Source organism: Papio anubis, chromosome 1 (genome assembly GCF_008728515.1).
Source record: "Papio anubis isolate 15944 chromosome 1, Panubis1.0, whole genome shotgun sequence".
Classification (NCBI taxonomy): Eukaryota; Metazoa; Chordata; class Mammalia; order Primates; family Cercopithecidae; genus Papio; species Papio anubis.
In genome coordinates, this window is record NC_044976.1 from 49778930 (window position 1) to 49986297 (window position 207368).

General features: G+C 39.3%; 1 protein-coding gene, 1 long non-coding RNA gene, 1 other non-coding gene and 2 pseudogenes across 8 annotated transcripts; 3 read left to right on the forward strand and 2 right to left on the reverse strand.

The window, feature by feature from the left end:
• Positions 1–10131: 10131 nt before the first annotated feature.
• EPS15 (epidermal growth factor receptor pathway substrate 15) lies at positions 10132–172256 on the reverse strand. Of its 6 annotated transcripts, none has more exons than XM_021941474.2 (25): positions 171760–172256; positions 132109–132150; positions 123516–123605; positions 122348–122395; positions 119101–119196; positions 115568–115633; positions 112719–112844; positions 110144–110203; positions 92312–92512; positions 91326–91471; positions 88949–89105; positions 84791–84876; positions 65782–65854; positions 52133–52294; positions 50733–50930; positions 48515–48718; positions 46060–46173; positions 45076–45166; positions 43566–43601; positions 41672–41805; positions 36686–36752; positions 21080–21156; positions 18977–19139; positions 16283–16470; positions 10132–11779 (listed from the first exon to the last, which is right to left on the reverse strand). In XM_021941474.2, exons 1-25 carry the CDS (start codon positions 171790–171792, stop codon positions 11633–11635), a joined length of 2805 nt encoding a protein of 934 aa, XP_021797166.1. In that variant the 5' UTR covers positions 171793–172256; the 3' UTR covers positions 10132–11632. The 6 variants fall into 6 exon arrangements, with proteins under 6 accessions (XP_021797166.1, XP_021797175.1, XP_021797185.1 ...); XM_021941482.2 differs by having other exon boundaries at positions 10145–11779; positions 92423–92512; XM_021941483.2 differs by lacking the exon at positions 48515–48718.
• LOC116271971 lies at positions 29725–29831 on the forward strand. The gene has a single exon (XR_004180701.1). It is a non-coding gene; the product is annotated as a U6 spliceosomal RNA (small nuclear RNA).
• Positions 114076–115132, forward strand: LOC101001932 (annotated as a pseudogene).
• A 2316-nt stretch (positions 172257–174572) lies between the features above and the next one.
• On the forward strand, positions 174573–176382 carry LOC103885119. Its single transcript, XR_002523485.2, has 2 exons — positions 174573–174699; positions 176149–176382. It is a non-coding gene; the product is annotated as an uncharacterized LOC103885119 (long non-coding RNA).
• Positions 176383–189171: 12789 nt separating this feature from the next.
• Positions 189172–189272, reverse strand: LOC116272077 (annotated as a pseudogene).
• Between the last annotated feature and the right edge of the window lie 18096 nt (positions 189273–207368).

Genomic DNA, 207368 nt, shown 5'->3' on the forward strand with positions numbered 1-207368 from the left:
ATCCCCGGCATGCAGTCCAGGGGCTTTTATGGGAGGCCCAACTAAGGACACAGAGTAGGGGAGCACCGTGAGGAGTCATTTGAGAAGGCCTGCTCCAGCTCTGGTGTGAAGAATGGATTCAGGGACCCCTGGAGACTTAGCTCATCAGAGAAGGTGGGGGGCGGAACACAGGGCAGGGGCAGGGTGGTTAAGGCCCATTTTTGTTTCCTTCTGAGCTGGGTCTGTATCCTAGGTGCTTGTGCAACACAAATCTTGTGTCCAGTAAGTGGTGACTGGTTTTCACATGTCAGGTGTTCTCTCATGTGTCAAGCCCTGAGCCAGGCAGTTTACACCAATTCTTATTTATCTATATCTTATTACATACTCACTTATCCCCATTTTACAGTTGATGAAACAGGTTCAGAGGGGTGAACGACCTTTCCTGAAACCAATTTGTGAAGTCAGGTCTTACACCCAGGTTTCTCTGCCCAATCTGGTGTTTTCCTCCCACCCTGCCTATGAACCATGGGTGGGCTGAGCACGGAGCGGGAGGCCCTGGGCAAAGCTGCCCAGAGGGCAGAGGCTCCAAGGACCATTTGGGCAATTTCTCTCACTCTTCCCTGGTAGGCAGCAGAGAACATACGATCTTTCACTCTTTCAGTCATATCATGGTTTTTGCAGATCAACAAGGGCCCAAGAATGCTGCTTATCTTATCACAAAGCTAGAGCTTCTAAATCTGGAAATTCCAGTTACAGTATGCCCAGGGATCCAAACCCCTTAGTCCAGAGCCTTGTCCAGCTTGGCCAGCACTAGGCACTTAGATAATAGCCAACTTTCTCCTGGGTTCACAGGCAAGAAGAGGCACAGGACCTTAGAAGCCTGACCTCCTATGGGTCCAGAGCCCAGTTTACTGTTAAAAGGATTAATCTCACCGAGCCTCTCAGCCCACAGCCAGCACCACTTCCACCAGGAAGCCATCCAGGATCTCCCCATTGGAGCAGTCTCTCCCTTTTCAGAGGTTACATTTTAATCTGTCTCCCTCACAGCATTTAGTATTACGTATTTTACAATCCTTGTATACGTTATTCACAATGGTACTTCAGATTTCTCTCTGAAGGTGGAGACAGTATCTCGTGTCTTCTACAGAGCCCAGCACTATTGCTGTACATAGTAGGTACTCAATGGTGAGTAAATAAAGAAGGAACTAATATCTATTAAGCTTCTACCCAGTGACAGGCACTATGCAGAGAGCCTTTACATGTCTATCTCTAATCTAGACAACTGTTTTAAGAATATCTGGGTCAGAAGTTTAGAAATGTTCCTAAGATCAAATCAGGAGCTGGGATTCAATCCCGGGGTTCTTAACCTTCAAGGCTTCTTTCTTCTTCCTCATCTGTTTAGAATTATGTCACTTGGGCACTATTTTAAACTCTTCACATGTGCCAATGCATTTAATCCTCAAAATAATCCTAACATGTATGTTCTTTTACAATCCCAATTTTATAGTTGAAAAAGTGAGGCAGAGAGGAATTAATTTGCTCAAGATCACACAAACTAGTTAAGTGGCAGAGCTAGAACTCAACACACACAGCCCGACTTGAGGGTCTGAATCTTAACCCCAGCCCTAGCTTTCCTGCCACGCAAGTTATTAGGTGCACAAAGCATTTACGAGCCACCTTTTCAAGCTTACTTTGAATCATGTAATAAACCCAAGGTAGAACAGGTTTTATTCTTCCCATCCTCCCTTCCACTGGAGCCACACTGCTTAGGTTAAAATCTTGGCCCCACCACTAGGTATCCACACAACCAGGTAAGTTACTCCACCTCTTTGTGTCTGTATTCTTATCAGTAAAATGAGGATAATAGCACCTATTACAACGGTTGTTGTAAGGATTAAGTTAATGCAAGCACAACAGAACAGTGCTGGACACATAGTGTGTGTTACCTGCACCTCCTATAGTGATAGTTTTATCCAGAATCAGAGGGCAATGAAGGGTTCTATATAAATGAACTTGGCCGGGCGCGGTGGCTCAAGCCTGTAATCCCAGCACTTTGGGAGGCCGAGACGGGCGGATCACGAGGTCAGGAGATCGAGACCATCCTGGCTAACACGGGTGAAACTCTGCCTCATTTAAAATGGTAAAAACTGCTGGCGAGGTGGTGGGATGAACCCCAGCTACCCGAGGCTGAGGCAGGAATGGCGTGAAAACCCGGGAGGCGGGAGGCTTGCAGTGAGCAGAGATCCGGCCACTGCACTCCAGCCCGGCTAAGGAGTAGACTGGCCTCAAAAAAAAAAAAAAAAAATGAACTTCCAAGATAACTGAAGTTTATCCTCTTTATTCAGATTCACATTTTCCGAAAATGTATTGTTACCTCTTCTTTTTAAACATGGGCATGGCAGCTCTTAGTGAATATCTGCCATGTAACAGAAACCATGACTTTGTATCCATCATCTTTTTTTTCAGAGTGTCTCGATCTGTTGCCCAGTCTGGAGTGCAGTGGTGTGATCACAGCTCACTGCAGCCTCGAACTCCTGGCTTCAAGTGATCCTCCCACCTCAGTCTCCTGAGTAGCTAGGACTTCAGGTGCACGTCACCATGCCTGGCTAATTTTTAAATATATATATATACTCTTTTGTAGAGACAGAGTGTTGCTATGTTGTCGAGGCTGGTCTGGAACTCCTGGAATCAAGCAATCCTCCTGCCTGGGCCTCCCAAAATTCTGGGATTACAGGCATGAGCCACCACACCCAACCTGTATCTATCATCTTTAATACTGGCAACAACCCTGTAAGGGAACTGTTATCCCTGAGGACCACAGAGGTTAACAGATTTACCCAAAAACACACAGCTAGGAAATGGTAAGACCAGAATTTAGGCCCATGTTCATAAAACTCCAAGGTCTAGATTCCCTCTACAAGGCCAGGAACTTGCTCAGGAAGCTGAGATGCATCAGGGTTTTCTTTTGCTTGTATGTGGTTAAGGCAGCATGCTACAAGGGAGCAAGGGTGGAGGGCTCCTTACCTGCTTCTACCCATTCTAGGTCCAGAGTTTTGATTCAATTAAGTACAGCCTCTACCCCATCCAGGTCTCTGTATGTCACAGTGCCTGGAAGGATCTTTAACTCATGTAGAGGCCCACAATCTGGAGGAGAACAAATCAGGGTTGTCTCAGTCCTGACAAGTCCAATCATCATTAAAAGGCCCACAGGCTGAGCAAGCAGTTCAGTTCAGTCTCTCCTATGTGTCTTACAGAGCCTCGGAGGGGTATGGGGTCTCCTCTGTGCTCAATGAGGGCCTGGGTTGCTGAGTCTTGCACACCTGCTCTTAAGAGCAGTCCTTTGAGCATACGTAGCCGCAGAGAGCAAAAGGCAGTACAGTGTGGTAGAAGAGTAAGTTTCACAGCTGAGGCATCTGGGTTGGAACCTGGCTTGTCCAGCTGTGAACCTTTCCTAGGTTGGGGTTTCTTGGCCAAATTGCTTCCATCTCTCTATACCTTATATTTTCTATTTAAGTGTCATAAGGAATAAATTATACATTTATTAAGAACCTTAGTGCCAGGCTCAGAGAAGGTCCCCAGTAAGTGTCAGCTTTTTCCCATTTCTTTTCCTTCCCACAAACTAACTCAATCAAGTTCTGACTCCAGAGGAAACAGGATGGAGAGGCTGTAACTAAGCCCTTAGGTCTTGGGCAGCTGCACACATTCCATACACTTAGTGCAGTGAGGAGAGAAAAATGGGTGAGGTCTTTCTGTAGTTTTCCCCACTCCCATGAGATAATCTTTTATATCATTCACCTGGATACATAACTTTAGGACCTACACTCCTTTGGAGAGATTGTAAAAAATAAATGGCTTTCAAACATTTTATCTTGTGACCCAGTACATATTCAATAATGAATTCTATTTCATGATTTTAAAAATGATGCTCATTAACATACTGAAAAATTTACATATAATGGATCAAAGCAAAGATATGCAAAGTCACCCTAAAGAGGCATTATAGTTACCCAACTAGTCAAACCAGACTGTAACCTGATTAAAGATATTAATCTGAAAAATGCGTCCATGAGAGGGGCCCAGGCATCCCTGGCTGCAGAGATCAAGCAGTGCCTCAGAGGCAGGAGGTATCCAACCACCAGCAAGGGAGGAGTCATGTTCAACCAATTGTGGGCACTCCAAGTCCTGTGGCAACTTTATTTTTACTGGAAAGTGACATTCGGGTCTTTATATCAGTCCCTGTGAAATTTCTTAATAGAGATCTGTCTCCATTTTATTGATGAAAATCAGGTTTCTAAACTTGAAGGTCAGACCTTGGACCAGGCTTAATTCACTCAAATAATGAATGCTACTTAAATGAGGCCTCCTAGGAGACTGCTGGCCTTTTCCAGTGAACACAGCCCTAACATCAAATGATGCGGCCTTGTGGGAGCTGTGCTTCTAACAAAAAATCCCAACAGTCACCATGTATGTTTTTAGTAATGCTAGTAAGGAACAGAATACTATGTTCTGGGGACACCTTCCCCAATCCTCTCAGCTAGAACTATTATCTCCCTTCTCTGGGGATCTCAGCAATCCTACGGTATCCTCAGTACCCAATGCTGTGAAATTATGTGAGTAGATGCCTATCTTTCCTACTATACCACTAATGGCAAGGCCCTCATATGAGTCTTCTCTGTCCCTGGCCCAGCACACAACAGATCTTAGCAAAGGTCAATAGAATAATGACTTTCTCACTGTGCATTTTCAAAACTAAGACAATAGAGACCTTTCTGGAAGTAAAAGGTACATTATAGATCCATGCATAGAAGAAAAAAAGTAACTTAATGTATCTTTTTTTTTCTTCAGCAGAACAGAGTAATTGAAAACGGATTTTTGAGTCAGACTGCTTGGGTTTTTTTGGGTTTTGAGACGGAGTTTCACTCTTTTGCCCAGGCTGGAGTGAAGTGGCATGATCTTGGCTCACTGCATCCCCCACCCCACCCACCCCCTGCACCTGGTTCAAGCAATTGTCCTGCCTCAGCCTCCCAAGTAGCTGGGATTATAGGCACCCGCCACCACGCCCAGTTAATTTTTTTTGTAGATTTAGTAGAGACGGAGTTTCGCCACGCTGGCCAGGCTGGTCTGGAACTCCTGACCTCAGATGATCCACCTGCCTTGGCCTTCCGAAGTGCTAGAATTACAGGCGTGAGCCACTGCGCTCAGCCAACTGCCTAGGCCTGGGTTTGAATCCTAGCTCTGGCGCTTTTTAGCTCAGTGGTCTTGGACAAATTATTTAACCTCTTTGTACCTCTCAGTCTTCTCATCTGTAAACTGGGGATATGGAGGTTAAATTAATCATTATATATAAAGTACTTTAAATAGTACGGGGCACTAAGTGCTATATAAGTGCTAACTTGCAATTATTATTTTTATGTATTTTTTTGGAGACAGAGTCTCACTGTCACCCAGGCTTGGAGTACGGTGGCATGGTCTTGGCTCACTGCAGCCTCCATCTCCACGGTTCAAGCGATTCTCCTGCCTCAGCCTCACGAGTGTAGCTGGGACTACAGGCGTGCGTCACCATGCCCAGCTAATTTTTGTATTTTTAGTAGAGCCGGGGTTTCACCATGTTGGCCAGGCTGGTCTCAAATTCCTGACCTCAAGTGATCTGCCCACCTTGGCCTCCCAAAGTCCTGGGATTACAGTCGTGAGCCACCGTGCCCAGCCTGCAATTATTATTTTCAAAAACTGTCTATCCATAAGAAAGATTAGAAGTTACCAAGAAGCAGAATCCACAGGTCAAGTGTAGAATGACAAGATGCAACAGCACTGCAGAGTAAATGAATGGATTTAATAAAACCGGCAAACAAAAGAGACTTAGAAGTTATCATCTACTCTAGTGGTTCTCAAACTGAGGCCCCTGAGTCAACATCACCATCATCTGGGAACCTGTTAGAAATGTAAATTCAGGGGTCCAACTCTACAACCTACTGAATCAAAAACTCTGGGGCTGGAGTCCAGCAATCCGTAGTTTGACACATCCTCCAGGTGATCCTATTGCTTGCTAAATTTTGAGTACTCCTTTCCCCTTACCACCTACATCTAATCAGACCTCAAGACCTGTTAATTCTCCTAAATCTTTCTCAAATTGGTCCCCTTCTCTTAGTCTCCAGCCACAACCACATTTTACGTTCTTACCATCTCACCTGCATGACTGCAACAATCTTCCACCTGCTCTCCCTGCCTTACCTGATTTTCTTCTAAGGCAATTCCCCAAATCACCACCAATGAAATCTTATGAACACAAACACCTCAGTCTTTTGCCCACAAACCTACACTCTAGTCACACTGAGCTACTTCGAACTCTTCCAAACTTACTCTGCCTTTCCCTTTTTATGTACTCTTTCCAGAGCCTTGTCAGTACTGATAAATTACTTTTCATTTTTTCTAGCCTTTTGGTTTTAAATGTTGTATTTAAAACAAGGTTGGGCTGAGCCTATAATCCCAGCACTTTGGGTGGTTGAGGAGGGAGGATCACTTGAGTTCAAGACCAGCCTGGGCAACAAAGTGAGACCTCTATCTCTACTAACTAACTAACTAACTAGGTCCAGTGGCATGCATTTATAGTCCTAGCTACTTGGGAGGCTGAGGCGGGAGGATCTCTTGAGCCCAGGAGTTCATGGTTACAATGAGCTATGACTGTGCTACTGCACTCCAGCCTGGGCAACAGAGTGAGACTCTGTCTCTACAAAAAAAGAAAAACTAAAAGCAAGACTGGCTACTCCCCCCATATACTTATCACTTATGATAACACTAATAATCGTTAAGTGCTTTCATGTGTCAGAAACTGTTCTAAACCCTCATACGAGTTAAATACAAGAATGAATGGGAAAATGTTTTATAAGATGCCATGTATATGTTTATTACAGTAATCCTCAAGAACAGCGATTACACAGATTATTTCATTTGTGACACTGCTCCTCTGACTACTCATCATTAACAGGAATACAGAGTAGTGGTTAAAACTCTGGAGCCCATCTCCTAGGTTCAAATTCCAGCTCTGCCACTTACTAGCTGCATAACTGTGGCCTAGTTTGGGTTCCTCTTCTGTAAAATGGCGAAGATAATAGTACCTATACCTTTCATGGTTACTATTGTGAGGATTAAATAAATTAATAGTAAAGCATTTAGGATCATGCCTGGGGCTTAGTAAATGTTATTTATTATTATTTATCATGTCCTGTTCCTACCACTTCCTATAAGTAAATTTTTTTTTTCTTCCACACAAAATAAAACAAAGCATGGTAAACTGAAAAGAGTATCATGCTTAGGATCAGACCGACCAGGGTTCAGTTCCTGGCTCATCTTCTCATCAGCTGGATGATCTGAAGCACATTATTTTAACATTTTTGAGCCTCAGTTTCTCCATTTCTAAAACAGGGGATAACAATATCTACTACTTAGAGGTATTGTGAAGATTAAACAAAAGAGAAAACACACATAAAATGCCTAGTAGAGTGCTTCATATATAATGTACATTCAACAGCCAATGGCTCTTTTCGCTATTAGTAATATTGTGGTTAAATTTATTTAAAATAAATAATAAAAAGCTATCAAAGCTAAATCCTTTAAAACAATCCCGTGAGTTAAGTACTGTGATGTACATTAGATGAGAAAAATGAGGTTCAGGGAGGCTAAATAACTTTCTCAAAATCATCTTTACATTACATCCTCAAAAATGGCAGAAACAGATTCAGTCCCAGTACTGTGAGTTTATTAGAACACAGAGCCTTCCAAAAGTCCATGTCACTTTTTTTTTTTTTTTTAAATGGAGTCTTGCTCTGTTGCCCAGGCTGGGGTGCAGTGGCACAGTCTCGGCTCACTGCAACCTCCGCCTCCCAGGCTCAAGCTATTCTCCTGCCTCAGCCTCCCAAGTAGCTGGGATTACAGGCACCTGCCACCATGCCTGGCTAATTTTTGTATTTTTTATTAGAGACAGGGGTTTCACCGTGTTGGCCAGGCTGGTCTTGAACTCCTGACCTCAGGAGATCCACCCACCTTGTCCTCCCAAAGTGCTGGGATTAGTTTGTTTTTTTTCTTTTTGAGACAGGGTCTTGCTCTGTTGCCTAGGCTGGAGCACAGCAGCACAGCCCCAGCTTCTTGCAGCCTCACTGGGCTCAATTGATCCTCCCACCTCAGCCTCCAGTAGCTGGGACTACAGGCATGCACCACCACACCTGGCTTTTTTTTTTTTTTTTTTTGTAGAGATGGGGTCTCACCATGTTGCCCCAGGCTGGTCTCAAACTCCTGGGCTCAAGTGATCCTCCCACCTCAGCCTCCCAAAGTGCTGGGATTACAGGCATGAGCCACTGTGCCCAGTGACAAATTCTTTTTTCTTTTTGAGACGGAGTCTCACTCTGTCACCCAGGCTGGAGTCCAGTGGTGTGATCTCCGCTCACTGCAACCTCTGCCTCCCGGGTTCAAGCAATTCTCCTGTGTCAGCCTCCCGAGTAGCTAGGACTATAGGTGCAAGCCACTATGCTCATCTAATTTTTTCGCATTTTTAGTAGAGACAGAGTTTCCCCATGTTCGCCAGGTTGTTCTCGAACTCCTGACCTCAGGTGATCTGCCCACCTCAGCCTCCCGAAGTGCTGGGATTACAGGCGCGAGCCACTGCGTCGGGCCTACAAATTCTTATTCAACACATATATACAAAGCCACATATGTTTTAGGCACTGTCTTTATGCATATACATTTCATTTCTTTCATAAAAGACATGAAAGACTTCTATATTCCAGAAGGCAGAAGCTTGGGTACTCTAGCTTTACAAGTAAAATAGCACAGGCAGGCAAAAGGACATGATAACCAAAAATAATAGTTTACATTTATTATTTATTCTATACCAGGTGCTGTCCCAAACCCTTTACACGTATTAATCTGTGCTGATTGTATATAGCTACTCCTCCTTGGACACAGCATGGACATAATCAGAGGACCATGCAAAACTCCACTGCAAATTAGATATATGGATAGGATTCTTTATTATTACTTAAATGTTACTGTTCTCATAATTACAGGCTACAACTTAGAGGTTTGAAACTTTAAGAGAAAATTCTATAATAAAGAGAGCTCAAATAAACATGAATCAGTATGTAGAAGATGTTTAAAACTTTGTAAGTAGTGCCACTTAGCTCTGGGCAATACTTATCTGTCCTTTTCAAGCACAGGCCCTGGAGCCAGAGTCAACAACATAAAATACCACAAACGACTCTAAGACATTCATCCTACACAAGCGAGCACATACATATACATATATATTTATATAATATATACATACTTTAACATTATATTGGTCCACAGAGTATACACATTTTAACAAAAGATAAAAATCTACGTAATCCAGTTAAACATACATAAGATTGGGATACATTTATTACATTGAAAGTGGGTGTTTATAAGTTATAGATATTTATTATTTTCGAGTTTTTTTTTTTTTTTTTTTTTGAGATGGAGTCTTGCTCTGTCGCCCAGGCTGGGGTGCAGTGGCCGGATCTCAGCTCACTGCAAGCTCCGCCTCCCGGGTTTACGCCATTCTCCTGCCTCAGCCTCCCGAGTAGCTGGGACTACAGGCGCCCACCACCTCGTCCGGCTAGTTTTTTGTATTTTTTAGTAGAGATGGGGTTTCACCATGTTAGGCAGGATGGTCTCGATCTCCTGACCTCGTGATCCACCCGTCTCGGCCTCCCAAAGTGCTGGGATTACAGGCTTGAGCCACTGCGCCCGGCCTCGAGTGTTTTTTTAATTAAAAAAATTTTTGAAGCATTTCCAACATTTGCTCATTTTCCCAGTGCAAAAGAAAGTTGTTCAAGTCAACTTACCTTTATCCTAAGGAGTTTAAGAGGAAGAAAACAAACAAAAATACCACCTATCGCAACTCCCAATGCTTAACTTCTCAGTCAAATTTTGCAGAAAATCCTTAGGTCACTGGATTCGTTTATCAAAATTAAAGCCTTGTGATTATGATTCAGCCCTTGCTTCATATGTATGACTTTTATGCAGAAATGTTTCTATTTACAAAGGTAGAAAAAAGTTATTAGCAGTGCAAGACACTGGTTTAAAGTTTGTTTTAAACTGTAGGAGTCCAATTGTGTAATGGAAAGAAAACAAGCACCATTTGAAGAAGAAATGAATTGGATACTTTGAAATTTATTTATAGGCTAGGCAATAAATTACTCAGATTAACACAGATCAATACCACCTTGACTTGGTGACCCAGATAATTCTAATTAGATTTTAGGTGCATTTTTCTTTATCTTGGTATTCAATACATCATCTAAGTCAGTAACCATGTTAAACAAAATTAAAATGACAAGTTACAGCTTACTTCACAGTCTATTTCAAATTCAGCTTGTCCACTAGGTCGGTTTTACAGGAGTGGTCTTTTAACACGTGAAGAGTTTTGATAATCTGGCAGGTCTCTTCTCTCCCAATTAAACAAACAAGAGTTTTGTTGCTAGCTTGACAATTTTATAGGTGAAAAACATGAAGCGAGTAAATAAACTAAACCACAAAGATGGACAAAAAGCAATATGATATAAAACATATCACTTTTTTTCCTATTTGTATTCAGTGAAAGTTTTTACATTTCAAGTAAATGAGCCTTCATTTAAAAAAAAAAAAAAAAACAAGTATATATGAAAAATTAAAGTACCTTCCAGTTCTAGCTTGCTGAAGTTTCTTCTGCAAAAGTACAAAAATAAACCCACTAAGAACTAAACAGGACAGGGCCACGGCAAAGGCAGAATGGCTGCCATGTTAAGACTTTTGCTTGCCTTATACTGATGGGTATATTTTAGGTGATAAATTTTCTCCACTATCTAGCACTTAAAATGAACATTTTCTTACAAACTTTATTTGTAAGAAACTAATTTTTATTAATTAGCAAACACACCGAGAGGTATCTGTTGATCTAAAATTCTCTAAATCCAGATAAATCTTTAAAAAAATTTATTTCACACATGAGGCTTTAATATTTTTAGTTAGGAAAAGATCGAATCTGAGGCTATAATGGTTCAACCTAAAGTGTCCCTTTTCCATACTGGAGTAAATCTGTGCAAAATATTTTTCCTTGTCTCTAAAAAACAAATTAAGTAGTATTTTTACTATAAGGAAATTTAAAAATGCACTTTAGCCAATTTGCACCAATCATAAAAGAAGTAAGATATTCTTTCCCTTATCCTCACTCAACCATTCCAATCAGGGGAGAATACTGCAAACTTTAAGAACCTCACTGGCTATCATCAGAATAACTACAGAACAGCGTAGTGCAGGGTGAAACTATTTCTCTATATTCCAGAAAGCAGAAGCTTGGGTGCTCTAGCTTTACAAGTAAAATAGCACAGGCAGGCAAAAGCTCACAGTAAATGTATACCAGAACAGGGGCCAGGGGCCTAAGTGAAGGTGAATTTGTCTGACTGGGTTACGGCTTTTATAAGAAAAAAAAAGACAAATCTGTAATGAAGAAAAAAAAAAAATCCTAAAATTTTGTCACATTTACAGGAATCTCAAACCTTTTGTATTCCCATGCTCACAGGTAGTTTTGATACACATTGTAAATAGTTTCAGTATTAAGGAAGAAGAGTACTATATTGTTGCCAAAGAACAAGAGAATTCTTCATGCTTCTGATATCTCAGATTTGCTGAGTGCAATAGCCAGTTCTAAGTCTTCTTGTTCTTGCTGATTTAGTCGGGCAAGCCTCTGCTCTTCTTCTCTCTCACTTTCCCTTTTGGCCCATTCGATCATATCTTCCTCAGAGGGATACTGCCATTTAAAAGATCGATGAACAAATGAATAAATAAATGAGTAAAGCAAATAAAAAGGAGGAAATAGTTTTTACAAAAGGACATTAACTTGTTTCACCTGAAGGACTCTGGAAATAGTCTGGTTACTTGTTAATTCTTTTTTTTTTTTTTTTCCTGAAAACATGTTTAATATTATTAAACCGTAGTTTAATTTAAAAAATTAATTCAATCTATAGACAGAATATAAAACTAAATGTTAAAAATATCACTAGGCTAGATGTGATGGCTCATGCCTATAATCCCAGCACTTTGGAGGCCGAGGCAGGTGGATCACCTGAGGTCAGGAGTTCGAGACCAGCTTGGCCAACATGGCAAAACGCCCTCTCAACTAAAAATACAAAAATTAGCCGGGCATGGTGGCGATGCCTATAATCCCAGCTACTTGGGAGGCTGAGGCACAAGAATCACTTGAACCCAGGTGGCGGAGTTTGCAGTGAGCTGCAACTGCACCACTGCACTCCAGCCTGGGTGACAAAGTGAGATTCCATCTAAAAAATACATATATATATATATATAAAATATATATATATAAAATGTTATATATATATCACTAAAAAAAGTAGAAATGCTTATAGTAGATTAGAAGATTTAAAAACAGGAGAGGGCTAGCCTTTTCGATCTAATGTAATGTAAAACATTTACTACTTCAACTTTACTGAGACCCTCACATGATAAATCATTTTTAACTTAATCCCACTGGTAGTTTCCTAACCCTTAATGTATAGAAAAGCTAAGAAGCAAAACAAACAAAAAAAAGCTGATTTTGCTATACATCATATTAAAGTATTGGGTATATAAGCAATACTTTTTTTTTTTTTTGGAGACGGAGTTTCGCTCTTGTTGCCCAGGCTGGATGCTATGGCACAATCTTGGATCACCACAACCTCTGCCTCCCGGGTTCAAGCGATTCTCCTGCCTCAGCCTCCCGAGTAGCTGGGATTACAGGCATGTACCACCACGCCCGGCTAATTTTGTATTTTTAGTAGAGATAGGGTTTCTTCATGTTGGTTAGGCTGATCTCGAACTCCTGACCTCAGATGATCCGCCCACCTTGGCCTCCCAAGAACCTAATCATATTTTATAAAAAGCATTTTGAGCCAGGCATAGTGGCTGACATCTGTAATCCTAGTACTTTGGGAGGCCAAGGTGGGCCAATTGCTTGAGCTCAGACGTTCAAGAAGTTCATCTTGGCAACATGGCAAAACCCTGTCTTTACAAAAAGATTAGCCAGGTATGGTGATGCACATCTATAGTCTCAGCTACTTGGGAGGATCACCTGAGCCTGGGAAGTTGAGGCTGCAGTGAGCTGTGATCATATCACCGCTCTCCAGCCAGATGGACGGAGTGAGCCAAAAAAACAAAAAGAAAAAAAAAGCATTATGAAGATTTCTCCAGGCTTTGGCAACTTTTAGACCAGTCTAAATAAAATCTTAACACTCATAATTATTACGTTGGGGAAACATTTTTATCTACCCCAAACAGCAACCTTGGCAAATACTAAATTAAAAAATTCTAATTGGTTTCAAGTCTTGTCACACAGAAAATCCTTCATGAAAGGATGAAATAAAATACCTTGTCAGGCTTTTGAAATGGTAGTTTTTTTTCCCTAGGGAATTAAGCAAAACTTTGAAATGTGTAACACTTAACACATGTTTTACAATGAAAAAAGAAGCTGTTTTTTATTATACTATACTGAGAGTTTGGAGCAAAATGCCTCAGCTGTTGTTCAGCCTCCTTCCAACCAGATTTGTTGTTGTTGTTGTTGTTTTGAGACGGAGTCTCGCTCTGTAACCCAGCTTGAGGACAGCGGCACTATCTCAGATCCTGCAACCTCCGCCTGGGGCTTAAGTGATCCTCCCACCTCAGCCTCCCTAGCTGGGATTACAGGCCTGCGCCACCACGCCTGGCTAATTTTGTATTTTTAGTAGAGATGGGGTTTCACTATGTTGGCCAGGCTGGTCTCACACTCCTGACCTCAAGTGATCCACCCTGTCTGGCCCCAACCAGATTTTGACTTGCTAAAACCATACTTAAGATATTAAATGCCATGAACTACCACAGGGTTATTTTACACTAAGAGAATTATAACCCCCTAAAAAGGCCAATTTTTGATTCTCTGCTTGAAACAAATCAAATTCCATCTAATGAAAGGTAAGTTGGGCCAGGCACGGTTGTTCACAACTGTAATCCCAGCACTTCGGGAGACCAAGGCAGGTGCATTGCGAGGTCAAGAGATCGAGACCATCCTGGCCAACATGGTGAAATCCTGTCTCTACTAAAAACACAAAAATTAGCTAGGTGTGGTGGTGCATGCCTGTAGTCCCAGCTACTTGGGAGGCTGAGGCAGGAGAATCGCTTGAACCTGGAAGGCGTAGGTTGCAGTGAGCTGACATTACGCCACCGCACTCCAGTCTGGCGACAGAGCAAGACTCTGTCTCAAAAAAAAAAGGAAAGTCAGGCTGGGCACGACGACGGCTCACACCTGTAATCCCCAACATTTTGAGAGGCTGAGGCGGGTGGACCACCTGAGGTCAGGAGTTCAAGACCAGCCTGACCAACATGGAGAAACCCCATCTCTACTAAAAATACAAAATTAGCCAGGTGTGGTGGCACATGCCTGTAATCCCAGCTACTTGGGAGGCTGAGGCGGGAGAATCGCTTGAACCCGGGAGGTGGAGGTTGTGGTGAGCTGAGATCATGCCACTGCACTCCAGCCTGGGCAATAAGAGCAAAACTCCATCTCAAAAAAAAAGTCTGTATAATTCTGACACTCCATTTTTACAATATTCAAAATATTGATTCCTGTTTTGCTCCTTCATATTCAAGAGAAGCCACCAGAACTTAGAGTACAGATTCAAAAGCTGGGAGCTCAGTCGTCTTAGTTGCATGCAGATTCTTTTTCGGAGACAGGGTCTGGCTCTGTCACCCAGGCTGGAGTGCAGTGGCATGATCATGGCTCACTGCAACCTCCACCACCTTAGCCCCCCAAGTAGCTGGGACTACAGATGCTTAAAGTACTTTGGTCTCTTAAAATGCTGGGATTACAGGCGTGAGCCACCATGCCCAGCCTGCATGCAGATTCTTGACTACCTCCTTTCTAACTAGAAATAGCTGCAGGGATAAAGCAACTGGTTGAATGTCCCAATGCTACATTGAGGAGGGAAATATTAGGCAGAATTACCTGGCCACTAGATCTCCTGTTTCCAAAATCATCTCAAGGGCATAAGGTGATAAACAGAAGAAAATTCCTGTTTTATAGAACAGGCAGTGATAACGAAGGTTATTTTGCCTGAAAAAACTGGGAAACTGAAACTTTGTTACCCAGTCTAAGAATTTTACTTAAAAATAACTTGTTTTTACTGAATAATGATGGAATATATGACATTGCTTTATGTCCCTCTAGACTGATACCTCCATGGTTGGTGGCCCCATTTCTGTGATTTTATACACCCTGCTTATGCTGTTATCATGGCACCCTTCCACTGTTTCTAATGATCTTCCTATTAGACATCTCTGAAAGAATGCAGAGTAAACATGAGAAGTTAGTGAATTAGATCTCTCCGAATAATTAAAGATTGTTTAAATCCTGACAACCATTTATTTATTTATTTCATAAAACTGGCATTTACATTTTTTAAAAGTGACTATATAAGTTTAATAGTGCCGGGCGCGGTGGCTCAAGCCTGTAATCCCAGCACTTTGGGAGGCCGAGGCGGGCGGATCACGAGGTCAGGAGATCGAGACCATCCTGGCTAACATGGTGAAACCCCGTCTCTACTAAAAATACAAAAAACTAGCCGGGCGTGGTGGCGGGCGCCTGTAGTCCCAGCTACTCGGAGGCTGAGGCAGGAGAATGGCCTGAACCTGGGAGGCGGAGCTTGCAGTGAGCCGAGATCGCGCCACTGCACTCCAGCCTGGGTGACACAGCGCGAGACTCCGTCTCAAAAAAAAAAAAAAAAAAAGTTTAATAGTTTTACTTTCTATTCAAATAATCTCTGGCCCTATCCTCTGATATAATATTTGCTGACTGGTCTCAGAAATCATTAAAACTTTATACACACATACACAGCTGCAAATGCACAAACTTATTACTGGCATTGTTAATCTAGTGGGCAGACATCAATGACTCTGTAATTGTTCATTAAGTCATCATCACCCATAACCATCCACAAAATAACAACTGTTAGGATTTTACTTATATTACCAAGACTAAGAGAAATATTTACAAAACAACTTGTATATATGACAAGAACTAAGACGACTAAAATCATTTGTGCAATGGAACAACCATAGAACTGTCAAAACAGGATCAAACAGAGGTTTTTCTTGGGGGAAGAACGAAAGATTATTTTTAGTATCTTGGTAAATTTAGTTAAAATGATGCAAACTTGGCAGACTCCAAAATAATCTTTGAAAACTCTTCAAAGATTTTTCCCCCAAAAAACTTATTCACAGTACTTACAGCACTGAAGTTGGCAAAATTGCTTGGATCAGCCTCTCTATTGGTAGTGGTAGTAGCAGAAGAAGTGAATGGATCACAAAACATTTCAGGATCTTTTTCTTTGGGGCTATCATTGCCTGGGAAAGGCTGAAATGGATCATTCAGTTTAAAGGGATCAGGAGAATCCAGTTTGTTGATGGATCTTTTCCCTGGATCAAAATCATCACAATTAATTCAACCAATAAATACAGCAAATACAAGCACACAAGAACATGTACACAGATAGCATTAAAGTACCATGGGTAGAGGATGACTGAGTACCTAAAACACATTCTTGTCTTAAATGGCAACACCAACTATCTGTCCTCAAATTCTTCACACATGATCTCTCAAATAGATTCTAGCTATGTGCAGCTAATGAAACAAATAGCAAAGCAAGGATGGGCCAGGAATCATATTTTTGTCCAGAGATTGAATACCACCATCCCCCAGCCACAACCAAGCAGCATGTTCCCAAAAAGAGAGACGAATGGATTAAACAGAAGGAGAATAATAAAGAATAAAGACAGAAATGGCCTGCCTCTGCTGTTATAAACCTCAGCCTGATAACAGTTATCCACTAGTGGCAGTAAGAGCAAATGACCTCTGAAAAATGGGAAAATTCTTCTGATTTTTCTCTAGTTCTAGATACAATACCTAGGAGCATAAAATTTTAAAATTACTGTAGTAAAACCCTGCCAATTTTTTGTTATTTACTGTATTTCAAAATGAAGAAAAAATGTTTTGAAGCCCAGGGCCTAAATCTTTGTGGTTGCTGATCAAATAATCTCTGACCCAACAATAGTATTCTGTCCTATTAGTCACTCACTAATTCATTACCATTTTCAAACAAGTTCTCTAAGTCTTACTTAAACTTAGTACTTCTTGAAGAAAAGATAATAAAATTAGGGATCAAAATATCTCTAAATATATTTTTTTCCTAAAATGCATAAGCTGGTAATAGTAATCATAACACAACAGATTCCATCACTGTAGCTGCTTAGAAAAGATGCTCATATCTCAATGGATCCTTCCAATAATCCTGTGAAAGTAGGCAAAATTAGAATTGCTGCCAATATTTAACAGCCAACGGTCAGATATATGAAATTATACACTTAAGATCACAGTTAGGGAACATCCAGAAACAGAACCCAGATTTTTAGACTCCCAGTTCAGTGCTCTTTCCAACAAACCAGTCTTTTCCTTAATCTTTTTACAATGATATACAATCACTTGGTTGAAGATTCTGAGATTTAACAAAAGCACTAGCATATTATTTTACTTAAGATTTAAAAAAACAACCTCACTATTAGCATCATGCAAGTGTAAAAAGTTAAATGTGCAAATTAACCATTATTTATTTTTAAATATATTCTGGCAACCTCACTTCTAGAAATATATGACATAAGCTACTTTTCCTTAGAAGGAATCACTTAACTCATTTACCTGATTTTTCAACAGATTATCAGGTATTAACAACTGTACATGCAATCCTTTCAGTCAAAGAAAAAAAACTTACCTGCTCAAGACCATGGAAAGGTTATGATGAAAAGGCAGTATTAACCTGTAACTACTGAGACTGAAAATTTCCCAAGGAATGAGGTATGATTTTTTTAAAAATGTACTAAAATGTGTCTTCTCACATAATAGCCCAACAGCACTACAACTACTCAAGGAATTATCCTTTTACCCACTTATTATGACCTAAAAACAAAACAAACTTTCCTTTGTATAGTGCTAAACATATACATACACACACATACTAATCATACAAACAAAAATAAGAGAAAAATCACTATTAGAAAAGAGTCTTGGCCAGGCATGGTGGCCCACACCTGTAATCCCAGCACTTTGGGAGGCCGAGGTGGGCAGATCACTTGAGGTCAGGAGATAGAGACCAGTCTGGCCAACATGGTGAAACCCAATCTCTACTAAAAATATAAAAATTAGGTAGGCATGGTGGATCATGCCTGTAATCCCAGCTACTCGGGAGGCTGAGGCAGGAGAATCCCTTGAACCCGGGAGGCAGAGGCTGCAGTGAGCTGAGATTGTGCCACTGCACTCCAGCCTGGGAGACAGAGCAAGTTTCCATCTCAAAAAAAAAAAAAAAAAAAAAAAAAAGAATCTTTTAAGTTAGCTAAAATACCATTTTCCTTCAAGAAAACCAATACTTTGTTTCAAATCACTATATTGCTGAATTCTGGATACTAAAGAGGCCATATATTCTCACATTAAAGGACTTAAGAAGACTTTATATGTTACGGGAAAAGGACTTTGAAACAATCTTCTCTTAAATAAATTATAATTAAAACACCAAAGTACAGGAGACTGCTATTCAAATGGATAATCAATGAGTTTCTAAAAGGCAAAGAGATTTTCTTGACACTTTCCCTTTTCCATTTACTGCCTCTCTGAAATGATTAAGTTAAAAAAAAAAAAAAAAGAAAAGAAAAACAGGTCTTAGCAGAAAGACAGCTCATGAAATGTACACATGCTGATCTCTTAGGTGCATGTCTGTAATTCGGCAGTTAGGTCAGAATGAATGACAGCAGGAAGCTTCTGACATATGTTTGACTTGTTTCATTTAAAGCCCTTTATATAAGTAAGCTCCACACAATACTTTTCAGAAAGAGAAAAGCCATGTAGTTGACTGAAGAAAAGTACCAAATCTCATACCAGGTGGTGGTGGGCAGGGTCTTGTTGGAGTTCCGACCTTTGGTGGTAGCGCTGGGGGTTCATCTTCACTTTTCACCGATGTTTCCTCAAATACATTTTTTGTAATCATTGCATTGCTTACAGAGCTCGATGTGGCTGAACTAAAAGGATCTTCATTGTTGACCTTTGTTTAAAAAGAAATGGTTATACATGGCTACACCAAGCAAACTGTGGTAGTCATGTAGCATTTAGAATAATGACTTAAGTATTATACAGTTTTATTTAATTCTGAGACCACTGTCATTTTAACCTTTGCATTCAGAGTCCAATGGGAGAAATTTTTGAAAAAAAGTTATTCTATATGAGTAGTGATTCTAACATCATTACTTATTAAGAGTAACAGATCAAACCAAAAAAAGTTCAATCTAGATTAAAAGTTTGTCAAGCTTCAGGAAATATTCAATGCAAAACCACCTGAGGCCCATTTTAAAGGGATTGAATGCCTTTCCACAAAGAATATCTGATCTAAATGGTAATGAAAGGAAAAAAAAAATGGATTCCATACTTCCTAATGAACTTAAATATGAGATTTAATACTAATGCAAAGAAAATGACATCTTGACAAACTATAAAGACAACCTGAAAGTCAATGGTTTTTTTTTTTTTTTTTTTTTTTTAAGAGGCAGGAGTCTCCTAAGTATCCTAAGCTGGAGTACAGTGGCACAATCATAGCTCACTGCAGTCTTGAACCCCTGGGCTCTAGGGATCCTCCTGCCTCAGTTAGCTTCTTGAATAGCTAGGACTACAGGCATGTACCAACATGCCTAGCTATTTTTTTATTTTGTAGAGATGGGGTTTTGTTATGCTGCCCAGTCTGGTCTTGAACTCCTGGGCTCAAGCAATCCTCTCATCTCAGCCTCCTAAGATGCTGGGATTACACGCTTGAGTTACTGCAAAGTAAGCCTGAAAGTCAATTTTTTAAAGCAAACTGATCCCACGAAATAATTTTTTTTTTTTTTTTTTGAGATGAGGTCTCACTCTAAGGTTGGAGTATAGTGGCACAATCTAGGCTCAACTGCGACCTCTGCCTCTTGGGCTCATGTGATCCTCCCACCTCAGCCTTCCGAGCAGCTGGGACTACAGGTGCGCACCACCATGCCTGGCCAACTTTTTGTATTTTTTGGTCAAGACGAGGTTTCGCCATGTTGCCCAGGCTGGTCTTGAACTCCTGAGCCCAGACAATCCACCTGCCTTGGCCTCTGAAAGTGCTGGGATAACAGGCATGAGCCACCGCGCCTGGCTGGAATGATAAATCTTAATGTGTGTCTGAAGACCCTGCCTTTCGAAAGTTAACAAAAGATTAACTTTTCTATAATGAATCATATACTTCACAATTTTACATTTATTTAGGCAATGCTCAACAGTGACATTTTGGGCTGGACATAACTGCATATTGTGGGGGATTAGAGAGTGGACTGTATTAAATAGCATCCCTCATCTCTATCTTCTAGATATGAGTAGCATCTCCTACTCAACTGTGAAAACCAAAAAGGTCTCTAGACATTGCCAAATGTTCCTCTGGTGGCAAAATAACCCTCAGTTGAGAACCAAGGAACCAACAATCTAATCCTCCTTTTCTCTTAGCCCGAATCAATACCACAGCCACAGTGGAAAATAAGTAGTGGACATTTAGTACTGGACTTTGTGTATTAATTACCTTAATACTGACCCTAACAACCTCAGAACATAAAATCAAGTAACCAACACAGAGAGGACGAAATAAAAACCCAGATTTTACACCTATTGACCCAGACAGTCAACAGGGGGAAAATGTGGTTCAACTGAGAGAAACATGTTTAAAAAGACAGAAGACTAAATATGAAGTTGCTGAGCAAACATGCCAATAGAAAATTATAATTACCTATACCATCAATACAGTCTAGTTATATAAAGAAATGTGTCTAACTATAATGTTATCTTTCATTTCTATCTGAAATCAACATTTGCTGTGATTTACTGAAATCAAGTTGCAACTTTGTGAAAGGACTATGTAATTCAAAGGAGGATTGCTCTTTTGGTGGAAACACAGTATGTTTTCCCTTCCCATTAATTACTGTAAATTACCTTTGACAATGTGCTGAAGTCGGCGAATCCATCTCCAAATGATTCATTCCCAAAAACAGAAGCAAAGGGGTCTGTGGCTAAAATGAATAAAGAAAATAAATGAAACAGGACAGTAGGACATTTTTTTTTTTTTTTTTTTTTTGAGACAGAGTCTCACTCTGTCACCCAGCCTGGAGAGCAGTGGTACACTCATGGCTCACTGCAGCCTCAATCTCCTAGGCTCAAGTGATCCTCCCACCTCAGCCTCCTGAGTAGCTGGGACTATGTGTATGTGCCACCGTGCCTAATTTTTGTATTTTTTGTGGGGATGGGGTTTTGCCATGTTGCCCAGGCTGATCTCAAACTCCTGGGTTCAAGTGATCCTCCTGCCTCAGCCTCCCAGAGTGCTGGAATTATAGGCATGAGCCACCAAATCCAGCCAAGGCATCAAATTTCATGTTTTCTTTTGGTTAATAACATTCAGACAGTTGAAAACATACAATCTCAAATATTAATTCCTGAATTTATGACTGACACCCACAAAGACAGAGTGTATACTGATAACCTCACAAGATGTATTCCTTTGTATAAATCAACTGATGAATGATTTATAGGTAAAGTAATAGCAAATAAAGTAATGATTTATAGGTAAAGTATAGGTAAAGTAATAACTAGATGATTTATAGGTAAGGCTTTGGAATACATGTCAAATAATATTCTATGAACTTAAATTACTGCTAATAAAGACATCAAGAAGTACAAAAAGCTAATACAATGCCATTAATGCCACATTTCATACTCATCCTTCAAGGCCCATTTCAAATGCTACCTCATCAACAAACCCTGGAGTAACTTAGGTGTCACTACTTCCCACAGCAAGAAGTAATTTTTTCCTTCTCTGCGGCACTAATTGCATTCTAGTTTGTACCATGGTTACCTGTAACTGATCACCCTTATTAGATGGTAAGGTCCTTGAAAACAGGGAATAAATCCTATCCAAAGAAGAACGGACAGTCAACAAACATTTGTTGACCATATACCAAGTCTGAGAAAATAAAATGATACAATTCCTACCCTTGAAAAAGTTCACAGGCTAGTAAAAGATATGTAAACAAATAATAATAAAACAGTCTTATATGGGTCATGAGAGAGGTACGAAAAACTTGTAGTGGGAGACACTAACTGCCTGGGTGAATCTGGAAAAGGAGCAAAGAAGCCACTACATTTAGCTTTTAAATAAAATCTTTTGAATAAGAAATGGAGTTTACCAAATAGATAAACATGGGGAAAAGAAACCAGGCTACCAGGCAGAAGGAACAGTAACTACAAAAGTATATTTAATGGGCCAGGTGCAGTGGCTCATACCTGTAATCCCAGGACTTTGGGAAACATAGATGGGTAGATCATTTGAGGCCAGGATTTCGAGACCAGCCTGGCCAACATGGAGAAACCCTGTCTCTACTAAAAATACAAACAATTAGCTGCGCATGGTGGCACATGCCTGTAACACCAGCTGCTTGGGAGGCTGAGGCAGGAGAATTGCTTGAACCCAGGAGGCGGAAGTTGCAGTGAGCCGAGATCACGACACTGCACTCCAGCCTGGGTGACAGAGCATGTCTGTCTCCAACAAACAAAGAAACAAAAAAGTATATTTAATCAATGTTTCACAGGCCTGAGAAGTTGTTTCTTCCATCACATTGCACTTACCAAGTAGACTAACATTTTCAGCTGGAATGCATGATCTACTCTGAGATAGGTTTCACCTATTCAGGTGCAAGGACTACCAATAACATCAAATAATGTTTATAGGAATTGCTGCCTGATACAGGAAGATGGAAAGAAACAAAGCAAACAGTTGGAAAGGAAGGCAAGCAAAGAACTGCAAAAGAGAAGGCAAGACAAAGAGGCATAGAAAAGTTCTCCTCAGGCCGGGCACAGTGGCTCACGCCTGTAATCCCAGCACTTTGGGAGGCCGAGGCGGGCAGATCACACCTGAGGTCAGGAGTTCGAGACCAGCCTGGCCAACACGGTGAAACCCTGTCTCTACTAAAAATACAAAAATTAGACGGGCATGGTGGTACACGCCTGTAATCTCAGCTACTCGGGAGGCTGAGACAGGAGAATCACTTGAACCTGGAAAGTAGGGGCTGCAGTGAGCTGAGATTGTGCCACTGCACTCCAGCCTGGGCGACAGAGTGAAACTCTGTCTCAACAAAAAAAAAAAAAAAAAAAAGAGTTATCCTCAAACTATGCTTAGAACAAAAGTGTGCCTACCCACCTATTTGAATGTGTAAAGTGTGCCCATATCTCTAAAAATGAGTATATCTTGGACATAATAAGAGGAGCAAAGAAGATACACTATTTTTGTTTGCTTTGTCACCAAACATTTCGTTACCAAGACAGCCGCAGATGAGGGGGAGCCCGAGTGGGAAAAAGGACTGGGTAGAAGCACAGAAAAATCAGGCCTTTAAGGATATACCAGCAACTCTGATCCTGAAGAGGATGTTGGGAAGTTCAGGGTTATAGGAAATCCTACAATTCTAGCTATAAAAGACGGCCTTTTCATTGATACATATGTGCCAAGTCCTCAGCCTGGGGCCCAGCCTCATCGTAGGTACTGTTTCAGGGTTTCCCTTCTTTCTCTCCTTTTCCTGTTATATCTCGGCTCACTGCAACCTCTGCCTCCCAAATTCAAGTGATTCTCGTACCTCAGCCTCCCAAGTAGCTGGGAATACAGGTGTGTGCCACCACACCTGGTTAATTCTTTGTATTTTTAGTAGAGACAGGATTTCATCATGTTGGCCAGGCTGGTCTCAAACTTCTGACCTCCAGTGATCTGCCGGCCTAAGCCTCCCAAAGTGCTGGGATTATAGGCCACCTGCCCGGCTCCTGTTATTTCTGATGCTGAGGTAGCTGAGGCACAGCCTGAGTGGGGTGAAGATGCTCTCCCTGACTGCTGACAAGGGAAAGAGTTGGGCTCATTTCACTTGTGGGACTGAAAATGTGCTTCATGCCTTTTCTCTGTCCTGTCCCACAGCCTTTACAAGTCACAACATGTGTGCAATAGCCTGAGTTAGGTCAGATTTGACTGGAATATTGTGAAGCATATATTGTGAACAAAATTAATTAAAAAAATTACTCTTCTATATGAAGAATATATAGTACATTACTAAAGAGTTTTTCTACACTTTCCTCATAAATGACCTATTTAGCACTAAACACTGTGGAAAGACAAATCTTAGATGAACGACAAATAACCTTCTCAGATACTGATCATGGTTGATATGAGGCAGAGAGGCCTGTTCAGGAGGCAGAGGCTTGTTCAGAAAGCAGAAGGACTCACTGAGTTGAACTTGTTCAGATCACATGTAAGACACCTGCTGGGGGGAGTTCCAGAAACACTTTTAGAGAAACCATGCAGGTGACTTTCTTCCTCTTGGTGCACACAGGAGCTATGAGCCAGCAGAACCGGGCTTTAGGTGCACACATGACCTCATTAGTACCGCCTCTCCCCCAAGAATAAAGGTAATGAATGCTTTGGAAAAATATATAAAAGTATAATTAAAAAATCATCCCTAAATCTCACTATCAGAAATAACCCTTATGAATATTTCAGCATACTTCTTTAACAGCCTTTATTCCTGGTATTTTTTTCTTACATATCTGAGATCATGCTATGCTGATATGGTTTTTTGTGAAGGTGTACATGATAAAGCCACATTTTAGGTATATCACTTTTTATCCTTTACCCTGATTTAATCACAGTACTCATCAGTATTTGACATATATTTGTTTATTGCCTATCTTTCTTATACAAACTCTATGAAGACAGGAACTTTGTTTTGTTCACAGTTGTATCCTCAAGGCATAGCACAAGGTCTGGAAAATAGGAGATGCTCATATTTGTTGAAAATATGCAAAGAAAAAAGGGACAAAACTGTCTATTAAGAATCCTCCAAACAAATATAACATTTCTTAGCACAACCAGCTGAATAACAAGGAATAAGGGAAACCAATTTTAAGGCTCACAAATAATTCCCTGAAAAACAGCTAACTACCAGAAATCTTGACATGTGTCACATAACAATGTTTGGTCAACAACAGACTACATATATGATGGTGGCCCAATAAGATTATAATTGGGCTAAAAAATTCATATCACCTAATGACTTCATAGCCATCATAATATCCATAGTCCTTACTCATGCGTTTGTGGTGATGTTGATGTAAACAAACCTGTGTTGCCAGTCGTATCCAGGTATAGCACACACAATTATGTGGAGTACACAATGCAGGTTTAGTATCCCTTATCTGAAATGCTTGGGAGAAGGAGTGTTTTGGATTTCAGATTTTTGCAGATTTTGGAATATTTGCACTGTATATGCTTATAAGTTCAGTATCCCAAATCCAAAAATCCTGAAACCCAAAATGCTCCAACGAGCATTTCCTTGGAGCATCATATTAGTGCTCAAAAAGGTTTAGATTTTCAAATTTTAGACTTTTCAGACCTCAGATACTCAACCCATATTTGATAATGATAATAAACAACTATGTTACTGGTTTACATATTTACTATACTATACTTTTTAATTGTTATTTTATTATTATTTTGTTTGTTTTTTTTTTTTTTTTTTTTTTTTAAAAGACGTAGTCTCACTCTGTAGCCCAGGCTGGAGTGCAGTGGCATGATCTCGGCTCACTGAAACCTCCGCCTCCTGGGTTCAAGCGATTCTCCTGCCTTAGCCTCCTGAGTAGCTAGGATTATAGGCACGTGCCACCATGCCTGGCTAATTTTTGCACTTTTAGTAGAGACAGGGTTTCGCCATGTTGGCCAGGCTGGTCTCAAACTCCTGATCTCAGGTGATCCACCCACCCCGGCCTCCCAAAGTGCTGGGATAACAGGCATAAGCCACCACGCCCAGCCTATTTTGTTTTTTTTTGAAATGGACTCTCGCTCCGTTGCCCAGGCTGGAGTGCAGTGGTGCGATCTTGTCTCACTGCAACCTCCGCCTCCCAGGTTCAAGGGATTCTTGTGCCTCAGCCTCCCGAGTAGCTGGCATTACAGGTGTGTGCCAACACACCCAGCTAATTTTTTTTTGTATTTTTTAGTAGAAATGGAGTTTCACCACGTTGGCCGGGCTGGTCTCGAACTCCTGACCTCAGGTGATCCATCCACCATGGCCTCTCAAAGTGCTGGGATTACAGGTGTGAGTCACTATGCCCGGCCAATCATTATTTTAGAGTGTATGTCTTCTACTTATACAAAAAGTAAGTTAACTGTAAAACAGCCTCAGGCAGGTCCTTCAGGAGATGTACCAGAAGAAGGCATTGTTATCATAAGAGATGACAGCTTCATGTGTTTGATTGCCCTCAAAGACTTTCCAGTGGGACAAGATGTGGAGGTGGAAGACGGTGATATTGATGGTCCTGACCCCGTGTAGGCCCAGGCTCATGTGTGTTTGTGTCTTAATTTTTTTTCCTTCTTTTTTTCTCTTTTGCATCTTACTTTTAAGAAAAAAGTTTAAAAGTAAAAAAAAAAAAAAAAATTTAAAAGTAGGCAAAGTTTAGATATAGAGGAAGAAAATATTTTTGTACAGCTGTATACTGTTTTAAGCTAAGGGTTTCTTACAAGAGTCAAAAAGTTCAAAAAATTTTTGAAGTTTTACAAAGTAAAAAAGTTACAGTAAGATAAGGTTAATTTATTATCAAAGAAAAATATTTTCATAAATTTAGCGTAGTGTAAGTGTACAGTGTTAATAAGGTTTACAACAGTGTACACTGATGTCTTAGGCCTTCACATTCACTGATTACTTGACTCACTGACTCACCCAGAGCAACTTCTAGCCCTGCAAGCTCCGTTCATTGTTAAGTGCCCTATACAGGTGTACCATTTCTATTTTCTATACGGAATTTTTACTCTATGTTTTCTATGTTTAGATACATAAATACCATTGTGTTACAACTGCCTACAGTATTCAGTATAGTATTCAAAGCTGTATAAGTTTGTAGCCTAGGAGCAATAGGCTATATGACAAATAGCCTAGGTATGCAGTAAGCTACACCATCTAGGTTTATGTCAGTATACGTTCTGATGTTCCCCTAACAACACATTTTCCCATCATTAAGCAATGCATGAGTATACATAAATTCATACCTGCCCATGCACACACATTTTTTTCATAAAAAAATTAAGTAGTCTTCACAGGAGTTGCTGCTATTGCTGGAGTTTGTGGGTTGCAGGAAGCTAGGCCTAGTGGGCGGCATGTGTCAAGATGTCAGAGCTGGCAGTGCAGAAGGCAGTGGTCCACCTTCCGGTGCTGCTCAGTGTGGTGGATCGTTTCAACTGAATCAGCAAGGTTGGAAACCAGAAGTGCATTGTTGGTGTGCTTTTGGGGTCATGGCAGACAAAAGTACTTGATGTATCCAACAGTTCTGGAATCCCTTTTGATGAAGATGACAAAGATAATTCTGTCTGGTTTTTAGACCACGATTATTTGGAAAATGTATGGAATGTTTGAGAAAATTAATGCCAAAGAATAGTTCAGTGGTACCACACAGGGCCTAAACTACACAAGAATGACATTGCCATCAATGAACTCATGAAAAGACACTACCCTAACTCAGTATTGGTATTACTGACTGAAACTAAAGGATCTGGGTCTGCCCACAGAAGCATATATTTCAGTGAGAGAAGTCCATGATGATGGCACTCCAACCTCAAAAACATTTGAGTATGCGACTAACGAAACTGGAGCAGAGGAAGCTGAGGCAGCTGGAGCTGAACACTTGTTACAAGACATCAAAGAGGCTACAGTAGACAGTCTTTCCCAGCTGATCACAAAGAAGTCCATGGTTTGAGGAGACTGAACTCCAAGCTTCTGGATATCAGGAGCTACCTGGAAAAAACAGCCACAGGCAAGCTGCCAATCAACCACCAGATCATTAGCTGCAGGAAGTCTTCAATCTGCTGCCAGACATCAGCCTGCAGCAGTCTGTCAAGGCCTTTTATCTGAAGACCAACGACCAAATGATGGTGGGGTACATTGCCTCCCTGATACATTCCGTAGTTGCCCTGCACCACTTTATCAACAAGATTGCCAATCAGCATGTAGAGAAGAAAGAAGGGCAGGAAACAGAAGGAAGCAAAAAGGACAGAAAAGATGACAAAGAGTAAGATATAGATAAGGAAAAGAGTGATGTGAAGAAAGAAAAGAAAAAGGAGAAAAAGTTAAAGATGTAGCTTTTGAATTTGTAAATTAAAATCTTATAAACTAAATCAGTATGTCACTAGAAGGTTCTTGTTAAAAAGCTGTCCTGATTAGAGCTCTACGCCTCGGGTCACTCTTGAATGGATAGAGGGACTGATCTCAAACCTAAACTGCAGCATCAGCTGCTATGAGTTTAGGATAAGATAGCTCAGGCTTCAGATTGTATGAGAAAAATGAAGAGATTTCAATGTAACATTTTTGGCACTCCTCATTCTTTTATCTATAAAACCAGGAGTTGAATTTTCCCCATCTTCAAAGACTCGTGGGGTCTGTTTCTGGTCTCATGGGGGCTGCTAAATGGAATGCACGAATTTCATATGTTCTCTGCCTCATACCACCTTGAGTTTTGACCCTTCTGAACTCTGCTGAGAATAGCGCACCATGTTTTGGACCTGTACTTCTGGCATTCTCAGGATTTGGGATCCAGCTCCATATATTATTTACCTTCAAAGACACAATTAAATGGCTTGAGGTCAGGAGTTTGAGACCAGCCTGGTCAACATGGTGAAACCCTGTCTCTACTAAAAATACAAAAATTAGCTGGGCGTGGTGGTACATACCTGTAATCTCAGCTACTTGGGAAGCTGAGGCAGGAGAATCACCTGAACCCAGGAGATGGAGGTTGCAGTGAGCTGAGATTACACCACTGCACTCCAGTCTGGGTGACAGAATGAGACTCTATCTCAAAATAAAAATAATAAATAAATGTATCCCTTCCAATTAAAACAGAATAAAACTAAAAATTAATAGCAGAAGCAAAACTAGATGACCTACAAATAGGTGGAAATTAAATATCACATTCAACCAACTGGTCAAAGAAAAATCCCAAGGAAAATTAGAAAATATCTTAAAACAAATGAAAATGAAAACACAGCATTACCAAAACTAATGGGATGTAGCAGCAAAAGCTGTGCTCAGATAAACTTCTAACTATAAATACTTAAAAAAAGAAGAGTTCAAATCAACAACCTAACTTCACACTGTAAAGGATCTAAAAAAAGAAAAGCAAGCTAAACTCAAAGCAGAAAGAAATGAACAATAAAAATTGGAGCAGAGACAACACAGACAAGAGAAAAATAGAGAAAATCAACAGAACCACGTTTGTTCTTTGAAAAGATCAACAAAATTGACATTCCTATAGCTAGATGGACTAAGAAAACAAGACTCAATAACTAAAATCAGAAATGAAAGAGGGGACATTACCAATAATTTCACAGAAATAAAAAGGATTGTTAAGACAGTGCTATGAACAATTATACATCAACAAACTGAATAGTATAAATGAGAACAAATTCCGAGAAGCACAACTTATGGAGAACGAGTCACAAAAACACAGAAAATCTGAATTGACTCATAACTAATAAAGAGATCAAATCTGTAATCAAAAACCTTCCAACAGTGCTCACTTCAGCAGCACATATACTTAAACTGGAAGGATACAGAGAGGTTTAGCATGGCCCCTGTGCTAGGATAACATGCAAATTTGTGTGGCATTCCATATTTTTAATTTTTTTTGAGACAGAGTCTTGCTTTGTTGCCCAGGCTGGAGTGCAGTGGTGTAATCTCGGCTTACTGAAACCTCCACACCCTGGGTTCAAGCGATTCTCCTACCTCAGTCTCCTGAGTAGCTGGGATGACAGGCGCCCACCACCACACCCGGCACATTTTTGTATTTTTAGTAGAGATGGGGTTTCACCATGTTGGCCAGGCTGGCCTTGAACTCTTGACCTCAAGTGATCCACCTGCCTCGGCCTCCCAAAGTACTGGGATTACAGACGTGAGCCACCGTGCCTGGCCACCATTATTTTTAAAATTAACAAAACAAAACACCTCCCAACAAAGAAAAGTCCACAATAACATGACTTCACGGGTGAATTCTACCAAACATTTAAAGTATAATCAAAACCAATCTCCCTCAAACTCTTCCAAAAAATTGAAGAGGAAGGAACAATTCCATACTCATTCTGTGAAGCCAGTATTACTCTGATATCAAAGCCAGATGAAGACATACAAATGAGAAAAGAAAACCACAGATCAATATCCTTTATGAAGATTGATGTAAAAATCCTCAACAGAATTCAACAGCACATTAAAAGGATTATACACCATGTTCAAGTGGGATTTATTCCTGGAATATAAGAATGGTTCAACATACAAAAATCATTCAATGTAATACACATTAACAGAATGAGGGGAAAAACACAACACCAATCATTTCAATGGATGCAACAAAAGTATTTGACAGAATTCAAAACCCTTTCATGATAAAAACACTCAAAAAGCTAAGAATAGAAGGAAACTACCTCAACTTAATAAAGGCCATATATGAAAAGCCAACAGCAAATATCACACTCAATCTTGAGAGGCTGAAACCATTTCTCTACAATAAGGAACAAGACAAGGATGCCTGCTTTTACCATTTCTACCACTTCTATTCAGTAGAGCAGCAGTTCCCAACCTTTTTGGCACCAGGGACTGGTTTTGTGGAAGACAATTTTTTCATGGACTTGTGGGTGGGATGAGGGGAATGATTTCGGGATGAAACTGTTCCACTTCAGATCATCAGGTATTAGATTCTCATAAGGAGTACACAACCTAGATCCCTCACACGTGTAGTTCACAATAAGGGTCAAGCTCCTATGAGAATCTAATGCTGCTGCTGATCTGACAGGAGGCGGAGCTCAGGCATTAGGTACTGCTCACTCGCCCATCACTCACCTCCTGCTGTGCAACCTGGTTCCTAACAGGCCACAGACTAGTACTGGTCTGTGGCCCAGGGTTTGGGGACCCCTGCAATATAGTAGTGGAAGTCCTAGCCAAAGCATTTAGGCAAGAAAAAGAAACAAAAGGCATCCAGATTCAAAATAAAGAAATAAAATCTGTTTGCAAATGACATGATCTTATATGTAGAAAACCCTAAAGATTCCACCAAAAAACCATTAGAACTAATAGTTGAATTTGGCGCAGTAGCAGGATACAAAAATCAACATATAAAAATCAGTCATATTTCTATATACTAACAATGAACAATCTGGAAAGGAAATAAAGAAAACAATTCCATTTACAACAGCAACAAAAATAATGAAATACTTAGGAATTAACCAAGGAGAACTCATATACTGACAACTACAACACATTCTGAAAGAAATTAAAGACACAAACAAATGGAAAGATATCCCATGTTCACAGATTAGAAGACTTAATATTGTTAAGATAGTAATATTACCCAAAGTGATCTACAGATTCAATGCAATCCCTATCAAAAATCCCAATTACTTTTTTTTTTTTGGCAGAAATAGAAAAATTCATCCTAAAATTCATATGGAATCTCAAGGAACCCGAATAGCCAAAGCAGTCCTTTTCTTTTCTTTCTTTTTTTTTTTTTTTGAGATAGGGTCTGGTCAGTCACCCAGGCTAGAGCACAGTGGCATGATCTTGGCTCACTGCAACCTCTGCCTCTTGGCTCAAGTGATCCTTCCACCTCAGCTTCCCAAGTAGCTGGGAGTACAGGTGCATCCCACTATGACTAGCTGATTTTTGCATTTTTTGTAGAAACGGAGTCTCACTATGTTGCCCAGGCTAGTCTTTAACTCCTGAACTCAGACATTGGCCAGGCTGGTCTTGAACTCCTGAGCTCAGGTGATCCACCCACCTTGACCTCCCAAAGTACTGGGAATTACATGCATGAGCCACTGTGCCTGGCCCAAAGCAGTCTTAAAAAGGAACAACGAAGTTGGTAGTCAAACTTTCTGATTTCAAATTTTATTTCAAAGCTACAGTAATTAAAACAGTGAGGAACTGCATAAATACAGACCATATAGATCAATGGAACAGAATCCAGAATCCAGAAACAAACCCTCACATACATGGTCAAATGATTTTCAACAAATGTGCCAAGAACAAACAATGGAAAAAGGACGGTCTTTACAAGAAAAGGTGATGGGAAAACTGAATATCCATATGCAAATTAATGAAGTTGGACTCTTACCTCATATCATATACAAAAATTAACTCAAAATGGATTAAATACCTAAATTTAAGAGCTAAAACTATAAAACTTATAGGGGAAATGCTTCCTGACACTGGATTTAGCAATGCTTTCTTGGTTATAACACTAAAAGCAAAGGCAACAACAACACAATAGATAAAAAGAGCTACATCAAAATTAAAAACTTTTGTTCACCAGTGGACAGTATTAACAGAATGAAAAGGTAACCCATGGGATGGGAGAAAATATTTGCAAATCATTTATCTGATAAGGGGTTAATATCTAGGATATATAAAAAATTCAACAAAAAACAACCTGATTTAGAAATGGGCAGAGGACTTGAATAGATATTTCTCCACAGAAGATATACAAATAGCCAATAAGCATATTAAAAAATGCGCAACATACTAATCATCAGGGAAATACAAATCAAAGCAATAAATACCACTTCACACCCATTAGGATGCCTATTATAATAAAACAGAAAATAGTAAGGGTTGGCAAAGATGTGGAGACACTGGAACCACTGTGAACTGTTGGTTGGAGTATAAAATAGTATGGCTCTTGCGGAGAATAGTACGATCGTTTCTCAAAAAACTAAAAACAGCATTACCCTGTGATCCAGCAATTCTACTTTTAGAATTATACCCAAAAGAACTGAAAGCAGGGACTCAAACAGATATCTGTACTCACACATTCACAGCAACATTATGCACATAGACAAAATGTGGGCAACTAAGTGTCCATTAATGAATGAACAAATAAACAAAATGCAGTATATACATACAATAGACTATTATTAAGCCTAAAAAAGGTAAAAAATTCAGATACATTCTACTATGTGGATGAACCTTGAGAACATTAGGGTAAATGAAATAAGTCAATCAAAAGACAAATACTTTATGATTCCACTTATAGAAGTATACAGAGTAGTAATGATGGTTGTTAGGGTTTGGTGAGAGGGAGAATAGGGAATTATCTAATGGATATAGAATTTCAGTTCTGGAATATGAAAAAAGTTTTTGAGATGGATGGTGGTGATGATTGCACAACCATGTGAATGTACTTAATGCCCTTGAACTGTACATTTAAAAAAGGTTAAAATGCCAAACTTTATGTTACGTATATTTTACCACAATTTTAAAAAACTACTTATCATAACAAAATAAATAATATCTACCCACTGGACTCCCATTACATGTTCTCTGAGAAGAGCAGCTGGCTCATTTGTTCATTCAATAATATACGCCCAGGCACATTTTCAGGTTCTTGGGTTATATCAGTGAAAACAAGGATCTCAATTCCTTCTGGAGCTTAATTTCTAATAGGATGAAAAGGAAACAGATAAGAGAAAAATGAAGTAATTTATATAATAAGATGGAAAGTAGTAAGTTATAATGAAAGAAGAAAAGTAGAGAATAGTAATGTGGGAGCACTGAGCTGGGTAGTGGTACTTGTAAATGTTAGATAGAGTGGCCAGAATAAGCTTCACTGAGAAGGTGACATCTGAATTAAGATTTGTCAGAGGTAACAGAGATTATCATATGAACATATGGAGAAGGATCATACCAGGAAGAGGGAACAGCTAGTGCAAAGGGCCAAAGAACATGGCTCTGTTGTTTGTGCAGCAGCAAGAAGACCAGTGTGGCTGGAGCAGAGTGAGTGATGGGAATAATGATGAGATATTGTTAGAAAAGTGCAGGCCACTGTAAGGCTTTTACTGGATATAATTTGAAGGTAGAGTCAGTAAGATTTCTTGACAGATTAGAGATAGAGGAAGAGCAAAAGAAGAACGAAGGATGATTCTAAGATTTTAGAATCATCTTAGACTACATTAAAGATGAACCATGAACTAAGATGTGGAAGGTGCCAAGAAAAGCAGGTCTAGGAAGGAAAAATAGCTGCTTTGTGTTAGATTTATGCATTAGATGTATCTATCAGACATTCACATGGAGATTCCAAATAAATTAGCTGGAAAAATAAGCCTGGAGTTCAGGAAAGAGATGTGACTAGAGATATAGATCAGTGTATCAATAGTATTTGAAGCCACAGATGATTTCCCCCAAGGGAATACAGATAAAAAAGAAAAGAGGTCCAAGGACTAAGACTTGGGACAACACAATATTAAGAGGTTGAGAAAAAGAGGAAATATCAACAAAGGAGATTAAGAAAGAATGACCAAAGAGGCAGGTGGAAAACCAGAGACCTCATTTGAATTGGGTACATCTAATACTACAACTTTAACCTTCTGAAAACTGTTTCATCTCTCCACGCCTGGATTTTCCTTGTCTGTACAATAAACATAATACAAATTATCTAACGTAGCTGTTGTGAGAATTAAATGGGACCAAGTAGAGAAAAATGATTAGCATGTTGACTGTTGGAACTCTGCAAGTGTTCAATGAATAGTAGCCATTATTACTATAATTAATGATAAATCTTAGCCTCCTCCTAGACTATTATCGCCATTTATTCTACCACTTTACAGGAAATGAATTAGGAACTGGAATTTAAGCAGAAGAGCAACAGAGGTATTAGAAACCTTTAATGTAACATTGTAACCTACCACTTCAGCCTTAACTTGACTATTCCTCTATCTTGCAAAAATAGAGAAATAGCTCTTGCAAAAATGTGTTAGTTTTTCCTTGAATATGCCCTATATGTTCTGCCTCCACTTCTTGTTCACATTGTTCTTTTTGCTCCACATAATCTCTTTCCATATTTACCTGCTAAAATACTAGCTCATGCTTTTAAGGCATACCACAAAAGCCACATTCCACTTTGATATCATTATTGATTTATCCTTAATGTGGTCTCTCCTTCTTTTAATCTTTGTTGGTTTAATTAACTCTATGGCACCTACCATTTCCTTAGGTTATCCTTTTTAATTCTATAATACCCCTAGCAATATAATCAGTTTAATAATGAGGGTATAAAAAGAGCACATGTACTTAAAAATATGTAATTTAACCACTGTTAATACAATAAACCTTTTAGAAGTCTCATTTGCTCTCATTCTAAGTTTCTGTTTAAATCAATATTCAGCCTACATTAAATCTTGTTTTCTACATACCAATTTTTTGTATTCCTCACTCTTGCTACTCATGTTGGGAGTTAATTTCCAACCTGAAAACAATGCACTCTGCTAAATCTCATCTTGTTACAATTTGTTCATTATAAGAAACCCAACCTGTTTTTTGGAGCCAGCCTTTTTTTTTTTGGAGACAGAGTCTCACTCTGTTGCCCAGGCTGGCGTGCAATGGCACAATCTCGGCTCACTGCAACCTCCACCTTCTGGGTTTAAGCAATTCTCCTGCCTCTGCCTCCCAAGTAGCTGGAATTACAGGCACCCACCACCGTGCCCGGCTAATTTTTGTATTTTTAGTGGAGACGGGTTTTCACCATGTTGGCCAGGCTGGTCTCGAACTCCTGACCTCAAGTGACGTACCTGCCTCGGCCTCCCAAAATGCTGGGATTACAGCCGTGAGCCACTGCACCCAGACTTCTGTAAAGGCATTTCTACTATTCTTTTTCTGTGTTCATAATCCTTAATTAGTCACAATTAATACATTTGTATACTGAACAACTCACTCTATATTCACCTGGAAAAATAATCTATTTTCAGCATATTAGAGTATTTAGACATTTGACTTTACTTTCCTCAAATTTTCTGCTTTCCCAAATGATAGCTGGTCTGTTTTTGTTTTAAATGAACAGTGGAAAAGAAGCAGAGTTACTTTGTTGAAAAAGCTTTTTGATTTTGTCAGACCTAACGTTGAATCGTGGCTTTACCTGGTTCAAATCTATTAAACTGTACAATCTTGATGAACACTGCTTAATATTCTGGTCCTTAGTTTATGATTAAAATGAGATTACTATTTTAAAAGGTTATTAAAAGAATAAATAAAAAATTAGATACCATAAATGAAGTATGAAGACTGGATGCTAAAATAACACTTAGCTTTTCTCTGTATTGTTAACAGAACCCATTTGTATTTGTAAAGCAATTTTCATTTTCTATTGGAAGCCACTAATCTTTTAACTTAGACCAAGATCCATAACAGTCAATGCTGACTTTAAAGCTGCCAAGCAACACAGCATTTTATAAAGCAAAACATTTTTATTGGTTTACTGATACTGGGTAGAGTTCATATTCTAGTATAATATTCAACATGAATAATAAATGAAATAATGAAAGATAAGTAGTGACACACAAATGCTTGTTATTATTGGTAAATTACAATTGGATATAATTACGCAATAATTTTAAAGCTATAAATAACAGGACAAATATATTTAGAGGCAAAGAAAAAATCTTAAAAAAAAGTGTAATGTTTAACGTTCAATGAAGTTGATAAATTATTTATTTACCTGAATCACTTGCTGCAACAACTGTTCCACCAGGAGCAAAAGGATCATTGTGCTTCAATGTTTCCACCTAAACAAAGCATATAAAACCATGAATGAGAGAGGCAACACCATAGCTGAAACCTCATCACCACTCCAAAGAATATACTATCTACAAATTCTTAATTAATTAAGGAATATAGACATTAGGAACAAATGTTTCCCCATAGTGATCTGCAATCTTACTAACTGGAAATAATACGTATTATTTTCTAATCTTAACTGTGAAATATAACATCCATTCAGAAAAGTACATGAAACAGATCTATGGTTTAACAAGTATGTATCAAGTGAACACTTGTGTAGTTATCTCCCAGGAAACTGACTATACCTCGGAAGTCTTCATGTGCCCCTCTATAATCACAATCCTGATTTTGGTGATACTCGTTTATTTTTTTCTTCATAATCTTGCTAGTTGTATAGATGTACATTGTTTTAACTTTTTACTTATTTCATTTTTTAGAGACAGGGTCTCGCTTTGTCACCCCAGCTGGAATACAGTGGTGTGATCACAGCTCACTGTAACATCAAACTCCTGGGCTCAAGTGATCCTCCTGCCTCTCCCCTGCCTTAGCCTCCTGAATAGCTGGGACTACAGGTGTATGCCACCACACCTGGGTAATTTTTGTTATTATTTGTGGAGACAGGGTCTTGCTATGTTTCTCTCAAACTCCTGGCCTCAAGAAATCCTCCCACCTTGGCCTCCGAAAGCACTGGGATTTCAGGTGAGAGCCACCACTAACCTTTTATCTTGGAATAATTTAGATTTACGTAAGAGCTGTAAAGATAGTACAGAGTTCCCATACACTCTTCACCCAGTTTCCCCTAATGTTAATATCTCACATAATTATAGTACATCTATTAAAACGAAGAACATTGGTACAAAACTATACACCATAGATTTTATTAGATTTCACCAGATTCCAGAATATCATTTTACATTTAGAATGCACACACTATTTTAATTCTCACATATCCTAGTACTTAATATCATAAAATGTTAATTTCTATTTTCTTTTTTTTTTTTTTTTTTTTTGAGACGGAGTCTTGCTCTGTCGCCCAAGCTGGAGTGCAGTGGCGCGATCCTGGCTCACTGAAAGCTCCGCCTCCTGGGTTCACGCCATTCTCCTGCCTCAGCCTCCCGAGTAGCTGGGACTACAGGCGCCCGCCACCGCGCCCGGCTCATTTTTTGTATTTTTTTAGTAGAGACGGGGTTTCACCGTGGTCTTGATCTCCTGACCTTGTGATCCGCCCGCCTCGGCCTCCCAAAGTGCTGGGATTACAGGCGTGAGCCACCGCGCCCGGCCGTTAATTTCTATTTTCTAATTGTTATCTAAAAATAATTCTGCATTCTGACCCTCAGAGAGAAAACACATGTACACACATACACACACACACACGCACACATACACAAAGATAGCTTTTTGCTAAAAAGATCCTGCTGCTTTCAATAATAAGCTATGTAAAAGTCTGGGATCAAGAGCAACTGATCTTGCTAAAGGTGAGGATGTTACCAGATGCCAGAGATTCTGGCTTTTAACTGTCTTCCTACTTTATACTTTAGTTTTTAATCATAGTCAAACAAATTGCATATTTAGGAAGATAACTGAATTTCCTCTTTCTGGCACCAGGCTCTTTTTAAGGGGCTAGCTGAAAGACTTGGCAAACAGGTGAAAAGAGTGTGAAAAGAGTTTCTGAACATTTATATGCAACTCTGATGCTTGATTATCAATGTCATTTGTATTACAGACTCTATTTCCAATTATCAAGAAGTTGGATATTACAAATAAATGTCAAATAATACTGCCAGAGCTTAATGTATAAATTTCCAAGTTAAAAAAAAATGTAGGCCGGGCGCGGTGGCTCAAGCCTGTAATCCCAGCACTTTGGGAGGCTGAGACGGGTGGATCACAAGGTCAGGAGATCAAGACCATCCTGGCTAACATGGTGAAACCCTGTCTCTACTAAAGAATACAAAAAACTAGCCGGGCGAGGTGGCGGGCACCTGTAGTCCCACCTAATGTAGTCCCAGCTACTCGGGAGGCTGAGGCAGGAGAATGGCGTAAACCCGGCAGGCGGAGCTTGCAGTGAGCTGAGATCCAGCCACTGCACTCCAGCCTGGGCGACAGAGCGAGACTCCGTCTCAAAAATAAATAAATAAATAAAATAAATAAAAAAATTTAATTGTAGAGAAAGGTAATGTTAACTGGGACTAACCTTCTCTCTTTATAAAACAATCCATTAAAACTACTAGCAGAAAGAATACTAATGAAGTTTTTAGAAATGAAAACTATGAATGATAAAAAGTAATGACAGTATTAACTGATGCCAATTATATTATACAACTAGCACACTAACTTAGATATCTGCGGAATAAACAGCAATTAAAGAAAAACTTATACTGGTCTATATAGCGAGATAACTTTCCATGTTTCCTAATATGATAGTCATAACACCAGTGTAAGAGAAGGTCACTGACATAACAAGTCACCAAGGACAGGCTGAGCATCCCTTATCAGAAATGCTTGGGACAAAAAGTATTTTGGATGTTGGGTTTTTTCAGATTTTGGAATATTTGTGTTCTATTTACCAAGTCAACATCCATAATTTGAAAATGTGAAAGGCTCCAAAGTCTGAAACCTTTTGAGTGCTGACATGATACTCAGGAAATGTTTACTGGCGCATTTCGGATTTGGGGTGCTCAACCTGTATTATTACTTCCTCTCTTTGAGAGAAAGAAAAACTAACAGGCTGTGTTTTAAACAACAGCTTACAGATTTGATTTGCCATCACAAGGAGAAAGGGAAAGGGCATGTCTACATGTGTGTCAGATTTAGTTTCTAGTCCTTCATCATACACTGTGCAACCACCGTAAAAGGCCGTCAGGATAGCAAGGGGAACAGGACAGATTGTGCAGCCCATGAAGGAACAAGCGGCCACAAAACTCTATGTCAGTTTGATACCTGGGGAGTTTAGCAGGGCCAATTTTTAAAAAATTTCTAGATTGTATTGGTGAAAATCTTAGATTTTGGTTACACAGAACAGAGTTTGAGTCTAGTTCTACCACTAATTAACTTACTACCAACTTAATCTTTTTTTTTTTTTTTTAAATTGAGACAAGATCTCACTCTGTCACCCAAGCTGGAGTGCTGTAGTGCAATCATGGCTCACTGTTGCCTTGACTTCCTTAGCTCACACAATCCTCCCACCTCAGTCTCTCAAGTAGCTGGGATTATAGGTGCATGCTATCACACCTGACTAATATTTTAATTTTTTTGTAGAGACAGTGTCTCGCTTTGTTGTCCAGGCTGATTGTGAACTACTTGCCTCAAGTGATCCTCCTGCCTTGGCCTCCTAAAGTGCTGGAATTAGAGGTGGGAGCCACCACACCTGGCCTCAACTTAACATATGTAAACCTCATACGATTACTGTGAAAATTAAACGAGACAATGCATATAAAGAGCTTGGCACCATCCCTGGCACATAGAGGAAATTAGATAAGCTGCAGCTATTATAATATTGCCAATTTGGTTTTTTGTTTTGTTTTGAATGGTGAAATTACAAGCTGTAAGCAAGGACAATATACCTGTAGAAAACTGGGAACAAAAAGTCAGTAAAACAAACGGTAGAAAAATCTCATGGGGGACAGGACAAGAGGAATGTATTCATTTTTAAATTAGAAGAGCTGATTTAGCTTTCTTGCTCTTTAGATCATAGGAGAATGAGAGGCTAGAATAAGAAGGTTAAGAAGAGAAGAATTCCGGTAGCAGCAACTTTAGAAGAATTTGGCAAATGGGTCCACACTGCAAACTAAGCGCTATAGGAAAACAGAGTATCTGGTAGCCCGGGGAAACCAAAAATATTCAGTTACGAAGGTATCTGTCCAGTTTTCATTCAATGGAAAATAGCAGTTCTTAGCCAGGCAGCTCTTTACTGAATATAAAAAAGAAGCAACTTTCAATAATACAAAATCTATTATCTTTAAAATAATCAATTACATTTTAAAGGAAAAATTCTTAATCTAAGAGTACTAGAAGATAAAATTTTTGCTTCAAATGCCTCTCAATTAACTGGTCCTGTATAGGTTCAGTTTACCTACAGACGTGAAACCACCCGTCTCAAAAACGAAGTCTTAAAACACAAATTAAAAAGCAAAACCAAAAACCAGCAAAACCATTCCTAATTATTGACATTGGGTAATGGATGCATGAAAGCTTGTTAAAATATTTCATTACATTATTCTCGTTTAAGTATTTCTAAATATCCACAATATGAAGATTTTTTTAAAGCCTCCAGATAAAAGAGCAACTAGCTATAGGACCTTAAACATGTTAATTTTTCTAATCCCAGTGTCCTTATTTTTAAAATAGGGATATCAACACCTACTTTGCAAAATTGATGTAAATATTAGAAACAACGAATGTAAAGCACACACCAGTACCTGGATCAGGCATGTGGTTATTAAATAGTGATTGTGTAGGTATGTATGTTCTCAAGAGAGCTTGACATTTAATAAGAATTTGTACTTTGCAGAATTAACATTCCAGATGTGTCTATGAAATAACATAAATGATTTTATTTTTCTAAAGTTCTTTTAAAGTAATTTTCATTATTTCAGTAATATACCAAACATTTCAGAAAAGTTTTATATAAGATTGGCTTATAAATTTCCAATCATTGTTAGTATCCTCAATAGGATAAGATTTAGTCTCTTGAAAGATGAACATCACTTTTGGACCCTGTTTAGTCATTCCAGTTAATTCCAGTGGGTAACCAAACTATGAAATACCAGTCTGAACCAAAAACTAAATGAATTGGGATGCGACTGAAATTCTTATATGGCCCATTAGAAGTAATCTAAATGAGGGTTCTTTCATCACTATGTATTTCAAGAAACTTGCTTAGGACACGTATCCATTTAACTTAACAGTTTTTAATTCTCCCACTTACCGATGTAATATTGCTATTGTTGGCTGCACTGAAAGGGTCAGTGCTTGAAGTGGCAAAAGGATCAGTAGATTGCCTGAAGAAACAGTCTGATGCAAATGGATCTGAACCTTTGAAAGGATCACCACCAAATGGATCTAAAAAAATAAGGCATGAATATAAGAGACAAAAAAAAATTATTGCACTAAATTTCCCATCACTTGAAGGTATGATCAGTGCCTTAATTAAAAGATAGTTTGGGGCCAGGTGCAGTGGCTCACACCTGTAATCCCACCACTTTGGGAGGCTGAGGCAGGCAGATCACTTGAGATCAGGAGTTCAAGACCAGCCTGGCCAACATGGCAAAACCTCCTCTCTACTAAAAAATACAAAAATTAGCCAGGAGTGGTGGTACGCACCTACAGTCCCAGCTACTCAGGAGGCTAAGGTGGGAGAATCACTTGAACATGGGAGGCAGAGGCTGCAGTGAGCAAAGACCTGCCACTCTACTCCAGCCTGGGTGACAGTGAGACCCTGTCTCAAAAACAAACCAACAAAAATCAACAAACAAAAAGACAGTTTGGGCTGGGTGCAGTGGCTTACACCTGTAATTCCAGCATTTTGGTAGGTTGAGGTGGATGGATCACTTGAGCTCAGGAGTTTAACACCAGCCTGGCTAACATGGTGAAACCCTGCCTCTACTAAAAACACAAAAATTAGCCAGGCGTGGTGGTGCGCGCCTGTAATCCCAGCTATTCAGGAGGCTGAGGCATGAGAATAATTGCTTCAGCATGGGAGGTGGAGGTTGCAGTGAGTTAAGATCACACTACTTGTACTCTAGCCTGGGCAACAGAGCAAGACTGTCTCAAAAAAACCCCCAAAAAGACAGTTTGAAATGCTGTAGAATCTAAGCTATTTTTTATTTCACAGACTCCTTTGCAATTTTGATAATATATAGAACCTTTCACCTAATAAACTTATTTTTTTAAATTAACATATAATTTCAAGGGATCCAATTTTAAGTTTCCTTATTCTACGCTATCATAACTAAAGAAAACACAATAAAAACTTCTAAATGTATTTTTCTCTCTGAGCTCAAAGCTAACAGCCAATAGTTTAGAACAGGTTTGGGATGCAAAAACTAAACAGTAAACAAGATTTGCATTATTCTAATGAAAATTCCCAGAAAAAGAGTATCTTAAAAAGCCTGATGTTTTAGTAATTCTTCAAGATCCTCTTCCTCTAATCACATGTGTGGGCTATAATCATAGGAAAACAAAATTACATTCTAAATCCCGAAGTAGTATAGATCATTATGTTCACCAAACCTTTAGTTAGTAAGGAGGAATCAGAATAAATATTAAAAGCACCAAAGTCTAAACACTAATGCCATTTTAAAAAAAGTAAAGCTACTGGGCATAGTGGCTCATGCCTATCTGTAATCGCAGCACTTTGGGAGGCTGAGGTAGGAGGACTGCTTGAGCCCAGGAGTTTAAGATCAACCTGGGCAACACAGTGAGACCCTGTCTCCACAAAAATTTTTTAAAAAAATCAGTCAGGTGTGCTGGCATGAGCCTGTAGACCTAGGTACTCAGGAGGCTGAGGCAGGAGGACTAGTTGAGCCCAGGAAGTCAAGGCTGCAGTGAGCCATGATCACACCACTGCATTGCAGCCTGGGTGACAGAATAAGACCTTGTCTCAGAAACAAAAAACACCAGGAAAAAAAAAAAAAAAAAGGAGAAGTAAAAGTAAAGCAACAATTTATTAAGCAAAATCTCAAGAATTTACTACTTTCTTTCTGAAAATGCCAGGCACATAGAGTATCTTACTGGGGCTTCAGTTTCAGACCCAAATAACATAAGTTTATTATCAAGCGGAAATGAATGAAAGCTAAGATGAAACTCAGTAAGATACTGACCGATTTTTCCAAAAGGATCATCCTTGAAAGGATCACCTGTGATAAAATAAACAGAAAGAAATCCAAATAACAGTATTTACTGTGATGACACCGTTACTTAAAGGGTAACTTTAAAACAAAAGCAAAGCAAAGTTTATTTCAATAACTTCACTTCAAAGTAGATAAAATAAGGAATGTCATTGACCTTATTAAATGTACAGCCAACTATACTTACCTTGATCACAAGTTGAGGTTACAGATGGAGGGGAAGACATTACAGCAAAAATTTTACTAACAAAACCTCTACTCTTCACAAGAGTACTGGGAGGGTGTTGTTATCACCAGTTCAGAAATAAAGATACTGAGCTTTACTGAAGCGGGAAAAAAAAAAAAAATTCTTACAGGACTGAAGAGTCCAGAAATAAATCCTTACATTTATGGTCATTTGATTTTTGAAAAGAGTATCAAGAACACAAAATGGACAAAGGACAGTCTTTTCAACAAATGGTGTTAGGACAACTGGATATCCACATGCAAAAGAATGAAGCTTGACCCCTATCTCACATCACATACAAAAATAAACTCAAAATGGATCAAAGATCTAACTGTAACAGCAAAACTATAAAACTCTTAGACAAAGAGAGCATTAAATCTTTGTGACTAAGGTAATAGTTTCGTAGATGACACCAAAAGCACAAGTGATAGAAGAAAAAATAGATAATTGGACTTCACCAAAATTGAATAAACACTTTTCCAAAGAAGACATACAAATGGCCAATAAGCATCTAGAAAGATATTCAACATTAGTCAGCAGGAAAATACAAAGCAGGCCAGGCGCAGTGGCTCACGCCTGTAATCCCAGCACTTTAGAAGGCTGAGGCAGGTGGATCACCTGAGGTCAGGAGTTCAAGACCAGCCTGGTCAAAATGGTGAAACCCAGTCTCTACTAAAAATACAAAAATTAGGCCGGACGTGGTGGCTCACGCCTGTAATCCCAGCACTTTGGGAGGCCAAAGTAGGCAGATCATGAGGTCAAGAGATGGAGACCATCCTGGCCAACATGGTGAAACCCCGCCTCTACTAAAAATACAAAAATTAGCTGGGTGTGGTGGCAGGCGCCCGTAATCCCAACTACTCGGGAGGCTGAGGCAGGAGAATCACTTGAATCCGGGAGGCAGAGGTTGCAGTGAGTCAAGATTGTGCCACTGCACTCCAGCCTGGCAGAAGAGCGAGACTCCATCTCTAAATACATACATACATACATACATACATACATACATACATACATACATAAAGTTAGCCGGGTGTGGTGGTGGGCGCCTGTAGCCCCAGGTACTCAAGAGGTTGAGACAGGAGAATTGCTTGAACCCAGGAGGTGGAGGTTGCAGTGAGCCGAGATTGTGCCACTGCACTCCAGCCTGGGTGACAGACTGAGTTGGTAGGCTATTGAAACCAAAGCCTTAATCCTTAGTTTATATATTACAAAGCCTTTTTTTGGGCAAAACTATAAGAAAAAAAAAAGAGTACTTACTGCCAACGAAAGGATCAGACTGGAAAAAATCCAAGTTTGTATCTGCAACTGGATCTGTCAGCGAACTTGAGTCTACATTAAATGGATCTTCCTAAAAATAATTTTTAATTAAAAATTTTTTTTAGAAACCAAAGTTTTAAAAGGTAACATTTTAAAATAAAATAACATATATTCAGGTCATATACATGCTTTGAAAAATCAACTGATGGGCCGGGCACAGTGGCTCACACGTGTAATCCCAGCACTTTGGGAGGCTGATGTGGGCGGATCACAAGGTCAAGAGAGAGAGACCATCCTGGCCAACATGGTGAAACCCTGTCTCTACCAAAAATACAAAAATTAGCTGGGCGTGGTGGCACATGCCTGTAGTCCCAGCTACTTGGGAGGCTGAGGCAGGAAAATCGCTTGAACCTGGGAGGTGGAGGTTGCAGTGAGCCGAGATCGCGCCACTGCACTCAAGCCTGGGCGACAAAGTGAAACTTAGTCTCGAAAACAAAAGAAAAATCAACTGATGGTAATGTAACAAATATTTCTCTAGTCATAAAGTACATTTAACACGTTTCTCTTTCCTTCACCTAAAATAGTGTATAATTCATCTAAGGAAAACAGTGATAAGGACATTTTTAAAATATATCATTTAATTTTTAGAGATAAGGTCTCTCTCTGTTGCCTAGTGCCACCAGCTCAGGCTCAAGCAATCCACCTACTTCAGCCTCCTGAGTAGTTGGGACTACAGGCACTTGCCACCACATCCAGCTATTAAGAACATTTATTTATTATTTATTTATTTTATATGTATAAAGTCAAGGGGTCCAAGTGGAATTCTGTTACATCACTATATTGCCTAATGGTAAAGTCGGGGCTTTTGATGTATCTGTCATCTGAATAATGTATATTGTACCCATTAAGTAATGTCTGATAATTCACCTCCTCCTGTCCTTCCACCCTTATGAGTCTCCAATGTTAATATAAAATTATTTTTACCTCTTTTGAATGTCTGTTATTATCGAGTTCAGAACAAACTTTTTCAGTAACAGCTGTAGTCACCTCATTTTCATCAGTCACACCAGAAGGCAGTAGTTCAGGACTACTTCTTGCCTACAAAATATTAATGCAAGTAGATTAACAATATACTTTTTGAGTTGGCAGAGACAACTGACTAAAGATAACCAAAAATTATTTAAAAATAAAAAGACAACTAGAACATATTCATCAAATAATTCCTCCTTCTATAATCTTTTTTAGGGAAATGGTGTCATCAAGCATCAAAGTCATTCATGTCAGAAACCTTCAGGTCATCTTTAATCCTCAGTTAGAATAAGACTCCAAGTCTTGCTCAGTCTACCTCTTACCTCTTTTTCAAATCCTTGCCTTCTTCTCCATCCTCACTGTCACTAGCAGTCACTTACAGTACTATTATCTTTGGTTCCAATTACTATAGCAGTCTTCCTTCCAACTGCTTTCCTGCCTGCAATACGTGCATTTCCAATCTCTTCTCCTTATTGTAGCCAAACTAATAGCTCTAAGATTTGGATGTGATCATGACCCTTCTGGTTAAAATTCTTCAATGGCTTCCCATTGTCTTCTTCATTTAGACGACTGGGTGAAAGACTTAAGAAGCAGTAGGGGCAGACTGGGTGCGGTGGCTCACGCCTGTAATCCCAATGCTATGGGAGGCCGAGGCAGGCAGATCACGAGGTCAGGAGATGGAGACCATCCTGGCTAACACGGTGAAACCCCGTCTCTACTAAAAATGCAAAAAATTAGCCAGGCGTGGTGGCACGCATCTGTATTCCCAGCTACTCAGGAGGATGAGGCAGGAGAACAGCTTGAACTTGGGAGGCAGAGGTTGCAGTGAGCCGAGACTGCGCCACTGCACTTCAGCCTGGCCCACAGAGCGAGACTCAGTCTCAAAAAAAAAAAAAAAAAAAAAAATAGCAGGGGCAATATCTATTTTATACCACCCTTATCTATTTGAAGGATAACCTAGTAATCTGCCTTTTGTAATTGAAAGAATATTGTATAATCCATACGCGACTGTACTGTGTAAATAAAATCGAGTCTGTTAACTTTTCACTTTTAATACCTCTCAAACTTCTATTCTTATTATCCCTTCTACAGTCTTACTCTCTAATTCGTTTTCCACATTTCTAAAAGTTAATCACATCACTTCTTGCTCAAAATTCTTCAATGGCTGTTCACTGTAGTAGGATAAATCCCCCAAAGCTTTAAGATGAATCTAAATTTCTCACTTTCTGACCTAAAAGTGGTCATTTTTATCCAGGTGCACATGACAATCACCCATAGAATGTGTTTTTAAAATACATGTATCTGGCTCTATCCCAGAAACTAGTTCAGCAAGTTTGGGGAATCACCTATACTTTGATAAGCACCAGAGGTAATGCAGATGCCTACTAGGAGCGCCTCATCTCTTACCAATACCCTCTCCATCATCACAAGATATCCTTCAGAACTTCTCAAGATTCTGTGCTGCATGTATTCTTCCACCTTGTACCTATACTAATACTGTTTTCTCTGGCAGGAATGTATCCTCCTCTTCTTTGCTTAACCCTTTCTCACTTGTCAAAGCTCACTTGCAAAGCTTTTTCCAACAAAATCTTTATGAATCCCCTCCAAACTGTCCGATCTAAAAATTCTGTGCTTCCTTTAGCACAGCCCTCTAACACAGTGTTACACTACTACACTATACGCTGCTTGGAGGAAAGATTGAGGTCTCTTGTCTCTGTAGCTCTTATGTAATACAGCACTCTCGCACATAGTTGGTACTCTCCAAATAATTGGTAAATGAATGTCCTTAACACTATGTAATAAAAATTATTATAGTTTTGGGTGAGGTACTTAAAAAAAAGTTTTACTCTACGGAACAAGTGTTTTTAAAAACAGGCTCTATAAAAAATAAATTAGCTGGCTGGGCATGGTGGCTCATGCCTGTAATCCCTGCACTTTGGGAGGCCAAGGCAGGTGGGTCACTTGAGGTCAGGAATTCAAAACCAGGCTGGCCAACATGATGAAACCCCATCTCTACTTAAAATACAAAACATTAGCTGGGTGTGGTGGCATAAGACTGTAATCCCAGCTACTCAGGAGGCTGAGGCAGGAGAATCACTTGAACCCGAGAGGCGGAGGCTGCAGTAAGCCAAGATCACGCCACTGCACTCTAGCCTGGGCAACAAGAGCAAAACTCCGTCTCCAAAAAAAAAAAAAAAAAAAAAAAAAAACAGCTGAAGTTATCTTTTTATACTATACTAGTTAAAATGTACAATTGTTTGGATTAGGACTCACTCTCTGCCTCTAAAAAGGAAATCTCAATTGTTCTCACATGAGGCAAGGCCATGTATTTATATTAGATATAATGCCAATGAAACTTGGATCTGCACAAGGAAGTTGATTATGAAAGTTACGAAAGTATTAGACTCACTGGAGATTCCTGGTGTATGGGCTCAGACTCTAGGTTGCTCTGGCCTTCAGCATGTTCATTAAGGTTGGCTGTTTCACTGCTGCTGGTGCTGAGGCTGCAATAATCTGTAGCTCCATTTACAAGAATGCTGTGTGGGCTACTGCACCAATTTAACGTATTATTATGATTTTCCAAATCTTTCATTTCCATCAGTTTCATTTGCATCTGCCAACACAAAGCGGGAATACAGAACAGAATTTATTACTCAAAAGACATGTAACATAAAAATGCCCTCCTCCACTTCCTGACGGGCTAGGTGTGGCAGCTCTTGCCTATAATCTCAACACTTTGGGAAACTGAGGCAGGAGGACTGCTTCAGCCCAGGAGTTCAAGACCAGCCTGAGCAACACGGCGAAACCTCATTTCTACAAGAAATATAAAAATTAGCTGGGCACGGTGGAGTGCACCTGTAGTCCCAGTTACTCAGGAGGCTGAGAAGGGAGAATCACTTGAGCCCAGAGGTCAAGGCTGCAGTGAGCCATGATCATACCACTACACTCCAGAGTGACAGAATGAGACCCTGCCTCAAAAAAATAAATAAAATAAAAATGGTTATACCCATAGACTTGGTCTAGGATACATTTGTTTCCTTTAAGAAGAATCCTCTGGGAATGCTACATGACTTAGAGGAAGGATTCAGTAATTTCTGACAATAAGTATTCCTTTTTTAAAAGAAATTCAAAAAAAGGAAACGGTTTAAAGAATACCCATTCATCTGGCAGCATTCTCACTACAACTCTTTCAGGTTACCTGTTTATTGAGTACCTACATTAGGACAAGAACTGTGCTAAATGATAGGGATTTTTTAAAATGTGTAAGTTCCTGGACCAAAACCATCAGTCTGCTAGGAGAGACAGACATATAAGCAAATATGCAGGGAAAAATCTTATTACTGCTATAATAGAAATACAAAGTCCAACAAAAGCAGAATGCAGAAAATACCATAAAGAAATAAGAATTTAAGGTATATCTTGCATGATGAATGAGTAGGTAGGTACTCAGCTGCCAGATAACAGGGGGTAAGGAAGCACAAAAGTGAAGGACTTCATTCTGTAATAACTGAGCACACTGGACTGGATTTTAGAAGAACTGGATTTCAGATGTAGCCCTTTTCAAGGATATGTAACCATGAGAAAGTTACTTGAACTTCCTTGGCTTTAATTTTTTCAAATTCATAATGAAAGAAATGGACTCCATGATCTCTGTGTTTCTGTCTAATCATCCTTTTTTTTTTTTTTTAGTTTTTATTTTTTGAGACAGATTCTCACTCTGTTGCCCAGGGTGGAGTGCAGTGGTGTGATCTGAGCTCAATGCAACCTCAGCCTCCCAGGCTCAAGGGATTCTCGTGCCTCAGCCTCCCAAGCAGCTGGGATTACAGGCAGGTACCACCATGTCCAGCTAATTTTTGTATCTTTTAGTAGAAACAGAGTTTGGTCATGTTGGCAGGGATGGTCTCAAAATCCCGGCCTCAAGTGATCCGCTGCCTCACCCTCCCAAAGTGCTGAGATTACAGGCATGGGCCACAATGCCCAGCCCTAACTATCTCATCATTCATTAAAACATTAGTCTTCATGTAGGGAAACCTGGAAATAAAAAAGCAAAGGATCTATACATAAGACCAACTATAACACTGCACATTTATCTACAGAAGGAACAATTTCCTTAAGAAACAAGTTTCCAAATTAGTAAATGTGAATTCAAAATTAGAATCACAAAACAGAAGAAACTAGGTTATTGTTTATAAAATAAGCAACACTTATTGAGCATTTATATACCAAGCACCATGCTAAAATGTCTTACAGGCTTTGCCTCATTAATCCTCATAGTAGCCTTAAGGGGTAGGGTATTTATTAATCCTCCAATTTTGAAGATGAAGAATCTGATACTAAGGTGATTTAGCTAGTAAGTGGCAGACCAGTACTTAAACCTAGACCATCCAGCCACAAAGTCCACACTCTTAATCACTACTCCAATGATAATCATCAGATAGACATACAAGATGTATGATAGTTTCAATATACAACAGGTAACAACAACAACAAAAACCTATTGTATAAAATGACTGAAAAATGAACAGTAAACTAGGCAAGAGGTTGAAGGAGCAGAAGTTGGAAAGTATAACTGACTAAAGGATACAGAGGATCCATTTGAGTATATTTCTTGCTTTACAAAGACTTACTGAACTAATTTCCTGTTGTGAATCTTGTAGGTGCTGCTGAAGAGGTTCCAGTTGAGCCTTCCCTGACTCTACACTCTCCTCCAATTCTGCTGTTTCCTGCTGTAGACGGCTCAGCTCTTCTCTAGCTTTTGCCAATTCTTCTTCATAAGTGGAGATCTGTGATTCCTGACTAGTTAATTCAGCTTTCAGAGAAGAGATCTATAATGTGAAAGTGAATGAGAAGAAATAGGGATTAAAAGAAGAGATGTCACTGAAATGTTCCAAAATGCAATACATTTATTTGTTTAGTTTACTTTACTATTTTGGTGGGGTTTTTGTTTGTTTGTTTGTTTTTGACAGCAATAGCAAATAATTTATTTAATTTTTGAGAGAGAGAGAGTCTTGCTATGTTGCCCAGGCTGGATTCAAACTCCTGGGCTCAAGTGATCCTCCTGAGTAGGTGGGACTATAGGAGCATGCCCAGCCATACGTAGGCCTATTATGGTGTTTTATTGTTGTTGTTGTTTTATTTCTTTCAGACAGTCTCACTCTGTCACCCAGGCTGGAATGCAGTGGCACGATCACAGCTCACTTCAGGCTCAACTTTCCCAGGCTCAGGTGATCCTCTCACCTTAGCCTCTCAAGTAAGTGGGATTACAGATGTGGGCCACCACACCTGGCTTTCAAAAAAAAAATTTTTTTTTTTTGAGACGGAGTCTTGCTCTGTTGCCCAGGCTGGAGTGCAGTGGTGTGATCTCGGCTCACTGCAAGCTCCACCTCCCGGGTTCAAGCCATTCTCCTGGCTCAGCCTCCTGAGTAGCTGGGACTATAGGCGCCCGCCACCGCGCCCGGCTAATTTTTTGTAATTTTAGTAGAGACGGGTTTCACCGTGGTCTCGATCTCCTGACCTCATGATCTGCCCGCCTCGGCCTCCCAAGGTGCTGGGATTACAGGCATGAGCCACTGCGCCCAGCCACCTTTCATATTTTTTGTAGAGGTAGGATTTCTCCATGTTTCCCAGGCCGGTCTCCAACTCCTGGGCTCCAGCAATTTCCCCCGCCCCAGACTCCCAAACTGCTGGGATTACAGGTGTGAGCCACTGTGCCCGGCCAATTATGATGTTTTTTGATGTATGGTTTTCATAGAGAAGGCTAACTGGTGGAGGGATAGAGGAGAGTTGAAGGTATAGGTACATATTTTCTAACAAAAATTTGGAAAACCAGTTCATTAACTGCCCTATTTCCTCTAAAGAAGGCCTGTAATTTTTGTATGAACCTTGCTCCATCGCCCCCATGAACCCAAATGCTGACTAGATTGCCAACTACCACCACCAATAACAAAAAGTAGAGAATGTTTTCATCTTAAGCCAGGAAAAGCAACTAACGTATAGATGCAGGCAGCAGGAAATAGCCAGACATTACCAGTTGGGCCTCCTCAGCACATTTCTTTCTGACTTCCTTGAGTTGCTCCTCCAGCTGGGCTTTCTGCTCATCCAGTTCATCAAGGAGTTCCTGTACCTGCTGTTTCTGGGCCTGTAGTTTTTGCAGATTAGTATTCTCCCTTTGAACTTCATCTTGAAGATCCTAAAATCCAAGAAAATTAATATATTTATTTTCTTTGTGGGTAGGGGAGGGTTAAGTTAGTAATTTTAAATCTGCCTCAAGAAAGAATAAAGTCTTATTGAGTATATTGTGTTGATGAGACTAGGGTACTTAACAGCTTTAAATACAATCTTTACTTGAGGACATCTTTCTTAGAATCCAAATTTAGATATTCAATTTGCTAACTCAAATCTGTCCTTGGACGTGTGATGGGCTTTGCTAACATGTTGAAAATAGAACTCCTGGAATTTCCCCACAAATCTGTTTTAAGCTCAATCTTTCCCCTCTCAGATTCTCTGGTCAAAAAAACCCCACAAGGCATCTTCTTGGACTCTTTCTTTCACCTCTCATCTCTAATCTGTCAGCAAATCCTGTTGCAACCTTCTTTAAAATATATCCAGAAACTGACCACCTTTTCCAAACTTGGTCCAAGTCATTCTTATCTCTCTCTTGCCTTCTAATTGGTATTCCTACTTTCACTCATGCTACCTTTCAGTGAATTTCAGCACATCAGCTACCGTTAAAAACCTGTATCAGATCATGTCACTCCTCTACTCAAAACCCTGAATTGTAGCTGGGTGCAATGGCATATGCCTGTAGTCCCAGCTACTTGGAAGGCAGAAGTGTGAGGATTGCCTGAGTTCAGGAGTTCGAGGCTGCAGTGAATTCTGATCACGCCACTGCACTCTAGCTTAGGCAACAGAGCAAGATCCCATCTCTAAAAAAAATAATATTCAGCAAATGATGCCAGGCATACCCATATGGCAAAAAAAATTTCAAGTGAATCTCTAAATGACAGCAAACAGAAAAATTAATTATAGGTCAAGTGGGATGGTTCACGCTTGTAATCTCAGCACTTCGGGAGGCTGAGGCAGGAGGATTGCTTGAGCCCAGGAGTTTGAGATCAGCCTGGGCAACATAATGAGATCTGTCGCTACAAATATTTAAAAATTAGCCAGACATGGGCTGGATGCAGTGGCTCACTGCACAGCACTTTGGGAGGCCGAGGCAGGCGGATCATGTGAGGTCAGGAGTTCAAGACCAGCCTGACCAACATGGAGAAACCTCATCTCTACTAAAAATGAAAAAAAAAAAAAAATTAGCCTGGCGTCCAGGCGTGGTGGCACATGCCTATAATCCCAGCTACTTGGGAGGCTTGAGGCAGGAGAATCGCTTGAACCCAGGAGGCAGACGTTGCAGTGAGCCGAGATCATGCATTGCACTCCAGGCTGGGCAACAAGAGCAAAACTCCATCTCAAAAAAAAAAAAAAAAATTAGCTGGATGTGGTAGCACGTGCCGGTGGTCCCAGCTACTCGGGAGGCTGAGGTGGGAGGATCTCTTGAGCCCAGGAGGTCAAGGCTGCAGTAAGCTGTGATCATGCCATAGCATGCCCAGACTGGGCAACAAAGTGAGACACTGTCTCGAAAAAAAAAAAAAAAAAAAGGAAAAATTAATTCCAGGTAAATTATGGACCTGAATATAAAAGGCTAACTTTAAAATGTGTAGAAGAAATGCAGATCTCAGTGTAGGAAAAGATTTCTTAAAACAAAACAAAAAAGGATGAACCATTTTGAAAATGTTATATCATTTATTCATCCATGTACATACCAGACCTCATGTTTAATAACAAGAACTACAGAAATTTTTAAAAAGCCAGGCGCAGTGGCTCAGGGATTAGTATCTCCAAAGTATGTGTCAGCAGGAGGTGGGCAAAAATCTCAAAGAGGGTGAGGTAAAACTGAACACAAATTTCTAAAAGTAGTATCTATTCAAAAGTCCCAACAGTCATTCACCAGAATAAGAATCTAAGAACAGAAGAGAAACTTAAAAGTAAAAGGTCTCTGATTTACTGCATAGGTTACACAAGATAGCACCATCATGATAATAGCCAACACTTTAAATGTTACTTACAATGTGCTAGGTTCTGTTCTAGGCTCTTCAAATATACTAACTTATTTATAGTCTATATGACAGATCTATCAATTAGGTACTAATATCATTCATATTTTACAGATGAGAAAACTGAAGCACTGATATGTAGGTAACTTGTCCAAAGTTAAAAATAGTAAGCTATGGATTCAAACTGGGTTCTGACTCTACAGCCTGAGCTCTTAACCATCATGTGATATACTATCTGCAGACTAAATGTCTCACATGTGTGTCACTATTTTTCAAATATATGGAGATGTTTCTGTGATTAAATAGAACACTGAACAATGCTTTCAATAATTGCTTTTTATCTTATATTTTCTTAACCAACTGGTTAGTCTAAAAATATGTTGCTTTCTTTAAAAAATTCCTTTAGAGCCCAGGCAGAGCAGGCAGACAAGAAGGGAAACTCAAAGGCAGCAGCTGAATGGATGATACTTGAGGAATTCGGATGATGTTTGGTAAGTGTCATCAACTCTGCAAAGAAAGGCAGAAAGTGACCCTTGTGTCATGAATTGCTAACTCTTGCACAAAGGACTGATAAATGGAACTGTACAGAAAATTTAAGATGCAGGGATACTTGATTTCTGAAAGAAAACACAATTTCTGTATTTTAATTCAGTCCTTATTTTAAGAGACCTGAAATTATAATATTGAAGGAGAAGAAATTTTAAATGAGGAAATAAGTACATTTGAAATCTTAGTTAAATCTGCTTATGCCCCTTCTAAATTGAATTTTTCTTTACTGTATTATATAGATTTTTGATTTGCCTAGGTTTCTTAAGAATCAGATGTTCTCTCATTAACCCGTCAGGAAACAAAAGATTCTGGAGAGGATGTGGACAAATAGGGACGCTTTTACACTATTAGTGGGAGTGTAAATTAGTTCAACCATTGTGAAAGACAGTGTGGCGATTCCTCAAGGATCTAGAACTAGAAATATCATTTGACCCAGCTATCCCATTACTGGGTATATACCCAAAGGATTATAAATCACTCTACTATAAAGACACATGCACACGTATGTTTACTGCAGCACTATTTACAATAGCAAAGACTTGGAACCAACCCAAATGCCCATCAATGATAGACTAGATAAAGGAAATGTGGCACATATATACCATGGAATACTATGCAGCCATAAAAAATAATGAGTTCATGTCCTTTGCAGGGACATGGATGAAGCTGGAAACCATCATTCTCAGCAAACTAACACATGAAAAGAAAACCAAACACCGCATGTTCTCACTCATAAGTGGGAGTTGAACTATGAGAACTAATGGACACAGGGAGGGGAACATCACACACCAGGGCCTGTTGGGAGGTGGGGGACAAGGGGAGGCAGAGCATTAGGACAAATACCTAATGCATGCAGGCCTTAAAACTTAGATGACGGGTTGATGGGTGCAGCCAACCACCATGGCACATGTATACCTATGTAACAAACCTGTATGTTCCACACATGTACCCCAGAACTTAAAGTATAATAATATTAAAAAAGAATTAGATGTTCTCTTTCTGATTCCTTTGACAAAAATGTTTATAGATTATTTACTATAATTTATTTTTAAAATTCCTTTGAAAACGCCAACACAATAGATGATCATGAAAGACTTTCCAATGCTAACATTCCGTGAGTCTGTGTGATCATAGTTTCAAACTGGTGAACTCCTTTAGTACTTTATCATTAATTTACCAGCATGCCTAATTTTTTTCATGTCTAAATTTTTAACCTTGCCTACACTGTTAAGTAATCCATACCATATAGAGATATGGCTTTAGATATGCACATGGCATTGGCTCTGAATAAACCCATGCCAAAAGAGAAAAATGACTTCAATTTCTCTATCACCCAGTCTAGTAACTTCAGATTCATCTTTGATTTTCTCCATTCATACATGTCCTATAGATTCTACCTTAAAATCTCTGTTTAAGCTGTTTACCAAATTAGTTTAGCTTTCATCGTTCCTTCCTTGATATACAAAACTGGGTTTTCTCCCTTTGTTTCTTCCTATTCCTGATGTCCAACTTGCTTAAAAAATAACTCACTGCCTATAATCCCAGCACTTTGGGAGGCCGAGGCAGGCAGATCACGAGGTCAGGAGATCGAGACCATCCTGGCTAACATGGTGAAACCCCGTCTCTACTAAAAATACAAAAAATTAGCCGGGCGTGGTGGTAGGGCGGCCTGTAGTCCCAGCTACTTGGGAGGCTGAGGCAGGAGAACCCGGGAGGTGGAGCTTGCAGTGAGCTGAGATTGCACCACTGCACTCCAGCCTGGGCGACAGAGCAAGACTCTGTCTCAAAAAACAAAACAAAAAAAAAACAAAAAACAACAACAACAACAAAAAACACCTCACTGCAAAGGAGTTTTCTCTAGTCACTGTTACTTTAAAAACATGTGATGTTCCCTCTTATCTACAGGATCAAGTAAAACTTGCTGCAAGACATATTAAAACTTTCAGTTCTGGGTTCTACCTTCTTTTCCTCTCATATTCACCTGTGACCCAGCCTCAGAAGACCCTATTCTTTCTCCAACAGACAACATATTTCAATGACCTTATGCCTTTCCACAACCCATAACCTCTGTCTTCAATGTCCTTCCACACCATAGGTACCTGGAAACCCACTACTGATTCTTCAGAATCCAGCCAAATTTACTCTCCTCCGACTCATCTTGGGCTTCCTTCACCTGTGCTCAAACTCTACTGTTTGTTCCTAACCTCTGCTGTCACACTTAATATACTGTAATCATGGCTACCTCTAAATTACAAACTTCTAAAGGACAGTGTCTATGCTTCATCTTTCTTTGATTATCCAAAATCTTGTACAATGCCTGGCACATTCCAGGGGATTAAGCAATGACTGTAACTATCATAGGATTTTAGTATGTGGGAGAAACTAATGGGAAACATACATGAGACTGACAGAAAGAAAAGACTTACATTCTTTTTACATAATATGAAACACTTCACTATGTATTTAAACTATAGTTATTCATTAATACCCCAAACTGACCTATGACAAATGCTTTTTAAAAATTTTTAAAATCATATCTACACTTCTAAACTGATTCATTATTTTTATAATCTATAGACCAAGGCTGATCTGATATTTAAGACTTTCATTATTTGGAAATAATCATTACTGCTTTAACATGTCACTATGGCACATACCTTTATTTTTCTAAGACAGGGTCTTGCTCTGTCACCCAGGCTAGAATGCAGTGGTATAATCATGGCTCACTGTAGCTTCAACCTCCCGGGCTCAAGTAATCTTCCCACCTCAGCCTCCCAAGCAGCTGGAGCTGCAGGCATGCACCACCACACCTGGCTAATTTTTAAATTTTTTTGTAGAGATGGGGTTTTACCATGTTGCCCAGGGTGGTCTCAAACTCCTAGGCTCAAATGATCTGTTCACCTCGGCCTCCCAAGATGCTGGGATTACAAGCATAAGCCACTGTGCTTGGTCTAGTTCAGCTATAAAGTATTTTAAAAGAAGGTTACCTGCAGATCTAAAGTAATTTTGTTAGTTTGAAAATATAATCTATTGAGCCGGGCAAAGTGGCTCATGCCTGTAATCCCAGCACTTTGGGAGGCTGAAGTGGGTAGATGACCTGAGGTCAGGAGTTCGAGACCAGCCTGGCCAACACAGTGAAACCCCATCTCTACTAAAAACACAAAAAATCAGCTGGGCGTGGTGGTGGCCACCTGTAACTCCCGCTACTAGGGAGACTGAGGCAGGAGAATCACTTGAACCCGGGAGGCAGAAGTTGCAGCAGTGAGCTGAGATGGCGCCATTGCACACCAGCCTGGGAAGCAAGATTAAAACTCCATCTCAAAAAAAAAAAAAAAAAAAAAAAAAAAAGAAAGAAAGAAAGAAAGAAAATACAATCTATTATAAATTCCTTACTTTGTTCATAAAGTTATTATACAGGTTTATATAACAATATGCTGGTCCCAAAAGCATGTTTTAAATCCTAGAGGGAAAAAAGTTTTTTTCTTTCCCTTTAACTAAATATGTTCGAGTGGGATTAGGAAAAATATGTTATCTATCCCCATCAGTAAATACTGTAGTCATATTCCCCACCCTCCCCCATACACCAAAGAAAAATCTTCTTTATCTACTTCATGTCTCTAATAATATCTTTAAAGCCAGATGTAATTTTGATGTCTTTTATTGTAAATCCAGGGACAAAAAATGCAATTTATCTTAAAAGGGTCACATAATATAAGAAAATGTCTAGGACATGATACTAAGCTTTAAAAGCTGAATACAAAGGCATATACGATATGATCACAAATTAATACAAAGAAATTTATACATATTTGTAGAAAATACAGCAAAATGTTACCAATAGCTCTCTCTAGAAAGGCCTTTTACATCTTTTTCATACTTTTCTTCATTTTACAAATTTACCATGAATCCATGTTACTTTTATAATCAGAAAATGTCAAGTTTGCTGTTTTTTAAGTATCACATTGCTACCAATATAAAATATAAAAATACCAATATAAAAATATTCTGATGTGACTGAATTTTTATGTAAGAACTACCAATAATAGAATCAATGCTGGTTTCCTTTAATATTTTTAGTGAGCCACTTAAACACAACCTCAAAAGACAGGCTTATGTAAGAGGAAGGCAAATAAACAAACCAATATAATATTTACTTCTTCCTGCCCTTTCTCTCCCAAAGAGCAAACACATTCATTCAAATTTCCCAGTCCCACTCCCTTATTTCTTAGCTGCAGTAAAAATCTACATAGTAATACAAAACTATAGGACTTAAAGGAAAGGCTCCTGAGGAAATACCTAACATTAGTGAGAAACTTCAAGCTGGATAGATGTCCATATTAAAATTCATTATAATTAATGTCTCTCTATGTCTATTTCTAAATATGAAAAAAGGTCTATAAAAATTCCAGGCCAGGCACGGTGGCTCACTCCTGCAAACCCAGCACTTTGGGAGGCTGAGGCAGGAAGATCATCTGAGGTCAGAAGTTTGAGACCAGCCTGGCCAAATGGAAAAACCCCATCTCTACTATAAATACAAAATTAGCTAGGCATGGTGGCAGATGCCTGTAATCCCAGCTACTTGGAAGGCTGAGGCAGGAGAATCGCTTGAACTTGGGAGGCAGAGGTTGCGGTGAGTCGAGATTGTGCCATTGCACTCCAGCCTGGGCAACGGGAGCGAAACTCTGCCTCAAAAAAAAAAAAAAAAAAAATTCCAACACTAAACTACATACAAAAAGGTCTTCCTTTCCAGTATACAGAATTAAAATTATTAAACTGCACAAAATCAAAATGAACTCATGCAAATATACATGCTAATAACAAGTTTCACTGGAAAATTATTTGTAAGGCTACCACCATTGCAATGCAATTTCAATATCAATATCAGCATCTAGATATACTTAGCTACTTTATTTTGGTACAGATAGCTTATCCTGAGACTAAATTAAGGCAACAGATGTACCTCTCTCTCTCTCTCTTCCTGCTCCCTCCTCCCCCGCCATGCCCTTAACTAGAGCAGTGGAAGGTGCTCCTAACAAACAGTGTCTTCTGCTGAACTTGGGTAATTTTCTCTTTCCCAAATGTGGCCCTTAGGAACATCCTTTCCTGGGTCTGTGCACAGGCTCAGCACTATCGAATGCCATTCCCTCTAGTGAATGACAGAAGACATTTGCAGAAGCTTTCCTAGTTCTGCTCTATTCCTCTGATCATGGTCTACTTGCCTACTAGTGCCATCAATGGCAAAAGAAAGGAAGATAGCAGCAGTTGGAGCATGGCAAGGATGAAGTGAACAAGACTAGAGCAATATAGTGCCAAGGTTTATTTTAGAAAAATACCAAAGCAAGCCATATCTGAGGTTACTCATCCAGAAATTAAAGGATATTTGAGCTGGCAATCTTGGCTTTACTTAAAAAGAAATTTCAAGGAAAATGTCCTGTTTTCTAGAAATCACTGAAGTTACTGAAAATGGCAAATTATCTGCTATCCCTCTATCCCCCATGAAGTGCTATGGGGTAGTGGAAATAAAATTTAAGCAAGTACCTAAGAATTTTAGACATATGAAAAAATAAAACTTTCATTTTAGCAACTCAAGTCAGATGTACAACTGATGAAGTTACTTTAAAAGTTATTTGAAAAGTTAAACCTTTTAACTCTATTTTATATGAAACAGACACAAACATATATTAATAGTTCATATCAATATCAGTAATATATTTTATATATTATACATAATTATATAATTATTTATTTTTTTAAAAGAAAACTTCTATAAACTAACCTACAACTAGAAATAATCAGACATACTATTTTATCTGATGGAAGTTTTAGGACTATTCTTAATATTAAAAATGTATCAACTGTAGAACAAGATGTTTAAGTCAACGAACAGAAAGGAAGCCTAATAAAGTAGGGTGGGTGTTAGAAAACCCCATTAACAGATGCCTTTATTTCTCAATCATATGCTTCCCAGTATGTTCTAAAGAGCATTATGGCCAGAAAAAGAATGCTGAGATCATGTATCTAATTTTATTTCTATCTAAGATAAGTTATCCCTCTTCATCTAAGAAAAAAACTAAGTGAATTAAAACAAAAAAACATGGACAAGTACTCTGACTTACTGAATCTTTACTTATGATGAAATATAAATAATAAGGAGCTTCTTTTACCTGAGGGTAGTATGAACAATATGAAGAAGTCTGACTTTTCATGATAACTACTGTGCGCTCAATCTTTTCTACCTATGGGTTCTAGTTGTATTGTCTTGTTTTAAATTGTATGCATAAAATCAAAGTTTATTCACTTCTATCGTGAACAGCTTCCTCAAATTTACCTCCATCTAACAATATATTGCCAAATATAATGAAAAATATGATCCAAGGTACAATTTCTAAGCTCAAGGAGCTCACAATATATAGGAAGGAAGATATTGGAATCTATACACATCACATCAAGCTAACACTACCAGGTAACATATGGTTCATGTCATATATAAGTGGATACATATTCCTCTGGGAGTTCTAACACAGGAAAGACTGGTGTGGACCAAGAGACAGAGAAGGGAAAGTTTAAAACAAGTGGTGGGATATGAGCTGGGCTTTAAGGCATGGGTGGAATTCATATAAGCAGGGAAGTAGAGAACATTCCGGACTATAACAACAAAAGGCATAAAAGTGGGAATAAGAAGGAGAATATATAAGGCGCAGAGTACAGAGTCAGTCAGTCAAAAAAAGAGGAGGGTTTGTATTTCATTTTTTTCTCTGTCTCCAATAACTCCTGAGACATGACATCCTCCCATCATTAACAGTGGCAGTGGGCAACAGTAAAGATTCCCACATCTGAAAGTCATCATACTAAATTGTTTTAGGAGGAAAAGCAAGAGCGAATGGAGTGAGCACTTCTGATATGACTTTAAGATTTTAGATATTAGGTGATACAGGTGGCAGTAGTGAGAAAGAAAAATAAGTAAGTTCAAACCAGAAGCCAAGTTTTTTCAATAAGATTCATTTTAGACATACTAATTTTCAAATGATAAATATCAAAATGGTTAACTGGAGATGTGGGACTGGCACTCAGGAGAGTTGAGAGCTTGATAAACATTTGGGTGTTATCAGTATACAGATGACAGGGGTTATGGAGAAGGAAAGCAAGGACACACATAAACACACACAGAGTCTGTCTGTCCATCTGTCTCTGGCAAAGTCAATGGAAGCAAAGGTTCAGAGGTAGGAGGATATCTAGAAAAATACAACCCAAGAAAGCAGTAACTAATACAAGGACCAACAGATTTGGCCTTAACATTACTCTAGGCCCTGGGGAGAAAATGCACAGTGTGGTATGGGCAAGCAGCAGACTGTAAAGGGTCGCTACAAAGATAGGAAGGTGGGGAAAATGGCCACACAAAGCAATAAAAGTAGAGAAAAATAAGTTGGTAGTTAAGGTGGCAGCAATAGCCATGAAAGGGGTATTTTCAAATTGAAGAATCCTATGTCCAAGAGGCCTATGTGAAGATGGATATCAGAGAAGAAAGAGCTTAAAGATGAAGAGAAGGTAATAAAGAGATGATTGTAGGGTGCGGAATAATACAGCTACTAAGAACATTTACTGAACACTTTCCAGGTGCCAATCACTCTGTGAGGCACTTTACTGCACTATCTCATTTTATTCTTACATCAGCTCTTAGTGTTTGTTATTTTTATTATCCCATGTTACAGATGAGGAAACCAAAGTGTAGAATGGTTAAATTACTTAAGATCACAAACCTAGGAAGTGGCAGAGCTAGGAACTGAATTCAAGTTTGTTTGACATCAAATTGTTGCTATAAAGTTCTATTCAAAACTGAAGAAACCAGGCATATGAGAGTGAATCTCTAAAATATTTGTTGACTAGCCAGAAGAAAAATATTTTTAATAAGATCATATGTAGGCAATTCTTTAAGGTAGGAAGAATGTGAGTCTACCTTCTCCCCTTACAAAAAACAAAACAAAAAATACACACCCAAACCTTAGACATTTGGGATAAAATGGCTTTTCACAATGTTTCCCCCTTGGAATTGGATCACTTTGGGCCTAATTTGTCCACAGAACTCGGTAAACTGGTAGTATATCTCATAAAAGCTAACAGTGATCATCTCATGAAATAAAATGTGAAGTCATCTTCAAGAAAAAAATCCTGAACTGAAAGTTTTCAAGGCAGTAATTAACAGAAATACAGACAGGAAACAAAAATTCAGAAATTAATTACACAGCAGACTTTCTACTCTAACTGAATTAGAGAGACTACATAAACACAAAACAAAAGAAAATTAAAACTTTTTGGCCGGGCGCGGTGGCTCACGCCTGTAATCCAAGCACTTTGGGAGGCCGAGGCGGGCGGATCACGAGGTCAGGAGATCGAGACCATCCTGGCTAACATGGTGAAACCCCGTCTCTACTAAAAATGCAAAAAATTAGCCGGGCGAGGCGGCGGGCGCCTGTAGTCCCAGCTACTCGGGAGGCTGAGGCAGGAGAATGGCGTGAACCCGGGAGGCGGAGCTTGCAGTGAGCCGAGATCGCGCCACTGCACTCCAGCCTGGGCGACTAAGCGAGACTCTGTCTCAAAAAAAAAAAAAAAAAACAACAAAAAAAAAACAAAAAAAAAAAACTTTTGGCTTCAAAAGTTTGATTTCTGTGTTTGAGATATGAGCTCATATTATCACTGTGACTTTATTAAAATGGAGAAAAGCAAGAACACTCAAAAACCCAAGTGTGGCAGGTACTGATAAGTCAAAATTCCCTTACTTCTCCTTCCTGATGTCTTCATTTTGACATTTCTCATTAGCACCGCCATTAGAAAGTAGGGTCAGAAAGAAGCAGTGAAATACACTCTCTTTGATTCTGCCATTTATTAATAGCTCCAGTGAGTTGCCTTTTGCCAGGGAAATTAGAAAGTAAGTTTTGAGAGCTGGAGTTATTTACAGACTTTAATTATCCATATAGTTTCCAGTCTACACCTCAGTACCAATGGGTAAATCAGTTACCTCAAAAAAGGTAATGAATCTACTTGTTACCACCTACGATAAGTTTTGCTTCAGAAAATTGAAAATGATCACTACTATGAAGAGTTTTAATTACTTGTAGATGTCAATTATCCACATCATTCTTAGTCTAGTGCCTCATTACCATGCATAACATAGATACCTGTAGTGGGATGGAATAAATAATGAATCTACTAACCCCAATCTTTAATTAATCCACTATATTTTTCAATGAATTTGTTTTCAATGATTACTAGTTGGTCTTTACTTCCCATGGCCCAAGATGCCTTACTTATACTTAGAGCACTCTATGTGGAAAAATTCAACCATTTCATCTTCTTGTGCCAATCACACATTCTGGATTTTGCAAAGCTTAAGGTTAGACATACACCTTACCACTGCCACTAAGTAAGAAGGGCAAGCAAATCATGGAGAAATTCTGATGGACAACAAAACTTCTATAATTATAAAAAACCAAATATTCAAGGATAGCCTATTTAAACTGAAGGAAACAATGTAAATTTCAGCAGTCTTCTAAACTGGATATTTAAATTCACATCCTCAAAAAACGCAGTAGGGAAAAACCAACAGGTAAACATACTCAACAAAATGCTGTCTATTACAAGAACCTGTGTACTTTACAGCAGTAACTGGCTAAATTTAGAAGCTGTCCAAGATTGTATCAATAGCTACATCTATTTCTTCGAATTATGAAAACTTGAATAGATTATTTTATCTTCCATTTTACACTATTTTTAGTAATAACTGCTTAAAATGTGTGGCTCTTTTGCATTTCCTAAGAAGCTCAAAAACTGCACAAAGTAATGTAATTCAGATAACATACCCTCTTATGCCCACCTAACCTCACTACCAGAAAGAGAATTACATTGAAGATGAACTCTTAACTTGCACTGCCTTTAGGAAAATTCAAGTAAATATAATAAATGTAGTCACCTAATCAGAGAATCAACTTCCGACAAGTCCCTCTGGTTTCTTCCTCAACTCTTCAGTAAATCATTCTCCCCGCCCTAGCACAGTCCACCAGACAGACAATCTCTAATGAATGTCCTGCATCAAAACAAAACAATGGACCTAACAATTTAGAGTTTTTCCCTACTTAAAACTATTAGGAAAAGCAGGAAAATCCAACATACAAGCAACACATTAAGAAATGCCCACCCAAGAGTTCTTACTAGCAACTGCTACCAGTGCTTCTATATCCAATCTCCTCTATGTGCCAGTTCAGCATTCAGGAAACAGTACCCCAATAACATGGCCACATGCATTGCTTACTGCTCTAAGTGAGGCACTGCCCAGTTTTCTCTATTTCTAAGGTTAGAAACACTGCTACCCCCTTATTTTTATCATTTCCCAAACAAAAACGGAGGTTTTATCATCCTTTCTCTTTGTAAAATGAAACTATTTAACACAACACCTAATGAAAATGAATTAAAGCTCTTTATGCCAAAGTTTAAGATATGCTGGTTACTAAGCTACTCATAAAATACTACTTTAAATTGTTCTATATCATCTCCCACCCTACCAGTATTATGAGAAACAGTTCTTTAACACACTAGATCTCCTAGCTAACAAAAATTTCACATGCATGAAAAAGCATTTTGGTTTTTGATGATGAGGAGGAGGAGGAGGAGGAGGAGGAGGAGATAATGGTCTCACTCTAATTTTACTGGTGCAAAAATATTAACATTGTAAGTCATGCAAACTTACACCTTTAATGATATAATATGCAGGTAAGTACCATTTAAAAAATACTTTCAAAACCAGAAATCTATGCTGAAAAATACTGCTTTCTCATTGCAGTATAATCTTTGCAGGCCAGAATTCCAAGCCAGAACAATCATCTTGGAAAAGATAAACATTTATATAATATAAACACGTTAAGCATTCCTTTGACCTAATACAACATCCAGCAAATAGTAAATAACCATATACATTTAAAATGAATAGTCCTAAATCAGAAGTGGAACACTAAATTTTATGGTCACTTACTTGAACCTCGCTTGTCCTTTGTTTAATAGTATCTTCTTTCTCCTTAAGGTCCTGTTCCACATTATTCTTTTCCCTAGAAGACCAGCAAACAATGCAAGAATATTTTAGAACATCAGCTACAGCTGGTATGGTTATCCATCCTCCTAATCCTGAATCGTTTTTTAAATACATAGTGAAACATTCAATTTTTAAATGAAGGGCAGATTTTTCCACCCTCTTTTAATTATTCATGGAATAAAAATCAATATAAGCTCCGTTTGTAAAAAAAATTGCTTTCTCACTAAAATGTGGTGAAAAAAGGATAGATTAAAAAAGGAAGAGGAGAAAAATAATCAATGAAACACTCAGGTTTCACTGATGTCACTGTTGCTATGGAAATAGTATCCAATGAAAATTGCTGGTAAAGAAAAGGAGGGGTTGCATCAGCTCTGTAAGGTTAACCCTTAGGTACCACTGTCAAATTAAATGAAAATGGCTAATAGAAACAGTCAACAATATTAAGGAAAAAGACATTTACTGAAGTGTTAATTTCCCCTTAAATCACTGGTGTGCATCAATTTTAGAATGAAACAACAGAGAAAATGGGAAAGATTGTTAATACACAGGCAATTTGCTCTATCAAAAATTACATCTCAAAAAAAGCTATTTTAGGACCATATATCAAATCAAATTGATCAAATATACACACAGTATACATAAAGTAAAAAAAGAACCACAGCAGCATTTACCTCTTCTACTCTTCAAATCAAACATGCTGGGCTCCACTTTTACTTTGAAACATGGTTACCTAAATTCTTACACGCTTTAATCAGGCCTGGGTTGCTATGAATGAATCCCAAGCAACCTTAGATTCAGAATTGCAAAATAAAGCTGTTTCTTTTGATTTAACAATTTAACTGCCCATTTGTAGTTGTACTGAAATCATGCGTGCACACGCACACACAAACACACGCACCTCCCTTCACTTTCTTTTCTGCAAAATGAGAGAAAAAGCCCAAAGAATTCTGCAGCAGTACATTTCTGGGGTTGTGGGGAAAGGTAAAAGGCGAAAAAGGGAAGACAGCATTTAACAAGTCCTTCATGTTAGTATAGCCAAGTTTCTCCTTCGAGCTTCAAGACTACATTTCAGTTTCCATCTCAGACATAACCCAAAATGTAAGCTCAGGCTCCATTTAGTTCCAGCATAAAGGAAAGTGAGAAAATTATACCAAAGCAGATACTTAAGGGACAACTGCATCCTTCATTTATATTTCTCACCTTCTTGAGGTGAGATTTTAAATGTAGAAAAAAATAAACTGTTTTGGATATGTAGGCACAATGTTCTTAAGATGTGTATGGAAGAAACTATACAAATAAAGCTATTTGTACATTGTACTTTTAAACGTTTGAGATGGCCAAGGAGCTCACTAACCGTTTGTCAGATGGGTCGCAATGTGGGTCACGATGTCGTGGAGATTTTAAACAATCCCTTACTATGCGAATCATGGTTGCAGTCCGATCCTTCCATACCTCAACCTATTTATTATGCAAAGGCCATCTCCCACCTCCAACCCTTATATAAATAAGGCAAATTCAAGAAATAGAAAAACACAGGGGGAAAATTTTCTGAAAATACCCAACAAATTCTGCAAGCTCAATCTTGGAAATTTTCTTTCCTCCTTATGTGAGCAGATGAATGTTTTCAGTCTTGCTGCAGCATGTTAGAGATAAGTCATATGAAAATCTAGCACCCTCCCCCCATCCCAAATCCTCAGAGGCATTCCACACAGGGTCAGTATCAACTCAGCTCCCAGTTTCTGAAAGTAGATAATAACAAAAATAGAAAACATTACAATGTCAGAGATCAGCAGTGCACACGCTTGTACTGAATTCTTTCTGCTCTGCTGCTAACTGCTGTCACTGACAGTGTCTGCTCAGATCAAGTGTGCACGGAGGAAAACAGGGCTACAAGAAGGCAGTGAGCTGACTCAAAGTAGCCAAGGCAGAAGGATGGGAGAGCAAAGGAAGGAAGCTCACTTGGTGAAAATCCAAAACAGATTACAAAGGACTCAGCTCTGAAAAGCAAACACAGTCTATGTTTAGGTAAAATGGAGGAAGTTTGAGGAGTACAAACTTCGTAATTTGGGGTCTATTGGGGAGGAAGGGGAAGAGGAGGAAAGGATGGTGTTATTTCTAAACATACTCTGAAGACCATTCCCAACAACAAAAAAAATATGGAGATCTTTAGGCATTAATTCCTCTTAGTACGAAGATCAATTAAATTTAACTTTTGATTCATGTTTATCTAATAAAATTCTGGTCTTATAATATTCCTTTTATTAGCACAACCAAGTAGTATAACATGTATTGCTAAACAGAAAACTTAAAAAGAATTAAATGTTCCATTATATCACTTTCTATTTAAAAAATTATAACTGAAAACCTGTCCTGTAAATCAGACTGAAAATCAAGTAATTTTCTCAACCTAGTTTACAATTTCAGAGATGCTCAAATGTTATTCTGTTGTCTTGCAATGACTCTTAACCTTTATAACTATTCTTCTCATTTCAGGCAAATAAAAATATCTAAACATATATTTAGGTGCACTTAGGATACTTGACCATATTTCTTACCTTCTCCCTACTTTGAACAACATGTATACTTTTCTACAGTTGATGGACACATAATCAATACAAGCATTATTTTTAACACTAGTAATTTTAAAACAATTCTCTTTAAGGATCTGTGCCACAGTAGAAAGTAATATTAACGTGCAACTTCTCAAGGAGCCCACCAATATAGGTAGATAAGGCAGATATAAGACATTATTTCAAAAAGAGGTGTGTGAGGCTGGGTGTGGTGGCTCACACCTGTAATTCCAGCAGTTTGGGAGGTCGAGGTGGGTGGATCACTTGAGGTCAGGAGTTCGACACCAGCCTGGCCAATGTGGTAAAACCCTGTCTCTACTAAAAATACAATAATTAGCTGGGTATGGTCTCGCACACCTGCAGTCCCTGCTACTAAGGAGACTGAGGCAGGAGGATCACTTGAACTCAGAAGGCAGAGGCTGCAGTGAGCAGATATCGGGCCACTGCATTCCAGCCTGGGCAACAGAGTTAGACCGTGTCACAAAAAAAAAAAAAAAAAAAAAAAAAACCGGTGTGTGAGCATTTTGCCCGAACCACCACTCATCTTGGATGTCATGACAGGAAAAGCTATTACCTTCACCTTAGTAATTTCCAGAAAAGGAAAATGAAATGATCCTACTTATCCTCTATTTTAGACTATCTTTCTGGTTCTTTTCATTCTCAAGATGCTTGCACATCCTGAGGAATCCACAAGTACCAAAGCTATAAAGAACAAGTCAGGAATAAAGCTCCCTGGTATTCCAAAGGCTCACAGTACTGATTCCATGGAGCGGTGAATTTGAACCATCAAGGAAAGCAAATCTCAAGCTAGGCTTTCAGAAGCCTAAGGTTGACAAACACATAAATCTAATAAGAAATGGTCAAGTTATTCACAAGGACAGTTAGGCTGAGGGACCTTGAGTCTATGCAATCCACTTCCATTTTCCTAGACTCTATGTGCAAGGAGGGCGTGAGCCATCTGTCTTAGTTTTTGATGCAATTCCAATATTATCAAAGACAAGATAAAATCATCTTCAAAGTCCTTCCCAGATACACAGTTTTATGTCTTTTTTCCTAAACATCAGCATCCACTGTTTTGTAACCAGAAAACATTAAAAACTAGAAACTATTAGAAACTAGAAAGTTGTGAAAACTCACAAAGCTGTATTTTTCAATCCTGAAACTTATTTATAAAAATTCTCTTGGAGTACATTTAGCCATAAAAATGGTATCACTAAGTAGCTTAACTGCCAATCTCTCTCACAAGCGAACAGAGAAAAATCTAGCTCTTCTGAGAAATTGTTTTTCTCACTCTGATCAGGTCACTTAACCTGTCAGAGCCCTAGTCTCATTTTTTGTATGTGGATGCTAATATCTCTATCATCTTAGGATTTGCAAGGCAAAATATGTAAGATGTCAAGTAATTAATATTGAGCCTAAATATTAACATTACTTAGAATTTTAAACAATAATGAAGTAGTTTTTCAATTTGTCAAAAGGAATTATGAGTTATAAAAAAGGTTAGAAAACACTGATCTAATATAGTTATAGAATAAATACTGTAAACACTAAAATTTCTACCCCCAAAATCTTATCTGAATATCATTCAAAATAACCTATCTGCTCTCTACTTTTAGAAACTCATTATATGGTTTTGAAACCATAAGATTTGGAGAAAAACAGGCTCCAAAATACAAGCTCTATCACAAGTCACCTTACATCACTGTAGTAACAGCTATTTGTTCTGGCCGACCCTCTCTCCTTCTAGGGTTCAGCAATCCTTTTAGGAGATTGCTCCTCTTTCTGCCTCTTCTAATGTCTTTCTACTCATATAGTTGAAACAGAAGATGCCATCTCTCTGGGCAGTGACTGGCCAGAAATTGGCTCCTGGTCGAAGCTTAGCCAGTCAAAGTACCCCACCACACAATCACAGAGATTAATTCAAGAATGAGCCTGTAACCGATGCCAAAGCAGTCAGAATCTTTATCTAGGATGCCTTTATTTGGAACTGATAAAAAGCTAGCATTCTAGGTAGCAAGCCCTGGCTCCTGTCACCTCCTGTCATACTTAATTTTATGGGCTAATTTGGCTAGGCCACAGTGCCCAGATATTTGGACAAACACAACCCTAGATGTTACTGTGAAGGTATTTTTTAGGTGAGATGAACATTTAAATCAGTAGACTTGAGTAAAGCAGATTACCCTTAATAATGTAAGTAGACCACATCCAATCACTTGAAGGCATTAAGAGAAAGATGAGGTTCCCCAAGGAATAAGGAATTCTATCTCAGATTACCTTTAAACTTGAGATGCAACATCAACTCTTCACTGGGCCTCCAGCCTGCCAGCCTGTCCTATAGATGTCAGACTTGCCAGCTCCCACAACCTTAAAAATTTCTTAAAATAAATCTCTGTCTCCCTCTCTCTCTACATATATACACACACACACATATATACACATATATATACACACACACACACACATATATGCACACATCCTATTTGTTCTCTAACCCTCCTTCCCGCCCACCTATACCTTTACTCTTCCAATTATATGGGGTCATCAAATTCTTCTTTTTGCCTAAACCAGCTCCAGTTAGGTAGGTCATTTCATCTTTTTTAAGCCTCCGTTTTCTTCTCTTCAAAGAGGGATAATAAAATCTTTATCTCACAATTGCATATAGGATTACAAAATTTATGCCAGCATACCCGGTTTACATAGCAGATGCTAAATAAAAAGTTAAACACCAACAAACTCTTTATAAGCTCTAGTTTCTGCAGCTATAAAATGAGTCTCTACTTTACAAACCATATATGGGATTGCTATGAAGAGAGATAGAGAAAATACACAATAAAACCTAATATACCACTATGCAACTTATCTACTGACTCAGTAACACATATTGAATCCTATTACATACATGTCACTATGCTATACTTAAGGGATACATAAAACCAGAAGGCACCTGCCATTAAGAAGCCCTTAATTCAGAGCATGTGAACACACACCTGGTGTGAGGGGTTGGGGATAAGAATATAAAGAGATAATTACAATGCACTGTACTAGGTGCTACAACACGTAAGCACTGTGGGATAGGAAAGGTTCTACGAGAACACAAAGAATGGGAACTTGACTCTCCCTGAAGAAGGTCAGAAAAGGTCTCCTTGGTATCACTGAAGGTAGGATGATTAATTCCCAAGTGAGCTGTGCAGACAATAATGTCATGTTTATCAATATAAATTACTCCGGTCTGAGAATACTGCGTGAAGGAGGTGAGAGACTTCAGCTAAGCCTTGAAGAAAAGAGTAAATGTCAGGTAAGAAAATGGTATTTCAGCCAGAGATAAAGCTTATACAAGAAAGCACAGACGATGTTGGCAAAACAGCAGTAAGAAGCAGACTAAGAAGAAAACTCCTCAAATTTGATAAAAGATCTGCATCTACAAATCTAAAAACCTCAATGAACTCCAAATAGCATAAACACAAAGAGACTCATTATAATCAAACTGTTGAAAGAATCTTGAAAATAGCAAGCAAGAAGAAAAGCAACTTGTCAATTTGTGACATATAATCAATCCTTAATAAGATTATCAATGGATTTCTCAGCAGAAACTTGAAGGTCAGAAGGCAACAAAATGATATATTTAAAGTGTTGGAAGAAAAAAACCTGTCAACTGAGAATTCTATACCTGACAAAACTGTGCTTCAAAAGAATGAGGGAGAAATCAAAATACTCCTAGACAAACAAAGGCTGAGGGAGTTCATTACTTCTAGATCTGCCCTACGAGAAATGCTAAAGGGAGACCTTGAGGTTAAAATGAAAGGATGCTAGATAGTAATTGAAAGTCATATGAAGATAAAAAGATCTCCAGTAAAGGTAAATACATGGGTAAATATAAAAACCAGTATAACTGTAATTTTTGTTTACAACTCCACTTTATACTTTCTATAGAATTTAAGAGACAAATGCATAAAAAAGAATTTGTGAATCTGTTAGTAGATACACAATGTATAAAGATACAGTTTGTGACATCAATAACGAAACGGGGGAGTTTTTTTTTTTTTTTTTTTGAGATAGAGTCTTGCTTTGTCGCCCAGGCTGGAGTGTAGTGGCGTGATCTCGGCTCACTGCAAGTTCCACCTCCCGGGTTCACACCATTCTCCTGCCTCAGCCTCCCAAGTAACTGGGACTACAGGCGTCCGCCACCACGCCTGGCTAATTTTTTTTTTGGTATTTTTAGTAGACATGGGGTTTCACCGTGTTAGCCAGGATGGTCTCAATCTCCTGACCTTGTGATCCACCCGCCTCAGCCTCCCAAAGTGCTGGGATTACAGGCATGAGACACCGTGCCCGGCGGGGGAGTTTTGATACTGTTTGTGACATCAATAACATAACAGGGTGAGAATGGGCTAGGTGCGGTGGCTCACTCCTGTAATCCCAGCACTTCGGGAGGCTGAGGCAGATGGATCACCTGAGGTCAGGAGTTCGAGACCAGCCTGGCCAACATAGTGAAACCCCATCTCTACTAAAAATACAAAAATTAGCTGGGTGTGATGGCAGGTACCTGTAGCCCCAGCTACTTGGGAGGCTGAGGCAGGAGAATCACTTGAACCCAGGAGGCAGAGGTTGCAGTGAGCCGAGATTGCACTGATTGCACTGCTGCACTCCAGCTTGGACAACAGAGCAAGACTCTATCTCAAAAAAAAAAAAAAAAAAAAAAGTGGGGGTAAGGGCAGAGGAGAAAATGGAGCTGTATACGACCAGAGTTTTATTTGTGTCTTTAAAGACCGAGTCTCTGTTTCCCAGGCTGGAGTGCATTGGTGTGATCACAGCTCACTGTAGTCTCGAACTCCTGGCCTCAGGCAGTCCTCCTGCCTTAGCCTCTTGAGTAGCTAGGACTACAGGTATGCACAGTCAACTAATTTTATTTTCTGTAGAGACAAGGTCTCACTATATTGCCCTGACCTCAAGCTATTCTCCCATCTTGGCTTCCCAAATTCCTGGGATTAGAGGCATGAGCCACCACGCCTGGCCAGGAGCACAGTTTTGTATGGGACTGAAGTTAGTTTATATCAATTCCAAATAGATTGTTCAGTTTGGGATGAGAAAGTTCCAGAGATTCATAGCGGTGATAATTGCACAATTATTGTGAAAGTATTTAATGATATTAAGTACATTTAAAAATGACAACAAAAGAGTGAAACTCCATCTCAAAAAAAAAATTACTTTAAAACTTTAACCATTTTAAGTGTACAATTAATGACACTGAATGGTACACTTTAGGTGGTTAAAAATTTAAAGTAGTAAATTTTATCTTATGTATATTTTATGATAATACAAAATTAATGAAAAAGAAAGTAGAGAGATGAGAAAATTCTAGACAGACTAACTTACCTAGAATGGAAGGTTCATGTGTGGTTAAATAAAGCTGAAATGGTAAATCAGAATAAGATTATAAAGAACTTCTGTACTAGGTAAAGACAGGCTTTTACTGTTGTTGTTGTTGTTTCCTTTATTCTGAGACAAAGTCTCACTCTGAAGCCCAGGATGGAGTGCAGTGGCGGGATCTCGGCTCACTGCAACCTCTCTGCCTCCCGGGTTCAAGTGATTCTCCTGCCTCAGTCTTCCGAGTAGCTGGGATTACAGGCATCCGCCACCACGCCCGGCTAATTTTTGTATTTTTAGTAGAGATGGGGTTTCACCTTGCTGGATAGGCTGGTCTTGAACTCCTGACCTCAGGTGATCCACCCACCTCAGCCTCCCAAAGTGCTGGAATTACAGGCATGAGCCATCGTGCCCAGCCAAGATAGACTTTTAATATACAGGAAACGGTGAGTCCCTTAGAGGTTTCTGAGACATGCTTCTTTGAACGCCGAACGGCATTATTTAGCAACACAGCTCTTCTTTCCTGTCTGGCTTGTGGAGGAAGAGAGGAAGCAGAGGCACTTACTGCTCAGAAAGCTGATGACAATTGCTAGAAAGGCAATAAAACACCCTGACTCTGCTTATCTTAGGAACTGTCAGAAGCCTTGAGCTAGATTACAGTAATAACTATAGAAAGCTGATGAGAAAGTCTTCGTTTTAAATTTAAACCATTTGAAAGTTACACGACCTTTCATTCTAAGAATTCACAGTTCATGGCCGAGTGCGGTGGCTCATGTTTTTAATCCCAGCACTTTGGGAGGCCAAGGTGGGCAGATCACTTGAGGTCAGAAGTTTGAGACAAGCCTGGCCAACACGGTGAAATCCTGTCTCTACTAAAAATACAAAAATTAGCCGTGCGTGGTGGTGCATGCCTCTAATCCCAGCTACTCGAGAGCCTGAGGCAGGAGAATCACTTGAACCTGAGAGATGGAGGTTGTAGTGAGCCAAGATCATGTCACTGTACTCCTGCCTGGGTGACAGAGCAAGACTTCATTTCAAAAAAAAAAAAACCAAAAAAACAAAAAAACAAGAATTTGTAGTTCATAAAAGCTTAGATTAAAGTTCGAGGACAAAGACATTTATTCTTACCATAAGTTTTAAATTACTCTAAAAGTTGCCTTTGTCAGGCACAGTGGTTCACAACTGTAATTCCAACACTTTGGGAGGCTGAAGTGGGAGGACCACTTGAGCCAAGAGTTTGAGACCATGCTGGGCAACACAGTGACACCCACGTCTCTATAAAAAATTTTTTAAAAAATTAGCTGGGCATGGTGGCATATGCCTGTAGTCCCAGCTACTTAGGAGTCTAAGGTGGGAGGATTGCTTAAGCCTGGGAAGTCAAGGCTAAAGTGACCCATGATCACACCACTGCTCTCCAGCCTGGGCAACAGAGCCTGACCCCATCTCAAAAATATATACATACATACATACACACACACACACAAACACATGCATAAATAAAACTTGCCTTAATTATATAATCTTCATGAGATATTATTTCATTTTTTCAACAAATATTTATTAAATGTCTACTACATTCCAAACAAGATGGTAGTTGGGCCTCTATTTATAGTTTGCTGGGGAAAACTAATAGCCATTAATTATAAAAATTTAAGATAAATACTGTGAAAGTATGATGGTACTATGGGAATAACTAATGTTCTTACTTAGTTCTGAGAGACTGGCTGTTTTTAATGGGTTTTATTTTTAAAAATAAGAGAATATATTTATGGGTGTAAGTCATTGAAAAGAGAGCCTAACTAGAATCAGAAAAAACACAAACTTTGGGGTGTGGCTTATATGACAAAGCACACCCCCTTAGTGGCAGGTCCCAAAATTAGATGGTTCATTTTTCAAAGGGGAAATAATATATATATATACACATACACACACACATATCTCTGGAGACAGAGTCTCACTCTGTCGCACAGGCGAGAATGCAGTGGGGCAATCTCGACTCACTATAACCTCTGCCTCCAGGGTTCAAGCAATTCTCCTGTCTCAGCCTCCAGAGAAGCTGGGATTACAGGTGTGCACCAGCACGCCCAGCTAATTTTTGTATTTTTAGTAGAGACAGGGTTTCACCTTATTGGCCAGGCTGGTCTCAAACTCCTGACCCTCAGGTGATCCTCCCGCCTCGGCCTCCCAAAGTGCTGGGATTACAGGCATGAGCTACTGTGCCTGGCCAGAAATACAAATTTATTTTGCAAATCCATAATAATCTATTCTACTTATCTAGCAGGACAAAATGAGATTAAAAGAAACCAACAGAAAAGATATATAAAACAAAACCTTAATTTTCTGAATTACAAAATAGGGATAATAAAGTTAATGGGCAGGATTAATTTATGTTACATCTAGAAACACTCCAGGGCAATGCCTGGCATGTAGTAAGTGCTAAATAAATTTCAGCTAATATTATTATTACCATTACATTGTTTACTAGTATAAAAATACATTTACTGGCTTTTTGAAAGCTGTAATAAAGCACCTGGAGTGATGGCAATCAGGCCTCCAGTATGTTGGTGGAGACTGTGACTCTTAAATCCTCCAGGAGCTGAAATTTCTTGGTATATGTTTTTGCTTTCCAAAGACAGACTATAATATATCTCAATAATTATTGCTGTATTAAAAGAGATAAGTGCCCCTTAGTAAGCTACCAGAGCCACAAAACAATACAAGCAAATGAAATGTATAATAATTCTAACTCAGAACAGAACAGGTCCAACAGAAGATACATAGATTATGTATGTATGTATGCATGCATGCATGCATGTGTGTATTTATTTATTTAATAGAGACTGGGTCTTGCTTTGTTGCCCAGGGTGATCTCAACTCCTGGCCTCTGCAATTCTCTTGCCTTGGCCTCCCAAAGTGCTGGGATTACAGGCGTGAGCCACCACGCCTGGCCTATGTGATTTTTGAATGATCTAACAGGCACACATGAAAAAGTAAAAAGAAATGAGTGAAGTTTATTTTAATGTAATATTTCAAAATGTAATAAAGGTGAAAAATATTAAGATATTTTACATTCTTCTTTTTCATTCTAAATCTTTGAAATCCAGTATATTTTATACTAACAACACATCTTAAATTGGACTAGCCATATTTCAAGTGCTCAATCACCACACAGGTAGTGGCTACTATACTGGACAGCACAGGTTCAGACTTCAGCAAGGAGGTTTTCAAATAAGGAGAGTCTCCCAAAACCGAGGTTTTAATGATGATCTATACACTTTATGTGAAAATGAATTAGGCTGCCTCCTTACTATCAAAGAAATGCACACCACAACCTAGAGCTTCAGTTATTTAACCAGTAATACCATTCTTAAGGCAGAGTCACAAAAGAGACCTTTTGGCGTCAGTATCACAGATCTTTAGAGGGTCAAAAACACATCAAGTTGGACCATATAAGTAAAAGAGCTCCAGATTTGATGATATAAGCAATGAATGCTCCAGACATAATGGTTTCTAATGATATTTGAACTGAACTAAAACAAAAACGCAGAATTTTTAAAAATTCAAACCATATGCTAGGATTTAGAAATTTTAAAAAATCAGTTATTGAATATGATGGAAGTAGAGGTCTATATATTTAGTAACACAGAATCTGGCTACCTGGCTACATAGTTCCATTTACTCTTCAACTAGAGAAAGAAAGTTCATTCAGCTACTCCAACCAATATTTAGTGAACAGCTATTGAGTAAATCCTGTACTCTAAGTGCTGAACTCGGTGTTGGGATGATGATGATAGATACTAATATGTATTGAGAACTTACTATGTTCCAAGCATTGCGTTAAGCATTGTGCATGGTTATTCATATTTCCATTTTATAGATTAAAAAACTGAGGTACAGATAGTTAAGTATATCCAGGTCATGTCAGGCAATCTGGAAATCTGGTTAAAAAGCCCATGCTCTGAAATACTATACTATATTGCCTCATTAGAAGTAAGAGTTGGCCTGTGTCATCACACAGTCGAGAGTCTACTGGGAGAGAAGGAAACTGTGTGCTCTCTGAGCTGAGGGAGATAATCAGAGAAAGCTTCTTGGAAATGAAGACTTGTTCATTTCTTTATCTGAAAAACTGAAATAAAGTTATTTACCCTTCAGGGATGTTACAAGAGCTCAACAAGTGAACTTATATAAAGAAGGCATAGTACAATGCCTGGTAACTATTATTCTAATTATCTATCCTGTTTACTGACCCAAGACCAGGATAACCAACAGGCCTGACAGGATGTGGCTTTAACTTCCTGATGTTCTTGCTAAAAGGACAGAGACAGGAAGGAAATGGAAGCTAGCAGATGACAAAATATTAACTCCTGCCTCAGCATAATTTACCACCACATTATCCAAGTGACTGAAGCAATCTCTTAGTATGTTTCATCTTTTCCACTGCCAAGAACTTCTCTAACTGAGGCATTTTACTTTCATAGCAACAGCTCTCAAGAATGGGTCCACAGATAGTTTTTAAGTGTCTGGGAACTCCTGAAATAAATACAAAATAGTATCACAGATATACATGTTATTTTTTTCTGTGGGCAGGGTGTAACAGTCTTCATCAGATTTTCAAAGGAAATCCTTGACACAAAAACAAGTCTGCAACTACCATATGATTAAGCAATTCCACTTTTGCAAATATACTACGAAGAACTGACAGCAGGGTCTTGAAAAGGTATTTGTACGTTCATGTTCATAGCAGCATTATTCATAATAGCTAAAATATGGAAGCAACCCAAATGTCCATCAATAGATGAACAGGTAAACAAAACATGGTATGTAAGTACAATGGAATTATTATTCAGCCTGAAAAAGGAAGGAAATTCTGACATATGCCACAACACAGATGAACCCTGAGGACGTTATACGAAATAAGATAGTCATAAAAAGACAATATCTCGTCATTCTGCTTATATGAGATAGTTACAGTATTCAAAATCAGAGAGAAAATAGAATGGTGGCTACTCTAGGGAACGGCAAGGAAAATGGGAGGGAGTAGAGTATGGGGAGTTACTGTTTAATTGGTATGGGGTTTCAGTTTTATAAGATGAAAAGAGTCTTGGAAATGAATGGTGATGATGGTTGCACAACACTGTGAATATATTTCTTTTTCTTTTTTTGAGACGGAGTCTCGCTCTTGTCGCCCAGGCTGGAGTGCAGTGGTGTAATCTTGGCTCACCATAACCTCCACCTCCAGGGTTCAAGCGATTCTCCTGTCTCAGCCTCATGAGTAACTGGGATTCCAGGCGCCTGCCACCACGCCCAGCTAGTTTTTGTATTTTTAGTAGAGACAGGTTTCGTCATGTTGGCCAGGCTGGTCTTGAACTCCTGATCTCAGATGATTCGCCCGTCTCGGCCTCCCTAAGTGCTGGGATTACAGGTATGAGCCACTTCACCTGGCCATGTGAATATATTTCATACCACTGAATTGTTTATCTAAAAATGGTTAAGATGATAAATTACTATGTTATGTGTATTTTACCACAATTTTTTAAAGTGGGAAAAAAAAACACTAAGTCTGCAGAATATTTAAAAAAAAAAAAAAATCAGCCCATTAACCTTAATGCTCCTGTGAGGATTTAAAAACCTTTTATATATAAAATCCTTTTCTTTTTCTCTTTTTTTTTTTTTTTTTTTTTGAGACTGAGTCTCACTCTGTTGCCTAAGCTGAAGCACAGTGGCATGACCTCGGCTCACTGCAACCTCTGCCTCCCAGGTTCAAGCAATTCTCATGTCTCAGCCTCCTGAGTAGCTGGGATTATAGGCATGCGCCACCATGCCCGGCTAATTGTTGTATTTTTAGTACAGATGGGGTTTTGCCATGTTGGCCAGGCTGGTCTCAAACTCCTGGCCTCAGGTGATCCACACGCTGCAGACTCCCAAAGTGCTGGGATTACAGGTGTGAGCTACTGTGTCCGGCCTAAAATCCTTTCCTATAGTCTTCAAAATAAGCAATTATTCAGAAAGTCTTTGCCTTAGTTCAACATTTAACACATGGCTTCTATTCTGCCATAAATTTTGCAGAAAGTAAGTCTTGGAAATATTCCAATATTTATAACATACTTTGAGTCATTCATTCAACCAACTTGGTTATACTAATTCCACGGGGTCAAGTAATGTGTGTGTTAATTTCTAGGCCTACCAAAATGAACAAGACATAGCTCTTGCCCTTAGGAATTAAAAATTTACCAAAAAAGTGATATAAATTACTATAAACAGTAGAAAATACTACAATAAAGGAATAAAGCCTCTGGAAGAAGAGAAAAGAATAACTAGTAATCTGAAGATTTCATGGAAGGCTTGACAGAACAGACAATATTTAAGATGGGTCTTGAACATGAAAAAAACTTTATAAGGTAAAAGGTGTGCTTCAGGCAAAGGGGAACAGTAGGATCAGAGGCACAGAGGAATAAAAGTGGTGGTATGTTGAAGTAAGAGGTAATAAACCCATCTATCATACAACTGGAGAAAGGGGATAAAGCTGAAATAGTAGATTCGAGTACTGTACTGAGCCCTCAGAGCACAAAGAGCAAACACACTGTATCTGTTCTCAAATAGCTTTACCGTACCATAAGGGAGCACACTGTGAGAGGTGGCTAAGACAGAATAATGGTCAGGATGCCAAGTGAACACCATGAAGGAAGAGCCTTTACGCCATGTTCAAAGAAGTGAATTGGATTCAGTTGGAGATGGGAAGTCACTGAGGGATCTGAGTTATATTTTATGACAACTTTAAGACAGATTTCAACAATATTGAAAAGATTATTTTCTCATCTATTATAAGCTAAACACTAGGGATACAAGCAGCCCCTGTGCTTAAGAAGCACATAATCTAGTTGGAGATTTAAAAAACACAGAATTATAACAAAGTATGATAAATGTTATAACAGTTGTAAATATAAAGACTACATAAAGTAGGCTCTTAAATAAGACTTGAAGAGAGAAGAGAGGTTGGGAGGTAAAGTCAAGGAAGGCTTCATCTCCCAGAGGAAATGATGTCTAAGGTGAGATTTGAAGAGTGAGAAATTGATCAGACAACAGGGAAGATAGGAACGAATTCAAGAGACACTGCAAAGGTAGAAGACTAAAGATGAGAAGAAGAAAAATCTCAGGTTTCTAGGTTGAGTGACTAGGTGAATGGTGATGTCACTGACAAGGGAGATACAAAACAGAGGTGAGGGGACAATTAGGGAAGTCATATCCTACTAGATATTCAGATGAAAACGCTAGTAGGCAATGAAAAATACAGGTCTTGAGCTTAAGTAAGAGATTCGGGTATTTGATGAGTGTTATATGACAACTACCTGTATTGCTTTTCCTTAAGTTAAAAATATCATACTAATTTAATCTAATTGGCATAATTAAATCATTTAATTAATAGCAAATGTTGAAGAAATCACAGAAAAATTTGTAAAATATACCAAAAGGTATCTTGCCTCAAGCTCCCAATGTCTTATATTTTCTACTAGAAACAATTTGGTGAATTAAAGATGAAAACAAAGACAATGAAATCTCATTTTCTGACCAATAACAAAGAACATTCTTTACCCAACTAACTCAAGTTTATATACTGCTTTCAATATTTCCACTGGTTTGCAATGCTTAAAACAAAATATGATTCTAAGAAACATATTCCTTTTTCCATTATGCATTTCCCGAATTTTACAATGAATATGTATTATAACCATCATTAAGACAAAAGTATTGTAAAGCACTATATTCATTATACAGTAATTACAATTTCACATCATACATGCTGTTTACTTAGAGGTTTGATCCCTGGACTAAAATATATATATATATATATATATATATATATATTTTTTTTTTTTTTTTTGAGACAAGTCTTACTCTGTTGCCCAGGCTGGAGTGCAACGGCTCACTGCAACCTCTGCCTCCCAGGCTCAAGTGATTCTCCTGTCTCAGCCTCCTGAGTAGCTGGAATTACAGATGTGCGCCATCACGCCTGTCTAATTTTTGTATTTTTAGTAGAGAACGGGGTTTGACCATTTTGGGCAGGCTGGTCTCGAACTCTCTAGTGATACACGTGCCTCGGCCCCACAAACTGCTGGGATTACAGACATGAGCTACCATGCCCAGCCCCTGGACTAAAACTAAGTATCTTCATCTCAAAACCAAAGAACTGGCTAACATTTTATCAGGTAACAATTTAGTAAAAGCCACAAACAAAATCTGTTTAAATTATTTTTTCTTGTTTTGTAGTCATACTCATCACAACCTTATTATATATTAATAAAAAAATTAGGCCAGGCGCGGTGGCTCAAGCCTATAATCCCAGCACTTTGGGAGGCCGAGACGGGCGGATCACGAGCTCAGGAGATTGAGACCATCCTGGCTAACACGGTGAAACCCCGTCTCTACTAAAAAAATACAAAAAACTAGCCGGGTGTGATGGCGGGCGCCTGTAGTCCCAGCTACTCAGGAGGCTGAGGCAGGAAAATGGCGTAAACCCAGGAGGTGGAGCTTGCAGTGAGCTGAGATCTGGCCACTGCACTCCAGCCTGGGCAACAGAGCCAGACTCTGTCTCAAAAAAAAAAAAAAAAAAAAAAAAATTAGAGGCTGAAGAATTTTAACTTGGCACGGAAAAAACAGTCATTCACAAGAATAAAAACCAAGGTTTTTATAATGTAATACCTTGAAGATTTGGTGATAATGACCTAATACAACTACTTACGAAAGCATATTTTAACAACTATAATTTTAGCATGGGGATGAGTCTGACTATGACACTAATGGAGTTGACAGATTATGTAAGTTGCCTACACTGTAGAGCTCACCTAAAATAAGTCTAGCAAAAATATTTTCACAAATGTCAAATCATGTATAAATACATCACACATTTATAAAATGTGACTATACTCTAAAAACTGGCAAGGTTTTGAAATTCTCTGATTTTCATAATAAGACAGTCACAAAATATTAGGTACGTTATTTTCATGTTGCCAGCTGTCATTTACTATATAAGACTGCCACTGGTACAACTTAACATTATAGTTACTAAAAGTTATTGAAAGATTAGTTGACCAAAGTGTAACAAATAATGTTTTTAACAGTAAGAGCATTTTATCTATGATGCTCTAATTCCCATTAAAATTCATTATAGAAATATTTTATACATTAAACAAGTACACTCGAAGTCAAATCAAGCAAGTCCTAGAACATTGGTGTATGTATCCATTTTCATAGGCTTAAGAGGCTCAGAAGATAAGTATTTTCAAATGTACCTACTATAACATGTATATAACATATATAGGGAAGCAAAAATGTTTATGGACCACATGAAAATGAAAAGTCTAAACACCATTATAGATTCAGTAATTAAGTGTTTGCTACTTCTATTTTGAACCAAAGTCAAAAACTTAAAAATCCTAATGAGTGGCAGAATTGTACAACAGAAAGAATGCTGAACTTATACAACCTGGTTTTGATACCAGTACTGTCTCTTAACGTGATGTGTGACTCTGGATTTGATTTTTTTTTTTCCCATTAGTAAGGACAAAATTAAACTATACAATCACCATGAAGGGTTTTTTGTCCTGGTCGGATTTCCATATTAGAAGTTTTATGTCATAGGAAAAGGCCAATAAGCCGATCCAATTAGACTGAATTTCAGGTCTTTTCCAGGAAATGCCAGAAGAGAGGCGCTCTTCACCAAACTTGAAATTATAAGTACATGTAGCTAGATGTACTATAGCCCTCTTGCCAAAATAGGGAGAAAGTCTATCTGAGAATGGAATTAACCCAGCGGAAATGGAAACAAGAAATGGAGAGCAAGAGAACTGATTATATCATCTGAGCCTCAATATCAAGGAATGCTTTAAGCCGACCCCACCTTTGAAAGGTTTCAGTTTCACATGTCAATAAATTTCACTCTTAAGTTAGTTTGGGTTTAGTTCTTTCTTACAACTGAAAAATTCTAACAACCAGTTTTTCTACAGAAATCTCAATATAGTCTCACAGATAAGGTTAAGATCATTGCCAAATTCTTGCCATATAAGGCAGTTAACTCATTTAATCTCCTTATGTCTCAATATTGTCAGTAAAATGAAGTATATCAGCCATTATCTGCTTCAAAGTGTTGTGAGGGTTAAAAAAAGAAAAAGATTGGTGTGAATATTTAGATACAGTGCCCTGTAGACAGAAAAATTGTCTTATTTTTAAAAAGTAATTTTATAGTCATTTTTACAATCAGTATTACTATAAAGTTTCCAGGGAACACAGAAATTAAGGAAGTACCAATACTATCTGCTATAGTCAGATTCAAATCTAATTGTATTTGAGTCTGTCCTACATAGTACCTATGTATAAGAAAGAAGATTCAACTTAGAATAAAGTAGTCCTGGGATCAGGTATTAGCTCTACAGCTGACAAGCTTGTATCATTTTGGGCAAAATAATCTAAGCATCTTAAGTTTCTTACCTGTAAAACAGAAACACCACCACCTATTTCAAATTACAAGGTTTGTGTGAGGGTCAAATAACAGTTATGAAAGCTCTTGGCATGGTGTCTGAATTTAACATTCCATCTATTAAATGTATTAAATGATAATGTTTTTCTAATATATTATTCAAATATCTAAGGTCGGAGAAAAACTATTTTTCAGTCATTCTAGGATATACATTTTTTCACATTTTTCTCTAAATGAAATCAAACAGTACCTTATAGTTAATGGCATGTCATTGTTTATTTGGCAGTGACTTTTCAGTGGTACGTAAGTATATAGTGTATCCTGCAATTAAAGGCTGCCTCATATATGATGAAGTACCCTGACTCCGTTCAAACAGAACTGTGGTACTTAACCAAATAAGGTAGCATTTATCAAAATATACATTAGAAACAGAAAGGTGTGTGTGGGGAGGAGGTTGTATACATATATACATGTATGTACTCTGTGTGTGTGTGTCTGTGTGTGTCTGTGTGTGTGTATGAGTAGGCTGTAATTTTGCTTTACATACCTCTGTAGGTCAACTATTTCATTGTTAAGAGTATCTAGTTCCTTAATAGCAGAGAAATCTGCAACAGGACTTGATCCTATGATGTTCTAAAAACAAAAAGTTCACAATTATACATTACTATAAAATTATGCAATATATAACAAGACACTAAAAATATTAAAGCTCTACCCAGATACAAGGTATTGCATATTTTACTCTATTACTGACACTTTCCACTAAAAAAAATCATATCCAGTGCAATTATAATTTTATACTTAATTATATAGTAAGACATTTACATTTCCCTTAAATTCTCTGAAAACTGTTATTCTATACTATGTACCCCATCCCCATCTCCGATCTGAATGTCTTTGTCACTTGATCCTAGCCTGTTCAGAACCTTGCAGTAAAAGAGATGCCAGATTCATAAACTAATTCCTCCACCGAAGTATAAATTCTTAGAAAAATTGATGGTGATTTATTTGTATTCGTATTTGTTGAATCTCAGAACTACAGTAGTGGTTGATTTTATTTAATTCAAGGAATTTACACTTTTTTTACATACTGTGTCCATTTTATTTAAAGTAAATCATCATTCTACAAACTGTGACCTTTTATAAATGTAAGCTATTGTTATAATTAACTCTTCAATAGAATATGTTCTTAAAATATGTGGCCTCCCATTGAGTTGTTTCTACCTTGGCCCTATGTCCTTTGTAAACTATCGTTGATGCCCCAGAGAGCTGGCTGAAGTCAGAGCGAAAAGATAAATGCTTCCTCAGACATTTCATCTACACCCAATGCTACAACCAGATTAACAAATAACAGGATAATTACCATCTGGAAATGTTAAAACTGAGGCCTGAACATGTAAAAACTAAGATACACTGCTGACTTTATATAATATAACAGAACATAAGACTTAGTGTTAATACTTATGTTGTTGTATAGTTAATTTACGTCAACAACTTGCACAACAGAAGAAACCTAAAAGCACACGATATCTCATCTCCTCACATTTATATACTCATTTACAAATCACTAAGCACTTTAAATTCCACTAGTTAATTCTCAACACTAATCTGTAAAGTGGGCAGTAGGTAGAGCAGATATTATTATTAACCCTATTTTAGAACTGAGGAAACAGATTAAATGACTTGCTCAAAGTTGAACCCGGCCAGTATGCAGTTTAATCAAGAGTCTTCTGATTAAAGTGCTATTTCATGCAATGCCCCCGGTGGCACCTGCATATCAAGATCATTTAGGTAAATAAAATTATTACTCTAAAAGTAAATTTGATAAAACAGGTACATCAATAAAATTTAGCAAGTAATTCCTTTTATATTTCTTTATGCCACACTGCACTTTTAGTACTAAGCTGTTTTGACTATCAGTACTAAAATTCATCTGAGAAGGTTTAATACTAATCTCAATTTTATATTAATTATAGCTTTGTATGAAATACATCTCTTATTTTCTGTGTTCCACTGATATACAAAAACGTATCAATGTTAAATTAAATTAGGTATTTTAAAGTGGATTTCTGAATGCGACAACTATTCACTAGTATTTTAACTCTGTCTAAACCTGACCTATGAACTAGGCCTGGCCAGACAGCTAAACAAAATGAAACATTAGCATTTGGTCTCACTTTTATCAGCAAGAGTAACTTACTTCACTTAAATGCTATGAAAAATTTGCTATCAGAGGTGCAAATGTACCAAAGAACTTGTGACTACCACACCTCCTCTGTCACTTTAACTCAAAAGAAGGTGACTCACATTTTATAGTCTTCCCTGTAAAATTATCATCAAATAAGAAGACAGAGTGAGACAAATTAGTTTAACCTCAAACAAGCTAGAAAGTGACATCCCAGATACTGAAAAAAGTTTAGCTAATATTTTATGTAGCATTTGAAGGGTATATGAGGAAAAATATATAGCATGTCCCCTTCTTTCAAAATGTTTCCTCTCACCCTATCTTGTATATTACACAAAAATTCCACTTTGGTGATGTTAAGTGGATCAGAGAGCCTAGGGAAGGTAGGCTAAAATGCACACAAGGACCAAGTGACATGTGACAAAAGCATGCTGTTTAGGAATTTTCTCCTTTTTGCTGAATAAAAAACCTCTCATTTCAAAATGTATCTTGTAAACCAAAAACTACAAAGCTAAAAAAGGCATAAAATAAAGCTCTAACCTTGAGAGAGAGTAGAGTTAAGAAACTGACAGTACAAGAAAGGCGAAAAGCAGAGTGCTGCAGAATGGAAAAAATAGTCCAAACTAGAAAAAACACAGAAAGGAAAGCAACATTCAAAAAAGGATTAGTCAAAGCTGCAAAAAATGCAGTACTAAAAAAAACAGATTAAAGAGAAAAGAGGTTATTTGAAAGATAAAACAATGCAAGTTTTCATTTTTAAAGTTAAAATTTTGGGTTAATAGATAAGACAGCAGTGATAAATTCCCATTTCCATGAATAATGCTGGTGTCTGACATAAATAGACAAATGTATCTATGATCTAGTGAATGAACTTCAGACAACTGTATACCTCATGCAACTTCAAGCATCTACTAACATAGAGACTTCAATGAACAAACTTAATTTGCTCCAGAAATTTCTGTCGTATCTGTAATTTGTGTTGGTAGGCAACTGAATAGGTTATAAAATGAAGAAGGCGAAATAAAAAAACAGTCTGCATAGGTGAAAGAAAGCATGAAACAACACAGTATTCCATAACTGAGGTACAGTTATACAGCAAAGAGCAAAAATGCAAATTCAGTAACCTTTATCTCTCTGGGTGGCATCACTTTTCCACAACTTAAGGGATCCATGTCCATAAGGAATCAAAAAATTCACAAAATGCCCCCCCAATAACTCACAAAGCAGAAAATATTTATTTTATTACAAATAAGGACAAAAACTACTGTAAGTAACTCTCCATACCTGAGTTATAAATTCCATTTAGTTTACTTAAAAAATCCAATTTTCTTTCTTTCTTTCTTTAAGAGATAGGGTCTTGCTCTGTTGCAAGACCCTGGGTTCAAGTGATCCTCCTGCCTCAGCCTCCCAAGTAGCTAGAACTACAGGTACGTGCCAATGCACTTGGCTGATTTTTTTGTTTTTGTAGAAACAGGGTCTTGCTATGTTGCCCATGCTGTTCTGGAACTCCTGGCCTCAAGTGATGCTCCCACCTTGGACTCACAAAATATTGGAATTACAGGTGTCAGCCACTGTGCTCAGTCCCAATTTGATTTTTGTTAAGCTTTTTAAAATGGGATTTTTAAGAACCATGTGACAAAATTAATCCAAAACCCAAAATATTCTATGATATTTTAAAGAGCCCTCCTCATACCACACATTTGACAACTCTTATTACTGTGTAACAACCCTGAAAAATCGCCATAGCCATGGTTACTTTATAGGCCGTAAGAAATTTAAAAATACAAAGTATTTATTTTTAAAGGCAAATAGCCACTATGGTATGCAAGTCCTTCAAAGGTCTACTAAAGGCCAAGATATTGTAAATGCATCATACTAGGAAGGGTTTCTACATGAGAGAAAAATCAAGGCATGACTAAAACAATGAAGTTTTGAAAATTCTCACTGCTGTCCAGAAACCAAAACTAGGTAAAACCCACTTCTAGCTGTTCAAATATGAAATTCAGCAGTACACTCAGGAATAAAAGGTCATCTATGGCAAAAACCACACAGATATATCCTCAACATAATGTTTTCCTTGGAGGCTTTTTTGATGTAAAATTGACACCAAGCAACCATCATATGCAAGATTCTGTTTTCAAATCTGTATCATTTTATGTAAGAGTGAATCATCAAGTAAAACACAATAATTTAATTTTTATAGCTTTCCTTTTATAATCTATTCATAAAACTTAATTCACAAATCCAGCAAAGGAAAAATAAGTCCACATTTTTCCAATTTTAAGATTGGAAATATAGTTGTCATGTTTAATGAATGGCGTAAACAAGCTACTGGCCAAGGATGTTATACAAGGCACTCCAACATATTTATAGGCACAAACTAAACCACAAACAGTATACTGTTCTGCTCTTAGCCAGATACATTTTCTCTTCTATTCCATCCAAACTGAATCTGTAATTTGACATAGTATTTGTTCCTTTGAAATTAATGCATTCAGGTTTTCTTTTAAGCTTTCTTACCTTTTGTAAACTGGCCCTGTCTGATGGTGGAATCATTTCAGGAGTAAGAACGTGAGGAGGATCAATGCCCTTGATTAACTTCTGACTGATTAAGTGAAAAGCCAAGGCAAATTGATCCTTTGAAAGTTTCCCACAGTCCTTTGTGTCGCATAATGACCTGCACAAATAAACAAAATAAACAGTATATAAGTGCCACAACTGCAAAAAGTCCAGAGAGAAAGTACCGCTATGCAGCTTTTTAAAAACAATGTGGTGAATTTAAAAAGACAGTCACACCAACTTGCAAGTTATTAAAAACTCACTCAACTGTTCGAAGAGGTAGATCAGCTAAGATGGTAAAAAGAGAATGTTCACTCTGGTGCTGAGCAAGAGCCTCTAATCTGGGTTTACACTTTGTGTTTTCTTACCAATTTTCAGAACCACTATACAGTAAAAGTTGTGGTGGGCCAAAGAATTCTAACATTCCTTACTCCCAACACATTTTTAACATTAAAAGATATTAAAGATAAAACCTAAGTCTCAACAAATTTGATTCACTGGTGGCATTAGAAGGATTCTAAAACAAGCACAATTTTCATGTTGCTATGCCTCCTGCAACTCTTGGAGTAGGAGGATACAAGGATCACCAAGCCAAAGCAGAATGAACAGCTGCAAATGGAAATCACATGTGAGGAAAAGGCAGCAATCTGGAAAGCTTTACACAATCACTTGAAGAGAAACAGTAAATGTTTTACTCTATTTTCTTTTTCTGTAAGTAAAAAAAAGTTCAGCTTTCTGAAATCCTGATCTGTTTAACTCATTGAAGGCCAGTAGGGTCTGATGAAAAGACTACATACTTAAAAAGACTATGTGTCACATAGATCTTAAATTCCAGCTTTTCTACTTATTTCTTCTTGTAACCTTGGCTAAATTTTTTTAACCTCTCCAAACCTTAGTTTCCTCACCTATAAAGTGGAGATGATAACACTCATCTTGTAAAATTACTATCAGAATTAAAGACAGGATATATAAAAAGTTTGGGCACAACATCAAGCCAGTGACAGCTGCCATTTATTGAGTATAGTGCCTACCCTAGGCACTCAATAGTGGTAGCTACTACTAATTATGCATATTTAATCTTTCCCAGTCTTGGGTTCTTGTTTCTTTTTTTTTTTTTTTTTTTGAGACGGAGTCTTGCTCTGTCGCCCAGGCTGGAGTGCAGTGGCCGGATCTCACTGCAAGCTCCGCCTCCCGGGTCCACGCCATTCTCCTGCCTCAGCCTCCCGAGTAGCTGGGACTACAGGCGCCCGCCACCTCGCCCGGCTAGTTTTTTGTACTTTTTTTGGTAGGGACGGGGTTTCACCGTGTTAGCCAGGATGGTCTCGATCTCCTGACCTCGTGATCCGCCCGTCTCGGCCTCCCAAAGTGCTGGGATTACAGGCTTGAGCCACCGCGCCCGGCCTCTTGTTTCTTTTAAGGCAGATCTACTTACTGTCTGCCTCCGTTCTTTTCTAAGTTTCTCTTTACAACAATGTAGTTCAACTTTTGAGGTTTCTGCCTCTTGAAAACCTGAAGATAACCTCTTGGTATCGTTAGGTGGATTGGCAGCAGACACATTATAAAGCATTTTCATATACATTATCTCATTTTCTGTGAAATTCATTAAAGACACTAGGGTTTGTCTTTTTCAAGGACCAAGTATGTTATTCCTATGTGAAGGCATGAAAGTATACATATACACTATAAAATTATGCAGGTATGCCTTGAAGATACTGTTTTTTACATTGTTTAAATTTCATATATCTGGATTCTCTGAAAATTTTAAGTTTAATTGATATAAACAGAAGCTGGATTTTAACATTCTAGTAACAATTAACTGACACTGTCATTTTATTTTATTTTATTTTATTTTTGAGATGGAGTTTCACTCTTGTTGCCCAGGCTGGAGTGCAATGGCGTGATCTTGGCTCACTGCAACCTCCACCTCCCAGGTTCAAGCAATTCTCCTGCCTCACCGTCCCTAGTGGCAACTACAGGTGCGCACCACCACGTCTGGCTAATTTCTTTTATTTTTAGTAGAGACAGCGTTTCACCATGTTGGCCAGGCTGGTCTCAAACTCCTGATCTCAGGTGATCCACCTGCCTTGGCCTCCCAAAGTGCTGGGATTACAGGCGTTAGCCACCGCGCCCAGCCGATGCTGTCAATCTTATAAAGCTTCAGGTAACCCATTCTCAAGCTTTTGTCCATTAGCCAGAAGAATTCTTCAGATTCTGATTTTCTCTATAAAAATTCTGAAACAAAAACTGTCCTATTTACAAATGACTAAAAATCAAAATGCAGAAACTGGAATTGATACAAAACCATATTTTTAAAAAATCAAATCAAATAAAGTCTTACCATATATGGGCTAGTAAGGTAGAAGGTAAACCTGTTTTCAAGAAGATTTCACGGACCTCCAGTCCAGACACAAATCCGTCCATATCTTTATCAGTTTTCAGGAAGATTTCATCATATTTAGCTTTTTCTGCAGGGGATACAACCCACTGGGGGGGGGGTGAGGGGTGGGGGGAGAAAAACAGTATTTCTGCCAAAATGAAACAAACTTTGAAGTGTCACTCTTTCAATCCATTACAGTATCCATCACAAATTCTGAACAATTCTACCCTACTAACTCAGAGCAACAATGTATCACTTCCATATGACATCTCAATCAAAATGCTGTGGTGAAGACAAAATAACAGAAGAAAATACAGGCCAATTAGGACTTATCTATAGGTGCACATTTCCACTTTCTATTAAGAAATGAGTAAATTCAAACATAGTTAACTCTTGACTTATGCCCACATTAATATAGGTAACTCAAAGTCTGTATAAACAAAATACTCAGATAATTCTCAATCTTTATTTTTTATAGTTTGACCCAGCAGTGTTAACCACAGCCAAACTGGCTGATTTGCCTACCCTGTCATTAATCTTCCTTTACTCAATCTGACAAGAGGCAGGCTGGGGGCAGAAAAAAAAAGCCTTGGACAACCCAGAATTCGATAATTTGATCCCAAAGAATCAAGAGTTAACTGAGATCAAACAAAAATAAAAACAACTATTAATTATGCCAGGGCAAACATGCCATGTTAGCATGGAGCATCTTCCATCTCTAACTTTAATTCCAGGGAGATCAAGATAAAGCCAATAAAACATTCATATGACCCAAGGCCAAATGTAGAAAGAATATGTCTTCTCTGGAGTATCACATTATGTAGGTTCAACTAGATGGTGCTCTAAAATTTTTATCCCTTTAATTGCTCTATCTTTGTCAAATAGTAAACTATTAAACGCCATGCACTTTGTTAAAAAAAAATCCTTTAACACTGATAAATCTATACCTGTCTTAATGGTGTTTTGGTAGGTAAAATGCCTACAGATGGTAAGGAGTGGTAAGATTCCTTGGTTGATGCTGAAGAGGGGATCAACCGCACAGAGCCTGATATACTGACCGTTTTTCTCTTAGATGGTGGCACCAAGGCTGGAGGCAAGGACAGTGGCACAGGTTCTTTCTCCAGTGCACAGTATACCAAAAACATGGCCTTCAAAATAAATGAACCAGGGTCATATATATTAAAAGCACTTAATATTCACCCACTGAATTGATTATTGTTCAATGATAAATCATCTTTAGGCTCTCAAATCCTTTTTTAAGAAATTGGGCTGGGAGGGAAAGAAGAGAAAAATGAGGGAGGGATGAAAGAAAGGAGGGAGAAAAAGAAAAAAAATAAAAAGTAAGAAATATTTAGGAAGATACCCTTAGTAAAAATTTAGAGATGCACCCTTCAACTAAAGTTTTTGCAATGTCAAAGGCAAACAATAATTTGAGAAGACAACATCTGCAAAGAAAGAAGTACTCTCCCTAATATATAAAGAGCTCCTAAAAATTAACAGAAAAAAAAAAGTCCAACAGAAAAATGGAAAAAGAGGTTGAAGAGATATTTTACAGACAAGCAAATCCCTTAAATGGTCCATTCTTCAACATACAAAAATATGCCCAATCTCAGATGAAAACTGTAAGTTAAAACTATATTGAAATACCATTTTCCACCTAATTGGCAAAAACTCCAAGTTTCATAACATACTTTTTTAGCTAAACTGTGGGGAAATTTTCTTACACTGCTGATGGGAGCTGAGGGGTAGCAGACTATGCTACCCCAAAACATTCCACTTTGGCATAAGGATTATTTTGAACTGAAAGCAACTGAGAAGTAGTAGTATCAAAAAAAAAAAAAAAAAAAAGTTCTCTGCCCTCCCTCTCTATGCCTAAAAGCAGGATACAAATTTACAAAGGTGTCCCTCTTGCCCTCTCTACAAGGAAGGATAACAGTTCCTGCCCAAAATGACTTCAGACCCTTATCAGCCTAGAGGTGTCGCCAGAAGAATTATATAACAAACTTTACGCTGCTGGTGGGAATGTAAAGTAGTTCAGCCATTGCAGAAAACAGTGTGGCAATTTCTCAAAAAACTCAAGGCAGAATCACCAATGACTCAGCAATCCTATTATTGGGTATATACTGAAAGGAATATAAATTGTTTATCATAAAGCCATATGCACACATATGTTCATCACAGCACTATTCACAATAGCAAAGACATGGAGTCAACCTAAATGCCCATCAATGGTAGACTGGATTTAAAAAATGTGGTACATACACACCACGGAATACTACACAGCCATAAAAACAACAAGATCATGTCCTTTGTAGCAAAACAGATACAGCTGGAGGCCATTATCCTAAGCAAACTAACACAGGAACAGAAAAACAAATACCTGTTCTTGCTTCTAAGTGGGAGCTAAACATGGAGTAAATGTAGTCACAAAGAAGGGAACGACAGACACTGGGGCCAATGTGAGGGTGGAGGGAGGAAGAGGTTCAAAAAACTACCTATCATTTATTAACTGAATGACAAAATAATCTATACACCAAACCCCTGTGACATGCAATTTACCTATATAACAAACCTGTACATGTACCCCTGAACCTAAGAGTTAAAAAAATTCATTGTTCTTTGTTAAAGATGCTGTATTAGGCTAAGTTCTTTTCTTTTGCAGTAAAGAGTTTAATTGATGCAAAACTGGTCACACCACACAGAAGATAAGAGTTATTACTCAAATCAATCTCCCCAAGAATTTGGGAGCTAGGGTTTTTCAGACAGTTTGGGGAAGGGGTGGGGATGGCTGGGCAATGGGTGCTTGCTGCTGACTGGTTGAGGGTGCAATCATGGGGGTATGGGAAATGGTCCTCCTGTGCATAGAATGTCTTCTGGGTGGGACCACAGGAACAAGTCCAGGAGAGAGCCATGGTTAGACATGCAAAAAACTCCAAGTGCAGGGCAGCTTGTCTTGATTCCAGGGTGTAGAAAAGGCGTAAGGGAGGCTCCACTGAAGATTCAGTAGGAAAATTACATGGCCTCGCTGTGAGTGCCTGGCTGTGGCTGGATGTCAGAAGCTGCTCTTTTTCTCTTTCTCACTGGATCACTCGAGAGATGGTCAAGGAGGTATTCCTAATAGCTCAGAGTTTGGAGAGAATGTGTCCTGGTAGTTTTGGGCTTCAGCTAGCTGTGGTGGTGGGAGGATTGGGCACAACGTGGGACATAAGGCTCCCAACTGCTGCCCTGCAGGAGCCAGGGCACTCCTGGGCAGCTCCTAGAATGGAAAGGCCACGTTGGGGTGCTGTACTTTAGTCCGTTTTCGTATTGCTATAAATAAATACCCAAGGCTGGGTCATTTATAAGGAAAACAAGCTTAACTGGCTCACAGTTCTGCAGGGTGTACTAAGCATGGCTCCAGTATCTACCTCTGGTGAGGCCTCAGGGAGCATCCAATCATGGCAGAAGGCAAAGGCGGTACAGACGTGTCACATGGCAAGAGCAGGAGCAAGAGCAAGCCTGAGTTGTAAGACACCTATTAGACAGTTAACTCTTTTCCTGAGTTTCTTCCATGTATATATGAAATATATATGTTAATAAACTTGTTTTTCTCTTATCTTTTGTTACAGGGTTCTCAGTCAATAACTTAAAAGCATATAGGAAAAATTATTTTTCTTCCCCTAACATGCTCAAATTGGTACCACCCCTTTGAAGGGCAAACTGGCAACATCTACCATATTGCAAATGTATTTCCCCTTTGGCTCTGCAATCCCACATCTGGGTATCTATCCATATGAAATGCTGTATGAAAAAGATTATTAATTGCAGCACTGTTTGTATTAGCACCCAAATGCCCATCTACAAAACCTGGTTTAAAGAATTATGGTATACTTTATACTGGGAAGTTAAGGTAAAAAAATTATTTTAAAAAATGGTATATCCATATAATGAAATACTATAAAGCATTAAAAAAATCATAAAGAACATTGTGTGTCTTAACTGTGGTGGTGCCTTCAGGCATATAATTGCCAAAACTCATCAAATTATATACTTAAATTGGATGCAGTTTGTTGTCGGTAGCCTTAAATAATGTTAACCAGGAAAAAAAGAATCATGGGGCTCTCGTAGTGAAAAGGTATCCAAGATAAACTGTTAACTATGAAAAAGTATAGTGTTGAACAGTGTGTTTAGTGGGTTATCTTTTGTGGTAAGGAGGAAATAATTAGTTATATTTGTTTATATTTGCATTAAGAAATTCTAAGATAGGCTGGGCGCAGTGGCTCATGCCTGTAATCCTGGCACTTTAGGAGGCTGAGGTGGGTGGATCACCTGAGGTCAGGAGTTTGAAACCAGCCTGGCCAACATAGTAAAACTCCATCTCTACTAAAAATGCAAAAAAATTAGCCAGGCGTGGTGCACATGCCTGTAATCCCAGCCACTTGGGAGGCTGCGGCAGGAGAACTGCTTGAACTTGGGATGTGGAGACTGCGGCAGGAGAACTGCTTGAACTTGGGATGTGGAGACTGCAGTGACCTGAGATGGTGCCACTGCACTCCAGGCTGGGCAATAGAGAGAGACTCCATCTCAAAAAAAAAAAAAAAAAAAAAAAAGAAAGAAATTCTAAGATAAATAAGAAATTAAGAAAATTGGTCGGAGAGCAGGGATAAATGGAGCAATTGAGAGCGAGGTAGAACTGACATTTTTTTCACTGCATCTCTTCTTATATTGATTCTTGAACCATGACAAATATTTTTAATACATAAAGCACTTGCACAAAATGGGAAAAATTTGCATACAGACTGTCCCAGAATATATCCTCTTCATTTTAAAGCATTCAAGGTACCTTCAAGACTTTCAGAGCATGAAAGTTCTCCATACCTATCTTTGAGCATATGAAATTACTCAAACTAACCTGGAACCTCTAGAAAGAGTCCAGCAACTACGAGAAGAAAGCTTGCGTGTTTCTTAAATTTTTCTTTTCTTTTCTTTTTGGTTGTTTTTTTCTTTTCGCCCAGTGCAGTGACACGATCTTGGCTCACTACAACCTCCGTCTCCTGGGCTCAAGCCTTCCTCCCACCTCAGCCTCCCAAGTAGCTGGGTCTACAGACACATGCTACCAAATCCAGCTAATTTTTTTTTTTTTTTTTTTTTTTTAAAGAGGAGAATTAGCCATGTTGCCCAGGCTGGTCTCCAACTTCTGAGCTCAAGCGATCTACCCACCCCAGCCTCCCAAAATGCTGGGATTACAGGTGTGAGCCACTGCACCTAGCCTCTTAATTTTTTTTCTTCCAGTGAAAATTACAATTTTTCCCAAGAGAAAATTTGCATATAATCATATATTAAGTTTTGTGGGGCTTTCACATCTATTTATATATTTATTTAATTTGTTTATTTTGTTTATTAATTTATTGACAAAGGCTCACTCTGTTGCCCAAGCTGGAATGCAGTGGCAAGAACACAGCTTGCTGTGGCCTCAACCTTTCAGGCTCAAGTGAGTCTCTCACCTCAGTTTCCCAAGTAGCTGTGACTACATGCGTATGTCACCATGCCTGGCTAATTTTTTTATGTTTTGCAGAGATGAGGGTCTCACTATGTTGCTCAGGTTGGTATCAAGCAACTCTGGGATCAAGTAAGCCACCACATCCAGCCTCTCAAATCAGTATTTATTGAGCACTCAATGCAACAACACTGATCACTGATTTCCAGGATTACTAATGTCATTTTACAAATCAAGACACTGAAGCTAAGATGCTAAGTAACTTGCCCAATATAATATTTTTAATAAGTGATACAGTGGGGTTCAAACCAAGATCTTCTGTCTACAAAGTTCTTGTTTTTTTCCAAATTTGATCAGCTTTATTAGCAGCATATATGTTAATATTCCAATACCATGCTGTCCTTTACAACTAATAAAACTAAACCTTAACCCACTGGTACCCAAATTTTAGAAGGCATCAGAATTACTTGGACAGCATGATAAAGCACAGATTTCTGGCCCCCGCACTCAGAATTTTCTAACCAGTAAGGTTGGGCCTGAGAATTTGCATTTTTAACAAGTTCTCAAGTGAAGCTGATGCTGTTTGTCCAGGAACCACACTTAACCATGACTTCTCCTCTCCCTTTTCACTAACCAGCCTGGAAGAATTCAATTTCAGTTTTAGAAACACACAAACTTTCTATTTCCAAAAGACTGAAACTCCAGAAAGAAAACAATCTGGCTAACACACACTTCCAACCAAATTCACAATATATGTACTGTGAAATTGTCAGAATGGCACTAAGAGAAGTGCCTAGTGTACACTCTAACAGTCAGCACTTCTCTTGCTGCAGATGGGAGTCATTTCCTGGAAAAGTGGACACTAGAAGCAAAAAAGCAACGTTAGCCATCTGTTGCCAACAGACAACACATTTTTATGAAAGTTAAAAATATATATTATTAATTTCACGTTGACTTAAAAATAGATTCCCTGGCAAAACTAAAGCCAAAAATTATACCGCCAAATAAAAGAGCAAAAGTGAACAGAATGCTTTTAATACTGCTGGGTTACTTGTTTTTCTTATTATATTGTACTTATTCCTATCAAAAGTATGCCACTGAAACAAAAGCAACTAAATCAAATGCACCATATTCACACACACACCAAAAAAATCTGGCTAGTAACTAGTTGTCAAACTGAAACATACTAGCAGGTGCACTTATACAGAAAGAGACACTCAAGGAAGAAGCATTTAGAATGTCTTTTCATTTCAGAGTAAAAGTATAAAAAATTTTATTAATAATAATAATAAAAGTATCAAATTCCTGAGACAGCAGGGAAAGAGGAGATTTAATTTTACTGTCGTAATCAGTTACTAACAGCTGCCCACTTACTCTGATATTTTTTCATTTTCCATGCTTTTAGGCAGTATTTCTGAAATTTTAGTCACCATCAGAATCACCTGGAGGGTTTTTAATTCTTGGGCAAAGCCCAAGGCTTTGGTGAAACCCCATCTCTACTAAAAATACAAAAATTAGCTGGGCATGGTGGCAGGCGCCTATAATCCCAGCTACTCTGGAGGCTGAGGCAGGAGAATTGCTTGAACCTAGTAGGTGGAGGTTGCAGTGAGTCAAGGTCTTGCCACCGCAGTCCAGTCAGGGCGACAGAGTGATACTTTGTTTCAAAAAAAAAAAAAAAAAAAAGTGAAAAGATCTCTCACTTTTACAACCCAACAGGAGGAAAAGATATGCAAAAGTTAATTTTAATACAATGTGATACATGCTAATACACACAGAAACAGCTCCTCTATACATCTCTAAGTGCCAAAAACTCCTCACATAATGAAGACCCAAACAAATGGTACTGACAAAAGCTTAAGCCACTTTCAGTCTAAGAACTTACCTCACAGAAAAATTTGAGGCTTAGTAAGAATGTAAAAACCAATAGATAGATACGCAGACAAATGGCAAAATAAAAAGGGCATGAGTCCACGCTTCCAGAGAATAGAGCAGGAAAACGGAAAAAGTAACTTCATGGTGGTAAAATCTGGCAAACACTATCTTAAATAAGTGAAGGTTAACATCAACAGTGATGTCACATGGATATCATATACCCCTAATATAATGTGATGATGAAAGCATTACGCCTCCACGTTATTCTTTGCAAAAACTTATTTGCCCAGTCTAGTCATGAGAATAGCATCAGACAAACCTAAGTTGGGAGACATTCTGCGGGATATCTAGCCAGTATTCCTCAAAAATGTCAAGGTCATAAAAAGCAAGGCAAGACTGACAAACTCATATACCACAGAGACTGAAAACATGACAACTAAAGGCAACGTGATACCCTAGACTGGATCCTGTGACAGAAAGGAAAAACTGGTGAAACCCAAATAAAGTCTGGAATTAATAATGCACCAATGTTGTTTTTTAGTTTTGACAGATGTACCATGGTAATGTAATATGTTAATAAGGGAAACAGTGAAGGGGAATGGAAAACTGTTCTCTGCAACTTTTCTATAAATCTAAAATCACTCCAAAATTTAAAGTTCATTAGGAAAAAAAAAAAAAAAAAGAACATGACTCTAGAAGGCTTAGGTTAGCCTGGGTTGTAAGCCAGTAACTGCTGTGCTTAGAGAAGCTAAATTATAGGATCTTGTCAAACTCTAAATATCTACAAAAAAGCATGAGCATAGGCTCATTCACCAAATATTAGATTCCTAGATTTACGGGCCTTCTCTTTAAAATTAAAAGCAGTAGTTTCAGCCCTAACAAAACAAAGAACTATTTTACAGAATAGGACTATACACTTGTAGAACTAACCCCACAAAGAGAATAAACTTTAACATAATTATCAGTCACTTCCCTTGGTTCACGGGAAGTAGCATAATTTTAGATACATTTCTAGTTTTCAAACCATAGCAGAAAAATTTGGCCCTTTGGCTGGACATGGTGGCTCACGCCTGTAATCTCAGCATTTTGGGAGGCCAAGGCGGGTGGATTACCTGAGGTCAGGAGTTTGAGACTAGCCTGGCCAACATGGTGAAACCCCATCTCTACAAAAAATACAAAAATTAGCCAGGCATGGTGGTGGGCACCTATAATCCCAGCTACTCAGGAGGCTGAGGCACAAGAACAGATTGAACCTGGGAGGTGGAAGTTGCAGTGAGCCGAAATCATACCACCATACTGCAGCCTGGGGGGAGGGGAGGGAGGGAGGGAGAGAGGGAGGGAGGGAGGGAAGGGAAGGAGGGAGGGAGGGAGGAAGGAAGGAAGGAGGGAAGGAGGGAGGGATGAAGGAAGGAAGGAGGGAAGGAAGGAGGGAGGGAGGGAAGGGAGGGAGGGAGGGAGGAAGGAAGGAGGGAGGGAGGGAGGGAGGGAGCGAGGAAGGAAGGAGGGAAGGAGGGAGGGAAGGGAGGGAGGGAGGAAGGAAGGAGGGAGGGAGGGAGGGAGGAAGGAAGGAGGGAGGGAGGGAGGGAGAGAGGGAGGAAGGGAGAGAGGGAGAGAGAGAGAGAGAGAAAGGAAAGAAAGAAAGAAAGAAGAAAGAAAGAAAGAAAGAAAGAAAGAAAAAGAAAGAAAGAAAGAAAGAAAGAAAGAAAGAGAGAAAAGAAAAAGAAAAATTTGCTCCTTTTACAAAATGTCACCTTAGTGCTCCATCAGAGACTTTCTACAAAGCCAAATGGGCCAGAAGTTAAACTCAGGGAAATATATTTCCAATATCCTTACAATCTAGTCAGGTAATTCATCAATGAGTAAACAGAATACTGATACATAATCACAGATATTTTTAAAATCCAGATTCAAGTGGGTAGATATGATTTTTTAAATCTACTTTTTGTGTATGTACATACACATATACATTATACATTCCCCATACACAAAACTCTCTGAAGTCATTTCACTTGTGGCCAGAATACCCATGGCCATGCCAAGGCCTAACTTTTACAAATTTACTTTTTTTAAAAAAAACAAAAAAACAAAAAAAACTAAAAGATATTCTAGATTCTGGATTTTTAATTAAACTACTGGGTTTCTGAGAATATGAACAAGCATTTACATTTGAAAAAAAACAACGGCCATTCATCAAAGGTTCACATGGCAACAGAAGTTTGCATACAGTTTAGAATCTTTAACTTCATTTATTAAAAAGATAAACTTTGGGAGAATGTGTGTGTCCAGGAATTTATCCATTTCTTCCAGGTTTTCTAGTTTATTTGCGTAGAGGTGTTTATAGTATTCTCTGATGGTCGTTTGTATTTCTGTGGTGTCAGTGGTGATATCCCCTTTATCATTTTTTACTGCATCTATTTGATTCTTCTCTCTTTTCTTCTTTATTAGTCTTCCTAGCGGTCTATCAATTTTGTTGATCTTTTCAAAAAACCAGCTCCTGGATTCATTGATTTTTTTTTGAAGGGTTTATTGTGTCTGTAACTCCTTCAGTTATGCTCTAATCTTAGTTATTTCTTGCCTTCTGCTAGCTTTTGAATGTGTTTGCTCTTGCTTCTCTAGTTCTTTTAATTGTGATATTAGGTTGTCAATTTTAGATCTTTCCTGCTTTCTCTTGTGGGCATTTAGAGCTATACATTTCCCTTCACACACTGCTTTAAATGTGTCCCACAGATTCTGGTATGTTGTATCTATTTCTCATTGGTTTCAAAGAACATCTTTATTTCTGCTTTCATTTCGTTATGTACCCAGTAGTCATTCAGGAGCAGGTTGTTCAGTTTCCATGTAGTTGAGTGGTTTTGAGTGAGTTTCTCAATCCTGAGTTCTAATTTGATTGCACTGTGTCTGAGAGACAGTTTGTTATAATTTCTGTTCTTTTACATTTCCTGAAGGGTGCTTTACCTCCAACTATGGGGTCAGTTTTGGAATGAGTGTGATGTGGTGCTGAGAAGAATGTATATTCTATTGATTTAGTGTGGAGAGTTCTGTAGATGTCTATTAGGTCCGCTTGGTGCAGAGCTGAGCTCAATTACTGGATATCCTTGTTAACTTTCTGTCTCGTTGATCTGTCTAATGTTGACAGTGAGGTGTTAAAGTCTCCCATTATTATTGTGTGAGAGTCTAAGTCTCTTTGTAAGTCTCTAAGGACTTGCTTTATGAATCTGGGTGCTCCTGTATTGGGTGCACATATATTTAGGTTAGCTCTTCTTGTTGAATTGATCCCTTTACCATTATGTAATGGTCTTCTTTGTCTCTTTTGATTTTTGTTGGTTTAAAGTCTGTTTCATCAGAGACTAGGATTGCAACCCCTGCCTTTTTTTGTTTTCTATTTGCTTGGTACATCTTCCTCCATCCCTTTATTTTGAGCCTATGTGTGTCTCTGTATGTGAGATGGGTCTCCTGAATACAGCACACTGATGGGTCTTGACTCTCTATCCAATTTGCCAATTTATCCAATCTGTGTCTTTTAATTGGAGCATTTAGTCCATTTACATTTAAGGGTAATATTGTTATGTGTGAATTTGATCCTGTCATTGTGATGTTAGCTGGTTATTTTACTCATCAGTTGATGCAGTTTCTTCCTAGTATTGATGGTCTTTACATTTGGCATGTTTTTGCAGTGGCTGGCACCAGCTGTTCCTTTCCATGTTTACTGCTTCCTTCAGGAGCTCTTGTAGGGCAGGCCTGGTGATGACAAAATCTCTCAGCATTTGCTTGTCTGTAAAGGATTTTATTTCTCCTTCACTTATGAAACTTAGTTTGGCTGGATATGAAATTCTGGGTTGAAAATTCTTTTCTTTAAGAATGCTGAATACTGGCCCCCACTCCCTTCTCTCTTGTAGAGTTTCTGCCAAGAGATCCACTGTTAGTCTGATGGGCTTCCCTTTGTGGGTAACCTGACCCTTCTCTCTGGCGGCCAAGACTAAACCAGGAAGAAGCTGAATCCTTGAATAGACCAATAATAGGCTCTGAAATTGAGGCAATAATTAACAGCCTACTAACCAAAAAAAGTCCAGGATCAGATGGATTCACAGCCGAATTCTACCAGAGGTACAAGCAGGAGCTGGTACCATTCCTTCTGTAACTATCCAATCAATAGAAAAAGAGGGAATCCTCCCTAACTCATTTTATGAGGCCAACATCATCCTGATACCAAAGCCTGGCAGAGACACAACAAAAAAAAGAGAGAATTTTAGACCAATATCTCTGATGAACATCGATGCAAAAATCCTCAATAAAACACTGGCAAACTGAATCCAGCAGCACATCAAAAAGCTTATCCACCATGATCAAGTGGGCTTCGTGTCTGGGATGCAAGGCTGGTTCAATATATGCAAGTCAATAAACATAATCCAGCATATAAACAGAACCAAACACAAAAACCACATGATTATCTCAATAGATGCAGAAAGGCCTTTGACAAAATTCAACAGCCCTTCATGCTAAAAACTCTCAATAAATTCGGTATTGATGGAACGTATCTCAAAATAATAAGAGCTATTTATGACAAACCCACAGCCAATATCATACCGAATGGGCAAACACTGGAAGCATTCCCTTTGAAAACTGGCACAAGACAGGGACGCCCTCTCTCACCACTCCTATTCAACATAGTGTTGGAAGTTCTGGCCAGGGCAGTCAGGCAGGAGAAAGAAATAAAGGGTATTCAATTAGGAAAAGAGGAAGTCAAATTGTCCCTGTTTGCGGATGACATGATTGTATATTTAGAAAACTCCATCGTCTTAGCCCAAAATCTCCTTAAACTGATAAGCAACTTCAGCAAAGTCTCAAGATACAAAATCAATGTGCAAAAATCACAAGCATTTCTATACACCAATAACAGACAAACAGAGAGCCAAATCATGAGTGAACTCCCATTCACAGTTGCTTCAAAGAGAATAAAATACCTAGGAATCCAACTTACAAGGGATGTGAAGGACCACTTCAAAGAGAACTACAAAACACTGCTCAATGAAATAAAAGAGGACACAAACAAATATAAGAACATTCCATACTCATGGATAGGAAGAATCAGTATCATTAAAATGGCCATACTGCCTAAGGTAATTTATAGATTCAATGTCATCCCCATTAAGCTACCAATGACTTTCCTCACAGAATTGGAAAAAACTACTTTAAAGTTCATATGGAACCAAAAAAAGCCGGCATTGCCAAGACAATCCTAAGCCAAAAGAACAAAGCTGGAGGCATCATGCTACCTGACTTCAAACTATACTACAAGGCTACAGTAACCAAAACAGCATGGTACTGGTACCAAAACAGAGATACAGACCAATGGAACAGAACAGAGCCCTCAGAAATAATACCACACATCTACAACCATCTGATCTTTGATAAACGTGACAAAAACAAGAAATGAGGAAAGGATTCCCTATTTAATAAATGGTGCTGGGAAAACTGCCTAGCCATATGTAGAAGGCTGAAACTGGATCCCTTCCTTACATCTTATACAAAAATTAATTCAAGATGGATTAGAGACTTAAATGTTAGACCTAAAACCATAAAAACCCTAGAAGAAAACCTAGGCAATACCATTCAGGACATAGGCATGGGCAAGAACTTCATGACTAAAACACCAAAAGCAACGGCAACAAAAGCCAAAATAAACAAATGGGATCTAATTAAACTAAAGAGCTTCTGCACAGCAAAAGAAACTACCGTCAGAGTGAACAGGCAACCTACAGGATGGGTGAAAATTTTTACAATCTACTCATCTGACAAAGGGCTAATATCCAGAACCTACAAAGAACTCAAACAAATTTACAAGAAAAAAAAAACCCATCAAAAAGTGGTTGAAGGATATGAACAGACACTTCTCAAAAGAAGATATTTATGCAGCCAACAGACACGTGAAAAAATGCTCACCATCACTCGCCATCAGAGAAATGCAAATCAAAACCACAATGAGCTACCATCTCACACCAGTTAGAATGGCGATCATTAAAAAGTCAGGAAACAACAGGTGCTGGAGAGGATGTGGAGAAATAGGAACACTTCTACACTGTTGGTGGGAGTGTAAACTAGTTCAACCATTGAGGAAGACAGTGTGGCGATTCCTCAAGGATCTAGAACTAGAAACACCATTTGACCCAGCCATCCCATTACTTGGTATATACCCAAAGGATTATATATCATGCTGCTATAAAGACACATGCACACGTATGTTTACTGCAGCACTATTCACAATAGCAAAGAGTTGGAACCAACCCCAGTGTCCATCAATGACAGACTGGATTAAGAAAATGTGGTACGTATACACCATGGAATACTATGCAGCCATAAAAAAGGATGAGTTCGTGTCCTTTGTAGGGACATCGATGCAGCTGGAAACCATCATTCTTGGCAAACTATCACAAAACAGAAAACCAAACACCGCATGTTCTCACTCATACGTGGGAATTGAATAATGAGAACACTTGGACACAGGGTGGGGAACATCACACACCAGGGCCTGTTGTGGGGTGAGGGTAGGGGTAGGGATAGCATTAGGAGATATACCTAATGTAAATGACGAGTTAATGGGTGCAAGCACACCAACATGGCACATGTATACATATGTAACAAACCTGCATGCTGTGCACATGTACCCTAGAACTTAAAGTATAATAATAAATAAATAAATAAAATAAAAAGATAAACCAAAAATCCCATTTACACTATAAAATAAAAGAAACGGGTTAAGAATTTTAAAAGTAAGTCTAAACATAGACTCAAGTTCAATCAAGTTTTGGTTACTGAAATAAGTTACTCTTAAAAAAATCTATACTGAAATTCAACCCACCAAGTTAGAGTCTCTCTTTAACTTCATTTTTATTTCTTCCCATTCAAAAAATTAAACACAAAGCAGACACGGGGTCTTTAAAACAAACAAACAAAAAGCATTTAACCCAAGGGGGAATGGGCAAGAATTTTACAGGTAAGTCTTGAACAAAAAGATTCCTATGTTCAACTCAGTTTTGATTATTTAGTAAAATAAGACCTAAACTTGTATTATACTGCAACAAACCAAAATCCTGGCAGACTATAAAGTGCCATAGGCCAAAAGGACTGATCATATAAATAAGTACATTATCTTTATATTTTATTATTTAAGAGGATACTTTAAAATGTTCAGATCTTAGCTATGTCACTACTGCAAAAGTATTTTTTTAGTTACTTCAATTTTCAAGGAAGAATGATACTAGCTCTCAAAATTCAGTTTTGTAAAATATTGATGCTTATAAATAAATAAAAACAAATCAATGACTTGCAGTTGTAGTTACACTGGCTATCTTGCAGTAATTATAATTTTAAATAAGAGTACAAATTGTGTTGCTCTATTTATTAAAGTACAGGGATAAAAAAAGATTTATCAGAAGAATTCTAACCAAAAGAATACTAGTTATTAATATTGAACAAAACTGGAAGAAAAATACCAAAACCAAAAGAACGAAATTAACTGAGCAGAATCTAGAATTTGAGTCACAAAAACATGTTCTAAGGTCTTCTGGAATTAGAACATGAGGCGGGGCCAGGCGCGGTGGCTCACGCCTGTAATCGCAGCACTTTGGGAAGCCGAGGCGGGCAGATCACGAGGTCAGGAGATCGAGACCACCCGGGCAAACATGGTGAAACCCGGTCTCTACTAAAAATACAAAAAAAAAAAAAAAATAGCAGGGCGTGGTGGCAGTGCCTGCTACTGGGGAGGTTGAGGCAGGAGAATGGCGTGAACCTGGGAGGCGGAGCTTGCACTGAGCCGAGATCAATCGCGCACTACACTCCAGCCTGGGCAACAGAGCGAGACTCCGTCCCAAAAAAAGAAAAAAGAAGAAGAAAAGAAAAGAACATGAGGGGGAAAGAAAATTAGTAAAGATAATCTAAAGGACTCATTTTGCTAGAGTAAGGATTGAAAATCTTGTTTTCAATATAGGAGAAATAAGTTCAAGTACAGGAAAAGGGGCACAGGGTGAGAATCCCCTATCCAAAATGCTTGGGACCAAAAGTGTTTTGGATTTTTTCGGATTTTGGAATATTATCTTTTTTTTTTTTTTTTCAGATTTTGGAATATTATCCTATCTTGGGGATGGGACCCAAGTCTAAACATGAAATTCATTTATGTTTCATATAAACTTTATATATATAACCTAAGATAATTTTATATAATCTTTTTAACAATTTTGTGCATGAAACAAAAATTTTGACTGCAACTTATCACCTGAGACCAGGAGTGGAATTTTCCACTTTGTGGGTCATGTCAGTACTCAAAAGTTTCAGATTTTGTAGTATTTCAAATTTTGGGTTTTCAGATTAGGAATGCTCAATCTGTATTAACTATTAATGAAACAAGACATTATAACAAAATTTCCACATTAACTGGGAGGCGGGGTAAGGGAATGAATCACAACTTGATAATAAGCAACAGTAAGAAACAGAGAAAATAAATATGTAACATAAATACGTAAGGAAGGGAAAATCAAATCAATATAAGTGCTGTTACTGTAAAAACTAATTAGGCAAAGCATTAAAATATAGAAATCTACCATTTTCAAGAGACATACACAACAAACATAAGAAATATCAGGTAATTCAAACAAAGAGGGAACAGGAGAAGCGGTATTAAGATCACACAAGCTAGAGTTTAAAACTAGGAAAAAATTCTGAAGAATATGGATACAGGGAGAAAGCAAATGTGCAAAATGGTTAACAAGCAAATCTAGGAGAAGATAAAGGGGTGTCTACTATTTAAAACAAAATTCAAGGTAGTAATTTATTATTCAAATGTATTTATTATTCAAAAATTATTCTTTATTAATAACGTTTTTTTTTTCCTTTTTTTTTTCCCCAAAAAGGCCAGTTGCCTGGGAAAAGGCTCCAGGCATATAAGATGAATTGTGTTTATTCATTTACCTTAGCATACACTACTATTTATCAAATGATGACAGTACTATTCTCCATCTATTCTATTTTCGTCTTGGGCCAGAAGAGGTGGCTCATGCCTGTAATCCCAGCACTTTGTGAGGCCGAGGCAAGTGGATTACCTAATATCAGGAGTTTGAGACCAGTCAGGCAAACATGGCGAAACCCTGTCTCCACTAAAAATACAAAAAATTAGCTGGGGGTGGTGGTGCATGGCTGTAATCCCAGCTCCTCAGGAGGCTAAGGTGGAAGAATCGCTTGAACCCAGGAGGCAGAGGCTGCAGTGAGCCGAAATGCTACCACTGCATTCCAGCCTGAGTGACAGAGTAAGACTCTATCTTAAAAAAAAAAAAAAATTTGTCTTTATGAGAAAAAAATTCCCTCATTACATCATACCACTGCAAAGATTTTACACCAATATTCTTACCACAAAAACAATTTATGAGAAGTTTATGTGTACGGTTTGACAATGTTTCAAAGTATATCATCACAGAAATCTCTTCAATATGGCCCCATTCCCAAAAGCATCCCACAAACAATGGCTCAAACCCTGAAATGCGGCTGAGATAACGTCTGTCACCACTGCGAGGGAGTATCCTTTATCATTTCCCAACTACTACACAAATTAAAATTAAAAAGACTAGGGACCTGTGACCACGAATTCAAGTCACTTTAAGTTTCTGTTTCTGCATTTTTTAAATGTAATATGTATCCTGCCTATTTCATCTGGCTCTTGTGGAAAATGAGGAAAATTTAAGGAAGGGCCAAAAACAAAAGAAAAGGAAGGACAAAGAGAAACTAAATAATCAATACATTTGAAGCTGAGTGTGGTGGCTCACGTCTGTAATCCCAGCACTTTGGGAGGCTGAGGCGGGCGGATCACCTGAGGTCAGGAGTTCAAGACCAGCCTGGCCAATGTGTTGAAACTCTGTCACTACTAAAAATACAAAAATTAGCCAGATGTGGTGGTGCACTTCTGTAATCCCAGCTACTTGGGAGGTTAAGGCGGGAGAATCGCTTGAACCTGGGAGGTGGAGGTTGCAGTGAAACAAGATTATACTATACTGCATCCTGGGCGACAGAGCAAGACTCCATCTCAAAAAATAAAAATTAAATTAAATTAAATTAATTTGATATAATGAATTTATAAAACTCTAATATCCTCCAAACAGATATACTGCCAAATCCATGGACTATATGTAAAAATAGGTCATAAACTTGGCAACAAAGAAAGCCTTAACTAATTTTTTTTAATTAGACATTTTATAGACTACATTTTTCTAGTTATAATCCAATCAAGTTGAAAGTACACATCAAAGTAACAAAAACCAACCAAACTTAACCACTTTGAAATTAGGAAACATATTCCTAACCAGATAACAAAAGAAAACTAAAAACTATCTAAAAAGCTGTATAAAGGAGAAAACTTTGTACCAATATCTATGGAATCTCGCTAAACCTGTATTCAAGGGTAAATATATCCTTTAAATGATTTCAGTATTATAGATAATGAGAACTGAAGAAACATAATACTCATCTCCAAGAAATTTAAAATAAAAAGAATAAGAAAATATAACAAGGAATTAAAAGTTAAACATCATTAACTTAAAAGTTAAAACATAATAGAAAGGATAAGTAAATTCAAAAGATGTTTTTTCTAACAGATCAAGAAACTAGACAAAATCAGATTAAGTAAAAAAAAAACAAGTGAGAGTATTCTCAAGACTTGGCATGAATAAAGAGAACAACCACAAAAGAGAATATCGCAAATTTGTAGCAACAAGTTTGAAAGTAAAAGAAATTAACAATTCCTTACCAAAATAAAAAGAAAATTTGAGAGTAAAAGGGAAATTAGAAATTTACCACTGATGAATTCACAGCAAAGTTTTATCAAACCTTTAAGGAAGAGGTGAATACAATCCTATTTGGAATTAACTATTCAATTACTAAGATGACATGTCTTCAGATAAAATGTCAAAACTTTTCTGCTTTCACAAATGAAGTGAAACTCAAGTGTTATTCATGTTTCTTTTCAATGAAATAAAAGGAAATGTGAAATATGGGGGATACATTTGAAGCAAAATTATTCCATAATAGAAGCAGGTGCTAAGATACCTGTTCAGGTTGTGATACAAAAGATTACTTTACAGTAATTATACAAAGTATATGTTCCTGTGTACCTTAAAGCCAAATAAAATGAAGATGGCAAACCACACATTTTCTGTTACCCATTTGTTTAGAAAATAAATTCTATGTAAGAATGTTCAACCAGTCGGGCACAGTGGTTTCATGCCTGTAATCCCAGCACTCTGGGAGGCTGAGGTGGGCAGATCACTTGAGGTCAGGAGTTCGAGACCCTGATGGGAATATAGTTTTCCTCTAAGGATGAACTAAAAGAGGAAATTTGCACGTGAGAAAATCATTAAGATAGTGAAGATGTTGAGAGCATTAGATTACTTACAACTGCAAACTCATCTCTGTCAAGCATTCCATCATGGTCAATATCACTCAACTCCCAAACCTTAAAAAGAGGAGAATTGAAAAAGATTAATGTTCTTTCAGTTCATGTGCTACTTGAGGGCAGGGAAAGAAAGTATACTAGTTAGGCATGGTGGCTTATGCCCATATGGCCTCCCAGCACTTTGGGAGGCCAAGGCAGGAGGATCACTTGAGCCCAGGAGTGTGAAACAGCCTAGGAAACATAAAGAGATCCTGTCTTTACAAAAGATAAAAATAAAAAATTAGCTGGCATGGTGGCATGCACCTGTAGTCCAAGCTACTCAGGAGGCTGAAGTAGGAGGATCCCTTAAGCCCAGGAGATCAAGACTGCAGTGAACTATGATATGCCACTGCACTCCAGCCTGGGCAACAGAGCTAGACCCTGTTTCTTAAAAAAAAAAAAAAAAAAAAAAAAAAGGATACTGTTGAGAGTTAAAAGTAGAGCTAGAGATAAGCAAGTGTCTGGTCATAATTGCCTTGAAAGGAGTTTGGGCTTTATTCTAAGTGCAATGGAAAGCTACTAAAAAGTTACGTTTAAGTAATAACAACAGTGTATTTATAGTTTAGAAATTCCACACTAATCACACAGGGGAGAAATAGTGGGAAACAATACTAAAAAATGGCGTTTAAATCAGTATTTATTGAGCACCTAAAATCTATATAACATCGATCCAGTAGTAGTACTAATATGGTGATATGGTGGTTGTCATCATCATAGCAGCTAGCATTCAAAGAGTATGTAGCAATCATGGTAAAAAGTAGGACTTAACATACATTATCACATTCAATCCCTACAATTCTATAAGCTGAGAATTATGTCCCTTTTAAAGATTAGAAAACTTAGACATGGCTTTCTAATGACTTGCCCAAGGTCACACAGCTAAGAAGTGGTGCAGCCAGGATTTGACCCTATGTAACCTGCTGAAGCAGGGAATTAAAGAAAGGGCAGCCGGGTGCGGTGGCTCACACCTGTAATCTCAACGTTTTGGGAGGCTGAGGCAGGTGGATCACCTGAGGTCGGGAGTTCAAGACCAGCCTGAATAACATGGAGAAACTCCACCTCTACTACAAACATAAAAATTAGCTGGGTGTGGTGGCACATGCCTGTAATCCCAGCTACTCAGGAGGCTGAGGCAGGAGAATTGCTTGAAGCCGGGAGGCGGAGGTTGTGGTGAGCCAAGATCACTCCATTGCACTCCAACCTGGGCAACAAACGCTAAACTCTGTCTCAAAAAAAATTTTTAAAAATAAAAAATAAAGAAAGGGCAAGAGATATAAAGAGAGTAGATAAGGTTTGAAATATGCAGAGGATTATGGAGAAATCACTGTGGAAACAGTACAAGAGTGACTGGCAGTACAGAGAAGCCCAGCTGAAGCTGGTAAAGATAAATTTACAGCAACACCAATCTTACTACACCTGCTCAGTAGTCCACATGCACCAGAGAAGGCAAATAACTTACTTCACGCTTTTTCATCAGGCAGGAGAGACAGAAAAATAACATGGCAAAGGGGGCTAAGGATAGACATGAAGCTGTAGACCAAAAGACAGGGGAATAAACTTTTACTTTTACAGGAGGAAAATAATTCATGGCGAGGGATATTGGGGATAGTTGCATAATAATGGAAATGTAGTTAATACCACTGAATTGTACACTTAAAATTGGTTAAGATATTAAATTTCATGATATGTATATTTATCACAGTAAAAAAACTGAAAAAACGGGAAAAGTAAAAAAGTCAGATTTTTTTCTTTTATTTTTTTGAGACAGAGTCTCGCTTGTCGCCAGGCTGGAGTACAGTGGTGTGATCTCAGTTCACTGCAACCGCCGCCTCCTGGGTTCACGTGATTCTTCTGCCTCAGCCTCCTGAGTAGCTGGGACTATAGACTGCACGCCAGCATGCTCGGCTAATTTTTGTATTTTTAGTAGAGACGGGGTTTCTCCATATTGGCCAGGTTGGTCTCGAACTCCTGACCTCATGATCTGCTCGCCTCAGCCTCCCAAAGTGCTGGGATTACAGACGTGAGCCACCGTGCCCAGCCAAGAAGTCAGATTTAAAGGTCTTAGTAAAACCGGTCAAAGAATTAGTCTTGCAAGTTTCTGGAAAAGAGCTCTATAAAGACGGAAGTACAAGTTACAGAGTGGAATTTACGGTTTCAGAGATAAAACTATTCCTTACAACAAGACACCATGATACAGCCACAGAGTAAATGGCAGACATAAAATACTGATGGTCTCTAGAAATTAACTCAAGCAAATAGAAGGGCAAGAGTATACAGCACAAACTAAAAAAGGACCTACTTAAGGGGCTTACATATGTAATTAATTTCAACCACTCATTTTTACAGGGAATAACCAAATACAGAAATAAGCTGGCAATAATTTTATACATTAAGTCAGAAAACAAAAAATCCTGTAATGATACAACTTTAAAATAAGATTTGTACATTTTTAACAAAGAGCTATACATGCTCCTAGTATTATAGATATAAAATTAAAACACATAAAAATTAAATTTAGGAGTAAATAATATCTTACTCTTCCAAGGATATCCACAGGTAACTTAGAGTTGAGCAACACTGGTTTCACTTTATCACCAGATAAAAATCCATTCACTGGGCTTAAACTATCAAAAATTGCATCATATTTGGCCTTATCTTCATGCTACAATAAAAAACAAAATCACAAGTTAACTAATAGAGAAAAGGATTTAACTACAGTTATAAAAACCAAGTCCTTAAAGAATAGACTACATATGTTTTTAAACTACCTTTCAGAAAACATTTTTCACTTTCATCAAAATACAATATTCATTGTAAAGATATGCAAGAAAAAAATACACAGGAAACAGTAATTTCAAAGTGACTTTACCCAAGAGTCTAGTGTTGCCCATTGTTTTTGTAGCTGGAACTCCATCTTTATTTTCCAACTATTGGGTTAGAATCAAAATATTTCAGAGGTAGAAGGGCTTTGAAAAACATCTAGTCCAACCCTCTCACTTAAATAGACCAACAGCAAAAAAGTAACTTTTATAAGAACACACAGCTAATTAGTGACATTCCATGACTCTCTAAAGATGATATGAGGTACAGTTCAAATAAATTAAAAAAAAATTTTTTTTTAAAAGGAGTCTCGTACTGTTACCCAGGCTGGAGCACAGTGGCGCTATCTCGGCTCACTGTAGCCTCCACCTCCCGTGTTCAAGCGATTCTCCTGCCTCAGGCTACTGAGAAGCTGGGATTACAGGTGCCTGCCACCATGCCCAGCTAATTTTCTTGTACTTTTAGCAGAGACGGGGTTTCACTACATTGGCCAGGCTAGTCTTGAACTCCTGACCTCATGATCTGCCCACCTCAGTCTCCCAAAGTGCTGGGATTACAGGCGTGAGCCACAAATAAATTTTTAAAAATAAAATAATTACTACAGGAGTAAACATCAAGATTTCTCCATTTTTCCCAAAGCAATATTTCTTTTTCTTGTCAATAACAAGATATCTCCTAAAATTTTAAGTTATTTGAATAACATGAAAAACTATTCTTCATTATTTGCCCAGTCAAGGCCATATTCCCACACTTTTAAAACTTAGTGCACAGTCCACAGCATACAAAGACATACAAATAAAAATGGTTTTCAAAAAAACTGTACACATTTATCAAAGCTCATTTGATCTGCTATAGTATAAGCATTTTCAGATTACAAGTTTTAAAAATCTAGTACGATATGATTTGGCTCTGAAAAATTATAATGCAAAATACCTATTTCTAAAAAGATTTCATAAATAATTGTTTGTTAAGGTGTTGTGCTGTGGGGAAGGGAGACGGATTTGTAAACCCCAGAGCGAGGTTCTGCCTACCCAAGGCCGCTGCTGTGCGGAGACCCCCGGGTGAAGCTACTGTCATCATGTCTGACCAGGAGGCAAAACCTTCAACTGAGGACTTGGGAGATAAGAAGGAAGGTGAATATATTAAACTCAAAGTCATTGGACAGGATAGCAGTGAGATTCACTTCAAAGTGAAAATGACAACACATCTCAAGAAACTCTTAGAATCATATTGTCAAAGACAGGGCGTTCCAATGAATTCAATCAGGTATCTCCTTTGAGGGTCAGAGAATTGCTGATAATCATACTCCAAAAGAACTGGGAATGGAGGAAGAAGATGTGATTGAAGTTTATCAGGAACAAACGGGGGGTCATTCAACAGTTTAGATATTCTTTTTATTTTTTTCTTTTCCCTCAATCCTTTTTTATTTTTAAAAATAGTTCTTTTGTAACATGGTGTTCAAAACGGAATTGAAAACTGGCACCCCATCTCTTTGAAACATCTGGTAATTTGAATTATAGTGCTCATTATTCATTATTGTTTGTTTCCATTGTGCTGATTTTGGGTGGTCAAGCCTCAGTCCCCTTCATATTACCCTCTCCTTTTTAAAAATTACGTGTGCACAGAGAGGCCACCTTTTTCAGGACATTGCATTTTCAGGCTTGTGGTGATAAATAAGATCGACCAACGCAAGTGTTCATAACGACTTTCCAATTGGCCCTGATGTTCTAGCATGTGATTGCTTCACTCCTGGACTGTGACTTTCAGTGGGAGATGGAAGTTTTTCAGAGAACTGAACTGTGGAAAAATGCTCTTTCCTTAACTTGAAGCTACTTTTAAAATTTGAGGGTCTGGACCAAAGAAGAGGAATATCAGGTTGAAGTCAAGATGACAGACAAGGTGAGAGTAATGACTAACTCCAAAGATGGCTTCACTGAAGAAAAGGCATTTTAAGATTTTTTTAAAATCTTGTCAGAAGATCCCAGAAAGTTCTAATTTTCATTAGCAATTAATAAACCTATACATGCAGAAATGAATACAACAGAACACTGCTCTTTTTGATTTTATTTGTACTTTTTGGCCTGGGATATGGGTTTTAAATGGACATTGTCTGTACCAGCTTCATTAAAATAATATTTGTAAAAATCGTACTAATGCTTATTTTATTTTAATTGTACAGAAATAAAAAAGAAAAAAATGCCTAAAAAAAAAAAAGAATTATTTGTTTTAGAGTCATATAGAAAATACATAGTTAACCAGAATTTTCAAGTAAGAAATAATACCAGTGGGGTAAACTATCTTTTAATCAAATATTTTAGTTAATATAGGATTATGACATCACCATTTTTCTTTACATTATAACAGATACACGATTAGATCAATACTGTCACAAAACAACCGACAGAGCCGAAAGATTCCTCAGAAACACCAGTAACATCATCTCCCCTACCTTTCCTTAAACATATATATGAAAGTCTAATGCAGATAGCAATATATTTCAGAGGTAGAGAGAGAGTGGATAGGAAGCAGTGAAGGGGTGAGAGAACAGTTACAAAGTTTACTTACTTTTACAGCCCATGGGAGCTCAGCTGCAGAGGTTCCACTGATTAGCAAAGGACTACTGGTATCATGCTACAGAGGAAAACAAAGCACAAGAAGAACTGAAATTCTCACATCAAGAAGCAATGAATAAAAAATGGTTTTTGGATTTAAATATATTCATACAAAATGCTAGATCTCAATGCACATAGGACACTATTTTACATTTACCAGACCATCTAAGTAACAATGAAACAAAGTGATTATAATACCGTATTTTTACTGTACCTTTTCTGGTGTTCCTTTTGTTTTGTTTTTGAGATAGAGTCTTGCTGTCACCCAGGCTGGAGTGCAGTGGCGCGATTTCGGCTCACTGCAACCTCCGTCTCCCGCGTTCAAGCAATTCTCCTGCCTCAGCCTCCGAGTAGCTGAGACTACAGGAATGCACCACCACAACCGGCTAATTTTTGTATTTTTAGTTGAGATGGGGTTTCACCATGTTGGCCAGGCTGGTCTTGAACTCCTGACCTCAGGTGATCCACCTGCCTCAGCCTCCCAAAGTGCTGAGATTACAGGTGTGAGCCACCGTGCCCAGCCCCTTTTCTGTTTAAATACATAAATACCATCATGTTACAATTGCCTACAGTATTCAGTACAGTGTGGTATTCAGTGCTGTGTTAGTTCCTAGGCTAGGAGCAGCAGGCTATATATCATGTAGCCCAGGTATGCTGTAGGCTATACTATCTAGGTTTGTACACTCTGATGTTTGCACAATGATGAAATTGCCTAATGATGCATTTCTCAGAATGCATCCCTGTTGTTAAGCCATGTATGACTATAATGCAGGTAGGCAACAAATCCCTAAATTAACCTTCTGACTACATGCCTAAACATAAAAGTGGAGAAATTCTCTAACCTTAGTAGAATTAAATTCTTAGTATGCAGACCAAAAACTTTTAAAATGTTGAGTTTAAAAACAAGCAACTAGTTACTGGGAGGATCACTTGAGCCCAGGAGTTCAAGGTAACAGTGAGCTATGATCGCAGCACCATATTCCAGCCTAGGCAACAGAATGAGGCCATCTCTTAAAATTTAAAAAAACAAAAAACAAGCAAGAGGAGCCATAAAATACCTGGGGAAAAAAAGGAGTGAGGTGGGGAGAACTAGGCATACTAGATTTAAAAAACATGTCACCAAATGTGATAATTAAAACAATGTAACATCAGCATATGGTACGGATAAATAGATAACAGGTAAGAACAAAAAATATCCAGTAAGCAATCAAAATACGTATGAGAATTTAGCACACAATTGAGGTGGCATTTCAAAGGGAATGAAGAGACAGGAAGTGAAGGATGGATTATTTAATAAACTGTATTGACTATACTTTCTGTAGGGTAGCCATCCTGAAAAAATATAAAATTGAATCTAGGCTAGACGTGGTGGCTCACGTCTGTAATCCCAGAACTTTGGGAGGCCAAGGTGGGCAGATCACCTGAGGTCAGGAGTTCAAGACCAGCCTGACCAACATGGTGAAATACCGTCTCTACCAAAAAAAAAAAAATTAGCCAGATGTGGTGGTGGGTGCTTGTAAACCCAGCTACTCAGGAGGCTAAGGCAGGAGAATCGCTTGAACCCAGGAGGTGGAGATTGCAGAGAGCCGAGATTGCACTACTACACTCCAGCCTGGGTGACAAGAGCGAAACTGTCTCAAAAAACAAAACAAAACAAAACAAAACAAAAACAAATAGAATATGCACTCACATCCTACATCAATACTAACTTAAATGTAAAAAATAAAAAATAAAAATTTTTAACCTGTACACAAAAGACAATAATAAGCCAGGCTCAGTAGTACATGCCAATTGTCCCAGCTATTTGGGAGGCTAAGGCAGAAGTACCACTTGTGCCCAGGAATTCAAGGTTAGCTTGGGCAACATAGCAAGATCCTGTTTCTTAAAAAAAAAAAAAAAAAAAAAAAAGACAAATGACATAATAGGAAAAAAAGACTTGCAACTCATACAAAGAGTTAATGTCCTAATAATTAAACAGGCCCTAGAATTCAATAAGTAAAAGAGCAACAACCAAGAAAAATGGGCAAAAGGTATAAACAGACATTCACATAAAGGCAATGTAAACATAAGAAAAGCTTATAAGAAAGCTATTATTAGCACAAGAAAAGCTATTCAACCTCACTCCATAAAACCAAAAGGATAAATTTAAAATTACATACTGTCACTTATCAAACTGACAAAGATCTAAAAGTTTAACCAAAGTATGCCAGCCAAAGTGTATAGCAATAGGCACTCAAACAATTTCTGGAGGGAGGGTGAACTACTGAAAGCAAGTTGACAAAATACATAGAAATTACAAAGGCAAAAACTTTTGAACAGCATTTCTACTTTTGGGAATTAACACATATAAATACATTCCTGCACATGCAAAATAACATATGTCCAAGGTTATTATTCACTGCAGCATTTTTTTTATAATGAAAGATTCAAAATAACCTAAAAGTCTATCAATAGAAAGTTAATCATAAACACAAGCAAAGAAATACTACACAGCTATAAAAAACAAAGTGGAAGCTTCTATGTAATTATATATAAATACCTCTAAAACTTAAGAAGCTACTTATAAAAGGTATAGAATTATGTGTATAGCAGGAGTCCCCAAATCCCCGGGCCACAAACTGGTACCCGTCCATGGCCTGTTAGGAACTGAGCTGTACAGCAGCAGGTGAGCAGCTGGCGGGCAAGCATTATGGCCTGAGCTCCAACTCCTGTCAGATCAGCAGCAGCATTAGATTCTCATAGGAGCACGAACCCTATTGTGAACTGCGCATGTGAGGGATCTAGGTCGCACGCTACTTATAAGAATCTAATGCCTGATGATGTGGAACAGTTTCATTCTGAAACCATCCATCCCTCCCAGGTCCATGGAAAAATTGTCTTCCATAAAGCAGGTCCCTGGTGCAAAAAAGGTTGGGGACCATTAATATATAGCATGCTACAATTAACGTAAAATAAGAAAATAAGTATTTATGTTTCTTTTCTTTTTTTTTTTTTTTTTAAGACAGTGTCTTGAGCCATCAACCAGGCTGGAGAGCAACAGTGTGATCATAGCTCACTGCAGCCTTGAACTCCCAGGCTCAAATGACTCTCCCATCTCAGCCTCCCAAGTAGCTGGGACCAGACGTGCACACCAACACACTTGGATAAATTTTAGATTTTTTTGTAGAGATGGGGTCTCACTTTGTTTTCCAGCTAGTCTTGAACTCCTGGGCTCAAGTGATCCTCCCACTTCTACCTCCCAAAGTGTTGGGATTACAGGCATGAGCCACCTCGCCCAGCCTATATTTTTTTACATATACATATAATAACTCTGGAAGGATACACAAGAAATTAACTAAAAACAGCAGTAGCCAATAGGGGAAAAAAAGTCAAGTAGCTGAGTAAAATGGCCTAAGGTAAAATTCCTTTTAATATATTACTTTTAATTCTCAAATAACGTGGTGTCATAAAAATTAAATACAATTTAAATCTAAAAGCATTTCTTACAAATCTTGGTGGAGGAACAGCCAGGTTCAAACTACTTAGTGAAACTTCCAATCCATTCTGGGCACATGCTACAAGACGCAAAGCAACAAAGAATTCCTAAGAAAGAAAAGTATGAATGTTAAGAGCATTCTCCCTCTACCTACCTACCTACCTGCACACATACTTACAATCTAAAAATATAAAACAATTCTTAATTACTACAGAGGTCTTATGTAGCAACAAGTAGCATATTTGCTTCAAAAATATCTTGCAGAAAAATCCCATTACAAAGATGTTCCTAATATTTATGAATCATTATTAATAATATAAATGGGAAAATACATACAGATAGTGGAAACCATACAGAATACTAATGTTTTAAATAATACTTAGGGCCAGGCACAGTGGCTCACACCTGTAGTAAGCTCAGCACTTTGGGAGGCCGAGGTGGGCAGATCACTTGAGGTCAGGAGTACGAGACCAGCCTGGCCAACCCGGAGAAACCCCGTCTCTACTAAAAACACAAAAATTAGCCAGGTGTGGTGGCATGCACCGGTAGACCCAGCTACTCAGGAGGCTGAGGCAGGAGAATCACTTGAACCTGGAAGGCAGAGGTTGCGGTGAGCTGAGATCGCACCACTGCACTCCAGCCTGGGTGACAGAGCGAGACTCTGTTTCAAAAAAAACAGACAAACCAAAAAAATACAAATAATATTTAATGATATTAAGAGATGTATTTTATCATTTAAATGAGAAAAAAAGAATTAGAGAAAAAGCCCAGAAGAAAATAATACCTAAAATGTTATGAAAAGTCATCTCTGGATTATGAGATTATAAATTTTGAAACTGGGATAGTAATTCAAATGACTTAATCACTGTGATTCCAGAAAAACTACAGAAAATAACTGTGCAACATCAAAAAACATTACGTAACAGTTTAACTTCAAAATACTTATAAATCTCTCCCAAAAGTCCTTGGATTTTTAGCAGTTGAAGTCTTAGTCCAAAACTTAATAAATAAATGCAAAGAAGCTGAAGCAACTGGTTTTCAGCTGTTCTGAGTTAGTGTCTGGGAATAGACATGATAACAAAAGTCTTTACTCCAGTTACAATTTGTCCAACCTGTCAGTACCCTAGTATAGTTGCTGATGTAATCAACCCTTCCTACTTTTCTCAAATCCCGTACTCTCCCCTACACCCTTCATACCCAATTCATAACCCATTCTTACCACCTTGCAGATTGTCTGCTTTTTACAATCCCTTGCCTTCACTCAAGTCTTGAAAAAATGCTATTTCAAGATATCCCCTTTTCTTCTCATTCATTCCACAACCTTCTGCGCAATCTGACTTCAACTCCTATGATTAGCTAGAAAAACTACCGCCTATGTCACAAATAATTTCCCAGCTACCAAACAGCCCTAAAACAAACAAACAAACAAAAGCCTCATCCTGATTATTCTCTCTGCAGCCTGGGAAAGTATCCTCCTGGAAGCTCTCCTCCACCAAACAGCTTCACAAATCCCTCCCAGGTCTCTTCTGACCTTTCAAGTCTCTTCTGTTGGAGTCAATGTCTTCTCTAACTGCTGGTATTCTAAGTATTCTAACACGACCCTCTTTCTTTTCTCACTCTATTTGAGATTCAATTACTCTTAAGTAATCAAGTCTATTACCACAGTATGGATGGGCTATGAAGTGAAATAATTTTCCATTAAATTCTAGTTCTGCTACTTATAGTTGTGAGGCCATGGGCAAGCTAAAACCCTTCCATAAAAGGGGGGCTAATACCTACCTTGCAATGTATTATGAGCAACAAAATAAAAACCATGCTGCAGGAGGAAAGTGCCTAGTGTCATTTTTGTCACATGGAAATTCATTAAGTATTGGTTTCTTTTCTTTCATTCATATGCTAACTTAAAAATCTGTGCCAGGCAGGTGGCTTATACCTGCAATCCCAGCACTTTGGGAGGCCAAGGTAGGTGGATCACTCGAGGTCAGGAGTTTAAGACCTGCCTGGCCAATATAGTGAAACCCCATCTCTACTAAAAATACAAAAAAATAGCCGGGTGCGGAGGCATATGCCTGTAATCCCAGCTACTCAGGAGGCTGAGATGGGAGAATCACTTGAATCCTGGAGGCAGAGGTTGCAGTGAGCCAAGATCACGCCACTGTACTCCAGCCTGGGTGACAGAGCAAGGCTCTGTCTCAAAAAAAACAAAACAAAACAAAACAAAACAAAACAAAAAACTATGCCTCCAATGGAAATTCAAAGTTTAACTGCAGACTCATAAATCCAGCCACCTGGAAGTAATAAGGCAACTCAAACTCAATATCCAAACTCCAAGAATTATAAGTAAAAAACTTATTTCACTGTAAAACCTTAAGACAGTGACCACATCTATCATGTTAACCTCTATATTTCTAAAACCTGGTTCATCATAGGTACTCAACAAATATTTGCTGACTGAGTACATGGCACCTAGGTGGGCCCATACGAATTTTGTTTTCCTATGCCTCCAATATACCAAGTAGCCCTTCTACACAGAGACTCGAATGGGGACTACAATCTAGCCCTGAAATCTTAATTAAAAGACTGGATATTCTGACCCTCTCATCAAATTTCTCCAATATCTGGCTTTGATCCTGCTTCAGCTATGCTGGGGGTGGGGAGGAGGCCTAACTTTGAGTAGTGGCACTGAGCAAACTTGGAATTCAATCCTTATACAACTCTGAAATCCATCCCCAACAATCAGAACTTCAGAGTACACTGATGGTATTCAACACCCTTGGACATAACCACTTTTATGTATTCTGGTCAAGAATTTAATTCTGGTTTATAAACCATTTTTTGGTTTATATATCAGGGGTAAGACCTAGACAAGAATACTCACATCTCACATGTGACTAACCAAGAGCTTCCTTTCAAATCTTCAAATCTACTAGACAATACCATCTTAACACTTACTTAGTAACATTTACTTTTACTATAACACTATGTAACTAGGAAAATTAATTAAAGAGCAAAGTCTCTCTGAAAGACAGAAAAATAAACTCCAGGAGAACAATGTCACCAAACTAACACTAACTATTAAGACTTCTATTAACAACTAGTGACTGGAAATACTTTCATTGTTACACACTTGCCCTAGGCAAAACCCTAATGCTGGTAAAAACCAATTCTTAGCTTCAAAATACAAAAAACCCCTGCTGGCTATTTTTTATTTTGAATCACTCAAAAAAAAAAAAAATCATATGAATATCTGAAACTTACTTGTTTGTTCAGGATACCTTTGCCATCTGTGTCGGCTAAATCCCAAATCTGAAATTTAGGGGGAAAATATCAATGTATATTTTAAAAGTCATCTGAATGATAAATGAAATCTCTGCTATTTACAACCTCATGCTCTCTGGTAATCAGATACAAGAATCATAGAATTAAGAGTAGAAAGAAATCTTAAAGATTATTTAGTGCAAGCTTGTCCAACTTGCAGCCCACAGGCCACATGCAGCCCAAGACAGCTTTGAACGTGGCCCAACACAAATTCATAAACTTTCTTTAATAAATTAAGAGGGTTTTTAAATGATTTTTTGTTGTTGTTGTTGCTCATCAGCTATTATTAGTGTTAATGTATTTTATGTGTGGCCCAAGACAATTCTTCTTTCAATGTGGCCCAGGGAAGTCAAAAGATTGGGCACCCCTGATTTAGTGCAACCCTTCACAAAGATACTACGGCCCAATAAGAGTAAGTGACTTGGCTCAAGAACATTTAAGTCACCAGGGAAAGAAGTGAAACCTAAGTTCTAACTTCCAGTCACATGCCTTTTTCACTAATCCAAGTTCTAACTCTGACACCAATGCTCTTTCTACTAGAATGTACATACTATTCTTGATTTTGGATCCTTAAGATATTCTTTTCTATGTGCAAGTTGAGATGATTAATGTTTATTTGTGAATAATTAAATTATTAATAGTGATTATTTTTCAGGATTTTGAATATATATCAATATCATGTATAAGGAGTAGACAGGAGAGGGGCTTTCCATCTCTTTGTGCTCTTTTTAAAGCCTCTCATCCCCCACTCTATTCACCACACATTAAACAGAGACAGTTATAACAGAGGAAGTACGGATAGAGCCAAGTTTGAGTGTGTGGCAAGATTCCCAGTCTTCACTGTTTCTCCCCACCAAATGTCCTTATTACTTCCTCATTTTATCCTATTAAAAAGTAGTTTGTTTCTAAAAATCTGAAAAACACCTTACTTTTCAAGAGGGTAAATCACTACGCTACAAATTCCCTTCATCCTATTATTAAAATGGTTTCTATGACTGGGTTCTAACTTCTAAATTTCTTGATGGTGTCTTTCTAAATTTGAATCCAGTTCATCTATACTACATATTGCTTACAAACTCATAATCTAGTTATAATGAACAAACACTACCTTTCCAAGTATCAAGTCTGGAAGCCCTGATTTTTTCAGGAAAGCAGCAGCATCAGAAGCAAACACCCTTCCAGTATTGCCTGTATCAACCTGAAAAGATACAAATCCATAAGTTAACAACAAAATACAAAGGCAAAATTATCACCATTTACCTGCCTTCCATCCCTGTGATTTGGGACCTGGCTTTTGCATAAAGGAACAAGAATCCTTTGACTACCATGGGTCAAAGAGTATGTGGAGAGACATATGAGTAGAGTACTATATAGACAGCACTAGAAATTTACAGGTGTTTTTTTAATCATGCCCTACTATACAAATGAGAAAAGTGAAGCTCAGAGGATGTCAAAGCAAATTCGTGGAGTTGTAACATCAACACATATCTTCTATAGCTGTCATTTAAATTCCAATTAAATGGCACTAGGAAGAAAAGGGAAGCACTTCCTACAGAGGTCTTTTGACAAATAGGAATAGTTGCACATGTTACACGTGCCTCTTCAAACATCTTTCAATAATCAACTTTCACTTTTATACCTACTCTTAGGAACTGCAGCACTTTAAAACAAATCAAAACAACAGCAGCTCTAAAACCAGCAGTGATTCCATAACAAACTTGAAGAAACATTTTTAAAGCTGTTAAGTTCCTAAAACATATTAGGGAACATATCATTTTAACTAACGGGGACTTTCCTTTAAGACAGAATGAGGTCACAAGAACAGAAAAAAACCAAAAAACAAAAAACAGGGGAAAAAAAAAAAAAAACCTCATTTTTGTAAAGATTTCCTAAAGTTCCATTTGTAAAAATAAAAAGTACATTTTAAAAAGTCATGGGAAAGGTAACAGGATACTAGTATACTTGTGAGATATGTTTTTCCAGTTCAGTTAAAAGATTAAGTTTACTGTAAACATATACTGTACAAAGCATTCTGGACAGTCCAATCCTAGCAAAGAAGCAAAATGGAAAACCTTTCTTTCAAGTGGTAGAACATGGGAAAAATCAAGCACTCGGCAAAGAAGAAAAACATGGCCTAATCCTTCAAATCTGGAATAAGGGGAAGTAGAAGGGTTGGGAAACCTGCCTGTAGAATTCTCCAGAACTCCTTTTCTTTGCCTGCTTCCTGATCAGCATGGAAAACAAATATCCATACCCAACATAACCTATTAAATATAGAAGCATTCAGGGGAAACATTGTTCAAACTCTATGAAATAATTATGTATTGTATCCCAATAAAGAATTTTACTATATTCCATTCTTTTGGTTATCCTAATAATATAAACATTTAGTCTTTGTCATCTATAGGCAGTTTCTGAGGTATTCTGATGCTTGCCTAAAGGCTCTGCCATAGGCAAGGCCAGAAGCTATAGGCCAGAAGCTGATATATCTTCAACAAAGAGTCTTAGAGCCTCATGAAAACGACTATACTTTTGATATAGTCTGAATTATTAGCATTTCAAAAAGTGGATTTTTGGATAAAGACTTCTCAGCTGACATCACACGACTTTCAGACCATATTGGTAGATGAAGTCAGGATTTCCAGGACTCTTTTCAGTCTGGAAGAAGATGTACTTCAGAAAAGCAGACTTCCAATCCAAGATTCAGCTGAACAAGAATTACACAGGACTGAATGAACTGTTGAGGAAAATTTAATTATGGTTATTTACTTGGAATACTGTTGGTATTATTATAATGTTCTATTTTTTAGTAGCTATGTACATAAGCCCTTTCTGAGACCCTCAACTTAGTAGCCTCTGCTTCTGTAAACCGAATGAAATAGTTTTCTTTTTTTTTTCTCTTATACTTTAAGTTCTAGGGTACATGTGCACAACGTGCAGGTTTGTTACGTATGTATACATGTGCCATGCTGGTGTGCTGCACCCATTAACTTGTCCTTTACATTAGGTATATCTCCTAATGCTATCTCTCCCCCTGCCTCCACCCCACAACAGGCCCCAGTGTGTGATATTCCCCACCCTGTGTCCAAGTGTTCTCTTGCTCAATTCCCACCTATGAGTGAGAACATGCGGTGTTGGGTTTTCTGTTCTTGGAATAGTTTGCTCAGAATGATGGTTTCCAGCTTCATGCACATCCCTACAAAGGACATGAACTCATCCCTTTTTATGGCTGCATGGTATTCCATGGTGTACATGTGCCACATTTTCTTAATCCAGTCTATCATTAATGGACATTGGGGTTAGTTCCAACTCTCTGCTACTGCAAATAGTGCCACAATAAACATACGTGTTCATGTGTCTTTATAGCAGCATGATATATAATCCTTTGGGTATATACCGAGTAATGGGATGGCTGGGTCAAATGGTATTTCTAGTTCTAGATCCTTGAGGAATCGCCACACTGTCTTCCTCAATGGTTGAACTAGTTTACACTCCCACCAACAGGGTAAAAGTGTTCCTATTTCTTCACATCCTCTCCAGCACCTGTTGTTTCCTGACTTTTTAATGATCGCCATTCTAACTGGTGTGAGATGGTAGCTCATTGTGGTTTTGATTTGCATTTCTCTGATGGCGAGTGATGGTGAGCATTTTTTCACGTGTCTGTTGGCTGCATAAATATCTTCTTTTGAGAAGTGTCTGTTCATATCCTTCAACCACTTTTTGATGGGTTTTTTTTTTCTTGTAAATTTGTTTGAGTTCTTTGTAGGTTCTGGATATTAGCCCTTTGTCAGATGGATAAGATTGTAAAAATTTTCTCCCATTCTGTAGGTTGCCTGTTCACTCTGACGGTAGTTTCTTTTGCTGTGCAGAAGCTCTTTCGTTTAATTAGATCCCATTTGTTTATTTTGGCTTTTGTTGCCGTTGCTTTTGGTGTTTTAGTCATGAAGTTCTTGCCCTTGCCTATGTCCTGAATGGTATTGCCTAGGTTTTATTCTAGGGTTTTTATGGTTTTAGGTCTAACATTTAAGTCTTTAATCCACGTTGAATTAATTTTTGTGTAAGGAAGGTGTAAGGTGTAAGGAAGGGATCCAGTTTCAGCTTTCTGCATATGGCTAGCCAGTTTTCCCAGCACCATTTATTAAATAGGGAATCCTTTCCCCATTTCTTTTTGTCACATTTGTCAAAGATCAGATGGTTGTAGATGTGTGATATTATTTCTGAGGGCTCTGTTCTGTTCCATTGGTCTATATCTCTGTTTTGGTTACTGTAGCCTTGCAGTATAGTTTGAAGTCAGGTAGCATGATGCCTCCAGCTTTGTTCTTTTGGCTTAGGATTGTCTTGGCAATGCGGGCTCTTTTTTGGTTCTATATGAACTTTAAAGTATTTTTTTTCCAATTCTGTGAGGAAAGTCATTGGTAGCTTAATGGGGATGACATTGAATCTATAAATTACCTTGGGCAGTATGGCCATTTTCATGATATTGATTCTTCCTATCCATGAGTATGGAATGTTCTTCCATTTGTTTGTGTCTTCTTTTATTTCATTGAGCAGTGGTTTGTAGTTCTCCTTCAAGAGGTCCTTCACAACCCTTGTAAGTTGGATTCCTAGGTATTTCATTCTCTTTGAAGCAATTGTGAATGGGAGTTCATTCATGATTTGGCTCTCTGTTTGTCTGTTATTGGTGTATAAGAATGGTTGTGATTTTTGCACATTGATTTTATATCCTGAGACTTTGCTGAAGTTGCTCATCAACTTAAGGAGATTTTGGGCTGAGACGATGGGGTTTTCTAAATATACAATCATGTCATCTGCAAACAGGGACAATTTGACTTCTTCTTTTCCTAATTGAATACCCTTTATTTCTTTCTCCTGCCTGACTGCCCTGGCCAGAACTTCCAAAACTATGTTGAATAGGAGTGGTGAGAGAGGGCATCCCTGTCTTGTGCCAGTTTTCAAAGGGAATGCTTCCAGTTTTTGCCCATTCAGTATGATATTGGCTGTGGGTTTGTCATAAATAGCTCTTATTATTTTGAGATACATCCCATCAATACCTAGTTTATTAAGAGTTTTTAGCATGAAGTGCTGTTGAATTTTGTCAAAGGCCTTTTTTGCATCTATTGAGATAATCATGTGGTTTTTGTCTTTGGTTCCGTTTATGTGATGGATTATGTTTATTGATTTGCGTATGTTGAACCAGCCTTGCATCCCAGGCATGAAGCCAACTTGTTCGTGGTGGATAAGCTTTTTGATGCGCTGCTGAATTTGGTTTGCCAGTATTTTATTGAGGATTTTTGCATCGATGTTCATCAGGGATATTGGTCTAAAAATCTCTTTTTTTGTTGTGTCTCTGCCAGGCTTTGGTATCAGAATGATGCTGGCCTCATAAAATGAGTTACGAAGGATTCTCTCTTTTTCTATTGATTGGAATAGTTTCAGAAGGAACGGTACCAGCTCCTCTTTGTACCTCTGGTAGAATTTGCTGTGAATCCATCTGGTCCTGGACTTTTTTTAGTTAGTAGGTTATTAATTATTGCCTCTATTTCAGAGCCTGTTATTGGTCTATTCAGGGTTTCATCTTCTTCCTGGTTTAGTCTTGGGAGGGTGTATGTGTCCATTTCTTCTAGATCTTCTAGTTTATTTGCATAGAGGTGTTTATAGTATTCTCTGATGGTAGTTTGTATTTCTGTGGGAAAGGCGGTGATATCCCCTTTATCATTTTTTATTGCGTCTATTTGATTCTTCTCTCTTTTCTTCTTTATTAGTCTTGCTAGCAGTCTATCAATTTTGTTGATCTTTTCAAAAAACCAGCTCCTGGATTCATTGATGTTTTTGAAGGGTTTTTTATATCTCCTTCAGTTCTGCTCTGATCTTAGTTATTTCTTGCCTTCTGCTAGCTTTTGAATATGTTTGCTCTTGCTTCTCTAGTTCTTTTAATTGTGATGCTAGGTTGTCAATTTTAGATCTTTCCTGCTTTCTCTTGTGGGCATTTAGTGCTATAAATTTCCCTCTACACACTGCTTTAAATGTGTCCCAGAGATTCTGGTATGTTGTGTCTTTGTTCTCACTGGTTTCAAAGAACATCTTTATTTCTGCCTTCATTTCGTTATGTACCCAGTAGTCATTCAGAAGCAGGTTGTTCAGTTTCCACATAGTTGAGCGGTTTTGAGTGAGTTTCTTAATCCTGAGTTCTAATTTGATTGCACTGTGGTCTGAGAGACAGTTTGTTATAATTTCTGTTCTTTTACATTTACTGAGGAGTGCTTTACTTCCAACTATGGGGACAGTTTTGGAATGAGTGTGATGTGGTGCTGAGAAGAACGTATATTCTGTTGATTTGGGGTGGAGAGTTCTGTAGATGTCTATCAGGTCCGCTTGGTGCAGAGCTGAGTTCAATTCCTGGGTATCTTTGTTAACTTTCTGTCTCATTGATCTATCTAATGTAGACAGTGGGGTGTTAAAAGTCTCCAATTATTATTGTGTGGAAGTCTCAGTCTCTTTGTAGGTCTCTAAGGACTTGCTTTATGAATCTGGGTACTCCTGTATTGGTGCATATATATTTAGGATAGTTAGCTCTTCTTGTTGAATTCATCCCTTTACCATCATGTAATGGCCTTCTTTATCTCTTCTGATCTTTGTTGGTTTAAAGTCTGCTTTATTAGAGGTTAGGATTGCATCCCCTGCTTTTTATTTTTTGCTTCCATTTGCTTGGTAGATCTTTCTCCATCCCTTTATTTTGAGCCTATGTGTGTCTCTGCACATTACATGGGTCTCCTGAATATAGCACATTGATGGGTCTTGACTCTTTATCCAATTTGTCAGCCTGTGTCTTTTAATTGGAGCATTTGGCCCATTTACATTTAAGGTTAATATTGTTATATATAAATTTGATCCTGTCATTATGATGTTTGCTGGTTATTTTGCTCATCAGTTGATGCAGTTTCTTCCTAGCACCAATGCTCTTTACAATTTGGCATGTTTTTGCAGTGGCTGGTACCGGTTATTCCTTTCCATGTTTAGTGCTTCTTCAGGAGCTCTTGTAAGGCAGGCCTGGTGGTGACAAAATCTCTCAGCATTTGCTTGTCTGTAAAGGATTTTATTTCTCCTTTACTTATGAAACTTAGTTTGGCTGGATATGAAATTCTGGGTTGAAAATTCGTTTCTTTAAGAACGTTGAATATTGGCCCCCACTCTCTTCTGGCTTGTTGAGTTTCTGCCAAGAGATCCGCTTTTAGTCTGATGGGCTTCCCTTTGTGGGTAACCCGACCTTTCTCTCTGGCTGCCCTTAACATTTTTTCCTTCATTTCAACTTTGATGAATCTGACAATTATGTGTCTTGGAGTTGCTCTTCTCGAGGAGTATCTTTGTGGAATTCTCTGTATTTCCTGAATTTGAATGTTGGCCTGCCTTGCTAGGTTGGGGAAGTTCTCCTGGATAACATCCTGAAGAGTGTTTTCCAACTTGGTTCCATTCTCCCCTTCACTTTCAGGTACACCAATCAGACGTAGATTGGTCTTTTCACATGGTCCCATATTTCTTGGAGGCTTTGTTCATTTCTTTTTACTCTTTTTCCTCTAAACTTCTCTTCTTGCTTCATTTCATTCATTTGATCTTCAATCACTGATTCCCTTTATTTCACTTGATCTTCAATCACTGATTCCCTTTCTTCCACTTGATCAAATTGGCTACTGAAGCTTGCGCATGCATCACGTAGTTCTTGTGCCATGGTTTTCAGTTCCATCAGTCATACGCTGTTTATTCTAATTAGCCATTCGTCTAATCTTTTTTCAAGGTTTTTAGCTTCTTTGCGATGGGTTCGAACATCCTCCTTTAGCTTGGAGAAGTCTGTTATTACCGATCGTCTGAAGCCTACTTCTGTCAACTTGTCAAAGTCATTCTCCATCCAGCTTTGTTCCATTGTTGGCAAGGTGCTGTGTTCCTTTGGAGAAGCAGAGAGGTACTCTGATTTTTAGAATTTTCAATTTTTCTGCTCTGGTTTCTCCCCATCAATAGTATCGGATTCTCACTGACCCCTCAGAATTCAAAGACAAATACTTGTATGGAATGTTTCTACGCTTTATAGCAATATAGTTATTACATGGGTTCAACAACAATTTGTTTTTCTTCTTATCAGGATGTAATTGGATAAGTCAATAGTGTAAAACAAGGCCATTATTTGAGAATGACTTCTTTTACTGAAACAAAACAAAGATTAAAGAACAAGTACTGACTTTATGTGACACCAACATCATAAAGATCTCCCAAGAAAACTGGGCTGCTACCTGGTTTACAAGATCCCAGCCTCACAGGTAGTAAAGTAAGGTCACTTACCAACAGGCTAGGAACCTTAGCAAATCTGGGAAACCACAAGATGAAATAAATTCACTCATATTTATATGTACTGAAGGTGAAATATGGTAGAGAGAATTTCTAAGGTTTGGAGCATAGCCTTAAAATAGAAGAACAAATATAACAGGGGCGTTAAAAAGTACAGTCTGAGATCCTTGATATTTTTCAGGCAGAAATTATTCTCTGACCTTAGAAGGTGCTAAATAGTTTATAGCTCTTGATTTGCAAGTCAAAACCAAAGAGGCCTATAACGTTTAATTAATACTTGCTGAAACTATGTAAATAGTCAGGCCAAATATAATGAAACCAGCCTTTTCTGTGATCATAATCATAAGGTAGGGAGACTATTAGAAAAAATAATCTGATACTTGAAATTGGGCAAATAAGATTGTCTACACCTTCAAGAAATTATCATCTGATCTATGGTATGCACCCTTGATGACTTTCTACTGTCTAGACTGCTTTATACTCTGTAGAGGTAGAGGTTAATAGAAACTGATAGCAATGCAAGTGACTCCCGTCCATACCAATCCGTACCAACACAAATGAATACTGTCTGGTGAAGTATGTAAATCTCTATAACTCATATTCCCATTTTTTTTTTTTTTCTGAGATGGCGTTTCACTCTTTTTGCACAGGCTGGAGTGCAATGGCACAATCTCAGCTCACTGAAACTTCGCCTCCCAGGTTCAAGTAATTCTCCTGCCTTAGCCTCCCGAGTAGCTGGGATTATAGGCATGCACCACCAAACCCAGCTAATTTTGTATTTTAGTAGAGACAGGGTTTCACCATGTTGGCCAGCCCGGTCTTGAACTCCTGAACTCAGGTAATCCACCCACCTCGGCCTCCCAAATTGCTGGGATTACAGGTGTGAGCCACCGTGCCCAGCCATATTCCCATTTTTATATCTGACCAGAGGCTGTATATCTGTGCTAATTAACCAGTAATTAATGAGTTGAATAAAATCTGTGATACATGCTCATTATATATTTGTATAAAAGTCATGTTTTTCACTTTGTGAAAATTATACTTAATAAGTCTTAACAACAACATAGAAGTTATTTGTATTTGTCTTAAGAATTTGGAATATTTATATCTGAATAAATCTATCAAATATATAAATTTTCAACATAGATATTTAAGACAACTAAGTACCTGGACTTAATTATCTTTCCTTCATTTCTCTGGAAGCTTGTCAAATGCATTAAGTACTCAAAGTAGGAGGCTGTAAACAAGAAGCTGGAAACAAGACATGCCAAATTTATCGAGCTAGCTGGTAATCTATAGGCATACAATCAAGAGTTGACAGTATACTTGATGTTCAATCTAGGCAAACAATGAAACAAAAATCTTACCTGTCTATAGTATTTTTCATATACAGGATTCCCACTTGATAACTGAAATAAACAAATTAATAAAAATTAGATGCTATTCATTAACTTCTATTAACATATTTTTGCATTCATTCAACAGATAAGAAACAAAGGTGAATAAGATAAAATATCCTTGATTTCAGGGGTTAGGTTTTGTTTCTTCTTGGGGGGCGTGAGAGAGAAAACAGATAAAGACAGTCACATGGGTTACTAAAAATCAGGTAGACAAGAAATGAAACAAGAATCTTAAATTTTGTTTTTGATATCAATACTTCTCTTCATCTAAAATTTTACCCAGAAACCCAATACGTAACAAATTAAGAATGAAATGCTTTCGCTAAAGCCAGCTGTGAGAGGCCCAAATCCCCAAGAATTCAGCCTCTACCCAAGTACCTATGAATACATTTCAAAAACCACTTCAATAAAACAATTAAATGAATATACAAACTGACGTACAGAAAGAGGATAAGTGATGTTATCAGATATGAACTGCTTGCAGAAAGGCAGTTCCATTAAATTCACACTACAGTTCAAAGAGTTCCTTGGTCAGTTTAGGAACAAACTCATCTGAAATTCAATGTTTGAAGGACCGACTGGGCGCAGTGGCTCACACCAGTAATCCCAGCACTTTGGGAGGCTAAGGCAGGAGGACTGCTTGAACCTAAGAGTTTGAGACCAGCCTGAGCATCACAGTGAGACCTCGCCTTTACAAATAATTTAAAAACTGGCCAGGTGTGGTTGCACATGTCTATGGTCCCATCTACTTGGGAGGCTGAGGTGGGAGAATTGCCTGAGCCCAGGCAGCTGAGGCTGCAGTGAGCTGTGACTACACCACTGTACTCCTGGGTGACAGACTGAGACCCTGTTTCAAAAAAGAAAAAAGAGTTTGAAGGATCAAGTTTGCCTCCACATGAATGTGTAAGAGTGTTCTGGGATCAGGATGGGAACCCAGGAAGGCTTCATGGGGTGACATCAGAGCAGGAACTTGAGGTATGGGGAAGATGGGGAGAGGGTGATTCTACACAGAGATAGCAGCACGCACAAAGGCATGAGATCAACAGAAAACTCAGTTACGTCTAAAAAGAACAGCAAGAAGTTCCGAATGATAAGAGGGATAGGGAGATAAGATTATAAAGTTTTGTAGAAGACAACTTATGAAGGGTTTCATCTGCCATCGTTGAGTAAAAAAAAAATGAAGTCGCCCAGGCTGGAGTACAGTGGCATGGCACGATCTAGGCTCACTGCAACCTCTGCCTCCTAGGTTCAAGCGATTCTCCTGCCTCAGCCTCCCAAATAGCTGGCATTACAGGCGTGCACCACCACGCCTGGCTAATTTTGTATTTTTAGTAGAGATGGGGGTTCATCATGTTGTCTAGGCTGGTCTCAAACTTCTGACCTCAAGTGATCCACCCGCCTTGGCTTCCCAAAGTGCTGGGATTACAAGCATCAGCCACCACAAACAGCCTTAGGAAGTAATTTTAATGGTTTGGTTGAGGAGCTGAACATTGACAATGGCAGAAAAGAAGGGTATGACTTGAAAAAAAGTTTGTAACATAGATTTGACAGGACTTATTAAGTGGATGAGGGGGAAGGAAAGCATAATTTTAAATATATATAAAATGTGTACACACACACACAGAGTTTCCCTTTCCACAGTTTTAGTTACCCTCAGTCAATTGCCGTCAGAAAATATTAAATGAAAAATTCCAGAAATAAACATTTCATAACTTTTAAATTGTACATCATTCCAAGTAGCATGATGAAATCTCATGCCATCCCACCCAGGACATGAATTCCTTTGTCCAGGGCATCTACTCTGTATACGGTATCTGCCCATTAGTCACTTCGTAGCCGACTCAGTTATCAGGCTGACAGATCACAAAAAGGATGAGTATGGTACAATAAGATATGTTGAGAGAGACAGAAACCACCTTCACATAACTTTTATTATAGCATATTGTTATAATTGTTCTATTTCACTATTAGTAGTTGTTGTTAATCTTACTGTGCCTAATTTATAAATTAAACTTTATCACAGGCATGACATACACACAGAGACAGATATATACTCGAACTCAAGACTGCAACATGTGTGTGTGTGTGTGTGTGTGTGTGTGTGTGTGTGTGTGTGTGTGTCCTACTGGTTCAGTTTTTCTGAAGAACCCTAATACATCCAGTCTCAGAGAGGTTACCTGTTCAGGCTTTTAAAAGGCAGAGTCAGCCAGGCATGGTGGCACGTGCCTGTAATCCCAGTACTTTGGGAGGCCGAGGCAGGCAGATCATGAGGTGAGGAGATCGAGACTATCTTGGCCAACACGGTGAAATCCCGTCTCTACTAAAAATACAAAAAATTAGCTGGGCATGGTGGCGCATGCCTATAATCCCAGCTACGTGGAAAGCTGAGGCAGGGGAACTGCCTGAACCCTGGAGGTGGAGGCTGCAGTGAGCTGAGATCACGCCATTGCACTCCAGCCTAGCAAAAGAGCAAGACTCCACCAAAAAAAAAAAAAAAAAGGAAAGAGAAAAGAAAAAGCAGAGTCAGACGGACGCGGTGGTTCACGCCTGTAATCCCAGCAGGGGATGTGGGAAGCTATGCCAGGAGGATTGCTTCAATCTAGGAGTTTGAGATCAGCCTGGGCAATGTAGAGAAACACCATCTCCACCAAAAATGCAAAAACTAGTCGGGCATGGTGGCACACGTATATAGTCCCAGCTACTCAGGAGGTTGAGGCAGGAGGACTGCTTGAGCCACGGAGGTCAAAGCTATAGTGAGCTGTGATTGTGCTGCTGCACTCTAGCCTGGGCAACAGAGTGAGACCCTGTCTCTTAACAAAAAAGTCAGAGTCAGGACTTATGTGTCCCACTCCTAGCTCTGTGCTGCTTCCCATATGCCCTGGTATGCCCAGGAAAATCTTGATTTACAATCATTGTCCCAGCATCCCATTCAGCCTACCATGTGTCTCTGATTTACCATTTTTAAAAAGAAACTTTTTATTGGGCCAGGTGTAGTCGCTCGCGCCTGTAATCTCAGCACTTTGGGAGGCCGAGGCAGGAGGATTGCTTGAAACCAGGAGTTTGAAACCAATCTAGGCAACACAGCGAGACCCTGTCTCCATTTTAAAAATTTTTTAAATAAAAAATTAAATAACATTTTAAATTTTAAAGAAACTATTAACAATCATTATATCAAAATACACTAAAACCAGAATGGATTTTGTATCTCTACTGTATATATCTAGTTTCTGGCCAAGTTATCAGCTAGTAGTGTGTAAGTGCTTTCACCACATGAACAAGTGATGAAATTTGAAAGAGAAGTAAGTAGTGATAATTCCATCTTTCTTGTTCTGATTCTTTACAGATTCAACAAAACTTCTTTGCAAGGGAAGCATATAGACTTACTGAAAAGTATCCTCAGACTTAAGCAACCATAGGTAATTAACTCTCTATGGTCTTACAAAATATTAGGAGAAATATTTGACACTGGTGCTCCTGTTGGTTATCTGGTATGCCAGGCAGTGCAGTGGCATGTACAGTGACCACAAGACACGCTAGGCCACCAGCTGGCTAAGTCAGTGGGAAATCGCAGGCTGGGTGCAAATGAAGTATGTGCAAAGTCAGTAGTCTGAAAACTTTTAGATGGTTTTATCATTTATTATATTGTGTAAGTCTACAACTGTTTGTTTATTTTGTTGTTTGGTAACCATTTTATTATCTCATAAGCCTTTTCAGGAGCAATGGGCTATAAAGCCATCACTGTATCCAATAAAAACTGAGTTCTAAATTTTCATTTCTCCAGAAAATGGATGGGCAGACAATTTGCATAAAACCACTGAAGTAGTTTCCATTTATCATGGGAGCTCTAGTGACATCACTATTAATAAGTAAGATTCAAGCCGGGCGCGGTGGCTCAAGCCTGTAATCCCAGCACTTTGGGAGGCCGAGACGGGCGGATCACAAGGTCAGGAGATCGAGACCATCCTGGCTAACACGGTGAAACCCCGTCTCTACTAAGAAATACAAAAAACTAGCCGGGCGAGGTGGCGGGCGCCTGTAGTCCCAGCTACACGGGAGGCTGAGGCCGGAGAATGGCGTGAACCCGGGAGGCGGAGCTTGCAGTGAGCTGAGATCCGGCCACTGCACTCCAGCCTGGGCGGCAGAGCGAGACTCCGTCTCAAAAAAAAAAAAAAAAAATAAGTAAGATTCAAACATCAACATTTATAAATGTTTTCATATTCCCAGAGTTACATTTTTAAGGATAAGACTGATATTGAATACAACAAAATAGTGCAACAGAGCAATATGTGTGTTCTCCTTGCAACCTGTCATTGGACTTTCGAGGCTAGTACTTTTAAAAACCTACTTTATAAATTCAATCAATGTCTCAATAGTGAGTCTTTTTAAACATAAGACCTCCAGAAATTGGTTGCATCCCGTTCAAAATCAGTTGAAAACCTTTGATCGAAATTAAAGTTTAGTGAGCTGGGCATGGTGGCGCACACCTGTAGTCCCAGCTATTTGGGAGGCTGGAATGGGAGGATCACTTGAGCCCAGGAATTCATGACCAACCTGGGCAACATACTGAGACATCATCTCTTTAAAAAAACAAACAAACAAACAAAAACAAGTTTAATGAATAAAGCTCCAGAAAACCTTCAGCTTTTGAAGCTTTTGGCAAATACCAATTATCATCAACAAAGTCTGCCAGGATACTGAAATATATCCTTCAAACAAGGAAGAACCTAACAAATTAAATGAGAGTCCAAATGGTACACAAGATTTCATTTTGAAATTTTATAATTATATTTTGGAATGAATTTTAGAAGTTCCATTGAGAGTCTTTTTTTGTTTTTTTTGAGACGAAGTTTTGCTCTTGTCACCTAGGCTGGAGTGCAATGGCGCAATCTCGGCCCACTGAAACCTCCGCCTCCTAGGTTCAAGCGATTCTTGTGCCTCAGTCTCCCAAGTAGCTGGGATTACAGGCGCCTGCCACCACATCCAGCTAATTTTTGTATTTTTAGTAGAGACAGGGTTTCGCCATGTTGGCCAGGCTGGCCTCGAACTACTGACCTCAGGTGATCCACCCACCTCAGTCTCCCAAAGTGCTAGGATTACAGGTATGAGCCATTGTATGCAGCCAAGTCTTTCTATTTTTAAGTAGATGAAAGAAAATTACAGGCCAGGCACAATGGCTCACGCCTGTAATCTCAACACTTTGGGAGGCTGAGGCGGGTGAATCACCTGAGGTCAGGAATTCAAGACCAGCCTGGCCAACATGGTGACACCTCGTCACTACTAAAAATACAAAAAAAAAAAAAAAAAAAAAGCTGGACATGGTGGCGGGCACCTGTAATCCCAGTTACTAGGGAAGCTGAGGCAGAAGAATTGCTTGAAACCAGGAGGCAGAGGTTGCAGCGAACTGAGATTACACCACTGTACTCGAGGCTAGGTGACAAGAGCGAGACTGCATCTCAAAAAAAAAAAGAAAGAAAGAAAGAAAGAAAATTAGAGAAGGCCTACAATTTTGAAACACTTAAATCTGGTGGAACATGTAAAATAAATAGGGACAACTTATTTGTATCAAAGAGAGTACCTTGTGACTAGATTGGACAATACAGCAAGATCCTGTCTCTATAAAAATTGAAAAGTAAAAAGAGAGAGTACCTTTAATACAGGCAAAAGGACACTGCCTGTGAAAATACTTGGACTGATATATTTATAATTTTCTTTTCTTTTTTGAGACAGTTTTGCTATTGTTATCCAGGCTGGAGTACAGTGGCATGATCTCCACTCACTGCAATCTCTACCTCCCGGGTTCAAGTGACTCTCCTCCCTCAGCCTCCCGAGTAGCTGGGATTATAGGTGCCCACCACTACACCTGGCTAATTTTTTTTTTTTTTGTATTTTTAGTAGAGACAGGAGCTTCATCATGTTGGCTAGGCTAGTCTCAAACTCCTGACCTCAGGTGATCCACCTGCCTCAGCCTTCAAAAGTGCTGGGAGTACAGGTATGAGCCACTGTGCCCAGTCTATAATTTTCAATAAGAAAAAAATTAGAATTAAGAATATTCTCCATCTAGCAAAATTTTTCCTGAGCTAACTGGGTACAGCAGCACATATAAAGTATATTGGCAACTAAAAATTTTTTTTTTTTTCTTTTTTTTTTGAGACGGAGTCTCGCTCTGTCGCCCAGGCTGGAGTGCAGTGGCCGGATCTCAGCTCACTGCAAGCTCCACCTCCCGGGTTTGCGCCATTCTCCTGCCTCAGCCTCCCGAGTAGCTGGGACTACAGGCGCCCGCCACCTCGCCCGGCTAGTTTTTTGTATTTTTTTTAGTAGAGACGGGGTTTCGCCGCATTAGCCAGGATGGTCTCGATCTCCTGACCTCGTGATCCGCCCGTCTCAGCCTCCCAAAGTGCTGGGATTACAGGCTTGAGCCACCGCGCCCGGCCGGCAACTAAAAATATTTTACAGAGAAGCATCAACTGTAGAAGTTAACAACCACAAAATATAAAATGTAACTGTAAAATATTGCAGTTTTATGAAAAAATTAAAACTAGTAAAACCATATGGAACATCATTATATGATTCAGAAAAGTATCAGTGACACAATATTAGTGACATATTTGACCAAGAAACTGATAAAAATATAGTTATTACCAAAAATACTGTTTTTTTTTTTTTTTTGAGACGGAGTCTCGCTCTGTCACCCAGGCTGGAGTGCAGTGGCCGGATCTCAGCTCACTGCAAGCTCCCCCTCTCAGGTTCACGCCATTCTCCTGCCTCAGCCTCCCGAGTAGCTGGGACTACAGGCAACCGCCACTTCGCCCGGCTAGTTTTTTGTATTTTTTAGTAGAGACGGGGTTTCACCGTGTTAGCCAGGATGGTCTCGATCTCCTGACCTCGTGATCCGCCCGTCTCGGCCTCCCAAAGTGCTGGGATTACAGGCTTGAGCCACCGCGCCCGGCCAAAAATACTGTTTTTAAATATTCAACTGAAGTCCATGTAAAAACTTTGTTATAATGTACAACAAAATGTTTTATAAATTGTTGTTTTTGAAAAAAGAGTTTAAATGGAGCTATTTTATTGATCTACTAATGCAATAAAAACCATTTTAATGGTTGAAAAAGTAAATATTCCAAAAATATATCGAATTTTAAATATTTGTAGTACCCCCTTTCATTCTCAAAAATGTACCAGTTTGAATGAAAAATTATAATCTACTTAGTTATGACAAAAGTATAAATACTTTGCTAAAGAAAGCAAATTAAATATGTTCCCTCAATAATAAAAAGTTAATTTTAAGAGGATGTTTCAAATACAGGAAAAAAAAAAACCTCACACAGTAAGAAATCCTGATCTCCAAACTGTGCCTTAAAAATCCTCACATTACAGGTTCATTGGTTACTACCTAAACACATAGGAGAAGATATTAGCTCACCAAAGTGTTTCAAAGTACACCCTGTGCTGATTACTACACTAATGTGATATAGCTAAGTGAGAATGGAAAAAGTCATCCAAAGTGCCAAGTCACTCATCAAGCAAGATGACCAAAGAGTGTTTCTGGTGTGTTTCAGTAAAACTGGCTTTTGTTGTTATTGTCGGACTATGAACATGATCACTTTTTAGGCGGGAAAAAAAAATCACATATAATGAATGAACAGAGGAAAAAAATTGAAAGGCATAGCTTAAATGGTAACAATGATTATCTCTGGATAGCAAGATCATAAATGATTTTTACGTTCTTCTTCATACTACTTTGCAGTCTCTGGAAACTCTTTGAGAATAAACATGTCCTAATTATATAGTAAGAATGAAACAATAAGGCTATTTTCAATCTGGAGAAAAATATAAAAATCCCCAAATCTGATCAGTATACAAAACTGCATGTGAATTTTTAACAATCAAGTTAATTCCTAAAGGAAAACTTTAACTCCAACTGTCAAAATCAAAATCTGACCTTTTACAATTCTGTTATTACAATTTAAAAGCAATTATTTATTCATTACCTGTATCATAAACTCTTACCGGCTGTCACAAAGTTAAATATTCATAAATGTCAGAATTCTTTTGAAAGAGTCCATTGCTATTTCTTACTAGTCGGAAAAATTTAAAGTACCTGTAAACAAGAGATGCTAGAAAGCCAATAAAGTTTTGTAAAAAAAAAACAAAAAACACTCAGACTTTGGTATCAGATAGGCCTATATTCAAAGCCCATTCTACTACTTCTTAGGTATACGATCTTTAATAGCTTATTTTACCTCCTTGAAAAGCCTGTTTCCTGATCTGGTTGGTTTTGAGACAGGGTCCCACTCTGTCCTGGCTGAAGTGCAGTGATACAATCACACTGCTGCCTCAAACTTCTGGGCTTGAGCAATCTTCCCATGTAGCTGGAATTACAGGCATGAGCCAGTACACCTAGCCTCTCCTCTTCCTTCTTTAGTAATAGTACCCCTAAGCTTTACATATGGACACCTAGCTAAAATCTACATTTCTCAACCTCTCTTGCAATTTCAGTTATTCATCAATGGAATGATAAAAGAAATGTGTCCAACTCTGAGGATGTGCATCTAAAGAGAAAGAAAATGACTTCTGACTCCTAACCCTTCTTGTAAGTAGCTAGAATACAGATATAATGACAGAATCTGGAGAAGCTATCTTGGATTGAGACAGAAAACATGTTGAGAAAAACACAGCAACATGAGAAAAAAACCCTGAGTCCCCGACACCATCATGAAGCTCCTACAGCAGTACTCTACACCACTTACCCCACTTGGATTGTTACTTGAGATTTGTGATTTTGGTTTAAACCAATATCCTAACTAATGTAAAAAAACAAAGGGACTGCTATTTTTGTAAAGGAAACAAATGTGTTATTATAATTACATATATAGCTATACAAATGTAAATATAATAAACTTTACTAAGAAAAAAATTGTTACAAAAGTATAGCCTAGTATACCATATATCTACATATAGATATCTTTTTTTTTTTTTGAGATGGAGTCTCCCTCTGCCACCCAGGTTAGAGTGCAATGGCGTGATCTCGACTCACTGCAATCTCCGCCTCCCAGGTTCAAGCAATTCTCCAGCCTTAGCCTCCTAGGTAGCTGGGACTACAGATGCACACCACCACGCCCGACTATTTTATTTTTAGTAGAGACAGGGTTTCTCTATGTTGTCCAGGCTGGTCTCAAACTCCTGACCTCAGATGACTAGTACAGCATCTTAAGGTGTTTAGATGGTATTATAATTCCCAGTCATCTGTTTCCCTCTTGTATACACAGAGTATATAGCGTCTCTCTCTTTAAGAGTAGTATTAATATCCCTGCCTGTTGCCATTTGACTTGTAGTGTTTCTCTGTGGGTGTTCCAGGGGTGGGTTTGGCCATATAACTTGTTTTGGCCATTGAATCCGGGAGAAAGTTCCAGTTCCAAGTAGAAGCTTCAACAGCTGTTGTGTGTTTCTGACAGGTCTTACTGTTTTCTCTCTACCAAGAGAATATGTCACAAATAGGGACTGCTCCTCCAGCCTGGATCCTCAAATGAGAAAGAATCACAGAGCAGAACCATAGCTGATTCCTAGGAAACCTATAATGTGAACAACATATAAACCTTTCTTACTGTAAGCTACTCATATTTTGGCTTGTTTCTTAGTGCAGCATAATCTAGCAAATGTTAACACATAAGTAAATCAACACCAAAGTGTATCAAGTAGTAATAAAAAAGACCCCAGTTACTAAGGAAATTTATAGGTTAATAATTAAATGTCAAGAATTGTCTCATATGGAATTTCTGGTGTCATTTTTAGGGGAGGGTTATGTGAGAGGAGATGTTAGATAGAGTACACGACTTTGAGAGTACAAGATTCTGTAACACACAAAATGACCCAAAATTTTAAATGATTTATTCTTATTATAAATGGTTACAGTACAATGTGGAAGGCCAGGCATGGTGGCTCACGCCTGTAATCCCAGCACTTTGGGAGGCCAAAGCAGGCAAATCATGAGCTCAGGAGTTCGAGACCAGCCTGGCCAACACGGTGAAACTCTGTCTCTACTAAAAATACAAAAAAGTAGCTGGGTGTGGTGGCGGGTGCCTGTAATCCCAGCTACTTGGGAGGCTGAGGCAGAAGAATCGCTTGAACCCGGGAGGCAGACGTTGCAGTGAGCCAAGATCACACCATTGCACTCCAGCCTGGGCAACAGTGCAAGACTCCATCTCAAAAAAAAAAAAAAAAAAGAAGTGAAAATAAAATAAAGAGACAACCTCTAAAACATAATGCCAATCTTTTCTCAGTTAATCACAAGGTCAGATACTAGGGAGTTGTCAGTGAATAAATGAATAAAATGGAGAGGGGAGTGGGTTTGATTATAAAGGGGTAACATAGAGGATCTTTGTGACACAGCAAGTCTTTATTTTGATTACGCTTACAGTTACATGAATCCACACATAATAAAACTGCATATGCATAGAACTACACATGCAAACACACTAATGAATATCTATAAAACCGGCAAAATTTAAATGAAGTCTGTGGGTTATACCAATGTCAATTTCCTGTTTTTGCTATTGCTATAGTTATACAAGATGTTACAATTAGGGAAAACTGGATGAAGGGTACATAGGGCCGCTCTGTACTACTTTTTGCAACTTCCCATGAAAAGGAAATATTGAAGACCAATGTCAAGTAGAGAGAAGGCGGCAAATCAGACAGTAAGAACACTGTGTAATGGCAAACCGGGGCTAGGTAGTAAAAGGAAGACAAAGGAATAGATTTTATTCCTTCAAATAAACCACTCTTTTTAGTTTTGCTCATTAAAACTCTTTTTTAAATGAGCAACAGTGCAGTGCTAGTTAAAATAAAAATTAGTCTCTTAATGCACACAATTTTCTGTAATTTTCCATAAAATTATTTCTGATATATTAACACACAAAAATTCAACTACTTAGAATTCCACCTTCTATTACTCCATTTTCAAGAGGGCTGAGGAATCAGAATGGTGACTAGCCACCACAGCCTTTCAACTCCCACCTCAACCACCACCACCACCCTTTAAGGGTAGAATAGCAACTCCTAAGGCCAAAGTACTAAATGAATACACCAAGAAGAGTCTATGTTTTTATACACATAAGTTTACAGTTTGCAAGACAGAATATTTAGAAGCTTCTGACAGGCTATCAACATCTAGAAAAGGCTTGTATATTTTACAATGTAAAAGAAAACAGGATGAAAACTAAGAGTAAACAGAAGAATGAAAAATAGTAAGGAGCAATAGTGATTAACAGTAATCCAAACTGACAAGGAAAATAGAAACCAGAAGCTGTTTGAAAAAAGCCAGTAATAAGAGAAATCTGAGAAAGGAGAACAACTCTAAAGCTAGGGTGGAGGGCGTGGGGAGGCAGAGAAAGGCAAATCACCTGGGCAGTCCTCACCTTTAGAGCTGGGGAGGGTGGGGAGTCAAGGAAACACAAGCAGCCATTTGAGCAGTTCCCTTACAGAAAGCACAGTGCACAGTATTCCTCAGCTCTGTAAATCCCAACTAATTTTTTTTTCTTTTTTATTTTTTTGAGACAGGGTGTCGCTCTGTTGCCCAGCTTGGAGTGCGGTGGCACAATCTCCACTCACCGCAGCCTCCACCTCTGGGGCTCAAGTGATTCTTCCCTCAGCCTCCTAAGTAGCTGGGACCACACCCAGCTAATTTTTGTATTTTTTGTAGAGACAGATTTTCGCCATGTTGCCTAGGCTGGTCTCAAACTCCTGGATTCAAGTGATCCACCTGCCTCGGCCTCCCAAAGTGCTGAGATTACAGGCATGAGCCACCGTGCCTGACTCTCATTTAATAACTTAATAGACATAAACTGGATGCTTTCTAGGCACACGACAATAGGTTAAGGTATATGGAGTTAAAATAATCAGATAGGGCTCCTGCCTTCAAGAGCTTAAATTCTAGTAAAAATTGTAATTATACATTCTGCAAACATGCTAACATCTCATGTTTGTTCCATAACAAAACATTACAAATTGACTTAGCAGGCAAAGACCTAGAAATACCATAACTACAGTATTCTAAAGAAAGTTTTCAAAGTCCAAATAAAAAAATATATTTGCTTTGGAGATTCACTTCTTTCAAAAATGAAAGAAGGGACTTTGGAAAAGACAAAAGAATTTCAAAAAGATAGTACAGAAAATACTACTGAAAAACAAAGGATGTAAAGACCATACCAGCAACTCAAACCAGTAATAGGCTAGTTTTTAACTGAATACAATTTAATTTGATCAAAAATCTAGGTGACATAGAGACAGAATGAAAACAAAGTATAGCTTTGGTCTTTCATCAGAAAACTTAGTGAGCCCTATATATCTCATTCTAGGTAGGCCAAAAAACAAAAAACAAAAAACAAAAAAAAAACAGTGGAAGAAGCATGATCTTTAGGCATGAATGACTAATATACAAATTTATAAAAATCCTCTCACCTCCTTTGTAGCCCCCTCAAATGGCAGCTGTCAGGTTTCAACAACCTGCCTATCTCAGGTTTTAGAAATGTGAATAAACTTCTCTTTGCTCACCAGCAGATTGTCCACATTACACTATTTAACTTCTCTATTCTATTCTATTCTATTCTATTCTATTCTATTCTATTCTATTTTTGAGACGGAGTATCGCTCTGTCATCCAGGCTGTAGTGCAGTGGCGCGATCTCTGCTCACTGCAAGCTCCGCCTCCCTGGTTCATGCCATTCTCCTGCCTCAGCCTCCCAAGTAGCTGGGATTACAGGCGCCTGCCACTACGCCCGGCTAATTTTTTGTATTTTCAGTAGAGATGGGGTTTCACCGTGTTAGCCAGGATGGTCTCGATCTCCTGACCTCGTGATCCGCCCAACTTGGCCTCCCAAAGTGCTGGGATTACAGGCATGAGCCACCGCCGGTCGTTGTAGTAAATCGGCCGGGCATGGCGGCTCACGCCTGTAATCCCAGCACTTTGGGAGGCCGAGGCCGGCGGATCACAAGGTCAGGAGTTTGAAACCATCCTGCCTAACATGGTGAAATCCCGTCTCTACTAAAAACCCACACACACACACACACACAAAATACTGGGCGTGGTGGCGGGCGCCTGTAGTCCCAGCAACTCGGGAGGCTGAGGCAGAATGGCATGAATCCGGGAGGCGGAGCTTACAGTGAGCCGAGATCACGCCACTACACTCCAGCCTGGGTGACAGAGCGAGACTCCATCTCAAAAAAAAAAAAAAGAAAACTCCTCTTGTGGCTTCTGTGACATTATTCTCTCCTGAATTTTCTCCCTTTGGCTGATGGAACTCTTTGTTTTTATAGGCTCTTGTTCTACCACATGGCTTGTGAATATTAGTGTCCCTTCCTTACCCAGGTTTTCATCTCACTTTGATTCAAGTAGTTTCAACATTCATTTAACAACTATTTATTGAACACCTACTCTATACCAAGCTCTTTGCTCAGTGTTTGGGAGAAAGCAGTAAAAAAGCCCTGCTCTTGCGGACCTTATACAGTAGTGAGGGGAGACAGACAGCAACAATTTAAAAAGCAGACATTGGCCGGCGCGGAGGCTCACGCCTGTAATCCCAGCACTTTGGAAGGCCGAGGCGGGTGGATCATGAGGTCAGGAGATTCTGGCTAACACGGTGAAACCCTGTCTCTACTAAAAATACAAAAAAAAAAAGTAGCCGGGCATGGTGGCAGGTGCCTGTAGTCCCAGCTACTCAGGAGGCTGAGGCAGGCGAGCGGTGCGAACCCAGGAGGCGGAGCTTGCAGTGAGCCGAGATCTCGCCACTGCACTCTAGCCTAGGCGGCAGAGCGAGACTCCGTCTCAAAATAAATAAATAAATAAAAATAAAGCTCTATTCTTTTGAGGCTCTTTTCTCTTTTTTTGCCGGGGGAGGGGAGGTGGGGGGACAGAGTCTGGCTCTGTCGCCCAGGCTGGAGTGCAATGGCTCACTGCAACCTCTGCCTTCTGGGTTCAAGCGATTCTCCTGCCTCAGCCTCCCGAGTAGCCAGATTACAGGCGTGCGCCACCACGCCCAGCTAATATTTGTATTTTTTTTTTAGTAGAGACGGGGTTTTACTATGTTGGCGAGGCTGGTCACAAACTCCTGACCTCAGGTGATCTACCTGCCTCGGCCTCCCAAAGTGCTGGGATTACAGGTATGAGCCACCGCGGCGCCCAGCCAAGGCTCTTAACTTTCAACTAAATTACTCTCTCCTCTTCCTTTTCATGTTAACTTTCAACCTCCTGGTCTCTACCTCATTCATTTAAGGCTTTGATGGCTCACTGTCATCTTCTCTACCCCAACCCTACATCAAATTTAGTAATTTCAATTATCAATTTGCACAACCCATCCACAGCCTGGCTTCTTACTTCCTTGACCTCTTTAACTTCAAGAACCTCTCCAAAACACAGGATCAACAGTGTACACATATATTATGTCCCAGTCACCCTCCTTATCCCATAGTAAAATCCTTCCTTGCCTTTTTATCTTCACTCAAAAGTGCTCCACCTCCTAAATCACTATTTCAAGCACCTTGTCCTCCAACCACAACCTCTTCTTCCAGATTATCATCCTTTGACCTCTATAAAACCTCTTATCCATGGGCCCAAAAGACTTTGATCCCTCAAGCCCTCTCTATTTTACTTTCCCTTCCACCTTATTCAGTTTAGATTCTATGATTCATCATTTCAATAATCCTCCTGCCAATAACCTAAATTCCCTTGCTCCTCTTGTCTTGTGACACCAATATAGCAAAATCCCAAACCTGAACAAACCCATCTAACAACCTTTCTTTGATGCTGCAGCTGAGAAAGTCACTGAACAAGGTAGACTACTATTATAAATTCATGATCACTGTATCAGTTCACAAGGGCCATAACAAAGTACCACAAACTAGATAGCTCAGAACAGAAATTTACTGTCTCACAATCTGGAAGCCAGAAGGCATTAGGAAAGGATCTGTTCCAGGCCTCTCTCCTACTCTTGGTAGTTCCTTGGCTTGTGGCAGCCTACCTCCAATCTTCCCATGCCATTATCCCTGTGTGTATGTCTGCATTCAAATTTCCCTTTTTATAAGAATGCCAGTCATACTGGATCTGTGCCCCACTCTACTTCACATAACCTTAGCTAATTATATCTGCAACAATGTTATATCCAAGTAAGGTCACATTCTTCAGTACTGGGGAATTTTCAAGGGACACAATTCAACTCATAACAATCAGTAACCTCAATTATTTCTGGAAAACCTACTTTTAAACTCATTCTCCACAGCAACTATGTCAGGGCAGAACCTATCAGAAAGGAGGTACTCTTTTCCACTGGACTTGAAATTATAAAGCATGCAAGCCTGAAGCTTTATAATCATCTCAGTTCTACAACAGTAATGACAGTAATAACTTAAAAAGTGGGAAAGATGGCAAGTCCTCAGGGTTTACTGCTGCCACCCAACTGGGTGGGATGATTAATAACCCAGAAAAAACAGCTTTGATTAGTAAAACGTGACGTGGACTAGTCAAAGGTAAATAAGCATGCCAATATTTATACAAACAAATGAAGAGCAGCTTATTCAAGGAGAAAAATACAAGCTCTGCACAAATTAGACCAAAAAATTTTTCAATCAGTAATCAAATGTTGCTTTTTAAAATGGCAAGTTAAACTGTAAAGTATGAATTTAAATAGCACATTTTAAAATCATACACACAGTGTTTCACAGTTTCATAACAAATAGCATATATTGAATCTTATTAAGCATTTCCTATACTCCAAGTACTAGTCTAAGCACTTACACACTAAGCCCATTTAACCTGAGGCACATACTATTATACCCATTTAACAGATGAGGAAAATAAGACATTTATACAAACATGTGTAAGACATTAACTGAGTAACTGACTCAAAGTCACACACCTAGTTAAGTGTTGGTAACAGGATTCAAATCCAAGAAGTCTGATTCCAGGACTTTCACTCTTAATCATTAGGTTTGTTGCCTTTATAATCAATGTTATTATTTTCCCCATTATCGTACTAAGCTCTTTCATATGAATTGTAACATTTGAACTTGATAACACTCAGAGAAGTAAACCATATTCCCCCAATTCTGAGAAACCTTTAGTTGTAAGTGCCACCTTCCATTTAACAAAAATATTACCAAAATGAACAGATAATTTAAAAGAATACTTTTTATTCACTTACAATTGTATACATTTATTCACCATTTTCCCCTAGTATCATAATCAAATATTAAGTCAAAGCTTTCTTCACATTTAAAATCTGAAGATTCTTCTGAATTGCTTTGGCAATTATGCCCAGAATCAGACAGACTTGCTGCTTCATATAATTTAGGCCTCACTTCTAACACTGATCTCTTCAGCATAAAGAAATATTTTAAAATACAGCAGTTTTCTGTTATATTTCCTTTTTTCTATTTGTTTAAACTTAATTTTAAAAATTCACTCCATCACAGTCAGAACTCGAGTAACAGTCATTTGATAACATATGATAAACTTCTCATTTAGCTTTTAAAATTCTATAATGTTCTCCAAGAGTGTAACAATTACCGCTATCTGATGTCTACTATGTGACATATGACAGTGAACACTTCAATTCTGAGTTCTAGAATTTCTTTTCAGTGCCCTGTACCCTGAATGGTGCTTGACACATAGAAGATAATACATATTTTGTAAGTGAACAAAAATGAAAGAATAAAATGAGTAACTGAAGAACAAGAAATCTTCTGCATTCTGCATACAGAAAAAAAGCTACTCAATGTTACATATAGAATATTTTTTAGAAGACACTTAGGAGTTCAAATTTAAGTTAAAATTCAACTTCATGTAGTTCTACAAATGCAACTCAACTGAAGTAATCATTTGATGAATACTTCTATGTACTACCAAGTACATACATGCAGAGCAATGATGACTGCCATCACAACTAACTCCTCTAACCAGTCAGCTAGCAAATTTCTTTTGTCATTGTCATCCATTTTAAGAGGCAGAAAAATAAAACAGGGTCATATTAAAATTGAGAGGAAAATCCCTTTTTCAGATGAGATAAACTTACAAGGAAAAAGATAACTTGTCCGAAGTCACAAAAAAGTTAATCATACCAAACTCAAAGAAAAAACTGAATATGACCTAATGCCCTCGAAATGATTATATGGATATGGTGAATATGATGCACATTTCATTTATGAGCATACAACAAAGGGTGAGAAGCACTCATTAATCAGTCAAGCAAGGCAGCTTGAATAGGCCCACACCCAATTCATGCATCTTAGAAGTATCATGACATATAAATATTCATTAAATCACACATATCTTTGCAATGGTCCTCTGGCAGCAGCGAAAAATATCACTTAAATCAGCCACTTAAAATTTTAGTATGAGGCACCGTGGCTCACGCCTGTAATTCCAGCACTTTGGGAGGTCAAGGCGGGCGGATCACGAGGTCAAGAGATGGAGACCATCCTGGCCAACATGGTAAAACACCATCTCTACTAAAAATACAAAAATTAGCTGGGCATGGTGGTGCGCGCCTGTAGTCCTAGCTACTTGGGAGGCTGAGACAGGAGAAATGCCTGAACGCAGGAGGCAGAGGTTGCAGTGAGCCGAGATCATGCCACTGTACTCCAGCCTGGCGACAGAGCGAGACCATGTCTCAAAAAAAAAAAAAAAAAATTAGTGTATATTGTGAAGTATAAAGGTGATAGAGATTCAAATAATGACATAGAGATTTATAATTAGGAAAAAAAACTTAAATCCCTTTTCCAACTAGTCAATAAGATAACAATGTCACTTCTCTATATTTGGATTTTATGCTTTTATCCTCAAAATATTCTGCCTGACCATTGATAAATTCACTTATCCAACTCATAAAAGATACAATGGAACAAAGAGACCTAAAGAAACACCCACATTCCCATATATTTCAAATGGTTCATAAATTTTCATTGATGATATGATCTTAGGTAGGGTGCTCAGTAGTATCAATGTTGTGTAACCATCACCAGTTGGTCCCCAATTTACAATGGTTCAACTTAATGATTTTTTAACTTTATGACAGTACAAAAGCAATAAGCATTCAGTAGAAACCATACTTCAAGTACCCATACAACCATTGTTTTTCACTTTCAGTACAGTATTCAATAAATTACATGAGATGTTCAAAATTTTATTATAAAACAGGCTTTGTGTTAGATGATTTTGCCCAATTATAGGCTAATTTAAGTGTTCTAAGCACATTTAGGGTAGGCTAGACTAAGCTATGATGTTTGGAAAGTTAGGCATGTTGAATGCATTTCTGACTTTTCCACTTACTATGGGTTTATCAAGATGCAACCCTATGGTAAGTTGAGAAGCATCTGTATTTATTTCCAGATTTTTTTCATCTTTGTACTCATTATACAAAAGCTCCTCATTCCTCTCTCCCCCAATCACCTGGTAAACACATTTCTACTTCTGTCTTTATGAATTTGCCTGTTTTGAATGCCTTATTGCTATGGTTTGAATGTTTGTGTCCCCAAAAAATTCATGTTGAAACTTAATCTCCAATGCAATAGTATTAAGAGGTGGGGCCATTAAGGGGTGATAAAGTCATAAGGGCAATGCAATTTAGGTACTTATCACAAGAGTCCTCACAGCACTTGCCTTTTTTTGCCCTTCCTTCTCTTCTACCATGTGAGGACACAGCATTCATCCCTTTTTCGCCCTTCTACCATATGAGGATGCAGTAAGAAGCATCATCTTGGAAGGAGAAAGCAGTCCACATCAGACACTGAATCTGCTAGCACCTTGATCCTAGACTTCCTGGCCTCCAGAACTGGAAGAAGTAAATTTCTGTTCTTTCTAAATTGCCCGGTTTTTGGTATTTTGTTATAGCAGCTAAAACAGACTAAGACACATATAAAAAGAAAATAATATTTGTCTCTTTGCGTTTGACTTATTTCAAGTCTTCAAGGTTTCTTCATGTTGTAGCATGTATCATAATTTCAATCCTTTTCTTTTATGCATGCACATTTTTTTTTTTTAAATTCAGCTCTTGGCTGGGCGCGGCGGCTGACGCCTGTAATCCCAGGACTTTGGGAGGCCAAGGCGGGTGGATCATGAGGTCACGAGATCGAGACCATCCTGGCTAACACAGTGAAACCCCGTCTCTACTAAAAATGCAAAAAATTAGCTAGGCGTGGCGGCGGGCGCCTGTAGTCCCAGCTACTTGGGAGGCTGAGGCAGGAGAATTGTGTGAACCCAGGAGGCGGAGCTTGCAGTGAGCCGAGATTGCGCCACTGCACTTCAGCCTGGGCGACTGAGTGAGACTCCGTCTCAAAAAAAAAAAAAAAAAAATTCAGCTCTTGATGGACACTTGGGTTATTTCTACCTTTTAATTATTGTGAATAATGCTGCTATAAACATTACTGTACAAGTATGTGTTTGGATCCTTGTTTTCAATTCTTCTGAGTAGACAGCTGGGAGTGGAATTGCTGAACCATTTATTTTGAATTTTTTTCAGAAACTGCCATGCTGTTTTCCATCAGCTCATTTTACATTCCCACCAGCCATGTACAAGGGTTCCAGTATCTCCAAATTCCTTCTTTTTCTTTGATAAAAGCCACCCTAATGGGTATGAAATGGCTTCTCATTGTGACTATAATTTGCATTTCCCTAATGACTAATGATGCTGAAAATTTTCTGTGAGCTTACTGGCAATTTGCATATCTTCTTCAGAGAAATCTCTATTCAAGTCCTTTTCTCATTTTTTTTCTACTTTTTTATTATGGTAAAATACATACATGTACATAAAATTGTACATTTTCAAGTACACAATTCAGTGGCACTAAGTACATTCACATTGTTGTGCAACTATTTCCACTATCCATTTCCACAACTTTTTCATCATCCCAAACTGGAAATCTGTACATGTTAAACACTTAACTCCCCTTCAACCCCTCAATACCAATTATACTACTTTCTGTCTCTATGAAATTGACTATTCTAGGTACCACATATACATGCAATCATACAATATTTGTCTTTCTGCATTTGGCTTATTTCATTTAGCACAATGTCTTTAAGATTTTTTCCTTGTTGCAGCATGTATCAGAATTTCATCCCTTCTTAACAGTCAAAAATATTCCGTTGCATGTGATACCACATTTGTTTACCCATTCATCTGTCAATGGATACTTGGGTTATTTCCACCTTTTGGCCACTGTGGATAATGCTGTTATAAACACTGGTATACAAATGTGTTCAAGTCACTGCTTTCAATTCTTTTGGATATATACTCAGACATGAAATTGCTAGATTATATGGTGATTATGCAGTAATTCTATGTTTAATATTTTGAGGAACTGCCATACTGTTTTCCACAGTGGCTGCACTATTTTACAATCTCATCAGCAGTACATTTCTCCACGTCTTCATCAATATTTGCTAGTTACTGGTTTTTTGTTCATAGCCATTCTAATGGGTATGAAGTGGTATTTCATTGTGGTTTTTGTTTTTTGAGAAAGGGTCTTGCCCTGTCACCCAACTCTAGAGAGCAGTGGCATAAACACAGCTCACGGCAGCCTCGACCTCCCAAGCTCAAGCAATCCTCCTGCCTCAGCCTCCCAAGTAGCTGCAACTAAAGGTGCTCACCATCACACCCAGCTAACTTTTAAAAGAAAATCTTTAGGCCGGGTGCAGTGGCTCACACTTGTAATCCCAGCACTTTGGGAGGCCGAGGTGGGAGGATCACAAGGTCAGGAGTTTCACAACCAGCCTGACCAACATGGTGAAACTCCATCTCTACTAAAAACACAAACATTAGCCGGGCATGGTGGCACGCACCTGTAATCCCAGCTACTCAGGAGGTTGAGGGAGGAGAATCACTTGAACCCGGGAGGCAGAGGTTGCGAGGTTGCAGTGAGCCAAGATCGAGCCACTGCACTCCAGCCTGGGCAACAAGAGTGAAACTCCATCTCAAAAAAAATAATAAAAAAAACTGACAATCTCTCTGGGTTGTTTCCTCACATATTAAAAAACACAAAAGAAAAAACGTACTATAAATAGTCTTTGTGAAAATTACATGTTCCATAAATGTAAAACCCCGTATTGGCTGGGTGTGGTGGTTCACAGCTGTAATCCCAGCACTTTGAGAGCCAGAGGCAGGCAGATCACCTGAGGTCAGGAGTTGGAGACCAGCCTGGCCAACATGGCAAAACCCCGTCTCCACTAAAAATACAAAAAATTAGTCAGGCATGGTGGCAGGCCCCTGTAATCCCAGCTACCCAGGAGGATGAGGCAGGAGAATTGCTTGAACCAGGGAGGTGGAGGCTGCAGTGAGCTGAGATCACACCATTGCACTCCAGCCTGGACAACAAGAGTGAAACTCCAACTCTACAAACAAACAAACAAACAAAAACAAAAACAAAAACAAAACAAAAATCCTGTATGTGTTACTCATTAGTAGTAGTATTAGTTTTGGGGGGTTTTTTTGTGGTTTTCTTGAGAAGAGTCTTGCTCTGTCGCCTAGGCTGGAGTGCAGTAGTGCGACCTAAGCTCACTGCAAGCTCGCCTCCCGGGTTCAAGTGATTCCCCTGCCTCAGCCTCATGAGTAGCTGGGATTATGGGCGTCCATCACCATGCCCAGCTAATTTTTGTATTTTGAGTAGAGATGGGGTTTCGCCTCGTTGGCCAGGCTGCTCTCAAATTCCTGACCTCAGGTAATCCACCCTCCTCGGCCTCCCAAAGTGCTGGGATTACAGGCGAGAGCAGTTGCACCCTGCCACATTATTAATTTTAAGACAAACTACATTAACCATGCAAAAGGCTAAGTGAACTTCCCAGACCCTGGTTCTTTTCAGAGTTACAGGGTAGAGTCTAATAATAATTTACATTTCAAACAAGCTTTCAGGTGCTGATAGTATAAGGACCAAACTCAAGAACCCCTCTGAAGCAACATAATTAAAATGTGAATTTTAAAAAACCCTCCGGCCAAGTGAGGTGGCTCATGCCTGTACTCTCAGCACTTTGAGAGGTGAAGGATGTGAGAATCACTTGCACCTTAGGATTTTGCGACCACCCTGGGCAACATAGTGAGACTCCATCTTCACAAAGAGCAAACAAATTAGCCAGATGTGGTGGTGCATGCCTGTTGCCCCAGTTAATTGGGGGGCTGAGGCAGAATTACTTCAGCCCAGGACATCAAGGCTGCAGTAAGCCACCATCGCACCACTGCACTCCAGCCTGACCAACAGAGACCTTGTCTCAAACAAATACATAAACAAATAACAAAATTTAGAAACCCCTTCTTCCTCATTAGTATAGTGGCAAATAAAAATAAATAAATACTTTAAAAAAAAAAACCCTTTCAAATAACACTAAGTTTTATTTCATGGCTGAACTAGGCACTTTTGAGGTACTGATAATACATACGTACACTTCAGGTACAAGAAAAGGATGTCCACTCTTGCCACTTCTAATCAATATTATACTGGAGGTTCTAGCCAGGGAAATCAGACAAGAATAAGAATAAACAGCATCTAGATTGGGGGAGGAAGTAAATCTGTATTTGTGCATGATATGAACTTATATATAGAAAATCCTAAGGAATCCACTAAAAACTACTAAAGGTAATAAATATGTTCAGATGGTTACAGGACACAAGATGAGTATGAAAAAAAATTTGTTCTTATACATTTCCAACAAATAATCTGTAAATGAAATTAAGAAATCAATTCCAGGCCGGGCACAGTGGCTCACGCCTGTAATCACAGCACTTTGGGAGGCCGAGTTGGGTGGATCGCCTGAGGTCAGGAGTTCGAGAGCATCCTGGCCAACACGGTGAAACCCCATCCCTACTAAAAAATACAAAAATTAGCTGGGCGTGATGGGGGCTTGCCTGTAATTCCAACTACTCAGGAGGCTGAAGCAGCAGAATCGCTTGAATCTGGGAGGCGGAGGTTGCAGTGAGCCAAGATTGCACCACTGAACTCCAGCCTGGGCAACAGAGTGAGACTTTGTCTCAAAAAGAAAGAAAGAAAGAAAGAAATCAATTACATTCACAATAGCATCAAATGGTTTTATTATCAATTTATTTAACTTTAACAAAAGTACAAGACTTATTATACTCTAAAAACTATAAGACACTAAACAAAATTAAAGTTATAAATAAAATGGAAAAACATCCCACGTTCATAGATCAGAAGACCTTGTTAAGGTAATACTCCCCAAACTAATCTATAGATTCAATGCAATTTATATGAGAATTACAACTGTTTTGCAGAAACTGGCAAGCTGATTCTAAAATTCTGACAGAATTGCAAAGAATTTGGAATAGCCGAAACAATCTTGAAAGAAAAAAGCAAAGTAGGCTGGGTGTGGTGGCTCACACCTGTAATCCCAGCACTTTGGGAGGCTGAGGTGGGCGGACTACCGAAGGTTGGGAGTTCGAGACCAGCCTAGCCAATATGGTGAAACTCCATCTCTATTAAAAAATACAAAAATTAACCGGGCGTGGTGGCACACGCCTGTAATCTCAGCTACTCAGGAGGCTGAGGCAGGAGAATCGCTTGAACCCAGTAGAGGCTGCAATGAGCCGAGTTCACACCACGGCACTCCAGCCTGTGCAACAGAAGTGAAATTCTGTCTCAACAACAAAAAAAATAAAAAAGCAAAGTTAGAGGACTAACACATCCCAATTTCAAAACGTATTACAAAACAACAATACTCAAGACAGTGTTGTACTGCACAGGACATATAGATCAATGGAACAGAATTAAGTCAGAATTAAGTCATACATCTATGGTAAACTGATTATTGACAAGAGTGCCAAGATCATTCAATGTGGAAAGAATAGTCTTTTCAACAAGTGGTGCTGGAATACCATGTCACAAGCAAAAGATATCCACTAGTGAAAATATGAAGTTGGACCCTTAACTCACACCATATATAAAAATTAACTTGAAATACATCAAGGACCTAGATATAACAGCTAAAACTATAAAACTCTTAAAAGAAAACAGATAAATCTTCATGACCTTAGATTTGCCAAAAGACTCGGCTACGTCACCCAAAGCACAAGCAACAAAAGAAAAATATATATAAATTAGACCTTATCAAAATTATAAACTTCAGGCCAGGCAAGGTGGCTTATGTCAGCCTGCAATCCTAGCACTTTGGGAGGCCAAAGAGAGCATGTTGCCCAGGAGTTCAAGACCAGCCTGGGCAACACAGTGAAACCCCATCTCTACAAAAAATATAAAAACAATTAGCTGGGCAAGGTGGCGTGCACTTGTAGTCCCAGCTTGAGGATCACTTGAGCCCTGGAGGTCAAGGTTGCAATGAGCTGTGATCATACCACTGCACTCCAGCCTGGGCAACAGAGCAAGACCCTGTCTGAAAATAAAATAAATTAAAATTAAATTAAAAACTTCAAAGTACTTCAAAAAACACCATCAAGAAAATAATCCATGGAATGGGAGAAAATATATGCAAACCATGTATCTAATAAGGGCTTCTATCTAGAATACATAAAGAATTATAACAACTCAATAATAAAAAGACAACTCAATTTTATTTAAAATGGGCAAAGAATATAAATAGACATTTCTCTAAAGAAGATATACAAATGGCTAATAAGCACATAAAAAGATACTTGACATCATTAATCATCAGAGAAATGAAAATCAAAAACACAATGAGATACTAAAAAATGTAGGCCAAAATCAAAAAGTCAGCTAATACCAATTACTGGAGAGGATGTGGAGAAATCCTCATCCCCGTACACTGCTGGTACAAATATAAATGGTGGAGGTGCTCTAAAACAGACAGCAGCCGGGCATGGCAGCTCACATCTGTAATCCCAGTGCTTTGGGAGGCCAAAGCGGGTGGATCACTTGAGGCCAAGAGTTTGAGACCAGCCTGTACAACATAGTGAAACCCCGTCTCTACTAAAAACACAAAAATTAGCCAGGTGTGGTGGTACATACCTGTAGTCCCAGCTACTCAGGAGGGTGAGGCAGGAGAATCGCTTAATCAAGAGGTAGAGGTTGCAGTGAGCCGAGATTGCGCCACTGCACTCCAGCCTGGGTGACAGAGTGAGACTGTGTCTCAAAAAAAAAAAAAAATCAGCAGTTCTTCAAATGATTAAACACAGAATTTCCATATGACCAGATACGTGCCCAGGAGAAGTGAAAACATGTACGTACACAAAACCTTGTACATGAACGCTTATAACAGCATTATTCTTAACAGCCAAAAGGTGGAAACAACCCAAATATCCATCGATGAACAAATGAATAAACAAAATGTGGTATAACCATATGATGGAATATTTTTCAACCAAAAAAAGGAACGAATTACTAATACTTGCTCCAACATAGATAAACCACAAAAAGTGATAGAAGGCAGTCATAAGAGTATATATATTATATTATTCCGTTCACACAAAGTCCAGAATAAGAAACTCTATAGAGACAGAAAGTAGATGAATAGTTGCTTACGCCGGGGGAAGCATGCAATACGGGAGGGTGACAGCTGAGGAGCGCAAGTTTCTTTCTGAAGTGATAAAATTGTTCTAAAATTGATGTTTGTACATATCTATGAAGAGACTAAAAACCACTGAATTGTACACTTTATAGGGTAAGTTGTATGGTATGTGAATTACATTTCAATTAAACTGTTTAAAAAATAAAAATTTTAGAAAAGAACAATGGAGCAGAGCGCTAAAGTCTCTTAATAGGCTGGGCGCGGTGGCTCAAGCCTGTAATCCCAGCACTTTGGGAGGCCGAGATGGGCGGATCACGAGGTCAGGAGATCAAGACCATCCTGGCTAATACGGTGAAACCCCGTCTCTACTAAAAAATACAAAAATCTAGCCGGGCGAGGTGGCGGGAGCCTGTAGTCCCAGCTACTCGGGAGGCTGAGGTAGGAGAATGGAGTAAACCCAGGAGGCAGAGCTTGCAGTGAGCTGAGATCTGGCCACTGCACTCCAGCCTGGGCGACAGAGCGAGACTCCATCTCAAAAAAAAAAAAAAAAAAAAGTCTCTTAATAAAAGTAAACAATGTTTAAATATTTTATTTATTTATTTATTTTGAGATGGAGTCTTGCTCTGTCACCCAGGCTGGAGTGCAATGGCGCAATCTTGGCTCACTACAATTTATTTATTTGTTTGTTTGTTTGTTTGTTTTGAGATGGAGTCTTGCTCTATCACCCAGGCTGGAGTACAATGGTGCAATCTCGGCTCACTACAACCTCCGCCTCCCAGGTTCAAGTGAGTCTCCTGCCTTGGCCTCCTGAGTAGCTAGAATTACAGATGCCTGCCACCATACCCGGCTGATTTTTGTATTTTTAGCAGAGGCAGAGTTTTGCCACGTTGGCCAGGCTGGTCTTGAACTCCTGACCTCAGGTGATTCTCCCACCTCGGCCTCCCAAAGTGCTGGGATTACAGGCATGAGCCACTACACCCAGTCAATAATATTTAAATATTTTGTACATTAAGTACCTCCACAGCTTTTTGGAATTGGTAGATGGCTAATATTTTTAAATGCAGGTATATCTTTTTGAGTTGTTATTAATTTGGACATATGAAGTATTTTAAAGCTAGGACTAGAAATCAACTTAGTAAATTTACAATTTGCAGAATTACACTTTCCTCTCTACCTGGCCTCATAATCAAAGAAAAACTATAAGCAGCACCCAAAAACTATCTCATTTTTGAATATTTTAAATATTTATCAAACAGATATAAGTGTTCATGTCAATTATACATTTAAAAACAGATTGCAAAGTTTATGAGGGCTTTTTTGGTGAATTTTATAGTGAAATGAGTCTTGTCCACTTTAATTTATGAACACTGGTACTCTTAAAATTCCTGTCCTAAGGAAGAAATTAGTCATAAAAAGCTCTGAGGTTGGCCGAGTGCGGTGGCTCACGCCTGTAATCCCAGCACTTCGGGAGGCCGAGGCAGGCGGATCACGAGGTCAGGAGACCAGACCATCCTGGCTAACACAGTGAAACCCCGTCTCTACTAAAAATACAAAGAAAGTAGCCGGGCATGGTGGCGGGCGCCTGTAGTCCCAGCTACTTAGGAGGCTAAGGCAAGAGAATGGCGTGAACCCGGGAGGCGGAGCTTGCAGTGAACCGAGACTGCGCCACTGCACTCCAGCCTGGGTGAGGCAGGGAGACTCCGTTTCAAAAAAAAAAACAAAAAGCTCTGAGGGTATAAAGCAGAAAACGTGCCAAGCAGGGACACAAACCAGGACATTTCAAGCAAGTGAAGTTTTTGAGCTATTCTGAAGTGCCAGATGGTCCAGAATCCACCCCCGGATCTTAAAAGGCCCTGCATAAAAGTGTGCCAGAAAAAAAAAACAAAAAACAGAACAGAATGTAGAGAACAAACTAAGAATGAAAGCAATACAGACTGCAGAGAAGGGTGAAAACTGTGTATACAAACTGAAATATTTCAATCTTCTTCAAGCTCACAACTTTTAATGCCAGTTTCCTACGCTAAGTGAACTCTGACAAACTATAAATAGCCCTTGCAACCAAATTAAATGTGCTTAGTTTAATCCCTTCAGAATAGCATTTTTCAGATTATTGCTCGAGTTAACCCTTGCTGCTGTCTGCTTTACCATTCAAGATCTTAAAATATAAACTAAAAATTCACTTGTTTGATTTCAAAACTCAAATGTATACATAGAAAAATAATTCAATAATATAAGTACCACATATAACTCTACAGAAAAAAATGTATCAAATGATAGAGCAAAGGTTATCTGCAACAGCATTAATTATAGTGGACATACATACAATGTCTGTACACATTAGGGCTTAAACTATAACGCACACAATTAATATGCTCCAAAGACATTAAATTGATGCTTATGAAGACCACATACGAAAACACTTAAAGAAAACAGAAGAGGCCAGGCGCAGTGGCTCACACCTGTAATCCCAATACTTTGGGAGGCTAAGGTGGGTAGATCACAAGGTCAGGAGTTCAAGACTAGCCTGGCCAACATGGTGAAACCCCATCTCCACTAAAAATACAAAAATTGGACAGGTATGGTGGCACATGCCTGTAATTCCAGCTACTTGGGATACTGAGGCAGGAGAACTGCTTGAACCCACGAGATGGAGGTTGCAGTGAGCCGAGATCACATTACTGTATTCCAGTCTGGGTGATTAGACTCCATCTCAGGAAAAAAAAAGAGAACAGAACAAAAATTGTTACATACATATAGATTTACATGTATGTGTGTGTGTGTATGAAAGAGAGATAACGACACTTTGAAAACAAAAAGAAAAAATGTAAAAGACTAAAATTTAAAGAATGGTGTGGATGGTGATCTACCTTCTAGCTATTTTTCGACATGTATGTTCCAAGTTTTCTTTAGTGAGTGAAGAATACTGGAAATGAAAAAACATTTAGGCCCGACGTGGTGGCTCACGCCTGTAATTCCAGCACTTTGGGAGGCCAAGGCAGGCGGATCATGAGGTCAGAAGATCAAGACCATCCTGGCTAACATGGTGAAACCCCTCTCTACTAAAAATACACAACCCGTCTCTACTAAAAATACAAAAATTGGCTGGGCATGGTGGCACGCACCTGTAGTCCCAGCTACTCGGGAGGCTGAGGTAGGAGAATCACTTGAACCAGTGGAGGCTGCAGTGAGCTGAGATCCTACCACTGCACTCCAGCCTGGTGACAGAGCAAGACTCTGCCAAGGACAGATGGACAGACGGAAGGAAGGAAGGAAGGAAAGAAGGAAGGAAGGAAGGGGAAGGGGAGAAACATTTAAACAAATACATAAATTCTGCAGGTTAAGTATTAATAATAATACAAGCAATTCTGTTTACCAAATGTCTCCTATATCTCAACAATGTGTATACATCATACATAAGCAAATGAAAGTTTAAGTAATTTGCCATGATCACTCAGAGATGTCACAAATGGCAGAGCTACAATTCAATCCAGGTTTGTCTTGTACTATATCCAGTGTTCTTCCCACTATATAAAACTTCTCTCAGTGTCCCTAGGATGAGAATCTTGATACTCTGTTAAAATATATATACAAAATATTTTACCTACTGTTTTGGAGTAGATCACAGATCTTTTGAAGTCTATTCTTGAGTCCCCTTCCTATGCCCTATGGTCAAAATTAAAAATTCTTCCTTTATTACAAAGAAAAGATAAAACAAGGAATCTCATAAGAAAATGGATGTTATATCCCACAATATGGAACCTATGTACCAAAATACAATTTAACTTGAATCAAATGTTCCTATAGATTTATATTATCCTTTCAAGTACAGTTTATCCTCTACAGTAACAACCCTGGATCCTATAAAACCATTAAGTAATTAAAAACTACATTACCACCAAAAGTTTCATCATAATCACAGGATTCTCCCATGGTACCTGCTTGCCTTACTTCTATCATCCTTTATCACAGTACTTGTCACACAAGAAAGTCAGTGTTTATCTCCCTAAAAAACTAAAAGCTATCTTCAGAGCAAATGTCATGGTCTTATGCTGTATGTCCAAGGCTTACTAGAGTAGTGACACACAGAAGGCATCTGGTAAATGTTTTCTGAAACAGAGGATCAACCATCAATACTGGAAGCGCCTTTAATGCATATAATTTCATATTTTAATATATGTATAATGTTATATCTATGTTGTACCTACAGAACAAAAAAAGATGGAATGAAGTTATCAATAATCCTTAGTATAAATGATCCATCAAAATCCTAATTAAGTGCAACATTTCATAAAAATTAACAGTTCATATAACTAAAATCTATCAACTGACCTAAGACATTCTGACTTCAGAGCCCAAGATCTCTGTCATTATTTTATGCTAGTTCTCAAAAATGTTCATCTGAGGATCAGAAATCATTACAGCTAATGGTTCCAGGTTTTATTGAATAAAATAGTTTGTTTTTTAGGGAGTCTCTGATACATTTTATCTTTAGTAATACAATACTGTAGAAACTCCAAGTCCAAATAATTGTGTCTGAGAGAGTATTAGCTTAAAAGTAAATATTGGTATGATGTACACTAACCTGGACAAGCTTAGATTTTCATTTGCAATAAATCTGGAGGTTGCAAAACAAAAAACTACCTTCTACTATGTCTACAAAAACTCTCCACTATAACTGTGTGCAACAATCACTTTCTAGAGATGTGGTGTATGCAGTGATAAGTAGATTTTCACATAGGAAGATGTAGTAGCCTAGAACATATGTTCAGCTATAACCAAGGAATGGTACCACAATTAGTCAGCTCTGTCAGAGCCATTTTGCCCTTAAAAATGCAGACTCATTCAATTAATATCTGAGTTGTTTAGACTACTGGGTTACAATTCTGGCTCTACCACTTAGCAGCAGTTTGACCTTGAACAAATTACTTCACCTCTGTGTCCCAGTTTTTTGTTTTGTTTTGTTTTTGTAAAACAGGGCTATAAGGATTACCAAGTTGTAAAGAATACTGAAAGTTCATCAGGTTGTAAAGATTATTGAAAGCAGCACATGACACGTAAGTGTGCTCAATATTATTGTTATTATCCCACTATTGACCTCCCCCCCATATACATACACACACACACACACACACACACACACACACACATCACTGAATAGTTTCTTTTACCTAACAATAGAGGAATGTAAGATCCCATGAATGTTCATTTTCATCCCAAAATTTGACTGAAATACCATCAATGACTATAGGAAGCAGCATAGCAAATGTCTTGGAGAACAGACGTGCCTGGGTTCAAATCTCAACTCTCCCACTTAAAATACAACCATGAGCAAGTAATACAGATTAATGCCTATTTGTAGAAAGGCTATGAAGATTAGGTGAAACAATGTATGTAGATCATCTAAAAAAATTTAGTATTTATTAGGCGTTTTAGAAGCATCAGTCCTCTTCCTTCTCAACAGTGGCATGAGAATGTTTTCCTTCCAGGATCTCTGTATTGATACTTAGCCCACTAGATAGAACTGTTCCACAATTAAAACAAGACCACACTAAGTTTCCAAACTACAGTGGAGCCGGGGGAGGGGGGAGATCACACTAAAAAAGGGAGAGAAATCACACATAAAATTAAGTTCACAATTTCAGGCTGCTTTCTCATTTAAGTTTTTTAAGCTCAATATTTATGCACAAGGAGTCAATCATGGCTCATGGCAGGCTTAAGAATAAAAATATGAAGACAAACTCTTTCCCCTGTCCTCACCCCCAGAAAGTATATCTTATATGTCCTGATGGACCACAAAAAGTATATAGCTAGGCCGGGCATGATGGCTCACGTGTGTAATCCCAAGCAATTTGGGAGGCCGAGGAGGGCGGATCACCTGAGGTCAGGAATTCGAGACCAGCCTGGCCAACATGATGAAACCCTGTCTCTACTAAAAATACAAAAATTAGCCAGGTGTGGCGGCAGGCGCCTATAATCCCAGGTACTTGGGAGGCTGAGGCAGGAGAATCATTTGAACTCGGGAGGCGGGGGTAACAGGGAGCCGAGATCGTGCCACTGCACTCCAGCCTGAACAACAGAGCCAGAAGTCCACCTCAAAAAATAATAATAAATAAATAAGTAAATATCTAAACCAGTGATTTGGCCAGGCGCAGTGGCTCACACCTGTAATCCCAACACTTTGGGAGGCCAAGGCAGGAGGATCACTTGAGGTCAGGAGATGGAGACCAGCCTGGCAAACCTGGTGAAATCCATCTGTACTAAAAATACAAAAAAATTTAGCCAGGCGTGGTGATGCACGCCTGTAATCCCAGCTACTCAGGAGGCTGAGGCACAAGAATTGCTTGAACCCAGGGGTGGAGGTTGCAGTGAGCCAAGATCGCACCACTGTTCTCCAGCCTGGACGACAGAGCAAAACTCTCTCGCGAAAGTACTAAAACTTTAAAATAAAAATAAATAAATAAGCCAGTGATTCTCAACTAGAGGCAACTTAATCCTCTAGGAAATATCTGTCAATATCTGGAGATATTTCTGATTATTGCAACTGGTGAAAGTGAATAGATAAGGATGCTGCAAAACACCCTACAAGGCACAGAACAGCCTCCCACAAGAAATTCTCCAGCCCAAAATCTCAAAGTGCCAAGGCTGAGAAACCATGATCTAAAAAACTATGAAGTACTGTAATATAAACATCTTCCTCCAAAAAATATGTTCTTATCTAGCATTCTTGGTCAAATTTGTATTCTTATTGCAGATTTAGTAAGGAATAAGCAGTTTGATTATTTCAGATGAAAAACTCCTGGTACTATTATATTCCCATTATCATAACCCCCAGTTTAAAGGGGGGAGGAAGTGAGGCTTACTTTACTTTTCTTTGTATATTTTTACCACATAAAAAACAAGTTTTAAAAAGAGCCCAACCTTTATTTTTCAATTGCACCTCTGATTCATTTGATAGCATTATTTATATCACAAAAGCGAGTTTCTTCTACCTCATTTCTATCTTACTTCTACACAAAATATTCAAAAGTTCACATTTACGTGATAGGAAAGCACAGTATATGAGGCGGGGTACAAGGCCAGCTTTTAACAAATTGGGAAAACTATAGGAGTGGCTAAAGAAAATAAGTCACCAGTTCATTTTGTAATCACAATATGCTTAAGAGGTCTCAATAATACCCAAGAAGTCTCAGTAGTTTATTTCTAATATGCAAATGAGTACACTTAAGAGGTTAAGTAATTTGCCCAAGATCACAAAACTACTCAGGGGCAGAACAGGTGTGCTCTTGCAGTTATATTATTCTGCCTCTGCTCCTGAAATTTAAAAATCTAGATTTTGCAGAAGCTCTAAGAGAAAAGACTGACAAATTAAACATATAAACAAATATTTCTACATAATCAAAGAATGCCAAAAACAAAAAAATTTCAGAGAAAAAAAATTTTGCAAAGAATTTTGCAAAGAAGGGCGAATTTCCTAAATATAAGAAGAGTTCTTACAAATCAGTGAGAAAGAAGACAAACAGCCCATCAAGAGAACAAGTAAAAAACTAAAGCAGTTTACAAAAAAAAGAAATACAAATGGTTTCAAAGAAAAAAAAAATAAGTTCAACCTTACCCATAAATAAATAACAAACTAAAACAATGAAATTGTTTGAAATCTTTCTGATCACTGGACTGACAATAATATACATATTGAGCAAGCTGTGGAGGAAATGACACTCTCAAACATATGTGCTACTACAGCAGTGTTTCTGAATGCAAATGAGCAATATCTTTTTTTTTTTTTTTTTTTTTTTTTTTTAGAGACAAGGTCTTAGCTCTGTCACCTAGGCTGGAATGCAGTGGTGCAATCATAGCTCAATGTAACCTCGAATGACTGTTAGGACTACAGCTGCACACCACCATGCCCAGCTAATTAAAAAAAAATTTTTTTTGTCCCAGATGGCTCTCACTATGTTACCCGGGCCTTGAACTCCTGACTTCAATCAATCCTTCCACCTCAGCCTTCCAAAGCACTGGAATTACAGGCCTGAGCCACTATGCCTACCCCAAATTAGCAGTATCTATGTAGATTAAAAGTATCCTTTGGCCCAACAATTACACCTGCTAGAAATTAATCCATATGCTCACACATGTGCACAAAAACATGTAAAAGAGTATCCACTGCAGCATAGTTGTAACAAAAGATTGAAAACAAAATAAATGTCCAGTATTAGGTGGCTAGTAAAATAAATAACAGTAAGTTTACATATAGAAATACCCTGAGGTTTTGAAAATAATAAGGGAGATCTACATGTGATGATATAGAGCAATCTCCTAAATCAGTTAAGTTAAAAATAATATAACAACAAACTGTGAAACAATAAACAGCTTATACAAAAGAATATACATACACAGTGCATATATTATATATATTTATTTGCATATACACAGACTATTACTGGAAATTCACACAAGAAACTGGCAAGAATGGCTGCCTCTGGGAAAGCAAATGAGGGCCTAAAGCAGTAAGGGAGACTTCACTAGCACTGCATGAATTTTTTCAAACATGAATTTATGTTGGCTTTTTAATTTACTAACTATAAATTCTGAGCCTCAGTATCCTCCAATCTGAAATGATAATAGCTTAGTTCATAGGTTATGCTTTGTAAATTATAAAGCAGCACACAAAATTATAAATTAGTCCTCTAACTGAATTGTCCAAATCCATTAATTAGTATCATTCCTCTGACCAATTTCTCTAAATCCAAAGATGAGAATGTTTAGGATGAAAACTAAGTGTAGACGTAATCTTAGAACACAAAGCTTTACTTTACACATAGTTATTGTGTATTCAATTTAAATGAATAAATTTTTTTAAAATGATGCAGAGAAACGCTAAATCAGTTGATTACAGAAGAAATACATTCTCACTGTTAAAAACAAGGTAGATAAAAACTACAACCATGCTACTATAAAACTGCTTTTTATTTCTTCCAGTCTTTTTTCTACGCATGCTTAACTGGGTTAGATCATTTGTCGAAATAAGAAAATGTTCACTTTACTGTAATAAAGCATTCAATTTACAAGATTCCTCAGATTATTAAAAACGCCTAGTAAATGTAATTGTTAATGAAGGCATACCTTGTTGATTCAACTGCTTTAAAAATGAAACTTCAGCATATGAGTTTGCCTAATGAACTCTGCCTGGATTAACTTTTCATTTATTATTTCTATCAATTCTCCAACTAACCAGACCTCTCTCAGGCCATTTACTTGGTTTTGGCTTCCAGAGTTCTGATTTTTTTTTTTAAACTTTCGTTTTAGGTTTAAGGGTACATGTGAAGGTTTGTTACATCAGTGGACTTGTGTCACAGGTATTAAGCCCAGTACCCAACAGTTATATTTTCTGCTCCCAATTTTATTAGGCCCCAAACTCACAAACAAGTGTATAAAGTGCTTTTTGTAATTCCCTGAAGAACAAGTAAAATACCTTAGATTGGGCCTTTAAAAATCACACTATTAGAGATTGCAGAGATTCTGAACTACAATTCATTGCTAATGATACTCAATCTTTTTCTACCATACCTTAGTCTGTTACTAGAATTCTTTCTGCAAATAGAGTGAAAACAAAGGAAAGCACTCTTAGATTATTCCTGAGAGACTCACTATTGGATAAACCTAACCGTTCCTAATTAATTTTAACTATGACAACTCCTCCCAAGTGCTGAACATTTCAAGCCATCCTTGAGAAGGGTTAGGTATCTCTCCCAAAGAAGAACAGATTTCCTGAGTATGTGGAACCATAATTATAGGCAAAAAAGAAAAACATCATTAATATGCCTTTCCCATTGTAGGAACTCAAATATCTGTCATGTTGAGAACAATATCACTTTTCTGCTTCTGAGAACATGTTGTAATTTTCAAACTAACCTGTATTTACTGTCATAATTGTTAAATCAGACTACTAAGATGATATGTTTATTGGCACACACTGTATACTTGTTTAAAAAATGAACCTGAAAATAAACACTACAAACTGTGAAATTATGGGAGATGTTTTCCTTTAATTTCCAAGTTTTCTGTAATAGTTATATCACTCTTGTAATTTAACAAAAAAAGCATTAAAACTGTTTTTATACCATTTATATATCAGGATTTTTAAAATTAAGTCCCTACTTAAGGGCTTTTTTATTACTTAAAAAAAAAAAAAAAGGAATCTGACCACATAGGGAGTCCCTGTCTCTACAAAAAAATTGTAAAAATTAGCTGGGCATGGCGATGCATGTTTGTAGTCCCAGCTACTCAGGAGGCTGAAATGGGAGGATCCCTTGAGCCTCACTCTGCATCCTCAACACAGGTTGCAGGATGCAGTGAGCCAGATCATGCCACTGTACTCCAGCCTGGGTGACAAAGTGTGATTCTGTCTCAAAAAAAAAAAAAAAAAAAAAAAATCCTTGCTAAACTAAAGCAAGAAAACCAGTATAAAGCTGAATTGCTAAAAGACTATTTTAAATATTCAAATCCTATCTCAGTAAAATAAAACCTTTATCATCAATAGCACTAACTTTGAACACACAATTGTATCACCAAGATACTATTAAAGGCACTAGAGATTCAGGGGCAAAAACCATGTCTTATATCCTCAAGAGGCTTACTACTTAAGACAATGGCGTATGCTGACAAAAAAGAATAAAAAATACAAGGGAGCGTTGGATATGCCAAGCATATAGTACATAGAGAAGTACAGTGAAATAGACAGCTTTTGAGGTCCTATAGACCTTGGTTCAAATCTTAGATCCACCACTCACTAGCTTACTTACTAGCTCCTCTAATTTGTAAAACATATTGTTAGATTCTAAGTGTAGTAAAATTCCTGGCATATAGTAATACCCAAAGGGAAGTTAACAGTATTATTATTACTAGGGATACGGGCATTAGGGAGTAAAATTGACTATTGGAAATGTTTTTTAGAAGTATTACATGCTTTTTTTCTAATCTAACAACAGAAGCAAAAATCAAGATCATTCTCCTTCAGGTTTTACTTCTCACTGACAAGAAGTAAACAGAACAACTAGAAAAGACAACTGAATTAGAAAACATTAAGGCTGTAAAGCACTAAAGAACCCAGAGAAAGTCCACTAGGTCTATAAATCATAGAACACTATCTATAAAACGGGATCTTAAGAGTTGGAAAGGTCCTTAGATCAACTAATTCAAACTCCTCTAGTAGAAATAAGTTCCAGGTTTTGTCTCCAAGGTCAAAGAATTGTTAACTACTTTTGTTCATGAGTATATATATCCTCAGTACCTAGAGTAATTCCTAGCACATAGTAAATGCTCAGCAAATATTTGTTGAGTCTATTTTAAAGTTAAGAAAACTGAGGCCTGGATATTTAACCCAAACCCATACAGTTAGCTGTTGCCAAAGCAGAACTGGAACTAACATTTTGGTACTCTAGTATTCTATCATCTCTAGAAGCGAGAATATAATAATTTAGGTAATTTATTCTGGTGGCTGGGGAGTTGAAGGGTTGGTTGGCAAGCTTGGAAAAAGGAAGGAAGGAAGGCATAAGCTAAAACATTTTTCACATTTTTTCCCCAAACTCAGTTTTGCTTAATTGGTTAAGGCAAGAAATTATAAACAAGATAATCCCAGTATAGTGTCTAGTACATAATAGGTACTTTAAAAATATTTGCTGTATGAAAATCACCATCATATGAACAGAAGCAGAAACTAACTTGAGCATGTTTAATCTCCATAACTGTTACAGAACCCTTTAGAGCTTTCAGTCATTCCTACAACAGTTATTAATTACTTTCTTCCAGCTAGGTACTATGGGAGAAGATGGATTAAAAGATGTCCCTGCCCTGAATGATCTCTCACTTGAGTATACCTATGTCTAAATGTGTGTGCTGGGAGGGTGGGCGGGGTGGGGGGGAACAGAGGATGACAAATGGGTCAATAATGAATGTGAAACCAGGCTGCACTGTTACTTAGTGTATTGGGCTCAGGCAGTTATAAAAAATTAAAATTAAATTTAAAAACCACAAATCTGCAAAGTTTTGAAATAATAAGGAGGCACACTGGGGTATACTAGCGGCTAGAAATGTTATTTTTTTTCCTGTGCCTTCGTAATTCCTCTTACTGCCTCTTCATGTTTTAAAATCAGAATATTCTGAATTTACTTATTTGAATTATCAATAAAAATTAACCACCAATGTATATTCTCTCATGTGTGAGGCACTGAAGGATAATAGCTACTACTGACTCCGTTCTTACTGTGTACACATTAATACCTAAAAATATAACCCAAGAACATATGTAAATTTTTTAAATGGCTATAAAACTGACAGAGCCTGAAGCAATTCTCCAGAGATGAATGATAGTAAATAGAAGCTAAAAACATGGTATTACCCAGGGAGAGAATAAAGTATGTACACAACTGAGATGCAATTTTACGGAAGTCTTCAAGAGCACAAAACCTTCAAGAAGGCAAAACTCCTGCCAGAATTGGCCAACAGAGCCAGAAAACAACAGGCTGCCAACAGGGATCTTGTTTAATGCAAGTCACTAACTACACTCTCAGAAAGTGAATACCTAAAAGTCAGTGCTGTCGTTGTTCAAATTGGAGTTTTGCGAGGACCCTTCCAAACATACATAACCAAGATTAAACCACCACATTCCATGTTAAAGGGTTCTTCCCCCTTGTTATCTGCTTGGCAGGACAGGACAAACACCACTACCACCAAATAAACTGGGAAACAGACTTCCCTTATGACACTTAGAATTCTGCAAACACGAGTTAGTTATTTTACATGAAGCATGTACGTGACTCCCGGTTTCTGAGAAAACATTTTTTTCTCTCTATCCTAGTGCTAGGCAAAGCACCCCAAAGCCTCTTGATTTTAAACACAGAAAACTCCACTGCCGAAATGTTTGCCCCTATCCCAGCGCTAAAGCCTCAGAAGCACCGACGAATCTAGGCCAAGGAGAGTACAAGATGGCAGGGAGATACCACAATGCAGGCAAGAAAGACGGGGTGGGCCCCAATCGGGAAGCACGCGCCACCAGCCCCGGAGAGAACCTTCTGAGAAGGAGACGTGGGGGCGAGTTTGGATCAGAGCAGCAGGAAAGGGCTGTCAGGTGTCTGTCACTTTATCATCCCGGACACCATGTTTACATTGTAATTGGCTTCTTTACAGAGAGGGAGGGACCAGGTTCCCAGCGTGAGTGATGTTTAGAGGTTTTCTGAGAAGCACAAGGACTGGACTTTGACAGGAAGCAACGAGGCAACAGGGAAGCTCGACAACACGTTTTGCTGAGGATTCCCCCAGGAGAAGTGCTCCCCGGGCGGCCGTTCCTGGCACCAAGACTGGCGGAGCCACCACACCCATTAAAGGGATCCACTGGGACAGCGATCAGGCGGGAGCCCCCCGAGGGGAAGTGGAAGTGGAAGTGGAAGCAGACGTGGGTAGGAAAGGCGGCATAGGGGGTCTGACCCAGAAGGAAACCTGTGAGGAGGGGGAGAGGCTGAACGGAGGAAGGGGCTGGCAGAGTAGGTAGTTGAGTAGGATGAGACTTCTTTGGAGGCGAAGCTAACTACATTAAATTGCTGGGGAGGGTTTCCGTCGGACTCTGGGGGAAAGGCAGGTCTGGAGAGGAAAGACTGGCTTGGGGGACCTGGGCGTCCGGCTCTGGAAGGCAACTCCAAGTGGGGGCGGCGCGCAGCCGGCCCAGCGAGCAAGCCTCATGCGGCCCGGGGGTGCGGCCGGCCCGCGCGAGCTCAACAGGAGCTCACCTGGGGTGCGTGCGGCCCGGTGGGAGGAAACTTCCTGGGTGGGTGAAAGCTGCCCCCCGCGAACCAGCCCGGCACCGGCAGAGCGCGGCCGGGTCATAGTCCACTCGGCGGCGGCGCGGAGGGCGGCGGCGCAGAGAGTGGCGAGGGCCGCGCGGGGCGGGGCAGGGGGCGCCCGACGACCCTGGGCGAGGTCGCGGCGGCCGCAGCGGGGCTCCGGCTCCGGAGGGCGCCTCCCGCAGTCGCACCCGCTTTCCCTCACACACACCGGCCGCCCGGCCCACAAGCCGAGAAGCTGCCCGGGTCGACGAAGCTGAGGGCGGTGGGGGAGGGGGCACCGGCCGGCCGAGCCCAGCGGACGGGCGTGTGGCGTTACCTGTGTCAGAGAAAGCTGGGCCGCCGCAGCCATGGTGTTTCCATCATGCAAGGGAAGGGAAAGAAGGACGGGTTGACTGGGGCTCGGGGCGGGGAGGAGGCGGAGGGAGCGGCCGTAGGCGAGGCCGGGGCGGGCGGGCGGGCGGGCGTCTCCCCTAACTTCTACAACTTCCCTCCTCACGCCCGCCCCGCCCCGCCTGGCCCCGCCCGCCTGCCCGCCCGCCGGAGCAGGCCGCGGCGCCGCCCAAACCCTGGCACCGGAGTTTCAGCCGCTGGACCAGAGCCTGCCCCGGGGTCGCCTGGGAAAACCCGGGGCGGATATAAAATTAAAGCGGACGGGCTGCGGAGGGGACTCCAGATTGGCCTGTGAACTTCAGACAGGCCACCTACCTACGCTGAGCTCCTGCTTCTGAAAAATGGGGGAAATTATAACCAGAGGCCAAGTTGCTTACAAGGACTAAATGAGATAATGATAGAAAATAATAATGGCACTTTATATATGCCAGGCTCTGTACTAGACTCTTATTTTTTGAATTGTATGAATGAAGGAACTGAAACACAAGTGTCTTACTAAGGTCATATAGCTAATTATATAGCTGAATTAGGATCCAAATCTGACTGTAAAACCTTTATTTAACCATCTGCTAGTATATTGAAAAAGACATTAAGTCATTCCTTCCCACAGCCAAAATCCATTTGGAAAGGGGAAGCAAAAATGTATTTGCCCAGTGCCTGTCACACTTAGATTGTTTAACAAGGGAACGCTGGTGCCTGTAGCGCTCCTAGCTTCTCTCATTGTCCACTTGGCAAACTCCTCCTTCTTTCTCAGGGCATAATTCAAGTATTACTTCCTTTGCAAAGTATCTTTTTCTCCTCCTCATGTCAAAGTTACACACTCTCCTTTATAACCTTTCTTCTCTGCCTTGTGAAGTCATCACCCTAATGACAGTTTACACCTATCTATCCCTCTAGATTAAGAGCTCCTCAATGGCAAGAACTGTTTTCAATGTATTTCTATATCATCAGACCCTAGCATTACAGTACGTGCTCAGTAAAGGCCTTCGTTCCTGCCTATATTAAACATAACACATCCTACACCTTCTGATGCTGCCAGTCTTCAGTTGGAATACCCAGTTACTTGAAATTCATCTTCAAAGGCTCAGAGTATATACCACCTACTTCAAGACGCCTTCTAGGAACTCCACACCCCCTACCTCTAAGTTGTTCTGATGTGACCTTTTTTATACTCTGCCTTATTTGTAAGCGTTAGTTGAGGGCTTGTCTCCACCTCATTGCACTGTAAAATCCTTGAGGACAAGGGGCTGACTCACTACTATCTCTCCCTCATAGTTGAGCCTACCACAGAGACCTCAATAAATGTATTTGCCCGAATTGGTCTAAATTTCTTAGTTACATTGGCTTCCCATGACAACAAACCACAACTCTATCAGGCCTACACCCATTACCATTATCATAGCAGTCCCCGTGGTAGGAGGGACAACCGAACAAGACCCAGGATGGAGTTAGCCCCACCTAAGTTTTTAGACTATTGGCGCCACAAGCAAACCATTCCAGAAATTTCCCCAGGAACTCCTAATTATACTCAGACCCCTTCTGGCAAAGGCCAGCTAACAAAAGCAAGCCGTATAGGTCTGGTGAGTAACCACTTATTCAAGAGCATCTTCCTTGGCTTCTTTTTTGCTGTTAATCTCTTTAACTGAAGAGAGAATAAGAGATACTGTTTTACATTACTTCACTTTGGTACATTTATCAGCCATAACCACAACCGATGTTTCTACTGGTGTTTTCTACTTTATATTAGCACATTTGAGCTTCACAATTCTAAAAGGAAATAATCATCATATTCACTTTACAAATGAGGTCATGCAGGGTCACAGAGGCTTAGTGATTTGCCCAAGGTTATACAACTAATAGCCAAAGACGCATAGTATAGTTAAATAAACAGGGCTCGGACATTAGGAATATCCAGGTTCCAGTCCTGGCTCTCCCATTCACTAGTTGTGTACCCTTAGGGTTGTTGTGAGGATGAATGAAATAACGTATACGAAAGTGCCTAAACTTGTAGCTACACAAATTATGAAATCTGAAAATCATGGAGCAAATTGCTTTGGGGAGTATAATTTCACTTGCTATTCAAGGAGACTCCTCCAAACCATGTGAGATGTAAGATATTCCTCTCAGACAAATAAGGTGGAATCCCTGCTGTATAATTTCCTGGAAAGGCAGTGGGAGTAGCGAAGAGAATATTAAGAATCACTTAGAGTGTGACCTCAGGCAAACCATTTAACCTCTCTGAGCTTCAGTTTCTCATATAGGAAATGTAAGGAATTATTACTGTTATAACTCTTATATGATTTATATTAAGTCAAAAGTCACACCTTATCCAGGCATGGTGGCACATGCCTATAGTCCCAGCTACACAGGAGACTGAGGCAGTTGCACAGAGCACAAATTCAGCCTGGGCAACACAGAGAGACCCCATCTCAAATAAATAATACCTTGTATGTATACAGTATTACTTTTCACAGTTTATAAATGTTTTATTTTTATTTCTTTTTTTTTTTGAGACAAGGTCTCACTCTGTCACCCAGGCTGGAATGCAACAGTGCAATCTCGGCTCACTGCAACCTCCGCCTCCTGGGTTCAAGCGATTCTTGTACCTCAGCCTCCTGAGTAGCTGGGATTACAGGCACCCACCACTACACTAGCTAATTTTTATATATATATATATATATTTATTTTTTTTTTTTTTTTCCTAGTAGAGATGGGGTTTCACCATGTTAGCCAGGCTGGTCACGAACTCCTGACCTCAAGTGATCTGCCTGCCTTGGCTTCCCAAAGCGCTGGGATTACAGGCGTGAGCCACCGCACCCGGCCAGATGTTTTTATTTATAGACTCTAGCACAACTTCTAATGTTCAGTAAGTACATTATAAAAGTTTGTTGCATTGAACTGAACACAATCTCATATATAATTGTTATTTGGATCTTCACTTTATCCCCATAAGAAAATCAAGGAACAACTATTTTATAAATAACTTCTATAAGTAAGAGTGTTGACAGCAGGCGTGGGTCTTGATTAACAAAAAATAGAAAGAATCAGATGCCCCAGCAAGGGAAAACTCCCTTAAAATCTTTATAGGGGTATTGCCCCACATCCCCCTCCAGACTACCAATAATTTGTAGTGGCTTCTTTCCTCATTCGTAGGTTCTGGTTTAAATTAATGACATGTAATGGGGGATGGGAGCATGTCTATAGGGAAGAGAGTAGGCCAAACTCCCAAAAAAGGCCTAGAACTTCTGAGAGAGGTTTTTTTTTTTTTTTTAAATGACAAACCAATGACAATTTGCAAATGTGTGTCCCAGATCTCATCAGAGCACTGGGTCATATCCCAAATCTATTTTAGGAGAGGAAAATGTAGCAATCGAATATATGTTATAATCTAACTCATTATAACAAGAATGAGCTGCATGGAGCAGACAAGAAGAATTTATCCGTTTTTTTCTAGGACAACTTAACGTCTCTGGGTCACTAAGCCTCATTTTCCTCATTATAACATTGAAGGTAGTAATATCTACCTTATATGGATGGTTTAAGGATTAGAGCTCATGTATAATGGCCTATCAAAGGGACTGGCCTGGACTAGATGTTCAATAAGTAGTAGCTATAGATACCATTCTTCAAGATCACTATTTAACTCTCCACCCTTCAGGCAACCCTCCAACAATTAAGTTGGTTTGACAGATATATTAGTTACATAAATAGGGGTGCCAGACCAGACCAGGTGGCTCATACCTGTAATTCTAGCACTCTGGAAGGCCGAGGCAGGAGGATTCCATGAGCCCAGGAGTTCAAGACCAGCCTGGGCAACATAGTGAGACCTCGTCTCTCTTTTTTTTTTTTACCAATCAAATAAAAATAAATAAATAAATAAGAATGGGGGTGCTTTGAACAACTGACATATCCCAGTCATTGAAAAAGTAGATGTTCCCTAGGTAAATAAAGTTGTATCTGATGACTTAAATCTGAATACTAATAGACAACAATTGCTGTTTTCTTTTTTTTTGTTTTATTTATTTATTTATTTAATTTGAGACAGTGTCTTGCTGTGTTGCCCAGGCTGATCTTGAATTCCTGGGCTCAAGCCATCCTCCTGCCTTGGCCTCCCAAAGTGCTGGGATTATAGGTGTGAGCCACTGCACCCAGGCAAATTGCTGTTTTAATGTGCATTATTTCATTTATTCCTCAAAACAGCTCTACAAGGGTTATTTTTAATCTTTTTTTAACAGAAGAGGAATTTGTCCAAATTCATAATGACAACGCTGGGAATTATACACAGGTCTTCTGACTCAAATGCGCTTTTTCCTAGGGTGTGTTGCTGGTGTCCTGCAGATATTAATCACCACCCAAGAAAACTTGTTAAAATGGTGCCTTGAACATGGGAAGCTGAAGATGAGGCTCTGGATTTACGATAAACCTAAACCCAGGATGAGCCTAAAGAGGAGACCTTAAATCATAAACAGCTTTGTCACCAACCATCTTTCTATCCTACTCTAACTCCAACCCCCCCTCCCCAATCCATCCTTAAAGGAAATCAAGACTACTTTTATTTTTCTTATTTTCCAGCTTTTAGAGGCAACTGTCATATCAACGCTTCATGAACACTGTGTTTCTGTAATATCAGCATCTAGAAAGTTCAGAAATGTGAGGTGATAGAGACTATGAAAAAAAAAATGAGGAACTCTCCAAATACACAAAGAGACAGTTGATTTGCATGAGACTTTGAGAGATGGGCTTTCCATATAGATGGTGCTAAACTATATTTTAAAATCTTACTACAATTCTTATGGTAATCTGAAGCTCATCCTTCTAAGCTGCTGGTTTCATAAATATAGTCCATCATTGTTCGCGTTTGCACAGGGCAGAAAGAATATGTGAGGCGGCACAATAACAACAATTGTGCTACGCAAATAACCATCCCTGTGCCAGGGACTGAGCCATGAAAATAACAAGCAGTAAGAGATTTGTAAATGCCACACACATGCAGGGTGTGATAGGACAGTTCAAAATTGTCATCATTGCTAACTTTTCAGGGCAATGGGATGCCCTGGGAAGAACTTGAGTTTAGGACTGGGAAGGCCCAGGTTGGTCCGGTTTTGGTCCTGCAGGTTCTTTGTTTGGTGACTTTGCAGAAGTCAGGAACTATACCAAGTCGTGGTTTTCTCTCCTGTAAACTGAAAGTAATAATAATAATACCTACCTGCTCATGCCATTACAATGATTAAATGAAGGTTCATGTGAAAACCTGGCACACAGCAGAAACTAGATAAGCATTAGCTCCTTTTTCTTCCTACTGGAGAACATGTAGGGTTTAAGTAACCAGAGCATAAAAATAGAAAATATTTTTAAAGGTTTCCAGTGGCCTTCCAAAGCCCACTTAATGGTTTTTTAAATAACATTTATTTAATCCATTTGTAATATTTATTGAGTACTATACAGTAAGAGAGGTTATTATATTTATGTCCCCAAAGGCCATTGGCTTCTAGTGAGAAAGCAAATACTGTTTTGCCCTTGCCCTATGTCCTTCCTTTCCTCTCTGTCCTTTATGAAGAGTCCTGGAAGCCTTAAGAAACCAAAAGGAACACCACAGGAAAGAAACCTTGCACTCATGGCTGCAGGTTCTTTCATCTGCAGGTTTCAAAGCATTTTCTCCATAGGTAATTACTAGCCCTGCTTACCATGTGTGAATGCTGAGACACCATCAAATTAAGAAGCTTGCCCTAAATCACAAGGCAAGTCAGAGGATGGGCTACAGACAGAACAAAGCTGTCCTGTTTGCCAGACTTGGGCTCTAAAGTAGGGCACGTGAGAGTCAACAGAAGACTTGAAGTGACGAGGAAAAAGGTTTGAGGAATCCTGATTCCGAATCAGTGCAATAACAAGAGCATGGGCTTCAGAGTCAAATTTGATTTCAAATCTCAGCTCAGCCCCATTTGACTGGCTGCCTGACCTTTGTCAAATCATAAACTAAGTCTAGTTTCCCTTTTTGTAAAATGAGAATATTCTTACTTCTAAGGGTTTCGGGGAAAGTTAAATTTGTAACTAGTGTGAGAGAGCCTGGTTCAGTATCTGTTACTTAGCAGGTGCTGATAATGTTGGTTTATGTCATTGGGAAAAGTTAATATATCTCCCTCACAAACACAAAATAGCAAATAGACAACTCTTTCAGTCAAAGATTTTCAAAGCCATAATCACAGTTGTGTCTCAGTTTAAACCCATGACATCTCACATTATAGCACAAATAGAGGATGCCTTGTTCAGGCCTTCATCACTTTTCTTCCTTGATTCTGTGCTTTCTCTCATAGCCCGAGTCCAATCTACCAGCAAGTTCTGTCGGCTCAATGTCCAATATATATCCAAAATCCTAATTTCCAGGTCTGACCACTTTTTACTATCTCCACTACCATGGCCTTTCTCTTGGACCACTGCTAAAGTTTCTTAACCAATATCCCCACTTCCATGATTTTGCCTACGTTCATTCTCCATATCATAAACTGAATAATCTATTTTTATTTACATCACCCAGGCTGCAGTGCAGTGGGATGATCATGGCTCACTGCAGTTTTGAACTCCTGGGCTTAAGCGATCCTCTTGCCTCAGCTTGAATGATCTTTTTTTTCTTTTTATGGGACAGCATCTCACTCTGTCAGTGAGACTGGAGTGCACTGGTTCAATTTCAGCTCACAGCAGCCTCCATCTCCCAGGCTCAGTTGATCCTCCTACCTCAGCCTCCAGAGTAACTGGGACTACAGGTTCACACCACCACACCCAGCTAATTTTTGTATTTTTGTAGAGACAGGGTTTTGCCGCATTGCCCAGGCTGGTCTTAAACTCTTGGGCTTACGTAATCCACTTGCCTTGGCCTCCCAAAGTGCTGGGATTACAGAGGTGAACCACTGCACTCTGCCTGAATGACCTTTCTAAAACATAAACCAGATCTTATTATTTTCCTGGTTAAAACCCTACAGAGACTTCTCATCAAGCACCTGAACATGGCCTACCGTGGGTAAAATATGTGTCATCTAAGCCCAGAAGAGCAAGATGTTTGGTGAAATGGAGCATGGTAGAGATGAGAGAGAGGAACTAGCAGAGAAAGGTGGAAGGGGTGTTAGAAAATACCCAGAGGGACTCATGACTGGACTATAAGAGGTTGAGAGAAATGTTTCTTTTTCTGGAGATTCTCTTTTTTGTAAAATGAGGATATTCTTACTTCTGAGGATCTCGGGGAAAGTTAAATGATACAACTGGTGTGAGAGAGCCTAGTTCAACATCTGTCATTTAGCAGGTGGTGGTAATATTGGTTTATGTCACTGGGGAAAGTAGCTCAAGAGATTCCCAAAACTAGCTCAAGAGATTCCCAAAACTAGCTCAAGAGATTCACAATCACCACTGGAAGCAAAGGAGATTCTTATTGTTTTCTGTTGATGGCATTTTAAAATCTAGTGGCCTGGATTTTTTTTTTTAAGCACCCAATCAGGAATCTATTTCACCCTTTATTTATTTATTTATTTATTTTTACTTTTATTTTTATTTTTGAGTCTCACTCTGTCATGAGACTGGAGTGCAGTGGCACCATCTCAGCTCACTGCAACCTCTGCCTCTCAGGTTCAAGCGATTCTCGTGCCTACTCAACCTCCTGAGTAGCTGGGATTAGAGGCATGCGCCACCACACCTGGCTAATTTTTGTATTTTTAGTAGAGACGGGGTTTTGCCAAGTTGGCTAGGATAGTCTTGATCTCCTGACCTGGTGATCTGCCCACCTCGGCCTCCCAAAGTGCTGGGGTTACAGGCATGAGCCACCACACCTGGCCTATTTACCCTTTTAAAAGTAAGAATTATACACTAAGAGCCCTAACATCAGGACAATGGTTAAGATGGACTTTGGAATCAAATTTGACATTGAATCAAGGTCCTCCACTTACAAGCTACAACACCATGGTCAAGTTATTAAAACTCTTTGACCCTCAGTTTCATGCAGACTACCATACAGAATGAGTAAAAGAATTAAATAGACAATGATTATAAAGCACTTTGCATAGTATCTGAGACATGGGGAGTAAGTGCTCAACAAATGGGAACTATCCAATGATGATGGTGATGATGAGGATGATGACGATGATTAAGAATTGGGTTATCTTTTAAAAAAATTTTTTTTTAGATACAGGGAGTCACTCTGTCACCCAGGATGGAGTGCAGTGGTGCAATCATAGCTCACTGTAGACTCAAACTCCTGGGCTCGGGTAATTTCCCACCTCAGCATCCCAAGCAGCTGGGACTACAGACACATGTTCCCATACCTGGATAATATTTTTATTTTTTATAGAGACTGGGTCTCACTAAGTTGCCTAGGCTGGTCTTGAACTCCTGGGCTCAAGCAATCCTCCTGTCTCAGTCCTCCCAAAGTGCTGGGATTACAGACATGAGTCACTGCCTGGGTGCCTGGGTGCCTGCCTAGGGTGAGATTTAAATTGGCCTTGTAAGCGAATAAAAAGTGAAGTCTATTCTGAGGGCAATGTGGAGTCATTGAAAGGTTCCCAGGAAGGAAAATAAAAATCCAAAATCATGTTATAGAAAGGTAACTCAGCCGGGCACAGTGGCTCATGCCTGTAGTTCTAGCACTTTGGGAGACTGAGGCGGGCAGATCACTTGAGGTGAGGAGTTCGAGACCAGCCTGGTCAACATGGCAAAACCCCATTTCTACTAAAAATACAAAAAAAAAAAAAAAAATTTGCCAGGTGCTGTGGTGCACGACTGTATGCCCAGCTACTCGGGAGGCTGAGGCACGAGAATCTCTTGAACCTACGAGGCAGAGGCTGCAGTAAGCCAAGATCATGCCTCTGAACTCTAGCCTGGGGGTGACAGAGCAAGACTCTGTCTCAAAAAAAAAACAAGAAAGGTAACCGTATTCAGCATTACACTGGAGTTTCCAGCCAGGGCAATTAGGCAAAAAAAAATAAAAAGCATCCTTATTGAAAAAGAAGTAAAACAATATTTGCAGATGAGATGATCTTGTATATATAGAAAATCCTAAAGAAAGAAAAATCTATTGGAATAAATGAGTTCAGCGAAGTTGCAAGATACATTAATATAGAAAAATCAATTATATTTGTATACACTAGCAATGAATAATCTGAAAATGATAGCCAGGTATGGTGGCTCATGCCTGTAAGTCCCAGCTACTTGGGAGGCTGAGGCAGGAGAATTGCTTGAGCCCAGGAGGTAGAGGTTGCAGTGAGCTGAGATCCCGCCACTGCGCTCAAGACTGGGTGACAGAGTGAGACTCTTATCTCAAGGGAGAAAAAAACTGAAAATGAAATTAAAAAATCAATTCTGGCCTGGCACAGTGGCTCACCTCTGTAACCCCAGCAGTTTGGGAGGTCAAGGTGGGTGGATCGCTTGAGGTCAGGAGTTTGAGACCAGCCTGGGCTACATGGTGAAACCCTGTCTCTACAAAAAAAAAAAATGCAAAAATTAGCCGGGCATGGTGGTGTGCACCCATGGTCCCAGTTCCTCAGGGGGCTGAGGTGGGACAACCACTTCAGCCCTCCCGGGCAGAGGTTATAGTGACCCCAGATCACACCACTGCACTCCAGCCTGGGTGACAGAACCAGACTGTCTCAAAAATAAAGAATAAAAAATATCAATTCCATTTACAATAACATCAAAAAGAAAAAATACTTAAGAATAAATTTAATAGAAATACAAGATTTGCAAATAAAAACTGCAAAATATTGGCCAGGCGCGGTAGCTCATGCCTGTAATCCCAGTACTTTGGGAGGCCGAGGTGGGTGGATCACGAGGTCAGGAGATGGTGACCATCCTGGCTAACATGGTGAAACCTCGTCTCTGCCAAAAATACAAAAAATTAGCCAGGCGTGGTGGCGGGTGCCTGTAGTCCCAGCTACTCGGGAGGCTGAGGCAGGAGAATGGCGTGAACCCCGGAGGCAGAGCTTTCAGTGGGCTGAGATCGCGCCACTGTACTCCAGACTGGGCGACAGAGCGAGACTCCGTCTCAAAAAAAAAAAAAAAAACTCTAAGAAGAAAGCATAGATGTAAATCATCTTTATTAGATTAGGCAATGATTTCTTAGATATAACACCTTAAAGCACAAGCAACAAAAGAAAAATTAGATAAAATGGATGTCATCAAAACTTCTGTACTTTGAAGGACACTGTCAAGAAAGTGAAAAGACAATCCAAAGAATGGGAGAAAATATTTACAAATCAAATATCTGACAAGTGAATTCTAACGAGAATATATAAAGAACCCTTACAACTCAACAATAAAAAGACAAATAAACCAGGCGTGGTGGCTCACACCTGTAATCCCAGCACTTTGGGAGGCTGAGGTGGGAGGATTCCTTGAAACCCAGGAGTTCAAGACCAGCCTGAACAACATATCAAGACTCTGTCTCTAAAAAAAAAAAAAAAAAAATTAGCCAGGCATGGTGAGCCCAAGAGTTTGAGGCTGCAGTGAGCTATGATTGCATCACTGCACTCCAGCCTGAGTGACAGACTGAGACCCTGCCTGTAAAAAAAATTAAAATTATGGCCTGGTGCGGTGGCTCACACCTGTAATCCCAGCACTTTGGGAGGCCAAAGCAGGTGGATCACTTGAGGTCAGTTTGAGACCAGCCTGGCCAACATGGTGAAACCCTGCCTCTACTAAAAACATCAAAATGCCTGGAATCCCAGCTACTCGGGAGGCTGAGGCAGGAGAATCACTTGAACCCGGGAGGCTGAGGCTGCAGTGAGCCAAGATCAGGCCACTGCACTCCAGCCTGGGCAACAGAGCGAGACTCCATTGCAAAAAAGAAAAAAAAATAAGGCTAGGCGTGGTGGCTCATGCCTGTAATCCCAGCACTTTGGGAGGCCGAGACAGGCAGATCACCTGAGGTCAGGAGTTTGAGACCAACTCCTGACCAACATGGTGAAAACATGCCTCTACTATAAATACAAAAGAACTAGCTGGGTGTGGTGGCGCATGTGCCTGTAATCCCAGCTACTCAGGAGGCTGAGGCGGGAGAATCACTGGAACCTGGGAGGCAGAAGTTGCAGTAAGCCAAGATCACGCCACTGCACTCTAGCCTGGTGACAGAGTGAGACTCTGTCTAAAAAAAAAAAAAAGAGAATAAAAACATTTAAAGAAAAAATATTATTTGGACTGTTGTGGGATAATAAACTGTAGATAAACAAGGGCAGAAATTAGTAAAACATATATAAGATTATTGCAATAATGCAGATATGATAATGGCTTGGGGCAGGGTGTTAGTAGTGTGGTGAGAGGTGGTATTGCTCACTTTTTCTTAAGGTGAGCAACAACGCAGCATTTTTTAAAAAGTGAATGGAATGATCTGGTAGAAGAGGAAACACTGATGATACAAGCAAGAGAGGGAATTGTTGGAGTGCAGGGGAAAGAATTGGCTTTGAGAATACTGAAGAGGGCTGAATATGTGGGCATGGATGCAGGTGATTGGGTTATCTGCTGAGAAGGAGGAAAAAGGAGAGGATATGAAAAGCTTGAAAAAAGTTATGAAATAAGCATTTAGGAAAAGTGGAGGCACTTGAAAATGTAGTATGATTCCCAGGTAGCACTAAAAGCCCACTTGAGGTCAGTGGCGATGAATTTTAAGAGTCCAGTTGACACAGTTGTGGGTTTTTCTTCATCCCCTTTCCCAAAGGCAGAGAGTAGGTAGAGTTAGATTGTTCAGGGTAGGGATCTTGTGAAGCAAAATGAGAATGCAAGAGGAGGCAAGAGAAAAGAGGACCTATCAAGGGAGCGATTTTAACATCGGACCTTGGAGTTTAGATGGGTAAAAAGGGAAGTGAGACACAAGATAGGTGAGGAACAGTGAAGAGACATTAGGATCACTGGATTGTAAGGCCCAGGGAGGGATCAGAGAAGTGTTGGAGTCAGGGCATTGGAAGGAGTGAGCAAAAACAGGAGAGTTAGAAAGATAAGTAAGATTATTGGTAGATTATTAATCACTGGAAGCAACCTCCAAAAGAAATCACAGTATTAAGACCCAGTTCATGCCCTCTAAGTGCTCACTCTGTGGTGGGAAAGACAAGACAGAATGAAATAAATATTAAAGAGAAGTACATGCTGCCGGGTGCAGTGGCTCACGCCTGTAATCCTAGTACTTTGGAAGGCTGAGGTGGACGGATTGCCTGAGCTCAGGAGTTCGAGACTAGCCTGGCAACATGGTGAAACCCCATCTCTACTAAAAAAAAATTACAAAATTTTTTTTTTAATTTTGTAATTTTTTACAAAAATTACAAAATTTTTGGGCGTGGTGGCTCACACTTGTGATCTGGGCGTGGTGGCTCACACTTGTGATCCCAGCACTTTGGGAGGCCGAGGCAGGTGGATCATGAGGTCAGGAGTTTGAGACTAGCCTGACCGACATGGTGAAACTCCATCTCTACTAAAAATATAAAAATTAGTGGGGAGTGGTGGCACATGCTGTAGTCCCAGCTACTCAGGAGGCTGAGGCACAAGAATCGCTTGAACCCGGGAGGAAGAGGTTGTAGTGAGCTGAGATTGTGCCACTGCACTCCTGCCTGGGCGATAGAGGGACACTCCATCTCAAAAAAAAAAAAAAATTGATCCCAGTTGTTTGTCATGTTATGAAGTCATACTGGTTTTAAAATTTTGAACAGTCTAGTATATTTTATTCTCCATCATGTCCCTAAGTCATATTAGGGAAGTTTTATGCTTTGGATTTTCTGATTGTCCTGTTAAGATCATCTCCCCTCTATGGCAATGATAATGTTGGTTCTTTCTAAATAATGTTCTGTCACATGGTCATTCATTTTTTTTTTTTTTTCCAAATGGCCTTCAACTTCATCCCCTAATGTTGGTAGGAAAGTCTAAGATCCCTCAGCAATCTGAAGCTCCTCTCAGAAAGGGGTGAGAAGTAGGTCGGATAGGATCAGAACATGCTGTCCAGGGCATTCAGACCCGTTGGGAAGTGGATAAGAATTAAAGGTGAACAGTCAGATCCTCCCAGGGAGAGGAAGCCACAAGAGACACAGCCTCACAACTGTGCTGTCACAGTGTTTTCAGAACTCAGTACCAGTACCAATGATGGGGCCAAGCTTTTTGCAAGTGACGTTTATTATGTCATTTGAAAATATCAGAATCTCTGTCTTCACAGGCTAACCAGATGAGTATTGAAACCATTAATTTCTCTACCATGTCATTGTGGCTTTGGGCAAGCCCCTTCCCTCCCCTGGACCCAGGGTCCTGCCTATAAAACGAAGGGGCTCTATTCATCCTCCTCTAGGATCCCTTTCAATTCTGACAGGCTCTAATTTTTCTGTTATCAGTTATTCTTTATTCATCTTACAATATGTGCCAGCTTTTTTCAAGATGTGAGACCCTCTCACCCTCTTACTCCTCTCCTCAACCCCCTGTTATGACTTGTTGGGCTTTTCTTGTTTAAAACATTTGGAAAAAGTGGTGTGTTCACAGGACCTTTATTTGCCCTAAGACATTTGAGAGAAAATCATGTGAAGGCCTTTGTTTTGTTCCAGCAACCGAAACAATAAAACCACCAGGATCGCCTGCAGCATCATTTTCTACTGCCCTCAAGTGGTCGTGGCCCAAATGTCTTTTCCTGGTTGCAGTTTAAGGAATAAAAGGTGTTTTCAGAAGTGCTCTTGGCATCTAGGAGCGGGTAGGAGAGTCAGAGTCACAAAGGGCCTGAGGTGGAAAGGCCCTTACAGGATGTCTGATCTAAGTCCCTCGTCTCGAAAGGGAGAGACTGAAGCCCATCTTGGTTCTCTGATCAGTGAACAAACCTAGTTTCTTCTATCTTTAAAGAGCTATTTTATGACCCTGACTCTATTTCTGGCTCCATTTCTCTGCTCCCATTCACAGCCAAATTTTCTAAAGAGTTATCTCCATACTGTTTCTATTTCTTCATCCATGCTGTATTATCATTACTTTTTATTTATTTTTTAAAAATAAAATAATAATCTCACTCTGTCACCCAGGCTGGAGTGCATCGGGCTGATCTTGGCTCATTTCAGCCTCTGCCTATGGGTTCAAGTGATTCTCCTGCCTCAGCCTCCCAAGTAGCTGGGACTACAGGAGGTCACCACCAAGCCCGGCTAATTTTTGTATTTTTAGTAGAGACAGGGTTTCACCATGTTGGCCAGGCTGGTCTCGAACTCCTGACCTCAAATGTTAACCACCCCGCCGCCGCCCTTGTCTCCCAAAGTGCTGGGATTACAGGCATGAACCACCGTGCCTGGCCTTACACTTTATTTTTTAACTTTTTACTTTGAAATAATCTCAAACTTGCAGAAGAGCTGCAGAAATATTACAAAGAATTCCCAGATGCCCCAGAAGTTCTCATGTGTGGGCATATGCCTACATGCATATACATGGATATGTATATTTTTTCCTGAGCCATTTGTATTACAGTATTAAATATTTCAGTGTGTATTTTCTGAGAACAAGGACATACTCTGAGTGAGTATATACCTACATACTCACTCAGTACAATGACCAAATCCAGAAATTTTAAATTGACATAGTGCTTATATACAGTCCATATTCAACTTTCACTAATTGGCCTGATAATGTCCTATAATATACAACAGTATTTTCCCCCACCCAGGTTCTGATCCAGCGCCTGATACAGGTAATGCATTATACTTAACTGTCATCCCTTTTTTAAAGGTTTTTTTTAATAATTATTATTTTTTAGAAACAGGATCACGCTCTGCCACCCAGGCTGGAGGGCAGTGATTCAATTACAGCTCACTTACAACCTTGAATTCCTGGGCTCAAGCGATCCTCCCACCCCTGATTCCAGACTAGCTAACTAGTACCACAAGCATGCACCACTATGCCCGGCTAATTTTTTAAAAAATTATTATTGTAGAGGCGGGGTCTCGTTATGTTGCCCAGACTGGTCTGTAATTCCTAGCCTCAAAGCGATCCCCCTGTCTCTGCATCCCAAAGTGCTGGAATTTCAGGTGTGAGCCACCACACCCAGCCTGTTATAACTCTTCAGTCTCCTTTAATCTAGAATAGTTCCCCAGTCTATCACTATTATTCAAGATATTCACATTTTTAAAGAGTACTGGCCAGGTGTTCTGTAGTGTCTCCCTGTTTGGCTTTGACTCATGTTTTCTCGTGAAGGGATTTACATTTTTTTCCAGGCAGAAACACTAGTGATGTGATGCTGTGTCCTTCTCAGTGCATCATATGGGGAGAAACATGGTGTCACTTGGTCCCATTATTGATGGTGTTCACTTTGATCAGTGGATTAAGGTGGTATCTACCAGATTTCTTCACTGTAGAGTATTTTTTCCTATGTAAGAAATGGTAATCTGTAGAGAGGGACTTTGAAACTATGTAAATATCCTGTTCCTCTTCAAACTTTTACCCAGTGGTTTCAACACTCATTGATAATTCTTGTCTTAATCAATTACTGTGATAGTTGCAAACTGGTGATTTTCTACTTCTATCATTCCATCTACATTTTTTAGTTGGCATTCTACTGTAAGCAAGAATGTTTCCTTCTCTCTAATTATTATCATGAGTATAAACTAATGTATTCTTAGTTTATTTAATGAGTTATAAACCATTACCCTTATTATTTTTTAAATGTTCAACTTGTCCCAGGTTTGGCCAATGAGAGCCTCTTCAAACCAGCTCCTGGGTCCTTTTGACATGTCTTCATCATTTTTTTTTAACACCTCCTTGCTTTCTGGTATAATAAGATGTTCCAGGCTTATCTTCTACTTTCACTGCCTAGTCTGAAAATCAGCCATTTCACCAAAGAGCTACTCTTTAGTGGGGAATGGTATTTAGAAACAAAGATCTGGGCATCAGATGTGCTCATTCCTACTGGAGTGTAATTGCTTCTAGGCCATTTTGGTAAACAGAGCCAAAGGGGAAAAATAGCAACCTAATTTTGTTTAATTATTATTATAACTATTTTTAACAGAGACAGGGTCTCACTCTGTTGCCCAGGCTGGAGTGCAGTGATGCTATCATAGCTCACTGCAGATTTGAACTCCTGGGCTCAAGTGATCCTTACGCCTCAGCCTCTGGAATAGGCTAGGACTACAGGCCACTATGCTCAGCTAGTATTTTTAAATTCTTTATAGAGAGGGGGTCTCACTATATTACCCAGGCTGGTCTTGATCTCCTGGCCTCAAGTGATCCTCCTACCTTGGCCTCCCAAAGTGCTGGGATTACAAGCTTGAGCCACTGCGACCAGCCCTGTTCAACCATTTTAAATTAAGAATTCGTTACTGGGCCGGGCGTGGTGGCTCAAGCCTGTAATCCCAGCACTTTGGGAGGCCGAGACGGGCGGATCATGAGGCCAGGAGATCGAGACCATCCTGGCTAACATGGTGAAACCCTGTCTCTACTAAAAAATACAAAAAACTAGCCAGGCGAGGTGGCGGGCACCCGTAGTCCCAGCTACTCGGGAGGCTGAGGCAGGAGAATGGCATAAACCCGGGAGGCAGAGCTTGCAGTGAGCTGAGATCCGGCCACTGCACTCCAGCCTGGGCGACAGAGCGAGACTCCGTCTCAAAAAAAAAAAAAGAATTCGTTACTGATACTTCAATTCCAATATAACACCACAAGATTCTTTCTCCTATTCCTTATTTGCATCTCCCTTTTCCCACAGTAAGAACTCAGGCTCTCAACAACATCAATGTCTTTATTCATTTGTTTAAAATTTTGATATAGGCAGGGCATGGTGGCTCATGCCTGTAATCCCAGCACTTTGGGAGGCCAAGGCTGGCAAATTGCTTGAGGTCAGGAGTTCAAGACCACCTGGCCAACATGGTGAAACCCCATCTCTACTAAAAAATACAAAAATTAGCCGGGCATGGTGGTGCATGCCTGTAATCCCAGTTACTAGGAAGGCTGAGGCAGGAGAATCGCTTGAACCCAGGAGGCAGAGGTTGCAGCGAGCCAAGATCGCACCACTGCACTCCAGCCTAGGTAACAGAGCACGACCCCATCTCAAAAACAAATAAATAAATAAATAAATAAGATATACCCAGAATAGAGTCGCTACATCCATTCTGCTAATAAAACAATCTACTAAATGGTTCAAGATTTGTTTGCAGTTTTGTTTTTTGACAAAAGGTGTATATTCAAATACTAGGTTCAAAAGTATTTGGATTAGTTTTTTTTTTTTCCTTCAGAGTGATTATATTATTTATTTAAATATAGTTTGGTTCACTTGTTTCTGTTTATATTCAGTTCTAGGATCCCTTCCATTCTTGTTCGTTTAATTCTGTTTTTAAATATGTAAAGGTAAACATTGTCACAAAATTAAAATCCATACAAAAAGCATATAGAATGCTTCACAGATGTGTCATCCTTGTGTAGGAGTCAAGCCAATTTTCTCTGTATTCCATGTTTTTGTAAATATGCTGTCAAAGCAAGCACACCTCTAGTTCATTCTTCAACTTATTTAATTCTTTTTTTTTTTTTTTTTTTTTTTTTTGAGACGGAGTCTCGCGCTGTGTCACCCAGGCTGGAGTGCAGTGGCGCGATCTCGGCTCACTGCAAGCTCCGCCTCCCAGGTTCACGCCATTCTCCTGCCTCAGCCTCCGAGTAGCTGGGACTACAGGCGCCCGCCACCTCGCCCGGCTAGTTTTTTGTATTTTTAGTAGAGACGGGGTTTCACCATGTTAGCCAGGATGGTCTCGATCTCCTGACCTCGTGATCCACCCGCCTCGGCCTCCCAAAGTGCTGGGATTACAGGCTTGAGCCACCGCGCCCGGCCTAACTTATTTAATTCTTACTTAGACCACCCACTTCACTGACCCTACTCCTGCCAAGATCATCAGTGACCAATATTTTCCTTAGTCTTATTTGACCTTTCCTCTCAATTGACCGCTCCAATTTTCTTGAAACCCTCTCCTCTCTTGGTTTTTGTGATACCACATTCTTCTGGTTTACTCTCTCTTCTCAGGTCTTTCCTCACTCTCCTTGTCTATTCCACCACCCTAAAATCCTCCAGACTCTTCTTAGCTCTCTTCACTTCTCTCTGCAGACTCTCTTCCTAGATGATCTCAACTATTTCTGTGTCTTCAAATGCTGATCATGCTAATGACTTCCAAATTTATATCTTTATCCCAGACCTCTCTTCTGGTCTCCAAAATGTATAACCCACTGTCTAATAGACGTCCACTTGGATGTCTTAAGACATCTCAGGTTTAACATGTCTAAAATAGAACTCCTAATTTCCCTGCCAAACCTACTTCGCCTTGGCTCCTAATATCTGCAAATGTCCCTTCCATCCCCCTGGTTAATCTAGCCAGAAACCTAGAAGTTATTCTTGATTCTTCCATGTACCTCAACTCCCATGTCTAATCCATCTGCAAAATACGAAAATTTTACCTCCAAAATTATGTCAAATTAGTCAATTTCTCTCTGTGTCTACCACCATCACTTCACTCATCATCTCTTACCCAGGCTACTCGTAAGCCTCATAACTGGCCTCCCCTCACCTTTTCTTTACCCTCTTCCTTTTATGCCCCCACATTCATTCTCCATACACCAGCTACAATGACTTTTCTAAAAACAAAATAATAATACGAGCTTACATTTGTTAGCATCTATTATGTGCCAGGAACTGTTTTATGTATATCTAATCTATACAACAACTCCATGAAGTAAAACCCAAATCTACCTCAATTTTACAGATAAGGAAACTAGGGCACAGAGAGATTAAGAAATTTGCCCCAGGTCACACGGGCTTGGGCACACAGCCAGTAAATGGTAGAACTTAGGTTTGAACTAGGTTGACCTCTTAGCCTTCAAGCTTATCTGCCACACTATGCTAGATAATGTCACTAAATAGCATCAAATATTTGATGACTTCTCACTACACTGGAACTAAATTCCCAACTCCTTACCAAGGCCTGCAGAGGTCTGTGTGACATGTCGTCTTCCTACAACTCCAAACTCATCTCACTCTTCCCTTTCTTTTCCTTTGCTCCATCCACATGGCTTTCACCCCCCAACCCCCATCATCTTCCTTGAACATGATAAACTCTTTCCTGCCAGCATCTTCTATCTCAAGTATTTAAACATCTTCTATCTCAAGTATTCTTCTTTTTTTCTTTTAAATCCCCTATTCTGAGAAACATCAAATACTCTTTTCTCTGATCTTCACACAGCTGGATCCTTCTCATTCTTCAGGTCTCATTTTAATTTTCATTTAATTAAAAAAAAATTTTTTTTTTAAAGCTAGACACCATTAATTAGAATCATGCTATTTCTTAAGGAGGTCCCTCCCTGATATGTTCCATCTTGGCCCCATATTTGTTTTCTTCTTAGCCTTGAAACAATGTGTTAGCTGATTAAAGTGCCTATAATCCCAGCACTTTAGGAGGCCAAGGTGGGCGGATCACGAGGTCAAGAGAGCAAGACCATCCTGGCCAACATTGTGAAACCCCTTCTCTACTTAAAAAAAAAAAAAAAAATTAGCTCGCGTGGTGGTGCATGCCTGTAGTCCCAGCTATTCAGGAGGCTGAGGCAGGAGAATCGCTTGAACCCAGGAGGCGGAGGTTGCAGTGAGCCAAGATAGCACCACTGCACTCCAGTCTGGTGACAGAACAAGACTGTCTCAAAACAAACAAAAAAAATTTGTTGGCCAGGTGTGGTGGCTCATGCCTGTAATCCAGCACTTTGGGAGGTCGAGGTGGGCAAATCACTTGAGGTCAGGAATTCCAGACTAGCCTGGCCAACATGATGAAACCCCGTCTCTACTAAAAATACAAAAATTAGCCAGGTTTGGTGGCGGGCGTCTGTAATCCCAGCTACTTGGAAGGCTGAGGCAGGAGAATTGCTTGAACCCGGGAGGCGGAAGCTGCAGTGAGCCAAGATAGTGCCACTGCACTCCAGTGTAGGCAACAGAACGAGACTCCATCTCAAAAAAAATACAAAAAAAAAAATTACCCAGGCATGGTGGCATGCACCTGCAATCCCAGCTACTCAGGAGGCTGAGGCAGGAGAATTGCTTGAACCTGAGAGGCAGAGGTTGCAGTGAGCTGAAATCATGCTATTGTACTCCAGCCCGGGCAACAAAGTGAGACTCTGTCTCAAAAAAAAAAAAAATTATAATTATTTACTTGTTTGTTTGCTTGTTTGTCTCTCTTCCCCACTAAAATTAAGTGCTGTGAAGGCAGAGGCTGTGTCTTAGTCACTTTCATTATGTTCAGAGACAAACAGTTTCCAGTTCATAGAAGGAACTGTAGAAATATCTGTTGTCTATTCATATATTATCTTTTCTACTTTATAGATCTGTTCATTCATAATTTCTTCTTCTTTATCACTTTGGCTTGTCATCATCCACACTCCTCCTCCCACACATACCCCTACTCAACCTCATGGCCTCTCTTTTTACATCCTGTTAGTCATAGTTTTTATTGCTGCTAATTGCCTCAATCACCTCATGCTGCCTGATTCAAATTCCTGAGAGAGAAATATTGATTTGTCCAACTCCTATTTTAGGAGCCAAGACACATTTGTAGGTCATTGGCAAGCCCATGGGTTGCTTGGCTTTGGGTCATATTCCCAGTCCTAGTCCAGACAGCTGTGTTAGAGAAGGGTGTGGGTGGGGACGGTCAGCACAGTGCTGTCTTTCTGCAAGGATGAGGATGCAGCAGGCTTGGTGACTGATATTTGAGCACAAGTTGTTGCAGCAGAAGCAACAAATAGTTAACCAGGCCTCACTTAGGCTGGGCTCTCTGGGAGGAAGGTCTTCCCAGTAGCTGCTCTCTGGGAGGAAGGTCTCAGGTTATGGTTGAGTCCAGTTTACTCCCCCTCTGGGGAGAATAGTAAACACAAATTGAAACCACTCACATTTACACAGAATTTTTTTTTTTTTTTTTAGACAGGATCTGGCTCTGTCACCCAGGCTGAAGTGCAGTGGCACGATCTCAGGTCACTGCAACCTCCATCTCCCAGGCTCAAGACATCTTCCCACCTCAGCCTCTTGAGTATCTGGGACTACAAGCATGTGCCACCAGGCCAAGCTAGTTTTTGAATTTTTAGTAGAGATGGGGTTTCACCATGTTGCCCAGGCTGGTCTTGAACTCCTGGGCTCAAAGCAGTCCATCCACCTTGGCCTCCCAAAGTGCTGGGATTACAGGCTTAAACCACTGCACCTGGCACATACAGCCTTTCTAAAATTGCAAAAAGAGCATTTTTATCCCTCTGCATTTATACCTTCAGTGAGGTAAAGAATAGTTTCCATTTAACAAATAATAAAACTGAGGCTGGGAAGGTAAAGTGCTATGCTTAAGGTCCCACACACACTAAATAAGAGTCATCATTACATCCCAGATCTCTAGACTCCCCCTCAAGGTCTCCTTTCACTGTACATATCTTGTTGCCCTCATTTCCTTCCTGGGACTTTAATCTTGAATCACAGCCCAAGGATTTTTAAGGGCAACCATTTGAATGGCCAGCGAAAAGTTCTAAAACAGCTTGATGATAATTGAAGTTTCCTATAAGGCAGCACTCTATAGGTAGGTTCTATGGGCTCTGGGCTCCCAGTATAATTATCAAGTGTCAAGAATTTATGGAGTAATTACCATGTGCCAGGCACTCTACTTTACGTATACTCTCTCAATCCAGCCTCACAACATGCATATAAGGTATATGTTATTATAATTCCCACTTTACAGATGAGGACACTGAAACTTAAGAAAGTAGGTCACTGGACCAAAGTTCAAAATCTAGTAAATGCAGTGCTGGAATCCTAACTCAGGTCTGTCTGACTCCAAAGCCCACCTCCCTTTTCATGATCAGCTTGATTTTGTCACTTGATTTATGTGAACTTCCATTTCCTTATCAGTAAAATGGGGATATCAGGGCCTAATTCATGGGACTATTGTAGGTTTACGCACAATCACCTAGAGGGAGAACCTATTTCAGTAAACAGAGCAGATACACACTATCTTTCAGTTTAGTCGGAAATGAAATCCTTCATGTGAGAAAAGAAGCAGAATTATCAACTCCAATTGCCTATAGGAAACAGGAGTTTTCTTGTGAGACTGTAATCCTGGGGCAAGGATTCCTGGTCCAAATACTGAAAACATAAGGCCTGGAGAGAAATAATAGTTTTTCCAAGGAAACAGGTCTATTTCGTGTACCTCAGAGATGAGAAAGAACCTGCATTTAAACTAGTCATAATGCATCAGAATGGAAATTAGTAAATGCTCAATAAAGAGATTTGAATTTGTGTCTGATAAACTTGAGATCTTCTCGTAGGCCAAGGTCTTTTACATATAATCTTGTTAATCCTACCACAACTCTAAGAGGCAGGTCTTCTTACAACCTCCATTTTTCAGGCAAGGACTATGAGGTTCAGAGAGGTTTTTGTTTTGTTTTGTTTTGTTTTGTTTTTTTGAGACTGAGTCTCACTGTGGTCCCCAGGCTGGAGTGCAGTGGCACAATCTCAGCTCACTGCAACCTCCGCCTCCCAGGTTCAATCGATTCTCCTGCCTCAGCCTCCCGCGTACCTGGAACTACAGGTGCCCACTACCACGCTTGGCAATTTTTTTGTATTTTTAGTAGAGATGGGGTTTCACCGTGTTAGCCAGGATGGTCTCAATCTCCTGACCTCGTGATCTGCCCGTCTCTGCCTCCCAAAGTGCTGGGATTACAGGCGTGAGCCACTGCGCGCAGCCTCAGCCTTGAGGCTCAGAGAGTTTAAGTGACCTGACAAAAGTCACACATCTAACTCAAAGCAGAGAAGACACTGGAGCCAAGCTTTCAGCTGTGTTGCAGTCTGGCCAGTCTACTAGTAAGTTATGCTGCCTCAGGACTGTAGACGTCTTTGGATGGAAACTGACTCCTAGGTCAAACATAGTGCTGACTTCTTGCCTATTCATTATTCTCAATAAATGAAAATCAATCCTACGTGCATCAGCACACTTTAGGGAGAATGCTGGCTAGGACAAAACTTCCCTTGCAGCATTATAGATAAATACCAACACCTAAACAAATGTCAGTAATATCATGTGATGAATGCAAGAGTGAGAATAATGACTAAACTTTGCATAGCACTTGATGATTCACAAGGAGCATTCATATCTGTTACCCACTTTGCTCTGCATATCACCCGTTGGAGATAGGTGTTATCATTGCCATTTCACAGATGAAGAAACTGAGGCTCAAAGGAGTTTATTTCATATGAGAGAAGATGTGAAGCTAGCTGTGGTGGCACACACCTGTAATCCCAGCTACTTGGGAGGTTGAGGCAGAAAGATTACTTGAGCTAGGAGTTTGACAGTTCGAAAGTTTGAGTCCAGCCTGGGCAACATAGTAAGACCACATCTCTGAAGAAAAAAAAGAACAATGTGGACATATACCGTTTTACAATCTCTTAGCCTCCATTTCCCCTTCTTTTGGGACTGGCACTCTGTGTTTCCTTTGAAGATCAAATACCCCTTGCTTCAGCAACATTGATTCTATCAACGTGAACACATAACACTTGACTCTTTGAGAATCAAGCTTGGAACTTCTGTGTGGGCTTTCATTCAAACTGTTGAGAGGGAGAAGCTCTCTTAAGCCCATGGGTGTAAGTCTGAATTTAAGGGCTACCACCATAAGAAAAAATAATTACGTATAAATTTTAAACCAGCAGAAGATAATTCAGCCTATTTAATGGAAAGCAGAAATGGAGATTAAAAATAAAAAAGAATGTAGAGTAAATGGAGGATAGAACTGAATCTTAGTATATAATAATAACATTAAATGTAAAAAAGTGAATCTCACCAATTGGATTTTTAAAAATTATATCCAACAGTAAACTAACTTTAAGAGACATACTTTTTTTTTTTTTTTTTTTGAGATGGAGTTTCACTCTGTCACCCAGGCTGGAGTGCAGTGGCCTGATCTCGGCTCACTGCAACATCTACCTCTCAGGCTCAAGCAATTCTCCTGCCTCAGCCTCCCAAGTAGCTGGGATTACAGGTGCCCACCACCACTCCCGGCTAATTTTGTGTAGAGACAGGGTTTTGCCATGTTGGCCAGGCTTGTCTCAAACTCCTGACCTCAAGTGATCTGCCCACCTTGGCCTCCCAATGTGCTGGGATGACAGGCGTGAGCCACCTCATCCAACTCAGAGGCATATTTAAAGAGATAGATTAAAAATAAAATGAAAGATAAACCAGGCAAATGTGAACTGGGTTGCGATCTTAGTATCTGTCAAAGAGGAATTTTAGTTTCAAAACATGAGATGAAAAGTCATTATTTTTTCTTAAAAGGAACAACAGACAAATACATAGATACAACAGGCAAAACACACAGATGCACCTAATCATACAGTCTTAAAATATACAGAACTCAGCCTGGACAAACATGGTGAAGCCCTATCCCTACTAAAAATAAAAAAATAAAAAATAAATGAAAAATTTGTCCAGGCTTGGTGGCATATACTTATAGTCCCAGCTACAGTCCCAGCTGTTTCAAAAAATAAAAAACATACAGAACTGAGCCAGGTACAGTGGCTCACACCTATAATCCCAGTGCTTTGGGAGGCCGAGGTGAGAGGATAATTTAAGGCCATGAGTTCAAGACAAGCACCACAGCAAGACCACATTTCTATAAAAATAAAAATTAAAATTAACCCGCATGGTGGCACTATTCTGTAGTCCTAGCTACTCAGGAGGCTGAGGTGGAAGGATCGCTTGATCCTGGGAGTTTGAGGCCACAGTGAGCCATGATCATGCCACTGCACTCCAGCTACACACACACAAACACATACACACAAAACAACTGCAGAGAAAGATCGAGAGATGCATAATTCTAGTTGAAGACTTCAACATCCCTCTCTCAGAAACTGATATATCAAGGCTTGAATAGTATAAGTACCATACGTCAACAATTCTACATCCAAAAGAGTAGACTCTAGGAGGGTTAAAAACATAATAAATTTGAAAAGCTAACAAAGAAAAATATGAGATAATTATAGTTTGTGATTGAAAAGGAAAGGCAAAACTTCAAATGCACAAACTGTAAGACAATATTTTTTGAGACAGGGTCTCACTTTGTCACCCAGACTGGAGTGCAGTGGTGCAATCTCAGCTCACTGCAGCCTCTACCTCCTGGGCTCAAGCGATCCTCCCACCTCAGCCCCCCAAGTAGCTGGGACTACAGGTATAAGCCACCATGCTCGGCTAATTTTTTGTGTTTATGGGGTTTCGCCGTGTTGCCCAGGTTGGTTTCAAACTCCTAAGCTCAAGTGATCTGCCCACCTTGGCCTCCAAAAGTGCTAGGATTACAGGTGGGAGCCACCACATCAGGCCTGTAAGACAAAAATATTCATGAATATAATGACATTAAGATTAAGAATTTCTGTTCAACAAAGAACATTGTTTAACAAAATAACTAGATAAGAGACAACGTGGCCAGGCGCAGTGGCTCACGCCTGTAATCCCAGCACTTGGGGAGGCCGAGGCGGGCAGATCATGAGGTCTGGAGTTGGAGACCATCCTGGCCAACACGATGAAACCCTGTCTCTACTAAAAATACAAAAAATTAGCCGGGCATGGTGGCAGGCGCCTGTAGTTCCAGCTACTAGGGAGGCTGAGGCAGGAGAATGGTGTGAACCCGCGAGGCAGAGCTTGCAGTGAGCTGAGATCACGCCACTGCATTCCAGCCTGGGTGACAGAGAGAGACTGTGTCTCAAAAAAAAAAAAAAAGGCACAACATAACTAGATAAAAGAATGGAAGAATATGTTCGAAATATGCAACACACATAACTCTGGTAAATAAATAAGAGGGCAGCAACCCTTAGGAAAAAATAAAAGCAAAACATACAAATAGTTGGCATGAACATTATCACCAAAAAAAGGCAGAAAAAAACATAAACAGAGAGGAATTCCAAAAATCAAAAGGCATATGAAGAGATGCCCAAAGTACCACAGAAATGCTAATTAAATCAGCAACGTTCTATCCTTTTACATCTACTAAGCTACAGAAATTAGAATGCTTGATAATGCCAGCTGGGGGAGTTGTGGGGATGCTGGAACTCTGGTGGGAGTATGGACTGGTACAGCCATTGTGGAGCGCAATCTGACATGAAGCATGCAAATTCAGAACTCATACACTCTATGAGCTTGTAGTTAGACTCCTGGGATATATCCCAAAGAAATTCTTATGCAGGCACATAGGGGTTCTGCAATAAAATATTTATTGTGTGCTATTTATGGTGGTAGGGATTCAAAGACAACCTGGTTATCGTATGGAGAGGAGATAGCTACAATGTGGTAGATGTTGTATTGTAAAATATTATGCAACAATCAAAAGCAATGGATTAGATGCACACACAGCAAGACGAATGCATTTGAAAACAGTGCTCAGTGAAAAATATGAAGAAACAAAATGAGATTAAAATGTTATGCTATTTGCAGAAATTAAAAATCTGTTAATACAAAACAAACATTCACTTTTTGTAGGAACAGATACAAATTAAAATAAGATACACTTTAAATAAAACTTAGTTATCTAAGTGGGGAAGAGAAAGGGAATGAAAGAGAAAAAAATGAACAAATAGGTTGGGCACGGTGGTTCACCTGTGAATCCCAGCACTTTGGGAGGCCAAGGCAGGGGGACCACTTGAGCTGAGGAGTTTGAAACCAGCCTGAGCAACATGGTGAAACTCCATCTCTATTAAAAATGCAAAAACTAGCTGGGCATGGTGTGCAGCTGTAGCTGTAGTCCCAGCTACTTCGGAGTCTGAGGTAGGAGGATCGCCTTGAACCCAAGAGGTCGAAGCTGCAGTGAGCCAAGATTGCACTACTACACTCCAGCTTGGATGACAGAGTGAGATCCTATCTCAAATATATATATATACATAAAATAAAATGAAATTTAGAAGTGACATTGTCACCAACCAAAGATGATAAAGTACTATGTACTAAGTAGTGTGATTAATTAAATCCCCAAAACTGGAAGGAAATACAATAATATTGTATAATATACAATAATAATATTAACTTTCTTCCTAATACATATGTTGACTCCAGATTTCTACGCTGAATACCTATTAATTTGCAAAAATAAATTTACAATCATAATTTTAAAAAATCATCTGGAGGAGTATGGTTCAGTGGTGGAATGGTGGTGTTCAAAAGATGTGCCCTGGAAAGAAACACAAAAAATTTCAGTCTATGTGCAGAATGGATAGAATTATGCATGCATTTTCTTCTTGTTAAAATTATCATTTTCTTTTGTTTGATTTGGGTTTTTTAAAATTTTTATTTTTTATAGAGATAGAGTCTTGCTGTGTTGCCCAAGTTGATCTTGAACTTCTGGGCTCAAGTGGTCCTCCTGCCTTGGCCTCTTAAAGTGCTGAGATTACATGTGTGAGCCAACACACCGGGCCTGGTTTTTATTTTTATTTTTATTTTTTTGAGACAAGGTCTTGCTCTGTTGCACAGGCTGGAGTGCAGTGGCATCATCTCAGCTCACTGAAGCCTCTATCTCCTGGACTCAAGCAATCCTCTAACCTCAGGGTAACTGGGACTACAAGCATGCACCATGATGCCCAGGTAATTTTTAATTTTTTCATGGAGATGGAGTTCTACTATGTTGCCCAGGCTGGTCCGGAACTCCAAGACTCAGGTGATCCTCCTGCCTTGACCTCCCTGAGTCCTGGGATTACAAGTGTGGGCCACCATGCCTGGCATACCATAATGTCTGAAACAGTGTATGCACAATCAATCAAAATAAAAGGCAAAAGAAAATTTATCAAAGGTAAGAGCAGTAGGTTTAAAAAATATTCAAATGAATCCTTACTGTAAACAAGGATTACAAAATCCTGCCTAAAAATATCTTCATCCGGTGATACTGAAAACATGTAACAATTGGTAGAGCATACACCTGAGCAATAGAGCAGACATTTATAGTAAACAATGCCAATATCAGACTGGCATCCCTAAAATATAAATCACCAGCCACACCGGTCCTCCAGCCCCCAAAACAAAATATTTAGACTCAGCCCCTGAAGCTTAGCTCTTTTTCACAACAGGAAGACTCTTAGGCTGTAGAAATAGGTATAAAGTCAAGTTTTCCAAACCAGAATAAAGATTGTAAGGTCTAGAAACCACACCAGGCACCAGTCTACAGGGAGGAAGGAAGAAGTTCTTGCTGCTCCTCCCTGACCTCACCACCCTACTTCCTGTCATCTGGTGCTCTGCTCTTTGACTCTGAAATCTGGTCCACACGTCCCCTTCTCCTTTGGGCAGACTCGTGCACCCTTTTTTGTTTTTAACCTCCCCAAAAGATGCACACTCATGCATTCGTTAAGATCTGCCTCAAAAGTCACTTCCTTCATGAAGTCTTTTCTCAAACCACCAAAACCACCAGGCAGAAATGTGTTCATTTATTCAACTAATTTTTACTGAGCACCTACTATGTTCCAGATTCTGCACCTCCTATGTTCCAGAGCCCGGGCTTATCATTTACTGAACTGTATGACAGCCATGTCTGTGGGTCTGACTCCATGGCTGTTGGATATAGTCATTTAAAAATACACTTGAAGGCCAGGTGCACTGGCCTACACCTGTAATCCCAGCACTTTGGGAGGCTGAGATGGGCAGATCACTTGAGGTCAGGAGTTAGGGACTAGCCTGGCCAACATGACGAAACACTGTCTCTACTAAAAATACAAAAATTAGCCAGATGTGGTGGCACACGCATGTAGTCCCACACTACTCAGGAGGTTGAGGCAGGAGGATGGCTTGAACCCTGGAGGCGGAGGTGGCAGTAAGCCAAGATTGTGCCACTGAACTCCAGCCTGGGCAACAGAGCAAGAATCTGTCTCAAAACAAAACAAAAAGCACTTAAAAAGACATTTTTTTTTCCACATGGAATGTTGCCTACTTTATGTATTCAATAGTAATAGATATTCACTCACTCATTCCACAGCCTGGTGCAGTGGAAGGATAAACTGTTTTCTTTTATAGTGCTTTGAGTTATTGTTTTATGGAAGTATAAACTTCAAAACCAGACAAACTCGAGACACTGGTCCTGTCCCTTACTAGCTGTTTAACCTTGAGCAAGTGACTTACCCACTCTGAGCAGTTTCCACATCTGTAAAATGAAGATAAGAATGGTATCCTCTACAATGGCTGCTATGAGGATTAGATGAGCACATTGTAGAAGCTCCACGAATTTAAGGCAAAGTGCTTTCTAATCTATAAAGAGCTACAAGAATGTGCGTGATGATGTGTGAGCAGGTAGTACAGAAAAAAATAAATATGAGACTAGCAAACTTGCAAACAAGTGACAATTATTTAAAAGTTAGGGTACAAAACAGCACAAAAGCAAATGGATTTTCACAAAGTACTTTTTCTTATGTTAGGAGGAAATCTAGTTGTTAAGTGCTTGATACATCTGCAAGAGGAAAACAACATCTGTCCACAAGTATAACCATCAGCACTGCTCAGTAAATACTAATACGTACGTTTGTTTATTTTTTATTTTATTTTTATTTTTTTCCCAGGCTGGAGCACAATGGCGCAATCTCGGCTCACCTCGCCTCCCAGGTTCAAGCAATGCTCCTGCCTCAGCCTCCTAAGTAGCGGAATTACAGGTGCCCACCACCAACCCCAGCTAGTTTTTTGTATTTTTAGTGGAGATGGGGTTTCACCATGTTAGCCAGGCTGGTCTCAAACTCCTGACCTCAGGAGATCCACCCACCTCAGCCTCCCAAAGTGCTGGGATTACAGGCGTGAGCCACTGTGCCTGGCCCCATACATTTAAACAAAATAAAATCCTTGGGTGTCCTGGGATAAATTGAAAGTGAGGATTAAGTTTATACAGAAGTTTATTTACTGATAACTAATTTCATAAACTCCATAATAATGACAGTAGTGATAGCAACCATTTTTTGACTACATATTTGTATCAGGCACTTTATATACATTAGTTCATTTAATCCCTACAACCTCATAAAAGAGAAATGATCACTCCCTTTCCACTAATAAGGAAATAGAAGCCCCAAGAGGCAGTGTGACTTTCCCCAAGTCTCACAGAGCAAAGGGAGTGGGATGGAAATACAAATCCAAAGTTTATTTCAAAAAAGTAAGTTATTTTGCTCCCCAATTTGTACCAACCTCATAAATATTTCTCCTCCTAACATTTGCCTCTACAATCCCAGTTACAGTTCATCCTTCTGGTCAACAAGGACTCTTTCATTTTTATCCAGAAACGCTCTGTCAGCATCATGTTCCTGCATCTGCCTGTCATTTCCTGGCTCTGCAGTGGGATCCAATTCATTTCCCTTTTCTTCAGTTCCCCAAATGCCATCTTCCTCTTCTTCCTCCATTTCCTTTTTCTCCTTGGCCTCTTCTGACTGCTTTCTTTTTCCAGTTTCTTCATACAGTTCTCTCCATTGCTTCTCTTAGGTCCTGTTTAGAATGTGGAATTTCAAAATAATTTACCGATAGTATAAACAAAGTTAACCGACTTTAGAAATATCTGACATCTTCCCATAATCATTTATTTATTTATTTATTTATTTATTTATTTATTTATTTATTTTTTGAGATGGGGTCTCACTCTGTCATCCAAGCTGGAATGCAATGGTGCCATCTTGGTTCATTGCAACCTCTACGTCCTGGGCTCAAGCGGTCCTCCCACCTCAGCCTCCTGAGTAGCTGGGACCACAGGCACACGCCACTACAAGTGGCTAATTTTATTTTTGTATTTTTCATAGGGATGGGGGTTGGCTATGTTGCCTAGGCTGGTCTTGAACTCCTAAGCTCAGGAGATCCACCCACCTCAGCCTTCCAGAGTGCTGGGATTACAGGCACGAGACACCGTGCTCAGCCTTCCAACAGTGTTAAGATTTCTGGGATAGTGTTTATTTATATACAAAGTTTCAGCATGTGTAGGGTGAATAGAAACGTGTATGTGTGTGTGTAGTTTGTTCATAAATAAAATTGGTTCCAGTTTAGCAAACATTTATTGAATGCCTACTGCATTGATAACCACAGTGCTATAATAGGCAATCTACACATATTATTTACATTCCTCACAGCAAAGTATGAGGTGTGTTACTTGTTTTACTTTCTAGATGAGGGATCTGAGATTCAGACTTCCTTACACTTTTCTTGTCGATCTCCCCAAACTGAAAGTAAGCCCCATGAAGGTAGAAACTTCTCTGTTTTATTTCACTGCTATAACCCCAGCATTTAAAACAGTGCTTTGAACAGGTACTCAAGTACTTGTCAAGTGAATGTATGGTTTAATAATAATAACTACCATGTATTGAGCACTTACTATATACCAGGAACTTATAAGATAGAGGCTATCATTATTCTCCATTTATAGATGAAGAGCGGTTAAATAACTTGCCTAAGTTCATACAGCTACTAAATAATGCAGCCTGGATTTGAACTCAAGCAGTCTAGCTCCAAAATTCAAACTCTTAACCAATATGAAAAAGTACCTTCACAAAACAATTTTAGATATAATCCTAAAGTAAAACAAGACAAAAGCAGACTAAAACGTATTACAAGGTCAAATAATTTTTCCCAGAATGACTGTTTCAATTTTTTTTTAGACGGTGGCTCACGCTGTAGCCCAGATTGGAGTGCAGTGGCCCCATCTCAGCTCACTGCAACCTCCACCTCCCAGGTTCAAGTGATTCTCCTGTCTCAGTCTCCTGAGTAGCTGGGATTACAGGCGCCCGCCACCGTGCCTGGCTAATTTTTGTACTTTTAGTAGAGATGGGATTTGACCATGTTGGCCAGGCTGGTCTTGAACTCCTGACCTCAAATGATCCACCCACCTCAGCCTCCCAAAGTGCTAGGATTATAGTCGTGGACTACCACACCTGGTCTTTCTATTTTTTTTTTTTTTTTAAGGAAATATTAAGTATCAAAGTTCTTTAAAAAACAAACAAGCAAATTTTTTTGGGGCCTGTGTTTTTGCGGGTGCTCTAAGCATAAGCTTAATCCGCCTATTGAGTAATCAAGTATTGGCCACAACCTGCTTTTGAATGGACCTTCCTGCAGAACCAGGATATCTGGATAGAGCTTGTCAGGGTCATGAGACCATTGCCCCAAGTATCACTCCACCCATAAAATAGTTCTAGGAGGCCGGGGAAGCCGGTAAACAGCACTCATCACCTTGCTTCTTTCTTGTAGCCGTCCATCAGAAAATAAGCTTAGGCCTATTTTCTGTAATCCCAACACTTTGGGAGGCTGGGGCACGTGGATTGCTTGAGCCCAGGAGTTCAAGATCAGCCTGGACAACACGGCAAGATCCCGTCTCTACAAAAACGTTAAAAAAAAAATTAACCCGGCATGGTGGCGTGCATCTGTAGTCCCAGCTACTTGGGAGGCTGAGGCAGGAGGATCGCTTGAGCCCCGGGGATTGAGTCTGTAGTGAGCTGTATTCTCACCACCATACCCCGGCCTGGGCCAAGAAGCAAGACTGTGTCTCAATGACAACAAAAACCAAAACAACAAAGAAAAAGAAAATGAGCTCAGTAGCTCCCTTCTAGATCAATGCACTAGAGTAGGTAGTCTGAAACACAAAAGGAGCATGAGAGGCCAGGAGTTTGAAACCAGCCTGGGCAACAGAGCAAGATCCCATCTCTTAAAAAAAAAATTTTTTTTTTGAGATAGAGTTTCGCTCTTGTTGCCCAGGCTGGAGTGCAATGGCGCATCTCGGCTCACTGCAACCTCCGCCTCCTGGGTTCAAGTGATTCTGCTGCCTTAGCCTCCCGAGTAGCTGGGATTACAGGCATCTGCCACCACACCTGGCTAATTTTGTATTTGTAGTAGAGACGGGGATTTCTCCTTGTTGTTCAGGCTGGTCTCAAACTCCAGACCTCAGGTGATCCACCCGCCTCGGCCTCCCAAAGTGTTGGGATTACAGGCGTGAGCCACCGCGCCTGGCCAAAAAAAAAAAAAATTGTTTTTAAGTTAGCTGGGTGTGGTGGCACACTTCTGCACTTCTGTAGTCCTAGCTACTCAAGAGCCTAAGGTGGGAAGATTGCTTGAGCCCAGGAGTTTGAAGCAGCAGTGAGTCACAATCACACCACTGCACTCTGTGCAGACAGAGCAAGACTCTGTCTCTTACAAATATAGATATAAATATAAATACTTATATATACACACACAGAGGCAGACAGAGAGAGAAACTGCAGGGAAAAATAGATGCATAATTGTAGCTGAAGACTTGAACATCCTCCTCTCAGAAACTGATACATTAAGGCTTGGATAGTATAATTACCATATTTCAACAATTCTGTATCCTATACAAGAGTAGACTCTAGGTGGTTAAAAATATAATAAACATGAAAAGTAAAATTATAAAGAAAATATAAGAGACTCTTATAGTTTGTGAATCAACAGGGAAGGCAAAACTTCAACAAGTCAAAGGCTGCGGATGACTTTGGGTACTTTATACTCTGAATTTCAGTTCCTACATCTGAAAAATGGAAGTAATAATATCTGTCTTGCTGGGTTGTTTTAGGGCTAAGTGCAATAGTATTTGGAAAGTGCTGACAGAGCCACAAGTACAAAATTATAGATGTCCAGTGAACATGAGTTCTTTCTCCTACCTCTCAGGGCCAAGTGACCAAAAATGAGACAAAGACTATGCGGCTGATTTTTGAAATGCAAAGAACAGTGAACAACTGAGGAGTCAGACATCTGGAATGCAGAGTGGGGGAATACCTTACTTTTCTTATTCCCTGGGTCTTATTTCCAACTTTTTGAGCAAACTCTTCATTTGTAAGAAGGAAATTGTTAAAGATGCTGCCCAGTTTTACCTGCTGAAGTGAAAACAACAGGATTATTAAAACTAGGTACCTAAATGTCGAAGGGCTTAAAAAGCACCCGGAGACCCTTGCTAAATGCATATTCCCAGGCTACTGGCCCAGAGGTTATAATCAATAATTAACTGTTATTAATAACTCAGGAAATACAAGGGTTATTAATAACACAGAGGGTCCAAAATCCTGTACTGCCCTAGCTGATCTGCTCTGGAACAAAGTTAATTTAGTTTCCCAAGATTCTGTGCTCCTTATGCCTCTGAACACTATTTTAAAAGGTTGTGAAGTAAATTTTATCACTCTGCTAGCCTCCAAATTGGTGCCCACTGGCTCTTGCCCCAGCTCAGATTGATAGTGCCTACTTCTGATGATACTTACATAGAGACGCCTTTAAAAAGGTGGCCAGGCGCAGTGGCTCACGCCTGTAATCCCAGAACTTTGGGAGGCTGAGGTGGGCGGATCACGAGGTCAGGATTTCGAGACCAGCCTGGCCAACATGGCGAAACCCTGTCTCTACTAAAAATTACAAAAATTAGCTGGGCATGGTGGCGCATGCCTGTAATCCCAGTTACTTGTGAGGCTGAGGCAGGAGAATCACTTGAACCAGGGAGTTGGAGGTTGTGGTGAGCTGAGATAGCACCATTGCACTCCAGCCTGGGCAACAAAAAAGTTTCTCTCCTTAATCAGAAAAACTGAAAGACCATAGGAAAAAGAAAAGTTTCAACAAGAAGTGCAAGCAGAATTTAGATTCCTTTTTTATTTTTAGTTTTTGAGAGGGAGTCTCGCTCTGTTGCCCAGGCTGGAGTGCAGTGGCATGATCCTGGCTCACTGCAACCTCCACTTCCTTGGTTCAGGTGATTCTCTTGCCTCAGCTTCCTGAGTATCTGAGATTACAGGCATGTGCCACCACGCCCGGCTAATTTTTTTTTTTTTTGTATTTTAGTAGAGACAGGGTTTCACCATGTTGGTCAGGCTGGTTTTGAACTCCTGACCTCAAATGATCCGCCCGCCTCTGCCTCCCAAAGTGCTGGGATTGCAGGTGTAAGCCACTGCGCCCAGCCAGATTCTATACAATGTAGATCGTGTACTATAGTTCTCTATTTTTTTTTTTTTTTTTTTTGAGACTGAGTCTGGCTCTGTCGCCCAGGCTGGAGTGCGGTGGCCGGATCTCAGCTCACTGCAAGCTCCGCCTCCCGGGTTCACGCCATTCTCCTGCCTCAGCCTCCCGAGTAGCTGGGACCACAGGTGCCCGCCACTTCGCCCGGCTAGTTTTTTTGTATTTTTTAGTAGAGACGGGGTTTCACCGTGTTAGCCAGGATGGTCTCGATCTCCTGACCTCGTGATCCGCCTGTCTCGGCCTCCCAAAGTGCTGGGATTACAGGCTTGAGCCACCGCGCCCGGCCAGTTCTCTATTTTTTAATAACATTTTTAGTATTTGCAATGAAAGGAAAAGATTAATGAAATCCACCGTATGTAATGTTTTCCGTGTTTACTGAATGAGAAAGGAACTGAATACAAAGAACACAAGCCATGGAGTCAGACCAGCTGAACCGCATACTGGCTGTGTGATATCGGGCAAGTTTGCTCAATCCCTCTGAGCCTAGTCCCCATAAGTAAAGTAGGGAAAATAATAACTCCCTGAGAGTAGTTTCATGAGAATTAGAGATAATATATGTCAAGCACAGTGTCTAGCAGTTAATAGTCACACAATAGACACTAGTGGTTAT

Excerpts from the sequence above, each read along its gene's own strand:
- EPS15 (XM_021941474.2), bottom strand. The coding sequence starts at position 171,792 with ATGGCTGCGGCGGCCCAGCTTTCTCTGACACAG. Across the intron at positions 119,197-122,347 it reads AAGGTATCCTGAACAAACAA|GAATTCTTTGTTGCTTTGCG; the intron begins GTAAGTTTCAGA and ends TTTCTTTCTTAG. Across the intron at positions 115,634-119,100 it reads CTGTTCCTCCACCAAGATTT|CATGATACCAGTAGTCCTTT; the intron begins GTAAGAAATGCT and ends TTTCCTCTGTAG.